The following is a 267,237-nucleotide window of genomic DNA, read 5'->3' on the forward strand; positions in this document are numbered from 1 at the left end:
CCTGGGCTCAAGTGATCCTCCCACCTCAGTCTCCTGAGTAGCTGGGACTATAGTCGTGCACCACCAAGCTCCGCCAGTTCTTTTTAATTGTGATTATTTTTTTTAGACATGGGGTCTCACTATGTTGCTCCAGCTGGCCTCAAACTCCTGGGCTTGAGTGATCCTCCCACCTCAGCCTCCCAAAATGCTGAGATTACAGGTGTGAGCCAACACGCCCAGCCTTAGGTGCTACTTTAGAAAAGTAGCCTGCCTGTCCTAGGCAGGGCGCAGTGCCTCACACCTGTAATCCCAGCACTTTGGGAGGCCGAGGCGGACAGATTACGAGGTTAGGAGTTCGAGACCAGTCTGGCCAACATGGTGAAACTCCGTCACTACTGAAGATACAAAAATTAGCGGGGTGGGGGGTGGTGGGCACCTGTAACCCCATCTACTTGGGAGGCTGAGGCAGGAGAATTGCTTGAACCTGGGAGGCAGAGGTTGCAGTGAGCTGAGATCGCACCATTGCACTCTAGCCTGAACGAAGCACCATGCCTCCACCCCCCAAAAAAATGTCCCTAGCTGGGCATGGTGGCCCACACCTATAATCCCAGCACTTTGGGAGGCTAAGGCAGGCAGGTCCCTTGAGGCCAGGAGTTTGAGACCAGCCTGGCCAACATGGTGAAAACCTGTCTCTACTAAAAGTACAAAAATTAGCCAGGCATAGTGGCACACGCCTATGATCCCAGCTACTTGGATGGCTGAAGCTTGAGAATTGCTTGAGCCCAGGAGATGGAGGTTGCAATGAGCTGAGATCGCACCAGTGCACTCTAGCCTGGGTGACAGAGCAAGACTGTGTCTCAAATATAATGCAACGTGATGTCCATGGTCCAGGTGAGGCTGGGCTAGGAGGTCCGAGGTCAGGGGAGGTCTGACCCCTCTGGGTGGTCCTCAGTGTCCCACAGCACTGAGCCTACCACGGAGGAGGTGCTAGGGGAATATTCCGGAGGGAATTCAGGGAGCTGGGAATTAATTTGATGAGCAGGAGGCAGGGGTCTTTGGGTAGTTGAGAGAATTGAAAGGGAAAAAAATTTTTTTTTGTTTTTTGAGACAGAGTCTCGCTCTGTCACCCAGGCCGGAGTGCAGTAGCACAATCTTGACTCACTGCAACCTCTGCCTCCCGGGTTCACGCCATTCTCCTGCCTCAGCCTCCTGAGTAACTGGGACTACAGGCGCCCACCACCATGCCTGGCTAAGTTTTTGTATTTTTAGTAGAGACGGGGTTTCACCATGTTAGCCAGGATGGTCTCGATTTCCTGACCTCATGATCCACCCGCCTCGGTCTCCCAAAAGTGCTGGGATTACAGGCGTGAGCCACCGCGCCCAGCTTTTCTTTCTTTTCTTTTCTTTTCTTTTCTTTTCTTTCTTTCTTTTTTTTTTTTTAAAGAAAAATGGAGGCTGAGAGTCAAGAAAAGACCTGGCAGTGTGAAGGAGGTCAGGCAATTAAGAGACTGGCCCGGCTGGAGTAGAGAATGGATGTGTGGTAATAGAGGGAGGCTTAGATCATGGAGACGTGCAGGGGTTGAGGTGAGGCTGGGGCCCTCTAGAGCCATGGAGTGTTTTAGAAACAGACAGGGCTGGAGGAACAGCAGGCTGGATAGAGGGAGATTCCTGCCCCAGAGGGAAGGCCCTCTGTCCTGGGATCCTCCTTCCGCTTCCTCCACAGGCCTTTGTGTGAAGCTTCTCCTCGGCAGTGGGTGCAGGGTACTTCCTGAGGGTATCACCATGCAGGTGCCAGACTCTGGGGGGGGTTGTAAGGGATGTGACAAGGGTGGTAGCTCAGAAAAGGCGAGCATAGGCAGTTAGAGATAGTGGAGGCTCATTAGAGGTCAAGAGCAGTGGTTCCCAGTGCTTTGGGAGGCCAAGGAGGGAGGATCGCTTGAGCCCTGGAGTTTGAGACGAGCCTGGGCAACATAGTGAGACCCCATCTCTAAAAAAGAATGTTTAAAAATCAATTTTATGGCCAGGCATGGTGGCTCACGGCTGTAATCCCAGCACTTTGGGAGGCCAAGGCAGGCAGATCACGAGGTCAGGAGATTGAGACTATCCTGGCTAGCGTGGTGAAACCCCGTCTCTACTAAAAATACAAAAAAGAAAAAAAAAAAAATTAGGCAGGCATGGTAGCGGGTGCCTGTAGTCCCAGCTGTTCAGCAGGCTGAGGTAGGAGAATGGCGTGAACCCGGGAGGCGGAGCTTGCAGTGAGCCAAGTTTGTGCCACTGCATTCCAGCCTGGGCAACAGAGCGAGACTCTGTCTCAAAAAAAGAAAAAGAAAAAATCAATTTTATGAAGGTGTCTGAGAGAGATCAGTGACTCAGAGTTTGAGTGGGGAAGTGCTCAGAAACCATGGCTTCTTTCTGCGGGCATGGTCCCACAGGGGCCCACGGGGTCTCCCAGGCACAGGGACCCGAGTGGGACCTCAGCAGGTGGGTGGGATGCTGGGAGTGGAGGGGGCTGAGGGGCGTTCTTTCCTTTACCCCCTTGTGGCTGCAGTGAGCTATGATCGCACCACTGCACTCCAGCCTGGGTGACAGAGTGAGACCTTGTCTCAAAAAAAGAAAAAGAAGGCCAGGTGTGGTGGTTCACACCTGTAATCCCAGCACTTTGGTAGACCAAGGTGGGAAGATTGCTAGAGCTCAGGAGTTCAACACCAGCCTGGGCAACGTGGCGAAACCCTGTCTCTACAAAGTATTAAAAAATTAGCTGGGTGTGGTGGCAGGTGCCTGTAATTCCAGCTGCTCGAGAGGCTGAGGCATGAGAATCACCTGAACCTGGGAGGTGGAGGTTGCAGTGAGCTGAGATTGTGCCACTGCACTCCAGCCTGGGCGATGGAGTGAGACTCTGTCTCAACAACCACCACCAAAAAAAAAAAAAAAAAAGAAGATTTAGAGGCCAGGTGTGGTGGCTCACCCCTGTAATCCTAGTGCTTTGGGAGGCCGAGGTGGGCGGATCACCTGAAGTCAGGAGTTCAAGACCAGCCTGGCCAACATGGTGAAACTCCGTCTCTACTAAAATACAAAAATTAGGTAGGCATGATGGTGGGTGCCTGTAATCCCAGCTACTCGGGAGGCTGAAACAGGAGAATTGCTTGAACCTGGGAGATGGTGGTTGCGGTGACCCGAGATTGTACCACTGCACTCCAGCCTGGATGGCTGAGCGAGACTCCGTCTCAAGAAAAAAAAAAGATCTAGAAAGGAGAGTTAGGGAGTCCATGAAAAATCTCTGGCCAGCCCTCCTGAAGCACTAGACAGGGGAACAAGTCAGACTTTGCAGGAAAATCTGGGAAGTCAGGCATATCCAACTATCAGAGTCATGGAAGGTTGTTGCCTCTGCATCTGGTGTTGAGCCCGAGGTCCCTGGTGGTTAGCAGGGCGGAAAATTGAGAAGAGATAAACAGGAGTGTGGGGGAAACAAGGTCCTGAACATTTGCATCTGTCTCACCCTTCAGGGCAGAGCGAGAGCACATGGGAACCCCCTAACACATCTACATCTGTCTCTTGCCACATCTAAATAGAGCAACTGTCCAAGAAAAATACCATGCTCAACTTCTTTCTTCCAGTTTTCATGCAATTTTCTCTTTTGGCCAACTCTAACTCAGAACCATATGGGGAAGGGTTTTGTTTTATTTTGTTTTGTTTTTTGTTTTATTCTAGAGTCTTCCTCTGTTGCCCAGGCTCTGGAGTGCAATGGTGAAAGCTCAGCTCACTGCAACCTCTGCCTCCCAGGTTCAAGCAATTCTCCTGCCTCAGCCTCCCAAGTAGATGGGATTACAGGTGCCCGCCACCACGCTTGGCTAACTTTTTTGTATTTTTGGTAGAGACAGGGTTTCACCATGTTGACCAGGTTGGTCTTGAACTCGTGACCTCAGGTGATCCAGCTGTCTCAGCCTCCCAAAGTTCTGGGATTGCAAATGTGAGCCACCGCACCCGGCCACCTTCATCACTTTCTTTTTTCTTTTTTTTTTTTTTTTTTTTTTTGAGACAGAATCTCACTCTGTCGCCCCAGGCTGGAGTGCAGTGGTGTGATCCTGGCTCACTGCAAGCTCCGCCTCCCGAGTTCACACTATTCTGCTGCCTCAGCCTCCCGAGTAGCTGGGACTACAGGCGTCCGCCATCACGCCTGACTAATTTTTTGTATTTTTAGTAGAGACAGGGTTTCACCGTGTTAGCTAGGATGGGAATGGTCTCGATCTCCTGACCTCGTGATCCGCCCGCCTTGGGCTCCCAAAGTGCTGGGATTACAGGCGTGAACCACCGCCCCCGGCCACCTTCATCACTTTCAATATGTCATGCCACTCTATCCTAGCCTGTGAGGTTTCCACTGAAGAGTCTGCTGCCAGACGTATTGGAGCTCCATTGTAGGTTTGTTTTGTTTTTGAGACAGAGTCTCAGTCACCCAGGCTGAAGCGCAGTGACGAAATCTCAGCTCACTGCAACCTCCACCTCCCAGGTTCAAGCGATTCTTGTGCCTCAGCCTCCTGAGTAGCTGGGATTACAGGCGTGAGCCACTGCGCCTGGCCTCATGCCTGGCTAATTTTTTTGTATTTTTGGTAGAGACAGGATTTCACCATGTTGCCCAGACTGGTCTCTAACTCCCGGCCTCAAGTGATTCACCCACCTCAGCCTCCCTAAATGCTGGGAATTACAGACGTGAGCCACTGCACATGGCCTCCATTGTATGTTATTAGTTGCTTTTCTCTTGCTGCTTTTAGGACCTTTTCTTTATCCCTGATCTTTGGGAGTTTGATTATTAAATGCCTTGAAGGTAGTCTTTGGGTTAAATTTGCTTAGTGTTCTATAACCTTTTTGTATTTGAATATTGATATCTTTTTCTAGGTTTGGAAAGTTCTCTGTTATTATCCCACTTAATAAACTTTCTGTTCCAATCTCTCTACTTTAGGGCCAATAAAACTCTTAGATTTTTACCTTTTGTGGCCATTTTCCAGATCTTGTAGGTGTGCCTTATTATTTTCTTTTCTTTTCTTTTTTTTTTTTTTGAGATAGAGTCTTGCTCTGTTGCCAGACTACAGTGGCACAATCTTGGCTTACCGCAACCTCTGCATTCCAGGTTCAAGCAATTCCCCTGCCTCAGCCTCCCAAGTAGCTGGGATTATAGGTGCCTGCCACCATGCCTAGCTAATTTTTTGTATTTTAGTAGAGATGGGGTTTCACCATGTTGGCCAGGATGTTCTCAAACTCCTGACCTCGTGATCTGCCCACCTCGGCCTCCCAAAGTGCTGGGATTACAGGTGTGAGCCACTGCACCTGGCCCTTATTCTTCATTTTTTCTTTTGTCTCCTCTGACTGTGTCTTGCTCTCCTCTCCTCTCCTCCTCTCCTCCTCTCCTCTTTTTGAGACAGAGTCTCACTCTGTCGACCAGGCTGGAGTGCAGTGGTGCAATCTTGGCTCACTGCAACCTCCACCTCCCAGTTTCAAGCCATTCTAGTGCCTCAGCCTCCTGAGTAGCTGGGATTACAGGCATGCACCACCACACCCGGCTAATTTTTGTATTTTTAGTAGAGACAGGATTTCACTATGTTGGCCAAGCTGGTCTCAAATTCCTGACCTCAGGTGATCCTACCACCTCAGCCTTCCAAAGTGCTGGGATTACAGGTATGAGCCACTGTGCCCAGCCTGACTGCGTATTTTCTTTTTTTTTTTTTTTTTTGAGACGGAGTCTCACTCTGTCGCCGGGGCTGGAGTACAGTGGCCGGATCTCAGCTCACTGCAAGCTCCGCCTCCCGGGTTTACGTCATTCTCCTGCCTCAGCCTCCCGAGTAGCTGGGACTACAGGCGCCTGCCACCTCGCCCGGCTAGTTTTTTGTATTTTTTTAGTAGAGACGGGGTTTCACTGTGTTAGCCAGGATGGTCTCGATCTCCTGGCCTCGTGATCCGCCCGTCTCGGCCTCCCAAAGTGCTGGGATTACAGGCTTGAGCCACCGCGCCCGGCCCTGACTGCGTATTTTCTTTTTTTTTTTTTTTTTTTTTTGAGACGGAGTCTCACTCTGTCACCCAGGCTGGAGTGCAGTGGCGCGATCTCGGCTCACTGCAAGCTCCGCCTCCTGGGTTTACGCCATTCTCCTGCCTCAGCCTCCTGAGTAGCTGGGACTACAGGCGCCCGCCACCGCGCCCGGCTAATTTTTTGTATTTTTAGTAGAGACGGGGTTTCACCATGGTCTCGATCTCCTGACCTTGTGATCCGCCCGCCTCGGCCTCCCAAACTGCTGGGATTACAGGCGTGAGCCACCGCGCCCGGCCAACTGCGTATTTTCAAATAGCCTGTCTTTGAGCTCACCAATTCTTCAGGTTGATCAATTCTACTGTTCAGAGACTGATGCATTCTTCAGTGTGTCAGTTGAATTTTTTCTGCTTAATTTTTTTTTTTTTTTTTTTTTGAGATGGAGTCTCGCTCCATGGCCCAGGCTGGAGTGCAGTGACACAATCTCAGCTCACTGCAAGCTCCGCCTCCTGGGTTCACGCCATTCTCCTGCCTCAGCCTCCTGAGTAGCTGGGACTACAGGCGCCCGCCACCATGCCCAGCTAATTTTTTTTGTATTTTTAGTAGAGACGGGGTTTCACTGTGTTAACCGGGATGGTCTGAATCTGCTGACCTCGTGATCTGCCCGCCTCAGCCTCCCAAAGTGCTGGGATTACAGGCGTGAGCCACCGCGCCTGGCCCCTTTCTGCTTAATTTTTAAAAATTATTTCAATCTCTTTGGTTAATTTATCAGATAGGATTCTGAATCCCTTCTCTGTGCTATCTTGAATTTCATTGAGCTTCCTCAAAACAGCTGTTTTGAATTCTCCATCTGAAAGGTTACATAGCTCTGTCACAGTGGGGTTGGTCACTGGAGGCTTGTTTGGCTCACTTGGTGAGGTCATGTTTTCCTGCATGGTGTCAATGCTTGTGGATGTTCGTCAATGGCTGGGCATTGACGAGTTCACTGTTTATTGTAGTCTTTGTAGTCTGGGCTCATTTGAACCCATCCTTCTTGAGAAGGCTTTCCAGGTATTTAAAGGAAATAGAGTGTTGTGATCTAAACTTTTGGTCACTGCAGCTGTGTCTGCATTAGGGGGCACCCCAGGCTCAGTAACGCTGTGATTCTTGCAGAATCTTAAGAGGTACTGGCCAGGCGCAGTGGCTCACGCCTGTAATCCCAGCACTTTGGGCAGCCGAGGCAGGCGGATTATCTGAGGAGGGGAGTTTGAGACCAGCCTGGCCAACATGGTGAAACCCCATCTCTACCAAAAAATACAAAAATTCGCCAGACGTAGGAGCGGGCACCCGTAGTCCCAGCTATTTAGGAGGCTGAGTCGGGAGAATCACTTGTGCATGGGAGGTGGAGGTTGCAGTGAGTGGAGACTGCAGCACTGCATTCCAGCCTCGGTGACAGAGTAAGACCCTGTCTCAAAAAAAAAAAAAAAAGGAATCTTAGAGGTACTGCCTCGGTGGTCTTGGGTGAAATTCAGGAGAATTCCCTAAATTACCAGGCAGAAACTCTTCTCTTCCCTTACTTTCTCCAAACAAACGCAGTCTCTCTCTGTTCGGAGCTGCCTGGAGCTGCTGGAGGGGAGACACAAGTACCCTTGTGGCCACCACCACTGGGACTGCACTGGGTCAGACCCAAAGCCAACACACCACTGGGTCTCACCCAGGGCCCGTGGCAACCACTACCTGGCTTCCGCCAATATTCATACAAGGCCCAAGGAATCTTCGGCCAGCAGGTGGTGAAGCCAGCCAGGCTTGTGTCCTTCCCTTCAGGGTAGTGAGTTCCCTCTTGGCCCAGGGCATGTCCAGAAATGCCATATGGGAACCAGGGCACGGAGACAGAAACCTTAGGAATCTACCTGGTGCTCTATTTTGTGGCTGAGCTGGCACCCAAGCTACGAGAAAAAGTGTCTTTCCCACTCGATATGGCTTGGCTGTGTCCCCACCCAAATCTCATCTTGCACTGTAGCTCCCATAATTCGCCCATGTTATGGGAGGGACCCGGTGGGAGATACCTGAATCATGGGGGCAATTTCCCCCATACTGTTTTTGTGGTAGTGAATAAGCCTCATGAGATCTGATGGCTTTATAAGGGAAAACCCCTTTGACTTGGTTCTCATTCTGTCTTGCCTGCCACTGTGTAAGACATGCCTTTCAACTTCTGCCATGATTGTGAGGCCTCCCCAGCCACGTGGAACTGGGAGTTTATTGAGCCTCTTTTTCTTTATAAATTACCCAGTCTCAGGTATGTGTTTATCAGCAGCATGAAAACGGACTAATACACTATTCTTCCCTCACCTTTCCTCACACAGGAGTCTCTCTCTGTGGCCACCACTGCTTCAGGCCCATGGCGGGTACTGCCTGGCTACTGCTGATGTTCACTCAAGGCCCAAGCCCTCCTCAGTCAGCTTGTGGTGAATGCTGCCAGGCCTGGGTCTTTTTCTTCAGGGAAGAGGGATTCCCTCTGGCCCAGGGCTGATCCAGGAATGCTGTCCAAGAGCCAAGATCTCGACTGGGGATGCCAGCAGCCACTTGGTGCTCTACCCCACTGGCCAAGCTGGTGCCCAAGATGCAAGACAAAGTCTCCTTTACTCTTTCCTCTCCTTCCCTGAAGCAGGAGTCTTTCCCCAGGGCCACCGCAGCTGGGAATGCACTGGTCACACCTGAAATCAGCACGGCCCTGCGTCTAACCCAAGGCCTGAAGCGAGTACTGTCTGGCAAACCACTGATGTTTATTCAAGGTCCAAGAGATCTTTAGTCAGCAAATAATGAATCCTGCCGGGACTGGGTCCTTCCTTTCAAGACAGTGGCTTCCCTTCTGGCCCAGGGTGTGTCTAGAAATGTCATCCAAGATTTAGGGCCTGGAATGGGGGCCTCAGGACTCTGCCTGATGCCATGTCGTCCTGTGGCTGAGCTGGTATCCAAGTTGCAAAACAAAGACCTCTTGACTTTTCCCTCTCCTTGCCTCAAGCGGAAGGAAGGAGTCTCTCCTGGAACTGTAAGCTTTACTGCCTGGGGTTTGGGGCTTGGGGGCTCAAGCACTCCCTTGGCTCCTCAGCCAATGTCTCACTGGACCTCATGTCCTCCAGGTCCACTTGTTCTGAGCCCAGCAAGGCACCAGGACTTGCCCAGGAATTGCAGTTTTTGGGACCTGATTGCCTTTCTTATTTATTTATTTATTTATTTATGGAGTTTTGCTGTTGCCCAGGCCAGAGTGCAGTGGCATGCTTTCGGCTCACTGCAACCTCTGCCTCCTGGGTTCAAGTGATTCTCTTGCCTCAGCCCCCTGAGTAGCTGGGATTACAGGCGTGCACCACCACACCCGGCTAATTTTTGTATTTTTAGTAGAGACGGGGTTTCACCATGTTGGTCAGGCTGGTCTCGAACTTCTGACCTTGTGATCCACCCACCTCAATCTCCCAAAGTGCTGGGATTACAGGCATGAGCCACCACACCTGGCCTCAAGTTTATTTAGGGTCCCAGAGCACTTTGGCCCACAGTGGCTAGGCACGCCGGAACTCAGGTTCCCACCGCTAGAATGGATTTTCCTCTAATGCTTATTTAAATGCTCCCTCTGTGGGTGGTGTCTGATTCCTGCCCCCTGTTGCTTTCCACTGTAATAGAACAGCATTGAGATCCAGTGCAAAGCTCCAGTCAATCACTGAGCTCTCCCTACCCCAAATGCACAGATTCTCTCTCCTTGCCATCTGACTGCTGCCAGGAGATGTGGGAGGGATGGCACCTCACCCCAAAAGCCCATTGGCTTAAAATAGCAGTCCCATCCCAAGAGCTCAAACCACCCCAAAAGCTCATTGGCTTAAAATAGCAGTCTAATATTACCTCTCATGGGTTCAATGGGTTAAGAGAGTTTAACCAGCTGAATCAGCTGATTCTTTTTTTTTTTTTTTTTTTTTTTTTTTTTTTTTGAGGTGGAGTCTCACTGTGTCGCCCAGGCTGGAGTGCAGTAGCGGGATCTTGGCTCATTGCAATCTCTGCCTCCCTGGTTCAAGCAATTCTCCTGCCTCAGCCTCCCAAGTAGCTGGGATTACAGGTGCCCGCCACCACACCCAGCTGATTTTTGTTTTGCTTTTTTTTTTTTTTTTTTTTTTGGAGTTTTGCTCTTGTTGTCCAGGCTGTAGTGCAATGGTGCGATTTCGGTTCACTGCAACCTCTGCCTCCTGGGTTCAAGCGATTCTCGTGCCTCAGCCTCCTGAGTAGTTGGGATTACAGGCATGCATCACCACGCCCGGTGAAATTTTTGTATTTTTAGTAGAGACAGAGTTTCTCCATGTTTGCTAGGCTGGTCTTGAACTCCTGACCTCACGTAATCCACCCGCCTTGGCCTCCCAAAGTGCTAGGATTACAGGTGTGAGCTGCCATGCCTGGCCGAAAACAATAGATTTATATCTAACCATACTAATAACTGCATTGACTCTAAATTATATAAACACCCAATTATAAGACAGAGATTTCAGACTGAATGAAAAAGCATTACCCCACTCTATGCTGCCCACAATAATTTTTTTTTTTTTTTTTTTTTTTTTTTGTGAGACGGAGTCTCTCACTGTTGCCCAGGCTGGAGTGCAGTGGCGTGATCTCGGCTCACTGCAACCTCCACTTCCTGGGTTCAAGCGATTCTCCTGCCTTAGCCTTCCAAGTAGCTGGGATTACAGGCGCCCACCACCACACCCAGATAATTTTTTGTATTTTTAGTAGAGATGAGGTTTCACTATGTTGGCCAAGCCAGTCTTGAACAGGCGCCTGACCTCGTGATCCACCCACCTCGGCCTCCCAAAGTGCAGGGATTACAGGCGTGAGCCACCGCACCCGGCCGAAATGCACTTTAAATAGAAAGATGTTCTGTACAAAAGTTAACTCAAAATGGACCACATCACTAAATGCAAAACTTAAAACTATAACGTTTCTAGAAGAAACATAGGAGAAAATCTTTGTGACCCTAGATGATGCAAAAGTTCATTATATACAAAAGTTCATTATGTACAAGCATGATCATAAGAGAAAACCTTGATAAATTAGACTCCATCAAAATTAAAAACTTCTGCTCTTCAACAAACATTAATAAGAGCATGAAAAGATAAGCCAAACAGTGGGAGAAAAATATTTGCAAATTGCATACTTGATAAACAACTAGTATCCAAATATTTTAAGAACTCTTAAAAGTCAATAGCTAGAAAACAAACAACCCAATTATTTAAAAAGGGCAAATGATTTGAATAAACACTTCACTAGCGAAGATATGCAGATGAAAACAAGTACATAAAAAGCTGCTCAACATCATTAGTCCTTAGAGAAATGCAAATGAAAACCACAAGGTCATTCTCCACCTATTAGAGTGGTTACCATGGAGAAAAGAGGCAGGGTAATCACTTGAGGCCAGGAGTTTGAGACCAGCTTGGACAACATACCGAGATACCGTCTCTACAAACATAAAAATTAGGGGCCAGGCGCAATGACTCACGCCTGTAATTCCAGCACTTTGGGAGGCTGAGGCAGGCGGATCACCTGAAGTCAGGAGTTCAAGACCAGCTTCACCAATAGGGTTAAACCCCGTATCTAGTAAAAAAAAATAAATAAGGCCGGGCGCGGTGGCTCAAGCCTGTAATCCCAGCACTTTGGGAGGCCGAGGCGGGTGGATCACGAGGTCAGGAGATCGAGACTATCCTGGCTAACATGGTGAAACCCCGTCTCTACTAAAAATACAAAAAAAAAAAAAAAACTAGCCGGGCGTGGTGGCGGGCGCCTGTAGTCTCAGCTACTTGGGAGGCTGAGGCGGGAGAATGGCGTGAACCCGGGAGGCGGAGCTTGCAGTGAGCCGAGATCACGCCACTGCACTTCAGCCTGGGAGACACAGCGAGACTCCGTCTCAAAAAAAAAAAAAAAAAAAAAAAAAAAAAAAAAAAAAAAAATAAATAAATAAATAAATAAAATAAAATACAAATAAAATAAAATAGCCGGGCATGGTGGCACACGCCTGTAATTCCAGCTCTTCTGGAGGCTGAGGCAGGAGAATCACTTGAACCTGGGAGGTGGAGGTTGCAGTGAGTCAAAATCTCGTCATTGCACTCCAGCTTGGGCTACAAGAGTGAAATTATGTCTCAAAAAATAAATAAAAAATTAAAAAATATATTGGCTGGGCACAGTGGCTCACGCCTGTAGTCCCAGCACTCTGGGAGGCCAAGGAGGGTAGATCAACTGAGGCTAGGAGTTCGCAACCAGCCTGACCAACATGGAGATACCCCGTCTCTACTAAAAATACAAAATTAGCCGGGCGTGGTGGTGCACGCCTATAATCCCAGCTACACAGGAGGCTGAGGCAGGAGGAACACTTGAACCCAGGAGGCGGAGGTTGTGGTGAGCTGAGATCGCGCCATTGCACTCCAGCCAGGGCAATGAACGAAACTCCGTCTCTCTCTCTCTCTATATATATATATATTATTTTCATGCTTTTTCCTGATTCATTTGGTCATTGTTCTCTTTTTCCACAGTCTTTTGGATTAATCAAGTTTTTTGTTTTTTTTTTTTTTTTTTTTTTGAGCCAGGATCTCACTCTTTTGCCCAAGCTGGAGTGCAGTGGTGTTATCATGGCTCACTTCTGTCTCAAACTCCTGGACAAAAGTGATCCTCCTACCTCAGTCTCTCCAGTAGCTGAGACTATAGGCATGTGCCACCACATCTAGTTAATTTTTTTTTTTTTTAATAGAGATGGTGTCTCATGTGCTGCCCAGGTTGGACTCGAACTCGTGGGCTCAAGTGATTTCTCCCGCCTTGGCCTCCCAAAGGGCTCGGATTACACGCATGAGCCACTATGCCTGGCTGAATTAATCAGGTAATTTTTTTTATGATTCTATTTTATCTCTTTTGTAGGTTTATTAGCTATAGCTCTTTGTTTTGTTATTTTATTTACTTATTTGAGAGTTTCGCTCTTGTTGCCCAGGCTGGAGTGCAGTGGCACGACCTAGGCTCACTACAACCTCTGCCTCCTTGGTTCAAGGGATTCCCCTGCCTCACTCAGCCTCCAGAGTAGCTGGAATTATAGGTGCCCGTCACCACGCCCAGCTAATTTTTTGTATTTTTAGTAGAGATGGGGTTTCACCATGTTGGCCAGGCTGGTCTTGAACTCCTGATCTCAGATGATCCACCCGCCTCAACCTCCCAAAGTGCTGGGATGACAGGTGTAGGCCACCGCACCCAGCTATTTTATTTTTTGAGACAGAGTCTCACTCTGTCGCCTCGGCTGGAGAGCAGTGGCACAATATCGGCTCACTGCAACCTCTGCCTCCCAGGTTCAAGTGATTTTCCTGCCTCAGCCTCCTGAGTGGCTGGGACTACAGGCGCCTGCCACCACGCCCGACTAATTTTTGTATTTTTAGTAGAGATGGGGTTTCTCCATGTTGGCCAGGCTGGTCTCGAACTCCTGACCTAAGGTGATCCACCTGTCTTGGCCTCCCAAAGTGCTGGGATTACAGGCGTGAGCCACCATGCCTGGCCTGCTTTGTTTTTTTAATGGCCACTGTAGAGTTTATAGTCCACATCTTTAACTTCTTGCAGACTACATTCAAGTGCTACTGCACTCCACACTCCAGTGTGGGTGAGAGAGCAAGACTCTGTCTCAAAAAAAAACAAAACTAGCTGGCCGTGGTAGTGCACACCTATAGTCTCAGCTACTCGGGAGGCTGAGTCACAAGAATTGCTTGAACCCAGGAGGTGGAGAGGTTGTGGAGAGCTGAGATCGCACCACTGTGCCCCAGCCTGGGAGACAGAGCAAGACTCCATCTCAAAAAATTTTAAAAAAAAAAATTTTCCTAGTGCTACACATAGGAATGTGCAGGTGCACACGCATACACCTGCATGCACACACATGTGCTCAGGTACATATGTGAGTGAGTAAAACCAGTGAAATCGGAAGAATAAGGTCTTAGAATTGAACTAATGTCAATGTCCTGTTTTGATGTTGTATTATAGTTATATAAGATGTTAGCATCCTCTGGAGGCTGAGGATTTTTTTTTTTTAAAAAAAAGATGTTAGCATCAGAGGTAAGTGGGCGAAGGGCAAACAAGACCACTTTGGACTCTTTTTTTTTTTTTTTTGAGATGGAATCTCACTGGGTCGCCCAGGCTGGAGTGCAGTGGCGAGATCTCGGCTTATCGCAACTTCTGCCTCCTGGGTTCAAGCGATTCTCCTGCCTCAGCCTCCCGAGTAGCTGCGATTACAGGTGCCTGCCACCATGCCCAGCTAATTTTTGTATTTTTAGTAGAGACAGGTTTTGCCATGTTGGCCAAGCTGCTCTTGAACTCCTGGCCTTGGGTGATCCACCCACCTTGGCCTCCCAAAGTGCTGGGATTACAGGTGTGAGCCACCACGCCCAGCACCATGTACTCTTTTTGTAACTTCTTATGAATCTATAGTCTCTTAGAAATAAAAATAATCAGTTGGGTTCTGTGGACCATGCCTGTAATCCAGGCACTTTGGGAGGCCGAGGCGGGTGGATCATTTGAAGTCAGGACTTTGAGACCAGCCTGGCCAACATGGCAAAACCCGGTCTCTGCTAAAAATACAAAAATCAGCCGGATGTGGTGTCGGGCGTCTGTAATCCCAGCTACTCAGGAGGCTGAGGCACGAGAAATGCTTGAACCCAGGAGACAGAGGTTACAGTGAGCTGAGATCATACCACTGCACTCCAGCCTGGGCCACAGAAGAGACTGTCTCAAAACATAAATAAAATAAATAAATAAATAAATAAATAAATAAATAAATAAAAGTTAAGATCTATCTAGAAGGTTAAAATATTATGAAATATGTTTTGTGACCATAACAGAAATCAGTAATACAAAGATAACTCCAAAAAAACAAAAACCCTTGGCTGGGTGCGGTGCCTCATGCCTGTAATCCCAGCACTTTGAGGCCAAGGTGGGTGAATCACCTGATGAGGTCAGGAGTTCGAGACCAGCCTGACCAACAGGGTAAAACCCCATCTCTACTAAAAATACAAACATTAGCTGGGCGTGGTGGCGGGTGCCTGTAATCCCAGCTACTTGGGAGGCTGAGGCAGGAGAATCACTTGAATACAGGAGGCAGAGGTTGCAGTGAGCTGAGGCTGTGCCATTGCACTCCAGCCTGGGCAAAAAGAGCAAAACTCTGTCTCAGAAAAAAAAAAAAAAAAAGAAACCCACAAGTATTTGGAAAGTAAATAACCCAGAAGTCGAAGAAGAAATCAAAAGAGAAAGTATAAACTACGTAAAACTCAATGAAAAAAATTAACATATCAAAGTACATGACATGAGATAAAGTAATGCTTAGAAAGACATTGATAGATTTTTAAATGCTTAATTAGAAAAGAGGAAAAAGAAGATTGGGGAGACGGTAGTCAAAGGATACAAATTTCAGTTAGGCGGGAGGAATAAGTTCAGGAGATCTATTGCACAATATGGTGACTACAGTTTTTTGTTGTTGTTGTTGTTTGTTTGAGATGTAGTTTCTCTGTGTCACCCAGGCTGGAGTGCAGTGGCACCATCTCGGCTCACTGCAACCTCCACCTCCCGGGTTCAAGCCATCCTCCCACCTCAGCCTCCCAATTAGCTGGGACCATAGGTATGCCCCACCACACCTGGCTAATTTTTTAAATTTTTTATAGAGACAGGGTCTCCCTATGTTGCTCAGGCTGGTCTTGAACTCCTGGGCTCAAGCGATCCTCCCACCTTGGCCTCCCAAAGTGTTCAGATTACAGGTGTGAACCACTGAGCTTGGCCCCAAAACATCATGTTGTATGACACAAATAGATATAATTTTATTTGTCAAGGAAGGGAGGGAAAGGAGGGAGGGATGGAAAGAAAGAAAAAAGGAAAGAAGGAAAGGAAGGAAGAGAGGGAGGAGGATTTAAAATCATCTAAGCTTCTACCTTAAAAAAATAGAAAAAAGGCTGGGCACAGTGGCTTATGCCTGTAATCCCAGCACTTTGGGAGGCCGAGGTGGGTGGATCACCTGAGGTCAGGAGTTTGAGACCAGCCTGACCAACATGGAGAAACTTTGTCTCCGCTAAAAATACAAAATTAGCTGGGCATGGTGGTGCATGCCTGTCATCCCAACTTCTCAGGAGGCTGAGGCAGGAGAATTGCTTGAACCCAGGAGGCGGAGGTTGTGGTGAGCCAAGATCGCGCCATTGCACTCCAGCCTGGGTAACAAGAGCCAAACTTCATCTAAAAAAAAAAAAAATTATGCACATGAAAAACATCAGTCACAAAAGACTACATTGTGTATTTCCAAACGTGAAAAGTACAAAATAGGTAGATTAATAGAGACAGACAGATTAGTGTCTGCTTAGGGCTAGAAAGTGACTAAGGAGGTTGGATATTAACTACAAATGAGTATGAGGTTTCTTTATATAAAATTTCTTTATTGTGCTGAAATACACATAAAATTTACTACTGTTTTAACTTTTTTTTTTTTTTTTTTTTTGACATGCAGTCTTGCTCTGTCTCTTTGGCTGGAGTGCAGGGGGATGATCTCGGCACACTTCAACCTCTGCCTCTTGGGCTCAAGTGATTCTCTTGCCTGAGCCTCCCAAGTAGCTGGGATTATAGGTGCGCCACCACACCCAGTTAAGTTTTGTACTTTTAGTAGAGATGGGGTTTCTCCATGTTGGCCAGGCTGGTCTCGAACTCCTGACCTCACATGATCCGCCCACTTTGGCCTCCCAAAGCACTGGGATTACAGGTGTGAGCCACCTCACCCGGCCACTTTTTTTTTTTTTTTTTTTTTTGAGACGGAGTCTCGCTCTGTCACCCAGGCTGGAGTGCAGTGGCCGGATCTCAGCTCACTGCAAGCTCCGCTTCCCGGGTTCACGCCATTCTCCTGCCTCAGCCTCCTGAGTAGCTGGGACTACAGGCGCCCGCCACCTCGCCCGGCTAGCTTTTTGTATTTTTTAGTAGAGATGGGGTTTCACCGTGTTAGCCAGGATGGTCTTGATCTCCTGACCTTGTGATCCACCCGTCTTGGCCTCCCAAAGTGCTAGGATTACAGGCTTGAGCCACTGTGCCCAGCCTTTTTTTTTTTTTTTTAATGAGACAAGGTCTCACCTGTCATCTAGGCTACAATGCAGAGGTACAATCATAGCCAGCTGCAACCTTGAACACCTGGCTTCAGGCGATCCTCCCACCTCTGTGTCCCAAACTGCTGTGTGAGCCACTGTACCCAGCCAAAAGCTGTTTTTAAATGGGGGACTAACATCTGAAAAGGACACTGACAAACTGAGGCTCTTATATGTTTAATTAAATGCCTACAGGGCAGTGGCAGTGGCTCACGCCTGTAATCCCAACACTTTGGGAGGATGGGGCAGGAGGATGGCTTGAGGCCAACCTGGTCAACATAGTGAGACTCTGTCTTTACTAAACAAATAAAATTAAAATATTAGCTGGGTGTGGTGGCGTGAGCCTGTAGTCCCAGCTGCTCAGAAGGCTGAGGCAGGAGGATCACTTGGGCTAGGAAGTAGAGGCTGCAGTGAGCTATGATCGTGCCACTGCACTCCAGCCTGGGCGACAGAGTAAGACCCTGTCTCTAAAAAATAAACAATAAATGCCTATGGACTGCACAATACTGTTGATTCCTCAATTCCTCTCTTGCTCTTTTGCATATTGGCAACAGAAAAAGTGTCATTTTCGGGCTGGGCACGGTGGCTCATACCTGTAATCCCAGCCCTTTCGGAGACTGAGGCAGGTGGATCACTTGAGGTCAGGAGTTGGAGACCAGCCTGGCCAACATGGTGAAACCCTGTCTCTACTAAAAATACAGAAATTAGCTGGGTATGGTGGTGGTTGGAGGGGGAGGGCACCTGTAATCCCAGCTACTCAGGAGCCTGAGGCAGGAGAATAAATTGCTTGAACCTGGGAGGCGGAGGTTGTAGTGAGCTGAGATCGCGCCATTGCACTCTAGCCTGGGCGACAGAGCAAGACTCTGACTGAAAAAAAAAAAAAAAGAAATAAAATAAAATAAAATGTAATTTTCAGAGGGCAAAGTGAGGAGGGTGCACCCTCAGGACATTCTTGCCTCAGCCTGGGGAAAGAGAGTTTAAGCAATTCCCCAGAAAGGCACAGGAACCTCAGCCCAGAGAGGGGCAGCTTCCTGCCTTGGGTAGCACAGCCTTGGGCTCCAAGAGTCCCTCGTCTCTACCTCCCCAAGTTCAAATGTGCATGCATGAGGTTTCAAACCCAGCCCCAACGCTAACCCCTGGCTGCCTCCTCTTTCTGACTTCTCAGGGAAAAAAAACAACCACCACCACATACACACAAAAATCCCGCAAGTCAGGAAACATCCATCACGGGCTGTCCAGCCCAGGCCGGAGGGGCAGGGGTCAACAGGGAGGTGACCTCAAGGTCTCCGTGGGGACCAGGATCCGGCGGGGCTGGGGGTGAGAGGCTGGAAATTTTCCCACCCTGAGACTTTCCTGCGTCAACCCAGGAGGGCGCCCTGGATGCCGCCAGCCCTGCCCCCAACCTCCTTCCTCTCCTGACAGGGCAGCTTCCCGGCTAAGGATGGATGGGGAGGGCGCGCCAAGATGGAGCCACCAGGACCAGGAATGGACAGGCACTTTGAGACTGACCAGATGAGGGACCCTGGCTCAGAGTGGCCAAGGCCTGGCCTCAGAGCCACACAGCCGGGAGATATACATGGGTTGGCGTCGCTCCCGGCACACGCAGCCTCCCTCTGCCTCCACTGCCCTGCCCAGGAGCTGGAGCCGGAGCCCAGCCCGGCCTTGGGCGTGTGAAAAGCCACTGGCCCGGGGCCCTACTCCCCCGGTCCTTCCTCCCCTCAACACACTCAGGACTCAGCCCTTCCTTGTGTTAAATAGAAACCTCTTTATTCTAAGTATCGAACGTTCCTTAATACATTGGATTGGGGCCAGACCTTGAGGTCGGGGAAAGGGGCGGGGAAGCTGGGATATTTCTGTAGAGACTTCCAGAACGCCACTCACCACTCTGGGCTATGGCAGGAGGGGAGGTGCTGGGAACAGGCTTCACGGCCTTGGGAAAGTCCTTTGTCTCTTTGGCCTCTGTTTCCCCCACCTTTTTTTTTTTTTTTTGAGAAAGGGTCTTGCTTTGTTGCCCAGGCTGGAGTGCAGTGGCACAATCATAGCTCACTGCAGCCTCAAACTCCAGTGATCCTCCAACCTCAGCCTCCCCAATAGCTGGGACTATAGGCACACACCACCATGCCCAGCTAATTTTTTATTTTTTGTAGAGATAGGGGGCAGGTCTCACTATGTTGCCCAGGCTGGTCTTGAACTCCTGGACTCAAGCAATCCTCCGGCCTCAGCCTCCTAAAGTGTTGAGATTACAGGCATGAGCCACCGTGCCTGGCCTTCATTTCCCTTCTGCACAGGGAGTTTGGGGTTGAGTGAGAAGACATCTAAGGGTCTTTCTATCCCAGGGGTGTGTGATCCCAGGCAGGGAGTCAGGAGAGGCGCCGTACAGGAGGTTGGCTTGTCAGCAGCATAGATGGGGTCACTAAGGCAGGCGGCTGGGTGACCCTCAGCGCCGGGCCCGAGGCCGCACTAGAGACGGAGGCCGGGGCCGGGGCAGACAGGCCAAACTGGGCCTGGCCAGCCGGGAGAGGGGGAGGCGGCCCAGGAAGAGAGGGAAGCTGAGACAGAAAGATGGGCGGGGCACGGGGATGTCTGCAAAGAAGGCACGGTCCCGAGGGGGCGACAGGGCTCCCTCCTCAGAGAGTTCCAGGTCCCGGGCCACGGCCAGGATCTCCTGGCGGGCGGCTGTGTTGCGCAGGCCACGGATGTCGAGGAGGGCTGCTACGTGCTTCCTCCTGTGGGGAGAGGAACAGACAGGTGTGTGCAGCTCCCCAGCTCTAGACACACACCCAGCCCACCCCCAGACCCCACCTGACCCCCTCACCTGTCTCAGAACCTGCCCGAGTTCTGCCTCTGTGCCCCCTCCAGAGCCTTCCATCCAATCAGCTCCCTTGCCCAGGCCCTCACCTCATACCAGGTCCCTCCAGAACTTCACTTCCAACCATCTCCAAATCCCCCTTACAACCAACTCCAGAACCAGCCCTGCAATCTTCCTTTTCACCCCAAGCCTCAGCTCGTGATTAAAATTCACCTTCTCTGCTGGGTGCAGTGGCTCACGCCTGTAATCCCAACACTTTGGGAGGCCAAGGCGGGTGGATAACCTTAGGTCAGGAGTTGGAGACCAGCCTGGCCAACATGGCGAAACCCTATCTGTACTAAAAATAAATAATAATAATAATAATTAATAAATAGCTGGGTGTGGTGGCAGGCGCTTATAATCCTAGCTACTCGGGAGTCTGAGGCAAGGGAATCGCTTGAACTTGGGAGGCAAAGGTTGCAGTGAGCTGAGATCGTGCCACTGCAGTCCAGCCCAGGTGATAGAGCGAGACTCCGTTTCAAAAGTAAAAAAAAAAGAGGCTGGGCGAGGTGGCTCACGCCTGCAACCCCAGCACTTTGGGAGGCTGAGGCGGGCGGATCACGAGGTCAGGAGATTGAGACCATCCTGGCCAACACGGTGAAACCCCGTCTCTACTAAAAGTACTAAAATTAGCCGGGTGTGGTGGCGGGCGCCTGTAGTCCCAGCTACTCAGGAGGCTGTGGCAGGAGAACGGCATGAACCCGGGAGGTGGGGCTTGCAGTGAGCCGAGATCGCACCACTGCACTCAGGCCTGGGCAACAAGCAGGACTCCGTCTCAAGAAAAAAAAAAAGAAAGAAACCTTGTACCCCACTCCCCCTAAATCCTCAGCCCTAGGCACCTCCTAATCTCCTCAAGCTCAACCCCCTAAACCCAACCCAGCTAGCAAACTCTCAAACTTAGCTACAGATTCAAGTTCTGACTCATGATCCAATATTCAAGTTCAGAAACTCCATTATCAGCAAGAATACTGGGACTTCTTGGGACCCCATGGGACTCCAGGAATCTGCGCCTTCCCAAGGACATGACCCTATCCCCCAGAACCAGAACTGACCACCCTGAATCAGTTCCAAGACCCCCACCCTCAGTGCTGAAACTGAAACCCACTCATGCCTCACTCCTTGTTTTTCTGGGGTTCTGTTTCTGAGTATAGAATGTCTGTCTGCCTGAATAGCACTGCAGGGACTGGCAGTGCTCCAGCAGCCACCACCACTGCCACCACCATCCAGCACTGTCACATGGTTGTGTAGTGTGTTGATCTGGTGCACTAGTTTTTTTTTTGTTGTTGTTGTTTTTTGAGACAGAGTCTAGCTCTGTTGGCCAGGCTGGAGTGCAGTGGCACAATCTTGGCTCACTGCAACCTCTGCCTCCCGGGCTTAAGCAATTCTCCTGCCTCAGCCTTCCGAGTAACTGGGATTACAGGCGTGTGCCATCACACCTGGCTAATTTTTGTATTTTTAGTAGAGATGGGGTTTCACCATGTTGGCCAGGCTGGCCTCGAACTCCTGACCTCAGGTAATCCGCCTGCCTCAGCCTCCCAAAGTGCTGGGATTACAGGCATGAGCCACCATGCCCAGCCAATCTGGTGCACTAGTTTTAGAGCCAGTCTACTGCCTGGGTTCAAGTTCCACCTTTGCCACTTGCTAGGCGTGGTATTTCAATAGCTTTAATTATACCCTTACAGGCCAAGTGCAGTGGCTCACACCTGCAATCTCAGCACTTTGGGAGGCAGAGGCAGGTGGATCACCTGAGCTCAGGAGTTCAAGACCAGCATGGCCAACTTGGTGAAACCCGCTCTCTACTAAAAATACAAAAATTAGCTGGGTGTGGTGGCACATGCCTATACTTGGGAGGCTGAGGCAGAAGAATCGCTTGAACCCGGGAGACAGAGGTTGCAGTGAGCTGAGATCACTTCATCCTGGGCGACAAAGTGAGATTCTGTCTCAAAAAACAAAGCAAAACAACAACAACAAAATACCCCTTATAAAGTTGGCATGGGCTGGGCAACGGTGGCTCATGCTTCCCTGTTTGTAGGAAGCTGAGGCAGGCAGATCACTTGAGCCCAGAAGTTCGAGACCAGCCTGGGCAACATGGTGAAACCCACCTCTACAAAAAAATACAAAAAATTAGCTGGGCATTGTGGTGCGTGCCTGTGGTCCCAGCTACTCAGGAGGCTGAGGTGGGAGGACTGCTGGAGCCCAGGAGGTCAACGCTGCAGTGAACCATGATTGTGCCACTGCACTCCAGCCAGGGAAACAGAGTAAGACCCTGTCTCAAAAAAAAAAAAAAGGTTGGCATGTAAGATGCTTATTTAGGTCTGAAATAAGAACTCATTGAATGAGAACTGCAATTGTTACTATAGTCATGGATGATGATGATGATGATGTTGATGATGATAAATTTCCCTAATAACCCTATGACGAGAATACTATTATCCCCATGGAACGGATGAGGAAACTGAGGCTCTGAGAAGGTCACATAGAAAGGAAGTGACCTAGCAGGCGTTGAATGCCGCCTGCGCCTGCCGCTGTCCCAGTGCGTGTGCGCCCGTGTGCCCTGCGTGTCCCTGAGTCCCCCGCGGCTCCCCTGCGGGCCGGCCCTTCCTGCCTCCGGGCAGCCCTGCGCCCCCCTGCCCTGGGCTTCCTGTGACCGCCTGTTTGTTTGTGAGCCCTGGTGGCGGTGGCGGCGGAGGCAGCAGCAGCGGCAGGAGAAGGAGGGAAATCGTATTAATAATGCCCTGGTTCCAACAGGAAACGGCCGTCAGACACGCTCGCCGGCTCCCTCCCTCGCCCAGGAGGCAGGAAACATGAGGACGGATGCCAAGGCCGCCAGGAGACCTCGGCCAGGCACTGCAAAGCCCCGGCCCAGGCGGGGTGTCTCACCTGATGTCTGGGTAGTCGCGCACCAGCACTCCCACCTCCACCTGGATGCTGGGCGTGTCTTCCAGCTGCAGGACTTCAGCCAAATGGGGCACCACGGCGTCCAGCCACAAGGCCTGGGACTCCTGCAGGGGAGGGAGGTCGCAGGGCTCACACCCTCCCAAGATTGACCCTGCCAATTCCTGCCCCCCCTGGCCTGTTATCCCATCTCTAAAATGTAGCAGAAACCAGGCGTGGTGGCTTAAGCTCGTAATCCCAGCACTTTGGGAGGAGGCTGAGGTGGGCAGATCACTAGAGGTCAGGAGTTCAAGACCAACCTGGCCAACATGGTGAAACCCCATCTCTACTAAAAATACAAAAATTAGCCAGGCGTGGTGGTGCACACCTGTAATCCCAGCTACTCAGGAGGCTGAGGCAGGAGAATCACTTGAAATCGAGAGGCAGTGGTTACAGTGAGCGGACACTGCACGACTGCACTCCAGCCTGGGCGATGGAGCAAGACTCTGTCTCAAAAATAAAGAATAAAAATCAAAATAGGCTGGGTGCAGTGGCTCACACCTGTAATCCCAGCACTTTGGGAGGCCGAGGTGGGTGGATCACGAGGTCAGGAGATCGAGACCATCCTGGCTAACACAGTGAAACCCCATCTCTACAAAAAATACAAAAAATTAGCTGAGCGTGGTGGCAGGCGCCTGTAGTCCCAGCTATTCGGGAGGCTGAGGCAGGAGAATGGCGTGAACCTGGGAGGCAGAGCTTGCAGTGAGCCGAGATCGCACCACTGCACTCCAGCCTGGCGATACAGCGAGACTCTGTCTCAAAAATAAATAAATAAAATAAATAAAATAATAAAAATAAAAAATAAAATGTAGCAGAAGACATACTGTGGTCACATTTGAGAAAAATCCATAATATAATCTCCTCCCAGTTTTGCAGATAATTTGGAACTCTGGGACACTTCTCCAAACCTCTTCCAAGTTTGCAAAATCTTGCCTTTGGGGGAGTGGAGACTGGATAAAGTGTACAAGGAAGCTTCCTGCATTCTTTCTTACATCTGCATGTGAATCTACAATTATCTCAAAAATTTTCCAAAGAAAACATTCCAAGGACTCCGGGCTTGAGACTCCGGGAAGAGCGACTGAATGAGGCCCTTCCAGCCCAGCTGAATACAACTGGGTACAAATAAGATCTGGCGGTTTTTAATTCCAGGGTTTAGAAATGTTAGGATTTCTGCATTTCTCTTGCATGTATCTTCTCTGTACGTTCATGGAGTCTTTTTTTTTTTTTTTTTTTTTTTGAGACTGAGTCTCCAGGTTGGAATGCAGTGGCAGGATTTCGGCTCACCGCAACCTCCGCCTCTTAGTTCAAGGGATTCTCCTGCCTCAACCTCCCAAGTAGCTGGGACTACAGGCATGAGCCACCACACCCGGGTAATTTTGGTAATGCAAGGAGTTTTAACTCTGAGCCAGGCACCGTCCTAAGTACTTAACAGGAATTAACCAATCTGATCCTCAAAACAATGGATAGGGACCATTATTCGCCTTAACAGCCAAGGAAAGCGCCCAGAGGCGAGTTCTCAGAGCAAGAAAGCCAGGTTTTAAGTGCAAAGGGTGTGGATCAAAGTTACTGGTTGCTATTGACCAGAAGTTGGCTGAGAGTTTCTGTCCTGAGCCCTGCCCCTCTCCCCCTGGCTTTTGAGACCTGAGATTCTCGGAAGCCAAGCCTTGTCCTGGTTTCTGAAAGCCCCCCAACCGCGTCCCGACACTGACCAGCCGCCGGAACAGCCTCTGCAGTTGCGCAGCGTCCTCCCGGAGCCTCCCAGCCACGCGGCTGCGGGTCCGCGCCGAGCTGCAGCGCAGGCGCCCACGGAGCAGGGGCCGCACGTACTCGACCAGCGCCCGCCGGTGCAGCTCGGCCACCAGCGCCTGGAAGCGGAGGAGGGAAACCCGAGGGGTGTGAGCCGTGCCCCACTGACTCCCATCCCGCCAGTCTGAAGGCCAGCCCCGCCCCACTCGCCCATATCCACTCAGGCACCCATGGGCACCCTTCCCGTGCCCACGCCCCAGCCCCCAGCCCCTGCACTATCCTAGGATGTCTTCCCTGGCCCCCTAATAAGCCCGCAGACAGCCCCTGCCGGCCCCCAAAGGGTGCTCCATCCCAGCCTCTCCCTATTCCCCAAGCTCCACTCTCAGGGGCCCTGACTCAGTCTGCACCCCGCCTTACACCCCAGTTCCACGCACACGCCTCCCCGCAGACCCTGGGCAGGGGCCACCTCTTCCATCCATAGGGAGCCGCTCCCCACCTTAGAGGGCTTTCCTCCAGCAGGAGTGTTCTTGCTCTCCCAACCTCCCCTCTTCCCGCCCCTTTCCCCTTTCTTCCTCCCCTCTTCTCCTCCACCCTCACCTCCCCTCCCCTCAGGCAGGCGCACCTGGTAAGGCTCATCCTGCATTCTGCGCAGGGCCAGGGCCTGGGCACCCAGCGTGCCCACGATGCCATCCAGGGCCTCCGGGCTGCTCAGCCACTTCCGGCGCATCAGCTTGTTGAAGTGTGGCTGGCAGGGAGAGTAGGGGGTAATGGCTCTCCTCCCTCCCACCCTCCTTCTTCACTTAGGAATTTGTTCCTGGAACCCTGCTCCGTGTTGAACCCAAGCTGTGTGGTGCTCGGAACACATGGGGAACAGATAGCCCCAGCCCTGGCATCCTGGGACTCACAGTCCAGAAGGGGAGACAGACTGGTCCCCAGGTAGTGATGACCAAAAGCTGGCAAGGCTGGGACCAGGGAGCCCAGGGGTTTAGGAAGCCCAGAGGGGATGCCTGACTCAGCATAGAGCCTGGGAGGGCTTCCTGGAGGAAGGGACACCAGAACTGATGCCCTGGTGATGACCTTCCTTAGCCAAGGGAGGGGTGGGGGCGGGAGTGGCTCAATGGGAGAAAATCGTGAGTATTAAGACAGTTCAGATTTCAGATAGGCATGCCAGGGAGAGGACCAGCAAAAAGGTCAGAGTGGCTGATGAAAACAGGGGACTTCATTTAAAAATTATTAAGGGGCCGGGCGCGGTGGCTCACGCCTGTAGTCCCCGCACTCTGGGAGGCCGAGGCGGGCGGATCACAAGGTCAGGAGATCCAGACCATCCTGGCTAACATGGTGAAACCCCATCTCTACTAAAAATACAAAAAAATTAGCCAGGCGTGGTGGTGGGCGCCCCGGGAGCCTGAGGCAGGAGAATGGCGTGAATACGGGAAGCAGAGCTTGCAGTGAGCCAAGATGGCGCCACTGCACTCCAGCCTGGGTGACAGAGTAAGACTCAATCTCAAAAAAAAAAAAAAAAAATTAAGGGCTGGGCACAGTGGTTCACACCTGTAATCCCAGCACTTTGGGAGGCCGAGGCAGGAGGGTAGCTTGAGCCCAGGAGTTTGAGACCAGCCTGACACTGCGAGACCTCTTCTATACAAAACATTTAAAAGTTAGCTGGGGCCGGGCCCGGTGGCTCAAGCCTGTAATCCCAGCACTTTGGGAGGCCGAGGCGGGCGGATCACAAGGTCAGGAGATCGAGACCACAGTGAAACCCCGTCTCTACTAAAAATACAAAAAATTAGCCGGGCGCGGTGGCGGGCGCCTGTAGTCCCAGCTACTCAGGAGGCTGAGGCAGGAGAATGGCGGGAACCCGGGAGGCGGAGCTTGCAGTGAGCCGAGATCGCGCCACTGCACTCCAGCCTGGGCAACAGCGTGAGACTCCGTCTCAAAAAAAAAAAGTTAGCTGGGACTGGGCGTGGTGGCTCGCGCTTGTAATCCTAGCACTTTGGGAGGCTGCAGCGGGTGGATCACCTGAAGTCAGGAGTTCAACCCTGTCTCTACTAAAATACAAAAATTAGCCGGGTGTGATGGCGTGCAACTGTAGTTCCAGCTACTCTGGATGCTGAGACAGCAGAATTGCTTGAACCTGGGAGGTGGAGGCTGCATTGAGCCGAGATCGCACCACTGCACTCCAGCCTGGGTGACAGAGTAAGACTCCGTCTCAAAAATAAGTAAATAAATAAAAATAATAAATAAAAATTAGCTAGGTATGGTGTCATGTGCCTGTAGTCCCAGCTACTCAGGAGGCTGAGGTGGGAGGATCGCTTGAGCCCAGGAGTTCAAGGCTTCGGTAAAATATGATCATGATACTGCACTCCAGCCTGGGTAACAGAGGGAGGCCCTGTCTCAAAAAAAAAAAAAAAAAAAAAAAAGAAAGAAAAAGAAAGAACTTTAAGACATATTTTTAAAATTCATTAACTATGCACAGCCCTTAAGGGGAGGAGGACGAATTGCTTCCACATTCCACTTCCTAGATCTGGTTGAGAAAACAGGTTCCCCATCTGGGGCACTTAGGAAGGAATATAGTAAATGCCTCAGTTAATAACATCCTCCTTTTTGAAAGTTGCCTTTTCTCTCCACCCTTGAGTAGATCCGGTATTTGATGAAACTTGTGAAAGTGGGTGGAACCTGTCTTGCCCCCTCTTTTCTAGAATGCACGGTATATATATGCAACTGTGACTTTCAAGGAAATGTGTTTGCCATTTGCTGATTCTGGGGGAAGTTAATTTCTAACTTCTTTCACTGGTTAATGAAGGAAAGCATTGCACCTTGCAAATGCACCAAATGAATTGAGTTCATCATTTTAAAAACTGTCTTTTGACCAGGCAGACTTATTGAAAAATTATTAAGGGGCCAGGCATGATGGTTCATGCCTGTAATTCCAGCACTTTGGAAGGCTGAGGTAGGTGGATCATGAGGTCAGGAGTTCAAGACCAGCCTGGCCAACAAGGTGAAACCCTTATCTCTACTAAAAATAAAAAAACTTAGCTGAGTGTGATGGCGGGCGCCTGTAATCCCAGCTACTCGGGAGGCTGAGGCAGGAGAATCTCTTGAACCTGAGAGGTGGAGGTTGCAGTGAGCTGAGATTGAGCCACTGCATTCCAGCCTCAGCAACAAGAGAAAAACTCCATCTCAAAAAAAAAAAAAAAATGTTAAGGGCTGGGCACGGTGGCTCATGCCTGTAATCCCAGCCCTTTGGGAGGCTGAGGCTCGAGAATTGCTTGAGCCCAGGGCAGCATAGTGAGACTCCCTCTCTGTAATTTTTTTTTTTTTAATTAGCTGGGCATGGTGGCCCACACTGTGGTCCTAGCTGCTTAGGAGACTGATGTGAGAGGATCGCGTAAGCCCAGGAGGTTGAGGCTGCAGTGAGCTATGATCATGCAATTGCACTCCAGCCTGGGCGACAGAACAAGATTCTATCTCTAAAAACAAAAACAAAAACAAAAACAAAACTCTTTTTCCCCGTCCAAAACAAAAAATAATAATAACTTTAAGACAGTGACGGAGAGCATTAAACCAAGCTTGGGCCTTTCGAAGTGTGTGTTTTGGGGGTGAGGGGAGCTGTGCGACCCTTAAGCCGGTTTTGAGGCTTATTCCAGGTATAAGACAGGGAGGGGAGAGGTGAGGCTGGGGCAGGCCTGGGGTGCACAGGGCCTCCTGGGCTGGGGGAGAAGCCCCAGCTTTCTCCTGAGGGCAGTAGGGAGTCATGGCCAGTTTTGTGCTGGGGAGGGAGAGGGTCAGATTTGTGCTTTACCAAAATGGGAGGAGGCTGGAACAAAGGGGAAAGCGGAGATAGGGAGGGAATGAAAGAGTGAGGAGGGGGAAGAGGAGAATCCAAGTGGTAGAATTCATAGGATGAAGTGAGTGACCACCGCCCATGGGGAGGGAAAGGAGGTATCTGGAGGAGACCAGAGACCCTGGAGATGGGCAGGCTGTGGGTCTCTCCCTGATACAGGGGCAAGGGGAGGGTTGGGGGAGAGGCTGCAGTCTGGGTGGACACAGGGCATGTGAGGTTCGGAGACATCCCCAGGATGGTATCCACGGGGGGGGGTCTAATTCCCTCTTCAGCTCAGCCTCAGCACCCCCTCCTGTTCTCTCACCCTGACAGTAGCCCAGTTTTCTTTTATTGTTTGTTTTTGTTTTTGTTTTTAAGGTAGGGTCTCACTGTATTGCCCAGGCTAGTCTCGAACTGCTGAGCTCAAGCGATCCTCCCACCTCAGCCTCCCAAAGTGATGGGATGACAACAGGTGTGACCCACCATGTCTAGCGTGTTGCTGGGGGTTTTTTGTTTGTTTGTTTCTTTTGAGATAGAGTCTCACTCTGTCACCAGGCTGGGATGCAGTGGTGCCATCTCGGCCCACGGCAAGCTCCGCCTCTCAGTTCAAGCAATTCTCCTGCCTCAGCCTCCTGAGTAGCTGGGATTATAGGCACCTGCCACCATGCCCAGCTAGTTTTTGTATTTTTAGTAGAGAAGGGGTTTCACCGTGTTGGCCAGGATGGTCTCGATCTCTTGACTTTGTGATCTGCCCGCCTTGGCCTCCCAAAGTGCTGGGATTACACGTGTGAGCCACTGCGCCCGGCAGGGTGTTTTTTTCTTTTTTGAGACAGAGTCTTGCACTGTCTCCCAGGCTGGAGTGCAATGGTGCGAACACGGCTCACTGCATCCTTGACTTCCTGGGCTCAAGCAATCTTCCCACTTCAGCCTCCCAAGTACCTGGAACCACAGGCATGCACCACTACACCCAGCTTATTGTTTTTTGTTTTTTGTAGAGATAACGTCTTACTATGTTGCCCAGGTTGGTCTCCAACTCCTGGGCTTAAGCGATCCTCCCGCCTCAGCTCCCAAAGTGCTGGGATTACAGGTGTGAGCCATCGTGCCTGGCCAGCTCTGTTTACTGAACCTCCAAAAATGGAGCAAGGCATGAGGGAACCCACATAATGCCTGGGCCCTGGTGATTCTCCCAGGGTCCACACCCTGGCTGATGCTTACACACACATGCATACTCATGCACACGGCACACACACACACACACACACTCCCTCAAAAGCCTACAGCCATTCATACACTCACACAGGCATGCAAGCACAGCACTGTGTCCTATCTCTTCATGTCTCTAGCTGGTTCTTTTTTTTTCTTTTTTTTTTTTTTTTTTTTTTGAGACAGAGTCTCCCTCTGTTGCCCAGGCTGAAGTACAGTGGCATGATCTCATCTCACCGCAACCTCTGCCTCCCAGGTTCAAGCGATTATCCTGCCTCAGCTTCCCGAGTAGCTGGGATTACAGGCACCTGCCACCATGCCCGGTTAATTTTTTGTATTTTTAGTAGAGATGGGGTTTCACCATGTTGGCCAGGCTGGTCTCAAACTCCTGACCTCAAGTGATCTGCCCGCCTTGGCTTCCCAAAGTGCTAAGATTACAGGCGTGAGCCACCATGAGCGGTCTATCTCTAGCTGGTTCTGATGTCTCTCTCCTTTCCTTCCTCCCTCACCTATCTTGTTTTCTCAGTCTTTCCCTGTTTCTTTTGCTTCCGCTCTCTCTGTCTCTGTCTCTCTCTCTGTCTCTCAAAACATACATAGTGGTTTATAAAGCCAGAGACAGTGGCTCACACCTGTAATCCCAGCTTGGGTGACAGAGCGAGACTCTGTCTCAAAAACAAAAACAAAAAAGCAAACATATGTAGTGTTTTTTGTTTGTTTTTGTTTTTTTTTGAGACGGAGTCTCGCTCTGTCGCCCAGGCTGGAGTGCAGTGGCACAATCTTGGCTCACTGCAACGTCCACCTCCCGGGTTCATGCCATTCTCCTGCCTCAGCCTCCCTAGTAGCTGGGACTATAGGCGCCTGCCACCACGCCCAGCTAATTTTTTGTATTTTTAGTAGAGACGGAGTTTCACCGTGTTAGCCAGGATGGTCTCCATCTCCTGACCTCGTGATCCACCAGTCTCGGCCTCCCAAAGTGCTGGGATTACAGGCGTGAGTCACCATACCCGGCCACACAGTGGTTTATAGATTAAGACTGTAGATTCGCAATGGGCTCTGCCACTTGCTGGTCTCATCTTCCTCACCTGTAAAATGAACCTACAGTCCATCTCGTAGGATTGCGGTGAGAATTAAACGAGCCAATACTCTCAAGCACCTGACACAGTGAGTCCTGAGAATGTGTTTGCTGTTGCTACGAAGTCTGTACATTTAAGATAGCAAGCTGGGTGTGGTGCCTTACATCTGTAATCCCAACACTTTGGGAGGCCAAGTCAGGAGGATTGCTTGAGCCCAGGAGTTCAAGACCAGCCTGGGCAACATAGTGAGACCCTGTCTCTACCAGAAATACAAATAAATAGGGAGGGCACGGTGGTTCATGCCTATAATCCCAGCACTTTGGGAGGCCAAGGTGGGCAGATCACGAGGCCATCCTGGCTGACATGGTGAAACCCCGTCTCTACTAAAAATACAAAAATTAGCTGGGCGTGGTGGCAAACACTATAGCATGGCAGGTGGCAGTAAGTGCTTTGGAGAAAAACAGCAGGAAGTTGGGAGGAGGGTTTCGTCTAGGGGCTTCTGTTTTTTTTGTTTTTTGAGAGGGAGTCTCGCTCTGTCACCCAGGTTGGAGTGCAATGGCATGATCTCGGCTCACTGCAACCTCCGCCCCCTGGGTTCAGGCAATTCTCTTGCCTCAACCTCCAGAGTAGCTGGGATTACAGGCGTGTGCTGCCACGCCTGGCTAATTTGTGTAATTTTAGTAGAGACGGGGTTTAGCCATGTTGGCCAGGCTGGTCTCAAATTCCTGACCTCAAGTGATCCGTCCACCTTTGCCTCCCAAAGTGCTGGGATTACAGGCATGAGCCACCGCACCTGGCCCGGGCTTCTGTTTTAAATGGGGCAATCAGAGAAGGTCACACTGAGGTGACATTTGAGTCAAGACTTGAGGCAGGGCGTGGTGGCTCATACCTGTAATCCCAGCACTTTGGGAGGCCGAGCTGGGCAGATCACATGAGGCCAGGAGTTCGAGACCAGCCTGGCCAACATGGTGAAACCCCGTCTCTACTAAAACTACACAAAAATTAGCTCGGCGTGGTGGTGCATGCCTGTAGTTCCAGCTACTAGGGAGGCTGAGGCAGGAAAATTGCTTGAACCTGGGAGGCAGAGGTTGCAGTGAGCTGAGATTGTGCCACTCCACTCCAGCCTGGGCGACACAGGGAGACTCTGTCTCAAAACAAAACAAAACAAAACAAGACTTGAAAGAGGCATGAGAAGGAGCTATGTGGCTGTGAGAGGGAGAGCGTTCCAGGCAGAGGGAAGGACAAGTGCAAAGGCCCTGAGGCAGGAATGTGCCTACTGGGTTAAGAGACAGCAAGGGGGCTAGTGTGGCTGGCGTGGGGGTTAGCGGGAGAGTCAGGGAGCGGGCAGAGGGAGGAGATGAGGTCTGAGAGAGAGAGAGGGGAGAGGGAAGGGGCTGATTGTGCAGGGCTGTGGGGGCCACGGCGGGATTTTGGCATTTGCTCTGCATGAGCTGGGAGTTGTGGGAGGATTCTGAGCAAAGGGGAGTGGTTCACTGTATAACACGGGTTGAGCTTGTGTTATGGCCAGGAACACACTCCGGCTGCAGTCTCTCTCCTCAGTGCTCCCACCGACCCCCCACCACATTCACTAACCCACCTTTGCACCAAACCCTTATAGGGCGGGCATGAGGGCCTAGAGATGGGCGTAGGGGGCTCTGGGGTCTAGCAGAGCCTAAGCAGGGATTTGGGGGACCTCAGTGGAGAGGGGCTCCACCCAAACCTCAAGCCCACTCCTGCTGATGGCCCTCTGTTCTCCCCCTGGTCACATCCTCACCTCTTCCTTCCTGCACCCTCTCCACCCCACCAACAGGCCAGGCATGGCCCTAACTGCCCCCGCCACCCACCCCTGTGTGCTTCCCAAACACTGAGCTATGGGCTGAAGGGAACTGGAGGATGGTGGTTGGAGGTGGGGAGCACTTCCCTGTCCTGGCAAGGGCCCCAACCCTGGCCTCCCATCTCACTCACCTGCAGCTCCTGGAACAGCAGGTCGGCCACCACACGGTGGCAGAGCCGGGTCACATGGTCCAGAGCACTAGCAGATGCTTCCCGGGCCGGCTCGCTTTCTGGGGGCCCCACCCGGGCCAGGCGCTCGGCCAGAGCTCTGTAGGGATCAACAGAGCCAAAAGTGAGGGACCCCAACATCTCAGCCCAACTGCCTAGACCAGTCTCCCCTTAGGTAGAGCAGAGGGCCACAGGGGTGACAGGTCAGATGGGAGGCTGGGGAAGGTCAGGGACTCTGGAGAGGGGACAGGGGATACTTGACAGGTTGGGGGTGTCTGGGGATTGGGGATGTCTGGGGATGTCAGGGGACTCATGGATATTGGGAGGCTGAGGGATGGATGGCTAGGAGGTCTAGGGTATACTGGGGGAGGTCTTGCTGGGTCTTCGGGTCTCAGTTTCTCTTGGTGCTTTCTGGGTGAGAGTGGGGAGGCCTCCATTCTAAAAGTCTGTGGTTCTGATAGTCTACAACTCTGAAACTCTACCCTTACTCTTTTTTTTTTTTTTTTTTTTTTTTTTGAGACAGACTTTTGCTCTTGTTGTCCAGGCTGGAATGCAGTGGCACGATCTCGGCTCACTGCAGCCTCCGCCTCCCAGGTTCAAGTGATTCTCCTGCCTCAGCTTTCCAAGTAGCTGGGAATACAGGTGCCCACCACCACACCCGGCTAATTTTTGTTATTTTTAGTAAAGACGGGCTTTCACCACGTTGGTCAGGCTGGTCTTGAAACCCTGGCCTCAAGAGATCTGCCCACCTTGGCCTCCCAAAGTGTGGAATTATAGGTGTGAGCCACTGCATCCTGCCCCAGCCATTTATTATTTATTTATTTATTTATTTATTTATTTATTTATTTATTCTGAGACAAAGTGTCGCTTTGTTGCCTAGCTGGAGTGCAGTGGTGCAATCTCGGCTCACTGCAAACTCCGCCTCCCGGGTTCACGCCATTCTCCTGCCTCAGCCTCCCAAGTAGCTGGGACCACAGGCACCCGCCACCACGCCCAGCTAATTTTTTGTATTTTTAGTGGAGACGGGGTTTCACCATGTTAGCCAGGATGGTCTCGATCTCCTGACCTCATGATCTGCCCGCCTTGGCCTCCCAAAGTGCTGGGATTACAGGTGTGAGCCACCGCACCGGCCATTGTTATTATTTTTTGTAATACAAATGGTAGAATGGTATACCCACTTCTGCTCTTTCCTTCAACAGCTTGGAGACTTTTCCGTTAGGGCATGAAGAGTTCTCATGCTCCTTTTTAATATCTGAACTGGATTCCACTGCTTAGCTGTCCCATCATTTATTTAATTGGTCCCCGATAGATGGACAGCTGGTTCCATTTTTTCCAGGGAGGAACCCCGCACACATGTCATCTCCCATGAGCTTTTGGCCTCTAAAGGGTGGATTCCTAGAGGATCTGCTGGGTCAAGGTCCCAGTGTTTGTGATTTGGGCAGAAAGTGCTCAGTCTGGACTATTCTCCATTCAGCAATGGAAGAACACAGACTGCCACAATGATAGGAAATGGGAATGGCCAGGTGCGGTGGCTCACACTTGTAATGCCAGCATTTTGGGAGGCTGAGGCAGGAGCATCACTTGAGCCTGGGAGTTCGAGCCCAGCCTGGGTAACAAAGAGAGACCCTCATCTCTTTTCTTTCTTTTTTTTTTTTTTTGAGACAGAGTCTTGCTCTGTTGCCCAGGTTGCAGTGCAGTGACGGGATCTTGGCTCACTGCAACCTCCGCCTCCCGGATTCAAGCAATTCTCCCACCTCAGCCTCCTGAGTAGCTGGGATTACAAGCACCTGTCATCATGCCTGGCTAATTTTTCTATTTTTTTTAGAGATAGGGTTTCACCGTGTTGATCAGGCTGGTCTTGAACTCCTGACCTCAGATGAACTGCCCACCTCGGCCTCCCAAAGTGCTGGGATTAGAGGTGTGAGCCACCATACCCAGCTGACCCTCATCTCTCTCTCTCTCTTTTTTGAGACGGAGTCTCACTCTGTTGCCCAGGCTGGAGTGCAGTGGTGCGATCTCGGCTCACTGCAAGCTCTGCCTCCCAGGTTCATGCCATTCTCCTGCCTCAGCCTCCTGAGTAGCTGGGACTACAGGCACCCGCCACCACGGCCAGCTAATTTTTTCGTATTTTTTGTTTGTTTGTTTGTTTTTTGAGACGGAGTCTTGCTCTGTGCCCCAGGCTGGAGTGCAGTGGCGCGATCTCGGCTCACTGCAAGCTCCACCCCCCGGGTTCATGCCATTCTCCTGCCTCAGCCTCCTGAGTAGCTGGGACTACAGGCGCCCGCCACCACGCCCGGCTAGTTTTTTGTATTTTTTTAGTAGAGACGGGGTTTCACGGTGTTAGCCAGGATGGTCTCGATCTCCTGACCTTGTGATCCGCCCGCCTCGGCCTCCCAAAGTGCTGGGATAACAGGCTTGAGCCACCGCGCCCAGCCATTTTTTCGTATTTTTAGTAGAGATGGGCTTTCACCGTGTTAGCCAGGATGGTCTTGCTCTCCTTACCTCATGATCCACCTGCCTCGGCCTCCCAAAGTGCTGGGATTACAGGCGTGAGCCCCCACACCCAGCCCCCATCTTTTTTTTTTTTTAATTAAACTAATCAAAAAGGATAAAAAGGCAAACAAACAAACAAACAAAAAAATTGTCATTCTTAAGAGTCTTGAGTCTGGGGTCTAGGTTTCTATAATTCGAACATTCCAATATTCAGATGCTCTGTGGTACTATGGCTGTTTCAAGGACTCGCAGATTTTATGCTTCTAAGGTGCCATGCTCAGGCTCCCCTGAATCAGTTCTTCAATCCCCACCCAGGATCCGGGCATCCCAGGTCAGCTTCCACCTTGGATTGGTCCTCCCTCCATCATACCGGGGATGCCCTCACCTCAGCGGGGGGCCACAGTTGACCAGGGCGATGGTCTTGCTGATATAGGTGTCAGGTAGCATCTCCCGGACTCCTGGGTTCTCATGGAATCGTTCCACGCGCTGCTGGAAGCTGGTGGGAAGAAAGGGGACAGATGGGGCGCTGCTGGGTCAGGGTTCCTGGCTGGGCCCCCAGGCTGCCAAAGCCACCACCCCTGCGTTGGCACTCTACCTGTCCTCAGGTGACTCCCTCTCATCTCTCCTCTCTCTGTAGGATCCCAGGCCCCGATGCCCAACCCCAGCAGAGCTAACCCGTGCTCCCAGGTCCCCCTACCTCTGCAGGAACTCTGCCAGCCCCCCCAGGCAGCAGTGGGCCATCCGCTCCCCAAACTCCTGGCTGATGCGGGGCGCTCGCTCTGTGTGCTCTTCCAGCAGCTGCGAGGTCCAGGGCGACGAGAAGAGGTGAGGAGGGGGCAAGGTCTCACTTTCCCATGCCTGCGCCGTCCAGTCCATCCCCAAGCCTCCCTCCACATCCTACCTCACACACATCCTGGGCCAGGCTGCTGTGCTGGTCCTCCAGGCTCCCCCAGTGCTCCTCGTCCTCCTGCAGCACGCGGAGAAGGGCGGCCCTGGTCTGAGCCTACGGTGGGGAGATGGGAGACAGGTAGGACTTGGGGGCTGCCTGGGGGTCTTTTTCTATCTCTTTTTCCCACCACAATCCCCTAGCCCTTAGCCCCAAGCAGTTCCGGTTTCTACCTGTGAGCTTGTCAAGGTGATGCTGGGGAGGGAGGCTGAGCCAGAAAACTTCCACAGCCCTTCCCACTCCCAACTCTGTGGTTTGGAACTTTATATCAAAAGTCTGTGGTTTGGCCGAGCGCAGTGGCTCATGCGCGTAATCCCAGTACTTTGGGAGGCCTAGGTGGGCAGATCACCTAAGGTCAACAGTTCGAGACCAGACTGGCCAACATGCAGAAGCCCCGTCTCTACTAAAAATACAAAATTAGCCGGGCGTGGTGGTGCATGCCTATAATCCCAGCTACTTGGGAGGCTGATGCAAGAGAATCACTTGAACCCAGGAGGAGGAGGTTGCAGTGAGCCGAGTTCGTGCCACTGCACTCCAGCCTAGGCAACAAGAGCGAAACTCCATCTCAAAAAAAAAAAAAGACACATGTACATTAATATACATATACGTACATTAATGTACACGTGTATATTATTTACAATGTGTATACATATTTATGTTAATATGTATACATAAATGATGTATATTTAATATTTATATTTAATATACATTAAATTAAATATATTTAATATAAATCCTACTATTACATAGTATGTATTAAGTATTATTTATATTAAATATTGTTTTTCTTTAGAGGCCGCGTCTTGCTCTGTCCCCCAGGCTGGCGTGCAGTGGCACCATCATGGCTCACTGCAGCCTCACACTCCTGGACTCAATCCTCCTGCCACAGATTCCTGAGTAGCTGAGGCTACAGGCACATGCTACCACACCCAGCTAACTTTTTAAATGTTTCACAAAACAATTTTTGTTGTTGTTGTTGTTGAGACGGTGTCTCGCATTGTCACCCAGGCTGGAGTGCAGTGGTGCCATCTTGGCTCACTGCAACCTCCACCTCCCGGGTTCACGCCACTCTCCTGCCTCAGCCTCCCGAGTAGCTGGGACTACAGGCGCCCGCCACCACGCCTGGCTAATTTTTTGTATTTTTTGGGTAGAGACGGGGTTTCACCATGTTAGCCATGATGGTCTTGATCTCCTGACCTCGTCATCCACCCACCTCGGCCTCCCAAAGTGCTGGGATTATAGGCGTGAGCCACCGCGCCCGGCCCAGTTCTGTGATTTTCTTGTACTCTAAGGTTTGAAGTGTCCAGATATACTGAACCTTTACTAAGTGTCTGTACAGGCGGCCTTTGTGTCTATGGCGTATGGACAGAACTCAGAAATTCATAAAGGGGAAAGGGAGCTGGAAAGAGTGAAAGGGGGAGGGGACAGGCCTCCGAAGCCCACTGTGACCCCCTCCCTCCCTCCACAGCACTTCCCACTTCCAAAATGCAAAATCCCAGGTACCTTAACATCTGTGACGCATTCATCCTCCAAACCCCGCAGGGTGCCAGGGGACAAAAGGGGCCCCAGCTCCCCATTCTCCAGGGCAGCCATGTCCACCAACCCTAAGACCTCTCTGGGGGTGGGGGTGAGAGAAAAGGAGGTCTGTGAAAAGTGGGGCTGGGCAGTTGGACCCTTCCCTACACCCTCCTACCCACTGTTTCTGTGACCCTAGGCCACTCCCTTCCTCTCTCTTAAGTCAGCTCTGCTCATCCCTCAGAGGAAGTCTTTGGAATTGTTGCTTCCCCGGCTCCAGCTCTCTGAGTCAGCTCCCTGATGGATGGTGTCCGGGCATGATATTTAAGGGTCAAGTCCAGGCTTGAAGATCTGACACGCAAGGCTTCGCCCATGATCCATTTCACCAGACAGAAGTTCCCTTTGCGCCTATGCTCTGAAGCCCTGCTCCCTTACCTGGCCTTGCAGGCTTCCCCAGTCCAGCCCTTGCTCCCCACCTTCTACTTGATTACATGCCTGGAGCTATGTGACATCATCAATATCCACCCCCATATACCCCAGACTTGGGCTCACGGCATCCTCTCAATTATAAACACCATCTCCCTACAAATTGGACCAAACCCAGTTCCCAGCACTTTAGGAAGCTTTCTGGACTCCCTATCCTGCCTCCATCCCTTATAGATAACATGAGAGCATTATCAACATACATTCCCAAATGAGATCTTCCCAGTCTTCTGGTGACAGCACCCTGATTTTGTTGGAAGAACCACCCACCCCCTTCACTGCCCAAGGTGTGGCTTGGATGTGGCTAACTCCCTTTTCTCTGGGGTAGACAGGTGACCTGGAGGTAGCTAATCACCATATTCCATCCCCCGGCCACAAGAATGGGTATGTTTTAGGACACAAAGGCTCAAGAGTAGTAAGATTCTAGGACTGGGAGGGACCATGGTACTGAGGTTCTGGGGGCTACCCGTATAGAATTCAAGGGGTGAACAGCACTCAAGTCCTAAAACTGGGCCAGGTGTGGTGGCTCACACCTGTAATCGAAGCACTTTGGGAGGCCAAGGTGGATGGATCACTTGAGGTCAGGAGTTCAGGACCAGCCTGGCCAACATGGTAAAAGCCCGCCTCTACTAAAAATACAAAAAAATTAGGCTGGGCATGGTGGCTCGTAATCCCATGGTTGGCATGTAATCCCAACACTTTGGGAGTTCGAGTCAAGTGGATCACCTGAGGTTAGGAGTTCAAGACCAGCCTGGCCAACATGGTGAAACCCCATCTCTACTAAAAATACAGAAATTAGCTGTGCATGGTGGTGGGTGCCTATATAAATCCCAGCTACTTGGGAGGCTGAGGCAGGAGAATTGCTTGAACCCGGAAGGCGGAGGTTGCGGTGGGTGGAGATGATAGCACTGCACTCCAGCTTGGGCAACACAGCAAGACTCCGTCTCAAAAATAAATAAATAAATAAATAAATAAATAAAGTCCTAAAACTAGAAGGATCAACAGTGTTGAGGTTCTAAGACCGAAAGAGGGAATGAGGCTAAGGTTTACGATTCAAAGGTTCATTGGTACTAAGTTTCTATGGTTGAGTCATCAATTCTAAGTTCTAAGATTGGAAACGTCAACACTACTACTGACCTAGGCTCTAAAGAGAGAGCAGTGCAGGATTCTAGAATTCTAAGTGTCATTGTATTAAGGTTAAGGGTCAGTGGGGCTATGGTTCTAGGAAGGAATGGTCAACAAGGCTAAAACTCTAGGACTCAAAGTGTGAACAGCTAAGATTCCAGTAGCGTAAGTGTCATGAAGCCCAGGTTCTTGGACTGGTGAGCCCACGGTGCTGAGCTACTAGGATTGAAACTGTTGATAGTGCTACAATTGTAGAACTTGAAGACTCAATGGTGCCAATAGGTTCTAGGTCTGAAAGGGTGGGAATGCTAGGATTCTAAGACTGGAAGCATCGGTGTTACTTAGGTGCTAGGAGTGTAACTGTCCGATGATGCTAAGGTTGTATGTAGGTCTAGAAGAATGAATGGTGTTGAGATTTTAGGAACGGAAACGTAGACACGCGAAGGTTCTAGGACTGGAGGAATCAACGGTGCTAAGATTCGGGGACTGGAAGGGTGGACAGTGAGGCGATCTAGAGTGTAAGTGTTGACAGAGCGCTGAGGTTCTTGGACAACAGTGGTGCCGGAGCTCTTCTAGGACTGCAAGGGTTCGTGGCAGTAAGGTGCTGGAACCGGAAGCCTGGGTAGCAATTCGATTCTAGGATTATAACTGTCAGCGGTGCTGACGACTGGATGGGTCAATGGTGTTAAGTGCTAGAGCTGTCCCAAGGTCCTTAATGTCTGAAGAGGCCAGTGCTGGGGGTTGGGGCTGGGGGTTTCACGCGACCTTGGGCAACCGAGCCCAGCTCACCTGGGGTAGACCTGATTGTGCCAATGCAGCAGCGCGTAGCGGTCGGCCAGCGGCAGCCTGCGACGGGCAGAGGCCCCCAGCCACTCGGCCAGGGCCCCGTGGTAGCCGCGCAGGTAGACGCCGAAGGCGCCCAGGCCGGCGGGGTAGGCGGGGGCCAGGCGGCCCCGCACAACGGCCATATCCTCCAGCAACCGCGCCCGCAGCGCCTCCAGCTGCCCGGCCAGACCTCCGGGCGCCCCAGGAGCCGCCGCCTCTAGGCGCTCCCGGGCCGCGCGCGCCACAGCTTCGGCCCAGCGGGCGCGCAGCTTGCGGGCCGCCCCGGGCCCCCGACGCCCATCCGCCGCCTCCTCCTGCACCAGCACCTGGCCCAGCTGCGCCACAGCGCCTGCCCCGGCGCACGCGCCCGGCCCGGGGCCCGCCAGCGTCTCGCGCACCAGCGCCCACAGCTCACGCTGCAGGGCCTCGTACAGCAGCGCCACGTCCCGCGCCCGGCGGCCCCCGCCAGCGCCCTCGGCCTTGGGAGGCCCAGGTGCGCCGCCCCCCGACGGCGCCAGCTCCTCGGCCTCCAGCTCCAGGATGTGCTCGTCCGCGCGCGCTAGTTCGCGCTGCTGGATCAGGCTCAGGATCTCCAGCACTGCAGGGGGGAAGGCGGGAGGTCAGCAGTGCGCGGGGGGGGGGGGGGGGGGGGGGGATGGGGGCAATGCCGGACGCAGGGGTAGGGTGGGTGCTTAGGAAGGGAAGGGAGATGACGGGAAGAGGGTTACAGGAGGCGGGAAGGTGTTGGGGGCAGAGAAGAGCCCGGAGAAGAGCAAGAAAGAAGGGTGTTGGGTAAAGGATGTAGGGGAGGGGACAGGGTGAGGGGCTCATGCTTGTAATCCCAGCACTTTGGGAGGCCGAGGCTGGCGGATCACTTGAGGTCAGGAGTTCAAGACCAGACTGGCCAACACGGCGAAACCTCGTCTCTACTAAAAATACAAAAATTAGTAGGGCGTAGTGGCATACCCCTATAATATCAGCTACTCGGGAGGGCGAGGCAGGAGAATCGCTTGAACCCGGAAGGCGGATGTTGCAGGGCGCCGAGATTGCGCCACTGCACTCCAGCCTGGGCAACATGTTGAGTGAGACTCTATCTCAAAACTAAATAAATAAAAACTTAAAAAAGAGAGAGAGAGAAAAGAAAAATGCCTGTGACTGAGGAAGGGATCAGGTTGCGGGATGGAGAAATGGAGGAGGGGTCGGAGGAGGTGAGAGGGTTGAGAGAGGAGCCAGGTAAGGGGGAGTGGGATGGAGGCAGCGGTGGGAGCAGGAGGGGCAGGGTGGGGGCTTGGAGATGAGGAGAGGATATGGGACCACTGATGGGGTCTTTTTGGGGTGGGGATGGCTGTGGGGTGATCTGGCCCTCTGATGAGTTCAGACTGCCTCAAGAAAGGGGAGTCGTGGGGCTGGAAGGCCTCTGAGGCTGAAGGAGGGTCCTGGCAGCCCAGGGTTACCCTCGACACCTCCACCCCCCTCCACTTCCTCCCTGGCAGAGAAACTATTTCCTGGCCAGCGCTATTTCTGCCCATCCGTTTCCAGAAGGCGGGGCTCTAGTCACCCCCTCCTCACCTCCCTCCAGTGCCCTCCCAGTCCCCAGGGAGCTGGGGCTGAAATAGCCTCTGGCCAGAACGCGGAGGGCATCAGAGGACAGAAAAGGCTCTCCTGAGTCCCCAGCCCTGGAGCAGCTCAGGCCTCAGGGCTAAAAGCAGAGCTCAGGCACAGGAGCAGAGATAGAGGCAGGGTTGGGGATGGCAGTGAATTAAGATGGGGATTGGGACAAGGATGGGGATGGGGCTGGAGGTGAGGATGGGGGGAAGGTGGGGGTGGGGATGAGGGAGTTTAGGGTTAGGATTAAGTCGGGTGGGAGTCTGGACAGAAATGGGAAAGGAGGGAAGAATGACATTGGGATCTGGGTAGGGATGAGGTTGGAAAGGTGGGGGAGGGGAGTGTAAGTGAAAGCTGAGGATAGAAAGGACGTAAAGATTGATGTGAAGGCCGGGCACGGTGGCTCACGCCTGTAATCCTAGCACTTTGGGAGTTGGGCAGATCACCTGAGGTCAGGAGTTCGAGACCAGCCTGAGCAATATGGTGAAACGTCATCTCTACTAAAAATACAAAAATTAGCCGGGCATGGTGGTGTGTGCCTGTAGTCCCAGCTACTCAGGAGACTGAGACAGGAGAATTGCTTGAACCGGGGCGGCGAAGGTTGCAGTGAGCTGAGATCTCGCCATTGCACTCCAGCCTGGATGACAGAGCTAGACTCCGTCGCAAAAAAAAAAAAAAAAAAAAAAAATTGATGTGAGTTTGAAGATGAATTCTGGAAGTGAGTTGGGCTTGGGAATAGGAACGTGGATGGAATTGAAGATGGAGGGGTTGGGGATGAGGGTTTAGGATTGGGACTCAGGATAGGGGTGAAGATAGATTAGGGATGAAGAGGAGGTTGAGTTTGGAGTTGGAGTTGAAACTGGGGGCTGAGGAAGGACTAGGATATCAAGTAGGACTGAATAAGGAGGTTGCTGGTCAGGGGTGGTGGCTCATGCCTGTAATCCCAGCACTTTGGGAGGCTGAGGCAGGTGGATCACCTGCGATGAGGAGTTCGAGACCAGTCTGGCTAACATGGCAAAACCCCATCTCTACTAAAAATACAGAAAAAAATTTTAGCCAGGCATGGATGGTGATGCATGCCTGTAATCCCAGCTACTCGGGAGGTTGAGACAGAATTGCTTGAACCGGGGAAGTGGAGGTTGCAGTGAGCCGAGATTATACCATTGCACTCCAGCTGGGCAACAGAGTGAGACCCCATCTCAAAGGAAAAAAAAAAAAAAGGAGGTTGCCGGAGGGAAATGGGTGGAAGGTGGGTGCTGAGAGGGGCCTGGGGCTGGGGGTTAAGAGTGAGACCAAAAGAGTGTAAAAGGGTTGAAGGTGAACATGGGGAAGAATGGGATATGAAACGGGACTGGACCAGCTGGGGGTTGCCATGGTGTTGGACATAGACATTGATATTAAAGATGGTGTTTAGGGCCAGGCGTGGTGGCTCATGCCTGTAATTCCAGCACTTTGGGAGGCCGAGGCAGGTGGATCACGAGGTCAGGAGATCCAGACCATCCTGGCTAACCTGGTGAAACCCCATTTTTACTAAAAATATAAAAAATTAGCCAGGCATGGTGGCAGGCGCCTGTAGTCCCAGCTACTTGGGAGGCTGAGGCAGGAGAATGGTGTGAATCCGGGAGGCGGAGCTTGCAGTGATCCGAGATCATGCCACTGCACTCCAGCCTGGGCAACAGAGAGAGACTCTGTCTTAAAAAAAAAAAAAAAGATGGTGTTTGGGCTAGGCGTGGTGGCTCACACCTGTCATTCTAGCACTTTGGGAAGCTGAGGTAGGAGGATCACTTGAGGCCAGGAATTCAAGACCAACTTGACCAACATAGTGAGACCCCCATCTCTACAAAAAATGTAAAAATTAGCCAGGTGTGATCGCGTGTGCCTGTAGTCCTAGCTACTCAGGCTGCTAAGGTGGGAGGATTGCTTGAGCCCAGGAGGTCAGGGCTGCAGAGAGCCATGATTGCACCACTGCACTCTAGCCTCCGGTCTGGGTGTTAGAGTGAGACCCTGTCTCCAAAAGGAGATGGCATTTGGAGGAAAGGATGAGCTGTACGAGAAGCATATGGATGTGTCTCAGATAGAGACTGATGGTGGGCTTGGAATAAGTGTGGGGTGAGAACAGAAAAGGCATTGAGGAAGACACTGGGGCTTGGAGTAGGAATGGGGACTGAGGATGAAGACGGGGTGGTGTTAGGGATTGAATTATGTCCCCCCAGAAAAAAAAGGATATGTGAAGTCTTCACCCCAGTACATCAGAATGTCACCTGATTTGGAAATAGGGTCTTTACAGAGGCAATCAAATTAAAGTGAGATCATAGCGCAGACCCAAATCCCATATGAGTGGTATCCTCATAAAAAGGAGAAATTGGCCAGGTGCCGTGGCTCACACCTGTAATCCCAACATTTTGGGAGGATGAGGCAGGCAGATCACTTGAGGTCAGGAGTTTGAGACCAGCCTGGCCAACATGGTGAAACCTCATCTCTAGTAAAATACAAAAATTAGCTGGTCGTGGTGGCACATGCCTGTAATATCAGCTACTTGGGAGGCTGAGGCAGGAGAATCGTTTGAACCCAGGAGGCAGAGATTGCCGTGAGCCGAGGTTGCACCACTGCACTCCAGCCTGGGCGGCACAGTGAGACTCCATCTCAAAAAATAATAATAATAAATAAAATAAAGAAATTGAAGAAATTGGGGCTAGAAAGGGAAGGGGGAGAGATGGGACCAAAATCAGGTATTCACATGGCTTTAGACGTGGGAGTAGGGCTGAAGACGGCAGGTGGAGGAGGCAAAGATTGAGGGTGGGCGTATATTAACAGGTGGCTCTGAAGAAGGTTGATGACAGGAGTTAGGATGGCAGTAGTAATGGGCTGGAGCTGGCATGGAGGCAGGAGATGTGAGTCAGACATGTGAATTGCAGGTCGGGGTCACAGGTGGCAGCTGGGATGGGCTTAAGTATGAAGCCTGGGACCACCAGGGCTGGGGATGGACATGGGCACTGGAATTCTCCCAGGACTGGGTCAGGGCTCTGGACTCACCTGACAATGGCTCCTTCATCTTTGGGGGCTCTGGGACCTTGGGTGGGGGCTCTGGAGCTGCCTCGCCTGCAGGCACCACTCTCTCAGCCAGGGACGCACGCTGGGGCTTGGATCCACGCCCGAGTCTCAGGAAGGCCAGTCTCCGGGCAGCCTCCCCTGCTGCCTCCTCGTCGCCATGGGCTCGGGTCCCATGCAGCCGGGCCAGGAGGCCAAAATCTGCTGAGCTCCTGCGTATCCCTGGTACCAGCACACGGCCCAGGAAAGAGCGGGACTGCCCATCCCCGGGGCTGCCTGCCCGCCGGCCCGGGGCCCAGCCCAGACGGAAGGGAGCCAGGCCTGCAAGCTTCTCCAGGGTGGCGCGGCGGCGACAAGATGTTCCATTGGGGAGGGACCCCAGCTCCCCGGCCTCTTCTTCCTCCGGCCCTGAAACTTCTTCAAAGGGGTTCCGAGAGGACCTCAGGGGCAGGGTCCCCGCCCGGGGCACCTTAGGGTCTGACACTCCCAGGTTCTTCAGGATAGGCATTTTGACAGGTGAGGACCTGGGGAAAAAAATAATGACCATGGACGATGCTGATGACAATGGTGGTGTGGATGACAGTACCTCTGTGTACCGAGCACTTTGGGGTGAGTGTACCAGACACTTGCCTGAGCACTTAATAACCCCTGGATCTGCACGAGCCTATAAGGTGGGGACATTTTTTTTTTTTTTTTTTTTTTTTTGAGACGGAGTCTCACTCTATCGCCCAGGCTGGAGTGCAGTGGCGCAATCTCGGCTCACTGAAAGCTCCACCTCCCAGGTTCACGCCATTCTCCTGCCTCAGCCTCCCAAGTAGCTGGGATTACAGGAGCCCAAGGTGGGGACTTTTTTTGTTGTTTTTATTTCTTGAGACAGAGTCTTACTCTGTCGCCCAGGCTGGAGTGCAGCTCACTGCAGCCTCCACTTCCTGGGCTTAAGTAATCCTCCCACCTCAGCCTCCTGAGGAGCTGGGATTACAGGCGCATGACAGTACGTCTGGCTAATTTTTCATATTTTTAGTAGAGATGGAGATCTTGCCATGTTGCCTAGGCTGGACTCAAACTCCTGGACTCAGGTGATCTGCCTGCCTCAGCCTCCCAAAGTCCTGGGATTACAGACATGAGCCACCATGCCCGGCCATGGTGGGGATTTTCATTATCTTCATTTTGATGAGGAAATGGAGGCTCAGAAGGGCAAAGGCACCTGCCTAAGGTCCCACGATGATTCAAGAACAAAGTCAGGATTTGCCCTCAGACCGTCTGATTCCAGTGCCTGGGTGCTCTCCCTGCATATCCACATTAGAACCTTTCCTTACCCTACTCCTGCCCTGTCACTAAGGAGCAATGTTTATGTCTGGAATATTCTCCCTTTTTTTTGAGATGGAGTCTCACTCACTCACTTTGTCACCCAGGCTGGAGTGCAGTGGCACAATCTCGGCTCACTGCAACCTCTGCCTCCCAGGTTCAAACAATTCTCCTGCCTCAGCCTGAGTAGCTGGGACTATAGGCACGTGCCACCACACTAGGCTAAGTTTTATATTTTTAGTAGATATGTGGTTTCACCATGTTGACCAGACTGGTCTTGAACTCCTGACATCAGGTGATCCACCTACTTCAGCCTCCCAAAGTGCAGGGATTACAAGCGTGAGCCACCGCTCCTGGCCTGGAATATTCTCTATCTTAAGTTGGTCCTCTTGATCCTCCTACTCCGTGGAGAAACAGGCTCAGAGAGGGGAAGGCTCCCTCCCAAGATGACACAGTCAGCCAAGGACAGAGATGGTATGGGGACCCAGGCCCCACCATCCATCCAGACATCCAGGACAGACTCCTGAGCACCTGCCTACACCCCCTCATCCCCTTCATCTCTCCCATTTGATTAGTACCCTTGTCATCTCTCCCTCATTCATGTCTTCGGCAAAAACTTATTGGGAAATGTCTAGAATAGGCAAAGCCTAAATTTTTTTTTTTTTTTTTTTTTTTGAGACTGGGTCTCACCCTGTCACCCAGGGCTGGAGTGCAATGGCCCCATCATAGCTCACTGCAGTCTGAAACTCCTGGGCTCAAACGATCCTCATGCCTCAGCCTCCTCAGCAGCTGGGACTACAGGTGTGCACCACCATGCCCAACTTTATTTATTTATTTATTGAGACAGGGTCTTGCTATGTTGCCCAGGCTGGTCTCAAACTCCTGGCCTCAAGGGATCTGCCCGCCTCTGCCTCCCAAAGTGCTGGGATTACAGGTGTGAGTCACCTCGCAGGTCTCTAGACAAATCCTTGGAGACAGAAAGGAGACTGACAATTACCTATAGGACTGGAGAGAATCAGGGAATGGGAAGTGACTGCTAATGGATGCAGGGTTTCCTTTTGGGGAAAGGAAGACACTCTGGAACTAGATAAAGGGGACGGTTGGACAACATTGTGAATGCATTAAATGCCACTTAATTGTGTGCTTTTAAATGGCTTGAGGGCAGGTGTGGTGGCTCCTGTGCCTGTAATCCCAGCTCTTTGGGAGGCAGAGGTGGGCGGATCACCTGAGGTCAGGAGTTCGAGACCAGCTTGGCCAGCATGGCGAAACCCTGTCTCTATTAAAAATACAAAAAAAAGGCCGGGCGTGGTGGCTCAAGCCTGTAATCCCAGCACTTTGGGAGGCCGAGGCGGGCGGATCACGAGGCCAGGAGATCGAGACCATCCTATCCTGGCTAACATGGTGAAACCCCGTCTCTACTAAAAATACAAGAAAATTAGCCAGGCGAGGTGGCGGGCACCTGTAGTCCCAGCTACTCGGGAGGCTGAGGCAGGAGAATGGCGTGAACCCGGGGGAACGGAGCTTGCAGTGAGCCGAGATTGCGCCACTGCACTCCAGCCTGGGGCACAGAGCAAGACTCCGTCTCAAAAAAAAAAAAAAAAAAAAAAAAAAAAAAAAAAAAGCCAGGCATGGTGGCAGGCGCCTGTAATCCCAGCTACTCAGGAGGCTGAGGCAGGAGAATTGCTTGAACCCAGGAGGTGGAGGTTGCGGTGAGCTGAGATCGTGCCACCGCATTCCAGCCTGGGAGATAGAGCAAAACTCAGTCTCAAAAAACAAAACAACAAAACAAAAAAATTTACTAGGTATTTGCCATGGGCCCAGCCCTGTGCAGGTGTTAGGGACACAGCGGTGGCCAGGGCAGCCCCAGTCCCTGCCTTCACAGCTTCCTGAGTCCTGCCCATTCCATCTCCTAAGCCTCTCTTCAGTCTGCGCTCCCTCCTTTCACTCCCTTCCCATAGCCCCTACCCCAAGCGGAACCCTTACCCACTTCCCTGCCCTGGCCTCCTCCCTGGTCCCCAGCCTCTAGTCTTAGCACCTCCAGTGCACCTTTCAGGACCTTGAAAAAGCACAGACCTGCTCTTCTCCATCTCTTAAGCCTTCCATGGCTCCCTAGTGACTTCGGGACAAAGCTGAGGCCTGTCACCACAGTCTTCATGCTCTGGCAGCTGCATACCTCACTAGCGCTGTCCCGTAGCCTCCTCCTTACCCCAGGACCCTCCAGGTTTCAGCATCTGCTGGTGCTTCTACATAGACACCTCTTCTCCATGCTCCAGTCAGGACTTCAGGACTCACACTTCAGGACTCAGCCCCATGCCCCCTCCTCCAGGAAGCCCTCCCTGACCCTCAGGCTCCCACAGCCCCTGGGTTCCCACACCTCACCCCTGCCTGCTCTGGGTCGTCCCTGTCTGGGGACAGATCTGTGTCCCTCACTGGACTGCAAACCCCAGGAGGACAGGGCTGGGGCTGTCTCAGTCACCACTGTGTCCCCAGCTCCCAGCACAGGGCAGACACTCAGGGAATGGGTGCTAAACAGGAAATGAAGGAAGGAAAGAGGCAAGACAGTTCATTCCTTGGGTGGAGAGGAGGAGGGTGAGTCAAGCTGGAAGAGGTCACTAGGGAGCAGGCCATACAAGGCTTTAAATTCCTTGATAAGGGACAGACTTTCTTCCAAGAGCCCTGCAGAGCCACAGATGGGTGCTTTTTTTTTTTTTTTTTTTTTGAGACGGAGTCTCGCTCTGTCGCCCAGGCTGGAGTGCAGTGGCCGGATCTCAGCTCACTGCAAGCTCCGCCTCCCGGGTTCACGCCATTCTCCTGCCTCAGCCTCCCGAGTAGCTGGGACTACAGGCGCCCGCCACCTCGCTCAGCTAGTTTTTTGTATTTTTTTAGTAGAGACAGGGTTTCACCGTGTTAGCCAGGATGGTCTCGATCTCCTGACCTCGTGATCCGCCCGTCTCGGCCTCTCAAAGTGCTGGGATTGCAGGCTTGAGCCACCGCGCCCAGCTAGATGGGTGCTTTTTAAAACGATGAAATAGTTCAAACATTCAGAAGAGTACAGAAGACAAGCTTAATAAACACCTCTGGGCCTACCATCCTAGCCACAGCTCACACGATCATTTGTTCTCTTGGTTCAGGTTTTTGTTGTTGCTTTTGTCTTTAGAGACAGGGTCTCACTCTGTTGCCCAGGCTAGAGTACTGTGGCGTGATCATGGCTCACTGCAGCCTCGAACTCCTGGGCTCAAGCGATCCTCCCACCTCAGCCTCCCAAGCAACGGGGACACCCTGCTAATTTTATTTTTTAATTTTTTGTTATAGATGAAGTCTTGCTATATTGTGCATGCTGGTCTGGAACTCCTGCTCCTGGTCTCAAACAATCCTCCCTCCTTCGCCTCCCAAAGTGCTGGAATTATAGGTGTGAGCCACTGCAAACTGGCCTGATTTTTGTTTTAAAGAATAAGCCAGGTGCGGTGGCTCACGCCTGTAATCCCAGTACTTTGGGAGGCCGAAGCGGGTGGATCACCTGAGGTCAGGAGTTCAAGGCAAGTCTGGTCAACATGGTGAAACCCTGTCTCTACTAAAAACATAAAAATTAGCTGGGTGTGGTGGCAGGTGCCTGTAGTCCCAGTTACTTGGGAGGCTGAGGCAGGAGAATTGCTTGAACCTGGGAGGCAGAGGCTGCAATGAGCCCAGACTGTGCCACTGCACTCCAGCCTGGGCAACAGAGCAAAACTCCATCTCAAGAAAAAAAAAAAAAAAGAATGAATTACAAATGCGTGCAGCCTCCTCGCGCCACCTCTCCTGGTCCCACTCGCTCTAGTCTTCTCTTAAGTAACCCAGCATCCAGAATGAACGTACTGTCTATTCATCCAAGTAGATTTTTATCCCATGCTCCATAGACTTGTATCCAGAAATAATATACTGTTTTACACGGTTTCAGACTCTCTATAAATGGTATCATACTATTTGTATCTTGCAACTTGCTTTAAAATTTATTTTTTTGCCCACATTATGAACTTGTGAGATTTATCCATGTCTAGCTATACAGCTCCAGTTCATTTAAGTGCTATGTAATATTCCACTGTATGAATTGCGTAAAGGGTCAGATGTTCACTCGTTCTCCTATTGCTGGACCTGTAGTTTGTTTGTCACCAGGACAGGGTTCTGAGCAGGTCGGGACACGGTCAGGATTATGCAGACGTGTGGGGGTGGACAGGAGGCCTGGAAAGAGGGTGGTGTGCAAAAGGCCTGGGTTGCCTAGGCTGTGGGTAAGAGCACCCCTTTCCATGATGGGGAGGCCCCTTCTTTCCTCCCCCATTTCAACCCCTGAGCTGCTGCTTCTCAACCCTCCGGTTCCTAGAAATGCTCTCGGACCTCCTTCCAGTCTCCATGGGCCCCCACCCTCCAGGAGGCAGTCACCATGACAACCCCTTGCCTGGAGCCCCCAGGGATGTGCAATAGATACCCCCCATGCGCACACATTATTTGCACGCTCATTTCTCTTTTATTTTATTTTATTTTTTTGAGATGGAGTCTCACTCTGTCACCCAGGCTAGAGTGCAATGGCACGATTTCAGCTCGCTGCAACCTCCACCTCTTGGGTTCAAGCGATTTCTCCTGCCTCAGGCTCCCAAGTAGCTGGGATTACAGGTGCCCACCACCACTCCTGGCTAATTTTTGTATTTTTAGTAGAGACAAGGTTTCACCATATTGGCCAGGCTGGTCTCAAACTCCTGACCTTGTGATCCACCCACTTCAGCCTCCCGAAGTGCTGGGATTACAGGCATGAGCCACTGCACTCTGACCTTCTCTTTTATATTTTAGACAGTCTCACTCTGTCGCCCAGGTTGGAGTGCAGTGGCATGGTCTCGGCTCTCTGCAACCTCTGCTTCCCAGGCTCAAGCAATCCTCCCACCTCAACCTCCCGAGTAGCTGGGACTACAAGTGCGAGTCACCACACCTGGCTAATTTTTGTATTTTTAGTAGAGATGAGGTTTCGTCCTGTTGCCTAGGCCGGTCTCCAACTCCTGAGCTCAAGCGATCCACCTGCCTCAGCCTCCCAAAGTGCTGGGATTACAGTCATGAGCCACCACAGCCATCCTCGATTTCTCTTTCATCCTCTGAACTGGCATCCACATGCCTCATCCCAAAATGGCTCCATCATCCCCCCTCCACCCCATAGCTGTCTCCATCTTCCTCTCAAAATTTCAGGCTTGAATTTCCCTCCAATTGAAGTCAACCTTACCCAGACGACGTCTGACTTTCCCCCACCTGGCTTCAATATCGCCCCCAATCTGGATCCAGCATCCCCAAACCTGGCTGCAACATTTTCCCAAAACTGGCTCCGACGTCTTTCCCCTTCCTGGCTCCAACACCCGCCTCTGCAAACGGGTGCTGACATCCTGCCCCTCCAACCCTCTGTCTGCCTCCCAGTGCCCAGCCCCTGACTCACTTCCGAGGCATCCCTCAAGCCCCCAGCCTCTCAGGCCCGCAGGATGTCTTGGCCACCAGAGCTTCCCTCTTTGAGCCCCTCCTCCTCTTCCTCACTGCCAGCCTTTTCCCTGGAGTCCCTAACCTTCTGCAGCGGCCCTGACCTCGGTTTGCAGAATCCATCACCTCTGACGCCAGCGTCTACATTAGAGAACAGTCTTTCTGCATGGCGTGTCCCCAAGCCCAACCCCAACCAGTGCAACCCCAAACCAGTCCTTGACCCCAAACACAATCCTGTCATCAGCCCAGCCCACTGCAAGCTCATCCGCATCTCCAATCCCAACCTGATCTCGTCTCTCCTGCTTGATGTCAATCCCCACCTGGTCCCTGTCTCCCATCTCCGAGACCCCATCTCTTGGGACAGAACACACACTCGATCCGTCCTGGCCTCAGTCTTCCCACCCAGACTCGCAGGACGTTTGACCCAGTGTCGTCTCATCTCTCTTCTCCCTTGGTGGCCAAGGTTTCCAGTGCTCCCTTGCACCCTCTCTGGACCCTTCGAGTCCTCAAATTCTCCCCTGCACCCTCCTCTTGTTCTCATCTCCTTTCTGCCTTCTCGCCGGCACCCCGCTGGGGTCAGGCCCCAGATTCTCTCTTGCCCCCCGGCCCCTGCTGGGTTCAAGGCACAGGTTCTCATCAGCTCTGGTCCAGTGCAACTCAGGGCAACTCTCTTCTCAGAAGGGCTCCCAGTGGGAGGTGGGACCCCTTCCCCCTGTCCCCAGCACACTCACCTCTGTCCTCCTGCCCGTCCTTCTGTTCCCGCTGCTGTCCTGTCCCCAGGCTACTTCAGCCAGGACTGCTGAGAGCTTGGATCTGAGTTGGGGGGGTGCTCGGAGGAGGACAATTTCCTGTCAGGAAACCCCTCCCTCTCTGGGCCAGGGGCGGGAAGGACTCATTATCTGTCTGCCCTTTTAGGCCAGGCTGCGGTTGGGCTGGGAAGGCCGAGGCCCACAGCCGGGCCCCCACCCTCACCCCTGCTCCAGGCCGGAATCCGCCCACGCCTGGATGCTCTTCACGCCTCCCAAGGTGACAACACCATCCTGGGAGCCCCAGGGAGACACCCCAAGCTGGACGCCAGCCCAGAGCTGCTCTCCAGCATGGGCAAGCCCCGAGGACTTGGAATGAGAACTTGGGGGCAGGCAAGCATCTCTCCACAGTTCCCTGCCACAGGCTGAAGACCAGGAGGGAAGTTTTGCTGGGCCCAGGGGCTGGGGAGGGGGACCTATGGAGGAGGGCACTGGGCATGGCTTTGGAACTGTGGTTCTCTTTGTCTAGAAGCTCTTGCACCCAGGTCTGTACATGGGGCCCTCGTTTGCATCATCCCAGTTCCAGCCCCATGGTCTCTTCCTCTGTTCTCCACGGTCCCGTCTCACAGAGGCGTCACTCTGCTTTGTCCATTTATTTTGCTTTTTTTTTTTTTTTCCCCCTGAGACAGAGTCTCGCTCTGTCGCCCAGGCTAGAGTGCAGTGGCGTAATGATAGCTTACTGCAGCCTGGATCTCTCAGACTCAGACAATCCTCCCACCTCAGCCTCCTGAGTAGCTGGGACTACAGGCATGCGCCACCACGCCCAGCTAATGTTTGTATTTTTTGTAGAGACAGGGATCTCACAAGGTTCTCCAGGCTGGTCTCAAACTCCTGGCCTCAATCCATCTTCCTGCCTCGGCTTCCGGCTTCCAAAGTGCTGGGATTAGAGGCGTGAGCCACCGTGCCCAGTCTGTCGATTTCTTTCTTTTTTTTTTTTTTTGAGACGGAGTCTCGCTCTGTCGCCCAGGCTGGAGTGCAGTGGCCGGATCTCAGCTCACTGCAAGCTCTGCCTCCCAGGTTCACGCCATTCTCCTGCCTCAGCCTCCCGAGTAGCTGGGACTACAGGCGCCCGCCACCTCGCCCGGCTAGTTTTTTGTATTTTTTTTAGTAGAGACGAGGTTTCACCGTGTTAACCAGGATGGTCTCGATCTTCTGACCTCGTGATCCGCCCGTCTCGGCCTCCCAAAGTGCTGGGATTACAGGCTTGAGCCACCGCGCCCGGCCTGTCGATTTCTTTATTGCACCTTCTACAATGTGAAATTATCAGATGCAGCTGGATTCCTTGCAGATAAACTCAGCAAAGCTCACTTTGTTGATCCTGTTCATCTTTATAAGCCTAGCTGCGTGCCTGGCCCTCAGCAGTCAAGATTTAAATGAAATTTAAATGAATGCATCGGTGGGGACAGACTGAAGCCGAGGGTTGGAGGTGGGTTTGGAGATGGACTTCCAGCTAGAGTTGGAGATGCCAAGTGAAGTGAGGGCTGGGGCTGGAGCTGGTGCTGGGTGGAGCTGGGTATGAGAGTCAGGGTTACTTTAAAAGACTAGGGCCATGTGTGGTGGGTCATGCCTGTAATCCTAGCACTTTGGGAGGCCAAGGCAGGGGGATTGCTTGAGCCCAGGAGATCAAGACCAGCCTGGTAACATAGCAAGATCCCATCTCTACAAAAAAAAATTTTTTTTTTTAATTAGCCAGGCGTAGTGGCACGCTGTAGTCCTAGCTACTAAGGGAGCTGAAGTGGGAGGATCATTTGATCCCGGGAGGTGGAGGCTGCAGTGAGCCATGATCTCACCACTGTGCTCTAGCCTGGGTGACTGAGAGAGACTGTCTCAAAAATAAAAAAAAAAACCTTTTTTTTTTTTTCCAATAATAAAACTAGGCTGGTTGCAGTGGCTCATGCCTGTAATCCCAGCACTTTGGGAGGCCAAGGCGGCTGGATCACTTGAGGTCAGAAGTTTGAGACCAGCCTGGCCAACCTGATGAAACCCCATCTCTACTAAAAATCCCAGCACTTTGGGAGGCCGAGGCAGGCGGATCACGAGGTCAGGAGATCGAGACCATCCTGGCTAACATGCACCACTGCACTCCAGCCTGGGCAACTGAACGAGACTCTGTCTCAAAAAAATTTTTTTAAAATTTTCTTGAAATACAATTCACATACCTAAGATTCGCCCTTTTTTTTTTTTTTTTTTTTTTTTTTTTTTTTTTTTTGAGACGGAGTCTGGCTGTGTCTCCCAGGCTGGAGTGCAGTGGCGTGATCTCGGCTCACTGCAAGCTCCGCCTGCCGGGTTCACGCCATTCTCCCGCCTCAGCCTCCCAAGTAGCTGAGACTACAGGTGCCCGCTACCACGCCCGGCTAGTTTTCTGTATTTTTAGTAGAGACGGGGTTTCACCATGTTAGCCAGGATAGTCTCGATCTCCTGACCTCGTGATCCACCCGCCTCGGCCTCCCAAAGTGCTGGGATTACAGGCTTGAGCCACCGCGCCCGGCCAGATTCGCCCTTTTCAAAGAGAGTCCGGTAGGTTTTAGTATATTCACAAGGCTGCAGCAAGCGTCACCACTATCTAATTCCAGAACATTCTCATCACCCCAAAAAGAAACCTGGTAGCCATCAGCGGTCACTTCTCATTCCCCCTCTGGCAACCCCTGGCAACCATTAATCTACTTTCTGTCTATGGATTGGCCAACTCTGAATATTTCATATGAATGGAAGCATACAATAAGTGATCTTTTGCGTCTGACTTCTTTCGCTAAACATGCTGTTTTCAAGGTTCATCCACTTTGCAGCCTCCCTCTCAGTAAGCCTCAGTCCAGCATCTGGGAAATCGGGTGGGGACGCTGTTGGGAAAGGGAGGGCAGGGGTGGACCCTGGTGTGTGTGGGGCGCGTGTAGGGAGGTGATCGGCTGCCCCCGTGTGGTGCATGGTAGAACTGCAGCTCTCAGCGCCAATGCAGGGAAGAGGTTGGCGGCGCTCAGCCCCTCTAGCCCACCCCCAAGACCCCCACTTTCACCCTGCAGCGTCCCTGGGATCACAATACTTCTAGAACACTACCCTGGAACTCCTCCCTCTCTGCCACTGTCCCTGAGACTCCTCGGGCCATATTTGCCAAATAGTAATAATAATGTTCCCACATACGAATTTTGAATCTGGCCCCCTGTGAAGCACTTTACTCACAAATTCTCATTTATTTGTTAGTAGTAACAAATTAAAATAACAAATAAATATAAACAAATTGACAAATAAAAATAGTAGCAGCCTGAGGTTGCTGCTATTATTATTTGGAGACAGGAAACCACAGTGGTTGAGAGAGGGTCCAAGTTTGGGAACTTGGGAGCACTTGGATTCAAATCGTAGCCCTGCCGCTAATTTGCCGTGTGACCTTCAACGTGCGACATTTCTCCCTTCCTTGGGTCTCTGCTTCCTCATCTGTAAATGGGATTGATAAAGATGCTCCCTACCTCCTGGGGTGGCAGAAAGGAGAAAGTGCTCAGAGCCTGGTATAAGCGCAGCTGCCATGAGTCTGTGGTGTTCATTGTATGAAGCAGTGCTGTGCTGCTGACTGTTTCACAACCAGCTTTTGGCTGAGTGCAGGGTAATCCCAGCACTCAGACCCAAGCGGGAGGATTGCTTGAGCCTGAGAGTTGGGGATCAGCCTGGGCAATATGGCTACAAAAAATTAGCTGGGCGTGATGATGATGCACACCTGTAGTCCCAGCGACTCGGTGGGGCTGAGCTGGGAGGATTGCTTGAGCCCGGGATGTCCAGGCTGCAGTGAGCCATAATCGCACCACTGCACTCTAGCCTGGGTGATGCAGTGAGACCCTGTCTCAAAAACAAAACATAGCAAAGCAAAACAAAACACCCCCAGCTCTCTGCAGGTGGGGGTGGGGAGCCCTAATTTATAGCATTTGCCAATTTCCATGGTGTAAATACTCCCACCATGGCTAATTTCAAGCTACCAAGGTGATGTCACAAGGCATTTTTGTCCCCCATTATATAGTACTTTTACTGTGCAGCTACAATAGACGTAAGTAACCTCAAGATCACAGATAATGGCAAATGTAGTAAGATAATTAGGACGTGATGAGTATGTATTACCTGGACTTTTAATATAATTTAATTGTATGTTTGCATAATTTAATTTTTAATAATGGCTGTGTTTAACAACCAGTTCCAAAATTCCTGAGACATAACAATCAGCTTGCTCCAGCCAGATCCAGCACACTGCTGTTTTAGAAGGGAAAACTGAGGGTCAGGAAAGTGGCCCTCAGATAGACGAAGGCAGGGCACAGACCCCTTCCCAAAACCGTGTGACTCCCAGGCCAAGACTATGTAATGCCCGTTTTTCTTGTGGATGGTCCCCACAGCGCTGTGTGGCCTCCGAGAGGCCTTTGTCCTCTCTGGTCTCAGTCTGCCCGCATGGGGAGTGGCCGTGCCCTGCAGGCGAATACCTGCACAGGGTTCCTTCGCACCTGCCAGTGAGCAACACACGGATTCTTCCTCTCACTTTACAAACTGGGAAAGTGAAGCCCAGAAAGGGCAAGTACTTGCCCTGGGTCATACAGGTGGACAGAGATGGTCCCCAGCTGGGGTGCAGAGGAGAGGATACTGCAGCCCCAACCTGGGGGTCTGGAGCTTTGTGGGTTGGTGGAGGCGGCCTGACTAGGGAGGTCGCTGAGCCCTCAGCATTGGCCAAGCCCTGCACACCATCCCCTTGACCCACCCCACCCTTAGGCCTCCGAGGGAAGAGCTTCCCCTGCCCCCCCGCCAACTGGGGAGAGAATGGACGGGGGGCGGGGGAGGGACAATGTGGGCAGCGCCTCTGGGGGCTTCTCTGGCTCAGTCCCTTTATCTCCATCTCTTCACAGATCTCTGCGTCTTTGTATCTCTTTGTCTCTCCCTGTGTGTGTGTGTGGGGGGGTCTCTCTTAGTCTTTGTCCCTCTGCGTCTCTGGGTCTCTCTGTCTCCGTGTCCCTGTATCTCTCCCTCTCTGTCCTCTGGCTCTCCGTTCATCTCCTTGCGCCTCTCTCTCCACCCTTTTGTAACTCGTCTCTCTCTCTTTGTGTCTCTTTATCTCTACGCCTCTCGATCTCTCTCTCTGCGTCTCTGGCGCTCTGCCCCGGTCTCTCTCTCCCCTTCTCTCCTCTCCAGTGCGCCTCTTCTTCTGGGCGAGAACACGCTCCCCGCCGGCGCGCCCAGACCCGCCTCCGCCCCCGGCGCCCCGGACCAGCCCGGGCCTGCGCCTTTAAGGGCCGGCGGCGGGGGGCGGGGTCCCGGTGCCCCGCCCTGCCCGCCCCTCCCCCTGACGTCCCTTCCTCCCTACCCAGCCCCTCCACCGCCTCCCTCCGCCGCCGCCTGGGCCGGCTCCGCGCCCCCTCCGCGGCCCCCGCCCGCCCGCCTGCCCGCCCGCCGCCCCCATGGCGCCCGGGGTCCCCGCTGCACGGGGCCACTAGGACCCTCGGGGTCCCTTCCCCTCCCCCGCCCTGTCCTCTCTCCCGCGGCGCGGACCCGGGCGTTCTCGGCGCCCAGCTTTTGAGCTCGCGTCCCCAGGCCGGCAGGGGGGGGAGGGGAAGAGAGGGGACCCTGGGACCCCCGCCCCCCCCACCCGGCCGCCCCTGCCCCCCGGGACCCGGAGAAGATGTCTTCGCGGACGGTGCTGGCCCCGGGCAACGATCGGAACTCGGACACGGTGAGTGGGGCCCGGCCCCTTGGGGAGCCCTGACTGGGTCCAGCCGCCAAACCCTTCGCCCCGCTGTGCCCCTCGCCCCGCGAGCCCCTACCCTCGTTTCCTGGGCTCGACCCTACTCGTCGCCTCTCGACCCCTCCCGGACTTCCAGGCCTCTCGGCCCTCCCCACCTTTTCCAGCCCAGCCCGACCCCTGGGGGCGCCCCTCTCTCGGGACCCCTCTCTTGTCCCCGTGCAGAACGCTTCCGCTCGGGTCTGTTCCCTCCAGGAAGCCCCCTCCCCTGCTTCCAGGAGCCCCTCCCTTCCCTCGCGCGTGCTAAGCCCTTTCCCCTCCAGGCTGTCCGCGTCCGACACCTCGCCCCCTCCCGGATTTGCAGGGCCCCTGACCCCCCAAGGCCCGGCCCTGGCTCTCCCAGCGGGGCCTGGCCCTGTCCTGCCTCTGGCTCCGGCCTTCCCTATCTGGGGCTTGGTGCCGGCTCTCCAGGAGCCCCTCTCCTCTCATTCCCAGTCCTCTGCCCCTCCAGGACGCACCCGGGGCGCCTGTGGGCAGCCCCTGGCAGGAAGCTGGTTTCCACCTCTCCTGGGCCCCGGCCCTTTTCTGCCGCCTTCAAGGTCTCTCCTGTCCCAGGCCTGGTCCCCATCTTCCAAGCAGCCCTGTCCCTAGATCCCAGCACTCCGGGGCCCCCAGAAGCCACCTGGACCCTTTCTGGTCTCTTCCTCTCCCAGGAAGCCTTGGCCTCCAACTTCCAGGCCCCCACCTCACCCAGGCTCGTATTTCTAGGCCCTGGACCAGTCTGACTCCAGGCCTCATCCGCCCTCTATCAACTTCTCAGCGTCAGGCAAGCCCCTTCCCCAACCCCCAACCTCTCCACCCATGCTAGGCCAAACTTAGGCCCCTTCCCCACAAACCACCGTCCTTTCTCCTGCCCCAGGGCCTCCCCCTTCCTTGCTGGGGGTCTGGCCTCCCAAGGAAGCCCCCTCCTCAGCTTCAGAGGCCTTCCTCAGCTACAGGGCCTGGCCCCAGATCCTTCTTCCAGAAAACTCCCAGACCTGAAGCCTCTCATCTTGCCCTGGCTTCAAGCCCCTCATCTTGCCCTGGCTTCAAGCCCTTTTCCCTTGGGGTCAATCTGTTGGAAGCCTTCTCCCCAAATTTCTAGACCCTTTGACCTCCCCCAGGGCTCAGCCTTTATTCGTCTGTGCTGCTCCTTGCCCAAGAAACCCCTACCCCATACTTCCAGGTCCCCCAGACCCTTCTCTAGTTTCAAGGACTGCTCCTAGAAACCCCCTTCTCTGATTCCTAGGAGCTTCCCAAGATCCAGGGATTCCTGGCCTCTGACTTCCACTGCCCCAATGGCTTTGTCACTTTCCACCATTCCCAGGCGCCCCCTGCCTCTACACTGTTTCCCAGAGAGTCCCAGGGAGGCCCCTCCCCATCTCCTGTGTCTCTGATCACTCTGATCACTTCCAAAGACCTGCCCACCACCCAATCCTAGACGTCTCCCCAGCTGGGATCTTTGTGTCTTTCTCCAAATCTTTCTGCCAGGTCCCTGTTCCCCTTCCCCCTGTTTCCCTCACCTCTGACAGACCGCCCCCCCCACGCACACACACCATCAGAGATTTGTATCTGTCCCTTCCTCATCTTGCAGATCCCTCCCTCACAGAGACCACCCCCCTCATCACTACGGGCCAGAACTCCAATTTGGAGTCTAATGAAATGCCTACTACCTCTGTTCCTTGGTCACTGCAATCTACAGTGAGGTGCCAGGGGCTCCACAGTCCTGGGTTCCAATGCTGGCATGGCCAGCTGGTTTGCCTTGTGTCCTCAGAAAACCAGTTCTCCCTTTCTGAGCCTCAGTTTCCTGCCCTGGAAAATAGGGGTGACCGCTTGAGTGCCTCCTTGGCTTACTCGATTCAGGCAAAGCCTGGCACCTAGGAAGCACTCCACAAATGCCAGCTGCTATTGTGGCTGTGGGTATGAGTCAGACGGCCCGTGGATTCTCAGCTCAGGGCTGTTATTAGTTGTTGAGTGAGGCTGCAGATTCACTCCCAGCTTGCAGCCTCAGTTTCCTTATCTCTAAATCGGGTTGCTGATGGCCCTCCGCTGTTAGGGATGTTTGCAGGAGCCAATGACGTGATGTGACTAAGGTGCACAGGGCCTGGCATGTGTCGTGGCTGTTGTGGTTATTAGTACTAGTTTAATTGTTCAGATAAACTTGGGTTCATATCCTGTTTCTGTCCCTCCCTAGCTGTGTGACCTCGGGCAAGTAACCTCACCTCTCTGAGCCTTGGTTTCCTTGTCTGTTAAGTGGAACGCCTGATGACGACTTGCTGTTCCCTGGGTTGTTAAGATGCGTGCATGGTGCGGATTTGAGGATGGCTAATCCCCTTTTCTCTCCTCCAACTCTTGTCACTAAGACCTGCCTGTCAGTCCTGATGGGGAGTCACCTGCCTGCCTCTGGAATACGAGGTTGCAGCCCCCTCTCCTGTTACCTGGTTACCATGGCTACAGCCACATAGGGTCATGCTCCCCCACCCCAAGTTCCAGGGCCCCCCACCAGGGGGCCAGCCTCCCCAGGTTCCCTAGCAACAGGCCCGGGTGTTGGGGCGCCAGCCGGGCGAGAGGGAGCCAGGCCAGGTGGTGGTGCAGGCCAATTTTAGCTCCCACCCCCGGCCCCCAGGGGCTTTGTCACCCACTGCCCCAGCTGCCCCTCGCAGGGGTCCCTCAGCCATGCTGCCTTCAGCGTGGTGCCATCCCACCTCCAGCTGGCTGCCGTGGTGCCACCTGATGGGGGTTCTTCTCCAGGTCCTTATCTCGGTGGGGATCCGGAGGCCTTATCTCCAGGATCTCCACCTGCCTCCCTGGTCTCTGCTGGGAGGAAGCCTGGAGCAGTGGGGAAGCCTGGCTCAGCACTCAGGAGGAATCAGCAGGCTGGGGTTCGCATCCCAGCACTCTGCTCCATCTGCCCTGTGACCTTGGGGGAGGGACTCCCCCTGCCTGAGCCTGGGGGTCCCCATCTGGAGACTGCAGATCATAATTGGACCCACATTGGAGGCCAGGGTGAGGGCACGGCAGGCAGTGGCAGACGCATGGTTAGAGCCCCGGCTGTGGTGGTTGGAACTGCCCAGCTGTGGGGAGATTGTCTTTCTGCCCCTGTGAATGGACTGTGTGACCTTCACATAGCATCTTCTCTCTCCAAGGCTCAGTTTCTCTGCTGGAACGTGGAGTCGCTCACTGGGTTACTGCAGGAATCAAGTGTAGGCGAGTTGCCTGTTTACACAGGACTTGGTCCATAGCGTGAGCTGCTTTGTAGAAATGGTTCATGACCCAGCGTGGTAGCTCACACCTATAATCCCAGCACTTTGGGAGACCCAGGCGGGAGGATGGCTTGAGCCTGGGAGCTGAAGACTAGCCCGGGCAACATAGCAAGACTCCATCTCTACAAAAAAATTTGAAAATTGGCTGTGTGTCGTGGGGCACTCCTGTGGTCTCAGTTACTTGGGAGCCTGAGGTGGGAGGATCTGCTTGAACCCAGGCAGTTGAGGCTGCATTGAGCCTTGATTGCACCGCTGCACTTCAGCCTGGGCAACAGAGCAAGACCCTGTCTCAAAAAAAAAAAAAAAAAGGTTCAGGTGTGAGAGGCAGTGTGGTGTTGTGACAGAGAAGAGCATCAAGACTGGTGGAAACTACTGGGCATGGTGGCTCACCCCGGTAATCCCAGCACTTTGGGAGGCTGAGGCAGACGGATCACTTGAGGTCAGGAGTTCAAGACCAGCCTGGCCAACATGGTGAAACCCCGTCTTTACTAAAAATACTAAAATTAGCCGGGCGTGGTGGCGGGCACCTGTAATACTCGGGAGGCTGAGGGAGGAGAATTGCTTGAACCTGGGAGGTGGAGGTTGCAGTGAGTTGAGATCATGCCACTGCACTCCAGCCTGGGCAACAAGAGTGAAGCCCCATCAAAAAAAAAAAAAAAAAAAAAAAGACTAGCGGAAACTGTTTGGGTTCAGATCTTGGGTCGGGGCCTCAGTTTCCCCACCTGTAAAGTGGAGATGATAGTGTGGTAATGGCCTCATGTTGCATCAATGACCAGCATTAATTAAATGTTAGTTGTTGCTATCAAGTGGCCCGGCAGTGCCCTTCTCAGAGACTTGGGACACCAGCCCATCAGCCTCCTGGACTTTCTTCCTCCCCTCCTGTTGCCCTCCGGCTTCCCACTCCCAGCTAGAAGGGCACAGGCAGAACTGCCTTGGCAGGGGGCCTCAGGCACCCTGAGTCCCAGCCCTGAAAGGGAGACACAGTCCCTGGGGCTTCCAATCAGGCCAGGGCAGCTTGGAGCCGGCAGGTGACCTGTGGGGGAGAGAGGCGGGGAGGGGCGGGACAGTAGGAACAGAACATCGGGAGGAGAGAAGCCATGGTGTGGGAGACAGCAAGTCAGGGGCTGCTCAAACCCTGGGTGTTTCAGGGGGTAGCAGAAGCAACAATGTTTCCCATGGAAGGAGGATAACAGGGATTCAGCCAGGTCTCAGGGCCAGTGAAAGACTTGGTTATACCGCGCGGGGGTGTTGTCTCACGCTTGTAATCCCAGCACTTTGGGAGGCCAAGGTGGGTGGATCACCTGAGGTCAGGAGTTCAAGACCAACCCGGCCAACATGATGAAACTCCGTTCCTACTAAAAATACAAACTTAGCCAGGCATGGTGGCACATGCCTGTAATCCCAGCTACTCAGGAAGGCTGAGGCAGGAGAATCACTTGAACCCAGGAGGTGGAGGTTGCAGTGAGCCAAATCCCGCCACTGTACTCCAGCCTGGGCAACAAGAGCGAAACTCTGTCCAAAAAAACCAAACAAACAAAAAGACTTGGTTACAATGTTTGGAGTCCAATCTGGGGCAACAGTGATTGGGATAAAATGTTCGGGGCATTCCACTGGGAATCAAATGTTGCCATTTGGGTTTGAAGTAGAATTTGGTGGCTGGAGAGGGGACGGTCGATGGGTCAAATAGCATGTCAGAACCAGTGGTGGTGGAGGAGGAGCCTCGAGTCCAGATTGAGGTCAGTGTTGATTGGGGTTGAGGGCAGTCTCATTTAGAGCAAAATATCATAGAGGTGATCCAGGCTCCAGGACAGGCATATCCTGCTTTTTCGCACTGCCTTATCAAACTTCACAGATACTGTGTTTTCTACGAATTGAAGGTTTCTGACTACCCCGTGTTGAGCAAGCCTGTAGCCTCCATTTTTCCAGTAGCCTGTGCACCATTCATGTCTCTGTCACATTTTGATAATTCACACAATATTTCAAACTTTTTCATTATTATTATAATAGCTGTTATGGTGATCTGTGATCAGTGATGTTTTTTCTTTTTTCTTTTTTTTTTTTTTTTTTGAGACGGAGTCTTGCTGTGTCGCCCAGGCTGGAGTGCAGTGGCCAGATCTCAGCTCACTGCAAGCTCCGCCTCCCGGGTTCACGCCATTCTCCTGCCTCAGCCTCCTGAGTAGCTGGGACTACAGGCACCCACCACCTCGCCCGGCTAGTTTTTTGTATTTTTTTAGTAGAGACGGGGTTTCACCGTGTTAGCCAGGATGGTCTTGATCTCCTGACCTCCTGATCCGCCCGTCTCGACCTCCCAAAGTGCTGGGATTACAGGCTTGAGCCACCGCGCCCGGCCTTTTTTTTTTTTTTTTTTTTTTAAAGAGACAGGGTCTTGCTCTGTTGCCCAGGCTGGAGTGCAGTGCCGTAATCATAGCTCACTGCAGCCTCGACCTCCTGGGGCTCCAGCGATCTTCCCATCTCAGCCCCCTGAGTAGCCAGGACTATAGGCACATGCCACCATGTCTAGCTAGTTTTCTTTTTTTTTTAGTTTTTCTAGAGATGGACATATCACTTCATTGCTGAGGCTGGTCTCAAACTCCCTGGCTTCAAGCAATCCTCCCACCTCGTCAATGATTTTTTTTATTGTGATTCACTGAAGGTTCAGATGATTGTTAGCATCTTTTAACAATAAGGTATTATAAAATTAAAGTATGTACATTGTTTTTATAGCTGTAATGCTATTATTGCACACTCAGTAGACTACAGTATGGTGTAAACACATTTTTTCTTTCTTTCTTTCTTTTTTTTTTTTGAGATGGAGTCCCACTCTGTCGCCCAGACGAGTGCAGTGGCACGATCTCAGCTCACTGCAACCTCCACCTCCCTGGTTCAAGTGATTCTCCTGCCTCAGCCTCCTGAGTAGCTGGGATTCCAGGTGTGCATCACCACATCCGGCTAAGTTTTGTATTTTTAGTAGAGACGGGGTTTCCGCATGTTGGCCAGGCTAGTCTCAAACTCCTGACCTCAGGTGATCCACCTGCCTTGGCCTCCCAAAGTGCTGGGATTACAGACGTGAGCCACCCCTCCTGGCCCATAATTTTTTTTTTTTTTTTTTGAGACAGAGTCTCGCTCTGTTGCCCAGGCTGGAGTGCAGTGGTGCCATCTCGGCTCACTGCAAGCTCCGCCTCCCGGGTTCACGCCATTCTCCTGCCTCAGCCTCCTGAGTAGCTGGGACTACAGGTGCAAGCTGCCACGCCTGGCTAGTTTTTTGTATTTTTAGTAGAGACGGGGTTTCACCGTGTTAGCCAGGATGGTCTCAATCTCCTGACCTCATGATCTGTCTGCCTCGGCCTCTCAAACTGCTGGGGTTACAGGCGTGAGCCACCGTGCCTGGACTTTTTTTTTTTTTTTAGACCAAGTCTCAGTCTGTCACCCAGACCGGAGCGCAGTAGAGAGATCTTGGCTCACTACAACCTCCACCTCCCGGGTTCAAGCGATTCTCCTGCCTCAGCCTCCTGAGTAGCTGGGACTACAGGTGTCTGCCACCATGCCTGGCTAATTTTTGTATTTTTTTTAGTAGAGATGGGGTTTCACCATATTGGCCAAGTTGGTCTCGAACTCCTGACCTCGTGATCCACCCACCTCGGCCTCCCAAAGTGCTGGGATTACAGGCGTGAGCCACTGCTCCAGGCTGTCTGGCCCATAATTTTTATATGCACTGGGGATCCAAAAGATTTATGTGCATTGCTTTTTTGCAATATATGCTTTATTATGGTAGTCTGGAACCAAACTTGCAATATCTCTGAGGTATGTATGTAATTAGAAAAGGAGGTTGGGGCTGGATGCAGTGGCTCATATCTGTAATCCGTACGGCTGAGGCAGGTGGATCACGTGAGTCAGGAGTTTGAGACCGGCCTAGTCAACATGGTGAAACCTCGTCTCTACTAAAAATACAGAAATTAGCCAGGCATGATAGTGCACGCCTGTAATCCCAGCTACTCGGGAGGCTGAGGCAGGAGAATGGCTTGAACCCGGAGGCGGAGGTTGCAGTGAGCTGAGATTGTGCCACTGCACTCCAGCCTGGGTGACAGAGCAAGACTCCATCCCAAGAAAAAAAAAAAAAAAGATAAAGTTGGTAGTAGTCAGACTGCAGTGAGGGTTGAAGAAGGGGTCTGATGCCTGGGGTCCTGGATGTTGCAGATTTGGGGGACACGGGAGCTTTTGTTCCTGGAGGCATCTTTTTGTAGAGAAAGATGAAGGATGCTTGGCTGTCTGTGACCTGAGGTTGAAAAGGGCCACAAAGGGGTCGGTAGCCAGACCTCAAGTTAACTGCACCAGCCTACGGGTGCCACGGAAGGTGGGATTGGATAGCTCATGCTGCGTCTCCCCCGCCCAGCATGGCACCTTGGGCAGTGGCCGCTCCTCGGACAAAGGCCCGTCCTGGTCCAGCCGCTCACTGGGTGCCCGTTGCCGGAACTCCATCGCCTCCTGTCCCGAGGAGCAGCCCCATGTGGGCAACTACCGCCTGCTGAGGACCATCGGGAAGGGCAACTTTGCCAAAGTCAAGCTGGCTCGGCACATCCTCACTGGTCGGGAGGTGAGTATGGGCACAGGGTGGGGCTCGGGGCACTTTCCCGCGGGACCAGGTCTTCGGGGTACGTTGATAGAGGTCGGGATCGGCCCTGGGTTTGCTTTACGGCCTCAGGTAAGTTCCCGACTCTCTATGGGACAGGTCACAATATCCCCGATGTTCCCAGAACCACCCCCGTGGGAAAAGAGAACCCATTTCAGGTATCCCTGAAATTGCCGGGAGATCTCAGATCACAGGCAGTCCAATGTGTGCATTGCTAAGGATGCATGCGGCTTTTGTAGATAAACCTGAGCTGTGGCTGGATGCGTTGGCTCACACCTGTAATCCCAGCACTTTGAGAGGCCAAGGTAGGAGGATTGCTTGAGCTCAGGAGTTTGAGACCAGACTGGGCAACATAGCAAGACTTTGTCTCTACTGAAAAATAAATAAAATTTTAAAAAAATTAGCTGGGTGCAGTGATGCGTGCCTGTGGTCCCAGCTACTTGGGAGCCTGAGGCCGGAGGATCACTTGAGCTCAGGAGTTTGAAGCTGCGGTGAGGTGTGACCTCACCACTGCACTCCAGCCTGGGTAACAGAGTGAGACCTTATCTCAAAAAATAAAAATAAAAGAGGGCTGGGCACGGTGGCTCACGCCTGTAATCCCAGTACTTTGGGAAGCTGAGGCAGGTGGATTGCTTGAGGTCAGGAGTTTAAGACCAGCCTGACCAACATGGTGAAACCCTGTCTCTACTAAAAATACAAAAATTAGCTGGGCGTGGTGGCGCATGCCTATAATCCCAGCACTTTGGGAGACCGAGACGGGTGGATCACCTGAGATCAGGAGTTCAAGACCAGCCTGGCTAACATGGTAAAACCCTGTCTCTACTAAAAATATAAAGATTAGCTGGGCGTGATGGCAGGCCCCTCTAATCTCAGCTACTTGGGAGACTGAGGCAGGAGAATTGCTTGAGCCCAGGAGGCAGAGGCAGAAGTTTCAATGAGCCAAGATGGCGCCACTGTATTCCAGCCTGGGCAACAAGAGTGAGACTCTGTCTCAAAAAAAAAAAAAAAAAAAAAATTGGCCAGGTGCAGTGGCTCATGCCTATAAACCCAGCACTTTGGGAGGCTGAGGCAGGTGGATCACCTGAGGTCAGGAGTTCAAGACCAGCCTGGCCAACATGGCAAAACCCCATCTTTACTAAAAAAAAAAAAAAAAATACAAAAATTAGCCAGGCGCGGTGGTGCGTGCCTGTAATCCCAACTACCTGGGAGGCTGAGGCAGGAGAATCACTGGAACCCAGGAGGCGGAGGCCGCAGTGAGCTGAGATTATGCCTCTGCACTCCAGCCTGAGTGACAGAGCAAGACTCCATCTCAAAAATAAATAGTAAATAAATTAAAAATGAAAAGTAAAGTTAAATAAACCTGAGCTGCCTGTCTGTTTTAAGGGTAAACTTTGGTTCCTTGAAATCTTCCTGTGATCTGGAGAACACAGCAGGTTTATTTATGTTGTATTCTCAGTTACACACAGCCTCACTCTCCCCACCTCCTCTTTCAGAGCAGGCATCTGTGCTGAGTATGGCGACATTGCGAAAAGGGCCCACACAGGCTTTGCAGCCTAGATACGAGGTCTCTAACTCACTTAGAGGAAAAAGAATGGTGGATGATTTCATGATTTCCCCACCCCTCCTTCAGTTTTAGAGAAATGATTGGAATGAATTATCCTGCCTTGGATGGACTCTCTCCTTCCCTCACACTGTCTACACCATACACGCAAAAGACACCAAGCCCCGATGGTCTTACGGGCAAATTCTACCGGATGTTCACATTTTATGCCAGTTCTTCCAGAGACTAAAGAAAGAACTTCACTGCCCGATAGGTTTTTAGGTGCCAGTTTGTCCTTAAGAGCAAAACCAGACAAGAAACAAAATTACTGGCCAGTCTGGTGAACATAGGTACAAAAATCTTATACAAAATATTAACAAACAGAACCTGGCAAATCAATTAAAGAAAACTGTGTGATGATGAAGCTGGCTTTATCTTAGGAATGCAAAGTTCTTTTCCCTTTGACAATTTATTCATGTACTTCACCACATTCTCAGATTAAAGGAGAGAAACCATATGATCGTCTCAATACTGGCATAAAAAGTGTTTGATAAAATTTTTAAAAACCCATTCGTGAGAATATGAGGAAAGCTAAGGGGCCCCCTCTTCCATGAAGAACACATGGTTCCCTGTATGTGGATCTGGTTCCAGGGGTTTCTGAGAGGGACCTGGCCCCATCTCTGTTTTAAAAATAAAATGAAAGTTTCACTGCAGACCGGGTGCGGTGGTTCATGCCTGTATTCCCAGCACTTTCGGAGGCTGAGGTGGGCGGATCACCTGAGGACGGGAGTTCAAGACCAGCTTGGCCAGGCCGGGCGCGGTGGCTCAAGCCTGTAATCCCAGCACTTTGGGAGGCCGAGACAGGCGGATCACAAGGTCAGGAGATCGAGACCATCCTGGCTAACACGGTGAAACCCCGTCTCTACTAAAAAATACAAAAAACTAGCCGGGTGAGGCGGCGGGCGCCTGTAGTCCCAGCTACTCGGGAGGCTGAGGCAGGAGAATGGCCTGAACCTGGGAGGCGGAGCTTGCAGTGAGCTGAGATCCGGCCACTGCACTCCAGCCTGGGCGACAGAGCAAGACTCCGTCTCAAAAAAAAAAAAAAAAAAAAAAAGACCAGCTTGGCCAACATGGAGAAACCCTGTCTCTACTAAAAATACAAAATTAGCTGTGTGTGGTGACGCATGCCTGGAATCCCAGCTACTCGGGAGGCTGAGGCAGGAAAATCCCTTGAGCCCGGGAGGTGGAGGTTGCTGTGAGCCAAGATGGCACCATTGTGCTCCAGCCTGAGCAACAAGAGGGAAACTCTATCTCAAAAAAAAAAAAAAAGTTTCACTGCAAAAGAAGTATAAGGAGAGTTCAGTGACATTCTGATTTCCTTCCCATGATGTATCTCAAAGCTGTTTTAAAAGTTGTGTTTAAAAGGTAGATTCCATCGTGCTGCGTAAATTCAAATCTGGCCCACAACTTACTACAGTTTACTATCCATATAACTTTGGCCAAGTGACTCAACAGCTCTGTGCCTCAGTTTCTCTGTTGGTAAAATGAGGATAATCCTGTTAGCCAAGTGTTGGTGGCACGTGCCTGTGGTCCCAGCTACTTGGGAGGCTGAGGTGGGAGGATCGCTTGAGCCCAGGAGATCAAGGTTGCAGTGAGCTATGATGACACCACTGTAACACCACTGTACTCTAGCCTGGGCAACAGAGCAAGACTCTGCCTCCAAACAAACAAAAGAGGGGGTGGGTGTGGAGAATGGGAGGGATAATCCTAGCACTTACCTCACAGGTGGTTGTGAGGATTAAGAGTTCTCATTAGTAAAGCACATAGGCCTGGTAGAGTGAGGACTTAGTACGTGTTAGCCAGTTGTTATTTATTCCACTGTCCTTTTGTTCAAAACAAAGATGTGATGGGCGAGTGATCTGCGGTGCCCTTACAAAGGGATCCCCTCAAGGTCTTGGCCATGCCCACATCCCCTCAGGCAGCTCTGGAGCGTCAGCCAGGCCCTGCTGTGGAATAAGGATATTTCTCTGCAGAAGTGAGGGTGGCAGTGGAGACAGTGAGGACAGCTTGTGCAAAGGCCCTGAGTCCCCAAGTTCCCCATCCACTGGGTATGGCCCAGAGTGAGGGCTCTTCCGGGAGAGGGGGCAAGGGAAGGATATCCTAGGGTGATCTGAGCTGGGCCAGGCTGGAGTGCAGTGGCGCCATCTTGGCTCACTGCAACCTCCACCTCCCAGGCTCAAGCGATTCTCCCACCACAGCCTCCCGAGTAGCTGGGATTACAGGCGCACACCACCACACCCGACTAATTTTTGTATTTTTAGGAGAGACAGGGTTTCATCACGTTGACCAGACTGGTCTCGAACTCCTGGCCTCAAGTGATACTCCCGCCTTGGTCCTCCAAAAAATGCTGGGATTACAGGCCTGAGCCACCACGCCCAGTGGGGCCTGTGGTACCTTGACCTTCCCTCCTCCTTTCCTCCCTCTCTAGGTTGCCATCAAGATCATCGACAAAACCCAGCTGAATCCCAGCAGCCTGCAGAAGGTGAGGCTGGGAAGATGGGGGAGAGCAGGAGCCAGGCTTCCGGGACAGCCGGGTGACCCACCTGACCCCTCCTGCGGGGGCCCGGCTGGGGAAAGGATCCCCCAAGCCACCCACCCTCACTCTCCTCTGTCTTCCTTTCTGGCCACACCCAGCTGTTCCGAGAAGTCCGCATCATGAAGGGCCTAAACCACCCCAACATCGGTGAGGAGGGAACGGGTGCAGGGGCAGGCCACCAGCCGGACACTTGCAAAGGAGTTGGGGGTGGTGGCAGTGGTTAGAATAGTTGGAGACCCGCCAGGCGCAGTGGCTCGCTCCTGGAATCCCAGCACTTTGGGAGGCCAAGGCTGGTGGATCACTTGAGGTCAGGAGTTCGACACCAGTCTGACCAACATGGTGAAACCCTCTCTACTAAAAATACGAAAATGAGCAGGGTGTGGTGGTGGATGCCTGTAATCCCAGCTACTTGGGAGACCGAGGCAGAATTGCTTGAGCCCAGGAGGCAGAGGTTGCAGTGAGCCGAGATCACACCACTGCACCCCGGCCTGGGCAATAAAGCGAGACTTTGTCTCAAAAAAAAAAAAAAAAAAAAAAGAGTTAGAGACCTGGTTTCTCATAGTTGCATCACTGCTGTGTGACCCTGGGCAAGTCACTTAACCTCCTTAAGCTATTTTCTTTTCTGGAGTAGGGATGATAAGAGGGCCTATTACCAGGTCATTGTGAGGATTGACAAAGATCATGCGTCCAAAATGCTTAGTTTGGGCTGAGCTATGGGACTTGGTCCGATTATTTCCACCAGCATCAGCATCCTCACTGTCATTTTCACTGGGCAGAGCGGGGAGAGAGGGGTCTTTAGTGAGAGAAGCGGAGTTTAGCTCCGCGTGGATGTGGCTGCAGCATTCATTCATTTACTCAGTAACTGTTGATTGAGTGGCTGCTATGTGCCGGACCCTGGGGACACAGCAGGGAAGAAAACAAGACAAATCTCTGGCCTCATGGAGCCGACATTCTTGTGAGAGAGAAAGTGGAAAGGGTGGCTGGGCGCGGTGGCTTACGTCTGTAATCCCAGCACTTTGGGAAGCCGAGGCAGGCAGATCACTTGAGGTCGGGAGTTTGAGACCCGCCTGACCAACATGGAGAAACCCCGACTCTACTAAAAATACAAAATTAGCCGGGCATGGTGGTGCGTGCCTGTAATCCCAGCTACTCGGGAGGCAGAGGTTGTAGTGAGCAGAGATGCGCCATTGCACTCCAGCCTGGGCAACAAGAGCAAAACTCCGTCTACAAAAAACAAAACAAAACAAAACAAAAAGGGTGGTAGAGGTGGGTGAGGAGTTTAGAAGATCTTGCTGTCAGTAGGGAGCCATTGAGTGTTTTTGAGTTGGGGGTGGGTGGGTATTATGGTTGGCCTTTTGCATAGTTACCAAGTACAGGTTAGGAGGGGCTCTTTCTCCCTAACCCCCTACACTGTTCCCAACCATTGTAGTGAAGCTCTTCGAGGTGATTGAGACTGAGAAGACGCTGTACCTGGTGATGGAGTATGCAAGTGCCGGTGAGCTGCCCACCCTCTCCACCCTGCCCCTGTGCTGCCTCCCCCTGCCCCTGCACCTGATCCTGACCCCGCTCGGCCTCTGCCCTGCAGGAGAAGTGTTTGACTACCTCGTGTCGCATGGCCGCATGAAGGAGAAGGAAGCTCGAGCCAAGTTCCGACAGGTTGGGGCAGGGCTGAGGGTGGGGCTGACGGGGTGCCTGGGTCCCTGGGAAGGGTGTCCGAGAGCTGGGCATGGTCTAGGCTGTCCAGCAACCTGGGGGCGGGGCCTAAGTCTGGGCAGGGGTGAAGGTGCAGAGCTGGGTGTGCTGGGCATGCAGTCGTCCCGATGTGAGGGCATCCGGATGTAGGTTTGCAGGTGCCCCTTTGGGTGAGTGAGAGGATGTTTGGGCATGAAGGCGCCCCGGTGGGCAGGTGTTTCTTGTGTGGGGCATGTGGGTGTGCCCAGTGCATAGGTGTGTGGGTGAGGGGGCACGAAGGTGCCAGGGTGCCAGGTGAGTGTGCCAGAGTGTGATTCAGAAGATGTGTGGGCAGTAGGTATGTGGGTGTCCAGGTATGTAGGTGTGTGGGGAAGAGGGTGTAGGGCACCCCAGGTAGATGGGCAAGAAAGGGCCGAGGGGTGGTTGTGTAAGTTTGTAGGTACTAGGGCATGCCGGTATGTGGGTGCCCGGGTGTGTGAGTGCCCAGATGTATGGGTTTCCAGGTGTGTGGTAGTGAAGACACCCAGGTGTATAAGAGTGTGGGAGGGGGCCAGGTGTCGGGGGTAAGAGGACATGCAGGTGTGAGGGTGCCCAGGTGTGTGGGGTAAGAGGAGATGTGGGTTAGAGGGTGCCCAGGTGTGTGGGGTAAGAGGAGATGTGGGTTAGAGGGTGCCAAGGTGTGTGGGGTAAGAGGAGATGCAGGTGTGAGGGTGCCCAGGTGTAGGGTAAGAGGACGTGCAGGTGTGAGGGTGCCCAGGTGTAGGGTAAGAGGACGTGCAGGTGTGAGGGTGCCCAGGTGTGGGGTAAGAGAAGATGCGCATGTGAGGGTGTCCAGGCATGAGGGGTAAGTAGATGTGCAGGTGTGAGGGTGTCCAGGTGTGGGGTAAGAGGAGATGCACGTGTGAGGGTGTCCAGGCATGAGGGGTAAGTAGATGTGCTGGTGTGAAGGTGCCAGGTGTGGGGTAAGAGGAGATGCGCGTGTGAGGGTGTCCAGGCATGAGGGGTAAGTAGATGTGCTGGTGTGAAGGTGCCAGGTGTGTGGGGTAAGAGGAGATGCAGGTGTGAGGGTGCCGGGGCGTGAGGGGTAAGCAGATGTGCCGGTGTGAGGGTGTCTCTTCGGGACTGTCTAGCTGCCTTGACACAGCTGTCCTGAACTCAAGGGCCGTAAGCCCTGGTGAGTTGGGGTAGCGTGTCTATCTACAGGTACGGGATATCCTCATGGGAACTTCCAGATGTGAAGGTCAAGAGAGGCTGGTGCCCATGCCTTGGTTCCGACATCCCTGGGCATGGGGGTGTCCTGTGGGAGGCGTGTGTCTGCCCAGATTCCACGGGCACCTCTTGCTGGGACTGAATTGGGGTGCGAGGCCTCAGGTCTCAGGCTGTGCCTTGGGGAGGCCTGGGGCTCGGTTGTGAGTGGTTTCACAGTCCACTGAGGGAGGCTGAGGGTTTCAGGAGCCACAAATAACCAACCTTCCCCCTCCCTCCCAGATCGTTTCGGCTGTGCACTATTGTCACCAGAAAAACATTGTACACAGGGACCTGAAGGTAAGCCCCCGCCCTGCTGTGATCTCGGGGACCCCAGCTCAGCCCTCAGACTTCTCCCTGCCCCCACCCCTCCATGGCTCCCGTGGTCTCCAGCAAATTCCCCCAGCCCTTTTCTCCTCCTGCTCCTCCCTCCGCACCCAGCACCCCCTTGACCCTTTCCCAAGCTTTTGTGGCAGAAACAAGGCCAGCAGATGGGGGAGCGGATGAGGAGGAGGGGACAGGGGGAGTGAACAAAGCGGGGAGAAACAAAGTGTCCCAGAACGGCCCTGGATGCTACAGGGCTGTTGGATAAGGACGCTGGGACGTGATAAGGGGTTTGTCGCTCTCAGAGCCTTTGGGACCTTGGCATTCTCTGACCTTAGGACATTCAGGACTCCTGGAGGATTTAGGTTGCAGAGCCCCAGAGTCACTCTGCCTGCAGGGTATCTGAGAACTTGAGAAGGGGCTTTGTTTCTATGAACTTGAGAAGGGGCTTTGTTTTTATTTTTATTTTTGACACACAGTCTCACACTGTTGCCTAGGTTGGAGTGTAGTGGCCCCATCTCAGCTGGCTGCAACCTCTGCCTCCCGGGTTCAGGCGATTCTCCTGCCTCAGCCTCCCAAGTAGCTGGGATCACAGGTGCCTGTCACCTCATCCGGCTAATTTTCGTATTTTTAGTAGAGACAGGGTTTCACCTTGTTGGCCAGGCTGGTCTTGAACTCCTGACCTCGTGATCCACCTGCCTCAGCCTTCCAAAGTGCTGGAATTACAGATGTGAGCCACTGCGCCCAGTCCCAGAAGGGACTTTGAGAGAAAAACCACTTTGGCCAGTACCAGGCCGGAAGGGACTCAGCAGGGCTCCAGCCCAGCTGCCTGTAGGAGCTGAGCCGGGCAGCCTCCTCAAGTACCTGTGGCCCCAGGGTCCCCATTCCATACCTTCCACTGCATGTCTCTGGCCTCCTGCTCCAAGACCAGGTGGCTGAACGTTTGGTTGGCTCAAATCCCATTGTCTTGACTGTGGTTTTGTGAGTATCTGTGTGCTAGACGGCATCCTAAGTGCTTTAAGGAAGTGCTGCTGGAACTATCAGTGAGGAAGGACTGGGTTGCTTTTGCTGTTTTGTTATGTTTTTTTCTTGCCCATGCTGATGTGTGATAGTTCCATCACAGTTCACTGTAGCCTCGACCTCTTGGGCTCAAGCAGTCCTCCCATCTCAGCCTCCTGAGTAGCTGGGACCACAGGTGTGAGCCACCAAGCCTGGCTAATTTCTAATTTTTTTGTAGAGATGGGGGTCTCACTCCATTGCCCAGGCTGGTCTTGAACTCCTGGGCTCAAGTGATACTCCTGCCTCAGCTTTCTGAGTTGCTGAGACTACAGATGGGCACCACCACTAATTTTTGTATTTTTAGTAAAGACAGGATTTCACCATGTTGGCCAGGCTGGTCTCGAACTGCTGACCTCAGGTGATCCGCCCGCCTTGGCCTCCCAGAGTGCTGGGATTACAGGCGTGAGCCACTGCACCCAGCCACAAACCCCATTTTAAAAGCTATTGTCAGATTCTAAAGACGCAAAATTCCACAGTCGAATTCCTATGCAGGACCAGGTGCAGTCTCATACCTGCAATCCCAGCACTTTGGGAGGCTGAGGTGGGAGGATTGCTTGAGCCCAGAAATTCGAGAACAGCCTGGGCAACACAGCAAAACCCCATCTCTACAAAAAATAATTGTAAAAAATTAGCTTAGCTGGGCGCAGTGGCTCACACCTGTCTCAGCACTTTGGGAGGCCTAGGCAGGTAGATCACTTGAGGCCAGGAGTGCAAGACCAACCTGGGCAACATGGTAAAACTCCATCTCTACTAAAAATACAAAAATTAGCTGGGCGTCGTGGCGTGTGCCTGTAATTCCAGCTGCTTGAGAGGCTGAGGCATGAGAATTGCTTGAACCTAGGAGGTGGAGGTTGCAGTGAGCTGAGATCATGCCAGTGCACTCCAGCCTGGACAACATAGCAAGACTCCATCTCAAAAAAAAAAAAAAAAAAAAAACAGAAAAAAATTAGGTCGTATGCCTGTAGTCTCAACTACTCAGGAGGCTAAGGCAGGAGGATCCCTTGAGCCCAGGAGGTTGAGGCTGCAGGGAGCCATGACTGCACCACTACACTCCAACCTGGGTGACAGAGCAAAACCCTATCTCTAAAAACAACAACAAAAAATTCAAAAGCAGAAAGTGCATCTGAAAAAAAGAAAAATAATAAAAAATGAAAACAAAAAACAAATTGCTGTAGAGGTTGAAGTGCTAACCTTCTCTTGACTTCCTTCTGCTAGGCCAGGGTGTCCCTCCACACAGCCCTGGAGGCAGCACCTTAGAGGCTTCCATGATTAACCAGGAGGTCGTACGCCCCCTGGTGGAGGGTCCCCAAAGCAGCTAACACGAAGTTTGGGGTCCTTTTAGTACACCGGGGGTACCAACCAAGGGGACCAACCCAAATGTGACCTTGGGGCTGGATTGTGGAGCCTCAAATGGCAGGAAAAAAAATGAGGGCGGATCACCTCACCTCAAGCAAAATAAAAAAAAAATAGCCGGGGGTGGTGGTATGCACCTGTAGTCCCAGCTACTTGGGAGGCTGAGGCAGGAGAATCACGTGAACCCAGGAGGCAGAGGTTACAGTGAGCCAAGATTGTGCCACTGCACTCCAGCCTGGGTGACAGAATGAGACGCCATCTCAAAAAGAAACAAAAAAGTATATATATATATATATGCCCTGAGCAAGGCAGATGCTATTAGATTCAGTTTGGGGAGGAGCTCTCTGGTGTGTCTTTGTAGGGTTTGGGCCTTTACTGGGGCAGGAGCTGGGGAAGTGTGGTCCAGAAATAAACCAGGAGACATAGGGAGACCTGGGAGGAAGCCAGGGATGCTGGTGACCTGGGCGAGGGAAGGACCGCAGTTGGGATGGACCAGACGCGGGTAACATTTTGAAAGGTGGAACTGTGCGTCTGTTTGTAGTCAGAAGGCTGGAGGCTTCTTCCTCCACGCACTGTGGAAATGGGTGGCTTTGTTTAGATTCTAGTTCTGCTGCTTTCTTGCAATGGGCATGAGGTGTGGCCTCCCTGAGCCTCTGTTTCCTCCCCTGTGAAATGGCAATTGTAAGACTGCATGCCACAAAAAAATAGACAAAACTTTATAACAATACAGAACGTTTATTTATTTATTTATTTTTGAGATGGAGTCTCGCTGTGTTGCCCAGGCTGGAGTACAGTGATGCAGTCTCAGCTCACACGATTCTCCTGCTTCAGCCTCGCGAGTTGCTGGGATTACAGGCGCCCGCCACTACACCTGGCTAATTTTTGTATTTTTAGTAGAGACGGGGTTTCACCATGTTGCCCAAGCTAGTCTCGAACTCCTGACCTCAGGAGATCCACCTGCCTTGGCCTCCCAAAGTGCTGAGATTACAGGCATGAGCCACAGCGTCCGGCCAGGAAATGTTTACTGATCACTGACTGCGTTCTTGGGGCTGCTGTGAGCACTTTACACTTAAACCCACAACAGTGCTTGAGGCAGGTGTCGGGATCACCCTCGGTTTACATACAAGGAAACTGAGGCACAGAGAGGTCTGGTAACCTATCTAAAGTCCCACAGCGAGTAAGTGGTGGAGCTGGGATTTGCAGCGGGAATTCTCCAAGAGTCTGTAGTTTCACCTTCACATTATGCAGATGGACACTGTTATAATTGATAGTCAACAGAGCCCAGTGCATGGTAGGTATGCAACCAGGATTAAATTATTGCTTTCATTTTCCTGGGTCTTGAGCAGTCAGGCCTCATTTTGTTTCTGCTGGGTAACCTGAGGCTCCAAGAGGGGCAGGCGATTACCTGAAGACCCCCAGCTCTGCAGACCACACGGGGTAATAGTGATATTCCATAGTGTTCACTGGGTATGAAATACTGTTTTAGCTTTTCTTTCTTTTTTTTTGCAATGGCGTGATCTCGGCTCACCGCAACCTCCGCCTCCCGGGTTCAAGCGATTCTCCTGCCTCAGCCTCCTGAGTAGTTGGGATTACAGGCATGCGCCACCATGCCCAGCTAATTTTGTATTTTTAGTAGAGACGAGATTTCTCCATGTTGGTCAGGCTGGTCTTGAACTCCCGACCTCAGGTGATCCACCCACCTCAGCCTCCCAAAGTGCTGGGATTACAGGGGTGAGCCACCATGCCCAGCCCGTGCTAGGTTTTCTATGCGGATTAACTCATAATTCTCAAACTACTCTATGAAGTAGGGACTAAGATTATCCCCATTCTATGGATGAGGAAACTGAGGCTCAGTGAGGTAAAGTCACTACCTAAGGTCAGGCAGAGAGTAAGGGACAGGCCCAAGAATTGATCCCTGTGGGCCAACCCTAGAGCCTGTGCTCCTGTCCGCCTCCCACGTCCACGAAGGGCTTTGGCCTCGAGTCCCTCTCCTCCTCTCCCCGCAGGCTGAGAACCTCTTGCTGGACGCCGAGGCCAACATCAAGATCGCTGACTTTGGCTTCAGCAACGAGTTCACGCTGGGCTCAAAGCTGGACACGTTCTGTGGGAGCCCCCCATACGCTGCCCCGGAGCTGTTTCAGGGCAAGAAGTACGATGGGCCGGAGGTGGACATCTGGAGCCTGGGAGTCATCCTGTACACCCTCGTCAGCGGCTCCCTGCCCTTCGACGGGCACAACCTCAAGGTACCAGGCAGGGCTGGGTGTGGCGGTGTCAGCCCCTCCCAACAGTCAGGCCCCCATCCCCCACACACCTCCCCTGCAGAGGGCCTCAGTGGTGGGACTGGCCTGAGTTCCCATGGGAAGACGGGACAGGCAGGATTCAAGTCCCCTCTGCAGTGAGGCCGGCCGAATGGACTGTGCCATGCTGGGGTTAAGGGCATGATCTTTGCAGCCAACAGGCTTGAGTTCAAATCCTGACTCATCCGTTCACTGAGCTAATATTTATGGCCCACTTCTCTGTGTCAGGCTCTGTCTTGGGCTTTGCATGTAAGGCGAGAACAAAAACTCCCGCTTGGCTGGGTGCGGTGGCTCATGCCTGTAATCCCAGCACTTTGGGAGGCAGAGGCAGGAGGATCACTTGAGCCTGGGAGTTCGAGACCAGCCTGGGCAACATAGGGAGACGCTGTCTCTACAAAAAATACGAAAATTAACCGGGCATAATGGCGCACGCCTGTAGTCCCAGCTACTTGGGAGGCTGATGTGGGAGGATCACTTGAGCCTGGGAGATGAAGACTGCAGTGAGTTGAGATCATGCCACTGCCCTCCAACCTGGGTGACACAGGGAGACCCTGTCTCCAAAAAGAAATTTAAAAACAAACAAAAAAACCCTGCCCTCGTATATGCTACGCTGTGGGTGAACCTTGAAAACATTGTGCTAAGTGACAGAAGCCAGTCATGTAAGGTCACAGAGTGTATGATTCCATTAATGTGAAATGTCCACAATAGGCAAATCCATAGAGACAGAAAGTGGATTACTGATTGCCTGAGGCTGGTGGGGAGAAGCGATTTGGAGGCTGATTGCTAAAGGGTACAGGGTTTCTTTTGAGGGGCTGAAAAATGTTCTAAAATTGAATGTAGCAGCCGGCCTGGTGGCTCACACCTGTAGTCCCAGCACTTTGGGAGGCTGAGGCGGGTGGATCACTTGAGGTCAGGAGTTTGAGACCAGCCTGGCCAACATGGTGAAACCCCATCTCTTCTAAAAATACAAAAATTAACTGGGCATGGTGGCGGGGGCCTGTAATCCCAGCTACTCGGGAGGCTGAGGCAGGAGAATTGCTTGAACCCGGGAGGCGGAGGTTGCAGTGAGTCGAGATCACGCCATTGCACTCCAGCCTGGGTGACAGAGCGACACTCTGTCTCAAAAAAATAAATAAAATTGAATGTAGTAATGATTGTACAACTCCGTGCGTATACTAAAAACCATCGAATTGTGCAAACAAAACAATTCCTGTCTTCTCAGACTAACATTCCTACTGGAGCCAGGCAGCTAACAAAACAAATACGCAAACTAGATACGATATCAGATGCTGGCCAGTGCTATGCGGGGTGGGGGGAATGTTGTAAGGGGGTGGGAGGTGTGGGCTGAGTTGTTGCTTGCTTTATTTTTTTTTTTTCCTTTGAACTTTTTGTTTTGAACCATTGCCAATCTATGGAAAAGTTGCAACAATAGAGCGAATAACACATGGTATGTTTCAGGAGCTTCACAATCGCTGGCCTGTGTCCACATTTGCTGTATCTGTCTGTATTTGCACATGATCTTTGCTGCCGTCATTGGTATTGATGAGACATTTGACAGTTGCAGACACTGTGTCCTTTTATCCCTAAAGGCGACAGCGGGTTATCTCCTGAGACCAGGGGCGTTTTCCTGTTGATGGTGACATACAGGAAATACAACAGTGGTATAATCCTGGCCTCTACCCCATGGCCCATACTCAGATTTCATCCATCATCCCACGAATATCTTTGGCAGCTATTTTTTTTTTCCCAGTCAGGGATCCACTCGGGTCCCCGAGTTGCATTTAGCTGCGCCATCTCTTGTGTCTCCTTTCATCCGGAACAGTTCTCAGCCTCTCTTTTGTCTTTCGTGACATTGACATTATCGATTAGTTCAGGCCAGTTAATTTTGCAGAACGTCCCTCAATTTGGGTTGCCTGGTGTTTCCTCTCGATTGGAATCTGGGATGCATTGGGGCAGGAATTCTGCAGCTGGGACGCTCTGCCCTGCTCTGCGTGGTCCATGAGGAGCACGTACTGTGATCTGAAATTGGAAAGTCAGGGAAATACTTGCAGGGGACAGACCATCAAAGCAGAGCCCTCAGTGATGAAGAGGAGGGAGTCCCTTCTTCACAGTGGCCTTGGCCAAGTAGCCAACCCCTCTAAGCCTCAGTCTCACCTGCTGTTCAGTGAGGATCATAAAGATACCAACCCCGTAGGCTGGGCGCGGTGGCTCACGCCTGTAATCCCAGCACTTTGGGAGGCCGAGGCGGGCGGATCATGAGGTCAGGAGATCGAGACCATCCTGGCTAACACGGTGAAACCCCATCTCTACTAAAAATACAAAAAATAAGCTGGGCGTGGTGGCGTGCGCCTGTAATCCCAGCTACTCAGGAGGCTGAGGCCAGAGAATGGCGTGAACCCAGGAGGCGGAGCTTGCAGTGAGCCGAGATGGTGCCACCGCACTCCAGCCTAGGCGACAGAGCAAGACTCTATCTCAAAAAAAAAAAAAAAAAAAAAAAAAAAAGATGATACCAACCTTGTGGCAGTGATTTTTAAGGACTGGCTGAGATCTGGGATGCAAAGTGCTCATTCAAGACAGCCTCCTGGCTGGGCGCAGTGGCTCACACCTGTAATCTCACCACTTTGAGAGGCTGAGGCGGGCGGATCACCTGAGGTCAGGAGTTCAAGACCAGCCTGGCCAACGTGGTAAAATCCTGTCTCTACTAAAAACACAAAAATTAGCCGGGCGTGGTGGCGCACACCTGTAATCCTAGCTACTTGGGAGGCTGAGGCAGGAGAATCACTTGAACCAGGGAGGCAGAGGTTGTAGTGAGCTGAGATCACACCACGGCACTCCAGCCTGGACGACAGAGCAAGACTCTGTCTCAAAAAAACAAAACAAACAAACAAACAAAAAAGCCTCTGACACTCCGGCCATAGCTGAAGCCTGGGGTAGGGAGGGGCTGTCACAGAATAATTTTTCTGAGCCTCAAGCATGAAGCTAAGAGACCTTTTTGAAGGGCCAGGCCAGTGTCTCACCTGCCCCAGGCCCTTGTCACTTTCTTTCTTTTTTTTTTTTTTTTTTTTTGAGGCGGAGTCTCGCTCTGTTGCCCAGGCTGGAGTGCAGTGGCCGGATCTCAACTCACTGCAAGCTCCGCCTCCCGGGTTCCCGCCATTCTCCTGCCTCAGCCTCCCAAGTAGCTGGGACTACAGGCGCCCGCCACCTCGCCCAGCTAGTTTTTTTGTACTTTTTTAGTAGAGACGGGGTTTCACCGTGTTAGCCAGGATGGTCTCGATCTCCTGACCTCGTGATCCGCCCGTCTCAGCCTCCCAAAGTGCTGGGATTACAGGCTTGAGCCACCGCGCCCGGCGCCCTTGTCACTCTCTGCCTTCCTGGTGTTCCCACCAGGCACTCCTGGCCTTGCTGGGCAAAGGAGGCACACAGCTGAGAAGAGGCAGGTTCTAGCTCTGTCATTTCCTTTCTGAGTGATCTTGGACATGTCCTTTTCTGAACCTCAATTTCCCCACCTATAAGATGAAGACATTAAGAGTATTCGGGACAGGTGTGGTGGCTCACGCCTGTAATCCCAGCACCTTGGGTGGCCGAGGCGGGCAGATCACTGGAGGTCAATAGTTCGAGACCAGCCTGGCCAACGTGGTGAAACCCCGTCTCTACTAAAAATACAAAAAGTAGCCAGGTGTGGTGGCGCACGCCTGTAGTCCCAGCTACTCGGGAGACTGAGGCAGGAGAATCACTTGAATCTAGGAGGCAGAGGCTCCAGTGAGCCGAGATTGCACCTCTGCACTCCAGCCTGGACGACAGAGCAAGACTCCATCTCAAAAAAATAAAAAGAGTTTGACACCAGCCTGGGCAACATTTCAAGACCCCATCTCTACAAAAAGAAAAATTTTTTTTGATTAGCCGGGCATTGTGGTGCATGCCTGTAGTCCCAGCTGCTTGGGATGCTGAGGTGGGAGAATTGCTTGAGCCCAGGAGTTCCAGGCTACAGCAAACTATGATCACACCACTGCATCCAGCTTGGGTGACAAAGCAAGAGCCTGTCTCTTAAAAAAAAAAAAAAAAAAAAAAAGCGTCTGCTTACAGCCCATCTGCATATGTTAAGCCCTTCGCTGGAGCTTGGCATCTGGCCACAGCATCATGCTTGGGAGCTGCGCTGGAGATGGCAGTGGTGGCCTGATGGCTGCTGCTCCCCATCACATGACAGGCAGTGTGGCATGGTGGTCACACAGCACAGGCTCCAGAACCAAGGCCCTGCCACTTTTTGGCTGTGCAATTCTGGGACAAGTGACCAAACCCCTCCGGGCCTCAACCTCCTCGTCTGGAAAGTGGGCATTATAACTGGGCTTCGCGGTGTTGTGAAAATTGATGTAATATGCATAAAGCACTTAGAACACTGCCTGCTAAGGGGTAAGTGTCCTGAAAGTGATTCACATTAAATATTAATAGCCCTTTATGATCTGCAGAGGCTCCCCAGGCATGGGCATCTTTCAGCCATTTTAGGAGAATGCCCCAGCAGAGACCCTGTCCCAAAAGAGTCCTGTTCACCCCCCACGCTCACTTCATTCCTACCGGTTTTCTGCCTCCCTCCGTTTTTTTGTTTGTTTTGTTTTTTGAGACAAGGTCTCAGTCACCCAGGCTGGAGTGCAGTGGTGCAGTCACTGCTCGGTGCAACCTCAACCTCCCAGGCTCAAGCAATCCTCCTGCTTCAGCCTCCCGAGTAGCTAGGACCACAGGCATATACCACCACACCTGGCTAATTTTTGTAATTTTTGTAGAGACGGAGTCTCACTGTGTTGCCCAAGCTGGTCTCGAACTTGCAGGCTCAAGCGATCTTCCCCCCTCGGCCTCCCAAAGTGCTGGGATTATAGGCATGAGCCACCACGCCTGGCTGTTGCCGTTTTTTATTCAGATGGAAAGAGCTCCCCCTGGTCTGCCAAGCCATGGATTTATCTGATTTTTCACAGCTTTGGTAGGGCCTCTCATAAATGGCCCTTAAAGAGAAAGCCATCAGATAAATCCATGAATGGCCTTGAGGAGTATGTCTTTGGACAACAGGCATGGCTTGGGGAGGGGAGAGATGGGAAGGCAGGAGGGGCAGTAGGGTCTTCTCCTTGCCCTTGAGTGAATCTCGTATTTACATACCGCTGGCTCTGGGACAGGCATGTGGTAAGCATTTTACAGATTTTTTTTTTTTTTTTTTTTTTTGAGACGGAGTCTTGCTCTGTCTCCCAGGCTGGAGTGCAGTGGCGCGATCTCGGCTCACTGCAACCTCTGCCTCCTGGGTTCAAGTGATTCTCCTGCCTCAGCCTCCCACGTAGCTGGGATTACAGGCTTCCGCTACCACACCTGGCTCTTTTTTTTTTTTTTTTAAGTAGAGATGGGGTTTCGCCGTGTTGGCCAGGCTGGTCTCAATCTCCTGACCTCAGGTGATCCACCTGCCTTAGCCTCCCGAAGTGTTGGAATTACAGGCGTGAGCCACGGCACCTGGCCACATTTTTACAGATATTTTTAACTCACTTGTACCCTGGCAGCAAGCATGTGAAGTGGGTCCTGTAATCCCTTTCACAGACAGGGAGAATGAGGCCCCAGTGGCTGACTCACTTACCTACCTCCCTCTTACCTGACTTAGAGAATAAACTTCCTTTTTTTTTTTTTTTTTTTTTTTTTGAGACGGAATCTTGCCCTGTCACCCAGGCTGGAGTGCAGTGGCGTGATCTCAACTCACTGCAACCTCCACCTCCTGGGAGTTTAAGCAATTATCGTGCCTCAGCCTCCCAACTAGCTGGGAATACAGGCAGCCACCACCACACCCAGCTAATTTTTGTATTTTTGGTGGAGATAGGGTTTCACCATGTTAGCCAGGCTGGTCTCAAACTCCTGACCTCAGGCCATCTACCCATCTCTGCCTCCCAAAGTGCTAGGATTACAGGTGTGAGCCACCGTGCCTGGCCAGAGAATAAACTTTCTCTGCAAGTTTTCCTCTGAATGAAAAGTTATGTAGCTTAAGTTTTTTGTTTGTTTGTTTTTTGTTTTTTTGTAGAGACAGACTGGTTGTTCAGGCTGGTCTTGAACTCCTGGGTTCAAGTGATCCCCCTCCCTCGGCCTCCCAAAATGTTTGGATTACAGGTGTGCACCACCATGCTCAGGTCATTTTTTATTTTTTGTAGAGATGAGGTCTCCCTGTGTTGCCCAGGCTGTTCTTGAACTCCTGGGCTCAAGCGATCCTCCCGTCTTGGCCTCCACACCTGGCCAAGAATTTTTTTTTTTTAATTGCAGGGTCCGTGTGGTGTTCCCATTTTATGGATAGGGAACTGAGGTCAGGAGAGAGGAATGGGGTTTTGCCTGCCTTGTCAAGAGCTGGGACTCAGAGCTTCTGTCACTTCTATCAAAGGGGCTGGGACAAAGGTGTGTGTGTGCGCGCGCATACGCATGTGTGTATGTGTCTGTGTGTGTGTGAGTGTATGTGTGAGTGTGTGTATATGTGTGTGCGTATGTGCCATGTGTGTATGTACGTGTGCACACGTGTGTGTGCATGTGTAGTGTGTGTGTATGTGTGTGTGTATGTGTGTGTCACAGTGCGTGTATGTGTGTGCGTGCGCACACGTGTGTGTGTGTAATAGGTGGGGGGGCGAGGCAGACCCCCCTCCTCCAGTAACCCCCTCCCTGCAGGAGCTGCGGGAGCGAGTCCTCAGAGGGAAGTACCGGGTCCCTTTCTACATGTCAACAGACTGTGAGAGCATCCTGCGGAGATTTTTGGTGCTGAACCCAGCTAAACGCTGTACTCTCGAGGTGAGCCCAGCCTCACAGCCAGCGGGGGCCCTTCTTGTCTCCTGACTCCCCTAAACTCTGCCTGCCCCCACCCACAAAAGCCTTCTTGACACACTTTTCCTCTCCCGTGCCCACCTAAGATCTGCCGCTGGTGAGTGGGGGTAGACAGGCCGTCCAGGGAAAAGCTCCCGGGCCTGTCCTGACGCCACCCCCCCGACAGGCTCACCCACTCCCCGCCTTGCCAGTAATTAGCTAATGAGCTCCTAGGATGATTACAGGGTGCCAGGGACCCAGATGATGCGGAGGAGGGAGGGTGGCATCAGGAGGCTCCGGCAGGGGACGCGGGGGAGAGGGAGGCCCAGGAGGCGCTATCTCTTAGGAGGCCCACAATACTGGGTGTTAGGCCTCGGAGGTTTGGGGCAGGGCAGGTAGCCCCACCTGGGGGCCTCTGGGAGGTGGGAAGCTGTATGATTCCTTCTGACACCCGTCTTCCGCCTTCCCTGCTCCTGATGCCTGCAGCAAATCATGAAAGACAAATGGATCAACATCGGCTATGAGGGTGAGGAATTGAAGCCATACACAGAGCCCGAGGAGGACTTCGGGGACACCAAGAGAATTGGTGAGGGTCAGGGAGAGCCGTCCTGTCACCCAGGATGGAGTGCAGTGGCTCAATCTCAGCTCACTGCAACCTCCACCTCCCAGAATCAGGAGATTCTTGTTCCTCAGCCTCCCAAGTAGCTGTGTCCACAGGCACCTGCCACCATGCCCAGCTAATTTTTGTTATTTTTAGTAGAGACAGGGTTTTGCCATGTTGGCCATGCTAGTCTCTAACTCCTGACTTCAGGTGATCTGCCTACCTCAGCCTCCCAAATTGCCGGGGTCACAGGTGTGAGCCACTGCACCTGGCCCGTGTTCACTTTGATATGAAGACATAAAGGCCGGGCGCGGTGGCTCAAGCCTGTAATCCCAGCACTTTGGGAGGCCGAGACGGGCGAATCATGAGGTCAGGAGATCGAGACCATCCTGGCGAACACGGTGAAACCCCGTCTCTACTAAAAAATACAAAAACTAGCCGGGCGAGGTGGCGGGCGCCTGTAGTCCCAGCTACTCGGGAGGCTGAGGCAGGAGAATGGCGTGAACCTGGGAGGCAGAGCTTGCAGTGAGCTGAGATCCGGCCACTGCACTCCAGCCTGGGCGACAGAGCAAGACTCCGCCTCAAAAAAAAAAAAAAAAAAAAAAAAAAAAAGACATAAAAAGAGACCAGGCGAGGTGGCTCATGCCTGTAATCCCAGCTCTTTGGGAGGTCGAGGTAGGAGAATCACTTGAGCTCAGGAGTTGGAGACCAGCCTGGCCAACACAGGGAGACCCTGTCTGTACAAAAAAATAAAAATAAAAAGCCAGTTGTGGTGGTGTGCACTTGTAGTCTCAGCTACTCAGGAAGCTGAGGTAGGAGGATCCCTTGAGCCCAACAATTTGAGGCTGTAGTGAGCTATGATCATGCCACTGTACTCCAGGCGACAGGGTGAGACCCTGTCTCAAAAAAAGGAAAAAAGGCCAGGCGCAGTGACTCACGCCTATAATCTCAGCACTTTGGGAGGCTGAGGTTGCCAGATCACCTGAGGTCAGGAGTTCGAGACTGGCCTGGCCAACATGATGAAACCTCGTCTCTACTAAGAATACAAAAATTAGATGAGTGTGGTAGCGGGCACCCATAATCCCAGCTCCTCTGGAGGCTGAGGCATGAGAATTGCTTGAATCCGGGAGGCAGAGGTTGCAGTGAGCTGAGATCACGCTGCTGCACTCCACCCTGGGCAACAAGCAAAATTCCATCTAAAATAATAATAATAATAATAATTACGCTATTTACCATTAAATGGCAAAATCCAGAATTACTTTTGCATCAACCTAATTATATTAATAGGTTGAACACAACAAAAAGTTGAACCATTTGAAATTGCCATTTTATTGGTTTAAAGTTGTCAGTACCACCAATTTTGTATGGTTTAACCTAATAGTGATAATTTATTCTGTCACATAACTAAAATGAATAGAGTATGCAGCCTTCAGGCACAGTTGAATCCAGGTGCTCAGAGACAGTTTTGGGGAATGTTTTCTATGGTAGCTTTTTCCCAGGCTGCTATCACCCCAGGAGGCAAGCAGATCTGGGTCACATGCCTGCAATGAACCAGTCAGTGTGGCTTTGGGTGTAGAACACACTAATTAGCCAGACCTGGGTTATCTGCCTGCCTTAGGGTTGGAGCAGGGGGGCCATCCACATCATCTGAGCGGAAAGAATGTTCTTTCTTTCTTTCTTTTTTTTTTTTTTTTTTTGAGACAGAGTCTCACTTTGTCGCCCAGGCTACAGTGCAGTGGCGCGATCTTGGCTCACTGCAAGCTCTGCCTCCTGGTTTCACCCCATTCTCCTGCCTCAGCCTCCCGAGTAGCCGGGACTACAGGCGCCCACCACCACACCTGGCTAATTTTTTCATATTTTTAGTAGAGATGGGGTTTCACTGTGTTAGCCAGGATGGTCCAGATCCCCTGACCTCGTGATCTGCCTGCCTCGGCCTCCCAAAGTGCTGGAATTACAGGCGTGAGCCACCGCGCCTGGCCAAGAATGTTCTTTCAGAGGAAATCAGCATGCTGTTGGGAAGGCCTTGAGGATGGATACTGGACAGGTCAAAGAGCAGACACCGCTGAATGATACGGAGATGGGTGGAAGTGGGTCAGGTGCAGTGGCTTATGCCTGTAATCCCAGCACTTTGGGAGGCCCAGGTGGGTGGATTGCTTGCGCCCGGGAATTTCAGACCACCCTGGATAACATAGCAAAACCCTGTCTCTACTAAAAATACAAAAACCGAGGTGGGAGGATCAGCTGAGCCTGGGGAGGCCGAGGCTGCAGTGAGCTGTGATTGTGCCACTGCACTCCAGCCTGGATGACAGAGTGACACCCCGTCTCAAAAAAAAAAAAAAAGAGAGAAATGAGTAGAAGTTAAAGTTTCCGGAAGTCTGAACCTTCTCTCCATCCCCGCTTCCCAGAGGTGATGGTGGGTATGGGCTACACGCGGGAAGAAATCAAAGAGGCCTTGACCAGCCAGAAGTACAACGAAGTGACCGCCACCTACCTCCTGCTGGGCAGGAAGACTGAGGTCAGAGGGCGCCAGGGGCCCTTGGGAATGCATGATGCCTGGGTGGAGGGACTTGGGGTGCAGAAGAACCTCATCTGTCATCCTCTCACAGGAGGGTGGGGACCGGGGCGCCCCAGGGCTGGCCCTGGCACGGGTGCGGGCGCCCAGCGACACCACCAATGGAACAAGTTCCAGCAAAGGCACCAGCCACAGCAAAGGGCAACGGAGTTCCTCTTCCACCTACCACCGTCAGCGCAGGCATAGCGATTTCTGTGAGTATCAACCCCACGCCCTCACACGCCCTCCTCCTCCTCCCCAAGGCCCAGACTTACAGTTATATCAGGGTTCTCTGATTGGCAAGCCACAGAAGCCCACTGGAGCTAACTGCAGAGAGGGAAGAATGTCTTACAAAGACACAGGGCATTGCACGGAACTTGGAGGCAGGAGTGCACAGCCAGGCTCAGGAAGGGATTAAAACCGGAAAAGCAGCCAGACCCAGAGCAGACACTCTCTGTCCTGCTTCCTCTCTGCTTGTGTGGTTTTTCCTTTGTCTCTTACTTATCTCATCCTATCTTTTTTCCTGATCTCCTAGCTGCCCGATTTTTTTTTTTTTTTTTTTTTTTTGAGATGGAGTCTCACTCTGTCGCCCAGGCTGGAGTGCAGTGGTGTGATCTCGGCTCACTGCAACCTTTGCCGCCCGGGTTCAAGCGATTCTCCTGCCTCAGCCTCTTGGAGTAGCTGGGATTATAGGTGCCTGCCATCGTACCCAGCCAATTTTTGTGTTTTCAGTGTAGAGACGGGGTTTCACCATGTTGGCCAGGCTGGTCTTGAACTCCTGACCTCATGATGCACCCTCAGCCTCCCAAAGTGCTGGGATTACAGGTGTGAGTCACCATGCCCAGCCTTTTTTTTTCTTTTCTTTTCTTTTTTTTTTTTTTTTTTTTTTTGAGACAGAGTCTCACTCTGTATCCCAGGCTGGAGTGCGGTGTCGTGATCTTGGCTCACTGCAACCTCTGCCTCCCCGGTTCAAGCGATTCTTGTGCCTCAGGCTCCTGAGTAGACGGGATTACAGGCACCTGCCACCACACCTGGCTAATTTTTGTATTTTTAGTAGAGAAGGGTTTCACCACATTGGCCAGGCTGCTCTTGTACTCCTGACCTCATGATCTGCCCACCTCAGCCTCCCAAAGTGCTGGAACTATAGGTGTAAGCCACTGCACCTTGTCCCCGATTTCTTGCCTTAGAGACCAGACTTTGCAGCTGGAATCTCTTTGGTCCAGGATGAAGCTCTGATATCAGAGTCCAGTTTGAATTAATCCACTGTAACTGGGGCACAGGAGGACACATTGTACAAAGTGGCTGCTGAGAGCCTGCCCTCTGGCTTTGCCTCCACACTGAAGTGAAGGAGGCTCTTCCTAGTGGAAGAGGGCTGGGTACACAGCTGATTATACCCCACATTCTGCAGCTGACAGACATTTCATCTGCTGCAGAAAATTAAGAGAGAGTCTGAGTTTAAATCTGGGCCGGGCACGGTGGCTCACGTCTGTAATTCCTTGGGGAGGCCAAGGTGGGCGGATCACCTGAGGTTGGGAGTTTGAGACTGGCCTGGCCAACATGGTGAAACCCTGTCTCTACTAAAAATACAAAATTAGCTGGGCGTGTTGGTGCGTGCCTATAATCCCAGCTACGCGGGAGGCTGAAGCAGGAGAATTGCTTGAAACTGGGAGGCCGAGGTTGCAGTGAACCGAGATCACACCACCGCACTCCAGCCTGGGCAACAGAGAGACCTCGTCTCAAAAAAATTAAAAAAAGAAAAAAAAAATGGATACACCCACCATCAGCACCCATTATATATAGAAACTTCCAAGGGGTCCTTTAACCCACACACTCCTCAAATTTTAACCCTCTCTGCTATTTTTTTTAATGGCTTTATTAAGGTTAAAATTCATATCCCAAACAACATACCCATTTAAAGTGCGCAATTCAGGCCGGGCACAGTGGCTCACACCTGTAATCCCAGCACTTTGGGAGGCTGAGGCAGGAGGATTGCTTGAGCCCAGGAGTTCTAGACCAGCCTAGGCAACAAAGCAAGACCCCGTCTCTACAAAAAATTAAACATTGGCCAGACGCGGTGGCTCATGCCTGTAATCCCAGCACTTTAGGAGGCCGAGGTGGGCGGATCACGAGGTCAGGAGTTCAAGACCAGCCTGGCCAAGATGGTGAAACCCCATCTCTACTAAAAATACAAAAAAAGCCAGGTATGGTGGCGGGCACCTGTAGTCCCAGCTAGTTGGGAGACTGAGGCAGAGAATTGCTTGAACCTGGCAGGTGGAGGTTGCAGAGAGCCAAGATCATGCCACTGCACTCCAGCCTGGGCCACAAAGCGAGACTCTGTCCCCTTGCCCCCCGAGAAATTAAAAATTAGGTGTGGTAGTGTACACCTGTGGTCCCAGCTACTTGGAAGGCTGAGGTAGGAAGACCACTTGAACCTAGGAGATCGAGGTCATGGTGAGCCGTGATCGCGCCATTGCACTCCAGCCTGGGTGACAGAGCGAGACCTCACCTCAAAGAGTAAATTAAAAAGTGCACAATTCAATGGCTTTAACATATTTACAGAATTGTACATCTATAATGATGAGTGATTTCAGAACATTTTCATTACCCCAAAAAAGAAAATTCACAACCTTTAGCAGTCACCTTTCAGGCTGGGCGCGGTGGCTCATGCCTGTAATCCTAGCACTTTGGGAGGCTGAGGCAGTCAGATCACCTGAGCGCAGGAGTTCAAGACCACTGGGCAACATGGCGAAACCCTGTCTCCACAATGAAATACAAAAATTAACCAGGCGTAGTGGCAGGCACCTGTAATCCCAGATACTCAGGAGGCTGAGGCAGGAGAATTGCTTGAACCCAGGAGGCAGTGGTTACAGTGAGCCGAGATCCTGCCACTACACTCTAGCCTGGGCGATAAGAGTGAGACTTCTTCTCAAAAAAAAAAAAAAACAAACATCAACTTCCAATCCCCCTTCCACCCTCAGCTACTAATCTACTTTCTGTGTCTATGAATCTGACTATTCTAGATGTTTCAGGTAAATGGAATTATACGATGTGTGGCCTTCAGTAACTGGCTTCTTTCATTTAGCAGAAATTTTTCAAAGTTCATCCATGATATGGGTATCAGCACTTCATTCCTTTTCATTGCCAAGTAATATTCCATTGCATAGATAGACCACATTTTGTTTATTCATTCATGAGCATGTGGATTGCCTCCACTTTTTGGCTCTTGTGAATGACGCGCTGTGAACATTTGTGTCCATGTTTTCATGTGGCTGTGTTTTGCCGTCATTTCTCTTGGGTACATATCTGAGAGCGGAATTGCTGAGTCATCTGGTAATCCTGTGTTTAATAGTTTGAGGAACTTCCAGAGTGTTTTCCAACTCTCTGTTCTTTTTACAGCCCTGCTTGTCTGCAGGGGTGAAGTTTTTACTCTGGGTCAGGCACTGGGGTGTCTGCTTGTCTGATCTTTTTTTTTCTGTCTCTTACATATTTCACCTTATCTTTTTCTAGATCTCTCAGCTCCTAGATTTCTTTTGTTTGTTTGTTTTTTTGAGACAGAGTCTCTCTCTGTTGCCCAGGCTGGAGTGCAGTGGCACAGTGTTGGCTCACTGAAACTTCAGTCTCCCAGGTTCAAACGATTCTCCTGCTTCAGGCTCCTGAGTAGCTGGGATTACAAGCGCAGGCCACCTCGCCCAGCTAATTTTGTATTTTTAGTAGAGACAGGGTGTCACCATGTTGGCCTGGCTGGTCTTGAACTCCTGACCTGAGGTGGTCTGCCCGCCTCAGCTTCCCAAAGTGCTGGGAATACAGGCATGAGCCACTGTGCCCGGCCGCTCCTAGATTTCTTACATCTCAGTTTTAGAATCCAGCCCGGGGCTGAGTGCAGTGGCTCACACCTGTAATCCCAGCACTTTGGGAGGCTGAAGTTGGTGGATCACTTGAGCTCACAAGTTCGAGACCAGCCTGGGCAACATGACGAAACCTCATCTCTACAAAAAAATACAAAAATTAGGCCGGGCGCAGTGGCTCATGCCTGTAATCCCAGCACTTTGGGAGGCTGACCTGGGTGGATCACCTGAGGTCAGCAGTTTGAGACCAGCCTGGCCAACATGGTGAAACCCTGTCTCTTCTAAAAGTATCAAAATTAGCCAGGCGTGGTGGTGGGTGCCTGTAATCTCAGCTACTTGGGAGGCTGAGGCAGGAGAATTGCTAGAACCTGGGAGGTGGAGGTTGCAGTGAGCCGAGATCGTGCCATTGCACTTCAGCCCGGGCGACAACAGAGAGACTCCATCTCAAAAACAAAACAAAACAATTAGCTGGGCATGGTGGTGTGCACCTGTAATCCCAGCTACTTGAGAGGCTGAGGTGGAAGGATGGTTTGAGCCTGGGAGACTGAGGTTGCAGTGAGTCCAGATCATGCCACTGCACTCCAGCCTGGGTGATAGAGCTAAACTGTATCTCAGGAAAAAAAAAAAATCTACCCCAAGTGTTAGCTAGAATCTCCTTGGTCCACTCATCAGGATCAGGATGGAGCTCTGATACTGAGTCCAGTTGGGATTAATCCACTGTAACAGGGGCACAGGAAGACACATGGCACAAAGTGGCTGCTGAGAGCCTGTGCTCTGGCCTCCCCTCCACACTGAAGTAAGGGAGGAGAGAGGTGTCAGCATGAGCCCCACACGGGAAGTGGTGCTTCTGCCCTACCTCCACCATTGCTGGATGGTCAAACCATTCCCTGCCCCTGTGTCTTGTCTTCCCCACCTGTGAAATGACAGGGTGTGCCCAGAAAGTTCCTAAGGAGCTTGTGAGTTCGGTATCATATGGTTAGAACATGGTAACCTTCAGAACTCCCCACACTGAGACCTGAGTTCTAGGGATTCTCAGGAGAGGGATTGCTGGCAGCTGCCAGGTATCTGTCATTGTCATTGTAGAGCTCTCAGCTTGTGGCTCTGGGATTTTTGAGCATGTATCGCTCCTGAGGATCTAACATGCAGATGTTCTCACTCTCTCAAGTTTGAGATCACTTTGCACCCTTGGGTTCTAAAACAGTAGATTCCTAAGATGTTTCAAGGGACCAGAATTATTTTGTGTTGCTTTTGAAATTGTACATACAATCACATCCTTGAAAATGTGTTAGTTTGGAAAGGATAGACAGTGAAAAAGTCTTCATCCAGCACATATCCCCGGCTCACAGTTTCTCAAATACAGCGACTGTTAGGGTTTTTTTGTTGTTGTTTTTGTTTTTGTTTTGTTTTTTGACAGGGTCTCGCTCTGTCACCCAGGCTGGAGTGCAGTGGGGTGATCTCGGCTCACTGCAACCTCCGTCTCCCGGGTACAAGTGATTCTCCTGCCTCAGCCTCCCGAGTAGCTGGGATTACAGGCGCGTGCCACCACACCCAGCTAATTTTGGGGGTTTTTTTTGAGACAGAGTCTTGCTCAGGCGCCTGCCACCACGCCCGGCTAATTTTTTTTTGTATTTTTAGTAGAGACAGGGTTTTACGGTGTTGGCCAGGATGGTCTCGATATCCTGACCTCGTGATCTGCCCGTCTCGGCCTCTCAAAGTGCTGGGATTACAGGCGTGAGCCACCGCACCCGGCCAATTTTTGTGTTTTTAGTAGAGACGGGGTTTCACCATGTTGGCCAGGATGGTCAATCTTCTGACCTCGTGATCTGCCCGCCTCGGCCTCCCAAAGTGCTGGGATTACAGGTATGAGCCACTGTGCCTGGCCCTGTTATGGGTTTTATATGAATTCTTTTGGAGAGATTTTATTCATAAACAAACATGTAAAGAGATAGATATGAGGCCTGGCATGGTGGCTCACACCTATAATCCCAGCACTTTGGGAGGCCAAGTTGGGAGGATCATTGGAGTCCAGGAGTTCAAGACCAGCCTGGACAACATGGCGAAATCCTGTCTCTACAAAAAAAGTACAAAAAATAGTTGGGCATGGTAGTGTGTGCCTATAGTCCCAGCTACTTGGGAGGCTGAAGTGGGAGGATGGCTTGAGCCTAGGAGGCCGAGGTTGCAGCAAGCTGAGGTCACGCCACTGTACTTCAGCTTGGGCAACAGAACGAGATCCTGTCTCAAAAAAAGAAAAAGAAAGAAGGAAACTGAAGATATATAAAAACAATAAGGAAATTCTCCCCTTTTGAAACAAGTTATAGTCCTTTGGAGATATTCATATATAAGCAAGTAGATAGAGATTATAGATACACACTTTTTTGCTTTTGTAGACAAATGATAACACATTGTTGACCCATCTCTTGTCTTGCCTTTTCTACTTTCTAGTCTATCATGAAGGTCATTCTGTATTGGTGCATAAAATGCTTCCTTATTCTTTTTTATAGCTGCATAATTTTCCACCGTGGAAATACCTTGACTTACGTAGTCATTCCCCTACTAAGGGTCTAATGGCAGGCCGGGTGGGGTGGCACACACCTGTGATTCCAGCTACTTGGGAGACTGAGGCAGGAGAACCGCTTGAGCCTGGGAGGTGGAGGTTGCGATGAGCAGACGTTGCGCCACTGCACTCCAGCCTCGGCGACAGAGCTGGACTTTGTCTCAAAAAAGAAAAAAAGAGAAGGTGCAATGAATGGCCTGTATGTGCATGATGTCATTGATTTGGAGTTTCTAGGTCAGTATATGTGCGTTGGTAATCTTGAGGTAATTTTGACAGATACTGTCAGAATGGCCCACACAGAGATTGCAGCCCACGTGAGGAATTCTCAGGTTCCAACAGAGTCAGTTCTGGGTTTCCGTGGTGATGCCAGCTCTAAACGGTGCCCCCTCCCCCAGGTGGCCCATCCCCTGCACCCCTGCACCCCAAACGCAGCCCGACGAGCACGGGGGAAGCAGAGCTGAAGGAGGAGCGGCTGCCAGGCCGGAAGGCGAGCTGCAGTGCCGCGGGGAGCGGGAGTCGAGGGCTGCCCCCCTCCAGCCCCATGGTCAGCAGCGCCCACAACCCCAACAAGGCAGAGATCCCAGAGCGGCGGAAGGACAGCACAAGCACCCCCGTGAGTGACCAGGGCTGGGGGGCAGGGCTGGGGGCGCCGCCACCTGTGGCCAGCCTGCGGACACCACCCGAGCCACATTCCTCAGGCCCTGCCTTCATCTCATTCCCCAGGCAGAACTCCTTCTTACCAATTCCTTCTTATACCCATTCATTCATTCAACAAACAACAAACATTTATCGAGCGCCTCTGTTTGCCTGAGCTCAATTTATACACAAACACTTGATGTTCGTGTATAACGTTCTGTGTCAAAGAAGCGAAGAACATACTCTTGGCAGAAAGGATTTAATACAGGAAATTAAGTGCTTTTAAAAATGTGGGAAGGGCCAGGCATGGTGACTCATGCTTGTAATCCTGGCATTTTGGGAAGCCGAGGCAGGAGGATCACTTGAGGCCAGGAGTTTAAGAAACATAGCAACACTCCATCTCTACTAAAAATCAAAAAAATTAGCCAGGCATTGTGTTATGTGCCTGTGGTCCCAGCTACTCAAAAGACCGGGGTGGGAGAATCACTTGAGCCCGGGAGGTTGAGGCTACAGGGAGGTTGAGGCTACAGGGAGCTGTGATCCTGCCACTGCACTCCATCCTGGGTGACAGAGCAAAACCCTGTCTTAATGAATCAATAAATAAAATATTAATAGTAATTTAAAAAATCAGGCCAGGCGCAGTGGCTCACGCCTATAATCCCAGCACTTTGGGAGGCAGAGGTGGGCGGATCACTTGAGGTCAGGAATTTGAGATCCACTTGGCCAATATGGCGAAACCCCGTCTCTACTAAAAATATGAAAATTAGGCCGGGCGCGGTGGCTCAAGCCTGTAATCCCAGCACTTTGGGAGGCCGAGACGGGCGGATCACGAGTTCAGGAGATCGAGACCATCCTGGCTAACACAGTGAAACCCCGTCTCTACTAAAATACAAAAAAAATTAGCCGGGCGAGGTGGCGGGCGCCTGTAGTCCCAGCTACTCGGGAGGCTGAGGCAGGAGAATGGCGTAAACCCAGGAGGCGGGGCTTGCAGTGAGCTGAGATCTGGCCACTGCACTCCAGCCTGGGCAACAAAGCTAGACTCCATCTCAAAAAAAAAAAAAAAAAAAAGAAAATTAGCCGGGCGTGGTGGCGGGCACCTGTAATCGCAACTACTCGGGAGGCTGAGGCAGGAGAATCGCTTGAATCCAGGGGGCGGAGGCTACAGTGAGCCAAGACTGTACTACTGCACTCTAGAATGGGTGACAGGTGAGACTCCATTAAAAAAAAAAAAAAAAAGGCTGGATGCAGTGGCTCACGCCTGTATTCGCAGCACTTTGGAAGGCCGAGGTGGGCGGATCATGAGGTCAGGAGATCGAGACCGTCCTGGCTAACACAGTGAAACCCCATCACTACTAAAAATACAGAAAATTAGCTGGATGTGGTGCATCCACCTATAGTCTCAGCTACTCTGGAGGTTGAGGCAGGAGAATCACTTGAACCCGAGAGGCGGAAGTTGCAGTGAGCCAAGATCACACCACTGCACTCCAGTCTGGGTGACAGAGTGAGACTCTGTCTCAAGAAAAAAAAAAATGTCGTAGGAAGCAGCAGCAGCTTCCCCAGCTCCTCAGCTCTTCCGGCATCTACATTACATTCTGTCCCACTCCCTGCTCCTCTGCTCTGCACATGTTCAGGAGCCGCCCCACGTGGCTGTGCCCTTGGTGTTTCGAGGCTGGTCATGGCAGGTTACTACCAGCCAAGTCCCAGCCTTGACCAGGGTGCACACAGGTATGAGTCTGAGCCAGTTGTGGGCCTAAACTTTTAAAATCATGGTCGGGCGAGGTGGCGGGCGCCTGTAGTCCCAGCTACTCGGGAGGCTGAGGCAGGAGAATGGTGTGCATCTGGGAGGCGGAGCTTGCAGTGAGCTGAGATCCGGCCACTGCACTCCAGCCTGGGCGACAGAGCGAGACTCCGTCTCAAAAAAAAAAAAAAAAAAAGCATGGTTGGCTGGGCGTGGTGGCTTACACCTGTAATCCCAGCACTTTGGGAGGCCGAGGTGGGCAGATCATGAGGTCAGGAGATGGAGACCATCCTGGCTAACACGGTGAAACCCCGTCTCTACTAAAAATACAAAAAAAATTAGCCTGGCGTGGTGGCGGGCACCTGTAGTCCCAGCTACTCAGGAGGCTGAGGCAGGAGAATGGTATGAACCCGGGAGGCAGAGCTTACAGTGAGCCGAAATCGCTCCATTACACTCCAGCCTGGCGACAGAGTGAGACTCTTTCAAAAAAAAAAAAAAAAAAAAAAAAAAGCATGGGTTACCACCCACACAGACACAAAATACTTATAGTTATCTTATTTTTACCATAAGATTTTGCTCTTTAACAAATAAGTTGACCGGGTGTGGTGGCTCATGCCTGTAATCCCAGCACTTTGAGAGGCTGAGGTGGGTGGATTACTTGAGCTCAGGAGTTCGAGACCAACCTGTGCAAAATGGTGACACCTCTTCTCTACAAAAAATACAAAAATTAGTCCGGTGTGGTGGTGGCACGTGCCGGTAGTCCCAGCTACTTGGGAGGCTGAGGCAGGAGGATCACTTGTGTCCAGGAGGCGAAGGTTGCAGTGAGCCAAAATCGCGCCACTGCACTCCAGCCTGGGCGACAGAGGGAAACCTTGTCTCAAACAAACAAACAAAAAAATAAGTTTTTAAATACTAATTTTTCTTGTACATACATGAGAACATTCATCTTTTTAATTTCTTCTTAGTGCTCTTGGTGCCCCTGGGTACTTCCATTTTATTTTGGTTCTAAACACCCAAGGCAAACCAAGGTCTCACTGCACGGCTGTTTGCGGGGTAGGGGTGTTTCTGCGGAGGTCCTGACCATCAGGAGGAACCCAGCCGTGGTGGCTGGTGGTGTCTGGCTGTTACCAGCGTTTACCAGCCTTGACTGGCTTTGACCGATTGTGACTGGCCTTCACTGGCAATGCCTGCCAGGGCCCTACTGAAGCTTTTACTGCAAGTGTCCGCCTGTTACCAGTGGCAGCCAGCTGTGGCCAGCTTTAACCAGCCTTTACTGGCAGTGTCCAGCCATGACCAGTATTAACCAGCAGCAACTGGCTGTGACCGGCTTTGACCAGCCTTGACTGGCCGTGACCACCCTTGGCCAATGGTATCTGGCTGTGACCAGTGGTGTCTGGCCATTACCACTCATGACCAGCTTTAACTGTCCCTGACTGTTGGTGTCTGACTATGACCAGCCTTAACTTGCTGTGATAGGCTTTGACCAGCAGTGTCAGGCCATGACCAGCGGTAGCCAGCAGTGACTGGCAGTGACCGGCTGTGTTTGGTTTGACCAGCTGTGACCCTGCCGCCACCTGTGAGGACTGCTAGTCCGTGTTGAGGGCCCTGAACTCCAGGGCTGTGCAGAGCCCGGGGTCAGTACAGGGAGGGGAGTGGAATGTTGTGAGGGGACCCTGTGGGGATGGGGCAGGAGAGGGTGACCCTGAGGACAGCTCACTGGCCACCTTATACCAGAAGGGCCTTAGGGAAACAGATCTTGAGGGCATCAACTCGACTTCAGGCAGGTGGTACAGGAGGGAGGCGGGGATGCCTGTGTGTCCTGAGTATTCCGGATCAGTACAAATTCACGCCCCTTGGCTCCTCCCCAGCCCCGAGACCTGGGGCTCCACATGGCAGCCTCTGAGGCCCATGTGTCAGAGAGTGATCCACAGCCCAGAGAATGGGTGGGAGCCGCAGGGCCAGAGAAGGAGAGGATGAGGTGGGAGTGTGGTTAAAGAAAAAAGAAAAAATTGTAGGAAGGACTGGAGGAGCGGACAGTGGGCGGGGCGGACAGTGGGCGGGATTTGCAGGAACAACAGTCCCAACCACACCGCAGAACTGACCCACCAAGGGAGCTGCTGCTTCTGAGGCTGCCCCAGCACTGGTAAATTCAAGAGTGCACTGTTAGGCCGGGCATGGTGGCTTATGCCTGTAAGCCCAACACTTTGGGGGCTGAGGCAGTGGATCACTTGAGGTCAGGAGTTCAAGACCAGCCCGGCCAACATGGCAAAAATCCCATCTGTACTAAAAATACAAAAATTAGCCTGGCGTGGTGCACACCTGTAATCTCAGCTACTTGGGAAGCTGAGGCAGGAGAATTGCCTGAACCTAGGAGGCGGAGGTTACAGTGAGCTGAGATTGTGCCACTACACTTCAACCTGGGTGACAGGGCGAGACTCTGTCTTAAAAAAAAAAAAAAAAGGCCGGGCGCGGTAATCCCAGCACTTTGGGAGGCCGAGGCAGGCAGATCACAAGGTCAGGAGATCAATCAAGACCACGGTGAAACCCCGTCTCTACTAAAAATACAAAAAATTAGCCTGGCGCAGTGGCGGGCGCCTGTAGTCCCAGCTACTCAGGAGGCTAAGGCAGGAGAATGGCGTGATCCCAGGAGGCCGAGCCTGCAGTGAGCCGAGATCGTGCCACTGCACTCCAGCCGGGGGACAGAGCGAGACTCCGTCTCAAAAAAAAAAAAAAAGGCACATTGACATGGCTGTAACCCAAGACTCAAAAACCTCATCCTCCATCAGTCAAAAGAGCTTATTGATGCCTAGAGGGCTGAACAACGGGCAATGGGGCCCTGCTGAAGCAAAGACCTTCATCTCATAGCCTTGCCTGTGTGAGCTGAAGTCAAAGTAGGCAGGACAGCAGCTGCTGCCCCATTTACACCTTCCAAATCTTCGTGAATGCAAAGATTGGCGGAACCCAACTTGTATGCAGAACCTGAGCTGCAGAGGACTCTGGGAAATGTAGTACTTGGCTTTCCTGCATCTGAGTTCCCAAGAACAGCATAGTATGAAAATATCCTCAATATAGGAACAGGAGAGTGGAGGCAGCTGGACATGGTGGCACACACATGTAGTCCCAGCTATTGGGAGGCTGAAGTGGGAGGATTGCTTGAGGCCAGGAATTTGAGACCAGCCTGGGCAACATGGTGAGATCCTCTCTCTTAAAAAAGAGAAAAAGGGTGGAGGCAGTTTGAGAAAGTGGCCAAGATTCTGAAGCCACGTAGAGTTTGAATTACATTAATGAGCCGTGTGACCTTGGGCAAATAACTTCATCTCTCTGAGCTTTAGTATCTCACTCTGTGAAATGGGCTCATTAGAGAACCTGGGTCATTGTGAGGATCTTGTAAGATCTCAAACATGAGGTACTTCACATACTGGCACAGTAAGCACTCAGTGAATGAGAGCTATTGTTATTGCTAAATGAAACCCACACCTTAAGAAGGAAAAAAAAAAAAAAAAGAAAAGCAAATAAACCTCAAAGAAAGTAGAAGGGACCAGAAGTGGTGGCTCACGCCTATAATCCCAGCACTTCGGGAGGCTGAGGCAGGAGGATTGCTTGAACCCAGGAGTTGAAGACCAGCCTGGGCAACACAGACCCTGTCTTTGCCAAAAATAAAAATTAGCTAAGTGTTGTGACACATGCCTGAGGTTCTAGCTACTTGGGAGGCTGCAGTGAGCCATGATCACACCACTGCACTCCAGCCTAGGCATCAGAACAAGACCCCATCTCAAAAAAAGAATGGAGGAGGCATTAAAGAGAATAAATCAGTGAAGGAGAAGGAAGAGGTACAATAAAGCAACAAAACCTAAAGTTGGTTTTTTGAAAAGATTAATAAAATCAGTCTGGGCGCAGTGGCTCATACCTGTAATCCCAGCACTTTGAGAGGCTGAGGCGGGTGGATTACTTGAGGTCAGGAGTTTGAGACCAGCCTGGCCAGCATGATGAAACCCTGTGTCTTCCAAAAATACAAAAAATTAGCTGGTCGTGGTGGTGCACGCCTGTAATCCCAGCTACTTGGGAGGCTAAGGCAGGAGAATCACTTGAACCTGGGAGGTGGATGTTGCAGTGAGCCGAGATCATGCCATTGCACTCCAGCCTGGGCAAAAACAGTGAAACTCTGTCCTAAATAAATAAATAAATAAAATCCAATGGATCCCTGGTAAAAATCAATTAAGGAAAAAAGACAGCAAACATGAATTACCAGTATCCAAAATGAAAAGGGGAACTTTGTTCTAACATTGACAGATAGTAAGATGATATTAGGAACTACTTTATGCCAATAAATGTAACAGCTTAGATGAAATGGACACATTACTTTAAAAACACACTGTATCAAAACTGACACAGGAAGAAATAGAAAACCTGAACAGTCTTTTATTCTTGTTAAAGAAATTGAATTCGTAACTGAAAACCTTCCCCATAAAGAAAATTTCCAGCTGTGATGACTCCCACCAGTGGAATTCTTCCAAACACTTAAAGAAGAAATAACACTAACCTTACACAAACTTCCAGAGAATAGAAAAAGAGAGCTCTCTGCCTAACATGTTTATGAGGCAGCGTAATCCTGATATTCCCTATGTTCCCAGAGCTCACAGCCCAGTATGGGATGGGGACATATATGAGAACAGACATTGATAGCGCAGTGATTGAAGCTGCAGTGGGGAGCCCAGGGACCTGTGGGAACCCAAAGGAGGCACGTGCCTCAGCCTGGGGCCGGGGGTGGTGGTAGATTATGAACTGACACCTGAAAGATATGTAGGAGTGAGTCAGGGGAAAAGGTAGGAGGAATGTTCTAACAGGTGAGACAGCCAGTGCAAAGGCTAGGCAGAGTGACAGAATGTGGCATGAATAAGTACGTTAGCAAACGTTTGGTGTGGCTGGGCCGGACCTTGAGAAGGTGGGCATTGCTGGGAGAAGAGCGATGGACAAGGATGCCCCCTGGAAACCTTCCCTGCCTCGTTTTCCCTCAGTGTCGCCCTCTTCTCCGGGCTCCAGGGGTCTCCCTTGACTCAGCCTAGGTGGTTGGGATTCTTATGAGCCTTTCACGTCTTTGAGACCTTTGACCATCTCCTACTCACCCTGGCTTCCCACACGAGCCCCTGACTCATTCGTCGATGGGGAGGGCAGACCAGGGAAGAGGGTGGAGCTCAGGGGCGTGTCTTCACCCCCTCACTCCCTTCCTGGCCGTGTCTCCTGCAGAACAACCTCCCTCCCAGCATGATGACCCGCAGAAACACCTACGTTTGCACAGAACGCCCGGGGGCTGAGCGCCCGTCACTGTTGCCAAATGGGAAAGAAAACAGGTATGGAGGGGGCAGCAACAGGGTGAGGGGTGGGAAGTAGGGGGTAGGTAAATAGGACCTCCCTGGATCTGAGATGGTAGGCGTTGGAGGCTGGTGCCATGGGGACCGGGGCCCAGAGAGGGAGTGTATCTGCCCTGCCCTTGGCCATGTGCCCTTGCCATGTACCCCCCCTGAAAATCCTCCCCACTTAATTAATTAGTCTTCAGCACCAGGAAAGCAGTTGGCCCTGTTCTCCGCCTACAAGCCTTGGGAACCTGAATTGATTTTTTGAATGATCCATTTTTAGAAGGCGAGAGAAGCCCCAGAATGTCACAGCTTCAGCATCATCTGGTTGGCTGGTTTTCCAGCTTGTTGGCCTGAGTCTGTGAGGTCTCTTCCAGCTGGCAAGGGAGAGAAACCAGTTCAGACTGGCTGGAGCAGAGAGAGGGAAGGGATTGGTTCACATCACAGGTCAAGGCCAGTGAGAGTGGGGCCGGCTCCACAACGAGGACACTGCCACCCACCGGGACAGTAGGGCAGGTTGATGGCCAACACCAGGGCACACTCTGGGATGCACCTGATTAGTGGATGCAGATCTTCCCACTGGGTGTGGGCAGGGGAATGAGGTAGTTAACAGTCACGATTCTGTGAATACTCAGTTCTGAGTTCGAATCTTACCTCTGTGCTCGCACTGCTAGCTGAATGACTGGGTAAATCTCTGAGCCTCTGTTTCCTCCTCCATAAAATGGGCTTGATGCTGTCTGGGCACGGTGGCTTACGCCTGTAATCCCAGCACTTTGGGAGGCCGAGGTGGGCAGATCACCTGAAGTCAGGAGTTCGAGACCAACCTGGCCAACATGGTGAAACCCTGTCTCTACTAAAAATACAAAAATTAGCCAGGAATGGTATCATGCGCATGTAATCCCAGCTACTCAGAAGGCTGAATAAGGCAGGAGAATCGCTTGAACCCAGGAGGCAGAGGTTGCAGTGAGCTGGGATTACGCCACGGCACTCCAGCCTGGGCCACACAGCGAGACTCTGTCTCAAAAAAAAAAAAAGGTCAGGTGCGGTCTTTTTACACCTGTAATCCCAACACTTTTGGAGGCCGAGACAGGCAGATCACGAGGTCAGGAGATCGAGACCATCCTGGCTAACATTGTGAAACCCTGTCTCTACTAAAAATACAAAAAATTAGCCAGACGTGGTGGTGGGTGCCTGTAGTCCCAGCTACTCAGGAGGCTGAGGCAAGAGAATGGCGTGAACCTGGGAGGTGGAGCTTACAGTGAGCCTAAATGGCGCCACAGCACTCCAGTCTGGGCGACAGAGCAAGACTCCATCTCAAAAAAAAAAAAAAAAGGGCTGATGCTGTCTACTTCCAGGCCCCATTATAGAGATCCAGTAGAGATCAGGTGTGTCCTGTACCTGGCACTGGGTCTGATGCTTAGGAGGCCTTCATTCAGTGACTGAGAGTGCTTTTTCTTGGTGGTTATCAAATAAAAATAATAGTAGTGAACATTCTGAAGCAGCAGCCACATGCCAGGCTTCTATGTCTATCGCCTGGCTCAATGCCCCTAACAACTCTGTGAGGTAGATCCTAATATCTCCATTTTACAGCTGAGGACATAAGGCATAGGGAGGTTAAGTAACTTGTCCAAGGCCACACAGCTGGTAAGTCAAGAAGCAGATTCCAGACTGACTCCAGAATCTATTTGTTGTTTTTTTTGTTTGTTTGTTTGTTTGTTTTTGGTTTTTTGTTGTTGTTGTTGTTGAGACAGAGTCTCGTTCTGCTGCCCAGGCTGGAGTGCAGTGGCCGGATCTCAGCTCACTGCAAGCTCCGCCTCCCGGGTTCACGCCATTCTCCTGCCTCAGCCTCCCGAGTAGCTGGGACTATAGGTGCCCGCCACCTCGCCCGGCTAGTTTTTTGTATTTTTAAAGTAGAGACGGGGTTTCACCATGTCAGCCAGGATGGTCTCGATCTCCTGACCTCGTGATCCGCCCGTCTCGGCCTCCCAAAGTGCTGGGATTACAGGCTTGAGCCACCGCGCCCGGCCTCCAGAATCTATTTGTAATCACCATAATATATGGCCTTCCAGTTCTGCTCAAGAGACAGTAGAACAGTTAAATTACAGACTCAGACAAAAAAAAAATTAAAAATTTAAAATTTAAAAACACAAAAAATAAAAATTATAGACTCAGCTGCTGTAACAAAAACAAAGAGATCCCAGGGTAAAGTAATTTAAATAAAAAGGAGGCTTAGTCCAGAGGGTCCTCCAAGGACCCAGGTAAGTTCTTCCAGCCCCAACATGAGTTTCCAGCTCTGGGACTGAGGCCACTGCACCAGCTGCCATCATTTCCTAATCAGCAAGAAGTGGGGAAAGAGTAGGGGACAAGCAGCAACGCTTTTTAAAGGCGTGACCCGGAGATCGTACAGAGCACTTCTGCTTATATCCCATTGGCTGGAGCATGGTCACATGACTCCATCCCTAACTGCAAGGGAGTCTGGGAAATGTAGACTCTGGCTGGGTGGCCGTGTGCAGTGCTCATACTCTTAGGGGTACCAAGAGCAAAACAGGGAGGATGGATTCTAAGGGAGAAGTAACAGCCTCTGCCACAATCAGGATTCTTCTCTGAGATCCAAGCTGGGCCTGAAGTCCCTGGAAGGATAGAAATTGGAGGTCTGGGCTTGGCACAGTGGCTCACGCCTGGAATCCCAGCACTTTGGGAGGCCAAGGCGGGTGGATCACCTGAGGTCAGGAGTTTGAGACGAGCCTGGCCAACATGGTGAGACCCCATCTCTACTGAAAATACAAAAATTACCCAGGCGTGGTGCTGCATGCCTATAGTCCCAGCTACTCAGGAGGCTGAGGCAGGAGAATCATTTGAACCCTGGAGGCGGAGGTTGCAGTAGCCAAGATCGCCCCATGGCCCTTCAGCCTAGGTGACAGAGTTAAGACTCTGCCTCAAAAAAAAAAAAAAAAAAAAATTAGCCAGGCATGGTGGCACACACTTGTAATCCCAGCTACTCGGGAGGGTGAGGCAGGAGAATTGAACTCAGAAGATGGAGGTCTGGCCCCTGTTGTCGACTAGGAGGGTCCGAGGGGCTGGAGGAGGGTCCTGGGACAGTGGGACCCCCACTGCTCAAATTATCATAGTGAATACAGGTATCCTTGATCTTTACATCTTTCCCTTTCCTGATTTTAGATGATGGGAGTTCAGATAGCAAAGTGTTTGCCAAGTTGATTTGGTTCCTGGGGTTTTGGGAAATAGCAAGGAAGTCACCCAAAAATTTCTGTGCGTCTATTCAGTTGCTGCGTTTGGAGAGAGGAGAGTTGTGATAGGAGATGGTTTGGAGGGGGTAGAGTTTGAAGAAGGGACAGTTTGAAGGAGGGGTAATAGGAGAGGAGAGTTAGTAAAATAATGCTAGGATTGTACAGTGCACAGCCTGCACAACTGTACATTGCAGCCCTGTCTCTGAGTTCCAGGCTGGTTGCAGTCCCTGGTCTCAGGACAGGATTATGAAGAATCAGAGGGACTGGGGTCCTGGCTTGCCTCAGTCCCCGACCCTGACTTGTCTCTCTCTGCCCACAGCTCAGGCACCCCACGGGTGCCCCCTGCCTCCCCCTCCAGTCACAGCCTGGCACCCCCATCAGGGGAGCGGAGCCGCCTGGCACGCGGCTCCACCATCCGCAGCACCTTCCACGGTGGCCAGGTCCGGGACCGGCGGGCAGGGGGTGGGGGTGGTGGGGGTGTGCAGAATGGGCCCCCTGCCTCTCCCACGCTGGCCCATGAGGCTGCACCCCTGCCCGCCGGGCGGCCCCGCCCCACCACCAACCTCTTCACCAAGCTGACCTCCAAACTGACCCGAAGGTGAGCTCCGCAGGGATGGCAGAAGCGGGGTGGAGCAGGGTGAGGGGGCTGGTGGGACCTAACCTGTCTTCTACTCTGCTCTGTCTCCTGTACCCGAACATTTCCTCCTCCTCCTCCTCCTCCTTTCCTCCTCCCCTGTCGTCCCTCACCGCCCTCCTCACACTGCAGGGTTACCCTCGATCCCTCTAAACGGCAGAACTCTAACCGCTGTGTTTCGGGCGCCTCTCTGCCCCAGGGATCCAAGATCAGTAAGTCCCGTCCATGCCCTGTTCTCGCTGGCCCTGCCTCCCTGTCTGCATGTCTCACCTGTGTGTGCGGGCATTGGGGAGGGGGCTCTGTGGATATGAGTGGAGTGCAGGGTCAGTACGTGGGGTCTGGTTGTTCATTTACTCACAGAAGCATAGCCTCTGGAGCCAGACTCGGGGGTTCAAATGGCAGTTAGTCAAGGTCTCTGGGCCTCACTTTCCTCTTCTGTAAAATGGGTATAGTAATAACAGTACCTGTCTCCTAGGGTTATTGTAAGAACTAAATGAAGTGATATATGGACTGAGCTTAGAACCTTGCCTTGGAAAGTGTTTTACATGTGTATTAGTTATTAATTGCTATTATTCATTGAGTCCTTACTGTGTGCCTGGCACTGTCCTAGGCCCTGTAGTAGAGGGTGAGCAAAAGGTATAAAACTTCTGCCCTGGCAGAGCCAACATTCTATCAAGGGATCTAGACAAAAAAATAAATCAGTAAAATATACTTATTATATAGACGTCTAGGTAGTGCGAAGTAACGAAGAAAAATAAAATAGAAGCCACATTTGGTGGCTCATGCCTGGAATCACAGCACTTTGGGAGGCTGAGGCGAGTGGATCACTTGAGCCCAGGAGTTCAAGACCAGCCTGGACAACATAGCGAGGTCCTATCTCTACAAAAAATAAATAATTGGCCGGGCATGGCGACTACACCTGTAGTCCCATGGACTTGGGAGGCAGGAGGATCACTTGAACCCAGGAGGTTGAGGCTACTGTGAGCTATGATCATCAGTCTTGGCAACAGAGGAAGACCCTGTCTCTGGAAAAAAAAAAAAAAATAGAACAGTTAGGAGAATGAGAGGTGTGGGGAAGGGAGGGGTGCAGCATTAAATGGGCAGGCCTTTGGATGAGGTGGCTCAGGCCAGTAATCCCAGCACTTTGGACGGATCGCTTGAGTCCAGGAGTTTGAGACCAGCCTGGGCAATGTGGCAAAGCCTCATCTCTACCAAAAAAAAAAAAAAATTTGTGGCACGCACCTATAGTCCCAGCTACTTCAGGGGCCAAGGCAGGAAGATTGCTTGAACCCAGGAGATTGAGGCTGCAGCCAGCCGAGATCACGCCACTCCTGCATGTCAGAGTAAGACTCTGTCTCAAAAAAAGAAAAAAGGGCAGGTCTCACAAAGGTGTTGTCTGAGCAAAGCATGATTGTATATGTGAGTGTGTGTGTGCGCGTCTCTCTCTTTCTGGCCACTTTTCTATATAAGGGTGTGTCTCTGCCCACTCCCCTCCCTTTCATCTTCCACATTCTTCAGTATCTTTCCTGTGACCTGCACTAACCCATTTCAGAATGAGCCCCATTATGGGGATGGACAGGGAGATCAAATCCTGACTCCGGGCCCTCGCCAGCCAGCCCGGAAGGACTGGGGTTGAGGCAGGGGCTGCTCAGAATCCCAGAGGCAGTGGGTTGGGGGAGGTGGGTTCCCTATGTCCAGATTAGACACTCTGTCCCCCTCCCCTCCCCTAGGGTCGCAGACGAACCTGAGAGAATCGGGGGACCTGAGGTCACAAGGTGAGTGCTTGGGCCTACCCCCGACTGCCACACCAGCCCTTCCCCTCTCCTGCCTCCGCACCTCCTGACACTTACCCCAGGGAATTAGATGGGGCCCCAGTCTCACCTGCAAGGCCAACTTCCTGAAATGCCCTATGGCCCCCGCCTTCTCTGCCAGCTCCTCTCATTCCCACCCCATCACAAGCACCTTCTCTTGACCATCTTAAACCTCAGCCTCCGACCGGGCGCTGTGGCTCACGGCTGTAATCCCAGCACTTTGGGAGGCCGAGGCAGGCGGATCACCTGAGGTCGGGAGTTCAAGACCAACCTAACATGGAAAAACCCCGTCTTTACTAAAAGTACAAAAAGTAACCGGGCGTGGTGGCGCATGCCTGTAATCCCAACTACTTGGGAGGCTGAGGTAGGAGAATCACTTGAACCCGGGAGGCAGAGGTTGCGGTGAGCCGGGATCGTGCCATCACACTTCAGCCTGGGCAGCAAGAGCAAAACTCCGTCTAAAAAAAGAGAAAAAAAAAAAAGCCTGATCCCATCTACAACTCAACTTCTGGTCAATGCCCCCACCTCCTTTTGCTTCTCATCCAGTCATGGCACAATGTTTGCCGGCACCTCAGGGCCAGCAGGAGGCAAATAGTATCTGTACAGACCCAGATCATGAAGATTTTAGGCTTTGAGGGCCAGGCACCCCCTGTCACGCCTGTTCAGTTGTGCCACTGTAGTGCAAAAGCGGTCATATTCAACACAAAACAAATGGATATGGCTGTGTTCCAATGAAACTTGAATTACAAAAGCAGACAGCACCGAAGTTTGCCAAGCCCTGGTTTAGTCTGAGTTCCCGGTTTAGAGACCCAGGTGGAAACCCAAGCCTTGCCAGCAGCTGCAACAAACTGCCAGGGCTGACTTTTATTGGCTGGGACTAGGTCACATGCTCATTCCTAAGCCAATGTCTGCAGCCAGAGAGGAGAAGTACTCTGGTTGGTCAGACGTGGTCATGTGGTCACCCTAGATCCAAGCACAGAGGTCGGAAGTAGAATGCTCTCATTGGCAGAGCTGAGGCTCGTGCTCACCCAAGCTGAGGGGTGGCCACACGGAAACAAGGGGGGCTAGCCTTGGGCTGTTCATCGAGTGCAGCACTCTTGTACTTCAGGCGGGACATTTCTTTGTTGTGCAGGGCCCTTTTGCACGTTGGAGAATGTTTATCATCCCTGACTTAACCCATCCCCAACCTAGTCAATGCCAACAGTGCTCCCATCCTAAAACATATGACAAAAAGCACCCAGAGGCCGAACACAAGTGGCTCATGCCTGTAATTCCAACAACTCAGGAGGCCAAGGCAGCAGGATCACTTGAGCCGAGGAGGTCAAGGCTGCAGTGAGCCGTGATTGCACGACTGCACTGCAAGACCCTGTCTCAAAAAAAAAAACTAAAAAGTGGCTAGGCACTGTGGCTCGGGCACGGTGGCTCACGCCTGTAATCCCAGCACTTTGGGAGGCCAAGACTGGTGAATCACCTGAGGTCGAGAGTTCGAGACCAGCCTGACCAACATGGAGAAACCGCATCTCTACTAAAAATACAAAAATTAGCCAGGGCCGGGCGTGGTGGCACATGCCTGTAATCCCAACTACTGGGGAGGCTGAGGCAGGAGAATCGCTTGAACCCAGGAGGCGGAGGTTGTGGTGAGCCGAGATTATGCCATTGCACTCCAGTCTGGGTAACAAGAGCAAAACTCCCTCTCAAAAAAAAAAAAAGGCCGGGCGCGGTGGCTCAAGCCTGTAATCCCAGCACTTTGGGAGGCCGAGACGAGTGGATCACGAGGTCAGGAGATCGAGACCATCCTGGTGAACATGGTGAAACCCCGTCTCTACTAAAAAATACAAAAAACTAGCCGGGCGAGGTGGCGGGCGCCTGTAGTCCCAGCTACTCGGGAGGCTGAGGCAGGAGAATGAAGTAAACCCGGGAGGCGGAGCTTGCAGTGAGCTGAGATCCGGCCACTGCACTCCAGCCTGAGCAACAGAGCCAGACTCAGTCTCAAAAAAAAAAAAAACAAAACAAAACAGAAATTTCTCATTCAAACCATGTGGCCAAGCCAGGCTGGTAGGGCCACCCGGATCTGTGCAATCATTCACGTCCCCAGGTTTTTCCATCCCCATTCCCTGAAGCCCTCATGTCATCTTCACAATTGAGGCTGGCCTGTGCCACTGCTAAGTCCAGCTCCTGGGAGATGCGGGACAGGAGAGCCTGGAGCATGCAGGTTCTCTGAAGGAACTGATGTGGTGGCACACCTCACTTCTGCTCATGTCCCAGAATTTAGAGACAGGGTCACACCTGGCTGCAAGGGAGGCTGGAAAGTGTGGTCTCTAGCTGGGGGGCAGCTCTGTTCCAGTTGAAACTGTCACTGGCATAGCAGGGGAAGCAGGCTAGGAATCTGTCCCAAATTGGGAAGAGGTATCCCTTCAGCCCTCCACCACATTCCTCTTCGCTCCCATCTCTGACCCCTGATATCTTCTCACCTCAGTTGCCATCTACCTTGGGATCAAACGGAAACCGCCCCCCGGCTGCTCCGATTCCCCTGGAGTGTGAAGCTGACCAGCTCGCGCCCTCCCGAGGCCCTGATGGCAGCTCTGCGCCAGGCCACAGCAGCCGCCCGCTGCCGCTGCCGCCAGCCACAGCCGTTCCTGCTGGCCTGCCTGCACGGGGGTGCGGGCGGGCCCGAGCCCCTGTCCCACTTCGAAGTGGAGGTCTGCCAGCTGCCCCGGCCGGGCTTGCGGGGAGTTCTCTTCCGCCGTGTGGCGGGCACCGCCCTGGCCTTCCGCACCCTCGTCACCCGCATCTCCAACGACCTCGAGCTCTGAGCCACCACGGCCCCAGGGCCCTTCCTCTTCCTCTCCCTTGTCCCCTTCACTTCTAAAGGAGGGGAAGGGGCCAGGGAGGGGAATTCTCCCTTTATCATCACCTCAGTTTCCCTGAATTAGATTTGGGGGCAAAGATTGTCCCCTCTGCTGTTCTCTGGGGCCGCTCAGCACAGAAGAAGGATGAGGGGGCTCAGCGGGGGGAGCTGGCACCTTCCTGGAGCCTCCAGCCAGTCCTGTCCTCCCTCACCCTACCAAGAGGGCACCTGAGGAAACTTTGGGGACAGGGCAGGGAGGGAAACTGAGGAAATCTTCCATTCCTCCCAACAGCTCAAAATTAGGCCTTGGGCAAGGGCAGGGAGAGCTGCTGAGCCTAAAGACTGGAGAATCTGGGGGACTGGGAGTGGGGGTCAGAGAGGCAGATTCCTTCCCCTCCCCTCCCCTCCCGCTCAAACCCCCACTTCCTGCCCCAGGCTGGCGCGGGGCACTTTGTACAAATCCTTGTAAATACCCCACACCCTCCCCTCTGCAAAGGTCTCTTGAGGAGCTGCCGCTGTCACCTACGGTTTTTAAGTTATTACACCCCGACCCTCCTCCTGTCAGCCCCCTCACCTGCAGCCTGTTGCCCAATAAATTTAGGAGAGTCCCCCCCCCACCCCAGTGCTGACCCTAGAATTTTCCTTCCCTGCCCTCACCTGCAAATGAGTTGAAGAAGAGGCCTGGGAATCCAGGCAGTGGCTTTTCCTTTCAGAGCCTCGGTTTTCTCATCTGCAGAATGGGAGCAGTGGGGGTGGGAAGGTAAGGATGGTCATGGAAGAAGGCAGGATGGAACTCGGCCTCATCCCCGAGGCCCCAGTTCCTACATCGGGCCCCCCATTCATCCACTCACACTCCCAGCCACCATGTTACACTGGACTCTAAGCCACTTCTTACTCCAGTAGTAAATTTATTCAATAAACAATCATTGACCCGTGCCTACTCCATGCCAGGTCCAGTGCTGGACACAGACACAAAGCCCTGTCTGTGGGAGACATGGATTCTGACACAGACACTGGACAGGGGAGTCCAGAAGATAAAGCGGGCAGGGTGGGGTCACTGGGGAAGATGCTCTAGAGGAATTAATGCTTGAGTGGAGTGTTGAAGGATGAGTAGGAGTTGGCTAGGCATTGAGTTTGCCCTGGGCAAAAGCCCAGAAGTGGGAGTATGTGGTATATCTTCAGAGAACTGGGTAATTTCAGTGTGGCTACTGTGTTGGGCATGGATGGAGAATTAACAAGAGAAATGCTGTATTAGGACTAATAATCCATCTATACTGCTTAAGCAAAAAGGTATTTGTTGGCTTAGCTTACTCAATAGTACAGGGGCACCTGACTTCAGGTAGGTTTGATCCAGGCATCAGACCATTGCATCTATTTTTCAGTGTAAGTTGAATTCTAGTAGTTTGTATCAAGTAAGTGCACCTTTCCTGATGGCACAGATGACTTCAGCAGTTAGAAGTTTCTATCCCTCCAACTTTCTGCAGCAGAAAGATCCTCATTGTCAGTTTCCCAGCAAAAGTCCCAGGGCAGACTCTCATTGGCCCAAATGGGCCATGTGATTTTCTCTAAACCAATCACTGTGACTCTGGAGTGGCCAGACTCATACTTAGAGCTGCAGTTAGTAGGGGTTCCTCAAAGGAAGGTCAAGTGTCACGAGCAGGAGAAAAGGCATGGGAGCTGGACAGATTATAGTGGTTGAAGGCTGTGCAGTACAGAAGGGCGGAGCTTATTCACACAGTGCCTTTGGGGCCAAAATGAATAAGCTGGACTTTCTCCCCATGGCACTGGGGAGCCATGGAAGTTCAGGGAACTTCAGGGAAGAGGCTTGGTCAATTACTGAGAGCATCCTCTGTGCTGGGGACACAGTGGTAATCAAGACAGCCCCAACACTGCCCTCATAGAGCTCACATTCCAATGGAGGAGGCAGATGTGTCCTCAAGCAGCGACTGGGCAGGGCTGGTGTCGGGGAGTCCAGAGGTGATGCCTGCCTCAGCCAGGGAGGGCTTCCTGGAGGAGAAGGAGCCAGCTAGACATGGATAGGAGTGCATTTTAGGCAGAGCGAATGGCACATACAAGGGCCAGGGAGCAGGAGAGGGGACACATTCTTCAACAAATGGCATGTGACTTGGTAAGTGTAGATTTGCTGTGAGGTATGGGGCTAGGGGCGTCAGTAGGGCTTTGAAGGTTATGGACAGGGGACTGGGCTTTCTTCCAAGGGCATTGAGGGAACCATGGCAAGGTTGTGGGCAGTGTAGAGATGGGCGGGTTTGTGCTATGTGCAGGGTGGAAGGGAGGGAAGTTAACAGGTCAGAAGAGCAGGAAAGAGGTCTGGGCCTGACAGATGGGGAAAGCACGGATAGATTAAGAGAGTCCTATGAGGCAAAGTGGGTGGGACATGGTTACTGACAGGTGTCTGGACTGTGGATTTGGCTGGCTCAGATGGTCCCCACTGGCATGTGTGGTCTGTGTAGCCTCTGGGTGTGGAGCTGGGATCTTCAACTGGGGACAGTACAGTAAAGAACATCCCAGCATCTCACAGGTTCTGCGTACCTTGATGTTTGGGATCTCTTCTAACCTTTAGTAATCTCCCTGGGAACTTTTGGGGACATCCCTAGGCCTCAGTTTCCCCTCTGTAAAACAGAGGGCAGATTGAACTACAAGGGCCCTTAATCTCTGTGACTCTTCAGGTTTGAAAAAGCACCTTAGGTTCCTGAGGGCTCTGTCAGGTCTTCCATTTACTCCCGCCTAACTTTTTTTTCCCCCCTAAAACCTTTGTCTTTTGGGGCCCACCCACTGTGTCCTTGGGTGGGTGGAGGTGATTGACATGTCCAACACCCAGTGCTTGTTCAGATACTGCTTGACTCCTATTAACTCTTCTTCTCCCTCCACCAATTGCTCTACCACGCCTGTTTCCTGTTCCTTCCTGGGGCTGAGTTCTCCAAAATGCCTGTCCCTAAAGACTTCATGGGGATGCTCAGATTCAAAGTTCCAGATTGGAGAGGGAAACAGCTTGGTCAAAGACATTGAGGTGGGAATTGGAGGGTGTAAGGTGTGAAAGAATCAGAGGAGTAATGGGGAAAGAACTGGAAAGGTGAGTCTCCAGCAAATGGTATGCATTTCAGTGTGACCTTGAATTGCAAATAACAGAAAGGCTTTCTGGGAGAAATGGGGAGCCATGGCAGGTTCTTGAGCAAAGTAAGGGACTGGCAGCAGCTACAGAGGGATGAAGTCAGACGGGACAGAAGGAAGCCAGTGAGAAGCAGAATAGAGGTAGATGTGATGAGCTGCATGGGAAGCCTCAAACTGGAGACCCCTGGGCTAAATTCAAGTTTCAGACATTTCGTTTGGCTGCATTCCTCCCGAGTTTGAGATCTGAGCATGACTAATTCAAAGCCAAAGTTGGAAAGGGCCCATGCTTTGGGTGAGTGACACTGGGCTCAGTGTCTCTCCGGCTCTCAGATTCCCCACAGAACCTTCTAATTTTTGGACTGGATTCTGTGACCTAACTTTGCCTCATTTTAGACCCGGGATAAGACATGTTTAGTACATGCCGAGACAGGACAAACCACTCCGAGGCCAGACAGTGGCCAATTGCACCTCCTCCCTCAATAACTATCGCACAAAGCTAAAGCCACCATTGCTTTTATTTATTGCTTTGCGTGGAGACAAACCACACGATCCGGGTGTGCTGGGAGCTCTCCATTAACTAGAGCTCCTGGTGGGGGCGGAGCTCTAGGAAAAGAAGAGGACCCTGCCAGGGAGATATTTCATTTGGCCAGAATCCAGAGGATGGAGCCCATTGGTTGGAACTCTGTTTGAAACTGGAACTCTGAGAAGGGTGGAGAGAGCTCCCAGGAGACAGAACCATCACAGGGTGGGACTCCGGGACAGGGGGCGGGGCAAGAAGTGAGGGGGCGCATCTCTGGTGGACCAGGCCCTCCCATTGGCTGGGTTCCAGCAGTCGGTGGCAGGTGGGCAGGGCGCCTACTTCTGTGCGGGGATCATGTCGTCGATGGACTGGCCTTTCTCCAGCTTCTTCTCCATCTCCACCATGAGCTTCACACCATCCACCACCAGCTGCACCTGTTCTACTTCGGACGAGCCCAGGCGATCAGCGTTGGACACGTCAAATACTGAGCCCACGGCAGCTGTGTCCACGCCACCTGTGGGAGCAAGGCACAGGGAAGTGAAGAGGCAGCAAAGGTGCAGAGGGGCTGGGACGTGCCCCCCCGCCCCCCGTGCCAAATGCAACAGCGGCATGTAGTGAGTGCCTACTGTGTAACAGGTTACCTGCACACAGGTAATGCCTGTTTATTCATGGACTCACGAGTCTCTGGCTTTAGATGGGGTACCACGCCACTCAATTATCAAACATGAAAATATAGTATAGTGGGTAAGAGAGTGGGTTCTGGAGCCAGGCGGCCTGCGGTCGAATCCTGACCACTCCTCGCTTTATAAATGGGAAAACTGAGGCCCCGAGGGAGGTCCAAGGGCATGTGCAATGCATATTATATAATCATGAAAATCCCACACTGACTCCTGTGACTTAGGGGTATTGACACCCATTTTACAGAGGAAGAAATGCAAGCTCACAGAGGGTCAGCTCTTGCCGGATCCCCAGAACTCGCAGGGATGTCGCACCTCTCCTTCCATCCCCGCAAAGGGCCCTCCCCACCCGTCGTGGTGCAAAGGATGTGGGAGCCGTACCTGTACCCCTCTTCTGCAGGCGCAGGCGGGTGAGGATCTCCTCGAACTTGGGGTGCTTGCTCAGGTGCGCCAGCTTCACATGCACGCCTCCACGCAGCCCAGTGCCCAGGTTGGATGGGCAGGTGAGCACGTAGCCCAGGTGCTGGTTCCACATGAAGGGGTGGCCCGCTTTCTTAAAGATCTCCTCGATCTGAGGTTGGGGGAGAGGACCAGGGGTCAGCGCCGGCAGCCACCCCCAAATGCACCCGCAACATGGACAGGGCGTGGGAACGTGGTGGAGGCGGGATTCTGAGGGGAGCCGGGAGGTAGGAGATTCTGAGGCTAGACAATGGTGACCAAGGCAGGATTTTGAGGGGAGGGGACTAAGAACGCTTTGAAGGAGGGTTTTTTTTTTCTTCAGAGTCTCGCTGTGTCACCCAGGGTGGAGTGCAATGGCGTGATCTCATCTCACTGAAACCTCTTTCTCTCATATTCAAGCGATTCTCCTGCCTTACTTAGCCTCCCGAGTCGCTGGGACTACAGGCCCGTGACACCACGACTGGCTAATTTTTTTTTTTTTTTTTTTTTTTGTATTTTTGATATAGAGACAGGGGTTTCACCATGTTGCTAGGCTGGTCTTGAACTCCTGACCCTCCTCGGCCTCCCAAGGTGCTGGGATTACAGGCATGAGCCACCGCTCCCGGCCTGAAGGCGGATCCTTCAGGGCAGGGTTGGGCGTAGGGTGGAGCTGGGTCCAGGGGCGGGGTCCTGAAAAGCGGGTGGGGCTGATTTTGAGGGGCGGGGTTTGGCATGGGGTGGAGCCAGGTCCGGGGGGCAGGGCCCTGGAAAATGGGCGGGGCAGGGCTTAGCATAGGGGCAGGGGCGGGGCCTCGGAAAGCAGGTGGGGCGTTCAAGGTGGAGTCGGAAGTCAGCAGCTAAGGGCAGACACCCACCTTCTGCAGCCCCACGCAGAAGCGGCGGAAAACCTCCTTCATGTTGCCCCCCTTCTCCATGGAGATGACCCGGAGGTGATCCTCCTCGTTCACCCACACCAGGAAGCTCTTGTTGTCATTGTGCCTAGGGTAAGGTGCCACAGCAAGAGGCCAAGGTGTCAGCCCCGCGGGAACCCCATTCCCAGCCCTTCCCCAAACATCTGTCCACCGTCAGGGGGAAGAGGGCCTGAGAGGTGGGAGGTGGGTGGCATCTGCCTCCTCAAAACGCAGAAGCTTAAACCTGTAGACTCTAACATCACAGGATCTGCAAAACCTTGAATCCTGGGATCAAGGACTTTTAGGGACTTAAGTCTTTGAACAGCATTATTATAGATCCTTGGGATCTCAGGATGTTTGACGAACAGAAGCTTGGGATCAGAATTGATAACATCTTGGAAATCTTACATCTGGTCTCAGGACCAGAAAATCTTCCCATGGCAGTGTGTTAGCTCCCAATCCTAGCATCTCAGAAGCAGGATCTTAGAACATAAAATATTAAGGTCGGGTGCGGTGGCTCACGCCTGTAATCCCAGCACTTTGGGAGGCCAAGGCGGGCAGATCACGAGGTCAGGAGATCGAGACCATCCTGGCTAACACTGTGAAACCCCGTCTCTACTAAAAAACGCAAAAAAATTAGCTGGGCATGGTGGCGGGCACCTGTGGTCCCAGCTACTCAGGAGGCTGAGGCAGGAGAATGGCGTGAACTTGGGAGGCAAAGCTTGCAGTGAGTCGAGATCAGGCCACTGCACTCCAGCCTGGGTGACAGAGCAAGACTCTGTCTCAAAAAAAAAAAAAAAAAGCCATAAAATATTAAGATCTGGAAATGGCCGGGTGTGGTGACTCACGCCTGTAATCCCAGCACTTTGGGAGGCCGAGGCCTGAGGATTGCTTGAACCCAGGAGCTCAAGACCACCCTGGGCAACATGGCAAGACCCACATCTCTACAAAATTTAAAAAGTTAGCAGGCATGGTGGGACACATGCCTGTAGTCCAAGCCACTGGGGAGGCTGAGGTGGGAGGATCGCTTGACCTTGGAAGGTCCATGCTGCAGTAAGCCATGATCCTGCCACTGCGCTCCAGCCTGGGCAACAGAGCAAGACCCTGTCTCAAAAAAAAAAAAAAATCTGAGGGAAGGCATGGTGGCTCACGCCTGTAATCCCAGCACTTTGGGAGGCTGAGGTGGGCGGATCACTTAAGGTGAAGAGTTTGAGACCAGCCTGAGCAACATAGCAGAACCCTGTCTCTACCAAAAATACGAAAACTAGCTGGGCACAGTGGCACATGCCTGTAGTCTTAGCTACTCAGGAGGCAGAGGGTGAGAGAATCGTTTGAACCCGGGAGACAGAGGTTTCAGTGAGCCAAGATCGTCCCACTGCACTCCAGCCTGGGCCTCAGAGTGAGAGTCCGTCTCAAAATAAATAAATAAATAAATCCAGAAATGCTTCAAATTATGGAATGACAGAATTTGAAATGAGTGGAATCTTAAAACCTGAAAATATTTAAAATCTTGAAATCTTAGAATCATCCCATCTGTATATCTTAGCACCCAGGATCCCCTCATCAATTGAAACCTAGGTTCTCTAAATCTTTTTAAATCTTTGACTACCTGAATCAGGGATTCAGAGTCAAAGCAAGTCTAGCAATAATAGTTTATAATAAAGATAAGATGAATAACCAAGATGAACTGAACACTTAGTGTATACCAGGCACTGCTTTTTTTTTTCAAGACAGAGTCTCACTCTGTTGCCCAGGCTGGAGTGCAGTGATGCAATCTCGGCTCACTGCAAGCTCCGCCTCCCGGGTTCACGCCATTCTCCTGCCTCAGCCTCACAGTAGCTGGGACTACAGGCGCCTGCCACCACACCCGGCTAATTTTTTGTATTTTTAGTAGAGACAGGGTTTCACCATGTTAGCCAGGATGGTCTGGATCTCCTGACCTCGAGATCCCCCCGCCTTGGCCTCCCAAAGTGCTGGGATTACAGGTGTGAGCCACCGCACCTGGCCCAGGCACTGCTTTTAATACTTTACATAGGCCGGGCGCGGTGGCTCAAGCCTGTAATCCCAGCACTTTGGGAGGCCGAGGCGGGCGGATCACGAGGTCAGGAGATCGAGACCATCCTGGCTAACACAATGAAACCCTGTCTCCACTAAAAAAATACAAAAAAATTAGCCGGGCGTGGTGGCGGCGCCTGTAGTCCCAGCTACTCGGGAGGCTGAGGCAGGAGAATGGCGGGAACCCGGGAGGCGGAGCTTGCAGTGAGCCGAGATCGCGCCACTGCACTCCAGCCTGGGCGACAGAGCGAGACTCCGCCTCAAAAAAAAAAAAAAAAAAAAATATTTTACATAAATTAACTCATTTAATCCTCACAAGAACACCAGAAGCTACAAATAACTGTGATCCTTATCCTATAGATAGGAAACTGGGGTAGAGAAAAATAAAATAAGTTACCCAAGGTCACAAAGCTAGTAAAGCTAGTAAATGGTAGAGCTGGAATTTGAACTTAGGGAGTGTGGTTCAAGTCTAAGTTCTTATTTTTGAGACAGGGTAGCTGGAGTGCAGTACTTCGGTCACGATTCACGGTAACCTTAATCCCCTGGGCCCAAGCGATACTCAGCCTCTGGAGTAGCTGGGACCACAGGTATACGCCATCACACCTGGCTTTTTTTTTTTTTTTGAAACGCAATCTCGCTCTGTCGCCCAGGCTGGAGTTCAGTGGTGGGATCTCGGCTCACTGCAACCTCCGCCTCCTGGGTTCAAGCGTTTCTCCTGCATCATCTTCCCAAGTAGCTGGGACTACAGGCCCCTGCCACTACACCCAGCTAAATTTTTGTATTTTTTAGTAGAGATGGGGTTCCACCGTGTTGGCCAGGCTGGTCTCAAACTCCTGACCTCAAGTGATCCGCCCGCCTTGGCTTCCCAAAGTGCAGGGATTACAGGTGTGAGCCACCACACCCGGCCAAGTCTGTTTTTAACTACCACTTCTCTGGTCCAGATTTCCCAAAATCTGACACACAGACCACAGGATAGGCAGGGGCGGAGGGCAAGATCATTTTCCGTGGCATGTAGAAGATCATAATTATGTATATGGCCTTGGCTTTGGTGGAGGAGTGAGGAGGGCCATTGTGGGACTGGAGGAGGCTGGGGAAAGAGGAAGCCAGGGGGCGGGGAGGGGCCTCACCAGATGCCACGGGCGTCGGGCCAGTCGCGGGCCATGCCTGAGGCTAGCAGCAGTGGGGACACGGGCTTGTCGAACAGGAAGTGGTCATCGATGAGCTGCTGCTGTTCCTTCTCCGTCATGCTCTTCAGAGGGTAGTACTTCCCTTTGAACTCGCCCGTCAGGCTGTTAAGAGCTATGGGGACACACGAGGGAGTGGTCGGCAGCCTGTCCCACTTCAACCAGGGCGTGGAGGCCCAGGGTTCCCCCTGCTGCTGCTCCTAATGGGCCTGGGCCTTGGCCCCCTGGATGTCCTAAAGGCATCTGAACCCTGTGTCTAAACCCACACTTGTGACGGTTCCCCAAAATCTGTTCCTGCCATCTGTCCAGGCCCCCAGGAATGGCCACACGATGTGCTCAATCTAGAAAACAGACCCACCCCTTCCCCTGAGGGACCCTCACATCCAGTCCACCTGCAGGCCACAGTGTGCTGGTGTCTGCTCCTAATGGCTGGCCAGACAGATGGCTGAAGTCTCAGGACTTTGAGAGGCCATTAGTAAAAATTATTATAAGGCAGAATGGTAGCCAGGTGCACTGGCACGAGCCTGTAGTCCCAGATACTGGGGAGGCTGAGGCAGGAGGATCACTTAAGCCAGGAGGTCAGCCTGGGTAACATAGCAAGACCCCCCATCTTTTTTTTTTTTTTTTTTTTTTGAGATAGAGTTTTGCTCTTGTTGCCCAGGCTGGAGTGCAATGGCGCGATCTCGGCTCACTGCAACCTCTGCCTCCCAGGTTCAAGCGAGTCTCCTGCCTCAGCCTCCCAAAGTGCTGGGATTACAGGTGTGAGCCACTGTGCCCGGCCTCTTTTCATTTGTTTTTGAGGCAGGTTCTCACTCTGTCACCCAGGCTGGAGTGCAGTGGCACAGTCACGGTTCACTGCAGCCTCAACCTTCCGGGCTTAAGCGTTCCTCCCACCTCAGTCTCCTGAGTAGCTGGGATGACAGGTGTGTGTCACCACTCGTGGCTCATTTTTGTGTTTTTTGTAGAGACACGGTCTTGCTATGTGGCCCAGTCTGGTCTTAAACTCCTAGGCTCAAGCGATCCCCCCTCCTAGGCCTCCCACACTGCTGTGATTACTGTTGTGAGCCACTGTGCCCGGCCTCAACTCCTCCTTTCTGAGGCAGCTCCCCTTGGTCATTCTCCACCACACCCATGTCTTGGCTTCATGGCACTTTTGAATTATCTTGTTCATCTGTGGGTTTCTGTATTTCCTCTCATCTCCCCACCAGCTGAACACTCTATGAGAACAGTGAGGGACCCCCATCTCCCCACACAGGGCAAGAACCCCTGGAAATGTGTGCTGGATGAACGGATGGCAGGACGCTGGGGGCAGCCGGGTGTCTGTGTGGGTCTTCTCAGGGGCCCTTGAGTCTGGACAGCACCCCCGGATCTCCAGCACAGCAGGTAATGCCCAGGGCCAGCACCACTCCCCAAGCCCCCACGATTTACCAAGCTCTTCCCCTACTTTGGAAAACGGGGGCCCAAAGAGACCCGAGGACCTGCCCATGGAGGAACAGAGACAGGGCTGGGTGACTCCAGCAGTGGACGGGGTGGGGGCGCTCACCTTCCACGGAGAGCTTCTCCACCGCCCGGCGCTCGCCACGGGAGCAGTGCGGGGGCAGCGTGTAGCCCTTGATGCTGCGGCCGGTGCGGACGCGGCTGCTGAGCACATAGTTGGGGTCCAGGTCGTCTCCACCCTGGAGAGCGGGTGGGAGATCAGGACCAGGTAGATCCTCCGCCCCCTCCAGCAAGCCCAAGTCTCCCCTGGATGCTCCCCTCAGTCTCCCTGTTGCTTCCTTTGCCCTCTGCTTCCTCACTGATTGGTTGTGCAGAGCCTCTCCCCGCCACCCATACCTGCGCTCTGTCTCTCCCTTCTCTGTCTCTCTCCCATCTCCTATCTCTGTTTTTCTTTATACCTCTCTCCCCCCACCTTTGTATATTTCTTTTCCTTTTTTTTCTTTTTTTTTTTCTTCGAGACAGGGTCTCTCACTGTCACCCAGGCTGGAGTGCCGTGGTGCCATCATAGCTTACTGCAACCTCGAACTCCTGGGCTCAAGCAATTCCCCTGCCTCAGCCTCCCAAGTAGCTGGGACTAACAGGTATGTGCCACCATGTTTGGCTAACTTAAAATAAATTTTTTTTTTATAAATAGAGACAGGGGCTGGGCGCGGTGGCTCACACCTGTAATCCCAACACTTTGGGAAGCCGAGTGAGCCAATCACCTGAGGTCAGGAGATCGAGACCATCCTGGCCAACATGGTAAAACCCCATCTCTACTAAAAATACAAAATTTAGCTGGGCATGGTGGCATGTGCCTGTAATCCCAGCTACTCAGCAGGCTGAGACATAAGAATCACTTAAACCTGGGGATCGGGGGTTTCCATGAGCTGAGATCCAGCCACTGCACTCCAGCCTGGGTGATAGAGTGAGATTCTGTCTCAAAAAAAAAAAAAATAGAGACAGAGTCTCACTATGTTGCCCAGGCTGATCTCAAACTTCTGGGCTCAAGCAGTCCTCCTGCCTCAGCCTCCCAACGCAGTGGGATTACAGGCGTGAGCCACCATGCCTAACTAAATATTTAGGCTTTTTTTTTTTTTTTTTTTGGTAGAGACAGGTTCTTGCTATGTTGCCCAAGCTGGTCGTGAACTCTCCTGGCCTCAAGTGATCCTCCCGCTTCAGCCTCCCTAAGTGCTGGGAGTACCGGTATAGCCACTGCACCCAGCCTTTCTGCCCATTTCTGTTTCTCTTCCTGTCTCCCTTTCTCCCACTCTCCCTGTCTGTCTCTGACTGCAACTGCATGTCTTTCTCTCTGCCTGTCTCTCCTGCCTTCTCTGATGCTCCCTTTTGTCTCTCTCTGTGTCTCTGCCGCTCCCTTTTTTTTTTTTTTTTTTGAGACAGTCTCGCTCTGTTGCCCAGGCTGAGTAGCTGGGATTACAGGTGTGTGCCACCATGCCCAGCTAATTTTTGTATTTTCAGTAGAGACTGGGTTTCACCATGTTGGTCAGGCTGGTCTCAAACTTCTGACCTCATGATCTACCCACTTCAGCCTCCTAAAGTGTTGGGATTACAGGTATGAGCCACTGTGCCCAGCTATGCCTCTTCCTTTTCTACATGCGTTTGTGCCTTTCTTCTCCCTCTCCCTCTCCTCTTTCTGTCTCCTTGGCTGTCTCTGTGTCTCTCTGTCCCTCTCTCTTTCCTTTTTTTTTTTTTTTCTGAGATAGAATCTTGCTCTGTCACCCAGGCTGGAGTGCAGTGGCACGATCTTAGCTCACTGCAGCCTCCGTCTCCTGGGTGCAAGAGATTTTCCTGCCTCCACCTCCTGAGTAGCTGGGATTACAGGCGTGCACCACCATGCCCAGCTAATTTATTTTTTTGTTTTTTTTGTTTTGTTTTTTGAGACCAAGTTTCACCCTTGTTGCCCAGGCTGGAGTGCAATGGCACGATCTCTGCTCACTGCAACCTCCGCCTCCCAGGTTCAAGCGATTCTTCTGCCTCAGTCTCTCGCGTAGCTGGGATCACAGGCATGTGCTACCACATGCACCAGCACACCCAGCTAATTTTGTATTTTTAGTAGAGACAGGATTTCTCCATGTTGTTCAGGCTGGTCTCGAATTCTCAACCTAAGGTGATCTGCCCACCTCGGCCTCCCAAAGTGCTGGGATTACAGGCGTGAGCCACTGTGCCTGGCTGGCCCATTCTTTTTTTTTTTTTTTTTTTGAGACAGAGTTTTGCCATGTTGGCCAGGCTAGTCTTTTTTTTTTTTTTTTTTTTTTTTGAGACGGAGTCTCGCTCTGTCACCCAGGCTGGAGTGCAGTGGTTTGGCCTTCGCTCACTGCATGCTCTGCCTTCCGGGTTCACGCCATTCTCCTGCCTCAGCCTCCCGAGTAGCAGGGACTACAGGCGCCCACCACCATGCCCGGCTAATTTTTTTTTTTTTTGTATTTTTAGTAGAGACGGGGTTTCAGCGTGTTAGCCAGGATGGTCTTGATCTCCTGACCTCGTGATCTGCCTGCCTCGGCCTCCCAAAGTGCTGGGATTACAGGCGTGAGCCACTGTGCCCGGCCGGCCAGGCTGGTCTTAAACTCCTGACCTCAAGTGATATGTTCGCCTCGGCCTCCCAATGTCCCTCTCTCTTTCATCTCTCTGCTTCTCCACACCTCTGTGTCTCTGTATTTCTCTCTCCCCCCATCTCTCCTGTGATCTCTCTCCTCCTCACCCCTCAGCCCTCCCCTCCGTGCAGACACTGACCTTGAGGTTCTCATGGTTGAGGTCAGTCTTGTGCTTGTCGGTGGGTTTGTAGCCCCCGTGGCGATCCGAGATGATGGGATCAAAGAGTTCCTTGAAAACTTCATAGGACTCCTCATCACCAGCCACGCAGCCCACAGTCATGATGAAGGGGTGACCTGGAGGGGTGGGGGTGAGGTCAGAACTGCTAGTCCCCAGCAAACAGGGCCTGGGCTCGTGGGCTCAGTGGAGACTGTGTGGACATGTGTCTGTCAGGGTTGTGGGGGGTACATTCAATACCTCTGGGTGGGAATTGAGAATACTAAGGGTTGGGCGCAGTGGCTCATACCTGCAATCCCAGCACTTTGGGAGGCCGAGGGGGGTGGATCTCTTGAGGTCAGGAGTTTGAGACCAGCCTGGCCAACAGGGTGAACCCTGTCTCTACTAAAAATACAAAAATTAGCTGGGTGTGGGGCACACGCCTGTAATCCCAGCTACTTGGGAGGCTGAGGCATGAGAATTGCTTGAACCAAGGGGGTGGAGGTTGCAGTGAGTCGAGATGGCACCACTGCACTCCAGCCTGGGTGATAGAACAAACTCTTTCTCAAAAAAAAAGAAAGGAAAAAAAAAAAAAGAAATAAGACTGAGGACTGGTGGGAACCGGGAGGGAAGACTGGGAGAGGTCAAGGTGGCTGGGAGGAGTCAAAGTAGGAGAGAAGAAAGAATGCGGGGCGTGGGGTCAAAGGAGAAGGGGGAGCTTCAGAGGGTACCTGGTGCTAAAAACATCAGCACCTCGGAAACATTAGCACCCAAAGTCATGACGTCTCAGCCTGAAATGTTGTTAGGATCTTGGGGTACCACCTGCCACAGAGGGTCAGGAAGGCCAGAGACTTGGAAGACCCAGTGGAAAAACAGGGGCCCGAAGAGAAAGGCCTCTCCACTGCATCACGCAGAGAGCTGGACGTGAGGGGCACTAGAGCCTCCTGTCTACTCCCAGCTCTCTTCGCCTTGTGAGCGAAAGGGCTTTGAGAAACAACCATAACATTAATAACATCCCCTATCCGATTCTCTTTTTTTTGAGACAGGGTCTCACTCTGTGGCTGAAGTACAGTGGCGCGATCTCGGTTTACTGCAACCTGCACCTCCCAGGCTCAAGCTATCCTCCCACCGCAGCCTCCTGAGTAGCTTGGACCACAGGCCCTCATTACCACACTTGGCTAATTTTTTTGTATTTTTTGTCGAGACAGGGTCTTGCTATGTTGCCCAGGCTGGTCTCAAACTCCTGGCCTCAAGCGATCCTTCCACCTGGGCCTCCCCAAATGTTGGGATTACAGGCATGAGCCACTGCACCTGGCCTCCCGTCAGAGCTTGAGCACTCACTTGGTGCTAGGCGCCACTGTAAGCACTGCACAGTCATTGACCTGTGTTTTCACAACATGGGTGCCCATTTTTCAGATGAGGAGACTGAGGTTCGGGAGATGAACCGACCTCCTCGGGGATCTCACATTATTCTCGTGCATGTTTATTGCGTGGTTTGCTGCATACCTTGCACTGTCCCAAGCCCTTTACGTATATCAGTGCATTGATTCTCACAACAGCCCCGGTTTACAGATGAGAAAACTGAGACCCCCCCCCCACTTCAGGGGAGGTGGGATGGGGCGTAGCCTGCAGCCTCTGGAGCCCCCATGTAGCCCCTTCAGTGCTCTACCAGGGAGGCTCACCTGGGTTGTCCACTCCTGTCTGGATGACATCGTCTAGGGTGAAGCCCGATGGGGTCTCCTTGTCCCGCAGCTTCTTGTAGAGATCAAGGGTCAGTACCTTGGCCATGTGGTTGTTATGTTTGCTGAGGTCGGGGTACTCCTCCTCAGGCTTGTAATTCAGCTTGAACTTGTTGTGAGTATTACCGAACGGCATGGTGGCGGTGTAGGAGACCTGATGGGCAGGGCAGGAGGGGAAGATTAGCTCGCATCTGTTTTCTTCTTCTTCTTCTTCTTTATTTATTTATTTTTATTTTTATTTATTTATTTATTTATTTATTTTTTTATTTTTTTGAGACGGAGTCTCGCGCTGTGTCACCCAGGCTGGAGTGCAGTGGCGCGATCTCGGCTCACTGCAAGCTCCGCCTCCCAGGTTCACGCCATTCTCCTGCCTCAGCCTCCGAGTAGCTGGGACTACAGGCGCCCGCCACCACGCCCGGCTAGTTTTTTTTGTATTTTTAGTAGAGACGGGGTTTCACCATGTTAGCCAGGATGGTCTCGATCTCCTGACCTCATGATCCACCCGCCTCGGCCTCCCAAAGTGCTGGGATTACAGGCTTGAGCCACTGCGCCTGGCCTTATTTTTATTTTTTTGAGACAAAGTCTCCCTCTGTCACCCAGGCTGGAGTGCAGTGGCGCAATCTCAGCTCATTGCAACCTCTGTCTCCCGGGTTCAAGTGATTCTCCTGCCTCGGCCTCCCGAGTAGCTGGGACTACAGGCACCCACCACCACGCCCGGCTAATTTTTTGTATTTTTAGTAGAGACGGGGTTTCACCGTGTTAGCCAGGATGGTCTCAATCTCCTGACCTCATGATCTGCCTGCCTCAGCCTCCCAAAGTGCTGGGATTACAGTCGTGAGCCACAGCTCTTTTTTTTGGGAAGGAGTCTCACTCTGTCACCCAGGTTGGAGTACAGTGGCGAGATCTCAGCTCACTGCAACCTCCACCTCCCAGGTTCAAGCGATTATCCTGTTTCAGCTTCCTGAGTAGCTGGGATTATAGGCGCACACCACCATGCCTGGCTAATTTTTTTGTATTTTTAGTAAGATGGAGTTTCACCATCTCTACTGGTTGGCCAGGCTGGTCTCAAACTCCTGGCCTCAAGTGATTCACCCACCTCGGCCTCCCAAAATGCTGGGATTACAGGCGTGAGCCACTGTGCCCCGCCTACCTCACATCTTGCAAACAGCAGCAAGAGGCATTGGGGTCAGGCAGGCTGTGTGACTTGGAGCAAGCGAAATCCTCTCTCCCAGCCCCTGCGTCTCAGCAGGAGGCATCAGGAGTCTTAGATCGAGGGCCCGGCTCTGCCACATCCCAGCTGGGTGAGCCTGGACTAGTCATTCTTTTTGGAGACTCAATTTCCCCAGGTGGAAAATAGGCCCCACACGGAGGCTGGAAAAATATCATGCGTGGGTAAGAGCGTAGGTTCTGGAATCGGCCCAGGGTTTGATTCCCAGCTCTGCTACCTACAACCAGTTGTGTGCCCGGGGGCAAGTTGCTTAACCTCTCTGTGCCTCAGTTTATTCAGCTGGACAATGAGGATCCTAACAGCACCCGCCGCATGGCAGTGTTGAAAGGATTAAATGTGTGAATGCAGGTATAGCTCTCGGAACAGTGCCTGGTTCACAATAAGCATTATTTCACTTAGCTATTATTATTATTATTATTATTATTATTATGTTTGAGACGGAGTCTCTCTCTGTCACCCAGGCTGAAGTGCAATGGTGCAATCTCAGTTCACTGCAACTTCCACCTCCCAGGTTCAAGCAATTATCCTGCTTCAGCCTCCCAAGTAGCTGCAACTACAGGCGTGCGCCACACCCAGGTAATTTTTTTTTTTTTTTGTATTTTTAGTAAAGATGGGGTTTTGCCATGTTGCCCAGGCTGGTCTTGAACTCCTGACCTCAAGTGATCCGCTCACCTCTGCCTCCCAAAGTGCTGGGATTATAGGCATGAGTCACCGCGCCTGGCCTGTTGTTATTTTAAACGTTTGTGTGAGGAGCTGGTGAGAAGGTGGAGGTGAGGGTGTTGCTGGAAGTGAGTATGTGAGCAGTTCTTGGATGATCAATCCAAAGACAAAGGGGCTGGGTCGGGGGAGGGCTGGGTGGCCGCCCCCACCTCTGCCTGCTGACAATTCTCCCACAAGGTTCAGCAGGGAAGAAAAACTCAGCCTCTGGGTCGTCAGAGCCAGGTTCAAATCCCACCTATGCCATTTTCCTGCTGTATGACCCCAGGCCAGTCACTAGGCCTCTCTGGACCTTGTCTCCTGTGAACTGAGCCTACCCCATAGGATTGCCAGGATCCTCTGAGCTTGGCCGTGAGGTTGGCTGAGCACAGGCCCTGGCATGGAGTTGGAGCCTGGAACCCTAGTGGCTGCTATTATTGTTGTTACTACTTTTTTTTTGTAGAGATGAGGTCTCACTATGTTGCCCAGGCTGGTCTGGGATTCCTGGCCTCAAGTGATCTCCAGCATCGGCCTCCCAAAATGCTGGGATTATGCATGTGATCCACTGCGCCAGGTCCTATTGTTATTATTATTTTATTCACTGGACCCATAAAGGAGAAGGGACCTCCAACAGCGGTGGGAGAGGGGGATAGGAAGCAGGTGGGATTGTGGGAGGGAAATTGGGACCATGGTGAGCTGAGGCCAGGGAAGAGGAACAGGGACCCGCCAAAGACCTTGGGCGCTGCTGTCCAGGGTGGTTATTTTTAGACTCTGGCAATTGCCTGCCGCCCCACCCCCAGCTGCTGCCCCTCCCCACCCCCACATTCCGGGGCTCGGCTTGCACCAAGTCAGCAGGCCCAAGACAGGTGGGCCAGGGTGGCTGGGAGGACACGGGTCCAGGCCCCGGGGTTCGGCTCCGGGGCTCAAGGACATCCCGGGCTGGCAGCCCAGACCCCCTCCCTTCAGAGGATGCCCCCCCCAGTCCCTGCCAGGGACACGCCAGGAGAGGGCCCTGAGGCAAGGTGGGGGACCCCCCCCAAGAGACATAAGCAGAAAGCCTCAGAGCCACATACCCCCACCACCACAGACTCCCCAGATCACACTGTAAACTGAGTCACACAGTCACACTTCCAAGCTCAAGGACACGCCCAAGATAGAGGCACTCATGTGTCCGCTACCAAGTCAGTACAAGGTCACAGAGACCTACACGGTAGCAAACGCAAAGAAGCCCGTGACACCTGCTCTTGCAGACTCTGCTAGGCGACAGACACACCTCCCACGGCTTGTGGCGCCAGTGTTGGCGACAAACCGTAATGAACGCGGGCCTGGCTCAACAGCCCCTTGCAGGGGGTGACAGTTGGCAGCTGTCAGGACCCCTTTCATCTCTGGGATCCCTCCCCATAACCCAAGACTTGTGCCGCAGAAATCACAGGTCCCAGCGGGGGTTCAGGCGTCCTCACAGATGGAGGGGACTCCCAGACACACAAGGTCAACCTTCCCATGCACCGACCTGCCTTTGTATAGGAGGATGTTGGTGGAGCAAGGGGTGACACACAGGCCCTTTCCCAAGCCAAGACAGCCTCTAGCACCCACAGAAATCCCCTACTCTGGCTCCCACCCAGATTCCCACCCCGTGCAGTACCTGGCTGGGCTGGGCTGAAGGGGGCTGTCTGTATCCTGGAGGTGACACTGACCCAAAGGAAGGGCCTGCAGCCGTGGGGTTATATAGGGGGACCTAGGCTGTGCAATTGGCTGGGAGGGGCTGTCCCCAGGGAGGAGTTCTGGAGGGCAGCTGAGCCTCTCACCTCCCTGCTCGGGCACCATGCCCACTCTGAACCCAGGCATGCCTTGCGCCCAGCCCCATGGCCTTGTATGGGCTGAGCTGCCCCAGGGGCTGGGCCCAAGCCCCCCCACCAAGCTGATACCCTGACCAAGTGCTGAGTCGGGCTGGCAGTGGGGACAGCTGGCCCCCCGCCGGGAACATGGGACAGTGGCTGGGAACGTCCCAAGCACGTAGAGCCACCTTCCCCTGGCCCCTGAGTCTCCTCCAGCCACCAGCCCCTCCTGTGGCCCTCGGCTCCTCCTGTGCCCCCTGGGCCCTCACCCCTACCCGAGTCCCAGCGGCACCTGGGGGAGCCATGCTGTTGCTCCAGGAGGACCCGGGACCCTGTGAGCAGGAGGAAGCAGAGGCCGGGAGAGGCTGCGTGGCCGCCTGCTGCCACCACCTATAGGGAGGGTCTGACCAAGCCTAATTGCAATAGAGGGCAGTCTAACCCCAGAAACCTGCGCTTGGGTGCCCCTTCCTCCTAGGGACTGAGTGGAGGGGAAACTGAGGCTGGCTGAGTTGGAGAGATTCAAACTCAGGGCAAGGGTGGGAGGCGGTGGTCACCCTCCCCCCGCTTAACCCTTGCACTCTCGGTGCCACTGGGAGATTTCTGCTGTGCGGGGGACAGGGAGGGTCTCGGCCGCTAGGAAAGGAGTTATTTTTAGAGGGCGCTTTGCTGTCTCCTCCCGGCAAAGGCCGAGACCCGAGGCGCTGGGTATGGGGGGGTTCGGGGGCAGGTGTTGGAGGGGGCTTTGCCACGTGTCCTGGTTAATTATAACTGGGCGTCTCGGGTGTCCCTGGGCCTCACCTCCTTACAAGGGCAGCCACGGGGCCCTGGGTGGCTGCTCCCACCTCCCGGGGAAGGGGGCTGGGCAGCGATGCGGTTCAGAGTGCCAGTGCCAGACTCGCGCAGATCTGGGCATAGCAAGCACTCTGGGCGCCTCGGCTGTGACCAAGGACTTCCAGGGCTGAGAGGGAGGTTCTATGGAGGCGGGTACAGTATAGAGGAAGCCGCTTTCTCCTCCTGGGACGCGCCAAGATTGCAGGCTGATTGGGTCTCCTCCTCCAGGGAGCTCCCAGGATTGTGAAGAAAAGAATGTCCCTTCCTTCCGGGTTCCTCCCTCTCCCAGGGTCTCCTGGGTCTCCTTTGTATCTTCTTAGGCAGGTGAGGACTGGCTTAGAGAAAGGGAGCCTCTCTGCCTCTCCCCCAGACTCCTGATCTGAGGGAGGAGGGGAGAGGGGTGCTTTAGAAATGTTACACGGGGCCCAGCCCTTTCCCAGCAAGCTCAGATCGGCAAGGGTCTCCTTCATGGTTATGGAAACTGAGGCCCAGAAAACTAAGTGGAACTGGTCTCAAAACAATAATCGATCAGGCACTTCCTGAGGCTACAACAAAACACAAAACCCCTACCCTCCTGGAGGTGATATTTCAAGAGGGTCACAGAGGAGGGAACAGCACAGCAGCAGGGGAGGTCGAGGCAGGCCTCTTTGGGAAGGTGACATCTGAGCAGAGACCTGAAGGAGAGCAGGGAGCCAGCCATGTGTGGATCTGGGGGGAACAGCAGGTGCAAAGGCGCTGAGGTGAGAATGGCTGGACTCATCTGAGGACAGACAGGAAGGAGGCCAGGGAGCTGGAGCAGATGGGGCCAAGGAGAGAGTGGGAGGAAGAAGATGAGGTTGGAGGGGGGCCAGGAGGAGACCCATCATGCCCGAGGGGCTGTGGGAGGAGTTTTAATCCCATTGTGATTGACAGTGATAATGTTAGATGGGCGGGGCTCAGGCCCTTAGTAATCCCAGTACTTTGGGAGGCAGAGGCAGAGGAGGGCGGATCACTTGAAGCCAGGATTTCAAGACCAGCCTGGCCAACATGGTGAAACCCCATCTCTACTAAAAATACAAAAGTTAGCCGGGTGTGGTGGCACATGCCTGTAATCCCAGCTAGTTGGGAGGCTGAGGCATAAGAATTGCTTGAACCTAGGAGGCAGAGGTTGCAGTGAGCTGAGATGGCGCCATTGCACTAAAAAAAAAAAAAAAAAGAAAGAAAGAAAAAGAAAATGTTCAATGAACCAGGCATAAAAAGACAAACATCACATGTTATTTGTGGGATCTAAAAATCAAAACAAGGAGGCTGAGGCAGGAGGATTGCTTGAGCTCAGGAGTTCAAGACCAGCCTGGCCAACATGGTGAAACCCTGTCTCTACTAAAAATATAAAAATTAGTTGGACATGGTGGTACACATCTGTAGTTGCAGCTACTCAGGAGGCTGAGATGGGAGGATCACTTGAGCCTAGGGAAGTGAGGCTGCAGTGAGCTGTGATCGTGCCGCTGTACTCCAGCCTTGGTGACAGAGTGAGACTGTGTCAAAAAAAAGATAAAATAAATAAAATAAAATTCAAACAATTGAACTCAGGGAGACAGAGCAGAAAGATGGACACCAGAGGCTGGGAAGGGTAATAGGCCAGGTGCGGTGGCTCACACCTGCAATCCCAGCACTTTGGGAAGCCAAGGAGGAAGGATTCCTTGAGCCTAGGAGTTTGAGACCAGCCTTGGCAACATAGCTAAACCCTGTCTCTGCAAAAAATACAAAAAACTACAAAAATTAGCTGGGCGTAGTGGAGTGCACCTGTGGTCCCAGCTACTCAGGAGGCTGAGGTAGGAGGATTGCTCGAACCCAGGTAGTTGAGGCTGCAGTGAGCTGTGATCGAGCCACTGCTACACTCCAACCTGGGCAAGAGAGTGAGACCCTGTCTCACGCACGCAAAACTTAATTAATTAAAATAAAATAACTAAAGGAGTATAATCGGATGGTTTGTAATACAAAGGATAAATGTTTGAGAAGATGGATACCCCATTCTCCATGATGTGATTATTACAAGTTGCATGCCTGGATCAAAACACTTCATGTACCCCATAAATATACACACCTACTAAATACCCACAAAAAATTTTTTAGAATAATTTTTTAAAATATTAAATGGAAAAAATCATCATCATCATCCCACTGTGAGATTGACTGGAGACACTGAGGGTCATAAGCAGGGAAGAGACTGGATCCATGCCACACACATTTTGGGTGGCACAGCCCAGCCACACCCTGTGGGAAGGTTTGATTTTTTTTTTTTTTTTTTTTTTTTGAGACAGAGTCTAGTTCTGTCACCCAGGCTGGAGGGCAGTGGCGCCATCTCGGCTCACTGCAAGCTCCGCCTCCTGGGTTCATGCCATTCTCCTGCCTCAGCCTCCCGAGTAGCTGGGAATACAGGTGCCTGCCACCACGCCCGGCTATTTTTTTTTTTTTTTTTTTTTTTTGTATTTTTAGTAGAGACTGGGTTTCACCGTATTAGCCAGGATGGGCTCGATCTCCTGACCTCGTGATTCGCCTGCCTCGGTCTCCCAAAGTGCTGCGATTACAGGCGTGAGCCACCGCGCACGGCCGATTTATTTATTTATTTATTTATTTTGAGACGAAGTCTTGCTCTGTCATCCAGGCTGTAGTGCAGTGGCGCGATCTCGGCTCACTGCAACTTCTGCCTCCCGGGTTCAAGCAATTCTCCTGCCTCAGCCTTCGGAGTAGCTGGGACTACAGGCATGCGCCACCACGCCCGGCTAATTTTTGTATTTTTAGTAGAGAAGGGGTTTCGCCATGTTGGCCAGGCTGGTCTCGAACTCCTACCTCAGGTGATCCACCCGCCTCGGCCTCTCAAAGTACTGCGATTACAGGCGTGAGGCACCCTGCCCGGCCCATTTCACATTCTTTTTAGCCACACAGTGCCAGAAGCCCGTTCTATGTTTGGGGATTCCCCACTGTAAGCCCGCCTCCTTTGGAGAAGCCAAAGATGCCAGAAACTCAATTTCCCAGAATCCCTTGCAGCAATGGTCCAGGCAGGTGACCTGGGCTGAGCCAATCAACGTTCCAGCAGGACCTTGTGCCGTGAGCGCCCTCTGCTTTGAGTCTTAAAGAAACAATTGGCCGTGGGGAGCTTTACAACCCTCATCACCTATCTTCATCCCACCCCCCAGAGCCCGACTGTCCATCCGACCTCTGCCCCTCCACTGCCCACACTAACTCAAGACCCCCTCCACTGTCCCTCCTGCCCCAACTTCCTCCCTAGACTCCTGCCCCAGTCTTTCCCACTCCCACCTAAACCCTGCCTGCTGACCTCGTCTCCTCAGAACTTGCCATGTCTCCCCAGTGCCCTCAAGGTAAATGAGTATTTGCTGACTAAGTAAATAATAGTAACCTTATCTGGCAAATGTAGGCGACAGTAACCACTACCCAGCTTAAATAGAAAGGACTCTGCTATCGGCCAGGCGCGGTGGTTCACGCCTCTAATCCCAGCACTTTGGGAGGCCGAGGCGGGCGGATCACGAGGTCAGGAGATCGAGACCATCCTGGCTAACACGGTGAAACCCTGTCTCTACTAAAAAAAAAAAAAAAAAAAATTAGCCGGCCATGGTGGCAGGCGCCTGTCGTCCCAGCTACCCGGAGGGTGGGCGGGGGTTGACTGAACCTGGGAGACGGAGCTTGCAGTGAGCCAAGATCGCGCCACTGCACTCCAGCCTGGGCGACAGAGCGAGACTCTGTTATTATATATTAGGACTCTGTTATCATAAATTAGGCACTAACAAAATCGTTGGAAGGGCTGAAGAAACACTGCTCGGGCCCCAGAACTACTTTCCTACTTTCCCTCTGGAAAATCTAGTCTTTAGCTTTTCAGCCTCTTCATTGACAGGAGAATGTGCTAGAAGGAGGTTATCATGGACGTTAAACAGCCATTCCACAAACAAGCTTTTGTTTGCTTTTTAGACATGGGTTCTTAATGGGGTCTTGCTATGTTGCTCAGGCTGGAGCAGAGTAGCTATTCATAGGCACAATCATAGTGCACTGCAACCTCCAATTCCAAGCCTCAAGCAATCCTCCCGCTTCAGCCTCCCGAGTAGCTGGGACTACAGGCGCGCCCCGCCATGCCAGGCCCTGATAGTTAACTTTTATTGAATACACCTATATGTCAGGTACTGTGCTAAGTGCTTTACATATGTTGACTTATGTTACCCAGGCTGGAGTGCACCCCATTCCCAGGCAGCCCTGCCCTCAAACCCTGTCTTACTCTTAAACATCTCATCTGTCTCTGTCCCTACCCTCAGGAAGAGGCTGCCACCTCCAGGAGAGACTCTGGGAGGGCAGCACTCCACCCCCATGGCCCACCACCCTGTAAGGCCCTCCCCCATCCACTCCTCAAATCCCATTCCCAAACCGGGCCATTTACGATGCCTTTTTTTTTTTTTTTTTTTTTTTTTTGACGCAGTCTCGCTCTGTCGCCCAGGCTGGAGTGCAGTGGCGCGATCTCGGCTCACTGCAAGCTCCGCCTCCCGGGTTCACGCCATTCTCCTGCCTCAGCCTCCCGAGTAGCTGGGACTACAAGCGCCCGCCACCATGCCCGGCTAATTTTTTGTATTTTTAGTAGAGACGGGGTTTCACCGTGTTCGCCAGGATGGTCTCCATCTCCTGACCTCGTGATCCCCCCGCCTCGGCCTCCCAGAGTGCTGGGATTACAGGCGTGAGCCACTGCGCCCGGCCAATTTTCATATTTTTAATAGAGATGGGGTTTCACCATGTTGGCCAAGCTAGTCTTGAACTCCTGGCCTCAAGTGATCCGTCCATCTCAGCCTCCCAAAGTGCTGGGATTACAGGCATGAGCCACTGCACCCGGCCTCAGATCAATCAATTTTATCAAATTAGCTATACATTTCCCTGTAGGTGCTGCTTTAGCTTTATCCCAGGTTGTTTTTTGTTTTGTTTTAACCATTTTTGTTTTTTTCTTTATGTTGTTTGTTTGTTTAGAGACAGGATCTCACTCTGTCTCCCAGGCTGGAATGCAGTGGTGTGATCCTGGCTCATTGCAGCCTCCATCTCCTGAGCTCAGTGATCCTCCCACCTCTGCCTCCTCAGTAGCTGGGACCACAGATGCGTGCCACCACGCCCGGCTAATTTTTGTATCTTTTGTAAAGACACAGTCTTGCTATGTTGCCCAGCCTGGTCTTGAACTCCTGACCTCAAGCAATCCTCCTGCCTCACCCTCCCAAAGTGCAGGGATTGCAGGTGTGAGCCACCATACCACCTGGCCTGGTTTTTGTTTTTTTTTTGTTTTTTTGGGTTTTTTTTTTTGAGCTGAAGTCTCGCTCTGTCACCCAGGCTGGAGTGCAATAACGCGATCTCAGCTCACTGCAAGCTCCACCTCCCAGGTTCATGCCATTCTCCTGCCTCAGCCTCCCAAGTAGCTGGAACTACAGGTGCCTGCCACCACACATGGCTAAATGTTTTATGTGTTTTTAGTAGACAGGGTTTCACTGTGTTAGCCTGGATGGTCTGGATCTCCTGACCTCGTGATCCACCCACCTCGGCCTCCCAAAGTGCTGGGATTACAGGCATGAGCCACCGCACCTGGCCCATACCTGGCCTGTTTTTATGTTCTATTATCGTTTCAAATGTATTCTTTTTATTGGAACTGTTATATTTGGAGTGTATAGATATTCACACTTATTCATATTTTATTTTCTCAAATTTACTTTTTTTTTTTTTTTTGAGATGGAGTTTCACTCTTGTTGCCCAGGCTGGAGTGCAATGGCGTGATCTCAGCTCACCGCAACCTCCACCTCACAGGTTCAAGCGATTCTCCTGCCTTAGCCTCCTGAGTAGCTGGGATTACAGGCATGCACCACCATGCCTGGCTAATTTTTGTATTAGTAGTAGAGACAGGGTTTCACCATGTTGGCCAGGTTAGTCTCGAACTCCTGACCTCGTGATCCGGCCGCCTCAGCCTCCCAAAGTGTTGGGATTACAGGCGTGAGCCACCACGCCCGGCCAAATTTACTCTTTTTTTTTTTTTTTGAGACAGAGTCTCGCTTAGTCGCCCAGGCTGGAGTGCAGTGGCGCGATCTCGGCTCACTGCAAGCTCCGCCTCCCGGGTTCACGCCATTCTCCTGCCTCAGCCTCCCGAGTAGCTGGGACTACAGGCGCCCGCCGCCTCGCCCGGCTAATTTTTTGCATTTTTAGTAGAGACGGGGTTTCACAGTGTTAGCCAGGATGGTCTCGATCTCCTGACCTTGTGATCCGCCCGCCTCGGCCTCCCAAAGGGCTGGGATTACAGGCGTGAGCCACCGCGCCCGGCCGAATTTACTCTTTTTATTGAAGCAAAATTTCCACCTCCCCTCCCCTCCCCTCCCTTCCTCCTTCCCTTCCCCTTCCCTTCCCCTTCCCTTCCCCTTCCCTTCCCCTTCTCTTTCCTTCCCTTCCCATTATCCCAGCACTTTTGGAGGCCAAGGTGGGTAGATCATGAGGTCAGGAGTTCAAGACCAACCTCGCCAAGATGGTGAAACCCCATCTCTACTAAAAATACAAAAAAATTAGCCAGGTGTGGTGGTGGATGCCTGTAATCTCAGCTACTCAGGAGGCTGAGGCAGAGAACTGCTTGAACCCAGGAGGCAGAGGTTACAGTGAGCCAAGATCAAGCCATTGCATTCTAGCCTAAGCAACAAGATTGAAACTCTGTCTCAAAAAAAAAAAGCCAGGCGCGGTGGCTCACGCCTGTAATCCCAGCACTTTGGGAAGCCGAGGTGGGTGTATCACCTGAGGTCAGGCGTTCGAGACCAGCCTGGCCAACATGGTGAAACCCCATCTCTACTAAAAACACAAAAGTTAGCTGGGTGTGGTGGCATGTGCCTGTAGTCCCAGCTACTCGGAGGCTGAGGCAGGAGAATCGCTTGAACCTGGCGGTGGAGGTTGCAGTGAGCCGAGATCGCACCACTGTACTCCAGCCTGGGCGACAGAGCATCTCAAAAAAAAAAAAAGAAAAAGAAAGTAAATAAAACCGTTCTCCTGGCTTTTTACACCATAGATTAGCTTTGCCTATTTGTTGAACTTCATATAAATAAAATCATACAGGATGGCTGCTCATTTGTCTGATTTCTTTTTTTTTTTTTTTTTTTTTTGAGACAGAGTCTCGACCTGTCACCCAGGCTGGAGTGCAGTGGCCTGATCTCAGTCGACTGCAACCCTCCACCTCCTAGGTTCAAGCGATTCTCCTGCCTCAGCCTTCTGAGTAGCTAGATTACAGATGCATGCCACCACACCTGGCTAATTTTTGTATTTTTAGTAGAGGCTTCACCATGTTGGTCAGGCTGGTCTCGAACTACCGACCTCGTGATCTGCTTGCCTCAGCCTGCAAAGTGCTGGGATTACAGGCGTGAGTGACTGCGCCCAGCCCATTTGTGTGATTTATTTTGCTCAACTTTCTGTCTCTTGAGATTCCTTTTTTTCTTTCTTTTCTTTTTTTTTTTTTTTTTGTACAGATGGGGTGGGTCTTGCTATGTTGCCCAGGCTGATCTTGAACACCCAGCCTCAAATGAGCCTACGGCCTCCAATTCCAGTGCTCCAGCCTTAGCCTCCCAAAGTGCTGGTATGGCAGGAGAATAGGTAATTAGGATAACTGGGATTTCATCAGGTACAGCCAGTTTGCATAAGCAACAGAATAGCAGGTGCAGCCAGTTGATATAGTCAGGAGAGCCACAGGTTCAGACAGGCTATATCCTCCCTCCCATGATAATAAGCCACTTCAGCCTCTGATTGACTGCGAGCCAGGTCTCCACTTGGGCTGTGATTGGTCGTGAGCCAATCCTTCATAGCATGTAACCAATTGGAGGCCTCTGAAGGGCACCTAGGGGTGTTGCTGGGTCCTTTTTAGCTTAATAAAAACCCTAACTGGCAGGCCTGGTGCAGTGGCTCACCTGTAATCCCAGTACTTTGGGAGGCCAAGGCGGTCAAATCACTCGGGATCTGGAGTTTCGGATCAGTCTAGCCAACATGGTGAAACTCCGTCTCTACTAAAAGTACGATAATTAGCTGGGTGTGGTGGCGCGTCCCTGGTGGCTTGCGCACCCAGGGATTGTCCTTGGAGTCCCAGCTACTCAGGAGGCTGTGGTAGGAGAATCACGTGAATGCGGGAGGCAGAGGTTGCAGTGAGCTGAAATTGTGTCACTGCACTCCAGCCTGGGCGACAGAGCAAGACTCCGTCTCAAAAAGAACCCTAATTGGGGAGGCGCTCAAGCCCGCTCCCACTCTGTGAATTGTCTTGGATAAATCTCTGCTTTGTCTTTTGTTGCTTCGTTCTTCTTTTTTTTTTTTTTGGATCTCAGCTCACTGCAGGCTCCGCCTCCCAGGTTCAAGCGATTCTCCTGCCTCAGCCTCCCCAGTAGCTGGGACTACAGGCGCCCGCCACCTCGCCCGGCTAGTTTTTTGTATTTTTTTTTTTTTAGTAGAGACGGGGTTTCACCGTGTCAGCCAGGATGGTCTCGATCTCCTGACCTCGTGATCCGCCCGCCTCGGCCTCCCAAAGTGCTGGGATTACAGGCTTGAGCCACCGCGCCCAGCCAATAGCTTTTATTTATTTATTTATTTTTTATTTTTTTGACTCTCACTCTGAGACCCAGGCTGGAGTGCGGTGGGGCGATCTTGGCGCACTGCAACTTTACCTCCCAGGTTCAAGCGATTCTCCTGCCTCAGGCTCCGGAGTAGCTGGGTTACAGGTGTGCACCACCACGCCCAGCGAATTTTTTTTCCTTGAAATTTTAAAATCCCTCAAAAACTTCATTATACAGGTGAATTTTGATCGTCATGATGGGCTTATCGGTAGGATCTCTGGTAACGAGCACGGGCACCAGAGCCTCCAAACTTTTTGGACTCACAGCGACGGGGATCAGCTACCAGCAGGGTCTGGTCATACTGGATGAGGATGTCTTTGATCTCCTTCTTGGAAGCCTCATCCACATATTTCTGGTAATAGGCCACCAGGGCTTTGGAGATGGACTGACAGATAGCATAAATCTAGGCCACGTGACCACCACCCTTCACATGGACGTGGATGTCCACACCAGCAAATCGCTCCTTGCCGAGAAGCAGAACTGGCTCCAGCAGCTTCTATGGTTGTGTGCGTGGCTCCATCATCTCCAGGAGCCGCCTGTTCACCTTGATGAGGTCATTGCCGCGTTTGCAGCCCACCACAGCTGTGGCTGTCTTCTTGCGACCGAAGACCTGCACAGACTGCAGTAGGCCCTTGGACCACATGGCTGCGAGCGTGAACTAGAGACCCTCACCACGTGAGGTGGTGCCGCAACCGGAAAAAAAAAAAAAAAAAAAAAAAGGTAATTTTTTTTTTTTTTTTTTTTGAGAGGGGATTTTGCCCTTGTTGCCCAGGCTGGAGTGCAATGACGTGATCTCAGCTCACTGCAACCTCTGCCTCCCCGGTTCAAGCAATTCTCCAGCCTCAGCCTCCCAAGTAGCTGGGATTATAGACATGTGCCACCACACCTGACTACTTTTTGTATTTTTAGTAGAGACGGATTTTCACCATGTTGGCCAGGCTAGTCTCAAACTCCTGACCTCAGGTGATCCACCCACCTCGACCTCCCAAAGTGCCAGGATTACAGGAATGAGCCACTGTGCCTGGCTTTTTTTTTTTTTTTTTTTTTTTTTTAACATTTTTGGTTTATGGTTTTTTACATTTTATTTTGGTATATTTTTATTTTGGAGATAGGTTCTCACCTCTTGCCCCACTCTTTTTCACCCAGGCTGGAATTCAGTGGTGCCATCATAGCTCACTGCAGCCTTGACCTCTGGGGCTCCCACCTCAGTCTCCCAAGTAGCTAGAACTACAGGTGTGTGCCACCACACTTGGCTCATTTTAACTTTTTTTTTTTTTTTTTTTTGGTAGAGATGGGGATCTTGCTATATTGCCCAGGCTGGTCTCAAACTCCTGGTCTCAAGCAACTCCTGCCTTGGCCTCTCAAAGTGCTGGGATTACAGGTGTGAGCCACCATGCCTGGTCAATAGCTCTAAAATGGATGTGCGGTTGGCTGAGTGTTGGCCAATGCCGGCTGGGCTCAGATGGGAAGCTCTGCTTCATATGGGAACCTTGTGGAGCGCAGACTGAGGGGAGAGGAACCTCTCAGGGGAAGCCCTTCTCATGGCCATGCTGAGATGCAGAAAGAAATGTTCAGGGTCTCTTGAGGCCTAAGCTCAAAACTGACACGACTGTCACTTATGCCCCTCTGCTATTGACCAAAGCAAGTCACATGGCCACACCCAAAGTCAAGGCCTGTCATTTTGTTCTCCTCCACAGGTAAGGATTAGATCAGGTGTGCTTTTCTTTTCTTTTCTTTTTTTGACACGGAGTCTGGCTTTGTCGCCCAGGCTGGAGTGCAGTGGCGCGATCTCGGCTCACTGCAAGCTCCGCCTCCCGGGTTCACGCCATTCTCCTGCCTCAGCCTCCGAGTAGCTGGGACTACAGGCGCGCACCACCACACCCGGCTAATTTTTTGTATTTTTAGTAGAGACGGGGTTTCACCGTGTTAGCCAGGATGGTCTCAATCTCCTGACCTCGTGATCCGCCCGCCTCGGCCTCCCAAAGTGCTGGGATTACAGGCGTGAGCCACCGCGCCCGGCCTTCTTTTTTTTTTTTTGAGACGAGTCTTGCTCTGTCGCCCAGGCTGGAGTGCAGTGGCGCCAGCTCGGCTCACTGCAAGTTCCGCCTCCCGGGTTCACGCCATTCTCCTGCCTCAGCCTCCCGAGTAGCTGGGACTACAGGCGCCCGCCACCACGCGTGGCTAATTTTTTTTTTTTTTTTTTTTTTTTTTAGTGGAGACGGGGTTTCACCGTGGTCTTGATCTCCTGACCTTGTGATCTGCCCGCCTCGGCCTCCCAAAGTGCTGGGATTACAGGCGTGAGCCACCGCGCCTGGCAGGTGTGCTTTTCTTAAATGGGCCCACACACTGGTACATCCACACGCGATCCACATTCATGGAATATTTCTGGAAGGATATTGGAAACGGTCATCAGGTTTGCTTGCGGGAAGGGAGTCCGGGGATCAGGGTGAGATAACGCCTACTTTCACTCTGCAGTCTTTTATTCTCTATGAATGTTTTTTCTAACTGCATTCCTCTTTTTTTTTTTTTTTTTTTTTTTTTGAGATGGAGTCTCATTCTGTCGCCCAAGCTGGAGTGGAGTGGTGCAATCTCAGCTCACTGGAACCTCCGTCTCCCGAGTTCAAGTGATTCTGCCTCAGCCTCCTGAGTAGCTGGGACTACTAGCACGTGCCACCATGCCTGGCTAATTTTTTGTGTGTGTTTTTAGTAGAGATGGGATTTCACCATGTTGGCCGGGCTGGTCTCAAACTCCTGACCTCAAGTGATCCACCTGCCTCAGCCTCCCAAAGTGCTGGGATGACATGTGTGAGCCATTGCTCCTAGCCATTATTTTTTAAATTAAAAAATTATGGCCAGAAGGTGAAATAGAAAAGCTCCTGCCCGGAGATCGAGACCATCCTGGCTAACATGGCGAAACCCGGTCTCTACTAAAAACACAAAAAATTAGCCGGGCGAGGTGGCGGCGCCTGTGGTCCCAGCTACTCGGGAGGCTGAGGCAGGAGAATGGCGGGAACCCGGGAGGCGGAGCTTGCAGTGAGCTGAGATCTGGCCACTGCACTCCAGCCTGGGCGACAGAGCGAGACTCCGTCTCAAAAAAAAAAAAAAAAAAAAAAAGAAAAGCTCCTGCCCTATGTACCCATTTTCCTGACATGGAAAACTAAGGCCTTAAGGGATAGGGTGGAGTATTTGTTGAATGCCATATTGGATATGCAAGCAGTTTCTCCTCTCTGAGCCTGTTTTTTTTTTTGTTTTTTGTTTTTTGTTTTTTTTTTTGAGACAGGCGCTCACTCTGTCACCCAGGCTGGAGTGCTTTGGTATGATCATAGCTCACTGTAGCCTCAGACTCCTGGGCTCAAGCAGTCCCTCTGCTTCAGCCTCCTGAGTAGCTGAGACCATGTGTGAAACATCATGTGTGGCTAATTTAAATTTTTTTTTTTTTTTTTGTCAGGCGCAGTGGCTCATGCCTGTAGTCCCAGCACTTTGGGAGGCCAAGGCCGGCAGATCACCTGAGGTCAGGAGTTTGAGACCAGCCTGGCCAACATGGTGAAACCCCGTGTCTACTAAAAATACAAAAAAATTAGCCAGGTGTGCTTCCTGTAATCCTAGCTACTCAGGAGGCTGAGGCAGGAGAATTGCTTTAACTCAGGACACGGAGGTTACAGTGAGCCAAGATTATACCACTGCACTCCAGCCTGGGCAACAGAGTAAGACTCCATCTCAAAATAAATAAATAACAAATAAAATAATTTTTTTTTTTTTGTAGAGACAGGTTTGCCCTATGTTGCCCAAGTTGGTCTCAAACTTCTAGGCTCAAGTAATCCTCCTGCCTCGGCCTCCTGAAGCACTGGAATTACAGGTATGAGTCACCACATCCAGCCAGTTCCCTCATTTTTAGGTGGGGCTGGTAATATTGCCTACCTTGAGGAGTCAGCTACAAAGATTCTGGGGCTCTGCTACTCCTTGGCTGTGTGACCTTAGATAAGTTACTCAGCCTCTCTGTGCCTCATTTTTTTTCACCTGTGGAATGGAGCAAATCATGGCAGCTGGTGTGAGTATTAACAATTTGCATATAGGAGTTGGTACAGGGCCATTCTGGGGTAAGAACTCAAACATCAGCTGTCGTTGGTGTAGTGCAAAAGTACTTGGAACAGGGCTGGCCTAAAGGAAGGTTTTCCTGGCCAGGTGCGGTGGCACTTTGGGAGGCCAAGGCAGGCGGATCACAAGGTCAGGAGATCAAGCCCATCCTGGCTAACACGGTGAAACCCTATCTCTATTAAAAATATAAAAAATTAGCTGGGTGTGGTGGCACACACCTGTAGTCCCAGCTACTCAGGAGGCTGAGGCAGGAGAATCGTTTGAACCTGGGAGGCAGAGGTTGCAGTGAGCCGAGATCACACCGCTGCATTCCAGATGGGGCGAAAGAGCAAGACTCCATCTCAAAAAAAAAAAACAAAAAAAACAAAACACACACACACAAAACAAAACAAAAAACAGGAAAGATTTATCCTTAGTTAACACTTTCTTCTTCTTTCAATCTTTATCTCATTTAATCTTCACCGCAACGCTGTGTGATGAGTGTGATCATTCCTGTTTTACAGATGAGGAAACAGAGGCTCAGCCAGAGATCATTGTTCCCCCAGTTTACATGGAACAGAAATGGCAGGGCCAGGATTTAAACCTAGATCTGCCTGGCTCCCTCCTGGCCTTCATCCCCTGCCCTCCCCCAACACACATAGTATTTACCGGGTGCTACCCTGTTCTAAGCTTTTTCTGAGGGATTATACATTAATCCTCACCACAGCCTCAAAATAGGGTACCCTGTGAGTCCCGTTTGACAGACCAGAAATCTGAGGTCCAGAGAGTTTGCTTCTTGGCTTAGAGGGTCACACAGCTAGCAAATTACCCAGCTGAGATTCATACCTGGGCTGCCTGGCTCCAGTCCCTGCACTGCCTTGTGGTAAGCGTGTGGCAGATCCAGATCCAATGTCCAGTGTCCTGAGGCCAAAAAAATGGGGGGGCAGGGGGAAGGGCTTTGCTGCCCCTCAATCCTGTGCTGTAGAAATAGCTGGAGCTAGCACTTTGGGAGGCTGAGGCGGGTGGATCACCTGAGGTCAGGAGTTCGAGACCAGCCTGGCCAACATGGCGAAACCCTGTCTCTACTAAAAATACAAAAATTAGCTGGGCATGGTGGCACACACCTGTAATCCCTGTAAGCTACTCTGGAGGCTGAGGCAGGAGAATTTCTTGAACCTGGGAGATGGAGGTTTCAGTGAGCCAAAATCACGCCATTGCACTCCAGCCTGGCTGACACAGAGAGAGAAATGCTTTTTTTTTTTTTTTACTTTTTTATTTTATTTTATTTTATTTTTTTTTTTTTGAGATGGAGTCTCACGCTGTTGCCCAGGCTGGAGTGCAGTGGCGCGATCTCGGCTCACTGCAAGCTCCGCCTCCTGGGTTCACGCCATTCTCCTGCCTCAGCCTCCTGAGTAGCTAGGACTACAGGCGCCCGCCACCGCGCCCGGCTAATTTTTTTTGTATTTTTAGTAGAGATGGGGTTTCACTGTGGTCTCGATCTCCTGACCTTGTGATCCGCCCGCCTCGGCCTCCCAAAGTGCTGGGATTACAGGCTTGAGCCACCGCACCCGGCTTTTTTTTTTTTTTTTTTTTTTTTTGAGACGGAGGTTTCGCTCTTGTTGCCCAGGTTGGAGTGCAATGGTGCGATCTCAGCTCAGTGCAACCTCTGCCTCCCCGGTTCAAGAGATTCTTCTGTCTCAGCCTCCTGATGAGCTGGGATTACAGGCGCATGCCACCATGCTCGGCTAATTTTTGTATTTTAAGTAGCGATAGAGTTTCATCATATGGGTCAGGCTGGTCTCGAACTCCTGACCTCAGGTGATCCACCCGCCTCGGTCTCCCAAAGTGCTGGGATTACAGGCATGAGCCACCGTGTCCGGCGAGATGCTGTCTTAAAAAAAAAAAAAAGAAAGAAAGAAAAGAAAAGAAAGAAAAAGAAAAGAAGAAAGAGAAAGGAAGGAAGGAAAGAGCGAGCTGGAGCTTGGTGCAGTGGCTCATGCCTGTAATCCCCGGACTTTGGGAGGCCAAGGCAGGAGGATCGCTTGAGGTCAAAAGTTCAAGACCAGCCTGGGCAACAAAGGGAGACCCCCCACCCCCATCTTTACCAAAAATAACAAAAGTTAGCTGGGCATGGTGGTGCATTTGTAGTCCCAGCTACCTGGGACTTGGGAGGTTGAGGAGGGAGCATTGCTTGAATCCAGGAAATCGAGGCTGCAGTGAGCTATGATTTTGCCACTGTACTCCAGCCTGGGTGACAGAGTGACGCCTGTCTTTAAAAAAAGCTGGAGTAGGCCGGGTGTGGTGGCTCACGCCTGGAATCCCAGCACTCTGGGAGGTTGAAGTGGGTGGATCACCTGAGGTCAAGAGTTCAAGACCAGCCTGGCTAACATGGGGTAACCCCATCTCTACAAAAATACAAAAATTAGCCAGGCATGATGGCGGGTGCTTGTAATCCCAGCTACTCGGCAGGCTGGGGTGGGAGAATCGCTTGAACCTAGGAGGCAGAGGTTACACAGTGAGCCAAGATTGTGCCACTGGACAATAAAGCGAGACTCTGTCTTTAAAAAAAAAAAAAAAAAAAAAAAAAAAGCTGGATTAGTTAGGATATGAGTTCGAATTTTTATTTCCATGATTCAATCAGCACCCATTCTCCCAAATGCCTTGTCTGTGTTGGACCTGTGCTGGGTGGCACTGGGGACACAGTGGAGACTGACATGGCCCCTGGCCGCCTCCTCCCTTCTTGGGGCTCATAGTCTAATATGGGACGGGCCTGTACCCCAACACTGATGACCCAGAGTTGACAGGGCTGGACATGGGAGCCTAAGAGGCTGGAAACCTGGGATGTAAGAAAGGGCTTCCTGGAGGAGGAAGTATGAGCACTGGGGCTCAGACAATAGGGAAGTAGGGGGCACGATGGCTGCAATTTCCAGCGAGTGCGAATCTGCGGTGTCTGGCGTTTGGTCTACGGACCAGCAGCGCCCTCTGCTGGAGGCATCCCATAGTGCAGTGACCAGGGTACAGCGCGCATCGAACCAAATATGTATGTATGTATGTATGTATTTTTGAGATGGAGCTTCGCTTTTGTTGCCCAGGCTGGAGTGCAATGGCGTGATCTCGGCTCACTGCAACCTCCGCTTGTGGGGTTCAAGCATTTCGCCTGACTCAGCCTCCCAAGTAGCTGGGAGTACAGGCGTGTGCTACCACGGCCAGCTAATTTTGTATTTTTAGTAGAGATAGTTTCACCATGTTGGTCAGGCTGGTCTCGAACTCCTGACTTCAAGTGATCCACCAGCCTCGGCCTCCCAAAGTGCAGGGATTACAGGTGTGAGCCACTGTGCCGTCCTCAAGTTATATTAGAATCATGTCCATCCAGCTTTGGCCAGTTTACTATTCTAGGACTTGATTCCTTCATTCAGTCACAATTTACTGAGCACCAACTTTGCGCCAGGCTCTTGCTGAAGATACAGTGGTGACAATATAGAGCCCTGCCCTCAGAGCTGACATTCTAGAGGATAAATATACAGTCAGTAGCAAGTATTTACTAAGTACTTTCTATGTGCGAGGCCCTGATAAAAGTACTGTCCTGGCTGGGCGCGGTGGCTCACGCCTGTAATTCCACCACTTTGGGAGGCTGAGGTGGGCGGATCACCTAAGATCAGGAGTTCACGATCAGCCTGGCTAACATGGTGAAACCGAGTCTCTACTAAAAATACAAAAATTAGCTAGGCATGATGGTGGGTGCCTATAATCCCAGCTACTCGGGAGACTGAAACAGGAGAATGACTTGAACCCGGGAGGCGGAGGTTGCAGTGAGCCAAGAGAGCGCCATTGTACTCCAGCCTGGGCGACAGAGCAAGACTGTGTCTCAAAAAAAAAAAAAAAAAAAAAAAAAGTACTGTCCCTGTATTAGTTAACATTCAATTCTCAAAGCCTTAGACTATTTCCATTTTATTGACTAGGAAAACTGAGGCACAGAGAGGTTAAGTTACTCGCACAAGGCCTGCACAGCAAGTGAGTGCCAGAATCAGATTTGAACCCCAAGCCCAATTCTTAGATATCACATTCTCTTACCAATAACGTAATGTATATTATATAACATAATGATGTGATATATATTATATAAAATAACTTTAGGGGCCGGGGGCGGTGGCTCACACCTATAATCCCAGCACTTTGGGAGGCCGAGGCGGGAGGATCACTTGAGGTCAGGAATTCGAGACGAACCTGGGCCGACATGGCGAAACCCCATCTCTACTAAAAATATAAAAAGTAGCCGGGCGTGGTGGTGGACAACTGTAGTCCCAGCTACTCAGCTGGCTGAGATGGGAGAATCGCTTGAACTTGGGAGGCGGAGGTTGCAGTGAGCCAAGATCGCATCACTGCACTCCAGCCTGGGTGACAGAGCGAGACTCCCTCTCAATAAATAAAAAAATTTTAGGCCCTGAAAAGTTTTGTGAACAAAATCAAGAGGAGTATGTAATGTTTTGGTGGAAGGGTGCCATTTAGAAGGGGGCAATCAGGGAAGGCCTGCTGGAGGAGGTGGTCTTTGAGAAAAGACCTAAAGACAATGAGATCTGTGGGAAGAGAGATCGAAGCAGGCGATGCAAACAAGGAAAAGGCTCCGCGGCAGGCACTGCAAGAAAGCCACCGGTCTGGGATCTAACGTTTCCAAGGTTTTAGCTTCGCCAAGGGCCCTGCGCTGCAATCACCCTGATTCGAGGTGCCCTGGAGGTTACCCGCTCCGCGTGCGAAGTTCTGCCATTCCCGCGGGGCCGGAGCCACGAGGCTGAACTTCCCGCGGGCGGGGGGCGTGGCCGGCTCACCTGCGGGGGCATGGCTCTCAGCCGCCCCGCCCCTCGGAGGAGCCGCCCGCGGTCCCAGACGCCCGGCGCAGCGGGAGCGGCGGGGCGTGCCTGGCCTGTGGGACTCGACCGAGCGCAGTGGAGTGAAGCGGGGCCTGGAGCCGCCCGCGGTCAGGTGGGCGCCGGGAGTGGGGCGCGGGACTCTCGGAGAGCCGCGATGATGGGGGGCGGGAGCGAAGGGTGAGGATGGGGCCTGGAGCAACCCTGGGCCCGCTTGTCCTGCGACGGGGAAGCGCCTTGGGGCTCCCAGATGCCCCCTGCCCCGTCCTGGGGCTCTCCGGGGTCTGGAGGCCTGGCTGGGGCCGCGCGCCCCCCACCCCAGCGCAGGTAAACAGCGAGGACGGGGCGGGGCCTAGGGGGAGGGAGGAGGGGGCCCTTGTGACGGCGGGTGAGCCTGGTGCGCGGGGCTGGGCCGGCCAGGGTAAGGTGGTGCGGTTTGCGGGGCTGGGCCACGATGGGAGCCTCCTGCCTGCCTGTGTGTGTGTCAGGCTTTGTGTGTGTGCAAGAGAGTGTGTCAGGCTGTGGGTATGAGGGTGAAAGCGACTGTCCTCCGTGTAACCCTGTGATGCGACTGTGTGTACGATGTGACACCTTCAGCAATGTGAAAATGTGGGCGACCTCTGACGGGAATGGTGTGTGTGTAGAATCGGATTGTCAATAGCACTTTATGTCTATGACCAAGAGCGAGTGCGACTGTAGTCAACTTTCTGCTTGGCCTGATGTGCATGTGTGTGGCTGTGTGTGTGGCTGTGTGTATGGCAGGGAGTGGAACTGGTTGTAGGATTAGGTGTGAATGTTGACCAAGGGGTTGTGCAGCTGTGGTTGTCTTTCTGCCTGTTGGTGTGTGTGGTGGACAGTGTGTGGCACTGGATCAGTGATAGGTGACTATGATTGACTTTTGATTGTCACTGATGGTGTATGGGGTGGGCGGAACTGTGTCCAGAAGCGGGACCGTTTCATGGGACGTTGTGTGTGGAACCTTGGGGTTGGATGAGTGAGGTGTGGAGGTGTGTAAAGCTGTGTGTGTGTGTGTAGAGAGGAACTGGAGGGTGTGTGACCTGCATTGATGCCGTGGCTGGCAGTGGTGTGCAATGGAGAGTTTATTGTGGAGCTGTGTAGTGTGGGAGATGGGAGTGGAGACGCGGACATTTAGGTGGGGTGCTGCTCTGAGCAGATGACCGGATGGAAAAGGGGGTCAGCACCAGGGATCGGTGTGTGGGACTGTGCCTATGATTATTAGCTGTGCGGTTTTGTACCCAGGGCTCTGTGTGAGGGTGGGAGCTGCTATGTGTCTGGGACACAGCCCGAGTGCTGGATGGCTGTGGTTAAGCCGTGTTTGTTGCTGTGGTTGTCCATCTGGCTGTGGAGTGGTGTGTGTAAGGCTGTGTCTGAGGTTATGGAGGGAGGTTGTTACATCGGCAGAATTGTGTGAAGAATGGTTGTGGTTGTCAGGATGACTCTTGATGAGCCTGTGTGGTTGTGAGTTCAACCATTTATGATGTTTGTGAGTGAGGTGTGAGACTAGGTATGGTGTGACATACACATGCACATAGAGATTGGCCGGGTGCAGTGGCTCATACCTGTAATCTCAACACTTTGGAAGGCTGAAGTGAGGGGATTGCTTGAACCCAGGAGTCCTAGACTAGCCTGGGAAATATGGTGATACCCCATCTCTACAAAAAAACAAAAATGAGCTAGGCATAGTTTAGTTTTTTAAAAAATGATCAAGTCTGTGGTGCACAAAATGTACAGGACCCTTTATGTGATCGTGCGTGTGCAACCTGTGCAGAAACCGCTGGGCTCCTTATGGTGGATGCAGTGGCTCGAGTGAAGAGTGTGAGAATGTGGCATCCCTCTACGCATATTCACAGCTCTCTGTTCCTACTGAATGCAAGTATTCATGAGTGCATGGCGTGTAGGTGTGGGAGTCCCTGCTGGCCAGGCGTGGAGGGGGAGGAAGAGGAAGTGGGGAAACTGGTGAGGGATCAACAGTGAATCCTGGGAATGTGTGCATCTGAAGGTGCGTTGGGCACATTGTGGGGAGTTGGGCTGTGTGAGTTCGGGGGACAATGAGTGTCACGGTCAAGTACAAGGAGATGGTCTGAATGTGAGTGATTTGGGGAGTGGGAGAGACAGAGTTAGTTTCTGCGTGGGTTGGCTTTTTCTCTTTTTTTTTTTTTTTTTTTTGAGACGGAGTCTCGCTCTGTCGCCCAGACTGGAGTGTGGTGGTGTGATCTTGGCTCACTGCAACCTCTGCCTCTTGGGTTCAAGCGATTCTCGTGCCTCAGCCTCCTGAGTAGCTGGGACTACAGACGCATACCACCACGCCTGGCTACTTTTGTATTTTTAGTAGAGCCGGGGTTTCACCATGTTGGCCAGGCTGGTCTCAAACTCCTGACCTCAACTGATCCACCCACCTCGGCCTCCCAAAGTGCTGGGATCACAGGCATGAGCCACTGTGCCCGGGCTTGGCTTTTATTTCTAAGAGAATATACCTGTGTGTTAGGTGGGATTTGCAAAAGGGGAGTGTGTACAGATTGATTTTGAAAGAATAGTGTATGTGTGCGCCTAAGTCGGTGTGTTGTCTTAGGTTGTATTTCTAAAAGGAAAATGTAGGTGTTTGTATTGAGTTGTATATTTAATAGAAGTGAGTACGTGTTGTTATTTCTAAGAGGTGAATGTATATTATGTTGTCTTTCCTTTTCTTTCCTTTCCTTTTCCCTTTCCCTTTCCCTTTCCCCTTCCCTTCCCTTCCCTTTCCTTTCCTTTCCTTTCCTTTTTTCTAGACTGGGTCTTACTCTCTCGCCCAGGCTGAGTGTAGTGGCACTATCATGGCTCACTGCACCTTCAACCTCCTGGGTTCAAGCAATCCTTCTACCTCAGCCTCCAGGAACACCACCACCACACCCGGCTAATTTTTTTATTTTTATTTTTACAGAGACGGGGTCTCACTATGTTTCCCAGGCTGGTCTTGAACTCTTGGGCTCAGTTGATCCTCCTGCCTCAGCCAAAATCCCAAAGTGCTGGGAGTACGGGTGTGAGCCACCGCACCTGGCCTACATTGTGTTTCTTTTTTTTTTTTTTTTTTTTTTTTTGAGACGGAGTCTCGCTCTGTCACCCAGGCTGGAGTGCAGTGGCTGGATCTCAGCTCACTGCAAGCTCCGCCTCCCGGGTTCACGCCATTCTCCTGGCTCAGCCTCCCGAGTAGCTGGGACTACAGGCGCCTGCCACCTCGCCCGGCTAGTTTTTTGTATTTTTTAGTAGAGACGGGGTTTCACCATGTTAGTCAGGATGGTCTCGATCTCCTGACCTCGTGATCCGCCTGTCTTGGCCTCCCAAAGTGCTGGGATTACAGGCTTGAGCCACCATGCTCGGCTACATTGTGTTTCTAATGAGGAAGTGTGTGTGTATGTGTCACTGTATTTCTGGGAGGGTGCGTGTGTGTATTGTGGGTTTTTTTGTTTTTTTTTTTTAATGGAGTCTCACTCTGTCGCCCGCCCAGGCTGGATTGCAAGTGGCATGACCTTGGCTTACTGCAACCTCCGCCTCCCGGGTTCAAGCAATTCTTCTGCCTCAGCCTCCCGAGTAGCTGGGACTACAGGCATGTGCCACCACCCCGGTTAATTTTTTTTTTTTTTTGTATTTTTAGTAGAGACGGGGTTTCACCATGTTGGCCAGGCTAGTCTCAAACTCCTGGCCTCAAGTCATCTGCCCGCCTCGGCCTCCCAAAGTGCTGGGATTACAGGTGTGAGCCGCTACACCTGGCCCCATGTTGTATTGGAGAGAAGGGAGAGTGCGTGTGTGTGTCAAATTGTATTTTGGAGAGGAAAATGTGTATGTTGCATTGTGTATTTAAGAAGGGAGGGTGCAGGTGTGTGAGGTGTGTTTCTGAGGAGTGTGTTTGTGTGTCTGTGAGGACCTCAGGGTCACCACCAGCTAAGTTTCTGTGACTGTCACCCACATACAACCACATGAAGTCCCATAGAGGGGGGGCCCCCGCCCACTATGAGCTGGGCTTCAGACTCTCAGCTGTCACATGGCCAGTGTGACATCCCTGGACCACACCTATCACACGTGTGTCCCAACAGGCCCTGGGCTGGCTGAGCCTGTCTGATGGAGGAGGGCAGAGCCCCTGTTCCCCCAGGGTCCATCTGCTGCCTGGGAGCCAACACATGGCCCCGTCCTCACTCCCCCCAGCCTAGAGGCCTCCTGGGCTTCCGCGGGCCCTGGCCCTGGCCCTGGCCCCGGCCCCGGCCCCGGCCCCGGCCCCGGCCCCTCAGCCCTCTCCTCCCACCCCACCTACCCCACCCACCCCCAGTGGTCTGACTGGTTCCCAACAAAAACACCCTAAGAATGAGCTCACGCAGAGGCTGCCGCCTCCACACGCCCCGCCCCACTCGTCTGGCAGAGGAGGGTGCCTCTGGTCCCAGGTCGGGAGCTCTGGGCCAGGGGATCCAGGGGCCTTGGGGTGGGGAAGGCTGGCCAGGTGAGCTGAGAGCAAATGGGGGACCCCAGGCTAGCTGTTTGCCCTCTCTTGGTTAATTACACATAGGATTTGGGAACTGTCCCCCGGGCAGAACCCTGGGTTGGGAGGACAGACAAAGGTAGACTAGACTGTTCCAGATGAGAGCTGGCTGGGATGGGTGTGGAGACTGGGATGGAGACGGTGTGGAGGCAGAGGGCTGGCCAGGATGGGTGGAGCAGGGAAGAGCCAAGATGGGGAGAAGTTAGGGGTCCTGATGGCCATTATGGGAATAGAGGGTAGGGGCCAACTGACTGGCCTGGGCAATGATTTCCCAAACCCCTCACCATTGCACCCCAGGAGCAGCAATGTCTGTGCAGGTGGTGGCTCCCGGAAGTGCGGGGCTGGGCCCAGAGCGCCTGAGCCCTGAGGAGCTGGTACGGCAGACGCGGCAAGTGGTCCAGGGGCTGGAGGCGCTGCGGGCAGAGCACCGTGGCCTGGCTGGGCACCTGGCAGAGGCCCTGGCGGGACAGGGCCCAGTGACTGGCTTGGAGATGCTGGAGGAAAAGCAGCAGGTGGTGAGCCACTCGCTGGAGGCCATCGAGCTGGGGCTGGGCGAGGCCCAGGTATGAGGGGGCCAGGTGGGGAACTGGGAGAGGATAAACTGAGGGCGGAGGGAGGGCCAGATATGAGGGGGACAGGTATGCAGGGGACTGGGAGAGGGGTTCGCTATTGCTGAGGGGCACACTTTGGGAGGCTGAGGTGGGCAGATCACTTGAAGTCAGGAGTTCAAGACCAGCCTGACCAACATGGCAAAACCCCATCTCTACTAAAAATACAAAAATGAGCTGGGCATGAGGCTCCTGTAATCCCAGCTACTCGGGAGGCTGAGGCATGAGAATCACTTGAAACTGGGAGGTGGAGGTTGCAGTGAGTGGAGATCGTGCCATTCCACTCCAGTCTGGGTGACAGAGACTGTTTCAAAAAACAGCAAAAAAAAGTATGGCAGAAAGGCATATCTGGGGCAGGCGGAAGCCTAGGGGAACGAGGCCTGGGAAGGTGAGGCTCCAGGCCAGAGATGGAGTCCCTTGGCAGTTCTAGGGGGTCCTTGTATGTGACAGGGACCCCTGAACCAGATGGCATTCTTCAGTAAACTGTGGGTCCTAGGGCAACTTCAGGGGTGAAATCAGAGGGGCTGCTTAGAGCCTCTGAGGGCACTGGAGCCACGCTGGTGGAGTCTCTGCAGAATCTGGGGGTGTCGTACATAGTAGTGGGGTGCAGCGGCCTGATTCGAGGTCTGAGCTGGGTCAGAGGCTGTCTGGCAGGGTAGGAACCAACCTCGACTTGGGACCCACACCCTGGGCAGGTGCTGCTGGCCTTGTCGGCACACGTGGGTGCACTGGAGGCAGAGAAGCAGCGGCTGCGCTCGCAGGCCCGGCGGCTGGCCCAGGAGAACGTGTGGCTGCGGGAGGAACTGGAGGAGACACAGCGGCGGCTTCGGGCCAGCGAGGAGGCCGTGGCCCAGTTGGAGGAGGAAAAGCGCCACCTGGAGTTCCTGGGGCAGCTGCGACAGTACGACCCGCCCACGGAGACCCAGGTGCCACGGGCAGGGCAAGGTGGGGGTGCTGGGCCCTTCACAGAGCCCCACGGTTCCCCAGACCCTCCTTAGAATCCCAGTCCCCCAACCCTCCACAGAGCCCCCAGACCCACCAGAACTTCCGCAGACGCCCCCACTAGCTGCTCCCCGAAGCCCCCGGGCCTCGCCAGTCCCCCAGGGGGCCCCTGACGCTCATGATCACCACCTCCCTCAAACCCCGAGATAGATGCAGGGCTCCAGTCTCTGAAACAAGCCCCCCTCCCCCGGCCCCCCACTTTCCTGTCCCTGCAGCAGTCTGAGTCCCCGCCTCGCCGAGACAGCCTGGCCTCCTTGTTCCCCAGCGAGGAGGAGGAGAGGAAAGGTGGGTATCGGGAGTACATGCCACAGATGATGGCGGGCCAGGGTGGGGAGCGGGCTCTGAGCTGCAGAACCCCAAAATCTCTGAACAGGGATGGGGAGGTGAGGGCAGGGTCAGGAGGACCCTGAATGTGACAGTGAGCAGGTGAGGCTGGGAGCTGCGAAGACAGGGTAGCTGCCATGAGCCCGGCAGGCCCCGTATTCACATCTTGCAGGGCAAGTGAGCTGCCATGTACCTGTCCCGAGGCCAGGATGCATCCCACCAGCTGGTTAGATGCTAGTGACTCCAATCTCAGAAGTTAACATGGGGGCCCATAGTCCCAGGGGCCAGTTAGGCAGTCTGGGGCGTGTGTCTCCTCGTGCGAGGATGGAGGGGCAGGAGGCTTAGGAGGCTTGCAGTGACCCAGAGCCCACCCTGCCCCACCCAGGTCCTGAGGCCGCAGGAGCAGCAGCAGCTCAGCAGGGTGGCTATGAGATCCCTGCCCGCCTTCGGACCCTGCATAACCTCGTGATCCAGTACGCGGGGCAGGGCCGGTATGAGGTGGCGGTGCCCCTGTGCCGCCAGGCCTTGGAGGACCTGGAGCGCAGCTCGGGCCACTGCCACCCTGACGTGGCCACCATGCTCAACATCCTGGCACTGGTATACCGGTGAGATGCGGCCGGCCATGATGGCAGGGGGCAGGAACGGCAGGGACCCATTGGGTGCAAGTGGAGGGACCCTGGTCCCCTCTGCCACCATGGAGCACCTGGGGAGGTCGGAGGAGGGGACAGCCAGAATGGGAAAGGAAGGGAAGGCTCCTGCTGTAAGAACGGCAAAGAGGGAGTGGGCCAGGGATCTGGCGGGTTGGCGGGGCACTGAGTCAGGCAGAGAGGAGTCAGAGCACAGACACCAGGGACCCCAAGAGCAGGCAAGAGAACTGGGGTGGTTAGAAGCTTGGCAGAGGTCTGGGGATACAGGGCCTGGTGTTAGAGAATTGGAAGGTATGTAAGGGCCCATAAAAGGCCCCCAAAGGGTGCTACCCATGCTTGGTTCAGCCAGGTTCCCTGGACCTGCCAGAATTAGCCCAGCCCCTGTGGCTGTAGCTGCCCCAACCCCCGGCCAACCCCCGCCATCCCTGGGCTTCCACACAGGGACCAGAACAAGTACAAAGAAGCCACAGAGCTCCTCCATGATGCCCTGCAGATCCGGGAGCAGACGCTGGGCCCTGAGCACCCTGCGGTGAGTGGGGCCCCAGGGAGACGAAGTGGGGCCATGCCTGCCCATCCCTGACCTGTGTCTCCCCCAACCCCACAGGTGGCCGCCACGCTCAACAACTTGGCCGTCCTCTATGGGAAGCGCGGGCGTTACCGGGAGGCAGAGCCCCTGTGCCAGCGCGCTTTGGAGATCCGAGAGAAGGTCCCATCCCCCTTACCCAACCCCGAGGAACCCCTTGTAGCCCTCTCCATGGATCCTGAGCACTTACATCGTGACCCTGATCCTCGGGCCCCTTGCGTTTGGTACTGGGAGACCCCAATTGGAGCCCAACCCATCACCCTCGACCTTCTGAGATCCCAGTTTGGTCTTGACCCTGACTCTGACCTCTTGCCTTACCTCACACGCCACCCCCCAACTAGGTCCCGCCACAGCCTTTCCAACCCCTCATGGCCACTGGCACAAGCCCAGCCCTGACCTACCCATCTCACCTTGTGCCCCGTGAGTTTCTGGATCACCTTGGCCTCTGACCTCAGTAATCCCGCTCGACGGTGTCACTTGTGCCCCAGCCCCCAACCTCTCAGGTCACTCTGCTTTGGCCCTGTAATCCCTAACTTGTGACCACCATACAGAAGTGATGTCACGTGTCCCACCAATCCTGTATGACCCCTCTGACTTGTGACCCCTGGCCCCCAGGTCCTAGGTGCTGACCACCCTGATGTGGCCAAGCAGCTCAACAACCTGGCCCTGCTGTGCCAGAACCAGGGCAAGTTTGAGGACGTGGAACGGCACTACGCCCGGGCCCTGAGCATCTATGAGGCCCTGGGCGGGCCCCATGATCCCAACGTGGCCAAGACCAAGAACAATCTGGTGAGGTCCCTGGGGCTGAGTGGGCCCAGAGTGGAGGGTCTGCCCTGGGGAGGCACCCATTGGTTGGGTACAGGGCACCATGGGGAGGGGTCCCCCTGAGGCAGGGCCCTTGGAGCAAGTGTCCTATCAGACACAGGAGCTGGCTCAGCACAGAACACGGAATCAGGAAATGCGTGAGTCCACGGGACCCAGGACAGTCAGTGAAGGGGAAGCTGGCAGGCACAGATGGCAGCAGCAGACATTTATTGAGCTCACTGTGGCCGGCTCCCCTCTTAGCTCTGTCCCCACATCACTAGTTCTTACAGTGTCCCTATGAGGTAGAAGCTGTCACTCTACTTTGCATGTGAGAAGAGAGGCCATGCCACCAGCCCAAAGTAGAGCAGACAGGCTCAGAAACAGGAGGTTGCCTGCCCTCCATCCCCCAGGCAGGAGGTAGGGCGGAGCTCCAAACCCCCTCTGCCCCAGGGCAAGGCTTTAGGCAGGGGCGGGATATGGCCAGGTCAGCACAGTAGAAAGTGGGACTGGGGCCAGGTGTGGTGGCTCACGCCTGTAACCCCAGCACTTTGGGAGGCCAAGGCAGGAGGATCAGTTGAGGCCAGGAGTTCACGACCAGCCTGGGCAACATACCAAAACCCTGTCTCTACAAAAAAAAAAGAAAAAAAGTGGGACTGGATGCAGTGTTGGGAACTGGGGTCCGAAAAGTTCCCAGACTAGAGCCAAGATCACCCAAGACACTCCCTTCTCCGCAGGCCTCAGCCTACCTGAAACAGAACAAGTACCAACAAGCGGAAGAGCTGTACAAAGAAATCCTCCACAAGGAGGATCTACCTGCCCCTCTCGGTGAGCCCCGAGCCCCTGCCTTCCCTCCTGGTGGCTTCTCTACGTCCCCATCTCGGTGTCCCCCATCTTTCCCCTAGGTGCCCCCAACACAGGCACAGCTGGTGACACAGAACAGGTGAGGATGGGCTGTGCTTCGGCTCCTGGGGAAGGCGTGAGGACTGCATGGGCTCGGAGATATGAGCAGCATCCCTGCCCCTCCCCAGGCCCTTCGCCGCAGCAGCTCCCTCTCTAAGATCCGCGAGTCTATCCGGCGAGGAAGTGAGAAGCTGGTCTCCCGCCTCCGAGGCGAGGGGGCGGCGGGGGCGGCCGGGTGAGTGTGGATCAGGTCGGCAAAGAGCCCTGACATCAGCAGAATTCATAGCCCACCCCCCACCCCTCCTGCTCAAGAACCTTCCATGGCTCCCATCTCCCCTGTGATACACATAGATCAAATCCTGTGCTGGAAAGCTCCCTCCTGGAGGGGCCACTCCTGGATTCACTCGCTTCTTCCCTGCTGCCCCCTTCGCAGAATGAAGAGAGCCATGTCGCTCAACACACTCAATGTGGATGGCCCAAGGGCTCCTGGGACTCAGGTGAGGGGACACCGGGGTCAAAAATGGAGTGGGGCCACGTGGGTAGGTGCAGAGATAAGGCAAAAGCAGGGCGGTCAGGCCGGCGTCAGAGTCAGCAGGTGGTGGGTGTGTTAAAAGAGACCCAGGACAGGAGCAAAGATGGGTTTTACTTGGGGTAGAGGTGAGATGGGTAGACGGTTGGCTGCCAGGCTGGATGCAGCACCTGTCCCTCCCCTCCAACCATCCCCTGTGCCTGTCTCCAGTTCCCCAGCTGGCACCTGGACAAGGCCCCTCGGACACTCAGCACCAGCACCCAGGACCTGAGTCCCCGCTAATATCCAGTGACCTGTGTTGGCCTCAGCTGGTGGGGGACGGGGGGGGTCTATCATCTCTTAGGTGCCCCCTGCCCTCTTCTGCGATTAAAGGCCGTGGATGTGACAGTGAGGAATGTCACCTGAGTTTATAAGACCTTCCAGCACCACCCCCGCTACGGCCTCAGAGCTGCTGGTTTAGGGCCAGGCAAGACTCAGGAGTCACCAGGAATCATTTATGGCCCTGCCCATCCCGCTCAGAGCTGCTGAGCAATCTGCTCTATCCTCTGCAGCGTCTCCTCTGATTCCAGCTGCTCCAGGCTGAGCAAGGACAGGCCCAGCTGATCCTCCTGCAGAGAACAGAGGAAAGTAAGGGGGGCACTGTCAGGAAGGGGCCCAGGCAGCTGCTGTACTTCCCCGACCACCCGCCCCCGATGGGCATTAGGGGTCTGAGACATGAGGGCCAGGATGTTTGAATTTGGAGATGTCAGTATAATCCAGAGTGGGCCATTCCTGTCCACATAAGAGGGGGCTGAGGGAGGAGCCAGCCAGGGCGTCGGAGAAGGACGGGCTTTCCCCAGGCCAGCACAGTCTCAATGCCTGATACCTCCTCACCCCAAATTCTCACCCTGCCTTGCCTGGGCCACCTGCTGGCATCTGTGGCCCCTCGAATCTCTCCCTACCCCCCAGAGCCTGGCATGCAGATGCACAATAAACTTCTCTCTGTAGAGGGCAGGAGGACAGGCTGGGGTTGGGGAGTGGGGAGAATCCAAGGGGCCTTTCTGGAGGAGGAGCTCAGCCTGGGAGGATGCTGGGAGGGGGATGCAGGCCTCACCCGGTGGAAGGGCTGTGCCATCTGCCGCAGGAAGTACTTGGCCACCTGGACACCCTCATCCACAGTCAGGTTGAGGTTGGCATCTGTGAGGTGCTCCTGGATCCAGCGGGGCAGTTTCCCCCGCTTGTCCCCACGGGCAAACCGCTGTGGGCAGAAGTGCAGGCCAGGGAGAGGACGTCAGCACCAGAGTCAGGGAGCCTGGGCCACCCTCCACCCTGTGACACACCCCATCTGGGAGATGAACGGGCAAATAGCCTGGTTTTCAGAGGCTGGGGTGCGAGCACAGGGGCACCCCTGAACCTGCACCTTGTCGGCAAAGACCATGAGGCCGTAGTCCGTCTTGCCCCGGATGGCCCGACCCACACACTGGGCCGCATGGCGCATGGCATCGAAGGTGAGAAAGTCATTCTCACGAATCTGGAACTGGTCCCGCAGGTATTCCAGCCGTGCCTGCAGAAATGAAGGACGAGGAGTTGGGGGGGTGGGGGAGCCGTCCCTCCCCTGGCCCTAACACTTTGGGACTTCTGGGAGCCAGAGCTACTCACCTTGAGAATGCGACTCTGTGTGTAGACGTAGGGGACGCCAAACATGATGACGGCCCGCCCGTAGTGGTGCACTGGTGGGCAGAGGAGAGGGGTCGAGGGGAGTTACAAGTGTGGCTGGTGGGACAGGGACAGCCTCACGCGCCCCAGGATGCTGTGTCTGAGTGGGAGAGAGAGGGTATGCTCCCGCCGGGTGCCTAGGGCCAGAGGGGAGGGGAGGGTCCCTCTGTGCACCCAGGCTGTGGGTGGGTGGTCCCCCGCGGGAGCAGACAGCAGGTGTTCCAGAGAGCTCTGGGAAGACACCTGGGGAGGAAGAGCGAGTCCACTCACCGAAGTCGATTCCCTCAGACACTTTGCCCCGGGCCACTGACAGCAGGATGGCCCCGCGTCCATTCTCGCAGGCCTGAGGTGGGGAGGCAAGATGCAAGTTGGGTCACTCCTCGGAGCCACCTCCCCACCCCCTCCACGCTGGCCTCACACACCCACCTCCTGGTACTTCTCCAGGGCGACACTGGTTTCGGCACCATCCTGGGTCTCAATAAAGAGCAGCTTGTTCCTCTGGATGTTCTCAAGGATCCCCTGGGGAAGGACCCAGGGAGGTCAGGGTGGGGGTGGCAGAAGGTGGGTTCAGGGCACGGCCATCCTGGTTATCTCCAACTCTCCTACATCACTATTTCTCTGGGCCTCAGCTGGCTCATCTGAGATGTGGGGAGGGAGGGTGGAATTGTCCAACCTTACTTCTTTGGGGGGAACTTAGTGATCTGGGTGGGGAACCAATCACTGCTGGATAAGTGGGGCAGGCATGTGGCTCAAGGGGGTGGCCAATCAGGGCACCCCATCCCCTGCCAGCGACTGGTGGAGGGGCTGACTGTGAGGCAGGCAGAGTCAATCAGAGGCTGCCCTGAGATTTCCCATATGACACTACAATACAGACTGTGGAGCCAGTGCAAGGACACAGACCAGTGGGACAAAATGGAGAGTCCAGAAACACACAGCCATCTGTGCAGTTCAGTGGGGACAGCTTTTATTGGAGCAAGTGGATTTCCAAATGGAACCAAAAAATGAACCTTGACCCCCTACCTTACACCATATAGAAAGATGAATTTGAGGTACCTCATAGACCTAGATGTGAAAGCTAAAACCACAAGCTCTTAGAAGGAAACACAGCAGCCTCTCTTCATGACCTTGGGGTATTTAAGACAAAGTTGTCTTAAATAGGACACAAAAGGAACCTGGGCTGTGGGGACGGGATCACCTTTCCGCCGTGTGGAAGCCAGCTATTGAAGCACAAGGCCAAGGTCCCGGCTGTGAGGATGAGGTTCCTGCCTCCCATGAGTGCCATTCCAATACTTGGATTAGCCAGGTTCACTCACCTCGCCCCAATGTGCTTTCACCCACTCCTGAGAGCCTGGCCATGGTGTGCTCAGAGGCACAAAGTGCAGAGTGGCCTCCCCTCCCACCCAGGGACTGGCTGTGGTGAGCCCTGTTTCCAGAATGCCCCATGACTTCCTCTGCCTGCTTCCCTGAAAGGGCTCCTGCAGACCCTTGAGAGGCTTTGCCCTGAGTCTCAGTCCAGCCTTGATTCTCTAGAACCTTCCTCTAACCTAGATAGAGTCACACCTGCTACCTGGGCCTCCCCACCAGGCCATCTGTGCTGGAGGATCACAGGGATAGGGTAGCCCCAAAGAGCAGCAGGGGAGCAAGGAACCTAGAAGGTGGGGGTGACTCCGCCACAGGGTACTCCTCTGAGGGAGGGGCCCACATTGGGGCTTATGTCTGCGTTCTCAGCCTGATGTACTGGGGGCGGGGCATAGGGTATGTGCTGCTTACACCCCATTCCTACATGCTGCATGCACTCTCCTGTCACACAGGACACCTGTCACCATCAGAGGGTAAGAGGAATGAAGCTGACATAGCAATGTAGTGCCAGGGGCTGAGGAGAGCAGGTGACTCCCCTCCTGCTGTGCCAGGGGCTGAGGAGAGCAAGTGCAGGGAGGGGGTGGCCAGGCATACCTGCTCATACCAGGAGGCCACGGTGCTCTCCATGTACTGGTAGCTGGTGAAGAAGGCCACGATGCCATCAGGGACCACAGCAGACATCTCCAGCAGGAGGTTCCCATAGTTCCGGATCACAGCTGCGAGGAGTCAGAGGTTAGGCCCTCTCCTGTCTCGGGTCCTCCTCCCTTCTCTGTCTTCAAACTAGAGTTTCTGGAAACCCCACTGAGGCTGGCTGTCAGGCTATTCACACACATCCCCTTCCTCCTCCTCCCAGGCGTGTTTGAGGACCCTCCTTGCCACTTCCTGAAGTCACACCTGGCTATGTAATTTGCCATGGCCAATGAAATCAGTGCAGAAGGGGTCAGGCGCGGCGGCTCACGCCTGTAATCCCAGCACTTTGGGAGGTCGAGGTGGGTGGATCATCTGAGGTCAGGAGTTTGAGACCAGCCTGGCCAACACGGCAAAACCCCATCTCTACTAAAAATACAAAAATTAGCCTGGCGTGGTGGCAGATGCCTATAAATCCAGCTGCTCGGGAGGCTGAGGCACAAGAACTGCTTGAACCCGCAAGGCAAAGGTTGCAGTGAGCCGAGATCATGCCACTGCACTCCAGCCTAGGTAACAGAGCAAGACTCTGTCTCAAAAAAAGGCCATGTGTCACTTCCAGGGGAGCACCCTTAGGAACCAGTGCACAATTCACTGTGACCACTGTGATCCCACCTGTCACATCACGCTGCCTCTGACGCACCCAGCGATGGAGGTTCCCAGGTGAGGAGACACAGGGCAGGCCCCCTACCAGCTCACAGTGGACGTGTCCCATGGGCAAGAAGGAAGCTCTGGGCTAAGCAACTAAGGCCAGGGACATTTGTTACAGCAGCGTGACTCAGCCCATCTGACTGATACACCTCCCTCTTGGAACCCACAGAAACTAGCCCCACTGGCAGCATACCAATATCCTCCCGGGTCTCAAATTTGGAGCTGATGGCCACCTGGTCATTGCCACGGCCGATGATCTGAAGAGAGCAACAGAGATCATGATAAGCGAGGCAGCAGCAACTGCTCCAGTGTGTGAGTGCTGACCACCTGCTGGTGCTGTTCTAAGCTTTTTTTTTTTTTTTTTTTAATAGAGACAGGGCGTCACCATGTTGCCCAGTCTGGTCTTGAACATCTGGCCTCAAGCGACCGTCCCACCTTGGCCTCCCAAAGTGCTGGGATTATAGGAGTGAGCCACCACACCCAGTCTGCTCTAAACTTTTTATTAACACAGTGTCACTGAATGAACCCTCAGCTACCCTGGCCTCAGAAAAGGTGAGTTGCCTGCCCAAGGTCACACAGTGAATAGGTGGCAAAGATGGAACTAGACCCGAGTCTGTCCACACTCTCCACCAGCAGCTACACTCTAGCCAGCCCCAGGCCCCAGGCCAGCCGGATCCCGAAGAACACCCCTCACTATGCCGGTGGGCATCCCCGCCAGCCGGCAACCTCACACAACCACCATGCAGTGGGTGGTCATCACTGGTCCACAACCTCTGACAGGCAACTCCAAAAGCCAAAAGCTCTGAACACATTTCTTTTTCCGTTTGGCACAAACTCATTAAGTAGCAAAACCTGCCCTGCCCTGAGTCTCTGCAGAGGCCTGACTTACTCCTTAATGTGATGCTTCCAAATCTTTTACTGCCAAAATAGGAGTTTGACTCGGGGGAGCCACCCAGACCCCACTGGGGGCATCACACACTACACAGCATATGCCTTGTCTCTAAAGGCTGGAAAATTCTGAATTCCAAAACAAATGGCTGCACGCAGTGGCTCACACCTGTAATCCCAGCACTTTGGGAGGACCAGGTGGGCAGATCACTTGAGACCAGCCTGGCCAACATGGTGAAACCCTGTCTCTACTAAAAGTACAAAATTTAGCCGGGCGTTGTGGCACACGCCTGTAATCCCAGCTACTCAGGAGGCTGAAGCACGAGAATCACTTGAATCCAGGAGGCAGAGGTTGCAGTGAGCTGAGATCCGTGCCACTGCACTCCAGCCTGGGCAACAGAGCAAGAGTCCATCTCAAAACAAAAAACCAGCCTCGGGACTTCAGATAAGGGACTGAGGGCCCATGTTGACATGTACATGTTACAGAGATGGAGATGGACAGGAAGGCCCACTTACCTGGGTCACAGCCAGACCATGTACCCGGCAAAGCCACGTTAACCAAGATGCTGAGTAAGCGCCTACCTGTGCCAGACCCTGGGGTACCTAAGTGTTTTACCTGAGTTCTCTCTCAATCCTCTCAACCGCCCTGGGAGATCAGGGAGGATACATTCCCATTTCACAGATAAGAAAACTGAGGTTTGAGAGTTGTACCCCCGGAGAAGCAGAATCAAGCCTAAGTCTGTCTGAATCCCAAACCCGGCCTCTTCACTGTAAAACTCTCCTGCCTGAGCAGTGGGGGAAGCCAAGGAAGGGACACAGCCCCTTGCTCCCACCTCCCCTCCCAGTCCCAGCCCTAGCCTCTCCCACTCACCATAGGGCAGAGGCAGACCCTGGCCAGCGTCATGGTGAAGGTTGCCATGGTGACGGGGTGGAAGTCCAGGATCTTGGGGTAGATGTCCAGTGGGGACAGTGTCTGTAGAGGGGACAGTGGGAGGGATCTCAGCAGGACTGGGCAGGGACCAGGAAGCCCATGGAAGGAGGCCAGGGACTGGGAGGAACAGGAGAAGGGCCCTCACCCCAGACGTGATGATGACAGACTGGAAGCGTTCGAATACAGGTTTGATGGCCAGCGAGGCGTCCATGCAGCTGGAGAAAGATGAGGGCGGTGAGGGCCCGGGGGGCTGGGCCCCTGACCCACAGTGCAGTCACACCCCCACCGGGCAGGGTCCCACCTGAAGTGCAGGATGGGGTTGGCAATGGTTGGGGTTCTGTCGTCAAAGGGCTCGATGATGATGGTGAAGCCTGCAGAGGGCAGGCAAGGACGGGTGAGATTCCCCCACTACAGCCACAGCTGCACCCACTCAGCCATTCCCTCTCCCGCTCCCTTGCTTCACCCCAGTCTCCATCCCATACTGCCCGGGAGTGAATGGGACCAAACATGAGCTGCTTAAGCTCCAAACCAGGCATCTGAGTCCAAAATACACCCCAGTCTTTCTGCCTCTCCACAGGGCCCACACCTGTGCAAACTTTCCCGAAGGATCCCAAGTAGAGAGCGCCACAGCCCCGCCCACTGCTCACTCTCCCAGTACTGCAGGGCCCCGCAGCACCCACGCCAAAGCCAGGAGCCAGAGCCTGAAGCTTTCTCCCAGGACCTTTTCTTGTTTCTGTTTTTTGACATGGAGTCTCGCTCTGTCGCCCAGGCTAGAGTGCAGTGGCGCGATCTCGGCTCACTGCAAGCTCTGCCTCCCGGGTTCAAGTGATTGATTATCCTGCCTCATCCTCTTGAATAGCTGGGATTACAGGCACACCCCTCTACAACACACCCAGCTAATTTTTGTATTTTTAGTAGAGATGGGGGACCTCCAGTGATCCGCCCGCCTCAGGCCCCCAAAGTCCCAAAATTATAAGTATGAGTCACTGCGCCTGGCCTCCCACGACCTTTCTACCTAAGCCATCAGCAAAACCAGGCAGCTCTGCCTCCAAAACCTACCTGCAATCTGACCACTGCCCCTGACCCCACCTGGGGCCAGCCACCATCACCTCCTGCCTGGACCCATGATCCCCTGCTCACTTCACGGCAGCCAGAGGGACCCTATGGAAACCTGAGCCCGGCCATATCACCTCCGCCCCCCCAGAAGCCTCCCATGACCCCACACGCCTCCAGTGGCCTGGTGCCTGACCTTCAAAACTCAGCAGGCTCAGTCCCCCCAGGGTGTTTCCACTTGCTGGTCCCATGTGGCCTGGAAAACCTCCCAAGGTGGCTCCACTTGGTCATCTGAGACTGCTCAAAAGTCAGCCCCTCTGAAAGGCCCTCCCCAGCCACCTTTTCTATGCAGACATATTCCAACGCGACAACTTTTTTTTTTTTTTTTTTTTTTGAGACGGAGTCTCGCTGTGTCACCCAGGCTGGAGTGCAGTGGCCGGATCTCAGCTCACTGCAAGCTCCGCCTCCCGGGTTCACGCCATTCTCCTGCCTCAGCCTCCGAGTAGCTGGGACTACAGGCGCCCGCCACCACGCCCGGCTAGTTTTTTTTGTATTTTTAGTAGAGACGGGGTTTCACCATGTTAGCCAGGATGGTCTCGATCTCCTGACCTCGTGATCCCCCCGCCTCGGCCTCCCAAAGTGCTGGGATTACAGGTTTGAGCCACCGCGCCCGGCCAACGTATTTTTTTTTCATGATAACTGCCACTTTGTGGAATTATTTCCTGGTTTATTTGACTGCATCTTTGCTACTGGTTTTCCCCCTCTGGAATATAAGTTCTGGGGGGTTAGGAATGAGATCTTTTTTGGTTCCTGCTGCTTCCACAGTGCTGAGCCTGGCCCGTTTGTTGAAGAAATAAATGAATGAATGAATTTATATATTCAGTTTCATGCAATGAAAAAAAAATCAAGTCGTCTGTGCTGGGGACACAGTGGTGACCAAGCCAGCCTTGCCGCTGCTTGCATGGGTTCGCAGTCCAGCAGGAGACAGACTTGTCCTCAGACAGGGATGACTGAGAGTGGGCAGTGCTGGGACAGAGGTGCCCAGAGGAGGGGCCTGACTCAGCCTGGGGGTCAGGGAGGGCTTCCTGGAGGAGGAGACATCTCTACTAAGCTGAGAACCTAAGGATGAGGGGGAGGTGGCTGGGGGATGAGGAAGATGAGGAAGGATGCTCCAGGTGAAAGAACATGAGGTGTTGGCAGATGGGAAACAGTGGATAGAGAACGACAAAGGCAGGGATGGAAGATGGGGCAGGACAGAGAGACAGAGGCAGCAGCAGCAGCCAGCAGGCCTCGCTACCCAGCCCTGGGGCAACGGCCCAGATCTCCATCCTCCTGTCAGGCCCTGCCACAGGACATGAGGCCTGATCCGGTTTCCTGGGTACAGGAGAAACCCCCAGGAGGCAGACTGAACCCCTGGTGAGCTTCACACTGAGGACGGGGAGGGAACACTGGCCCATAAAGCCTCCAGAATGATGCCCCTCTCTCGCAACCTGAAAATCTGAACGTCAGCCTCTACTCCTCTTGTCCCAGGTCCCGAAACCCAGACACCATGCTCCCCACATCCCAGCCGCTACCTCCCACATCTCTCTCCAAACCATACCTTTCTGTCTCACCATGGCCACATCCTGGCCAAGGCCCCTCTTCCTTGTGCTCAGGTCCCTGCCTGCCACCTAGTCTCCTGCCTCTAGTCCCTGCCAGAAGAAATCTTCCTTTCTTCTTTTTTGAGATGGACTCTTGTTTTCGCCCAGGCTAGAGTGTAGCTGGTGCGATCTCAGCTCACTACAACCTCCGCCTCCCGGGTTCAAGCAATTCTCCTGTCTCAGCCTCCTGAGTAGTTAGAACTACAGGCATGCACCACCACGTCCAGCTAATTTTTGTATTTTTAGTAGAGACGGGGTTTCACCATATTGGTCAGGCTGGTCTCGAACTCCTGACCTCAGGTGATCCACCCACCTCGGCCTCCCAAAGTGCTGGGATTACAGGCATGAGCCACTACGCCCGGCCTTTTTTTTTTTTTTTTTTTTTTTGAGACCAAGTCTTGCTCTGTCGCCCAGGCTGGAGTGCAGTGCCACAATCTTGGCTCACTGTAACCTCTGCCTCCTGGGTTCAAGCAATTCTCTTGCCTCAGCCTCTCAAGTAGCTGGGATTACAGGAGCCCGCCACCACACCTGGCAAATTTTTGTATTTTTAGTAAAGACAGGGTTTTACCATGTTGGTCAGGCTGGTCTCAAACTCCTGACCTCAAGTGATCTGCCCACTTCAGCCCCCCAAACTGCTGGGATTACGGGCGTGAGCCACCATGTCCGGCCCCGGCTAATTTTTGTATTTTTAGTGAAGATGGGGTTTTGCCATGTTGACCAGGCTGGTCTCGAACTCCTGACCTCAGGTCATCTGCCTGCCTCACCATCCCAAAGTGCTGGGATTACAGGCGTGAGCTACCACCTCTGGCACCCAGAAGAAGTCTTTCCAAAGCACAAATCTGGGCTGGGCGCAGTGACTCACGCCTGTAATCCCAGCACTTTGGGAGGCCAAGGCGGGTGGATCATGAGGTCAGGAGATCAAGACCATCCTGGCCAACATGGTGAAATCCCATCTTTATTAAAAATACAAAAATTAGCTGGGCGTAGTGGCACACGCCTGTAGTCCCAGATACTGGGGAGGCTGAGGCAGGAGAATTGCTTGAACCCAGGAGGCGGAGGCTGCAGTGAGCCAAGATCACACCACTGCACTCCAGCCTGGCAACAGAGCGAGACTCCGTCTCAGAAAAAAAAAAAAAAGCACAAATCTGACCTGGCACCTTGCTTGCTAGAACCTACCATGGCTTTCCAGTGCCCCTAGGAGCAAAATGATCAACTCATTACCATGCCCTCTAGTGTAAGCTGACCCCATAGAGCTTCTCTGGCCTCATCCCTTACCACTGCCCACGCCATCCTTCTCCACTCTGCAGCCCGAGGAAGTCTGTGAAAATATAAATCTGAGCACAACGCTTACTCAAGAACTATCTACGGCTCCCCACTGCCTTCAAAATAAAACCCACACTTCCAAGCCAAGCCCCACAAAGCCCTGTGTGTGCAAGTTCCCGCCAACAACCCTCTAGACTCTGCTGCGACCCTGATTCCAGCTCCTAGGAGGCCCAGCAGGGACAGAAAAAGGTGAGCTTACCTTTGGCGTAGGTGCTGACAAGGGTGGCAAAGTTAGCAAGGAGGGTGAGCGGGGAGAAGTCAGCAAGGTCGGTGATCTCCAGGGTGTGCAGCAGGGACCGCAGGCGTTCAGCACAGAATCTGGTGGGGAGGAGAGACGGGGTCGGGGGGCAGACGGAAGCATGAACAGGACCAGCAGCCCTGCCTCCGCCATCACGGCGGTCACGTGCCTGTCTCCCCAGACAATGGGCACTCAGGGAGGGCGGGCAGTGGGCCTGTTTTGGAAACGTGCACCCCCACACTATACATCTGCATGTCACACACAGCCACTGCTGCATGATGGCACAGATAGAGCAATAATCAGACACCCCAGAGTCATGTGGTCACTTGTCATACCTGCTAGCACGACCTCCTAAGTGGGTTTTTTTTCTTTTTTTCTTTTTCAGATGGACTCTCGCCCTGTCACCCAGGCTGGAGTGCACTGGCGCCATCTCGGCTCACTGCAACCTCCACCTCCCGGGTTCAAACAATTCTCCTGCCTCAGCCTCCCGAGTAGCTGGGATTACAGATGCCGGCCACCACACTCAGCTAATTTTTATACTTTTAGTAGAGACGGGGTTTCACTATGTTGGCCAGGCTGGTCTCGAACTTCTGACCTGGTGATCTGCCCGCCTCGGCCTCCCAAAGTGCTGGGATGACAGGTGCGAGCCACTGCACCCAGCCCTAAGTGGGTTCTGATCAAAACAAGAGACTCACTACCACACCCAGAATCCCCCAGTCATGGCATTAATCCTGCATGGCCACATGATCACGCATTCACATCCAGAACCTCTCCCACTGTCTCTCACGCACCTGTGGGGACACAGACAGTGTCGGAACCCCATGGGCTCACAGAGGAATGCAGTCATCACCCACATCCCGCAGAGTCCCACGGATATTGCGTCCACACACTCACGCATGCGCAGGGCCACTCGGCCACAGCCGCACACAGGCAGGGCTGAAGTTCTCAGCCCCGGGGACGGTCACGGAGCAGCTGGCTTTGAAGCCAGGCGGGCAGTCACACTTGCACACCTGCCTCCCACACTTCAGCCCTCCCAGCTTGTCTCCTCTAACCCCAGGCGCCTACCCTGGCTGGTCGCTAGCTGGGGATGAGTCTGTGCCCTACACTGGGCCATGGAGCCTCTTCGGCTGTGTCCCCAGCATGGAGCAGGCACTTGGGGAATGTGTGTTGGTGACTGAGATCCCCTCTTTGCCCTCACAAGTCTCCAATTCTGGGGAAGATGGCAAACCCACACGGAAGGTGGCCTCACCCACAGAGGCAGGGCAGCCAGGGCCTTTGGAGCCCACAGGCTTGGCTTCAAGCCCCAACTACTGGGCACAGTGCTGTGCGGCTCTGGGCAAAGGCTTCCCCTCTGGGAGCCCCAGCGTCCTCATGTGCAGGGTGGGGATGCCGTACTGGGGGTGCAATTGAGGTAAGGAACATAAAGGGCTTAGCTCCTCCTTAGTGCTCACGACAGGGTAGCTGATTGGCTTCGCTGCTCTCATTAACCACCACAGAACCCTGTGAAGTAAAGATTCGACTCCTTGGCCGTTTTACAAAGGAGAAAACTGCAGTTTAGAGAAGACCCATGAGTTACCCAAAGCAGCAAAGGAAAAGCCCCCTCCTATCCCTGGTCATTCTCTGCCTCCTCTGTGCCTCAAGAGACTGACTCCCCCAAAATGCACCCAGACTGCTCCATGGGGACGCCCCTGCCCTCAGACTTGGAAGATTAGAGGCATTGGTGGGAAGAGACATGGGCCGCGGCCTCCTCCCCCAGCTCCTAGCCTTCGAGGCCCAGGTTCTGGTTTCTGCTCCCAGCAGAAGCCCCTGTCCAGGCCCCCACCAGCTGGTTCTCAACACACTCCCTCCCTGCCGCTGTGGCCCGGCTTAGCTCCCAGCTTTCACCTCCCACCCTCCTTGGCTCCTCCCCCAGTCCACCCCTCTGTAAATGGTGCTCCCACCACTCTCTTGGGTGGGGTAGACTCTCCAATCCAGCCAGGTGTTGCCCGCCAGGCCCCTGCCCAACGCAGGGACCCAGGACCAGCTCCAACCTTGCTTCCAGACCTGCCAGGTTAGAACAGACAGGGACCCACGTGCCTCGCCCAGCTCACTCACTCCTGAGGCTGGCAATGGTGATCCCGGGCTACAAGCGTGGAGGACATGGCTCTGCCTAACCAGGACCTGCTGAGCCCCCATCCCCGCGCTGTGTGGGGCCGCACCTGAGGGGCTTGCGCTGGATGCACACGCGCTGGGCCAGGCCACTCAGGAAGGCGGGTGGGCTCTCCTGCACCACGTGCTGCACACGCAGCCGCCACTTCACGTACTCCAGCAGCCGCCGCAGGAAGCCCAGGAAGTGCTCGGCCGTGCGGATGGAGCCAGGCACCGCCTCTGCGAGGAGACGCTATGAGCCGCCACGGGGAGGCGGGAAAGGGACTGGGGGGCCGCGGGGGGTGGGAGCTCACCCTGCAGCACCTCGTCGGGCAGCACCGGGTTGGCCAGGTGGGCGTCCGTCTCCCGGGCGGCGCTGGCCTCCCGCAGCCCCTCCACCAGACGCCGGTACTCATCCCGCAGGCGCTGCTCGTCTGTCTCTTTGATCCTGCGGGGAGATAGCTGGGGTTGGGGTGGGGCTGGCACCCGTGGGGACAAGTCAGACAGAGGCCAGGGCAGGCACCAGGGTCCTCCAGCTGTCCCCGGCCCCACCTGAGCACCGTCTTCTGCAGGGTCTCCAGGTTGCCCTGGCACCGGTCAAGGGTCCGGCGGGTGAGGTTGACGCTCATGGAGTCGATGCAGACGTTGTCTGGAGAAGAGGGAGAGAGCCGGCTCAGGCAGGCCTGCAGGGGCCTCCCTCAGAGGGGCTGGCGTCCCTTTGGCCCCTGGCGCTCCCCTCACCAATGTTGTGGGCCTCGTCGAAGACCACGACGGCCTTGCGGGCCAGTTCCTTGGACACCAGGTCTGCAATCTTGGGGTCCAGGAGGTAGTGGTAGCTATAAACCACCACGTTGGCATGCAGGATCTGGGGGGCCAGGGAGCAGGGTCACCAGGGCCCTGTCACCCCAACCCCTACCCCCCTACCCCTGGCCAGGTGGGCGTCCGTCTCCCGGGCGGCGCTGGCCACACTGGCCCATCATTCCCACACAGGCCTGCAGAGGCAGACACCGGCCAGGCAGAAATATGAGCAGATGGATAGAGACAGACCGACAGACATGGGCACCCATCAACAGGGAGATGCAGACAGGCAGACTCACAGCAAGCAACAGACAGGCATGGGCAGACAGGAGACGGGCAGGCAGCCCACAGCCTCACACTCGCCCCTCTGCCCGTCCCACCAGCCTTCTCACTGAGTATCGAGCAAGGAAGTATGGGCACCAGCCCTGGCGCCGCCCCAGGGCCTTCAGGTCATCCAGGTTGTAGATGCCAGCGGGGAGGGGCACCTCGCGCCCATGGGCATCAAATTCCTGGGACAAGAGTGCCAGGGGTCAGGGAGGCTGCCTGCCCCAGGCCACCCATCCAGCCTCCCTCCCTCAGCCCTGCCCTCCAGGCACCTCATAGAAGCGACAGTGGGGCAGGCTGGTGTCATGCTGGTACTGCGCCCGCACATAGGAGGCTGTGAGGCTGTGGCATTTCCCATCGACATCCTTCCCAAAGCGCAGGGGTGTCACCTGGGGGTGTGGGGCATCTTAGCACCCAGACAGGGTGGAAACCCAACCACTCTTCAAACGCAGGTCTCCACACCTCCCAGTTGGCTGGGGTTTTGGACAACTTGAACCTCAGTCTGTTGCACTATTAGTTAAGACACATGGGAACTTAATGCAGGGATATAAGAGTAGTAAAACTGGACTGGGTGTGGTGGCTCACGCCTGTAATCCCAGCACTTGGTGAGGCCGAGGTAGGGAGATCACGAGGTCAGGAGTTCGAGACCAGCTTGGCCAACATGGTGAAACTCCATCTCTACTAAAAATTAGCCGGGCGCGATGGTTCACGCCTGTAATCCTAGCACTTTGGGAGGTCGAGGTGGGAGGATTACCTGAGGTCAGGAGTTTTAGACCAGCCTGGCCAACATGATGAAACCCTGTCTCCACTAAAAATACATTAGCCAAGCATGGTGGCACGTGCCTGTAATCCCAGCTACTCGGGAGGCCGAGGCAGGAGAATCGCTTGTACCCGGGAGGCGGAGTTTGCACTGAGCCGAGATCACCCCACAGCATTCCAGCCTGGGCGATAGAGCGAGACTCCATCACAAAAAAAAAAATAAAAATAAAAATACAAAAATGAGCCAGGCATGGTGGTGCACACCTGGAATCCCAGCTACTCGGGAGGCTGAGGCAGGAGAATTGCTTGAACCCAGGAGACAGAGGTTGCAGTGAGCCGAGATCATGCCACTGTACTCCACCCTGGGCGACAGAGTAAGACTCCCTCTCAAAAAAAAAAAAGAGAGTAGTAAAATTGTTACATTCTTACAAGTTATACATATATATTTTTGGAGACAGGTCCCTCTGCTACTCAGGCTGGAATGCAGTGGCGCAATCACAGCTTACTACATCCTTGACCTCCCAGACTCAACTGATCCTTCCCCCTTCAGCCTCCCGAGTAGCTGAGGCCACAGGTGTGCACCACCATGCCTGGCTAATTTTTGTCTTTTTAGTCAAGATGAGGTCTTGCTATGTTGCCCAGGCTGGTCTCAAACTCCTGGCCTCAAGCAATCCTCCCACCTCAGCCTCCCAAAGTGCTGGGATTACAGGCTGAGTCACTGTGCCCAGCCAACCAAAACTAATATTTTAAAACAGTAAGCCTTGAAAAATCTTTAGCATATAGATTGAGGATAATTACTTCATCCTTGGAAATGCCAAAACACATGGAACTCTGGCAGGGCCTAAGAATCAAAGGAGGTGCTGCAGAGTCTGGGACTCCCCTCACCCCTGACCTGCTCTGTACCCTCTAAGGTACCATCACAGCCTAAGGCTATCTTTCCCAAGAACAAATCCTTCTCCTACACCAAAGGGAAAGCTCCAAGGCAGCCAGCCCTTCCCTCTCCATTTCCCCTTTCATCAGTCACCGAGGCCTGTGCTCTTTGTCATCCACTAGATATATTATTTCTCATATATTCTTACAAATAATGTGATGCATAGTCTGTGGGCCCAGTGTGGGAGTTTGAGATCAGCCTGGCCAACATGATGAAACCCATCTCTATTAAAAATACAAAAAACTAGCTGGGCGTGGTGGAGTGCGCCTGTAATCCCAGCTACTCAGGAAGCTGAGGCAGAAGAATCGCTTGTACCTGAGAGGTGGAGGTTGTGGTGAACCGAGATCACGCCACTGCACTCTAGCCTGGGCAACAAGAGTGAAACTCCATCTCAAAAAAAATAACTAAGGCTGGGCACGATGGCTCATGCCTGCAATCCCAGCACTTTGGGAGGCCAAGGTGGGCGGATCACGAGATCAGGAGTTAGAGACCAGCCTGACCAACATGGTGAAACATCAGCCTTCCAAAGTGCTGGGATTATAGGCGTGAGCCACCATGCCCAGCCAAGTACAATGGTTTTATAGCATAATTTAATAACAATTAACATTGTATTTGTCATATATTATGTATATAAATATCATGACAATTTTTTTTTTTTTTTTAAGACAGTCTCACTCTGTCCCCCAGGCTGGAGTGCAGTAGTGTGACCTCAGCTCACTGCAACCTCTGCCTCCCGTGTACAAGCGACTGGGATTACCGACATGTACGCCACCACCCCTGGCTAATTTCTGTATTTTTAGTAGAAATGGGGTTTTGCGCCGGGCGCGGTGGCTCATGCCTGTAATCCCAGCACTTTGGGAGGCCGAGACGGGTGGATCACGAGGTCAGGAGATCGAGACCATCCTGGCTAACACGGTGAAACCCCGTCTCTACTAAAAAATACAAAAAAAAAAACTAGCCGGGCGTGGTGGCGGGCGCGTATAGTCCCAGCTACTCGGGAGGCTGAGGCAGGAGAATGGCGTGAACCCGGGAGGCGGAGCTTGCAGTGAGCTGAGATCCAGCCACTGCACTCCAGCCTGGGCGACAGAGCGAGACTCTGTCTCAAAAAAAAAAAAAAAAAAAAAAAAAAGAAATGGGGTTTTGCCGTGTTGGCCAGGATGGTCTCGAACTCCTGACCTCAAATGATCTGCCCACCTCAGACTCCCAAAGTGCTGGGACTATAGATGTGAACCACCGCACCCGGCCTACCATGAGAAATTTTTTTTTTTTTTTTTTTTTTTTTGAGACAGAGTCTCGCTCCGTTGCCCAGGCTGGAGTGCAGTGGTGTGATCTTAGCTCACTGCAAGCTTCACCTCCCGAATTCATGCCATTCTCCTGCCTCAGCCTCCCGAGTAGCTGGGACTACAGGCGCCCACCACCATGCCCGGCTAATTTTTTGTATATTTTAGTAGAGATGGGGTTTCACCATGTTAGCCAGGATGGTCTCGATCTCCTGACCTTGTGATCCACCCGCCTCGACCTCCCAAAGTGCTGGGATTACAGGCGTGAGCCACCGTGCCCAGCCGTGAATTTCTAACATTCTTTTAGTTCTCTGTACATGCTAAGGGCATCGGCTGCATCATTTCATCCAATTTTATCATCAGCGACCTTATGAGGCAGGCACATAATTATCCCCATTTTACAGAAAGGAAGACTGAGGCCCAGGCAGCAGAAAACGCCTCTCCATAAATACCCGGCTGGTAAGTTTCAGAGCCAGGAAACCAGGTCTTCCAGAGACTCTAAGAGCTGCCTTTTTAACCTCTCCCAGGCCTGGGTAGAATTGGAAGACTCCCTGAGGAGGTGTGCTTGCCTGGGCCACGATGAATGAGAATTTGACCAGTGAGATGGGAATTCTGTGTGCAGCCACTGCATGCCTTTGCAAGAGGTCCAGCCTGGGGATCCAGGACTTGCAGTTGGACGAAAGAGTTTCCTCTACCTCTGGGCTAAGGGCAAGGAGAAGGGACGGGTGCTCACCTCAGGGTGAATACACAAGTTTTTGCGGGAGCTCAGAGCCAGCCCCAGAAATGGCAGCTTCTCGCCCTCCTGCTTCTCATAGAAGTTGAGCAACTTTCGAAGCTCTTCGATCACCTACTCCAAAGTTGGGGGGGGGCAGGGGGAGCTTGTGTTCATTGGAGGCACAAACCCCTGCCCTGCCAGGCCCCAGCCTCTTCCCGAGCTTCCCAGACACCCCCGAAAGCTGGTGATGGCCACCACCAGGGGGACCAATAGGGCCTAGGGAACAGTGGAGCTGGAGCACCAGGATGAGTCCAGGCTCACCTTCTCAATCTCCGGCACAGTTCTTGAGCAGTAGATGAGTTTGGTCACCTCCAGCGGATATGCCTGCCGATAACAAGTGGACTCAGTCCCTGTCCTATCCCTTCTTTTGTCTGCCTTTACGGGTTCAATGCATCACTCACCCGCTGGTATGCCATGATCAGGGCCAACAGGGACACTGTCTTCCCAGTGCCTGAGGGCATCTCCAGGACTCCATGACCCTGCATGTTGGGAACCAGAGGGACAACACACAGGGTCTCAGAACCTCGGGCACACAAACTCTGGGGACTCTCCCTGACCTCCAATGCCACCAACTTGGAACAGCAGGATAACACAGCAGCAGTTAAAATTGGGCAGTGGGGTTCAAACCCACTTCTGCCTCCTCCTTGTTGAGTGGTCTTAGGTGAGTACCTTCACCTCCCCAGACCTCAGTATCCCTACCTCTAAAATGGGCCTAAGGCCGGGCATGGTGGCTCACGCCTGTAATCCCAGCACTTTGAGAGGTCGAGGCAGGTGGATCACCTGAGGTCAGGAGTTCGAGACCAGCCCGGCCAATATGGTGAAACCCCTTCTCTACTAAAAATACAAAAAATTAGCCGGAAGTGGTGGCGTGCACCTGTGATTTTGTCTCAAAAATAAATAAATAAAATAAAATGGGCCTAATAATAAAACCTTCCTCATAACATGACTGTGAAGATTAGTGAGAAATTGCACATTAAATATTTAGCACAGTAGCTGATATATAGTGAACTTTTCTCCCTTCTTTTTTCAGAGACAGGTCTCACTCTGTTGCCCAGACTGGAATGCAACGGCACAATCATGGCTCACTGCAGCCTCCAACTCCTGGCCTCAAGCGATCCTCCTGCCTCAACCTCCCAAGCAGTGGGGACTACAGGCAAGCACCACCACACCCAGCTAATTTTCTAATTTTTCGTAGAGATAGGATCTTGCTGTGTTGCCCAAGTTGGTCTCCAATACCTGGCCCCAAGTGATCTTCCCGCCTCCACCTCCCACCAAAGTGCTGGGATTACAGGCACTGAACCACCGCGCCCAGCCTATTGACCATTATTATTTTATTTATTTTTGAGACCGAGTCTCACTCTGTCGCCCAGGCTGGAGTGCAATGTGGCACTCTGTCGCCCAGGCTGGAGTGCAATGGCGCCACGTCGGCTAGCTGCAACCTCCGCTTCTCGGGTTCAAGCGATTCTCCTGCCTCAGCCTTCTGAGTAGCTGGGATTACAGGCGCCCGCCACCACACCTGGCTAATTTTTGTATTTTTAGAAGAGACGGGGTTTCACCACGTTGGCCAGGCTGGTCTCGATATCCTGACCTCAAGTGATCCGCCCTCCTCGGCCTCCCAAAGCGCTGGGATTACAGGCGCGAGCCACCGCGCCCAGCCTATTCACCATTATTATTTTAGATAACGGAAGATTATGGGGTCCTGGATTTCCAAGGACCTCCTACTTCTAAAATCCAGACGTCCTGCAATCTGTCTTAGGCCCAGGCGTGGCAGCCCCACTGGTCGAGTGGGCGGGTCGGGCCCACCGGCCACCCACCTTGGCGTCCAGCGTGCGTTTGAGCTCCCGCATGTAGGAGAACTGCTCGGGGTAGATGTAGTCGTAAGGGAAGTAGACCAGGAGCCCGTCCACGTTGAGCCTGGCGGCAGTGGCTGCTGGGTCAATCCCCGTCCCCTCAGCCCCTCTCCCGCCTCCACACTGCCCGGTCGTCGGGCCCAGAAGGGTGACCTGCCCGGCGCCCCTGGTAACCCTCAGGTCCTCAGGAGCCTCAGTGCCTCCTCGCTATCACCGCTGTTCCCTGCGGCTGCCCCCGCCCCACCCCTTCACCCTCCCCTGGCCCCACTGGGGACCCAGGCACGCCCACCGGTGACCCCATCTTCAAGACACCCCCGCGCCCGCTCGCGAGCCGCGACCCCCCGGCCCCCTTCTCACTTCATGGCGCCGGCCGGAGTGTGCAGTGGCGTCCACCCGCCTCCCTCATGAATATTTAGCGAGAGGCCGGGTCGTGGACATCCTCAAGGGCTCGCTCCACCTATATTACAAGACCATTGGCTGATCTGCCCGTCAATCTGCTAGGGCAGAGCCAATCGGGATACTGCGCGTGCGCACGGAAAAGCGAGGGCTGCTGACTCTCGGGAGAGGCGGTTCGGGAGGCGTCACTGAGGATCGTCGAGGGCCAATCAAAAAGAAAACATGGAAGGGAGAGATCCGAGAGAATCGATCTCATTCGCTAGAATTTGGTCCTCCTGCGCCTGCCAAGATTGTCTGAGTATTGATCGAACCCAGGAGTTCGAGATCAGCTTGAGCAAGATAGCGAGAACCCCCGCCCCTCCACCTGGTCTCAAACAAACAAACAAAAAAAATTCGTCTCAGTAGCGAATAGAGATTCTAACGGAGAATGACAGGGACACTGGTGATCCTTTCTGGGCCCGAGAGTTAGAAATGGCTTTGCAGCACCAAAAATGCATTTATAAAATACGTGCTGTAAAACAAAAAAAGTAATACAAATAATTTTTAAATAACATAAAATAAAAACAAATGAATGAAAACAAATCAAAATAAAATAATATACATGGTCAAAATGATATAAAATACAGGATGTATCCCAGACTTCTGTGGTATAAATAACTTATAAACAGCTCTTCCTATTTATTGAGCACCTACTTTTTGCCAAATACTGTGATAGGTGTTTTAATAAGGGAATAACGAAAAGGCAGTGTGGTTTAGTGGCTAAGTTGTGGGCTCTGGAACCAAAATTCCTGGGTTCATAATCCTGGCTTCACTTTTGTTGCCCAGGCTGGAGTGCAATGGCGTGATCTCAGCTCACTCAAACCTCCACCTCCCAGGTTCAAGCAATTCTCCTGCCTCAGCCTACAGATTAGCTGGGATTACAGGCACACCACCACACCTGGCCAGTTTTTGTATTTTTTTTAGTAGAGATGGGGTTTCACCATGTTGACCAGGATAGTCTTGATCTCTTGACCTCGTGATTCGCCCGCCTTGGCCTCCCAAAGTGCTGGGATTACAGGTGTGAGCCACCACACCTGGCCTGGGGTTACACTTTTGTATCTGCAAAGTAGTTAACAATCAGACTATCTACAATGTAGGTGATGCTACATTGTAGCATTACAATAATCTAATTGTTAATTAGAGACTATTACTATTGTTAATTACATATTACTATTGTAGATAGTCTGTTAATTAGGTGAGTTAATTTCAGATCACATAAAGCAGTTAAAACTGGGTTTAGCACATACTAAGCATTCAATAAATGCTAGTTTTGGCTGGGCATGATGGCTTACACCTGTAATCCCAGCATTTTAGGAGGCCGAGGTGGGTGGATCACCTGAGGTCAGGAGTTCGAGACCAGCCTGACCAACATGGAGAAACCCCGTCTCTACTAAAAATACAAAATTAGCCAGGCATGTTGGCATGTGCCTGCAATCCCAGCTACTCAGGAGGCTGAAGCAGGAGAATTGCTTGAACCTGGGAGGGAAAGGTTGCAGTGAGCCGAGATGGCGCCATTGCACTCCAGCCTGGGCAACAAAAGCAAAACTCCATTTCAAATAATAATAATAAAATAAAACATAAATGCTAGTTTTTGTTTCTTCAACAAATAGCTATGTGACATCTACCATGTGCCTGATCCTGTGCTGGCCCCTGGGAATAGAAAGGTGACCATGACAGCCTCAGCAACTGCCCTCAAAGAACAGATTTTTTTCTCTTTTTTTCTCGAGACAGGGTCTTGCTCTGTCGCCGAAGCTGGAGTGAAGTGGCACAGTTACAGCTCACTGCAGCCTCCACTTCTTGGGCTCAAGTGATCCTCCCACCTCAGCCTCCTGAGTAGCTAGGACCACAGGTGTGCACTACCAAGCCCAGCTAATTTTTATTTTTTAAATTTTTTTAGGAACAAGGTCTCACCACGTTGCCCAGGCTGGTTAAACTCTCGGGTTCAAGTGATCCTCTCCCCTCAGCCTTTCAAATTGTTGGGATTACAGGGGTGAGGCACCAGGCCTGGCCTCAAAGAACAGATATAAACATACAAATAAATATATGATTACAGCCTGGAGTGGTGGCTCGTGCCTGTAGTTCCAGCACTTTGGAAGGCCAAGGCGAGTACATTGCTTGAGCTCAGGAGCTGAAGACAAGCCTGAGCAACGTGGTGAAAACCTATTTTTACAAAAAAATGCAAAAATTAGCTGGGTGTGGTGGCATGCACCTGTAGTCCCAGATACTCAGGAGGCTAAGGTGGGAGAATCACTTGGGCCTGGGAGGCAGAGGTTGCAGTGGGCAGTGATTGTGCCACTGCACTCCAGCCTGGGCAACAGGAGTGAAACCCTGTCTCAAATGTGTGTGTGTGTGTGTGTGCGCGTGCGCATGCCTGTATAATCACAACTGCAAAAGTGCTGTGAAGGAAAACTTCAAGTCACCATAAAGATTTATTATGGGCTGGGCATGGTGGCTTCTGCCTGTAATCCCAGCACTTTGGGAGGCCAAGGTGGGTGGATCACCAGGTCAGGAGTTCAAGACCAGCCTGGTCAACATGGTGACACTCTATCTCTACTGGAAAAAAAAAAAAAAGGCCGGGCGCGGTGGCTCAAGCCTGTAATCCCAGCACTTTGGGAGGCCGAGATGGGTGGATCACGAGGTTAGGAGATCGAGACCATCCTGGCGAACACGGTGAAACCCTGTCTCTACTAAAAAGTACAAAAAAACTAGCCGGGCGAGGTGGTGGGCGCCTATAGTCCCAGCTACTCGGGAGGCTGAGGCAGGAGAATGGCGTAAACCCGGGGGGCGGAGCTTGCAGTGAGCTGAGATCCGGCCACTGCACTCCAGCCTGGGCGACAGAGTAAGACTCCGTCTCAAAAAAAAAAAAAGAAAAAGAAAAAAAAAAATCCAGTCGTGGTGGCATGTGTCTGTAATCCCAGCTACTCAGGAGGCTAAGGCAGGAGAATTGCTTGAACCCAGGAGGCAGAGGTGAGCCAAGATCACGCCACTGCACTCCAGCCTGGGTGACAGAGCAAGGCTTCGTCCCAGAAAAGAAAAAAAAAAAAGACTTATTATGACAGGATGCCTACTGTCCACTGTGGGGTGTGACTGTTGGCCAAGCGATCAGAGAAGGCTTCCTGGAAGAAGCGAGGTTTGAGTAGAGCCAGAAAATAATTAGAAGAAATCAAGAGGGGATGGATGAGAGAAGTGAGAAAGGTGTTCCAGGGAGGAGACCATCATACACAAAGCTCTAGGCCAGAAGAAAGCTGAGTTGAAAGGTGGGTGGAGCTCAGAGTTGAGCACAGGGAGCAGAGAAAGGGCAGCTGCAGGGAAGGCAGGGCCAGATCGAAATCTCTTTTTTAAATTAATTAATTAGTTAATTAATTAATTTATTTATTTTTGAGACAAAGTCTCACTCTGTCGCCCAAACTGGAGCACAGTGGCACAATCTCAGCGGACCACAACCTCTGCCACCCAGGCTCAAGCGATTCTGTCCTCAGCCTCCCTAGTAGCTGGGATTACAGGTGCGCACCACTACCGCCCAGCTAATTTTTGTATTTCTAGTAGAAATGGGGTTTCACCATGTTGGCCAGGCTGGCCTCGAACTCCTGACCTCAGGTGATCCACCTGCCTTGGCCTCCCAAAGCGCTGGGATTACAAGCGTGAGCCACTGCGTCCGGCCTAGGCTGGTTTATAAAACTGCTAAACTAAGCAGAACAAGAATTAAATACCAAGGAAATACTCTCCTAGATTGTCATGCTACATCAGCCAATACTAAAATTGTCAAGATACACCATTTGAATGAACTCCATGGTCCATATTGAATTACCTGTGATATTACCCATCTAATAAACAGTACTATGTCCCTTAATGGGAGAAAAAAGTTGGAGAATTTAAGAGAATATCAACCCAATGCTGGTTGGGTGCAGTGGATCATGTCTATATTCCCAGCACTTTGGGAGGCCAAGGCAGGAGGATCACTTGAGCCCAGGAGTTCAAGGCCAGCCTGGGCAACACAGCGAGACCCTGTCTCTACAGAAAATTAAATAAAAAAATTAGTGTGATATGGTGCCTGTAGTCCCAGCTACTTGGGAGGCTGAGGAAGGAGGATCATTTAAGCCTGGGAAGTTGAGGCTGCAGTGAGCCATGAGTGAGACTCCTCTCAAAAAAAAAGGGTGATCACTAGAGGAAAAAAACCTAAAGCGGGGTTTGGGGGGAGTAGGAGGTCCCATCCTGGTAGGTTGCACTATGTTCTCCTGGGAGGCTCCACGGGAGAGTCATTTCCTTGTCTTTTTCAGTTTCTAGAGCTGAATTCTTTGCATTGCTTGCATTCCTTGGCTCAGAACCCCTTCCCTAACCTTCAAAGCTGGCAGCTAGCCTCTGGCTCGAGCGTCACGTGGCCCATCTCTGTCTTCCTATCCAAACTTCCTTTTATAAGAACATTGGAGCCGGGCGCGGTGGCTCAAGCCTGTAATCCCAGCACTTTGGGAGGCCGAGACGGGCGAATCATGAGGTCAGGAGATCGAGACCATCCTGGTGAACACGGTGAAACCCCGTCTCTACTAAAAAATACAAAAAACTAGCCGGGCGAGGTGGCGGGCGCCTGTAGTCCCAGCTACTCGGGAGGCTGAGGCAGGAGAATGGCGTAAACCCGGGAGGCGGAGCTTGCAGTGAGCTGAGATCCGGCCACTGCACTCCAGCCTGGGCGACAGAGCGAGACTCCGCCTCAAAAAAAAAAAAAAAAAAAGAATATTGGAGCCAGGCACGGTGGCTCATGCCTGTAATTCCAGCACTTTGGGAGGCCAAGGCAGGCGGATCACGAGGTCAGGAGTTCAAGACCCGCCTGGCCAACATAGTGAAACGCCGTCTCTACTAAAAATACAAAAAATTAGCCAGGCATGGTGGCAGGCGACTATAATCTCAGCTTTTTGGGAGGCTGAGGCAGGAGAATCACTTGAACCTGGGAGGTGGAGGTTGCAGTGAGCCAAGATCAAACCATTGCACTCCAGCCTGGGTGACAATGCAAGACTCCATCTCAAAAAAAAAAAAGAACATTGGACACCAGGTTTAGGGCTTACTCGTATACTCCAGGATTATCCTCCCATTTTCAGATCCTTAAGGTCAGCACACTTGCAACCTCCCTTTACCATATAAGGTCACATTCACAGGATTATGGATTTGACAAACCAAAAATTGGTCATAAACAATGTTAGCGGCCGGGCGCGGTGGCTCAAGCCTGTAATCCCAGCACTTTGGGAGGCCGAGACGGGCGGATCACGAGGTCAGGAGATCAAGACCATCCTGGCTAACACGGGGAAACCCCGTCTCTACCAAAAAAATACAAAAAATTAGCCGGGCGAGGTGGCGGGCACCTGTAGTCCCAGCTACTTGGGAGGCTGAGGCAGGAGAATGGCCTAAACCCGGGAGGCGGAGCTTGTGATGAGCTGAGATCTGGCCACTGCACTCCAGCCTGGGCGACAGAGCGAGACTCCGTCTCAAAAAAAGAAAAAAAAAAAATGTTAGCAATTTGGAACCAGTCATCACAGCAATATATTTTATTTGAATCATTTTATCTCTCTCATGGCAAATCACGGAGTGCAGAGGTTTGGTTTTATTTGTTTTTCTTTTTCTTTTCTTTGAGACGGAGTCTTGCTCTGTCACCAAGGCTGGAGTGCAGTGGCACAACAGCTCACTGCAACCTCCACCTCCCGGGTTCAACCAATTCTCCTGCCTCAGCCTCCGGAGTAACTGAGATTACAGATGACCGTCACCACGCCCGGCTAATTTTTTGTATTTTTAGTAGTAGAGACGGGTTTCACCATCTTTTTTTTTTTTTTTTTTTTGAGACAGAGTCTTGCTCTGTAGCCCAGGCTGGAGTGCAGTGGCGCGATCTCGGCTCACTGCAAGCTCCGCCTCCTGGGTTCACGCCATTCTCCTGCCTCAGCCTCCCGAGTAACTGGGAGTACAGGCGCCTGCCACCACACCCGGGTGAATTTTTGTATTTTTAGTAGAGACAGGGTTTCACCATGTTAGCCAGGATGATCTCGATATCCTGATCTCGTGATCCACCCGCCTTGGCATCCCAAAGTGCTGAGATTACAGGCATGAGCTACGGCGCCTGCCCTTTATTTATTTTTCATTTTTTAAAATTATTTTGAGACAAAGTGTATTCTATGGCCCAGGCTGGAATGCAGTGGCGTGATCACAACTCACTAGAGCTTCTACCTCCTGAGCTCAAGAGATCCTTCCACCTTGGCTTCCTGAGGAGCTGGGACCTCAGGTGTACATCACCACTCCCAGATAATTTTTGTTTAAATATTTATTTATTTATTTATTATATTTTTGTGACAGAGTTTCATTCTTGTTGCCTGGGCTGGAGTGCAATGGTGCTATCTCGGCTCACTGCAACCTCTGCCTCCTGGGTTCAAGCGATTCTCCTGTCTCAGCTTCCTGAGTAGCTGGGATTACAGGCACATGCCATCACTCCCAGGTAATTTTTGTATTTTTAATAGATACAGGGTTTCATCACATTGGTCAGGCTGGTCTCAAACTCCTGACTTCAGGTGATCCGCCCGCCTCAGCCTCCCAAAGTGCTGGGATTACAGGCGTGAGCCACCACACCTGGCAATTTTTTTTTTAGACAGAGTCTTGCTCTGTCGCCCAGGCTGGAGTGCAGTAGCGTGATCTCGGTTTACTGCAACCTCCACCTCCCGGGTTCAAGTGATTCTCCTTTCTCAGCCTCCCAAGTAGCTGGGGTTACAGGTGCACACCACCACGCCAGGCTAATTTTTGTATTTTTAGTAGAGACGGGATTTCACCATATTGGTCAGGCTGGTCTCGAATTCCTGACCTCAGATGATCCATCTGCTCAGCCTCCCAAAGTGCTGGGATTACAGACATGAGCCATGCACCGGCTTAATTTTTTTATTTTTGATAGAGACAGGGTCTCCCTATGTTGTCCAAGCTGGCAGAGATTTTTGGTTGTTTGTTTGTATGTTTGAGAGGGAGTTTTGCTCTTGTTGCCCAGGCTGGAGTATAATGGTGCGATCTCAGCTCACTGCAACTTCCGCCTTCTGGGTTTAAGCAATTCTCCTGCCTCAGCCTCCCAAGTAGCTGGGACTACAAGTGCCCACCAGGCTAATTTTTGTGTTTTTTAGTAGAGATGAGGTTTCACCATGTTGGCCAGGCTGGTTTCAAACTCCTGGCCTCCAGCAATCCACCCGCCTTGACCTCCCAAAGTGCTGAGATTATAGGCGTGAGCCACCATGCCCGGCCTCTCAACCTACAATTTCAACACACAAGGAAACATCCCACCATGAGTGAGAACCAGCAAACACAACAAACTGTAGGATTAGCTGCCTCCAAACTTCAGGTGATAGAATTATCAGGCATATATTTGAAACTAAAGGACACAAAAGAAGAATCCAAAACATAAAACAAAGGATTGGACTTGTGTGAAAAGAATCCCTTAGAAAGGGCTACTTTCAGGCTGGGCACGGTGGCTAACGGCCTATAATCCCAGCACTTTGGAAGGCCGAGGTGTGTGGATCATCTGAGGTCAAGAGTTTGAGACCAGCCTGGCCAACATGGTGAAACTCCGTCTCTCCTAAAAATGCAAAAATTAGCCAGGTGTGGTGGCGGATGCCTGTAATCTCAGCTACTCTGGAGGCTGAGGCAGGAGAATTGCTTGAACTCAGGAGGCAGAGGTTGCAGTGAGCTGAGATCGCACTATTGTACCCCAGCATGGGCAACAGAGCGAGATCAAAAAGAAAAAAAAAAAAGAAGAAAGGGCTACTTTCTTACTGCTTTGCCAAAAATCCTAACCACAACGATGAGCACGTATTGAGTCAAAACAGAACCAAAAGAAAAGAAAGTCAATTTCTGTGCAAACTACTTTTATTTATAAGGAAAGTTTCCCTATTTTGTTTATAAACATTAAACCAGTGCTGTGTGAAGGCACTTAATTGGGGAGAGGAGGGGCAGGGATCCTGGTAGAGACCAGTGTTTCTCACCCAGACCCCAAGACTGCTGGGAGAGATGGAGTCAGTGGTGACCCCCAGAAATATCCAGTGGTGTGGTCGCCCATCCCAGGCTCTGCTGGGCAGGTGGGTGGCTTGCTGGGGGATGTGATGGTGGCAGTAGGCATGGGAGGCACTTTGGACGGGATCTGATTTGGCAGAAGGAAGTGGTTTCCTCTCCCCAGTGATTTCCAGCCCCTCCCGGACCTCCCAAGGCTAAGGCAGATTCCTAAACTTAAGGCTGGGGTCCTCCTTCTCCCCTGAACTTCCGGGAGAACACAGAACCGGTGGCGAGAACCACCACCAGCAGGGTGAGGGGTGCAGATAAAGGCAGCAAAAAACAGGGGGTGGTCTGCAGGGAAGGCAGGATTGCTTGTTTCTGTCGGCCTCAGAAACCTCCTTCTATCCTGCTAGACTTTACTCCTTTGAGGCTTCACCCTGGGGAAGAGCTAGGGAGAGACAGGATCTTCAGACATCAGGAGCTCCCACCTCCTCATCCCACACGCAAATCCGCTGCCTGTCTGCATCCTCCCACCCCTTCCTAAGGGAACCTCTCAGCACCTCCCAAACTGCTCCAGAATCCAAGTTCTGTGTCACCTCCAAGCGCCAGACGGAAGCTTCCAATCAGAGCCTCCATTGATGAAATGGAATATTTCCAGTCTCTCCTAACTGCCACAAGGAGAAGCCCACCTCTCTCTAACACCTTGGCTGTCTTTTTGGGTCCCACTTCCATATTTAAAAAAGTCTTGGCCAGGCGCGGTGGCTCAAGCCTGTAATCCCAGCACTTTGGGAGGCTGAGATGGGCGGATCACGAGGTCAGGAGATCGAGACCATCCTGGCTAACACAGTGAAACCCCGTCTCTACTAAAAAAATACAAAAAAACTAGCCGGGCAAGGAGGCGGGCGCCTGTAGTCCCAGCTACTCGGGAGGCTGAGGCAAGAGAATGGCGTAAACGCGGGAGGTGGAACTTGCAGTGAGCCGAGATCCGGCCACTGCACTCCAGCCTGGGCGACAGAGCGAAACTCCGTCTCAAAAAAAACCAAAAAAACAAAAAAATCTCCCCTCTCAGGGCCAGGCGCGGTGGCTCACGCCTGTAATCCCAGCACTTTGGGAGGCCGAGGTGGGTGGATGACCTGAGCTCAGGAGTTCAAGACAAGCCTGGGCAACATGGAGAAACCCCGTCTCTACTAAAAATACAAAAAATTAGCTGGGCGTGGTGGTGCATGCCTGTAATCCTAGCTACTCGGGAGGCTGAGGCAGGAGAATCACTTGAATCCAGGAGGCGGAGGTTGCAGTGAGACAAGATCATGCCACCGCACTCCAGCCTGGGTGACAGGGCTGAGGCTGTGTCTCAAAAAACAAAACACACACACACACACACACACACACACACACACACACACACACACAAATAAATAAATAAATAAATCTCCCCTCTCAGGAATGTAACGGAATCTTCCTTGTCTTCTCTCCTAATTCTAATAGACAATTTTCCTCAGTTATACTATAATTTTGTTAATGGATTTTTCCTCATTCTGCCCAGTGCAGTGTAATAAAAGCTTCCTCTCCACCTGTCATATATATAAATATATATTTATATATAATATATATTTTTATAAAAATATTTTTATAAAATTTTTATAAATACATATAATTATATATATTTTAAGACACAATCTCACTTTGTCACCCATCAGGGCTCACTGCGTCAGCCTCCTGATTAGTTGGGATTACAGGTGCCCACCACCACGCCCAGCTAATTTTTTTTTTTTGGTATTTTTAGTAGAGATGGAGTTTCACCATGTTGGTCAGGCTGGTCTCAAACTCCTGACCTCAGGAGATCCGCCCGCCTCGGCCTCCCAAAGTGCTGGGATTACAGGTGTGAGCCACCTGGCCTAGCTCTCCATTTCCTTCTTATACATTGCTGAATCCCCATGTCAGCCCTAGAGGTCCAGTCTTTTGCCCTCTCCCAGCCTTAATCTACAATTCTTTAACTCAACCCACCATCATTAAAATGAGATTCTTCTTCATCGCTTCCCTTGGCTAAAATGGATTATTCTTTAACCTTTCCACCAATACAATCAGGGATGATAATAAAAACATTGGATTAAGCATAAACCAATCAAATAACTAGTAAGGCAGCACTGGCCAGCACCCTACATCCTGATAGCTCTATAAACGGCTCTTCCAGCCAGATGCGGTGGATCATGCCTGCAATCCCAGGACTTTGGAAGCTGAGGCGGACAGGTCACCTGAGGTCAGGAGTTCGAGATCAACCTGGCCAACATGCCAAAACCCTGTCTACTACAAATCCAAAAAAAAACCAAACAAACAAAAAAAAACAAATTAGCTGTGCTTGGTGGCACGCGCCTGTCATCCCAGCCACTCTCGAGGCCAAGGAAGGAGAATCACTTGAGCCCAGGAGGCAGAGGTTGCAGTGAGCCCACATCTTATCACTGCACTCCAGTCTGGGTGACAAAGCAAGACTCCATCTCAAATAAATAAATAAAAATTGGCTGGCCGGGCACAGTGACTCAAGTCTTGTAAGCACTTTGGGAGGCGGAGGTGGGTGGATCACGAGGTCAGGATATAGAGACCGTCCCAGCTCACACGGTGAAACCCCGTCTCTACTAAAAATACAAAAAATTAGCCAGGTGTGGTGGTGGGCACCTGTAGTCCCAGCTACTCGGGAGGCTGAGGCAGGAGAATGGTGTGAACCCAGGAGGCAGAGCTTGCAGTGAGCCGAGATTGGCCCTTGCACTCCAGCCTGGGCGACAGAGCAAGACTCCGTCTCAAAAAAAAAAAAAAAAAATTGGCCGGGCATGGTGGCTCATGCCTGTAATCCCAGCACTTTGGGAGACCGAGGCAGGCAGATCATTTGAAGTCAGGAGATCAAAAGCAGCCTGGCCAACATGGTGAAACCCCGTCTCTACTAAAAATACAAAAAGTAGCCGGGTGTGGTGGTGGTGGGCGCCTGTAATCCCAGGCAGGAGAACTGGTTGAGCCCAGGAGGCAGAGGTTACAGTGAGCAGAGATGGCGCCACTGCACTCCAGCCTGGGCGACAGAGCGAGACTCCGTCTCAGAAATAAATAAACAAAATTTAAAAATAAATAAATAAATAATAGAAATTTAAAAATAAAAGGGCTCTTCCTCCTCTACTCCCCTAACTATAAGGGACCTTTACCCCCGACATTACTATTAAATAGAATGGACTTCTCCTCTCCTCCCCATGAGCAATAATGAGCTTTTCTGACCTCCCTCGCCCAATATAACAGTTTGTCCCTGTCACCTCTTCTTTTTCCTGTGGGATCCCCCTTTTCCCCAGCCGTCGGGATGTCCCCATGACATCTCCCCTGGGCTCACCCCGAAGTAGTTCCGCGGCACGTAGCCCTCCTGGCCGTGCAGTGCGGCCCACCACCAGTCGGTCTCCTCCGGTCCGTCCCTCCGCAGCACGGTGACCGACTCGCCCTCGCGGAAGGACAGCTCGTCCCCGAACTCGGCGCTGTAGTCCCAGAGAGCGTACACCGCCCCACTGTTCATCAGCCCCATACTCTGCTCAACGTCTGAAACATGCCACGGAGGGGAAGGTGAGAACGTGGCCCACGGGGTCCAAGAACAGGGCCCACGTGGGGACCAGGACAGGCCCTGGAATTTGGCGCCTGTCTCAGCAACCACCTGAAATCTTGTGTGTGCCCACGGCTGCGGATAGGAACAGGAGCTGGAGTCAGATGCCAGGACTGGCCGCCTTTGAGCATTCGAGGAAACTAGGGGAGGCATGCCAGTGGGCCACCCACTCCCGAGGCAGGGTCAGAGGCTCCCATTTCCTTTTTTTTTTTTTTTTCTTTTTTCTTTTTTTGAGATGGAGTTTCGCTCTTGTCACCCAGGCAGGAGTGCAATGGTGCGGTCTCACTGCAACCTCCACCTCCCGAGTTAGAGCGATTCTCCCGCCTCAGCCTTCCAACTAGCTGGGATTACAGGCGTGCGCCACCACGCCTGGCCAATTTTTGCATCTTTAGTAGAGACGGGGTTTCACCATGTTGGTCAGGCTGGTATCAAATTCCTGACCTCAAGTGATCCACCTGCCTCGGCCTTCCAAAGTGTTGGGATTACAGGCGTGAGCTACCTGACCCGGCCCTCCATTTCTTTCTTGTACATTGCTGAATCCCCGTGTCAACCCTAGCGGTCCAATCTTTTGCCCTACCCTGGCGCTTAGCTTAAATGGCACAGTCTCTAAGGAAGATTCGCACTGTCCTTTAAGTTGGCTCATGGACTGCCTCTTTCTTTCTTTTCTTTTCTTTTTGGAGACGGAGTCTCGCTCTGTCGCCCAGGCTGGAGTGCAGTCGCGCAATTTTGGCTCACTGCGACCTCCACCTCCGGGTTCCAGCGATTCTCCGGCCTCGGCCTCCCGAGTAGCTGGGACTACAGGCGCACGCTGCCACACCCGGCTAATTTTTAAAATATTTTTAGTAGAGATGGGGTTTCACCCTGTTGCCTAGCCTGGTTTGGAAATCCTGAGCTCAGGCAATCCGCCTGTCTCAAGCCTCCCAAAGTGCTAGGATTACGAGTCACCGCACCTGGCTTTCTTTTCTTTCTTTCTTTTTTTTTTTTTCTTTTATTTCTTTATTTTATTTTATTTTATTTTATTTTATTTTATTTTGAGACAAGGTCTCACTCTGCCACCCAGGCTGCAGGAGTGCAGTGGTAAAATCAAGCTCATTGCGGCCTCGAACTTCCAGATTCAAGAAATCCTCCTGCCTCAGCCTCCTCCTGATTCTTTATATTATTATTAAATATTTTGTAGGCCAGGCACAGTGGCTCACACCTATAATCACAGCACTTTGGGAGGCCAAGGTGGGCGGATCACCTGAGGTCAGGGGTTCGAGACCAACCTGGCCAACATGGCAAAACCCCATCTCTACTACAAATACAAAACAAATAAAAATGCAAAAAAGTTAGCGGGATGTGGTGGCACGTGCCTGTAATCCCAGCTACTGAGGAGCCTGAGGCAGGAGAATTGCCTTCACCCAGGAGGCAGAGGTTGCAGTGAGCTATGGCGCCATTGCACTCTAGCTTGGGTGATAGAGCAAGACTCTGTCTCAAAAAATAAATAAATAAAAATTAAAATAAAATATTTTGTAGAGGTCAGGTGTGGTGGCTCACACCTGAATCTTAGCACTTTGGGAGGCGAAGGCGGGCAGATTGCCTGAGCTCAAGATTTCGGGACCAGCCTGGGCAACACGGCGAAACCCCATCTGTACTAAAAATACAAAAAATTAGTTGGGCATGGTGGTGAGCACCTGTAGTCCCAGCTACTCCAGAGGCTGAGGCAGAAGAATTGCTTGAATCCAAGAGGTGGAGGTTGCAGTGAGCCAAGATTGAGCCACTGCACTCCAGCCTGGCAGTCTCAAAAATAATAATAAAAATTAATAAATAAATATTTTGTAGAGACAGGGGTCTCTACAACGTCCTGTAGCCTGACCAGGCTCAACTTTCAAATATATAACCCTTTGTCTCACCCATAAGTCCTAGAACCTGCCTCACTCCAACTCTCCGTGAAGTTCCTCGCTGGCACCGAGATACAACTGGCTCCTCCAGGTGTGAAATGACCCTGTGCACAATCCCCTACTTCGCCCCGCCTGTCGGGGAACCAGGTGATGCAGCCTGCCCCCTGGAGAGATAGGGTACAGCCTCGTGTCTTCCTACAAGCCCCTTTCCAGCCGCTGCAGCCTGCTCACCTGCCAGGGGTGTGGCAATGCCTCTCCCACAAGTGGCAGAGCCCACTTGCCCAGAGCCCTATGCCAGGTGGATGGCAGGGTTGAAACGTTCAGTTCCTCACCCTTGAAGATGCGAAAGGTGAACAGACCAATCTTCACAGCCACTCTCCTCCCCAAAGGTGTCCAGCTCACATAGCACAGCCTCCATGTCCCCTTTTCCCTTAGGAGGGCACAGTCCCCCACCCCCGCAGGCAGTCCATCCCTCCTCCTCCTCCTCCTCCTCCGCAATCCTGCTAAGTGATTGGTACAGCCCCCACACCTTCGTCTCCCTAGTAGGGGGTAGTAGCGCCCCTCCCCGCTCCTGCGCACGGGCCAGGTACCCAGGCGCCAGTAGCCCTGCCCTCGCCAGCAGCCCTGCCTCGCACCTGCCAGGTAGGTGGCGCAGTCAGCATAACCCTCGCGGTAAGGGTCGCACTTCTCGAAGGCAGTGGCGCCGTCGCTGAGCGTGGTGGCGAAGATTGCAGCGCCGTGCTGCACCAGGGCCATGCAGATGACTGTGTCATTGCACGACGCTGCGCAGTGCAAGGGTGTCCTAGACGTGGGGGTGGGGGGTTGCGGGGAGGGATGCATGAGAGGCTGCGCGTCCGCCCACGGGGGACCCAGCCCACCGCGCGGGTCGGGGCTCACCAGCCGTGGCTGTCGGGGGAGTTGACATTGGCACCCGTGGTGATGAGGAAGTCCACGATGGAGTAGTTGGCGCCGCAGATGGCATTGTGCAGGGCAGTGATGCCCTCCTCGTTGGGCTGGCTCGGATCGTTCATCTGAGTGCACCGGGGGAGAGGAAAGTCTCAGTCCCGCGCCTGGCATCTGCGCCGCCCCCGCCGCGCCCACCTCCCGCTCAGCAGCGCTCACCTCCTTCACTGCCTGCTGCACCACCTCCAGCTCCCCGGTCAGCGCCGCGTCCAGGAGGAGCACCAGAGGGTTGAGGCGCGCGCGGCGGGCCTTGCGCGGGGAGCCAGCCTTCCGCAGCACAGAGCGCATCTCCTGGGGGACAGGGCGCAAAGGTCAGCGACTTGGAGGGATTTTTAGTATATCCACGACACAGAGTAGGAAACAGGTCCAGGGACCTGTGGCACCCATCTAGACAGGGGTAGGACTGGGATTCCCTCGGGGTGGGGTGCTGGGGTGCCTTCCATCTCCTCCTAGAGCCTCCAGTTCCCTGCCATAGACAGGGAATACCGTGATTTGAGAATCTTGGACCTTGAAAGTTGAGAGAAAGCTGGGGGCCATGGGATTGGTGGCAAAGTAATTCTATCAGTTCAAAACAATGATTGTGAAAGCCAGTTATTCAATTCACACAGTCTTACATTTCTTTTGTTAATGAATGCAAAGAGGCACACATGACAAAATCTTACCAGGTGTGTTCATTCCAGATGTTTGGAATTTGAGTATTTTATTATTCTTCGTGTTTTCTCTTTTCTTTTTTCTTTTTTTTTTTTTTTTGAGACGGAGTCTCGCTCTGTCCCCCAGGCTGGAGTGCAGTGCAGTGGTGTGATCTCAGCTCACTGCAACCTCTACCCCCCAGGTTCAAGCGATTCTCCTGCCTCAGCCTCCTGAGTAGCTGGGATTATAGGGATGGGCCACCACACCTGGCTAATTTTCATATTTTTAGTAGAGACAGGGTTTCGCCATGTAGTCTAGGTTGGTCTGGAACTTCTGACTTCAGGTGATCCACCCGAAAGTGCTAGGATTACAGGTGTGAGCCATTGCGCACGGTCTCATGTGCTTTCTTATTTTTAATTTTCTTCCTATAAGATTCCTTTATTCTGGGCTGGGCGAGCGCACACCCGTGGTCCCAGCTACTTGGGAGGCTGAGGCAGGAGGATTGTTTGAATGGAAGAGATGGAGGCTGCAGTGAGTCATGATCATGCCACTGCACTCTAGCCTGGGCAACACAGTGAGACCCAGTCTCAAAAGAAAAAAAAATGCATTTATTTATTCCAAGTGTATGAGTGCGTAGCATTTGTGATTCTGGTCTTTGCTGTCAGTGATTTTAAGATTCTGGAATTCAGAGAGCCCAACAGCCATGGAAACCAAAATTCCCAGATGCTCAGTTATTTCAAGTTTTCCAATATGTTGTGATTGCAGACATGCTAGGTTGTGCTATTTCAAATTGCTGAGGGGCCAGGACTTTGCAATCCCAAGATTCTATGATTGAGAACTTTAATATTTTTCCATTAGAATTTTATTTTTATTTTTATTTTTTTGGAGATAGAGTCTCACTGTGTCGCCCAGGCTGGAGTGTAGTGGCGTGATCTTGGTTCACAGCAAGCTCCGCCTCCCAGGTTCATGCCATTCTCCTGCCTCAGCCTCCCAAGTAGCTGGGACTACAGGTGCCCGTCACCACGCTTGGCTATTTTGTATTTTTAGTAGAGACAGGGTTTCACCGTGTTAACCAGGACGGTCTTGATCTCTTGACCTTGTGATCCACCCACCTCGGCCTCCCAAGGTGCTGGGATTACAGGTGTAAGCCACCATGCCTGGCCTAGAATTTCATTTTAAAAGACTAGAAGGAAATGCCTGGGTGTGGTGGCTCATGTGTGTAATCCCAGCACTTTGGGAGGCTGAGGAGAGTGGATCACCTGAGGTCAGGCAGGAGTTCAAGACCAGCCCAGCCAACATGGTGAAACCCCGTCTCTACTAAAAATACAAAAATTAGCTGGGCATGGTGGCACACGCCTGTAATCCCAGCTATTCAGGAGGCCGTGGCACAAGAATAACTTGAACCCAAGAGGCAGAGTTATAGTGAGCTGAGATGGCGCTACTTGGGTGACAGAGTGAGACTCCATCTCAAAAAAAAAAAAAAGACTAGAAGGAAATATTCAAAATGTTAATGATGGTTCTCTGTGGGTGGTGTGATTTTGTCCTCCTTCTATTTTTATTTATTTTCCCCAAGCTCTCTAATGTGTTGGTGTATGGAAAGCATTAATTTAAAATATAAATCTCAGCTGGGCACAGTGGCTCATGCCTGGTTTGAGACCAGCCTGGACAACATAGTGAGAACTGTCTCTACAAAAAATGTTAAACATTATCCGGGAGTGGTGGTGCATGCCTGTAGTCCCAGCCATGGGGGAGGCTGAGGCACGAGGATCGATGGAGTCCAGTAGGTGGAGGCTGCAGTGAGCCATGATCTTGCCACTGCACTCCAGCCTGGGCAACAGAGTGAGACTCTGTCTCAATAATAATAATAATAACCCTCTATTACAACATATCAGTGCATGAATTTGTGATTTTATAATTCAAAATATGAGCATCTTTAATTGTTAGATTTGGTGACTTCAAGAATCGATAATAATCAGTCCATGATACTAACTTTATCATTTTTTTTTTTAAGAGAAGAGATTCCTTTTATTTTATTTTGAGACAGAATTTCTCTCTGTTGCCCAGGCTGGAGTGCAGTGGTGTGATCTCGGCTCATTGCAGCCTCTGCCTCCTAGGTTCAAGCAATTCTCCTGCCTGAGCCTCCCGAGTAGCTGGGATGACAAGCATGTACCACCAGGCCCGGCTTATTTTTAGTAGAGACGGGATTTCACCATGTTGGCCAGGCTGGTCTTGAACTCCTGACCTCAAGTGATCCACCTGCCTCGGCCTCCCGAAGTGCTAGGATTACAGGCATGAGCCACCGTGCCTGGCCTAACATTATAATTCTAAGATCCTGTCCAATCCTTTAAATGCTCTAGGGCTCTAAAATGTTACTATTCTAAGATGGTGACACTAGTGTTTGATTCTTACATTCTATGACTTTTTAAGTTTCTCTGTGGCCAGGACTTTGTGATTCTACAATGGGATGCTCAACCATTTCAACATGCTGTTATTCTTCCCCTCTTGATTTCAAAATCCTCAGCCTCAAGGTTCCTTGCCTTTACTCTCAGGAGGACCTGGGAATAGGCATTTTGGGGTGTCCACCTGACCCCTACTTCTCTGAGAAGTTATCTCTTCCCTCTGTTTAACCACACGGATTATTCAGGTCTGTTCCATGTGGCTTAAACCCTCTTCCCAGTCAGGATGCAGGGACCAAGAACAGCAGGAGACCATCCCCTGGTCCAATGGTGACAGCAGTAAGAGCAGTTAACAGTTATGTGCCAGGTATTATGCTAAGCACTACGTTAATGTATTTCATCTTGGCTGGGTGTGGTGGCTCACGCCTGTAATCCCAGCACTTTGGGAAGCCAGGGCAGGCAGATCACTTGAGGTCAGGAGTTCAAGCCAACATGGTGAAACCCCATCTCTACCAAAAATACAAAAATTAGCTGGGTGTGGTGGCATATGCCTGTAATCCCAGCTATTTGGGAGACTGACGCAGGAGAATCGCTTTAACCCAGGAGGTGGAGTCCCGCACTCAGCCGAGACTCACTTTTTGTTTATTTATTTATTTAGAGATGGAGTCTTGCTGTGTCACCCAGGCTGGAGTGCAGTGGTGCGATCTCGGCTCACTACAACCTCCGCCTTCTGGGTTTAAGCGATTCTCCCACCTCAGCCTCCTAAGTAGCTGGGATTACAGGCGAGCGCCACCACTCCTGGCTAATTTTTGTATTTTTTTTACTAGAGACAGGGTTTCATCATGTTGGTCAGGCTGGACTCGAACCTCTGAGCTCATGATCCACCCACCTCAGCCTCCCAAAGTGCTGGGATTACAGGCATGAGCCACTGCACCCGGCTGAGACTCACTATTTTATAAGGGAGAGCAAAGCCAGGCACAGTGGCTCATGTCTCTAATCCCAGCACTTTGAGAGGCTGAGGCAGGCGGATCACTTGAGGTCAGGAGTGTGAGACCAGGGTGGCCAACACAGTGAAACCTCATCTCTACTAAAAACACAAAAATTAGCCAGGTGTGGTAGCACAGGCTTATAATCCCAGTTACTTGGGAAGCTAAGGTGGGAGGATGGCTTGAACCTGGGAGGTGGAGGTTGCAGTGAGCGGAGATCAAGCCACTGTACTCCAGCCTGAGTGACGGAGCAAGACTCTGCCTGGAAAAAAAAAAAAAAAAAAAAAAGAGGAGAGAGCAGAGCAAACACAAGAGACACAGAGACAAAGAGGGAGAGAAGAGAGGGTGACTGCTTTGATTCAGGCAAGACTTCTCAGTCCCAGAATGAACTCACTGTTGTGCCAAGACTTAGTCATGTCCAGGAGTAAGACTCGAGATTGCTGAAGGAATGCCCGGGGAAGGGCACAGGTACAGGTTATTGCAGAGAAGGAGCAGAGTACATCTCCATGTAGCCATGACTCCCAGATGGCCCTCCATACACTCACACACAGGTATGCCTAAAGACTACATTTCCCAGCATCCCATTGCAATGGGGCTCCTGGGCAGTGGGAGTGGGTGGAGTGATGTGTGAACTCTCAGGTTCTGCCTGAAAGGGGAAAGCACACTTTCTCTTCTTCTCTCTTCCTGGCTGGAGGGCAGACTTGGTGACAGCTATCTAGGACCATGAGGGCAGGCTCACCCCCTGATGGATGGCAGAGCCTCAGGTAGATGGAGCCTAAGTCCTGACTCCAGTGAGCTGCCTACAGTCCTGGGCTGCAAACTCCTGGACTTTTACTCAAAAGAGGAGTACACTTCGATCTCATCTACACTGTATTTGGGGGGCTCTTTGCTACAGCCCTTGGATCCACGTAGCAAACATACCCGTTTCCTCCTGTATTACTTACCATGCTCTGTAGCTGCTCTGGTGGGCTGCTCTGGGACGGGGCCGGGGGTGGAATGGGAGCTGGTGGGGCAGGAGCAGGAGGCCCTGCCCTGGCCTCAGATCCCTCAGTGATGGTGGACAGCTCTGGCTCCGGCCCCCCGGGCCCTGGCCCCCCATGGCGATGGAAGAGGCGGCTGATGATCTGCTGGTACTGTTTCTTGTGGGTAGGGGGCAGGGCCACGGCAGGGGCCTGCTCCATGGAGCCCCTGCGTTTGAGGGGCCGGGGAATTTCCGCCAGCACCCGTGCCACCTCCTCCAGCTCGGGCACCGACTGTGCCTCCGGTGGCAGTGCTGGCTGCAGCCTCGTGGGGCTGAGAGGCCTTGCTACAGTGCCTTCATCCACATCGCCAGCCTCCAGCACTGGGGTCAGCAGCCCCTCTATCTCCAGCTCAGGCTCCAGCTCGGTGGGGGGTTTGGGTGGTCCTAGCCGGAACAAGAGCCCCATCAGAAGACAGGTCCCCAGGAGACAGCCAGGACTCCCTCTCCACAACTTCCAGGACATACAACCAGTATGTGACCTCAGGGAAGTTCCTTGCCCTCTCTGGGCTACACTTTCCTTGGGCTGTGAATAATATACAATTATGATGCCTCCCATTTATTGAGCAGTTAGTATGTGCCTGGCGCTTTACATGCCTACCTTACTGTAATCTCACCACTGCCTTGTGAGGTAGATAGACTGCCATCTCCACATTACTGAAAGGGAATCTGGGCCTCAGAGAGGACAAGCCAGTTGCCCAAAGCCATGCTTGAACTCAGTTCTGGCTGACTCTAGAATCCACTTCTACCAACCATGATAGATGTGACTTTCTGAGATCCTAAGAACTTCCTCTCCTAACATCTCAGGCAGAAAACTCCAGCAGGAAGTAGAATCCTGGTGTTTAATGATTTCTTCTCTGTCTTACTCACTCTGGCAGTAAAGCAAGTGGAAATAAAAATACGCATTATTGGCTGAGTGGAGTAGCTCATGCCTGTAATACCAGAACTTTGGGAGGCTGAGGCAGGCAGATCTCTTGAGGTCAGGAGTTTGAGACCAGCCTGGCCAACATGGTGAAATCCCATCTCTACTAAAAATACAAAAAAAAAAAAAAAATTTGCTGGGCGTGGTGGCACCTGCCTGTCATTCCAGCTACTCGGGAGGCTAAGGCATAGGAATCACTTGAACCCAGGAGGCGGAGGTTGCAGTGAGCTGAGATTGCACCACTAGACTCCAACCTGGGTGATAGAGTGAGATTCCATCTCTCTCTCTCTCTCTCTACACACACACACACACACAAAACATTATGTATATAATGTATATATATTTATATATAGTATGTATATATATATAAATAATACACACACACACACGTCTGGGCGTGGTAGCTCATGCCTGTAATCCCAGCACTTTAGGAGGCCGAGGTGGGCGGATCACCTGAGGTCAGGGATTTGAGTCCAGACTGGCCAACATGGCAAAACCTTGTTGCTACTAAAAATACAAAAAATTAGTTGGGTGTGGTGGTGCATGCCTGTAATCCCAGCTACTTGGGAAGCTGAGGCAGGAGATTCACTTGAACCTGGGAGGTGGAGGTTGCAGTGAGCTGAAATCTCACCATTGCACTCCAGCCTGGGCAACAAGAGTGAAACGCCTTCCCAAAAAAAAAAAAAAAGCCACACACACATATGCATTATTTCATTGAATCCCCATCACAATTCTATAGGGTAGATACTATTAATCTCTCTTCACAGATGGGAAACAGAGGTTCAGACAAGTAATTTATCCTCAGTCACACAGCAAGTCAGCAGTGTTAGCCAGGATGGTCTTGATCTCCTGATCTTGTGATCTGCCTGCCTCGGTCTCCCAAAGTGCTGGGATTACAGGTGTGAGCCACTGTGCCGGGCTTTTTTTTTTATTATTTATTTTTATTTTTTTTATTTTTTAGTAAAGATGGGGTTTCGGCCGGGCGCGGTGGCTCAAGCCTGTAATCCCAGCACTTTGGGAGGCCGAGACGGGCGGATCACGAGGTCAGGAGATCGAGACCATCCTGGCTAACATGGTGAAACCCTGTCTCTACTAAAAATACTAAAAAACTAGCCGGGCGAGGTGGCAGGCGCCTGTAGTCCCAGCTACTCGGGAGGCTGAGGCAGGAGAATGGCGTAAACCCAGGAGGCGGAGCTTGCAGTGAGCTGAGATCCGGCCACTGCACTCCAGCCTGGGCGACAGAGCGAGACTCCGTCTCAAACAAAAAAACAAAAAACAAAAAAGACGGGGTTTCACCGTGTTAGCCAGGATGGTCTCGATCTCCTGACCTTGTGATCTGCCCACCTCGGCCTCCCAAAGTGCTGGGATTACAGGCGCGAGCCACCGCACCCGGCCTTCTTTTGTATTTTTGATAGAGATGGGATTTCGTCATGTTGGCCAGGCTAGTCTCGAACTCTTGACCTCAAGTAATCTGCCCACTTCGGCCTCCCAAAGTGTTGGGATTACAGGTGTGAGCAACTGCACCTGGCCCATCAGGTGCTGTTTTAAGGACTTTATATGAATTTAATAACATATGTCAATAAGATAGATTCTATCACTATTTGCCTTTTTTTTGAGACAGAGTCTCGCTCTGTCACCCAGGCTGGAGTGCAGTGGCGCAATCTCAGCTCACTGCAACCTCCACCTCCCAAGTGATTCTACTGCCTCAGCCTCCTGAGTAGCTGGGACTACAGGCACCTGCCACCACACCCAGATAATTTTTGTATTTTTAGTAGAGATGGGGTTTCATCATATTGGCCAGGCTGGTCTCAAACTTCTGACTTTGTGATCCACCCGCCTTGGCCTCCCTAAGTGCTGGGATTACAGGCGTGAGCCACTGCGCCCGGCGCATTATTTGCCTTTTACACTTAAGAAAATTGAGGCCCAGAGAGGTTAAGTGACTTCCCCAAGGTCACACAACCGGGCAGTCTGGCTTCAGGGTCCACACTTAACCTTTGCACTGTCCCTGACTCCTACCCAAATTCCCAAGCTCACCTGGCCTAGCTCTCTGCAGGGACAGTGCTTATAAAGGGGCATTTGGCTGTGATCTCCCCACCTCCCCAGGGCTGGTCTGGTCCCCCTGACAATTTGTTCTCCCTTCACCCAGTCCTCTAGGGCCCTCATTGCTGACTCACCTTCGTTCACAGGGGGCCATGTCTGTTGGGGAGGCTGGGGGGCTGGGGTAGGGGGTTGGGGTTGTGGCTGGGGCTGTGGGGGCAGCTGGGGCTGTGGTTGTGGCTGGGGCTGTGGTTGTGGCTGGGGCTGGGGAGGCAGCTTAGGCAGGGGTGCTCTGGTGAAGAGGGGGGACCCAGGGAGCATGGTGCGGCTGGCCCCGTGCTCCCAGAAGGCATTCTGCAGCTTGAAGATCATGCTGAGGGGGATGGGACGCTGGCGCGGGGCCCCGCGGGGCTGGGGGCTGGAGGGGGGCATGGGGATGCGGCTGACGGGCTGCCAGCTGCGAGGCAAAGTGCCTGACGGCCCCGCGGAGCCCAGCGAGCGGCGGTAGCTCCCCGCGTCGGAACGCCGGTCGCTGGCCAGAGGAGAGACTTTGTAATTGCGCGGCAGGGTGGCGCTGGTGAGGTTGTCCTGGGGAAGAGGGCAGGGAGAAGGGGATCGGTTGAGAGAGGGAAGGTGGAGGGGAGGTAGGGAGAGGAGGTGAGGGAAGCCCTGGGAGTGAGGGAGAAGAAAGGGTGAGGAAGGGGCAGAAACCCGGCGCAGTGAAGGGAGAGCATGGGAAAGGGCGCCGAGACCCCGATCGCAGCCACCAGGGAGAGACTGGCCGTGACCCCGCTCCCCGACCCGGCTCCTCGACCTTCCCCAGCCTCTCCTCCCCAGGCGTCGCCTCCTCACCTTGCCGGTGCCCCCCAGTCCATCCAGGCTGCTCTCCCTCCAAGGCAACAACTGCAGGCTCGGCGAGGCGGGCCGGGCGAAGACATCCAGGCCTATGGGGCGAGAATCGTCAGGGTCTGGGGGGCTGCCTCTCCTCTAGGTCGTCCACTCACCGGGCCTCCACCACTCACGTTCATAGCTCGCTGTCTGCGAAGGCTTCTTCTCGTACGCCACGTCCAGGTCAGACTCGTTCCAGGCTTTCGGGGGCCGCCGGCGCAGTGTCAGGTCGTCTGGGGAGAAGTTTCCAGTGAGGTTGAGATGGAGGGGTGGTGAGTCCCGGATCCCTCCTCCCGCTTCGGGCCCCCAGGTTCACCTTGCGCGCGCAGAGGCGGGGCGAAGGCGCTACCGCCCGAGCCTAGCAGGGAGCTCCCGAAGGCGGATGCCGGCGCGTCGTAGGCGGTGGCAGGGGGACGCGGTGAAGGCCCGCGCTCTGGGAAGAAGGCCTGGGGCCCCTCCGCCAGGGGGCTGCCGCGGGGGGAGGCTGCGCGGCCCAGGAAGTCGAAAGGCGTGGGAGGACCCTGCTGGCGTAGCGGGCCTGGCCCGGGCCGCGGGGAGGGCGCACGGCCAAGGGAGCTGCCTGCGCCATCGAAGGCACGGGGTCTGGGCGAGGGCGCGCGGTCCAAGCTGCCGTAGGCGTCCGGCTGCAGGTAGAGCGGGGTGCGTGGTGACGACGGCCGGCCTTTGGGGGACAGCGGGCTGTAGGGGTGTAGGGTTGGGGCACTCTCTGATCGTCCGAATGGGGTGTCTGCGCCGTCGGTGGCCGCCTTCCGGGGGGACCCTCGGCTGCCAAAGGGCTCAGGGATGGAGCTGGAGCTGTACCGGGGCGGCTGTGGGGAGGCCAGAACATTGAGGGATGGATCAAAGAAGACATTAGTGGAAGGGTTGGTGTGTGTGAGGGGGTGTCAAGAGAGATCACTGGAGGTCAACCCAGAGGAGGCCGACCGACGATGGAAATTCAGGCACAGAGAGCCCAGGTGAGGAGTGGTGGGGAGACAGCCGTGGCTAGCCCATTACGCTATGTCGCCTTTATGCCGCTTAGGTAAACGTCTCTTTCCTTCCGATGGTCCCGTTACATGTCCACCTCCACTGGTCCCCTCTTTCTTTTCTTTTCTTTTCTTTCTCTCTCTCTCTTTTTTCTTTCCTTGGCTCACTGCAGCCACGACCTCCCGGACTTAGTGTGATCCTCCCACCTCAGCCTCTTGAGTAGCTGGGATTACAGGCATGCATCACCACACCAGGCTAACTTTTGTATTTTTAGTAGAAACAGGGTTTCACCATGTTAGCCAGGTTGGTCTTGAACTCCTGACCTCAAGTGATCCGCCTGCCTCCCAAAATGCTGAGATTACAGGCGTGAGCCACCGTGCCCGGCCAGATTTTTAAAAAATTATTTGTAGAGGCTGGTCTCGAACTCTTAGGCTCAAGCAATTCTCTCGCTTCGGCCTTCCAAAGTGTTGGGATTCCAGGCCTGAGCCATCGCGCCTGGCCTGGTCCCCTTTTTTCAAGTTCCCTTGAAGAGCCCACAACCTGCATAACTATATGGGGCAATCTTGCCTGAAATCCAGGCCTCTGGTCTGGGGTCTGGAGAGAAGCTGGCTTTGGAGGTCAAGGCGGGAACCAGGCTTACCCTAGAAGGGGGTCCGGCCTGCGGGCCAGGAGGCGCAGGAGAGTCTGACCACAGCGACTCCAGCTGCTTGGTCAGTTCATCCACCTTGGCCGCTGCCGTGTCCAGCTCCATCTGCTTCAGATCCATGTGTTTCATGGCCAGCGCTGGGGAGGCGGAGTGGAGGTAAGGACCAGGCCTCCTGGCAGGGGCTGGCCTCAGCACCCCCCGCCCGCTGCCGAGGACCCCGCCCCGCCAGCCCCCCTCCCACTCCAGCTCACACTGGAAGTTCATGTCCAGAAAGTCCCGCGCGCTCTGGAATGCCTCGCTGTCCATGGTGCCGGCCGGAGCGGGCGCCTGCATGGTGGGGAGGGAGGGAGCCGGCTAAGACCCCGCCCCTCTAGACTCCGCCCTTAGGGAGCCAGGGGCCGTCAGGAGCGGGACAACGCCTTAACTCAGTTCCTTCCCCCGGAAGCCCTTTACCCTTTCACCTCCCCAGCTGGGAAATGCCAACTCCTCCAAAGCCAAGTCCATGCGCCACGGAGAAGTCCAAACCCAGTCTAAAGGCTCCGGATAATTCACTTTCTGTCTTTTTTTTTTAAGACGGAGTCTCGCTCTGTCGCCCAGGCTGGAGTGCAATGACGCGATCTCGGCTCACTGCAACCTCCACCTCCCGGGTTCAAGCGATTCTCCTGCCTAGCTGGGACTACAAGCGCATGCCATTACGCCCGGCTAATTTTTGTAGTTCTGAGATTACAGGCGTGAGTCACCGCGCCCGGCCGTGTCCATCTCTTTATCTCAGTCCTAAGAAGACCTGAATCACTCCTTGAACAATTATCTATTGATCACCTACAATGTGCCGGTAAACAGGATGAAATAACTATGAATTACTGAATGTTTACGAGAGACCAGGACATACTGTGCTAGATCCTGTTTTTTTGTTTGTTTGTTTCTTGTTTTGTTTTAATAATAATAATTCTGCTGTCTGCTGTGTACTAGAACCCATGCCTACTGCTTGGGGTATAATGTAGTAAATGTAGTAAAAACAACAGCCGCCAGGCGCGGTGGCTCACGCCTGTAATCCCAGTACTTTGGGAGACCCAGGCGGGCGGATCACGAGGTCAGGAGATCGAGACCATCCTGGCTAACACAGTGAAACCCCGTCTCTACTAAAAAGACAAAAATGTAGCCGGGCGTGGTGACGGAAGCCTGTAGTCCTAGCTAGTCGGGAGGCTGAGGCAGGAGAATGGTGTGAACCCGGGAGGCGGAGCTTGCACGGAGCCTTGGCAATAGTGCGAGACTCCATCTAGAAAGAAAAGAAAAAGAAAGAAAGAAAGAAAGAAAGAAAGAAAGAAAGAAAGAAAGAAAGAAAGAAAGAAAATAAGTATTAAAAAAAATACACAACAATAACCAGCCAGGCGCAGTGGCCCGTGCCTGTAACCCCAGCACTTTGGGAGGATGAGGTGGATGAATCGCTTGAAGCCAGGAGTTCGAGACCAGCCTGACCAATAAGGTGAAACCCCGTCTCTACCAAAAATACAAAAGTTAGCTGGACATGGTGGCATGTGCCTGTAATCCCAGCTACTCAGGAGGCTGAGGCACAAGACTCACTTGAACCTGGGAGGCACAGGTTGCAGTGAGTATAGATTGTGCCACTGCACTCCAGCCTGGGTGACAGAGCAAGGCTCTATTAAAAAATAATAATAATTATTGAGAGGCCACTCCCTTCTAGAGTGGTGAGAAATGACGTGCACTCAAAGCTTCATTCAATGGTCAAACCCACCCTAGCAGGCAAGAAAGCATGGCTCAGAAACATATATTCAAGGTCACCCTGCAAGAAGTTGGTAGTTATGGGTTTCACACCCGGATCTAACTTATTCTGGGTCATCTCCACCAGATTAGAGGGGTCCCAAAGGGAAGCGACTGCTCAGCTTCCTTTCCTTAGGGTCCCCATCCAGTGGGAGGTCTGGCTCTTACTGATCCATTGTTAGCAAGAGGAACAGGGAGGTGGCCGGGGCGGAGGGGTAGCTGTGGTCACTGGCCCAGTGGGAGGGAGCTAGGCCACCAGGAACCGGTCAGGCCAGCACCTTCCCTATCCCCATGCTAGCCACCACGCCCACCAGCTCTGCAACCACCCTGCTGCATCCACCGCTTAGCTCTGGCGGTACAGGCAGCAGGGCAGGCTGGGTCATGCTGATACCTGCCTCTGTCTGGAAAGTCAAAGGAACAGAACCTGTTCAAGCTGGCGGCTCATTTGGATGAACAGGGAGTGTGTGACTTTGGGCACTGAGTCCTCTCCACTCACTGGGCCTCAGTCTCCCCAACAGTGAAAGGAGGCAAATCACTTTTTTTTTTTTTTTTTGAGACAGGGTCTCACTCTGTCACCCAGGCTGCAATTGTGACTCACTGCAGCCTCTCGACCTCCCAGCTCAAGTGGTCCTCCCGCCTCAGCCTCCTGAGTAGCTGAGACTATAGGTACAGGCTTGCGCTACCACACCTAGCCAATTTTTTAAAAAAATTTTGTAGAGACAGGGGTCTCACTTTGTTGCTCAGGCTGGTTTTGAACTCCTGGGCTCAAGCAATCTCCCGCCTCAGCCTCCCAAAGTGCTGAGATTACAGGCATGAGCCACCACACCTGGCCAAACCAGCTATTCTGAAAGGCCCCTTTAATCTCTATGAGCCCTAGACTCTGAAACTGTAAGAACCCTAGGACTGTAACTAAAGTTCTTTTTTTTTTTTTTTTTTTTTTTTTTTGAGACAGAGTCTCGCTCTGTCACCTAGGCTGGAATGCAGTGGCGTGATCTTGGCTCACTGCAAGCTCCGCCTTCCAGGTTCACACCATTCTCCTGCCTCAGCCTCCCCAGTAGCTGGGACTACAGGAGCCCACCACCTCGCCCAGCTAATTTTTTGTATTTTTAGTAGATACGGGGTTTCACCATGTTAGCCAGGATGGTCTCGATCTCCTGACCTCGTGATCCACCCACCTCGGCCTCCCAAAGTGCTGGGATTACAGGTGTGAACCACCACACCCTGCCTGACGGTAACTAAAGTTCTATGAAGTCTAAACCCCTCAGCTTAAGAGCCTATTGTTGGAAAGCTCTGAGTCCAAGATTCTATCTTTGGAACATTCTAGAATTCTCCAATTTGTCTAACCCAGAATTCTGAGTCTTTCTGTACCACATTCTACCTAACCCAGGATTGCACTGCCCTGGAAGTCTAGATGGATGGTATAGTGGGGCTGGTAAAAGCACGAGTAAGAAGTCAGACTTCAAGAATTCAAATCTGAGGGCTGGGCATAGTAGCTTCCGCCTGTAATGCTTGCACTGTGGGAGGCCGAGGGGGGAGGACTGCTTGAGGCCAGGAGTTCAAGACCAATCTGGCCAACATAGTGAGACCCCATTTCTTAAAAAATAATAAAAAAAAAAAAAGCCGGGCGCGGTGGCTCAAGCCTGTAATCCCAGCACTTTGGGAGGCCGAGACGGGTGGATCACAAGGTCAGGAGATCGAGACCATGCTGGCTAACCCGGTGAAACCCCGTCTCTACTAAAAAAATACAAAAAACTAGCCGGGCGAGGTGGCAGGCGCCTGTAATCCCAGCTACTCGGAGGCTGAGGCAGGAGAATGGCATAAACCCGGGAGGCGGAGCTTGCAGTGAGCTGAGATCCGGCCACAGCACTCCAGCCTGGGCGACAGAGCGAGACTCCGTCTCAAAAAAAAAAAAAAAAAAAAAAGAATCAAATAATCAAATCTGGCAGCACCACCGTCCAACCCTGACCAGAGTACCTCAGTTTCCTAATCTGTAAAATGGAGATAAATAACAGTTCATCTCATAGGACTATTGTAAGAATCCACCTGGTCAGAAGGTGCAGGAAGAATTCAGGGCTCTGAGAATTGAGACCTTAGGAAGAAGAGACTACAGGAATAAAAACTGAGGCATTGGCCGGGCGCGGTGGCTCAAGCCTGTAATCCCAGCACTTTGGGAGGCCGAGACGGGCGGATCACGAGGTCAGGAGATCGAGACCATCCTGGCTAACACCGTGAAACCCCGTCTCTACTAAAAATATAAAAAACTAGCCGGGCGAGGTGGCGGGCGCCTGTAGTCCCAGCTACTCCGGAGGCTGAGGCAGGAGAATGGCCTAAACCCGGGAGGCGGAGCTTGCAGTGAGCTGAGATCCGGCCACTGCACTCCAGCCCGGGCTACAGAGCAAGACTCCGTCTCAAAAAAAAAAAAAAAAAACTCAGGCATTTAGAATTTCAGAGATACACAAACAATATTTTGTTAACTGTCTGTTAAAACAGATAAATGAGCAAGTCTGTGCAGCCTCCAATGCCAGCATTCCCGCAGTAAGTGACTCTTTTTTTTCTTTTTTTTCCGTAGAGACTTGGTCTCCCTTGCGCCTGCGGTCAGGCTGGTCTCGAACTCCTAGCCTCATGGAATCCTCCCCGGCTCGATCTCCCAAAGTATTGGGATTACAGGCGTGAGCCACGGCGCCATGATCCCCAAATTTCCAAGATTCTCAGATTCCATGCTGACATCCTCTGGGTCTAAAGAAATGTCAACCCTGGGTGTGGGGCTGTGGCGGGGACAGGCGATGGGGACGTCGGAGCCACCAGGGGGCGGTCACGCCCCGACCCCCGCCAGGAGGGCGGACTGCGCCTGAGCTCAGGCCCCGGGAATGCGCAGCGGGCCCGGGCAGGTGCTGTACATCCCGCGGCGAGGGAGCGGGGCCGGGCGGGATACAAGGGCGGGGCGCGGGGGTGGCGCGGGCCGTGTGTCTGTTCCCAGGCCTCTGCCCCTGACCTCCGCCTCCGAGTCCTCTCCCCTGGGCTCCCCTCCAGCTCTAGCTCCTAGCTCTCCAGCGGGCTCCAGTCCAGCCGCAGGTACTCTCCCCTGGGCTCCTCTCTCAGCTCCACCCCTGGCTCTCCTTCCCTGGCCTCCTCTGCACCCCAGCCAGGTTCTTTAGGGCTAAGGATCCTGTGGACTTCCTGGAGGAGTCATCTTCAGTAGGAAGCGGGTCAGAGAGCCAGACTGAGCTGGGAACACCCAGGCTGGACTCCTACATCCCTGTCGGGTCACACTGAATCTGGGAGAGGCTCCACTGTCTCTGGGACTCAGTTTCCTCCTTTGTGGACGTCTGTGGAATGGGCTAGGGCCTTTCCTGCTCTAAGCCTCTACTTGGGCTTGTTATTTAGCTTCTCTGTGCCTGTTTCCTCGTGTGGACCATGGGAGGAATTAATACCTTCACCTCGAAGGGGTATGAGGACTGAGTGACATTTATAAGCCGTGATTAGAACAATGCCGTGCACGAAATAAAGTTCACACATACAGGATTCATAATTACCAGATGTCTTTGGCTGTCCATTATAACACAGGGTCTGGCAACAGAGTGAGGGGTCGAGACTCAATGTAATTTTTTTCCCCCTAAAAGGGTCCTTTCAACTCTTTCTGAGATCATACAAGCCCTGAGTTTTGACACCCAGGGTCTCAACTTCCTGAGCCCTTGCCTCTCAGAGTCCTCAATTCCCCCTGTACATTCCTGAGCCTGGCCAGTGATCATTCTCAGTCACTTAGGGATGGGGGGCTGGGAGAGCCCTGGAAGATTCCAGACAGAAGCTGGCAAAAGCCCAGGGTGTGAGCAATATCCACCCTCCAGCCTCTGTTTCTCCATTCGTAATGAGGAGTCCTTCTTTGGGGTCAGCAAACCTTATTTAAAGGGAAACCTCTCTGCCACCCAAGACTCCTCTAGACAATGAGAACTTTCCTACCTACCTACCAGCTCTGAGCTTGGCACACCAGAGCCCTGTCTTGGCAGCCACGGTTATTATTTTTAATTTCATTTCAGGCTATCATCAAATGTCCTTCAAGTCCAGACATTGGGAAACACCCATCTCATCAGATGCCCGCCTCCCCCATTCTGTTTTTAATCCCCCCTCTTAGGACGCATGGGGGTGGAGAGAAGGGGGAGACAGACAGAGGGAGGTGCCTGGTCCTGCCCTCCCCCGGCCTCAAGGACAGACAGACACCTCCAGAATTAGCCTCTGTCCCTCCCTTATCTCCCACAATACCTCAGGTCAGACAGATGGGCGTGGAGGTGACATTTCTCACCTCAGGGTCAGGGCAAGGAGCCCTGAGGCAGAAGGTTAGTGAGAAAATCTGGCTGGGGCGGAGAGAATCCCGTCCCCCAGAGAGCTGCAGAAGGAGGAGGCAGAATCCTGACCCCACAAACTGCTGCCTGTGTGAGCTCCAAGCCTCAGTTTACCCCTTCCTCTCCGTGTAATGGTTAAATGCTCGGCTATGCAAACCTCCCAGAATCCAACAGCCGCTTTCCGGAATTCTGCCCTGGGTTCTAGAACTACCTGTGCAAACTCAGCTGTTTCCCACCCCATAAAGCAATAGGGGAGCCCACCTCCGCCAGGGGGTGCCCTAGGGCGGATGTCCCTTCTCTGGTTAGGCAGGTCTGACGCCCAGGTTAATGACATGTTGGGTTCGCTCAGTGGCACAAGGAGGTTGGAGATCTGCCTCGGTGTTTTCTCTCCTCCCCCGCCCCCATCCCCGAGCCGAAAAGTCGGGGGAGAGCCGGGACACAGCCTCCGGAGGGACCCCGGGTACCTGTCATGCTCCACTTCAGGAACCCAGGCTCCACTATCCCTGCCCCACCCTTAATTCTGCTCAGAGACCTAGAAGATCGGTGGAGACAGCAGCTTGAGGGTGGCAAGGGGGTCACCCATTTCACCCTGAGCCCCACCAGTCTGAGCCTCTCATTTCTGACCAACACTCGGGGATTCGAACCCCTATACTACCCAAAGACTCGGCTTCCTAGAGCCCTCCCAGTTCGAGAGACTCAGGAATTCCAGCTCCAACGTCTCCCCGGGGTGAAGGGGTCGAATCCCTCCATTCCAAGAATTCAGGCATCCGAACCCGCTTTCCTTCCCTCCAGTAAAACAGGTATCGGAGTTTCCTTCTAAGGATCCAGGTGTCGGCGCGCCCCAAATTCCGCCCTGGGACCTGGCGTCCAAGTCCCCTCCCAATCCTCCCAGGAACGTGAGTGTTGGGCTCTTTCAGGGCCTCTGGTCCCCAGGAGGGTGAAACTCACGGATCCGGGCAGATCCTGGCACCGGGGGGCTTCCTCCGGCTCGGGCTTCGGCTTCGGGGAGCGGAGAACGGGGCGGGGCAGGAGCTGGGAACAGGTTAGACGACGTGACTTGGGCTGGAGGGAGGCGGGTCCCGGAGGGGAGGGGGAGCCGAGGTCGCCTCGAGCACCTTGGGACTTGTAGTCCCGGAGGGATAGGACGTAGCCCGAGACGATACCATTTGGATTCACCCAGAGTCCATTTCACAGACAAGAAGGGCGAGGCCCAGAAGCCGAGAGCGACCTGGCCAGGGAGATACAGAAGAGCCGAGAGGCCTGCCTCGCTGTGGCTGCAGAAGACTGACTCCTGAGCCCTTGCTCCACCCCTTCAGGCGCAGTTTCCCCTTTCCTGATCAGTATCCCCCCGGGTCTCTGAGCCCTAATCTCCCCGTCGATAAAAAGTCCGGATTGGATCTTTAAAGGATGTCCTAGCAAGAGTTCAAAATCTTAATTTGGACTACAACCCCCAGCAGCCTCCGCGACCGACCTCGGGCGACTCTTTTCCTCGGGTCCTCTGGGAATTGTAGTCCTGGAGCCCGCAGGAGCAGCACCCCGGTGTCTCTCTCGCCCACGCGAAGGGAACCGTCTGGAGATCCCGGGGAGGGGAAACATTTCCCCTTTCCCTTGACCCTCCCTCCGCTCTGGAAAGCCTCTCCCACCTGGGTAGAAGGGGTGCCCCAATTCTGGAGTAGGATCTTAAATCTTGGCAGAGGGGGCGGGAAGTGGCGCTGACACACCGGCCAGGAATGCAGTCGGGTCACCCTGTCTAGCCACCTTCCCGCGGCTCCAACCGCCGCCCAACGCGGGGCGGCCCCAGTGGAAAGGGACGTGGGTGCGTCCCCCAAATCTGCATCCACGTGCGGCTGTTTACACGCGCCCTGGGGCAGGGAGGAGTTGCCGATCAGGTCCCTTCCTGAAAGTCATCGAGGCTTCCCACGCATGAGACTAAACCCCCGAGGGCATCTACAAGTCCCATTTAATCCACAAGCGCTACACCGTGCTCAGCACCACTCCACGCGTGTCGGGCTCCTGGGTCCGAGTCTCCTCCCTCAAGAACCACAAGCTCCTCCCCCTATGTTTCCCGCTCCCCCGGAGTTCAGAAGCCCCGCCCCTGGCTGGAACTTCACGCCCTCCGGACGGATTGCCCCTATTTCTCCATTTTCCCGCTTCTCCCAGTCAAGTTCTGAACTTCCGAGGCATCTGGACCTCCCCAGAAGGCATTTAACACAGAAAGCACAGCCCTGCTAACTAGGATTCTTACCTATCTCTTTAAGAATTTCAGACCAATCGACCGTCCTGTCTCTTTAAGACTTAGGAAGAGCAGTGTGGCTGCCCCTTTAAGGAGGCGTTGCAACAAACCATATTGGACAGACGATGGGGGCGACCCATCGGGACCCGACGGGCCTCTGACTCCAGCAAAACAACGAATCAGCGGCTTTCGGGAATACATTTCTCCGAAAAAGACTTCTTCCTCGGTTTTCTGATCTGCACACGTGGAAATTTCCCCCAGTTTTTCCTGCAGAACGGGAGTCGAGCGATACCTACCCCCGCGCTCCAGCACCAGTTGGGCGCTCCCGGATGAGGCCTTACCCCTTTGGATCCACGTGGTCTGCAACTGGGTGTGAGCAGCCCGGGCTACTGGGTCGCCTGTGGTGTGGGTCCCGGGATGGAGGAGCCCCAGGCCGGCGGTGAGCGTGCGTGTTGACGGGGTGCGGAGGGTGCGCTGGTGGGAGGAGAAAGGGGCGCCCGGGAAGGTTCGGGCCGAAAAGGAGGCGTCCCTGGAAGCAGGACTTGCGGAGAGCGTGCATTCCCAGTGGGCGAACGGGAATACGAACAGAGAGAGGGTTATCTTGTTGGGGGCTACCCGTGGAGAGCAAGGCGCCCCCAGGGGTTGGATCGGTGAAGTTGAGGTCGCCTCTGGGGAACAGGTGGGCAGAAAGGAGGAACCAGGTTGAGGGGATTGGAGTGCTCACGAGGTTAAGACCAACGGACCGATAGGTGCGCCCTGCAAGATTGGACCGGCAAGGAGGTGTCAGTAGACCCCATTTCCCCTTCTGCTGCAGGTGCTGCTCGGTTCTCTTGTCCCCCTAACTTTATCGCGAAGCCCCCAGCCTCGGAGTCCCCTCGTTTCTCCTTGGAGGCGCTGACGGGTCCAGATACGGAGCTGTGGCTTATTCAGGCCCCTGCAGACTTTGCCCCAGACTGGTGAGTGGTCTTGTTGACGGAAAAGAGGGTCCCGATCCAGACCTCAGGAGCGGGTTCTTGAATTTGTCACAGGAAAGAATTCGAGGCGAGTCACAGAGCACAATGCAAGAGGCAAGTTTATTGGAAACTACTCCTTTACAGAGTAAAGTGTCCTCAGAAAGAAGGAGAAACCCACGACCCTTTGTTAGTATCTCTACTTATAAGGAACTATAATTAAACTTGGAGTGTGCAGATAAGCTCACTAAACGTAGGGGCTATTGGTGTTATCCATGACCATTAATCCTGCAACCTAAGCTTGCTCATTTATATTATATTTAAGTAACGGGGGCTGCATTCTTAGGACATTTGGACATTCTGCAGGCTTGGTGGGACATGTCCTGTATGGCCATACATATTCTGTAATTATAATTGGTGGTCAGCTTGGGATGTGGTTATGTTTAGGCCATAAGCATGAACCTTTTAAGTGCCTAGCTACTCACTTTAAGATGGAGTCACTCATGTTTTATTAAAGACCAGAGGCCACTGGGCGCAGTGGCCCGTGCCTGTAATCCCATCACTTTGGGGGGCCGAGGCGGGCAGATCACTTGAGGTCAGGAGTTCAAGACCAGCCTGGCCAACATGGTGAAACTGTTTCTACTAAAAATACAAAAATTAGCCAGGCATGGTGGCAGGCGCCTGTAATCCCAGCTACTTGGGAGGCTGAGGCAGGAGACTCGCTTGAACCCAGGAGGTGGAGGTTGCAGTGAGCTGAGATTGTGCCACGGTACTCCAGCCTGGGTGACAGAGCAAGAGTCTGTCTCAAAAAAAAAAAAAAAAAAAAAAGCTTCCCTCTCCTGTTCCACTTAAGCCTCTGCCCTCCCTGTTTCTCTCTGTAGCTTCAATGGGCGGCATGTGCCTCTCTCTGGCTCACAGATCGTCAAGGGCAAGTTGGCAGGCAAGCGGCACCGCTATCAAGTCCTCGGCAGCTGTCCCCAGGCTGCAGAAGCGACCCTGCTGGCCCCCTCAACGGAGGCAGGAGGTGGGCTCGCCTGTGCCTCAGCCCTCCAGGGCACCCTAAGGATCCTTGAGGGTCCCCAGCAATCCCTGTCGGGGAGCCCTCTGCAGCTCATCCCAGCAAGTCCCCCACCACAGATCCCCCCTGGCCTGCGGCCTCGGTTCTGTGCCTTTGGGGGCAACCCACCAGTCACAGGGCCTAGGTCAACCTTGGCCCCCAACCTGCTCACCTCAGGGAAGAAGAAAAAGGAGATGCAGGTGACAGAGGCCCCAGTCACTCTGGAGGCAGTGAATGGGCACGGGGTCCTGGAGGTGGACATGGCTTTGGGGTCCCCAGAAATGGATGTGAGGAAGAAGAAGAAGAAGAAAAATCAGCAGCTGAAAGAACCAGAGGTGGCAGGGCTTGTGGGGACAGAGCCCACAGTGGAGACACTGGAGCCTCTGGGAGTGCTGCTCCTGTCCACCACCAAGAAGAGGAAGAAGCCCAAAGGGACAGAAACCTTCGAGCCAGAAGACAAGACAGTGAAGCAGGGACAGAGTAACACGGAGCCTCTAGAAGACACAGTCCTGTCCCCGACCAAAAAGAGAAAGAGGCCAAAGGGGACGGAAGGGATGGAGCCAGAGGAGGGGGTGACAGTTGCGTGTCAGCCACAGGTGAAGGTGGAGCCACTGGAGGAAGGCATCCCTCTTCCCCCGACAAAGAGGAGGAAAAAAGAAAAGGAACAGATTGCAATGATGGAGTCAGGGACGGAGGCGATGGAGCCAGTGGAGCCAGAGATGAAGCCTCTGGAGTTCCCAGGGGGGATGATGGAGCCTCAACAGCCAGGTGGAGCTGAGCCTCAGGCCCAGGCAGCCCTAGCAGCTCCCAAAAAGAAGAGGAAGAAAGACAAACAGCAAAATGCCACAGTGGAGCCAGAGACAGAGGTGGTGGAGCCTGAGCTCCCGGATGACCTTGAGCCTCAGGTAGCTCCCACGTCCACCAAGAAGAAGAAGAAGAAAGAGAGAGGTCACACAATGACTGAGCTGAGGACTGAGCTGATTCAGCCACTAGAGTCTGAGCTGCCAGGGGAGGGACAGCCTGAGGCCAGGGCAACTCCAGGATCCACCAAGAAGAGGAAGAAGCGGAGTCAGGAAAGCTGGATGCCAGAAACAGTGCCCCCAGAGGAGATGCGGGGGCCACCGCTGAATTCAGAGCCTGGGGAGGAGGCTCCCACAGTCCGAGACAAGAAGCGGAGGAAGCAGCAGCAGCCTGTGTAATCTGCCCCGGGGAAACTGAGGAACTAAAGAAAGCTGAAGGTGCCCACCTAGGCCATCTGAAGGTGTCACCCCAACAACCCCTCCCCAGAGACTGCACCAGCATAGCCAACAGGATCCTGGCCTGGGAGGATGCTTTATTTTTACCCTGGGGGTCTCCTTGGCAGCTGGGGTCATCCGGGTACTTTCAAGAAGGGCTCATGCAAGACATCAAAGAGCCTCCGGGCCTGGATGGGAGGGAGAGAAAAATGAGGAACCAGTCATTAAAGGAGCTGTTTCCTGGGCAAATCTAGAGTGGGGTTTCGGTTCTTTTTTTTTCCCCTATACCCTCAAGCATTTATCCATTGAGTTACAAACAATCCAGTTACAATCTTTTTAAGTTATTATTTATTTATTTATTTAGAGGCGGAGACTTGCTCTGTCGCCCAGGCTGGAGTGCGCTGGCAGGATCTCAGCTCACTGCAAGCTCCGCCTCCCAGGTTCACGCCATTCTCCTGCCTCAGCCTCCTGAGTAGCTGGGACTACAGGCGCCTGCCACCATGCCCGGCTAATTTTTTTTTTTTTTTTTTTTTAAGTACAGACGGGGTTTCACCGTGTTAGCCAGGATGGTCTCGATCTCCTGACCTCGTGATCCACCTGCCTCAGCCTCCCAAAGTGCTGGGATTATAGGCGTGAGCCACCGTGCCCAGCTAAGTTACTATTTTTTTTTTTTTGAGACGGAGTCTCGCGGTGTCACCCAGGCTAGAATGCAGTGGTGTGATCTTGGCTCACTGCAACCTCCACCTCCTGGGTTCCAGCAATTCTTCTGCCTCAGCCTCCTGAGTAGCTGGGCCTACAGGCGCCTGCCACCATGCCCGGCTAATTTTTGTATTTTTAGTAGAGATGGGGTTTCACCGTATCGGCCAGGCTGGTCTCGAACTCCTGACCTCATGATCCACCTGCCTTGACCTCCCAAAGTGCTGGGGTAACAGGTGTGAGCCACCGCACCTGGCCAAGTTAAAGTGTACAGTTATTATTGAATATAGTCACCTGGTTGTGCTATCAAATAGTATGTCTTATTCATTCTTTCTCTCTTTTTTTTTTTTGTTTATGTGTGGTACCCATTAACCTTCCCCATCTCCCTGCCAGCCCCTCACTACCCTCCCCAGCCTCCAGGAACCATCCATCTACTCTATCTCCATGAGTTCAACTGTTTTGATTTTTAGATACACCAATAAGTGAGAACATGTGATGTTTGTCTTTCTGTGCCTGGCTTATTTCACTTAACATAATACTCCCCAGTTCATTATGTTGTAAACGACAGGATCTCTTTTTTTTTTTTTTTTTTTTTTGAAAAGGGTCTCTCGCTGTTGCCCAGGCTGGAGTGCGGTGGCACGATCTTGGCTCACTGCAGTCTTCACCTCCCAGATTCAAGTGATTCTCCTGCCTCAGCCTCCTTAGTAGTTGAGATTACAGGCACGCGCCACCACACCCGACTAATTTTTGTATTTTTAGTAGAGACGAGGTTTCACCATGTTGGCCAGGCTGGTCTCGAACTCCTGACCTCAAGTGATCTGCCTGCCTCGGCCTCCCAAAGCGCTGGGATTAGAGGTGTGAGCCACCATGCCCAGCCAGGATCTCATACTTTTTTTTATGGCTGAAGAGTACTCCATTGTGTATAAGTACCACATTTTCTTTGCCTGGTCATCTGCTCATGGACACAGGTTGGTTCCAAATCTTGGCAATGTGAACTGTGCTGTAACAAACAGGAGTGCAGATACCTGTACCATACACTGATTTCCTTTCTTTGGGGATCTACCCAGCAGTGGGATTGCTGGATCGTGTGGAAGCTGAACTTTCAGTTTTTAGAGGAGCCTCCAAACTGTTTTCCATAGTGGTTGTACTAATTTACATTCTCACCGAAAGTATACGAGGGTTCCCTTTTGTTCACATCCTCGCCACCATTTGTTATTGCCTGCCCTTTGGATAAAAGCCATTTCAAGGCCGGGCGCAGTGGCTCACACCTATAATCTCAGCACTTTGGGAGGCTGAGGTGGGTGGATCACCTGAAGTCAGGAGTTCAAGACCAGCCTGACCAACCTGGGGAAACCCCGTCTCTACTAAAAATACAAAAACCAGCGGGGCATGATAGCGGGTGCCTGTAATCCCATCTACTCAGGAGGCTGATGTAGGAGAATCACTTGAACCCAGGAGACGAAGGTTGCAGTGAGCTGAGATCGCACCACTGCACTCCAGCCTGGGCAACAGAGCGAGACTCCATCTCAAAAAAAAAGCCATTTTAATGGACCTGAGATGGTATCTCATTATAGTTTATTTTGCCTTTTTTTTTTTTTTTTGAGATGGAGTCTGGCTCTGCCACCCAGGCTGGAGTGCAGTGGTGTGATCTCAGCTCACTGCAACCTCTGACTCCCAGGTTCATGCCTTTCTCCTGCCTCAGCCTCCCGAGTAGCTGGGACTACAGGTGCCCACCACCACGCCCGGCTAATTTTTTTTTGTATTTTTAGTAGAGATGGGGTTTCACTGTGTTAGCCATCATGGTCTCGATCTCCTGACCTCATGATCCGCCCACCTCGGCCTCCCAAAGTGCTGGGATTACAGATGTGAGCCACCACACCTGGCCTATTTTTGGGTTTTTTTGAGACCGAGTTTCGCTTTTGTTGCCCAGGCTGGAGTGCAGTGGTGTAATCTCAGCTCACTGCAACCTCCATCTCCCAGGTTCAAGCGATTCTCCTGCCTCAGCCACCCAAGTAGCTGGGATTACAGGCGTGCACCACCACACCCAGCTAATTTTTGTATTTTTAGTAGATATGGGGTTTCGCCATGTTGGCCAGGCTGATCTTGAACTCCTAGCCTCAAGTGATCTGCCTGCCTCAGCCTCCCAAAGTGCTGGGATTACAGGCGTGAGCCACTGCGCCCGGCCTCATTGTAGTTTTGATTCACATTTTTCTGATGATCAGTGATGTTGAGCACCTTTTCCTATGCCTGCTTACCATTTGTATATCTTTTGAGAAATGTTAATTCAAATCTTTTCCCCGCTTTTTGATCGGATTATTATATTTTATCCTATAGAGTTGTTAGAACTCATATCTTCTGGTTATTGATTCCTTGTCAGATGGTGAGTTTGCAAATATTTTCTCCCATTCTGTGTGTTGTCTCTTCACTTTGTGGATTGCTTCCTTTGCTGTGCAGAAGCTTTTTATTCTTTGAGACGGAGTCTCGCTCTGTTGCCCAGGCTGGAGTGCAGTGGCACGATCTCGGCTCACTGCAAGCTCCGCCTCCCGGGTTCATGCAATTCTCCTGCCTCAGCCTCGCGAGTAGCTGGGACTACAGGTGCCCGCCACCACGCCCGGCTAATTTTTTGTATTTTTAGTAGAGACAGGGTTTCACTGTTAGGATGGTCTCGATCTCCTTACCTCGTGATCCGCCTGCCTCGGCCTCCCAAAGTGCTGGGATTACACGCATGAGCCACCATGCCCAGCCTTTTTAATTTTTTGAGACAGAGTTTCACTCTTGTTGCCCAGGCTGGAGTGCAATGGCGCAATCTCGGCTCACTGCAACCTCCACCTCCCAGGTTCAAATGATTGTCCTGCTTTAGCCTTCCAAGTAGCTGGGAATACAGGCATGTGCCACCACACCAGGCTAATTTTTTGTATTTTTAGTAAAGATGGGGTTTCTCCACATTGGCCAGGCTGGTCCCAAACTCCTGACCTCAGGTGATCCAGCTGCCTCAGCCTCCCAAAGTGCTGGGATTACAGGCGCGAGCCACCGCGCTTGGCTTAGAAGCTTTTTAACTTGATGTGATCCCATTTGTCCATTTTGCTTTGGTTTCCTGTGCTTCTGGAGCATTACTCAAGAAATCTCTGCCCAGTTCAATGTCCTGGAGAGCTTCCCTATGTTTCCTTGTAGAAGTTTCATGCATTGGGGCCTTAGATTTAAGTCTTTAATCCATTTTGATTTGATTTTTGTATATGGCGAGAGTTAGGTGTCTAGTTTCATTCTTCTGCATTGGATTGCTTCTACTTTGAGACAGGATCGCTCTGTCACCCAGGCTGGGGTGTAGTAATGTGATTATAGCTCACTGCAGCCTCAACCTCCTGGGCTCAAGCGATCCTCCCACCTCAGTTTCCCCAGTAGCTGAGACTACAGGCATGTAGCAAGCTCACACCACCATGCCCAGCTAGTTTTTTGTTTGTTTGTTTGTTTGTTTTTAATAAAGGCGAGGTGTCCACTTGCCCAGGCTGGTCTCCAACTTCTGGCCTCAAGCAGTCCTCCTGCCTTGGCCTCCCAAAGTGTTGGGATTACAGGTGGTAGCCACTGTGTCCAGCCTTTGGTTCTTTTTTCACCTTAAAACTTTGGGGTCTCAGGTTGTGTTTACTTGGGGCTCCCTCCTTTCCCCAACTCCTTGGGTTCTTTCCCAGAGCTCTTACCTTCTGAGGGCCCAGGCCTGGGCATAAGGCCAGATCTTCTCTTGATGCAGCAATGAGCTGTTCCAGAGACTGAAAGGTGAAAGCAAGGGGTCAGGGTAGCTGAGCTTTTACAAAAGCCTCCCTGTCCCAGCTGAGGAGGGGCCTCAGATATTCCTCGGGGGAGGTGAGGGCCTGTGGGAAGGCAGGACGGGCCAAGGGGTGGGCAGGGAGATGGAAGGAAATGGGTGAAAGGCTTTCTAAAAAAGGCAAGGGGACAGAAATGCCTAGGGGCAGGGGAGCCTTTCCTTACTCCAAACGTGGTCAGGAGGGTCTGACTGTCTGTTTTGTTGACTGACTTCACGGTGGTCAGACATTCAGTCACCTGGAAGAGGAGGAGGCAGGAGTGTGTCGGGAGAAGAAAGGCCAGGGAGACTGAGCCTAGAGGGCGGGGCTGGGTCACAGCTTTGTCCCCAGACTGCCTGGCATGCAGGAAGCACTCAAATGCTTTTTTCCCCTACTGATTAAAAAGTCATCTCAGGCTGGGCATGGTGGCTCATGCCTAGTAATCCCAGTACTTTGGGAGGCCAAGGTGGGAGGATCACCTGATGTCAGGAGTTCGAGACTAGCCTGGTCAACATGGTGAAACCCCATCTCTACTAAAAATACAAAAAATGACTCAGGCGTGGTGGCAACACACCTGTAGTCCCAGCCACTCGGGAGGCTGGGGCAGGACAATCACTTGAACCCGGGATGCAGAGGATGTGGTGAGCGGAGACTGTGCCACTGCACTCCAGCCTGGGCGACAGAACAAGACTCTGTCTAAAAAACAAACAAACAACAACAAAAACAAACAAGAATTAGCCAGGCATGGTGGAGCACGCCTGTAATTCCAGCTACTAGGGAGGCTGAGCTGGGAGAATCGCTTGAACCTGGGAGGTGGAGGTTGCACTGAGCCAAGGTTATACCATTGCACTCCAGAGTGGGTGACAGAGCAAAACTCTGTCTCATTTAAAAAAAAAAAACAAAAAATGCGGGGCGGGTGGGGGGGCGGCCAGGCACAGTGGCTCACACCTGTAATCCCAGCACATTGTGAGGCTGAGGCGGGTGGATCACGAAGTCAGGAGTTCAAGACCAGCCTGGCCAATATGGTGAAACCCCGTCTCTACTAAAAATACAAAAATTAGTCAGGTGTGGTGGTGTGCACCTGTAATCCTAGCTACTCGGGAGGCTGAGGCAGGAGAATCACTTGAACCCAGGAGATGTACATTGCAGTGAGCCGAGATCATGCCACTGCACTCCAGCCTGGCAACAGAGCAAGGCTCTGTCTCCAAACAAACAAAAAAACAATTAACAAGAGCCTGGGTAAGGGGCGTGACCTCTCTGGGTCTCAATTTTTGGGCAAATGAGGATCCTAAAAGTAAAGTCGAGGGTGGCTGTGGACATCACTGGGATGTACCTGGGAATGCCCTCCAGCTCCACGGGGTGATAACAGATTCCTGAATGCTGACCGGTGTGGCCTGGGTGTTGGCTGCCTTGGTTTAAACCCCCACCCCATCTGACAGGCAAATCACTGCACTCCCTTTCTCCTTCATGATTGAGATGGGGGTTTTCAGAGCCTCTTCCCGGGAGAGTGATTGTAAACCAGGTTGTCAGGGTGATGTCTCTGGCAGAAGTAAGGGCTTCAGATGCAGGAGCTGTTGATACTAGGCCCTGACTATCTAATGGGGCCCCCTGGCTGTGTGATCTTTTCCCACAGTCCCCAGGACAGGCCTAAATGGCAGACCCCTCACCATCCCTCCATCGCTGGAGTCCAGAAGCAACAATGCATTCAGTAAACACTGAGGGCTGGGTGGTGCTAGAGACACAGTGGGGACCAAGAGAGCCCCCAAGCTGCCCTTCTGGGGCTCCCAGACTGGTTGGGGAGATAAATCAGTTCCAAACAATGATGGCTCAAAGAGACAGGACTGGATGGGGGAACCCAGCAGGAACACTTAACTTGGCCTAGGTATCAGGGAGGGCTTCCTGGAGGAGGTAGTATCAAAGCTGAGATGTGAAAGATGGAATTAGGCAGGTAAGGCTGGGCGTGATGACTCATGCCTGTAATCCCAGCACTTTGGGAGACTGAGGAGGGTGGATCACCTGAGGCCAGGAGTTTGAGACCAGCCTGGCCAACATAGTGAAACCCCATCTTCACTAAAAAATACAAAAATTAGATGGGCATGGTTGCGGGTACTTGTAGTCCCAGCTACTGGGGAGGCTCAGGCAGGAGAATCGCTTGAACCCAGGAGGCGGGGGTTGCAGTGAGCTGAGATCATGCCATTGCACTCCACCCTGGGCAACAGAGTGAGACTCCATCTCAAAAAAAAAAAAAAAAAAGGAATTAGGCAGGTAATTGGGCAGAGGGAATAGAAGGGGCAAGTGCTTGGAGAAGCGAGCTAGGCCTGGGAGAAGTGAAGTGTAAAGTGGGGGCCACGGGGCTTCTGAGCCTGACGGGCTCTTGTTGAGCCTGGCCAGAAGCCCGGGCTTTCCCCCTCGGGGTACTGGGGAACCATGGGAGGATTTTGAGCTGGGGAGGGTAGCAGCAGATTTGTGCTCAGGAAAATCCCTCTAGCTGCAGTCTGGGTGGGATGGGGCAGGGAAGACAGGTCCAGGGATGAATGCACAGTGCCTTAAGATTGGAACTGAAGCTCAACCACCCAGGAGCTGCGGGGAAGCCCAGGCAGGGATGGAAGGTGAGGTGGCCTCACCCGGGAGATGAAGTCCTGATCTAGCTTCTCCATCAGGAGGTCCGCCGGTTTCTGCTCATAGGCCTTATAGGTCTCCAGGTACCGCCCAGCTTCCTCTGGACTAGGATAACAGGATACAGGGCAGCAGGAAGTGAGGTATCAGATTGTAGATTTGCTTCATTATGGTCAGTCATAAGAATTACCAATACTACCATCCTGGCTGACATGGTGAAACCCCGTCTCTACTTTAAAAATACAAAAAACTAGCCGGGCGAGGTGGCGGGCGCCTATAGTCCCAGCTACTCGGGAGGCTGAGGCAGGAGAATGGCGTGAACCCGGGAGGCGGAGCTTGCAGTGAGCTGAGATCCGGCCACTGCACTCCAGCCTGGGCGGCAGAGCGAGACTCTGTCTCAACAACAACAAAAAAAAAAAAAAAAAAAAAAGAATTACCAATACTAGGCCGGGTGCAGTGGCTTATGCCTGTAATCCCAGCACTTTGGGATGATGAGGCAGGCAGGTCATCTGAGGTCAGGAGTTCGAGACCAGCCTGGCCAACATGGTGAAACCCCATTTCTACTAAAAATACAAAAAAGTAGCTGGGCTTGGTGGCATGTGCCTGTAGTCCCAGCTACTCAGGAGGCTGAGACAGGAGAATCACTTGAACCCAGGAAGTGGAGGTTGCAGTGAGCCGAGATCGCGCCATTGCACTGCCGCTTGGGCAACAAGAGTGAAACTCCGTCTCAAAAAAAACAAAAAGCCTGGGCGAGTGGCTCACGCCTGTAATCCCAGCACTTTGGGAGGCCGAGGCGGGTGGATCACAAGGCCAGGAGATCGAGACCATCCTGGCTAACATGGTGAAACCCCGTCTCTACTAAAAATACAAAAAAAATTAGCCGGGTGTGGTGGCGGGTGCCGGTAGTCCCAGCTACTCAGGAGGCTGAGGCAGGAGAATGGCCATGAACCCGGGAGGCGGAGCTTGCAGTAAGCCGAGATCGCGCCACTGCACTCCAGCCTGGGCGACAAAGCAAGACTCTGTCTCAAAAAAAAAGAATTGTTGATGCTAAAAATCAAAATTCCAGCCCATCCCCCTGCCAAATACAACCTGGTAGTGACCACTGCTGGGCGCATCTTGATATCTTTTCTGGCTATGGGCCAGCTCTTGGGAGTCTGACCCCACCTCTGCCTGGGTAATCCTGGGCCAGTGGTTTGCTCTCTGGGCCTCAGTTTCCTCACTGTACAGTGGGGTGGTCAGGCATAGTGGCTCATGCTTGTAATCCTAGCACTTTGGGAGGCTGAGGCAGGAGGATCACTTGAGCTCAGGAGTTTGAGACCAGCCGGGATAACATAGCAAGATGTTGTCTCTACAAAAAATTAAAAATTAGCCAGGTGTGGTGGTGTGTGCCTTCAGTCTCAGCTGCTTGGGAGGCTGAGGCAGAACTGCCTGAGCCTGGTAAGTTGAGGCTTCAGTAACCTGTGATAGCGCCACTGCACTCCAGCCTTGGCAACAGAGCAAGACCCTGTCTCAAAAATTAATAATAGGCCGGGCGCGGTGGCTCAAGCTTGTAATCCCAGCACTTTGGGAGGCCGAGACGGGCGGATCACTAGGTCAGGAGATCGAGACCATCCTGGCGAACACGGTGAAACCCCGTCTCTACTAAAAAATACAAAAAACTAGCCGGGCGAGGCGGCGGGCGCCTGTAGTCCCAGCTACTCGGGAGGCTGAGGCAGGAGAATGGCGTAAACCCGGGGGGCGGAGCTTGCAGTGAGCTGAGATCCGGCCACTGCACTCCAGCCCGGGCGACAGAGCCAGACTCCGTCTCAAAAAAAAAAAAAAAAAAAAAAATTAATAATAAAGTGGGGAGGATGGTATGACTGTGAAGATCAGAGAATACTCTGGAATGCTCTGTAAGTGCCAAAAGCAGCCTGGCACTGCTGAAGAAATGTTAGCTATTTTGGAAGGGAAGTCAGCACACAAACTGTTTGTACTGGGTTTGACAGGAGGAAAACCAGAAACACTGCTTATTTTCCCACTGCAGCAAGAAGCCAGCCTCATGAAATGTTCAGCTTCCAGCCAGGCACAGTGGCTCATGCCTGTAATCCCAGCACTTTGGGAGGGTGAGGCGGGAGGATCACCTGAGGTCAGGAGTTCAAGACCAGCCTGGCCAACATGGCAAAACCCCGTCTCTACTAAAAACACAAAAGAATTAGCTGGGTGTGGTGGTGCGCACCTGTAATCCCAGCTACTCGGGAGGTCAGGAGAATTGCTTGAACTCCCAAGGCAGAGCTGAGATTGCGCCACTGCACTCCAGCCTGGGGGACAGAGTGAGGCTCTGTATCAAAAAAAAAAAAAAAAGATATTAAGACCTTGTTTACAGATGAGGAAACTGAAGGCCAGAGAGAGGCACTGCCTGCACCAGGCCCACACAGGAAGGCAAAGGGAAGGGTTGGGCAGGGTGGGATGGGGGAGCAGGTAGAGCCTGAATGAGGCAGGGAAGCCCCCATCTCACCTCCAGGCGAGGATCAGTGTGCAGTCGGCCAGGATACACATCTTAGCCAGCTCCTTCAGGGCCTGCTGGGGATCTTTCTGGAGGAGAAAATCAGAATTAGAAACCTAGAAGCCAGGAATTACAAAAATTAGCCAGGAGTGGTGGCACGTGCCTGTAATCCCGGCTACTAGGGAAGCTGAGGTGGAGAATTGCTTGAACCCGGGAGGTGGAGATTGCAGTGAGCCGAGATCGCACCACTGCACTCCAACCTGGGCAACAGAGCGAGACTCCATCTCAAAAAAAAAAAAAAAAAAAGAACAAAAAGGGAATTAAAGCCTGAAAACACAGTAGCTCAGGAAGCCAAGAGCCTCTCACCCAGTTGTCACTCTCTAAGCTCCTACTGGGTGCCTGGCCCGTGCTAAGCTGTGCTAGGACCCAGCAGTGGCTGAGACAGCCCTGACTCTGCCCTCCCAGGACTCATAGTCTGATGAGCAGGACAGACCTGTCCCCAGACACTGATGATCTGGAGTGGCCAGGGCTGCGATGTGGGAGCCAGAGGAGGGACTGAGCCTGCCTGGGGGATCAGAGAGGGCTTCTTGGAGGAGGGGACATCTGACCTGAGACCCAAAGGAGGATGAGGAGGAGGAAAGGATGAAAAGGAGACCAGAAAAGGGAATTCCAGACACAGAGAACAGCATGGGCAAAGGATGGGAGGGGAAAGAGGGCTTGAGGAATTAGAATTCGCTCCCTACGGGAGGGACGATGTGAAATTCCATGAGAAGCACAGACTCTGGAAAACTAGGTAGAGGTCAGAGGTACACAGGGCCCCATAGGTCATGGAAGGGAGCAGAACTTTCTCCTAGGGTGCTTAGGAGCCATGGCAGTTTTATGATCTTTTTTTTTTTTTTTTTTGAGACAGATTCTCGTTCTGTTGCCCAGGCTAGAGTGCAGTGACATGATCTTGGCTCACTGCAACCTCTGCCTGCCGGGTTCAAGCAGTTCTGCCTCAGCCTCCCGTGTAGCTGGGATTACAGGCGCACGCCACCACGCTCAGCTAAATTTTGTATTTTTAGTAGAGATGGGGTTTCACCATGTTGGCCAGGCTGGTCTTGAACTTCTGATCTCAGGTAATCCCAAAGTGCTGGGATTACAGGCGTGAGCTACCCCCAGTGGGTGATTTTTTAAAAATTTTTAGATACAGGGTCTTGCTGTGTTACCCAGTCTGGTCTTCAACAGCTGGCCTCAAGCAATCCTCTTCCACTGGGTTAGGTGCAGTGGCTCATGCCTGTAATCCTAGTTCTTTGAGAGGTTGAGGCAGGAGGATCACTTGAGGCCAAGAGTTCAAGACTAGTCTAGGCAACAGAGTGGAGACCCTATCTCTATAAAATACAAAAAAATATGGTGATGTGGACCTATGATGGGACCTATAGTCCCAGCTACTTAGGAGGCTGAGGTGGGAGGATCACTTGAGCCCAGGAGGTCAAGGCCGCACTGTCCTATGATTGGGCCACTGCACTCCAGCCTGGGCAACAGAGCAGGACCCTGTGTCAAAACAAACAAACAAACAAACAAAGAGATAAGCTGGGCGTGGTGGCTCACACCTGGAATCCCAACAGTTTGGGAGGCCGAGGTGGGCAGATCACTTGAGGTCAGGCGTTTCAGACCATCCTGGCCAACATGGTGAAACCCATCTCTACTAAAAATACAAAAATTGGCTGGGCGCAGTGGCTCACGTCTGTAATCCCAGCACTTTGGGAGGCCGAGGCGAGTGGATCATGAGGTCAGGAGATTGAGCCCAGCCTGGCCAGCATGGTCAAACCCCATCTCTACAAAAAAACAAAAAATTAGCCAGTCATGGTGATACGTGCCTGTAATCCCAGCTACTTGGGAGGCTGAGTCAGGAGAATCACTTGAACCCAGGAGGCGGAGGTTGCAGTGAGCCAAGATTGCACCACTACACTCCAGACTGGGCAAAAGAGTGAGACTCTGGGCCGGGCGCGGTGGCTCACGCTTGTAATCCCAGCACTTTGGGAGGCCGAGGTGGGTGGATCACGAGGTCAGGAGATCGAGACCATCCTGGCCAACATGGTGAAACCCCGTCTCTACTAAAAATACAAAAAATTAGCCGGGTGTGGTGGCAGGCGCCTGTAGTCCCAGCTACTCGGGAGGCTGAGGCAGGAGAATCGCGTGAACCTGGGAGGCGGAGCTTGCAGTGAGCAGAGATCGTGCCACTGCACTCCAGCCTGGGCGACAGAGTGAGACTCCATCTCAAAAAAAAAAAAAAAAAAAAAAAGAGTGAGACTCTGTCTCAAAACAATAAATAAACAAATAAATAAACAAACAAACAAATAAATAAATAAATAAGCCAGGCATGGTGTAGTGTGCCTGTAATCCCAATTGCTCGGGAGGCTGAGGCAGGAGAATTATTTGAACCCAGGAGGCGGAGGTTGCAGTGAGCCAAGATCTCGCCACTGCACTCCAGCCTAGGAGACAGAGGAGACTCCATCTTAAAAAAAAAGAGAGGCCGGGCGCGGTGGCTCAAGCCTGTAATCCCAGCACTTTGGGAGGCCGAGATGGGCGGATCACGAGGTCAGGAGATCGAGAGACGATCCCGGCTAACGCGGTGAAACACCGTCTCTACTAAAAAATACAAAAAAATAGCCAGGCGAGGTGGCGGGCGCCTGTACTCCCAGCTACTCGGGAGGCTGAGGCAGGAGAATGGCGTAAACCCGGGAGCCGGAGCTTGCAGTGAGCTGAGATCCGGCCACTGCACTCCAGCCTGGGTGACAGAGCAAGACTCCGTCTCAAAAAAAAAAAAAAAAAAAAAAAGAGAGAGAGAGAGAGAGATGAACGGGCGTGGTGGCTCCTGCCTGTAATCCCAGAACTTTGGGAGGCTGAGGCGGGTGGATCACCTGAGGTCAGGAGTTCAAGACCAGCCTGGCCAACATAGTGAAAACCAGTCTCTGCTAAAAATACAAAAATCAGCCAGGTGTGGTGGTGCATGCCTATAATCCCAGCTACTCAGGAGGCTGAGGCAGGAGAATCGCTTGAATCCCGGAGGCAGAGGTTGCAGTGAGCCAAGATGGAGTCATTGCACTCCAGTTGGGCAACAAGAGCGAAACTCCATCTCAAACAAATAAACAAACAAAAAACACACACACAAAAGAGATATTTAGGGGGCAGAGATCTGGGACTAATTGAAGGGGATGTGGGGAAAGAGGAAACAGATAATTTTGCCTTCCCCTCTCCTTGCCAACATAGTGTCTTGGTGACCCATGTCAATCGCAGATGTGAAAAACCTTCCTCACTGAGGTTTTAGCTGCATTTCCTCTCAGAAGGGATTCAACAGTACGCTGCACAACCTCGAGGCCCAGCACTCCCCATTTCAGAGATGGGGCCAGTGAGGCCAGCTGGGGAGCGACCCCTGCTTACCACATCCACCTGGATGAGCAGGACCCGCAGGGCGAAGTTCTTCCCCAGGCTCTGCAGCCGCCCATGGATGTAGTCCGGGTGCAGGTTGTGGTAGCGGAGGCTGGTGGGGGCAAGGAGGAGGAGTTGAGAAGTCTCAGTCTCTTCGAGACCCCCAAAGCCCTTCTGCCCTCTCACTGAAATACTAAGGGCTCAGAGTGCGGCACAGGGGACAGAGGGGCCCTGAGGCCCACAGAGGGTCAGTCACTTGCCACAGGTCTCTCTTCCAAGGAGATGCTCCACAGGGATTGGCAGCCAGGGCCACATGGCTGTGGTTACCCAGAAGCCCAGACCCCTGGCTTCTTCATGAAGAGGGGAAGAGACTTGGGCTTCAAGGGGAGAACAGGTGCCAGGGGCCCTGGAGAGTGTGAGCGCGGGGACGTTGCGTGGCTCGCAGTGGGAAGCAGGGCCCACGCCAGCCCATCTGCTCTGGCCTCGGAGGGCTATGGTGAGGGCTTCACGACCCAGCGAACTAGGACTGGCGCTGCCCAGCAGTCTGCAGCTCTCACAGCCTGCGAGGAGCACAGGAACTCACAGGTTTCACTTCCTCTGTCTGGGCCTGTCTGCAGAGGGGCCCCTGGGTTGGGGAAGTTGTTTAACTAGGGTAGAGATGGGAGAAATCCTGCCTCTCCTCAACTCCAGTCAAGGATGTCGGGAACATGAGTGACCCAGTCCCTCCACCCTTAGATCCAGGAGTCTGGCCCTCAGGCCTTCCTCCCTGAGACCCAGGAGTCCAGGCCCCCAGCCCCTCCTCCCTCAGACCCAGGAGTCCAGGCCCCCAGCCCCTCCTCCCTCAGACCCAGGAGTCTAGGCCCCCAGCCCCTCCTCCCTCAGACCTAGGAGTCTGGGCCCCAGCTCTTGTTGCACTGGGCACCTCTAGGCCAAGACCCCCTTCCTCCAACACAGGGTCCCACCAAGGCCCAGAGCCTGCAGGACCATGCCCATAGAACAGTCCAGAACACTGGGACATGACCCTCCCAGGCCAGTGGGGTGTCCTTCCTGAAAGCTGGGGTGGCACCGCAGAGCTCACCTGAGGAACAGGGCACAGGTGCTCTGGCCCAGCACATAGTCGGGGATTACATCGCCAAATTCCCAGGGCACGTTGCGCACGAACTTCAGTACGGGATTGCCCCTCTGGGGAGGGAGGAAGGGCAGAAGCCATCAATAGGGATGACCCTTGGCAACCACAGGGCCCTCCTCTACCTCTTCTCGCACCTCCTCCCTCCTCCCACCTCTTCCCACACCTCCTCCCTCCTCCCACCTGTGCCTGGGTCTTTTCCAGCTTCTCTCTCCTCCTCCCAACCCTGGACAGTCCCTGGTCCTCTGATCCAGGTTCCTCCCCTCCACTCCACTGGCACCAGGCCTTTCCTAAAGGGTCCCCGGGTCTGTCTCCAGCTCAACCCTCTCCCCCAGCCCCAGTCTGCGAGTCATGTGGTCCTGAACACCTCCTGCCCCTATGCCCGGCTAATTTTTGTATTTTTAGTACAGACGAGGTTTCACCATGTTGGCCAGGCTGGTCTCGAACTCCTGACCTCAGGTGATCCGTCTGTCTCAGCCTCCCAAAGTGCTGGGATTACAGGCGTGAGCCACCGCACCTGGCCTCATTCAGTACATTTTAAGTAAATTAACAAGCCTGGGGTCAGGAAACAGAGCTGCACCAACACAGCCACAGCCCCAGCAAGAGCTGGGGCACTCTCAACCCACACACCGATGTTGAACGAATGAATAAATGAATGGCGAGAACAAAGTGGCTGGAACTCAGACCTCCTTCCACTGGAGTCATCCCTAGAACAGCGTTTCCCACTGAAAACCTCAAGGCTCCACTTCTCCGTCTCCCTCCTCACCTGCCGAGGGCTCACAATGATGCTGTTGGATTTTGCCCCCGGTTTCAGGGCCTGGTTGGGGGTCTCTCCTGCCAGGGGCTCTGACCCTGTGAGGCACGTGGCCCCAGCCCCTCCCGGAGGCTGTGAGATGGCATATTCAGCGTAAGTCTGAGGGGCCGCCTGGGCCGAGGTGTCCACAGTGGGAAGGCTCTGTGTGGATTTGAATAAGGGCTTGGCCTGTGGGGAGAAAGGGAGTTTGCAGGGGACCAGTTGGGGTGAGCAGGGGACATCTGAGGCCCTGTGAGTTCCTCTCCCCTTTCTTTTTCTTTTTTTTTTTTTTTTCGAGAGAGTCTCATTCTGTCACCCAGGCTGGAGGGCAGTGGCACAATCTTGGCTCACTGCAACCTCCACCTCCCGGGTTCAAGCAATTATCCTGCCTCAGCTTCCCGAGTAGCTGGGATTACAGGTGCCCGCCACCACGCCCAGCTAATTTTCTTTTTTTTTGAGATGGAGTCTTGCTCTGTCACCGAGGCTGGAGTGCAATGGCGTGATCTCAGCTCACTGCAACCTCCGCCTCCCAGGTTCAAGCGATTCTCCTGTCTCAGCCTCCCGAATAGCTGGGACTACAGGTGCGTACCACCATGCTGGCTAATTTTTGTATTTTTAGTAGAGAGGGGGTTTCAACATGTTGTCCAGGCTGATCTCGAACTCCTAACCTCAGGTGATCCGCCTGTCTCGGCCTCCCAAAGTGTTGGGATTACAAGTGTGAGCCACAGCACTTTACCCCTCTCCCCTCTTTAGGGCTGCCCATCTTCCTTCCTCTAATGTCCCTTCCAGAAGGCTGAGAGCTCAAAATCTGAATCCAGCCACTTCTGCCCCACTCCTCAGTCTCCACTCTGGTCCCAGCCAACAGCGTTTCACCCTTGGACCACTGAAGTCACTTCTTCACCAGCTCCTTGCCCACACTCTCACCCCCTGGAAGTCTGTCCCCTACACTAAATCTTTATGTCCTTCCTCTGCTGAGAGCTAGTGGGTGGCTCCTGCCTCAGAGTGAAAGTCAAAGCTGTCACCATCACCCAAAAGGCTGTAGATCTGTCCCTGATCCTTGCCTTAGAGACTACACCTTCTGCCACTTCTCCCATGCTTTCTCTACTACAGCCCCACTGGACTTCGTGCTGCCCTTGAATGTGGCAGGCTCTCTCTGACCTCACGGCTTTGGCACTGGCTGTTCCCTCTACCCCAGACGTCTCTATGGCTCACTCCCTCACCTCTTTCACATCTCTACCAAGATGTCACCTCCTCAGAGAGGCCCTCCCTTGAACTTCCTATCTAAAGTAGGAAGGGGCCAGGCACGGTGGCTCATGCCTGTAATCCCAGCACTTTGGGAGGCCGAGATGGACGGATCACTTGAGGTTCAAGACCAGCCTGACCAACATGGTGAAACTCTGTCTCTATTAAAAATACAAAAATTAGCCGGATGTGGTGGCACGCTCCTGTAATCCCAGTGGGGAGGCTGAGGCAGGAGAATCGCTTGAATCCGGGAGGCGGAGGCTGCAGTGAGCCGAGATGGTGCCAGTGCACTCCAGCCTGGGTGACAGAGCCAGACTGTCTCAAAATAATAAATAAATAAAATAAAGTAGGAAGGTCCTCTTCCTCATCACGCCCTATATCCTTAGCTCACTTTCCTTTTCTTCATAGCCAATGCTAATCACCAATCGATTGTTTTCCCTTGGGAAGGAGATTTCAATATTGCCAGGTCCTTCCATTTACCAAAATATGTCTAAAGTATAGATTTTAAGATTGCAAAACCTGGCAATTCTTAAACATGAGCAATAAGTTCATGTCTTAAAAAATCAGGGTGCTGGCCTCATAAAACACATCAGGGGTTACCTGCTGAATGCCAGTGTCTGGCCTCTGCCTCAGCCCTCTCTTAGAACCAATCATCCATTTCACAGATGGTGAAACTGGGACCTGTGGAGGACCCAGGACTGCTTCCCCAAGTCGTCCGTGGCCCCCAAATCCACTAACCCACACCCTGGTCCCACAGGTCCCATCCTATTCTCTTCCTCCTCCTAACACCCGCCAGCCTCCCAGGGGCCCCGCATCTCCTTGTCCTACCACTCCAGGAGGAACCTCATCCTCGTCGAGGGGTATCACAAATTTCCTCCTTGCTGGAGGCACTGAGGGCTGGGGCACCCCCTCTTTGTCCTTCCCAGGGTCCATGTGGAACCTGAAAGGGAAGGTGCCAGGAGCAAGTGAGCCATCGGCGTCTACGTTCTCATCCCCCAGCAGGAACCCCCACTCAGCCGTCCCCCACAAAACTCCCAGAGCCCCATAGCGTCAGGTCCCAAACACCCAGGGCCCGAGGCTCTACAACGCCCCGCCCCTTTGACCGCCACCTTCTGCTTGCCCCGCCCCTTACAAGTCCCATCGCTCCGCCTCTCGCCCCCACTGGATTCTATTGGCTCTGTCCCCACCGTCCCCCGACTTCCGTTCGCCCAGCCCCCGGGGCTACATCTGGACGCCCACCCCACGCCTGGCCTTGTCCATCTCTCAGACTCGGCAATGATTGGCTTCCGCGGTTGCCAATCTCCACCTGCAGTCCCGCCTCCCGCCCCCTCTGGTCCCGGCCTTACGGTTTCAGAGCCGCGAATTCAGTTGCCGGTCTTGGAGCCTCAAGGGAAAGACTGGAGAGGGACTGAGGCAGTCCACCGCCAGCACTGCCAGCGCGGCCCAGGGCTCGCCGCACTTCCGGCCTCTCTGGCCCCGCTCCCCAGGAGAGTAGAGCATAGAGCAGGGCGATCTCTATGCAACTCTCTATGGTCCTGGAGGACCGCGGAGTTCGTGGGAGGAGAGATATCTATGTGGCCGCAGAGGATCTGGCTCCCAAATTTTTCAGTTCCAAAGCCCATACTGAGCGCTTCTGTGTGCCGGGAATCCTGGCAGGGCTCAGGGGAGAAGAGATCGCAGGAGATCCAACTTGGTCTCTCCTCTCAGTACGCAGAGACTTAAGTTTGAATCCCAACTCAGACATTGACTTGGCCTCAGTTTCCCCATTCATTCATTTATTCCACACCTATTCCCCCCATGCGCTTCCTCTGTTCCCGGTCCTGTGCGAGTCCGTGCTGGTGAAACAGCAGTGACCAACGACAGCCCCGTGTTGTCCTCCCGGAGCTTACGGTTCAGTAAGGGACACAGACACGTTCCCAAACAGTGATGACTTAGAATGGGCAGATCTGGGATGGGAGATCCCGGGAGAGCCGTGGGGTGGGGGTCAGAGGGAGCGCCTGACTCAGCCGCCGAGTCCGGAAGGGCTTCCTGGAGGAAGGGACATCTGAGCAGAGGCCTGGCTGATGAATTAGTATTAGTCACTTCCTGAAAGGATAGTATCACACTGTTCTAACTTGCAGCTCTCTGATTACTAAGGAAATGGAACGGTTTTTGTGAATGTATTGGTCTTATAAATTTTGTCTTCTGTGAATTGCTTGCTCATATTCCTTGTCCATTTTTTAAATGGGTTGTATGGCTTTTTTATTACTATTAATTTCTAGGGGTACTTTATGGATTCTGATTCTAATCCTTAGTTACCTATATTGCAAACATTTCCTCCTAGTTTCTACTTTGGGTTTTAACTTTAGTTATTTTTGGCACAGAAGTTATTTGTGTTTATGTACAACTATTTATCAATCTGTTCCGTTCTGACTTTTGCTTTTGGTGTGTTAAGAGCCCTGCCATAACCCAGGGTCATAATGATAAATTCTTTTTTTTTTTTTTTGAGACGGAGTTTCGCTCTTATTACCCAGGCTGGAGTGCAATGGTGCGATCTCGGTTCACTGCAACCTCCACCTCCCGGGTTCAAGCGATTCTCCTGCCTCTTTAGTAGCTGGGAATTACAGGCATGCGCCACCATGCCTGGCTAATGTTTTTTTTTTTCTCTCTCCATTTTTAGTAGAGACGGGGTTTCGCCATTTTGGCCAGGCTGGTATCGAACTCCTGACCTCAGTTGGTCCACCTGCCTCAGCCCCCCAAAGTGCTGAATTACAGGCGTAAGCCACGGCGCACGGCCATAATGATACATTCTATCATTTCCTTGAGCTCCGTGTTGTGTTGTCCTCCCAGAGCTTATGTTTCAGTGAGGGACACAGACACCCTGCCAAACAGTGATGGCCTAGAATGAGCAGGTCATCTGGCTTTAATCTATGTAAGATTTATTTATTTATTTATTTATTTGTTTGTTTATTTATTTATTTATTTTTTGAGATGGAATTTTGCTCTTGTTGCCCAGGCTGGAGTGCAATGGCGCAATCTAGGCTCACTGCAACCTCTGCTTCCCAGATTCAAGCGATTCTCCTGCCTCAGCCTCCCAAGTAGCTGGGATTGCAGGCGCCCGTCCAGCTAACTTTTGTATTTTCAGTAGAGACGGAGTTTCACCATGTTGGCCCGGCTGGTGTCGAACTCCTGACCTTAAGTGATCCACCCGCCTCTGCCTCCCAAAGTGCTGGGATTACAAGCATGAGCCACCGCGCCTGGCCAAGATTTTTTTTTTTTTTTTTAGACAGAGTCTCGCACTGTCGCTCAGGCTGGAGTGCAGTCACCGGATCTCAGCTCACTGCAAGCTCCGCCTCCTGGGTTTGCGCCATCCTCCTGCCTCAGCCTCCCGAGTAGCTGGGACTACAGGCGCCCGCCACCTCGCCCGGCTAGTTTTTTGTATTTTTTAGTAGAGACGGGGTTTCACTGCGTTAGCCAGGATGGTCTCGATCTCCTGACCTCGTGATCCGCCCGTCTCGGCCTCCCAAAGTGCTGGGATTACAGGCTTGAGCCACCGCGCCCGGCCTAGATTTATTTTTGAAAGTGCACCGAGGTTATTGTTTATGACTGATATAACCAATTGTCTCAAGTTGACCAAATGTAGATCTTTTCTCCACTGTTCTGAAATTCTACCTTTATCACATACCAAATTCCCATACACATACAAGTCTATTTCTGACATTTCTGTTATGTTCATTGATCTTTTTACTTGTACTTGCCTGCAGGTACATGACCATCCCTCTGTTTCTTTCTTCGTATCAGTCTTTCGTCTATGGGTGTTTGTCTCTGTGTCTACATTTTCCCATTTTACTTATTTATTTTTTCCTGGGCATGGTGGCTCATGCCTGTAAAGAGTGAGAACAAAAAAAGAAAAAAAGAAAAGAAAGAAAAAAGGCCGGGCACGGTGACTTGCGCCTGTCATCCTAGCACTTTGGGAGGCCGAGGCGGGCGGATCACCTATGATCAGGGGTTCGAAACCAGCCTGGCCAACATGGCAAAACCCCGTCTCTGCTAAAAATACAAAATTAGCTGGGCGTGGTGGCGCATGCCTGTAATCCCAGCTTTTTGGGAGGCTGAGGCAGGAGAATCGCTTGAACCTGGGAGGCAGAGGTTGCAGTGAGCTGAGATCGAGACACTGCACTCCAGCCTGGGCGACGGAGCAAGACTCTGTCTCAAAAAAACGAAAAAAGAAAAAAGAAATATACCTCTGTATCCAAGACCATACAGCAATTCTAGAAGTAGGTCATCCCAAGTAGAAGGGCTTGTGACTCAGTTATCCCCTTGGGGAATGGAATTGCCAGACTTAACCCTGCAACTCCTGCGTTTTCTGCCAGGGGGCGATGGTGCACCACAAGAGAATTGGAAGTGTTGGGGAGCCGGTGCCGCTCCGCTCCGCCAGAACCCATCGGGGGCAAGACCCCCTAGAAGGAGGTCCCGTCCCTGCTCCCGACCCATTTCCTTGAAGTAGAAGTGCGGCAAAGGAATTCCTTGAAGTAGAAGTGCCATCAGTGGAATTCTAAATCTGTTAACATTAGTTAAGAGCAACGGGAAAAAGTTGCCCTGGGTTCTACGTTATTTCCAAGTTGGATGTTGGATTTCTACCCTCAGTTTCTTTTCTTTTCTTTTCTTTTCCTTCTTCTTCTTCTTTTTTTTTGAGACGGAGTCTCTCTGTGTCACCCGGGCTGGAGTGCAGTGGTGCGATCACACCTCACTGCAGCCTCAACCTCCCGGGCTCCCACATCACCTCCCCTTGTAGCTGGACCACAGGCGCGCGCCACCACGCCTAGCCAACGTTTGTATTTTTTTGTAGAGGCGGGGTGGGGGGGGGTCTCACTATAGCCCAGGCTGGTCTCGAACTTCTGGGCTCAAGCGATCCTCCCTTCTCGCCCTCCCAAAGTGTCGGGATTACTGGAGTGAGCAGCTGCTCCCGGCCTAAGCTGTTTCAAAACTAAACTTTGGAATCCCAGATTCGAATCTCCCTGGCTCCCAGAGTTGAGCGTTCGAATCCACCAGCCGTATCCACGCTCCGATTCCGCCTCTTTCTTCCAAACGCCCCAAGTTCCAGAATTCAGCCGCAACTCCAGTTTAGGCCACTCCCCAGCTCCGGCCCCTGCTCCCGTCCCAAACCTTCCCCTCCTCTCAACTTCGAGCCCTTTGTGCGCCCCGGAACGGGTGGGGTGGGGACGGAGACTGTGAGGACCGAACCCTCACCTCCAATTCCGCCCGAGGGGACCTGAATGGGGGGCGCAGAGAGCAGCCCGGCCGAAGGCTCTGGAAGCAGGCACCGCCGGGGGGCGTAGTGACCAGGCTGCCGTCCCCGCCCGCCTCTAAACTTAGCCGCGGTGACGCGCGGCCCGGTGATCGCGGCGGGGCCGGGGACGCAGGGGGGCCCGAATGGAGGGGGGCGGCTCAGCTCGGCGAGCCTCTATTTATAGCGCCCGGAGCCCGAAATAGCGCGGAGCGGAGCGGCCGGGATGACGCGGGAGCCGCCGGGGGCTGACTCACCCGGCCCCAAGCGAAGGCCCCCGGATGGGGGACAGTGGAGGCGCCTAGCCCCTACTCCGCGTCCTCCCGGGCATCTTTTTTGCTGGGACAGCCCAAGTCTCCGCTGGAGAGGCTGTGGATGGATGTACAGCAAAGGAAAGATCTGCAGCATGAGAGACTGAGGTTGGATCAGAAGTGGGACTTCCACACACACACACAACCAGAACAGAGCGGGACACGGTGGCTCCCGCCTGTAATCCCAGCACTTTGGGAAGCTGAGGAGGACAGATCACCCGAGGTCAGGAGTTCGAGACCAGCCTGGCCAACATGATGTAACCTCATCTCTACTAAAAATACAAAATTAGCCAGGCCTGGTGGCGCATGCCTATAATCCCAGCTACTCTGGAGGCTGAGGCAGGAGATCGCTTGAACCCGGGAGACGGATGTTGCAGTGAGTCAAGATCAGGCCACTACACTCCAGTCTGGGCAAAAAGAGCGCAACTCCGTCTCAAAAAAAAGAAAGAAAGAAGGAAAGAAAAGTAAAAACAGAATCAAGGACTTATTTACACAAAAAGAGAAAGGGGGAAAGAGGAGAGGTAAACCAGATACACACACTTGTTTCTCACCAGCAACAGAACTGTAATGTTTTGGAGGCAAAGGAATGAACTCAGTGACCCTGGGTAGTTGCCATTCCAGAGCACGTGCCATTCTCCACTTGCCACGATTTATTGCACACTGTTCCCATTCCCTAGAATGTTCTTCCTTGCCTTCTCAGCCTTGAGAACTCATGTACCTCCAGGACCTGGTGCCCAAGGCAATTCCTTTATTTTATTATTATTATTATTATTATTGAGACAGAGTCTCGCTCTGTCACCCAGGCTGTAGTGCAGTGGCATGATCTTGACTCACTGCAACCTCTGCCTCCTGGGTTCAAGTGATTCTCCTGCCTCAGCCTCCTGACTAGCTGGGACTACAGGCGCATGCCACCACACCCAGCTAATTTTTTATTTTTAGTAGAGATGGGGTTTCACCATGTTGGCCAAGCTGGTTTCGAACTCCTGACCTCAGGTGATCCACCCTTCAAAGCCTCCCAAAGTGGTGGGATTTTACAGGCATGAGCCACCGCGTCCAGCCGGAGCAATTCCTCAAATAAAAACTCCGTGACCCACTGAGCTGGGAGCCCCATAAGGGCAGGGTCAAGGCTGTCTCAGTCATCACCTTGTCCCCAGCACTGCCCAGCACAGGACAGGCCTTGGGATAAATGAACTGCATGAATAAAAGGTGCCGGTGATAAAATAAAATGACATTTCCCAAGTTATAACAGCAAATGTTGATTCTATGCTTTGTGACCGGCAGGCATGATTCTGAGCCTTATCTCCTGTGGGCTTCGTTGCAGCCCTACAGGGATGTGCTTTTATTAATATTATCACCGCCATCCCTATGTTAGAGATGAAGACACCAAGCTCAAGGGGGCTAAAAGTACCAGAGCTCACTGCTTGCACTCAGCTTGCTCTTAAACCTAGGTCACCTTGGTTCCAAAGGTGTTCAGTTTCCAGGATACATACATCTGGGTCCTGTGGAACCAAAAGCTAGGGAGTGAATCTCAGCCTGCAGCCCAAAGAACCTTAGGGGGTTCCCCAGCACCCCTTCAGGGTGTCTACAAGTTCAAAATTATTATCATAAGTGGGGCGCGGTGGCTCACGCCTGTAATTCCAGCACTTTGGGAGGCTAAGGCAGGCGGTTCACGTGAGGTCAGGAGTTTGAGACCAGCCTGGCAAACATGGCAAAACCCCATTTCTACTAAAAATACAAAAAATTAGCCAGGCGTGGTGGCGTGTGCCTGTGATTCCAGCTACTTGGGAGGCTGAGGTGGGAGAATTCGGAGAGCAAGTTTGCAGTAAACTGAGATGGGGCCACTGCACTCCAGCCTGGGAAACAAAGCAAGACCCCGTCTCAAAAAAAGTATCATCGGGCCGGGCGCCTGTAATCCCAGCACTTTGGGAGGCCGAGACGGGCGGATCACAAGGTCAGGAGATGGAGACCATCCTGGCTAACACGGTGAAACCCCGTCTCTACTAAAAGTACAAAAAACTAGCCGGGCGAAGTGGCAGGCGCCTGTAGTCCCAGCTACTCGGGAGGCTGAGGCTGGAGAATGCCGTAAACCCAGGAGGCGGAGCTTGTAGTGAGCCGAGTTCGCGCCACTGCACCCCAGCCTGGGTGACAGAGCAAAGACTCCGTCTCAAAAAAAAAAAAAAAAAAAAAAAAAAGTATCATCATAATAATATTGACATCATATATGATACACCATAATAATAATACATAGTTGGGGGGGCGGGGTCTCAGCCTTCCCCAGGCTGGAGTGCAGTGGCGCCATCTTGGCTTACTGCAACCTCCACCTCCCATGTTCAAGCAATTCTCTCGCCTCAGCCTCCCAAGTAGCTGAGACTACAGTCATGCACCACCATGCCTGGCTAATTTTTTCGTATTTTTAGTAGAGACGGGGTTTCACCATATTGGCCAGTGCAGTTTCCACGATATTGCAACAGACCAAACGCAGACACACACGTGAGGACCCAGCTGTCTTCTGTTAAGCCTGATGTGAAAGTGATTTGCAAAAATTAAAATGATGCCCTTCTTCTCACTAAATTTTTGTTTCAGGCTGGGCACGGTGGTACGTGCCTGTAATTCCAGGACTTTGGGAGGTCAAGGTGGGAGGACGGCTTGAGCCCAGGAGTTCAAGACCAGCCTGAAGGGCTGGGTGCAGTGGCTTACGCCTGTAATCCCAGCACTTTGGGAGATTAAGGCGGTGGATCACCTGAGGTCGGGAGTTCAAGACCAGCCTGACCAACATGGAGAAACCCCATCTCTACTAAAAGTACAAAAATTAGCTGGGTGTGGTGGCACATACCTGTAATCCCAGCTACTTGGGAGGCTGAGGCAGAAGAATCACTTGAACTCAGGAGATGGAGGCTGCAGTGAGCCAAGATTGTGCCATTGCACTCCAGCCTGAGCAACAAAAGTGAAACTCCATCTCAAAAAAAATAAAAAGACCAGACTGGGCAACATAGGAAGACCCCAATCTCTACAAAAAATGTTTAAATGAGCTGCACTTGGTAAAAAAAAAAATATATATATATATATTTTGGAAAACATGGTTATTTTCATTTAAAATATATAACTTACATTAACATACGATTAATTTTGTATTTTTATTTTATTTTATTTTATTTATTTATTTATTTTTTGAGACGGAGTCTGGCTCTGTCGCCCAGGCTGGAGTGCAGTGGCGCCATCTCGGCTCACTGCAAGCTCCGCCTCCCGGGTTCACACCATTCTCTGGAACTACAGGCGCCCGCCACCACGCCCGGCTAATTTTTTGTATTTTTAGTATAGATGGGGTTTCACCGTGTTAGCCAAGATGGTCTCAGTCTCCTGACCTCATGATCCGCCCACCTCGGCCTCCCAAAGTTCTGGGATTACAGGCGTGAGACACGCGCCCGGCCTGTTTTAGTTTTTTGGAGACGGAATCTTGCTCTGTCGCTCAGGCTGGAGTGCAATGGCGCAATCTTGGCTCGACGCAACCTCCGCCTCCAGGGTTCAAGCAATTCTCCTGCCTCAGCCTCCCGAGTAGCTGGGACTACAGGCATGTGCCACCATGCCGGGTGAATTTTTCATATGTTTAGTAGTGACAGGGTTTCATCGTGTTAGCCAGGCTGGTCTCGATTTCCTGACCTCATGATCCACCCACCTTGGCCTCCCAAAGTGCTGGGATTACAGGTGTGAGTCACCGCGCCCGACGAACACAAAATTAATTTATTATTATTATTATTATTATTATTTATTTTTAGAGATGGGGGTCTTGTGCTGTCCAGGCTGGTCTCAAACTCAAGCCATACTTCCACCCCAGTCTCCCAAGTAGCTGGGATTACAGGTGTGTGCCACTGCACCCAGCTACTTTTAAGTGAATCAACAAATGTTTCTAAAATTTCTCAGTTTTAACTTCTAATACAGTAAATATTGATAGAAATCATACACATCAACAAAAACTCTTTGGGGTCCTCAATACATTTTTTAAATTTTAGACAAGGTTTCACTGTGTTGCCCAGGCTGGAGTTCAATGGTGCAGTCATAACTCACTGCAGTCTTTGAACTCCTGGGCTAAAGGAGTCCTCCCACCTCAGTCTCCCAAATAGTTAGGACTACAGGTGCACACCACCACTCGTGGCTGCTTTTATTTATTTTTTTATTGTAGAGACGGGAACTTGCTATGCTGCCCAGGCAGAGGCCTTCAATAGTTAGGAGTGTAAGGGGGCCAGATGCAGTGGCTCACGCCTGTAATCCCAGCACTTTGGGAGGCTGAGGCGGGCGGATCATGTGAGGTTGGGAGTTCGAGACCAGCCTGACCAACACAGATAAACCCTGTCTCTACTAAAAATACAAGATTAGCCGGGCATGGTGGCACATGCCTCTAATCCCAACTACTCGGAAGGTTGAGGCAGGAGAATCGCTTGAACCCAGGAGGCAGAGTTTGCGGTGAGCCGAGATTGTGCCACTGCACTCCAGCCCGGGCAACAAGAGTGAAAGTCTATCTCAAAAAAAAAAAAAAAAGATTCAATGGATTAGGCCAGGTGCGGTGGCTCACACCTGTAATCCCAGCACTTTGGGAAAACAAGGCAGGCAGATCACTTGAGGTCAGGAGTTTGAGACCGGCCTAGGCAACGTGGTGAAGCCCCATCTCTATTAAAAATACAAAAATTAGGCTGGGCACAGCCTCATGCCTGTAATCCCAGCTCTTTGGGAGACCAAGGCAGGTGGATCACCAGAGATCAGAAGTTCAAGACCAGCCTGAGCAACATAGTGAAACCCCGTCTCTACTAAAAATATAAAAATTAGCCAGGCATGGTGGCGTGCGCCTCGAATCCCAGCTACTTGGGAGGCCAAGGCATGAGAATTGCTTGAACCCGGGAGGTGGAGATTGCAGTGAGCCGAGATTGTGCCATTGTACTCCAGCCTGGGCAACAGAGTGAGAGTCCATCTCAAAAACAAACAAATTAGCTGGGCGTGGTGGTGCATGGATGTAATCCCAGCTACTGGGGAGACTGAGGTCCGAGAATCACTTGAACCCGGGAGACAGAGGTTGCAGTGAGCCGAAATTGCACCACTGCACTCCAGCCTGGGTGACAGAGCAAGACTCTGTCTTTAAAAAAAAAAAAAAAAAAGAATCAATGAACTAATAATCATACAAACTTGATAAGTGTCATGAAGGACAAGAATGTGGAACATCATTTTAACTGTGAAGGAGAGGAGGAGTGGACAGGAGGGTAGGGGAGGTTTGTCTGTCAAAGGAACATTTAAAAAGAGACCTGGCTGGGCACAGCGGCTCACACCTGTAATCCCAGCACTTTGGGAGGCCGAGGTGGGTGGATCACGAGGTCAGGAGATCAAGACCATTCTGGCTAACATGATGAAACCAGTATCTACTAAAAAAAATTATCTGGGCTTGGTGGCACGCGCCTGTAGTCCCAGCAACTTGGGAGGAGGCTGAGGAAGGAGAATCGCTTGAACCTGAGAGGCAGAGGTTGCAGTGAGCCGAGATCGTGCCACTGCACTCCAGCCTGGCCAACAGCAAGACTCTGTCTCACAAAAAAAAAAAAAAAAAAAAAAAGAACAAGAAGAGACCTGTCCAGGCGCCCTGGTTCACACCTGTAATCCAAGCACTTTGGGAGGCTGAGGCTGGTAGATCGCTTGAGCCCAGGAGTTCGAGACCAGCCTGGGCAACATGGTCAAACATCGTGTCTCTCCAAAAAATATACACAAAAAATCGCATGGCATGGTGGCATGTGCCTGTAGTCCCACATACTCGGGAGGTTAAGGTGGGAGGATCACTTGAGCCCAGGAAGGTCAAGGCTGCAGTGGGCCATGATCATGACAATACACTCCAGCCTGGACAGCTGAGTAAGGCCCCCATCTCAAAAAAAGAAAAGAAAAGATAATCTATCTGGCAGTTTTCTCTCTTACCTTCCAATTGTTGAGTCTCATTTATTTTTCTTGTCTTATAGCATTTTTTTGCTTTTTTTTTTTTCCGAGTCTGAGTCTTGCTCTGTCACCCAGGCTGGAGTGCAGTGGTGTGACCTCAGCTCACTGCCACCTTCGCCTCCCGGGTTCAAGCAATTCTCCTGCCTCAGCCTCCCGAGCAGCTGGGACTATAGGCGTGCACCACCACACCTGGCTTTTTTTTTTTTTTTTTTGAGATGGAGTCTTGCTCTGTCACCCAGGCTAGAGTGCAGTGGCACATTCTCGGCTCACCGCAAGCTCTGCCTCCCTGGTTCAAGCAATTCTCCTGTCTCAGCCTCCCGAGTAGCTGGAATTACAGGCACCTGCCACTGTGCCTGGCTAATTTTTGTATTTTTAGTAGAGACAGGGTTTCACCATCTTGGCCTGACTGGCCTCGAACTCCTGACCTCGTGATCCACTTGCCTCGGCCTCCCAAAGTGCTGGGATTACAGGCGTGAGCCACTGCGCCTGCCCTGCGCCTGGCCTTTTTTTTTTTTTTTTTTTTTTGAGACAGAGTTTCGTTCTTGTTGCCTAGGCTGGAGCACAATAGTGCGATCTTGGCTCACTGCAACCTCCACCTCCTGGGTTCTGCTGTCTCAGCCTCCCGAGTAGCTGGGATTACAGGCATGTGCCACCATGCCTGGCTAATTTTTTTTTTTTTTTTTTTTTTTTTTTAAGTAATGGGGTTTCTCCATGTTAGTCAGGCTGGTCTCAAACTCCTGACCTCAGGAGATCCACCCGCCTCGGCCTCCCAAAGTGCTGGGATTAGAGGCATGAGCCACTGTGCCTGGCCCGTCTTACAGCATTTACAAACACTTCCAGGACTATGCTGCACAGTAACATTTATTCTCACAACAGCCCTCCAAACTACAACCCTCTGAGATGACTTATCTCACCATGCCCATTTTACAGAGGGAGAAACTGAGGCACAGGGAAGGTAGAATCTTGTCCAAGGCCACAAACCAAGTAAACAACCAAACTAGGACTCCAACCAAACCTTGTGCTCTCAGTTTCAGCCTTAAAAGAAAACTCAATAAACATTCTGGGTTTTTTGTTTTTGTTTTGAGACCTTTATTCTGTGACCCAGGTTGGAGTGCAGCGTGGTGATCACAGCTCAAGGCAGCCTCAAACTCCTAGACTCAAGTAAACCTCCTCTCTCAGTCTCACAAGCAGCTGGGACTACAGGTGTGCACCACCACACCCGGCTAATTTAGTAGAGATGGGGGTCTCACTATATTGCCCAGGCTGATCTCAAACTGCTAGCCTCAAGGGATCCTCCTGCCTCAGACTCCCAAAGTGTTAGGATTACAGGTGTGAGCCTCTATGTTCAGTCCACATTCTGTATTATTATTATTATTATTTTTTTTTTTTTTTGAGATGGAGTCTCACTCTGTCGCCCAAGCTGGAGTGCAGTGGTGCAATCTCGGCTCACTGCAACCTCTGCCTCCCAGATTCAAGCGATTGTTTCAAGTCTCAGCCTCCCAAGTAGCTGGGAGTACAGACATGTACCACCACGCTCGGCTAATTTTTTTTTGTATTTTTAGTAGAGACAGGGTTTCACCATGTTGGCCAGGTTGGTCTCGAACTCCTGACCTCAGGTGATCCACCCACCTCGTCCTCCCAAAGTGCTGAGATTACAGACATGAGCCACTGCGCCTGGCCTATTATTATTATTATTATTTTTTTTTTTTTTTTTGAGACGGAGTCTCGCTCTGCCGCCCAGGCTGGAGTGCAGTGGCCGGATCTCAGCTCACTGCAAGCTCTGCCTCCCGGGTTCACGCCATTCTCCTGCCTCAGCCTCCCGAGTAGTTGGGACTACAGGCGCCCGCCACCGCGCCCGGCTAGTTTTTTGGTATTTTTTTAGTAGAGACGGGGTTTCACCGTGTTAGCCAGGATGGTCTCGATCTCCTGACCTCGTGATCCGCCCGTCTCGGCCTCCCAAAGTGCTGGGATTACAGGCTTGAGCCACCGCGCCCGGCCTATTATTTTTTTTTTAACAGGAAAAATATCCTGTAACTGGCCGGGCACGGTGGCTCAAGCCTGTAATCCCAGCACTTTGGGAGGCTGAGGCGGGTGGATCACGAGGTCAGGAGTTCAAGACCAGTCTGGCCAACATACTGAAACCCCGTCTCTACTAAAAATACAGAACAAATTAACTGGGCGTGGTGGTATGTACCTGTAATTCCAGCTACTTGGGAGGCTGAGGCAGGAGAATTGCTTGAACCCGGGAGGCAGGGGTTGCAGTGAGCCGAGATCGCACCACTGCACTCCAGTCTGGGGTGACAGAACAAGACTCCGTCTCAAAAAAAGAAAAATATCCTGTAAATTTCCACAGTGACCCATAGAGCTTGGATGAAGAGCTGGAAGCCTCAGATCTCGTTCAGGCTCCATTCTCTCTCTGAGCCTCAGTTTCTTTCCCTATGAGGAAGGGTTGGAAAAGATGTTCTCTAAAAGCCTCAGAAACTCTGCCATTAGTAAGGAGGAGACAGAAGCCCAAACAGATTGCATTAGTTTCTTAACTGCTACTATAACAAATTACTAGCAGTTCAGTGACTTAAAACAAGAGAAATTCATTCTTTCACAGTTCTGGAGGCCAAAAGTCAAAATCAGGGTGTCAGCCAGGTGCGGTGACTCACCCCTGTAATCCCAGCCCTTTGGGAGGCCAAGGTGGGTGGCTCCCTTGAGGCCAAGATTTTGAAACCAGCCTGACCAACATGGTGAAACCCCATCTCTACTAAAAATACAAAAAATTAGCTGAGCATGGTGGTGTGGGCCTGTAATCCCAGCTCATCAGGAGGCTGAGGCAGGAGAATTGCTTCAGCCTGGGAGGCAGAGGTTGCAGTATGCTGAGATCTTGCCACTGTACTCCAGCCTGGGCCACAGGGCAAGACCCTGTTTTTGTTTGTTTGTTTGTTTGTTTGTTTTTTAAAGAAAGAAAAAAAGAAGTTGTACAGCCAATATTTGAACCCCTGGAATTTGGCTCCAGAGCCTGTAGTCTCCACACTACCTTCCAGAGGCCCATCTTCACACGCTGTTAAATCTGGACTTCAGGGAAGCCGCAGTAGAGATCCATGTTCAGGCCAGGGCTCACTGCTGTGCTGTTACATAGGGCAGTCACTGGCCACACGTTGCCTTTAAGAGCTTCAAACATGGCTGGTCCAAAATGGGATTCGCCTGCAGTGTAAAATCCACGCTGGAGTTTGAAGGCTTAGTGCGATGAAAGGAATGTAAAGTATCTCATGAAGAATTCTGATGCTGAGGCCGGGTGCAGTGGCTCATGCATGTAATCCCAACACTTCGGGAGGCCAAGGAGGGCAGATCACCTGAGGTCAGGAGTTTGAGACCACCCTGGCCAACATGGCGAAACCCCGTGTCTCTACTAAAAATACAAAATTAGCCGGGCGTGGTGGTGCGCGCCTGTAGTTCCAGCTATTCAAGAGGCTGAGGCAGGAGAATCACTAGAACCTGGGAAGTGGAGGTTGCAATGAGCCGAAATCGCACCGTTGCACTCCAGCCTGGGGGACAGAGCGAGACTCTATCTAAAAAAACAAGGAAAATTAACAATAGTAATTCTGAAACTGGATACATGTTGAAATAATAATATTTTGGATGTATCCAGTTAGATAAAGTACATAAAATTATCTTCACTTGCTCTTTTTAATTTTTTTATTGTGGCTACTACAACACTTATCTATTTGTTTGTTTGTTTGTTTGAAACAGGGTCTCGCTCTGTCACCATGGTCCCAGGTGGAGTAAAGTGGCACAATCATAGCTAACTGCAACCTTGAACTCCTAGGCTCAAGGGATCGTCCTGCCTCAGCCTCCTGAGTGACTGGGACTGTAGAGGCCTGCCACCACACCCAGCTAATTTTTTAATTTAAAAAAATGTTTTGGGTTGGGTGCGGTGGCTCAGCCTGTAATTCCAGCACTTTGGGAGGCTGAGGTGGGCAGATCACAAGGTCAGGAGTTCGAGACCAGCCTGGCCAACATGGTGAAACCCCCGTCTCTACTAAAAATATAGAACTAAACTGGGTATGGTGGCAGGTGCCTGTAATCCCAGCTGCTTGGGAGGCTGAAGCAGGAGAATAGTTTGAACCCAGGAGGCAGAGGTTGCAGTGAGCTGAAATTGAGCCATTGCACTCCACCCTGGGTGACAGGGCAAGATTTCGTCTCAAAAAAAAAAAAAAAAAAAAAAAAAAAAAAAAGCTGGGCGCAGTGGCTCACTCCTATAATCCCAGCACTTTGGGAGGCCAAGTGGATCACGAGTTGGATCACGAGGTCAGGAGGAGACCATCCTGACTAACACGGTGAAACCCCGTCTGTACTAAAAATACAAAAAAAAAAAAAAAAAAAAAGCTGGGCACGGTGGCAAACGCTTATAATCCCAGCACTTTGGGAGGCCGAGGCAGGCAGATCACGAGGTCAGGAGATTGAGACCATCGCAGCTAACACGGTGAAATCCTGTCTCTACTACACAAAAAATTAGCCAGGTGTGGTGGCAGGCTCCTGTGGTCCCAGCTGCTCGGGAGCCTAAGGCAGGAGAATGGCATGAACCCGGGAGGCGGAGGTTGCAGTGAGCGGATATCATGCCACTGCACTCCAGCCTGGCCAACAGAGCAAGACTCTGTCTCAAAAAAAAAAAAAAAAGGTTTTGTAGAGATGAAGCGGGGTGCGGGGTGGCAGGGGGTTGGGAGTGGGGTGGGGGTCTTGCTGTGTTATCTACGCTGATCTCACACCCCTGGCCTTGATATGGCAGTTCGCCCGCCTTGGCCTCCCAAAGGGCTAAGATTATGAGCATGAGCTACCCTGGCCTAAACATTTAAAACGACACGTGTGACAGCCAGGCATGGTAGCCTGCACTTGTAATCCCAGCTCCTTAGAAAGCTGAGGTGGGAGAATCCCTCTAGACCAAGAGTTGGAGATCAGCTTGGGCAACATAGTGAGATTTCATATGTAGTGGATTCCAATACATTGAGACTTTAAAATATAAAATAAGGGCCGGGCACAGTGGCTCACGCCTGCAATCCCAGCACTTTGGGAGGCCAAGGTGGGTGAATCACCTGAGGTCAGGAGTTCGAGACCAGCCTGACCAACATGGTAAAACCCCATCTCCACTAAAAATACAAAATTAGCCAGGCGTTGTGATACATGCCTGTAATCCCAGCTACTCGGGAAGCTGAGGGAGGAGAATTGCTTGAACCCAGGAGGCGGAGGTTGCAGTGAGCCGTGATCACGCCACTGCACTCCAATCTGGGCGACAGGAGCGAGACTTCATCTCAAAATAAAAAAAAAGAAAAGAAATATATATGTATAATAATTAAATAAAAATAAAATTGTACATATGGATCCAGCAGACTCATATACCTCTGGTTATATTTCCAAAGGAATTGAAATCAGGATGTTGAAGGGATATCTGCTCTCCCAAGTTCATTGCAGCACTGGTCACAATAGCCAAGATATGGAGGCAACCTAAGTGTTCATCAAAGGACATAATGGATAAAACAAATGTTGCATATACACACGATGGAATACTATACAGCCTTGTAAAGGGAGGAAATTCTGCCATTCAAGACAACATGGATGGAACCGCAGTACATTATGCTAAGTGAAATACACCAGGCACAGAAAGACAAACACCACATGATCCCACTTTTATATGGAATCTTAAAATGTCAATCTCATAGAAACAGTATAAAGGTGGCTTAGAGGCTGGGGAAGTGGGAGAGGGTTGGGAAAAGAGAAGATGTTGATCAAAGGGTGCGAAGTTTCAGCGAGACTAGAGAAATATACTTCAGTGATCTATTGCACAGCATGGTAACCATGGTTAATAATAATGTACTGTGTATTTCAAAGTTGCTAAAATAGAGTTTAAATTTTTTTAATTTGTAAATATTGTTTATTTTTTGTCAGTACATATTCTCATCTGATTTTTATTTTTTAAATTTTTTTAGACAGAGTCTCGCTCTGTTGCCCAAGCTGGAGTGCAGTGGCTCAATCTCGGCTCACTGCAACCTCCGCCTCCTGGGTTCAAGTGATTCTCCTGCCTCGGCCTCCTGAGTAGCTGGGACCACAGGTGCCCACCACCACGCCCAGCTAATTTTTTTTTGTATTTTTAGTAGAGATGGGATTTCACTGTGTTAGCCAGGATGGTGTTGATCTCCTGACCTCCTGATCTGCCCCCCTCCATCTCCCAAAGTGCTGGGATTACAGGCGTGAGCCACAGTGCCTGTGAGCCACAGTGCCTGGCCTCTCATCTGATTTATTTTTGTTTTTATTTTTATGCTTTTTGTAGAGATGGCATCTCACTACGTTGCCCAGGTTAGTCTCCAACTCCTGGGCTCAAGCCATCCTCCTGCCTCAGCCTCCCAGACTGCTGGATTTATAGGCGTGAGTCACTGTACATGGCCCTGACATCTTGATTTCAATTTCTTTGGATATACACTCAGAAGTGGGATTGCTGGATCCACATGTGTAATTTTATTTTTTATGTGTTTGTTTGTTTATTTATTTATTTATTTATTTATTTTAGGACAGTCTCACTCTGTCGCCCAGGCTGGAGTGCAGTTTGACGCACAATCTTGGCTCACTGCAACCTCTGCCTCCCGGGCTCAAGCGATCCTCCTACTTCAGCCTTCTGAGTAGCTGAGACTACAGGTGTGCACCATCACGCCCGGCTAATTATTTTTATTTATTTATTATTATTATTTTTTGAGACAGAGTTTTGCTCTTTTTTCCCAGGCTGGAGTGCAATGGCTCAATCTCGGCTCACCGCAACTTCCGCCTCCCTGGGTCCAGCAATTCTCCTGCCTCAGCCTCCCAAGTAACTGAGATTACAGGCATGCGCCACCACGCCTGGCTAATCTTGTATTTTTAGTAGAGACGGGTTTCTCCGTGTTGGTCAGGCTGGTCTCAAAATCCCGACCTCAAGTGATCCGCCCCACTCGGCCTCCGGAAGTGCTGGGATTACAGGTGTGTTCCACCGCGCCCGGCCCGAAGTTATTCCTCTTATCTGACTGTAGTTTGGTATTTTTTAACTGGCGTCTCTCTGTTCTTCCTCCCCCAACCCCATCTCTACTAAAAATACAAAATTAACCAGGCGTTGTGGTGCATGCCTGTAATCCCAGCTACTCGGAGGCTAAGGCAGGAGAATTTCTTGAACCCAGGAGGTGTAGGTTGCAGTGAGCTGAAATTGCACCATTGCACTCCAGCCTGGGCGACAGAGCGAGACTTTCTCAAAAAACAAAAACAAACAAACAAAAAAACAAATAGCGCCGCGTTTTCTGGGAGTCAGTGAGTTCCCCATTTAGGAAGTGTCCAAGCTCAAGTTGAAATGGTGGTACATTGCGACTCATGCTGCAAGACCTCAACCCAGTTCCTCTCCGGACCTCAGTTTCCTCATTTATAAAATGGGTGTGGACGACTCAGTAAGGTCAGATTTAAAAAAATAATAATAGTAGTTAATAGTAATAGGCCGGGTGCGGTGGCTCAGGCCTGTACTACAGCACTTTGGGAGGCCAAGGTAGCAGGATCGCTTGAGCCCAGGAGTTCTAGACCACCCTGGGGCAATATAGCGAGATTCTATCTCAAAGAAATAATCGTAATCATAATAAAAATAAATGAATAGATAAGCTGAGACGGACTCAGGTCCCGCTCCTGCCTGCGATCCCTGCGGGGGCCACCAGGGGGCGCGGCGCCCCTACCCAAAACTCCTCCGTCGGGTCTGAACCCCAGCGGACGCGTCCGGACGCCCCTGGAAGATTCTGCGCCCTGACGGCTCGCAGGCTCCCGGGAGCCCGGGAGGCAGGTGCTCACGCGGGGTGTTCAGGGCGCCCCCGATCCAGGCCCCTCGCCGTGCCGCGGGGCTGTGGGACGGCTGTGACTCAGGCGCGCGCTCCTCCCCGGGGCCCTCAGTGGTCGCGAGGGGGCGCGCACGGCCTCGGGAACCCGCGCGGCGCCGCGTCCATTTTTACCCCAGCGCCGCTAAAAATAGTCGACGCGCTCCGAGCCGAGCCCGAAATAGCGGCCCCCAGATAAGGCAGGACGACTCAGCGCTTCCGGGGAGCGGAAGGGGGAGCGCGCGGGGGGAGCGGTGTTGGGCGCAGCCCGGCCGAGCAGGCGCCGCTGTCCCCAGCGCACCCCCACTCTGTCCTGGCTGTCACACTCGCCCCCGACTGCGACCTCCGCCCCGCCGCTAGCCTGGCTGCCTTCCTGCGTCCCCTACATGGTATCCCCATCCTCTGCCCCCCATCCTCAGCTTCACCTCCATTCCTCATCATAATTCCCCCCTCTCCTGCCTCTCCCCAGCGATGTCCCCCACTGGTACTCATACCCATACCCCAGTCTGCCCTACTCCTGTCCCTATTTCTCCTCTCGGCCCTCATCGCCAATCTCCTGTCTTCCTGAATCTGCCCCTTCCCGTCTGTGTCCTCAAGGCCAACCTTTATGGGGGCAGGGCAGGGCGGGAGGGTCACAGGGAGTCAGGATACCTGCGGGCTGAGGGCTGAGGGCTGAGGGCTGGGGGTGAGGATCTGATTTCTTGGTTTGTTTCTACAGTGGGCAGGGTTAGGCTTAGATCTGGGGGTGGGAGCATCGGACACTTTAGTCTGGCCCAGTCTCAGAGCTGAGGCCAGGCATGGCCAGCTTCACGGCTCATTCTGTGACCAGGGTCGGGGCTCAGGCTGGGGAAGGATGACTGTCTTTGTCATCAAGTTTGATCACTGTGTCACCAGAGTTAGGGCTCAGCCTTGAGCCGTTTCTTTATTTACCCACCTCCACATAATATTGTTTTATTTCAGACAAGGTCTTGCTCTGTCGCCCAGGCTGGAGAGCAGTGTTGCCCAGGCTGGAATGCAGTGCTGGAATCTTAGCTGACTGCAGCCTTGAACTCCTGGGTTCAAGAGATCCTCCCACCTCAGCCTTCCTAGTAGCTGGGACTACAGATGTGCACCACCACACCTGGCTAATTTTTTTTTTTTTTTTTTTTTTTGGTAGAGACAGAGTCTCTACGCCTTGCCCGCCTTGCCCAGGCTGGTCTTGAGCTCCTGGCCTCAAGCGATCCTCTGGCCTCCTCCTAGGAAGACACTGAAATGACAGGCATGAGCTACGGAGCCCGCCTCCATTAAGATTCTTTCCTGCCTTGCAAGTTAGTGATTGGACACAACAGCTCCAGGCCGTGGGAACAGTCAGAACTCTGTTCTCTGGGTCTAGGTCTTCCCTTTGCACTTGGATCATCTAAGGGCCTCCCCATTTCCATATCCTGAGATTCTCAGTGCCCACTCCAAGAATCAGTGTCAGGCCTCAAGGACCTACACTGCATGTTCTGGGGGTTCAAAGGTAGCACACTGACTTCCCTGAGGGTGACAGAGGTCAGAATGAGTGACTAAGGTCTTGGGCCTGGCCCTGACCCTGCAGTGGGCGAGGAAGATACCCAGTTGAGGCCCAGGTCTCCACCCAGGTAGCAGGGTGGATGGGGGCAGGGGGGTCATCCCTGAGATGAAATGTGGGTGGAAGGTACCCAGATAAGTTTCAGAGTCAGTTCAGAGATGGTAATTTTTAAGTAACTTCTAAAATTTTCGAGTAGCTGGGATTACAGGCGCCTGCTACCAACTCCGGCTAATTTTTGTATTTTTTGTAGAGACGAGGTTTCACTATGTTAGCCAGGTTGGTCTCAAACTCCTGACCTCAGGTGATCTGCCCACCTTGGCCTCCCGAAGCGCTGGGATTACAAGTGTAAGCCACTGTGCCCAACCTACTTTTTTTTTTTTTTTTTTTTGAGACAGAGCCTTGCTCTGTCACCCAGGCTGGAGTGCAGTGGTGGGATCTCGGCTCACTGCAACCTCTGCCTCCCAGGTTCAAGTGATTCTCCTGCCTCACCCTCCTGAGTAGCTGGGACTACAGGCCAGGCACATACCACCTGTAAAAATTAGCACCCGGCTAATTTTTTATATTTTTATTAGAGATGGGGTTTCACCATGTTAGCCAGGATGGTCTCGATCTCCTGACCTCGTGATCTGCCTGCCTCAGCCTCCCAAAGTGCTGGGATTACAGGCATGAGCCACTGCACCCAGCACTTTTTTTTTTTTTTTTTTTTAATTTTGAAAACTGTTTTGAGGCCAGGTGCAGTGGCTCACGCCTGTAATCCCACCCAGCACTTTAGGAGGCCGAGGTGGGAGGATTTCTTGAGCCCAGGAGTTCAAGACCAGCCTCGACATTATAGTAAGATCTCATCTCTGTAAAAAAATTTTTTTTATTTAGCCAAGTGTGGTGGCATGTACCTGTGGTCCCACCTACTCAGGAGGCTGAGGTGGGAGGATCAGTTGAGCCCAGAGGTGGAGGTTGCAGTGAACCAAGATGGCACCACTACACTCCAGCCTGGGCAACAGAGGCCCTATCTAAAAAAAACCAAAAAGTTTTGGTAACTACAAAAGGATATACCTTGGAAAAGTAAATTTCCCTCCCACTCTTATACCCACTTCTCAATATTAACTATTTTTTATGTATCCTGGCCAATAGGATTCACTGAGCTCTCACAATGTCCCTGGCCTATGCAAAGCTCATCACAGAAATGAAGTGACTGGAATCATTCAGCACTCAGTGAATGGGCCATACCCCATTGCTATGCCTGTTTTAGAGATGGGAAAACTGAGGCTTGGAGAGGTGCAAGCATGTGTCCTTCTGAGGACTGGGCTCTGAAGGCTTTTCAAAGTTGAGGCAAGGAAGTGGATGAGATCAGAGAGGCAAGGTTCAGGTCAGGATACAAATCCCAGGGAGGGTGACAGGGATGGGGAGTCAAGGAAGGCTGCCTGGAAGAAGACTAAGGGTAGCCAGGAAGGCACCTTCCAGAACCTTCTGATGGAGGGGTTGGATGGAAGTAGATAACTCTGTTTGGGAGGCTGAGGAACCACCAGCAGCAGGGTGTGGCCCCTCCTCAGACCCACAGGACCTCAGAGGTATGTATAGGAGGAGAAGCAGGCTGCTTAATGACATCTCAGGGACACATCTCGTGTGATAGCACAGCCGGCTTAGTTATGACGTCTGAGTGATTTGCCAACTGCCTTAAGACCAGCATCCCTAGTCATGCCCTGCGGGGGGGGATAAGGATAAGAGGAAGTGACAGGCCATGGGGGGAGGAAGGGGAGATGCAGTCACACACAGACCAGGGACTCAGGCGCTGAGGGATGTGTGGTGCCCTCTGTACTAGGGAAGGGTCTCCCAGCTGCCTGGATGTGAGGGTCCATCTTATTGATTTGTCTAGTGAAGGAGGCCAGGCTCCAAGGAGGTATAGCTGTAGTCAGTCACAGTCAGTTTAGGATGGGGTCTGCCCAGGGGCTGCTAGAATCAGTCACTGCTGTGTCCCCATCATCTAAGGCAGTAACTGGGACACAGCCGGCGCTCCATACATCTTTACTGAATGAATGAGTCGAATGAAAAGGGTCAGCACTCTCTGGGACTCAATTTACCCTTGTGGTCATTGGGCTGCTTCAACCAAGGGGATCGCTAAGAACACCCCTTCCCACCCTGGGTCCCAGATCCCAGATCGCCAGTGAATAAGAAAACGGGTTAGCGCCTTTGGTGGACTCCGCCCATTTGTGACGTCACGAGCCGCTCCCCCAGGATCCCAACCCAGGCCTCTCCCTTGGGATGGGGGCGGAGAGGAACCCGGGAGTCCAGACTTAGGCCCCTCCCCCAGGAGCAGGCAGGCCTGGCAGGGTTACACAACCGGTCGTCGCGTCCCAAGGGAAGTCACCGGATGTCCTGGCCGGGTCGGGGACAATGGGCTAGGAGCGCCCCTCCCGCAGGAACCTGGAAGTGGCAGGGGCTCCCCCTCTTCTGATTCACCCTTGTTTCCGGCCCGGTTTAGCCTCCTTCTCCCTGGGGATCTTATCTCCTCCCAACTCTACCCTCCTATGGCCCTGCAGTTCGGTTCTTTCTCTGAACCGGCAAACCTCTCTCCTCTACACCTCACACCCCGTCCTTTCAGACCTCCCCAACGCCCCCCGAAACACTCTGCCCTCACACTCATCGCTTGTAATTCCTGAATCCCCTAAACTTCCAGTGTCCCCGGTCCTTCCTTCACTCATCCATACCGGGCCCCTCTTCCCCCAACCCAACTACCCCCACTATCCTGCCCACGCCCTCCCAATTCTCTCCCTGGGCTCCCCCAAGCTTTCCTCAATATCTCCCAGTCCTCCCTAGCCCCCGACTCACCCTCTTCCCTCCAACTGACCCCAATACACTCTCGTCCTCCTAATCCCAGCCTCCCCCAGTTCCCTCCGGTCTCCTCGAACTGCCCCATGCCCCTACCTCATCTCCCCAAATCCGGTTCCTCATTGCCCCCTCTCCCCCAGCCAGCCGCTTCGCCCCCAACCCCAGAGCCCCTCCCCGCCCCTAGGCCCAGGGCCGGCCCGTGCCCCTCCCGGGCGCGCTCCCACGCCGGGCGCGGGTTCCCAGGCCGCCCCCCCGCGGTGGCCCAGAGACCCAGTTTGCGGCGGCAAAACATTGGTCTCCGGGCAACAGGCCCCGCCCCGCCCCAGGGCCGCCAGCCAAGGCTGGGCGGTCAGGAGGCCACCGGGCCGGGACGTAGCACCCAGGCCTGCGCGCCGAAACCCGGCCTTGGCCCCCAGAGGCCTCAGGGCGCAGAAACCCGGAGACTGAGGCGCAGCAAAGCGGAGATACAGAGATCAGGGCCCCGGGGCAAGAAAAATCGGAGACATGCGTGCAGGCCGAAGCGACAGGGAACTGTCGGGGCGCAGAGATATAAGAAGAGACCACGCGACAGATCGAACAAGGACGGGGCCCAGAAATAAGCACAGAAATAGTGCAGTTATACATGGGCAACACCGAGGCTGGCAGGGACGCCCCTGATGGCAGAATAATCCATCTCTACTCCTCAGGACCTTTGCACTCAGTTCGAGGGACTTCCCCTCTCTGACTCTCAGTTTCTGTATTTGTAAAATGGGGACATTAATACGTAGCGCTTAGCGAATCGGGCTGTTCTGACGATTCAGCGAATTTGCAGACCCAGAGCTTGTAGCACAGTTCCTGGCATGTACACTCATCATTCATTCATTCAACAGATTTTGTTGTTGTTGTTATTGTCTGAGAGGAATTTCGCTCTGTGGCCCAGGCTGGAGTGCAGTGGTGCCATCCCGGCTCACTGCAACCTCCGCCTCCCGAGTTCAAGCAGTCCTTCCACCCCAGCCTCCCACGTAGCTAGGGTTACAAGCCTGTGCCACCACGCCCAGCTATTTCTTGTATTTTTAGTAGAGATGGGGTTTCACCATGTTGGCCAGGCTGGTCTGAACTCCTGACCTCAAGTGATCCACCCACCTCGGCCACCCAAAGTGCTGCGATTACAGGTGTGAGCCACTGTGCCCGCCCCAATCAACAGGTATTTATTGAGCATCTACTATATGCCAGGCACTGGTAAGGACTGTGAGAATGCAGTATTGAACAAGACAAAGCTCTCTGTCCTGGGAGTTTAGTCTTTGGAAATTGGGAGGGGGATGACCAACAATAAATGAACAAATGAGCACATTATTAAGCAAATTATTGAGTACATTGGAAAGTAATAAGTGCTGGGAAAGCAGAGACAGAGGGCTGGGGTTGCTATTTTCACTCGAATGGTCAGGGAAGGCCTAAATGAGAAGGTGATGTTTGAGCAGAGACTAGAAGTTGGTTCGGGAGAAGCCATGCAGACATCTGGCCTAAGAGCATCACAACCCAGTCAGAGGGAAGTAACAGCAAATGCAAAGGGTGTAACGTGAGGACATGTCTGGCGTGTTGGAGGAACAGGGAGGAGGCCAGTGTGGGTGGACAGAGAGAAGGTGGGGAGGGCGCTGGAGCACAAGAGGTCAGAGAGACGAAGGGCTGATCCTGCAGGGCCTGATGGGCCAAGGTAAGGTCTTCACAGAGTGAGTCGGGAGTGAGGGTTTTGAGTAAAAGAGGGATGTTCACTGTTTCTTATTTTTTATTTTATTTCTTTATTTTGAGACAGAGTTTCTTTCTTGCTGCCAGGCTGGAGTGCAATGGCACCGTCTCGGCTCACTGCAACCTCTGCCTCCCAGGTTCAAGCGATTCTCCTGCCTTAGCCTCCCAAGTAGCTAGGATTACAGGTGCGTGCCACCACGCCTGGCTGAATATATATATATATATATATATATATATATATATATATATATTTGGCATTTTTATAGAGATGGGGTTTCACTCAACCCAGTGTTGGCCAGGCTGGTCTCGAACTCCTGCCGCAGGTGATTCGCCCACCTCAGCCTCCCAAAGTGCTGGAATTACAGGCGTGAACCACGGTATCTGGCTTGTTTTTTATTTTAACAGGGTCCTTCTGGCTGTAGGTGGGGAATAGACTTTGGAGGACAAGTGTGGAGTCAGGGAGACCAGTCACTGTCATGATCCAGTTGAGTCCAATGGTGACTTGGACTAGGAGGTAGCAGGGATCCATTCTGGAGGCCTTTAACTTAAGAGACGCAAAATCTGCTGACAAGCACATTCATAGTAAGCCATCAGTAGATGGCAGCACTTACCATTATGTTAGGTGGTACTCACCACATTCCCATAAAAGTTATCATCCCTATTTTACAGATGTGCAAACTGAGGCCCAAAGAGGTCACTTAACTTGCCCAAGGTCTCACGGCTCAGTCTAGCTCCAAAGATGGTACCCCTCTATTGGGATGGCTATTCCCAAACCCACACACCCGAACATAACACTCTCAGCGCCTAGAGCTACATCTAAACCTGTACTCATCCATGTGGGCCCCAGGACTCCCGGAGCCATGTCCTCATCAGTCACATGGAGCTGGTGTAGAAAGTAGGGGCTGGGTCGGAAGAGGTGGCTCACAACTGTAATCCCAGAACTTTGGGAGGCCAGGGCGGGCAGATCATGAGGTCAGGAATTCGAGACCAGCCTGGCCAACATGGCAAAACCCTGTCTCTACTAAAAATACAGAAATCAGCTGGGTGCAGTGGCAGGCGCTTGTAATCTCAGCCACTCAGGAGGCTGAGGCAGGAGAATCGTTTGAACCCGGGAAGTGGAGGTTGCAGCGAGCCAAGAACGTGCCATTGCACTCCAGCCTGAGTGACAGGGTGAGACTCCGTCTAAAAAAAAAAAAAAAAAGAAAAGAAAAGAAAGTAGGAGCCAGACGGGGAGAATGCTGGCCCAGGACACTTGCTTAGAGGCAGGTTGGCACAGGTACAGAGGGTCCACCCAGAACCTCCCAGCCCAGCATCTGGCTCCCACACCCAATCACAGCCTAGGCCTGGCACACCCCAATGCTACGTGCAGCAACATGTTAAACACAGTCACGCATACACACAGAGATCTGGTCTTCTACTCTGGGAATGCATTTTCAGGCAGTGTGCAGAAAACACAGATTTGCCTCTATCTTTTTTTTTTTTGAGATGGAGATTCGCTCTTGTCATCCAGGCTGGAGTACAGTGGCGTGATCTAGGCTCACCGCAACCTCTGCCTTTCAGGTTCAAGTGATTCTCCTGCCTCAGTCTCCTGAGTAGCTGGAACTACAGGCACATGCCACCACGCCCAGCTAATTTTGTATTTTTAGTAGAAACAGGGTTTCGCCATGTTGGTCAGGCTCGTCTTGAACTCCTGACCTCAGGTGGTTCACCTGCCTCCACCTCCCAAAGTGATAGGATTACAGGTGTGAACCACTGTGCCTGGCCTCTATCTCTTTATGTCTCTGTATCTCTCTGTTTTTTTTTTTGGTTTTTTTTTTTTTTTTTTTTTTTTTTTGAGACGGAGTCTTGCTCTAGTCACCCAGGCTGGAGTGCAGTGGCCGGATCTCAGCTCACTACAAGCTCCTCCTCTCGGGTTCATGCCATTCTCCTGCCTCAGTCTCCCGAGTAGCTGGGACTACAGGCGCCCGCCACTTCGCCCGGCTAGTTTTTTGTATTTTTTAGTAGAGACGGGGTTTCACCGTGTTAGCCAGGATGGTCTCGATCTCCTGACCTCATGATCCGCCCATCTCGGCCTCCCAAAGTGCTGGGATTACAGGCTTGAGCCACCGCGCCCGGCCTATCTCTCTGTTTTCTTTTCTTGTCTCTATCTCTGACCTTTGTCTCACTCTGACCCAGCTCTGTCTCTCTCATGCCTCCACACTCAGGATCCTCTAACTGCCACAGAATGACTCTTGTCCCTGGCTGTGTGTTTCCATAGGACCTCACCTATTATGTACCATGAGAACCTGGCCTCCGGACAGGCGTGTCCAGCCCCAGGTTGGCAATTCTGGCTGGTTGCTCAGAATCACCGGGGGAATAACTCACATAGCATAATCCTCTGGGCCTCTTTCTCTGAGATTCTTTTTTTTTTTTTTTTTTTTTTTGAGACAGTGTCTTGCTCTGTCACCCAGGCTGGAGTGCGGTGGCACAATCTCGACTCACTGCAAACTCTGCCTCCCAGGTTTAAGTGATTCTCCTGCCTCAGCCTCCCAAGTAGCTGGGACTACAGGTGTGCGCCACCAAGCCCGGCTAATTTTTGTGTTTTTAGTAGAGACAGAGTTTCGCCATGCTGGCCAGGCTGGTCTCGAACTCCTAACCTCAGGTGATCCACCCACCTCGGCCTCCCAAAGTGTTGGGATTACAGGTGTGAGCCATCGCGCCTGGTTGTCTATCTCTGAGATTCTGACCCACAGCTTGTGGGTGTGGAACTGGAGAAACCCACCTTTAAAATGCTCCCCAGTGATTGGGACCCCTGCCTGCTTGTACTAGTTACTGCATCTGATTTTACAGACAGGGAAGAGCCGAGGCCCAGAGAATGGAGGGCTCACCCCAACATCACACAGCAGTCAGCTGCGAGGGGCTTGGTGCTACTCAGATTCTCCTAAGAATGTCTGGAAACAAGTTGATGGAAAGTTAAGTAATAAAGGAAAATCACAAGCAGAGACAGAGACCCAGAAAGGGACTCACGGGAATAAAAGCAGAAAGTGACAGAGATACGTAGAGATGATGAGACAGAGACAGAGAGATCAGAGAGATAGGGTTCAGAAAACAGGCAGAGAGAGGCCGGGTGCAGTTGCTCACGCCGGTAATCCCAGCACTTTGAGAGGCTGAGGTGGGAGGATCTCTTGAGCCCAGGAGTTTGAGACCAGCCTGGACAACATAGTAAGACCCCACCTTTATAAAAAAAAAGTTTTATTAATTTAAAAAATGCAGAGAGAGATAAACACACATTAAGGATCAGAGACTGAGAAAGAAAAAGCTATTTGGGGGCCTAGAGAGACCCCCCACCCCAGGAGGGATGTATTTTCTTTTCAAGGAGACAATACTGTCTCCTTGGCCCATGCTTTAATAGGCCCTACTTCCTAGAAACAGCCAGTGCCACGGTTTAGCAATCTCAGCCTTACCAAGCCAGGTCTCCTCCCCAGGCTTGATATGTAGGATGCACATTAAATACGTTTATATAACCTGCCCTCTGTGCAAAATCAAGGAGCTTTACATAACGTAGCCCCGTGAGTCATGCGGCAGACACGGGGCACTGACCTGACATGCCCAGTGAGAGGGGACCCCTCGCCCAGGACCTTTACCCGGAAGTGATTGTGAAGGATAAGGGATCACGCATTTCACTGAAGAGGAAGCAGAGGGTCAGAGAGGGCAAGGCACTTGCTTGGGGTCACACAGCCAGGATTCGGCACAGTAAGGATTCTAACCACATCTGCTAGTGCCTCATCACGTGCTCCTTTACAGAGTGCAGGAAACAATAATAAAAACATCTCTAGTAATACAACGACTGCTGTGTATTGAGTGCACTGGGCTGCAGTAAGTACTTTATAAACACCATCTTATGTATTCCAAAACCCAGTAAGGAGCTGGATGCTGTGACTCATGCCTGCAACCCCAGCACTTTGGGAGGCCGAGGCAGGAAGATTGCGTGAGTCCAGGAGGAGTTCGAGACCAGCCTGGGCAATATAGTGAGAGCCCTGTCTCTAAAAACAAAAAATAATACACATTAAAAATTAAAAAATTAGCCAGTGCCTATAGTCCCAGCTACTTGGTAGGCTGAGGTGGGAGGATTGGTTGAACCCAGGAAGTGAGGCTACAGTGAGCTGTGATCATACCACTGGGCAACAGAATGAGACCTTGTCTCAAAAAAACCAACAAAATGGCCAGGCACAGTGGGTCACGCCTGTAATTTCGGCACTTTGGGAGGCCGAGGCGAGTGGATTACTGGAAGTCAGGAGTTCGAGACCAGCCTGGCCAACATGGTGAAGCCCCGGCACTACTAAAAATACAAAATTAGCCCGGCATTGTGGCAGGTGCCTGTAATCCCAGCTACTCAGGAGGCTGAGGTAGGAGAATCGCTTGAACATGGGAGGCAGAGGTTGCAGTGAGCCAAGATCATGCCATTGCACTCCAGCCTGGGCAAAAAGATTAAAACTCTATCTCAAACAAAACAAAAAAAGTCCAGTGAGTTAGCGACAGAATCCAGTTATTAAATAACATAATTAAACCTATTTTATATGGAGCACTTACTATGTACTAAGTGCTTTACCGGATTTCCTGGTCACAATTCTAGGGGTAGGTGATGTTATCACCTCCATTTCAGGAAGGAAGGAGGCTCAGAGGAAGTCACAGGTCAAGGTTTCGGAGTGGGTAACTAAACCCAGGTCTTGCTAGCCCTGTATCTCTATCACTTACTCCCATGCATACAGGTCCACAACATGCCTGTGTACACGTGCAATCAATATTGCACTAACATCTCCAAACACTAGTTGAAATACCCAGAGCTTTCGCCTTATATCTTTTCGCTTCCTCAGGAAGGCTAACCCAACCTCCAATTCCCTAAACCTCCATTCGCCAGGGAAGGAACCCTCTTCTTTCCCTGTAACGCCTCAGTTCCGCCGCGCGGCCGGCCGAAGTCGGCACCTGTAAAATGCTCCTGCTCCTTTAAGAGAATGAACAGTCGAGGCCGGGCACAGTGGCTCACGCCTATAATCCCAACACTTTGGGAGGCCTAGGCGGGTGGATCACCTGAGGTCAGGAGTTCGAGACCAGACTGACCAGCATGGCGAAATCCCGTCTCTACTAAAAATACAAAAATTAGCCGGGCGTGATGGTGCGCACCTCTAATCTCAACTACCGTGGAGGCTGAGGCAGGAGAATCGCTTGAGCCTGGGAGGCAGAGGTTTCAGTGAGCCGAGATCGCGCCATTGCACTCCAGCCTGGGTCACAGAGAGAACGCGAGACTCCGTCTCAAAAAAAAAAAAAAAAAAGAGAGAGAGAGAGAGAGAGAGAGAGAGAGAGAATGAACAGTCGGCCGGCGTTGCCCGGCAGCGCCGCGCCAGTTGCCGGGCAACGTCAACAAACGACGCGGCCGCCGTCTCCGTGCGCCCCCCCCCCACGCCCGCGCAGACGCGGTGACGCGACGGACTGTGGAACGCCGTCTCCTAGCAACGCGAGGGCTGTTTGTCCCGGGCTGGGTGGCGCGGCCGCACAGGGCGCAGCCAGGACCGGCCCGGGCGGACAGACCGGCCCGCCGGGAGCCCGGGGCGGGGGGTGGAGGGGATTGCGGTGATGGAAGCGGGGGAGAACCGGGTTCCCAAATTACCGGTTTCCCTTTAGACAGCCGCCGTCTGTTGTCGCCCGCTCCTCCTGTCTGCCCCGGGACCGCCTCCGCTCGGGTATCTGTCCGTCTGCGCCCCCTCCTCCCCGGCATGTCCGTCTGTCCAGCGCCTCCCGCGCTGTGGCTGTCTCATATCCCCCCCTAAACCATCACAACCAAAATAGGGACAAGCACACACTCCGCTGGCCTGCCCTTTCTGCCTTGGACTGCCGGATTTCCGGGTGCATTGTTGCGGTTGGGGTCTCCACCGGGGGAGATAGACAAGGGGAGACAACCTGTTCACACTCAAGCCACAGCCCCAGAGCTCCCTCCCGTTCCTTTCCCCGCTCCCCTGGGGTTCTCTTGCCTGTGTTTCCTGAGCCTCTTTGAAGAGACAGGCAGCCCGCGGTCCTTCCATCCTGTGTCCGGGAAGCTGTCCACAGCTGGGAGGTTCTAACAACTCATCCCCGACACACACTCCCAACACCCCCCTATCCAGTAGCTTCATGTGACCAGGGCTGGGGCGAATCTCTGAGCAGAGAGAAGAAATTGAGTATGTGACAATGTGAATGGATGTGACTATAGGTGAGGAACAGCCGGTGACAATGTGCACACCTGGTATTTCCTGTGTGAGAGCAAAACTGCAGGACTCAGCGAGTGGTTTCTGCGGTTTGCACTTGTGTATCTGGGTGTATGGGAGTGTGTAGCCCTGCTGACTGTGTAGATGTGCATGTGTGTGTAGTTATGAGTCTTGCATGTGGTCATCTGTGTGAAACAATACTTGTGTAAGTACCCATGGATGTGCACGGTTTTGCCTCTAGCCGTGCATTTCTGGTTCTGTGTGTGTGTGTGTGTTTCTGGTTTTTTCATTTGTTTTTTAGAGATAGGGTCTGGCCATGTTGCCCAGGCTGCTCTTAAACTCCTGGGCTCAAGCGATCCCCCCGCCTCAGCCTCCTGACTAGTGGGGATACAGGCAAGCCCACTACACTAGGCTAATTTTCTAATTTTTTTGTAGAGACTGGATCTTACTGTGTTGCCCAGGCTGGTCTCTAATTCCTGGCCCCAAGTGATCCTCCCACCTCAGCCTCCCACCACCATGCTGGGATTACAGGCGTGAGCCACTGTGCCTAGCCATGTGTGTTTCTGGATCTCTGTGTGTAACCATGCAGGTACCTGCGTTTGCATACAGACGATTTCTCAGAGCTCCCTCCACAGCATTCATTGCAATGTCTAATTATATATTTGTTCCTTTGTTTACTTTCCATCTCCCCCACCGGACTGTGTGCCCTGTGAGGGCAGGACCCAGGGCTGTTGTGGTCACTACCAGGTCCCCAGCACCACCCTGCAAAAAGAAGGTGATCAGTAATTCCTTGTTGGGTAAATGAATCAATGACTCTTATGTCTGTGTCAAACACACACATCCATGTAACCCTGCAAGTGATTTTGTCGTACTGGGTCTTCTGTGTGTGTCTAGCAGCTGCGTGGGCCACAGCACAGGAGGGTCTCTGTAGCCATGTCTCTCTATGTAGCTCTAATTTTTGGCACCCCCCACAGTGCATGGCACACATCAGAGCCTCATGGCACATATCAGGGCCATGTGGACTAGGAGGCCAGGTGCACTGGCTCACACCTGCAATCCCAGCACTTTGGGAGGCTAAGGCAGGAGGATCACTTGAGACCTGGAGTTCGAGACCAGCCTGGGCAACATGGTGAGACCCTGTCTCTACAAATAATACAAAAATTAGGCCAGGCGCAGTGGTTCATGCCTGTAATCCCAGCAATTTGGGAGGCCAAGGAGGGTGGATCATCTGAGGAAAGGAGTTCGAGACCAGCCTGGCCAACATGGTGAAACCCCATCTCTACTAAAAATACAAAAAAATAGCCAGGCATGGTGGTGGGTGCCTGTAATCCCAGTCACTCGGAAGGCTGAAGCAAAAGAATTGCTTAAACCCGGGAGGTGGATGTTGCAGTGATCCAAGATCGCGTCATTGCACTCCAGCCTGGGCAACAAGAGTGAAACTCCATCTCAAACAACAGCAACAACAACAATAAAAACAAAACAAAAATTAGCTGGGCATGGTGGTGCATACCTGTAGTCCCAGCTACTTGGCAGGCTGCGGTAGGAGGATCATCAGAGACCAGGAGGTCAAGGCTGCAGTGAGCTGTGATTACACCACTGTACTCCAGCCTGTGTGACAGAGTGAGACCCTGTCTCAAAAGAAAAACAAAAAACAAAAACAAAAATTTAAAAAACCCCGAAAACGATGGATTTGAACTCTGTTGTCTTTTTTTTTTTTTTTTTTTTTGAGATGGAGTCTCACTGTGTCACCCAGGCTGGAGTGCAGTGGTGTGATTCTGTCTCACTGCAACCTCTGCCTTCTGGATTCTCCTGCCTCAGTCTCCTGAGTAGCTGGGATTACAGGTGCCTGCACCACACCCGGCTAACTTTTGTGTATTTTTAGCAGACACAAGGTTTCACCATGTTGGCCAGGCTGATCTTAAACTCCTAACCTCAAGTGATCTGCCTGCCTCGGCCTCCCAAAGTGCTGGGATTACAGGCGAGAGCCACCGCGCTCGGCCGAACTGTGTGGCCTTCCTCATACTAGCATTAGGACCTCTGTGCACTCGGTTTCCTCATCTGTTAAATGGGGAGAATAATAGACCCAGTTTATGGGACTGTTGTGGGGAAGTAAATGAGTTCATATGGAAAGCATTTAGAAAATGCCTGGCAGAAAACAAATATTTACAAAATACCAGTTTTGATTGTTGTCGGTATTATTACTTCCTCTGTGTGTGTCCTTGGATACGCGTGTGTGTGTCTAGAATCTGGGTTGCAGATGCAGGCTTTAGCTCTGTAGTCCTGTGTTACTGGGGACCCAGATGCCCTGAGTCTCACTTTCCCTCCTATACCATGGGCATGTTCCAGACCTTCTTCAGGGCCAGTTGGGACTGAATGAAGCTGCATCTGGAACACTCCAGTGGCTACAAGGCCCAGCCGTAGTCTGGTTTCAGGAAAGATAAATGAGGGGTGAAGTTGGGATGGGATGGAATTGAGGTTCAGATCACTCCATGGGACTGGAAAAGTGGGAAGTCAAAGAGGGATGAAAGAGCACATTTGAAGCAGACAGACTGAGGGTCAGACTCCAGAAAGGACTTCCTCCTAGGACTATTTTGGGGCTGGGGACTATAAGAAATGAGCTGTTTTGCTGGGCCTCGTGGCTTACGCCTGTAATCCCAGCACTTTGGGAGGCCGAGGCAGGTGGATCGCAAGGTCAAGAGATCAAGATCATCCTGGTCAACCTGGTGAAATCCCATCTCTACTAAAAATACAAAAATTAGCTGGGCATGGTGGCGTGTGCCTGTATTCCCAGATACTCAGGAGGCAGAGGCAGGAGAATTACTTGAACTCGGGAGGTGGAGGTTGCAGTGAGCCGAGATTACGCCACTGTACTCCAGCCTGGTGACAGAGTAAGACTCCCTCTCAAAAAAAAAAAGAAAGACACGAGCTGTTTGGAGAGCTGCCTGGAGGAAAAGAAACCAGCCTGAGTTTCACAGGCTAGTGGAATTTGGAGGGGGGCAATACTAGCAATAACAATAGGCCAGGCACAGTGGCTCAGCCGGTAATCCCAGCACTTTGGGAGGCCCAGAAGGGTGGATCACCTGAGGTCTGGAGTTCGAGACCAGCATGGCCAACATGCCAAAACGCTGTCTCTACTAAAAATACAAAAAAAAAAAAAAAAAAATAGCCACGTGTGGTGGTGCGTGCCTGTAATTCCAGCTACTCGGGAGGTTGAGGCAGGAGAATAGCTTGAACCTGGGAGATGTAGGGTTGCAGTGAGCCGAGATCATGCCACTGCACTCCAGGCTGGGCAACAGAGTGAGACTTTGTGTCAAAAACAACAACAAGCCGGGCGCGGTGGCTCAAGCCTGTAATCCCAGCACTTTGGGAGGCCGAGAGGGGCAGATCACGAGGTCAGGAGATCAAGACCATCCTGGCTAACACGGTGAAACCCCGTCTCTACTAAAAATACAAAAAATTAGCCGGGCGTGGTGGCGGGTGCCTGTAGTCCCAGCTACTCGGAGGCTGAGGCGGGAGAATGGCGTGAACCCGGGAGGCGGAGCTTGCAGTGAGCCGAGATCGAGCCACTGCACTCCAGCCTGGGAGACACAGCGAGACTCCGTCTCAAAAAAAAAAAAAAAAAAACAAAAACAACAAGAAGAAGAAGAAGAAGAAGAAGAATAATGCACTAGGTGCAGATACTAATAAGGGCTTTGTGAGGAATTTTCTTTCTTTTTTTTTTTTTTGAGACAGAGTCTCACTCTCTTTCTCTGGCTGGAGTGCAGTGGCGCAATCTGGGGTCACTGCAACCTCCGCCTCTCGGGTTCAAGCGATTCTCCTGCCTCAGCCTCCCGAGTGGCTGGGATAACAGGCGCCCGCCACTACGCCCAGCTAATTTTCTTTTTTTTTAGATAGGGTCTGGCTCTGGCTCTGTCACTCAGGCTGGAGTGCAGTGGCGTGATGACAACCCACGGCAGCCTTGACCTCCTGGACTTAAGCGATCATCTTGCCTCAGCCTCCTGAGCGCTGGGGCTACAGGTTTATTTTTTTGTAGAGATGGGGTCTCACTATGTTGCCCAGGCTGGTCTCAAACTTCTGGGCTCAAGTAATCCTCCTGTCTTGGCTTCGCAAAGTGCTGGGTTTACAGGAGTGAGCCACTGTGTCTGGCCATTTGAGGAAATTTTTATTTTTGTCTGTCTTGTTTCCTGCTCTGTCCCCAGCACCTAGAGTGTGTGACTGCGGGGGGTGTGTGTGTGTGTGTGTGTGTGTGTGTGTGTGTGTAGGTGTGCTGATTAAATATTTGAATGGCTGATTGAATGAATGAATGAATGTCATCCTACAACCACTTGTGAGTCCTGGTCTTAGGGGAAGGCTGGGCTGGGGCCCTGGCCTCTAGGATCCCTCTTGTGCCAGTCCCCCAGCCCTGCTGTTCCCACAGCTCTGTGCTGAAGAAGGCGTGGAGGGGGCCAGGGAAGGGAGTGTCAGGCAGCCAGCCGGCTGCCTGCCCTGGACAGCAGCCCAGAGTGTCTGCAGGAGGGAGAGGGTAGTTCAGGAGCCTGAGTCACCCCGGGAGAAACCCCAGCCACATACCTGGCCGCTGACATCACCCGGCCAGGGCACCCCCGGCAGCCTAGACAAGCCAACTGAATCACAGGCGGAATTCAGCCACCCTGGGCACGTGGCCTGCTGTGACCCCCCGCAACACCCCCGAGTGGCCGTCTGGCTGCGGGGGTTAGGCCGGGCACATAGGGGTCAGTGAGGGGGCATGGGGCCTGAGTCAGGGACAGGGTGGCTACAGCCTGAGACCACCCAGCCGCAGGCGTCCACGTGGGGCAGGAAGGAGAAAGTTTGGGAAGGAGAGCCTGTGGGGAGGCCCCGGCGGTTGAGGAGGAAGCACGTGTGGGTGTGACGGGGAGGCTGCGGCTTGTGGGGAGCAGCTGGGTGACCCACAGGGGTGGGATGGGGTCTGAGTGTTTGCGCAGAGAATCACCAAATCGTAAGAGACTTGGTCGTAAGAGTCATTCAGGAGGACAATGGAATCACCAATGTGCTTACACACGCAGAGGCACACACGCACACACCCGACCTGGGGAGGCCCTAACTCCACCCACCCCAGGCCTGCGGGGCCTCACTACCCACAAGCCTGCCGGTCGGGGCAAGTTCCCTAAGGGACTGAGGCCTGAGGAACAGTTTCCTCATCTGTTGAGTGGGGGTATTAACAATCATTATTAGGCCAGGCACAGTGACTCATGAGGCAGAGGTAGGAGGATCCCTTGGAGGCCAGAAGTTCAAGACCAGCCTGGACATCATAGCAAGACCCCTTCTCTACAAAGAACAAATTTAAAAATTAGCTGGATGTGGTGGTGTGTGCCT

At 52.5% G+C, this 267,237-nt stretch overlaps 8 protein-coding genes, 4 long non-coding RNA genes and 1 pseudogene across 72 annotated transcripts; 5 read left to right on the forward strand and 8 right to left on the reverse strand.

The window, feature by feature from the left end:
- Nucleotides 1–18,872: 18,872 nt before the first annotated feature.
- Nucleotides 18,873–52,433, reverse strand: EXOC3L2 (exocyst complex component 3 like 2). 2 transcript variants are annotated; one of them, XR_013409860.1, is made up of 12 exons: nucleotides 52,316–52,433; nucleotides 44,781–45,319; nucleotides 40,107–40,740; nucleotides 37,698–37,809; nucleotides 36,150–36,251; nucleotides 35,946–36,046; nucleotides 35,634–35,744; nucleotides 32,720–32,855; nucleotides 25,278–25,400; nucleotides 24,615–24,774; nucleotides 22,856–22,968; nucleotides 18,873–19,853 (listed from the first exon to the last, which is right to left on the reverse strand). XR_013409860.1 is itself a non-coding variant. In XM_028839999.2 (12 exons), exons 2-12 carry the CDS (start codon nucleotides 45,301–45,303, stop codon nucleotides 19,565–19,567), a joined length of 2,409 nt encoding a protein of 802 aa, XP_028695832.2. In that variant the 5' UTR covers nucleotides 45,304–45,319; nucleotides 52,316–52,433; the 3' UTR covers nucleotides 18,873–19,564. The 2 variants fall into 2 exon arrangements, 1 of the variants encoding a protein (XP_028695832.2); XM_028839999.2 differs by having other exon boundaries at nucleotides 22,856–22,977; nucleotides 24,619–24,774.
- Nucleotides 52,434–57,720: 5,287 nt separating this feature from the next.
- On the forward strand, nucleotides 57,721–111,674 carry MARK4 (microtubule affinity regulating kinase 4). Of its 9 annotated transcripts, XR_003725155.2 has the most exons (19): nucleotides 57,721–58,079; nucleotides 65,781–65,981; nucleotides 70,046–70,099; nucleotides 70,252–70,300; nucleotides 71,583–71,648; nucleotides 71,739–71,809; nucleotides 73,334–73,390; nucleotides 77,833–78,069; nucleotides 84,793–84,912; nucleotides 85,411–85,510; nucleotides 87,931–88,040; nucleotides 88,132–88,291; nucleotides 94,871–95,088; nucleotides 102,094–102,197; nucleotides 105,765–105,878; nucleotides 105,977–106,043; nucleotides 106,212–106,291; nucleotides 107,810–107,854; nucleotides 110,367–111,674. XR_003725155.2 is itself a non-coding variant. In XM_077980323.1 (18 exons), exons 5-18 carry the CDS (start codon nucleotides 70,273–70,275, stop codon nucleotides 110,701–110,703), a joined length of 1,932 nt encoding a protein of 643 aa, XP_077836449.1. In that variant the 5' UTR covers nucleotides 57,721–58,079; nucleotides 64,200–64,319; nucleotides 65,781–65,981; nucleotides 70,046–70,099; nucleotides 70,252–70,272; the 3' UTR covers nucleotides 110,704–111,674. The 9 variants fall into 9 exon arrangements, 8 of the variants coding, with proteins under 8 accessions (XP_077836449.1, XP_014979743.3, XP_028695833.2 ...); XM_077980323.1 differs by lacking the exon at nucleotides 106,212–106,291 and adding an exon at nucleotides 64,200–64,319 and having other exon boundaries at nucleotides 105,765–106,043; XM_015124257.3 differs by having other exon boundaries at nucleotides 105,765–106,043.
- Nucleotides 79,484–85,543, reverse strand: LOC144337193 (uncharacterized). The gene is made up of 2 exons (XR_013409926.1): nucleotides 84,064–85,543; nucleotides 79,484–80,318 (listed from the first exon to the last, which is right to left on the reverse strand). It is a non-coding gene; the product is annotated as an uncharacterized LOC144337193 (long non-coding RNA).
- Nucleotides 88,936–94,515, forward strand: LOC144337182 (uncharacterized). The gene is made up of 3 exons (XR_013409915.1): nucleotides 88,936–89,009; nucleotides 92,297–93,016; nucleotides 94,048–94,515. It is a non-coding gene; the product is annotated as an uncharacterized LOC144337182 (long non-coding RNA).
- LOC144337189 (uncharacterized) lies at nucleotides 99,909–101,039 on the reverse strand. Its single transcript, XR_013409922.1, has 2 exons — nucleotides 100,863–101,039; nucleotides 99,909–100,407 (listed from the first exon to the last, which is right to left on the reverse strand). It is a non-coding gene; the product is annotated as an uncharacterized LOC144337189 (long non-coding RNA).
- A 2,690-nt stretch (nucleotides 111,675–114,364) lies between the features above and the next one.
- On the reverse strand, nucleotides 114,365–130,883 carry CKM (creatine kinase, M-type). Of its 10 annotated transcripts, none has more exons than XM_028840001.2 (8): nucleotides 130,867–130,883; nucleotides 125,577–125,824; nucleotides 123,880–124,034; nucleotides 121,196–121,328; nucleotides 119,596–119,767; nucleotides 116,378–116,501; nucleotides 115,446–115,635; nucleotides 114,365–114,901 (listed from the first exon to the last, which is right to left on the reverse strand). In XM_028840001.2, the coding sequence occupies exons 2-8, from the start codon at nucleotides 125,767–125,769 to the stop codon at nucleotides 114,723–114,725; spliced, it is 1,146 nt and encodes a 381-aa protein (XP_028695834.1). In that variant the 5' UTR covers nucleotides 125,770–125,824; nucleotides 130,867–130,883; the 3' UTR covers nucleotides 114,365–114,722. The 10 variants fall into 10 exon arrangements, with proteins under 10 accessions (XP_028695834.1, XP_077836506.1, XP_077836507.1 ...); XM_077980380.1 differs by lacking the exon at nucleotides 130,867–130,883 and adding an exon at nucleotides 130,794–130,803; XM_077980381.1 differs by lacking the exon at nucleotides 130,867–130,883 and adding an exon at nucleotides 129,872–129,884.
- An 8,161-nt stretch (nucleotides 130,884–139,044) lies between these two features.
- Nucleotides 139,045–139,499, reverse strand: LOC715442 (small ribosomal subunit protein uS9-like; annotated as a pseudogene).
- Nucleotides 139,500–147,633: 8,134 nt separating this feature from the next.
- Nucleotides 147,634–159,910, forward strand: KLC3 (kinesin light chain 3). 21 transcript variants are annotated; one of them, XM_077980351.1, is made up of 14 exons: nucleotides 147,792–147,907; nucleotides 151,295–151,393; nucleotides 152,615–152,880; nucleotides 153,621–153,851; nucleotides 154,143–154,212; nucleotides 154,637–154,856; nucleotides 155,340–155,427; nucleotides 155,503–155,604; nucleotides 156,097–156,270; nucleotides 157,020–157,110; nucleotides 157,188–157,225; nucleotides 157,314–157,420; nucleotides 157,619–157,682; nucleotides 157,925–158,105. In XM_077980351.1, exons 2-14 carry the CDS (start codon nucleotides 151,312–151,314, stop codon nucleotides 157,994–157,996), a joined length of 1,605 nt encoding a protein of 534 aa, XP_077836477.1. In that variant the 5' UTR covers nucleotides 147,792–147,907; nucleotides 151,295–151,311; the 3' UTR covers nucleotides 157,997–158,105. The 21 variants fall into 21 exon arrangements, 17 of the variants coding, with proteins under 17 accessions (XP_077836486.1, XP_077836488.1, XP_077836487.1 ...); XM_077980357.1 differs by having other exon boundaries at nucleotides 154,146–154,212; XM_077980360.1 differs by lacking the exons at nucleotides 151,295–151,393; nucleotides 157,925–158,105 and adding an exon at nucleotides 158,266–159,910 and having other exon boundaries at nucleotides 147,634–147,907.
- ERCC2 (ERCC excision repair 2, TFIIH core complex helicase subunit) lies at nucleotides 157,812–177,434 on the reverse strand. Of its 7 annotated transcripts, none has more exons than XR_003725210.2 (23): nucleotides 177,378–177,434; nucleotides 176,985–177,084; nucleotides 175,572–175,649; nucleotides 175,432–175,494; nucleotides 175,129–175,242; nucleotides 171,698–171,814; nucleotides 171,494–171,610; nucleotides 171,045–171,168; nucleotides 170,856–170,952; nucleotides 170,618–170,751; nucleotides 170,375–170,543; nucleotides 168,138–168,256; nucleotides 164,224–164,293; nucleotides 164,068–164,137; nucleotides 163,863–163,964; nucleotides 162,297–162,360; nucleotides 161,363–161,484; nucleotides 159,836–159,928; nucleotides 159,680–159,752; nucleotides 159,353–159,509; nucleotides 159,114–159,257; nucleotides 158,808–158,951; nucleotides 157,812–158,322 (listed from the first exon to the last, which is right to left on the reverse strand). XR_003725210.2 is itself a non-coding variant. In XM_015124260.3 (23 exons), the coding sequence occupies exons 1-23, from the start codon at nucleotides 177,380–177,382 to the stop codon at nucleotides 158,230–158,232; spliced, it is 2,283 nt and encodes a 760-aa protein (XP_014979746.1). In that variant the 5' UTR covers nucleotides 177,383–177,434; the 3' UTR covers nucleotides 157,812–158,229. The 7 variants fall into 7 exon arrangements, 6 of the variants coding, with proteins under 6 accessions (XP_014979746.1, XP_077836443.1, XP_077836444.1 ...); XM_015124260.3 differs by having other exon boundaries at nucleotides 159,353–159,423; XM_077980317.1 differs by having other exon boundaries at nucleotides 159,353–159,423; nucleotides 177,310–177,434.
- A 7,878-nt stretch (nucleotides 177,435–185,312) lies between these two features.
- Nucleotides 185,313–210,870, reverse strand: PPP1R13L (protein phosphatase 1 regulatory subunit 13 like). 6 transcript variants are annotated; one of them, XM_077980315.1, is made up of 15 exons: nucleotides 210,793–210,866; nucleotides 210,191–210,409; nucleotides 209,496–209,579; nucleotides 202,683–202,758; nucleotides 202,426–202,568; nucleotides 201,115–201,628; nucleotides 200,933–201,031; nucleotides 200,763–200,854; nucleotides 200,048–200,498; nucleotides 196,878–197,338; nucleotides 192,081–192,212; nucleotides 191,856–191,989; nucleotides 191,594–191,760; nucleotides 188,818–189,017; nucleotides 185,313–185,901 (listed from the first exon to the last, which is right to left on the reverse strand). In XM_077980315.1, exons 4-15 carry the CDS (start codon nucleotides 202,735–202,737, stop codon nucleotides 185,863–185,865), a joined length of 2,487 nt encoding a protein of 828 aa, XP_077836441.1. In that variant the 5' UTR covers nucleotides 202,738–202,758; nucleotides 209,496–209,579; nucleotides 210,191–210,409; nucleotides 210,793–210,866; the 3' UTR covers nucleotides 185,313–185,862. The 6 variants fall into 6 exon arrangements, with proteins under 6 accessions (XP_077836441.1, XP_077836439.1, XP_077836440.1 ...); XM_077980313.1 differs by lacking the exon at nucleotides 210,191–210,409 and having other exon boundaries at nucleotides 209,496–209,775; nucleotides 210,793–210,867; XM_077980314.1 differs by lacking the exon at nucleotides 210,191–210,409.
- Nucleotides 210,822–214,271, forward strand: POLR1G (RNA polymerase I subunit G). Of its 3 annotated transcripts, none has more exons than XM_015124269.3 (3): nucleotides 211,145–211,225; nucleotides 211,595–211,736; nucleotides 212,612–214,271. In XM_015124269.3, exons 1-3 carry the CDS (start codon nucleotides 211,198–211,200, stop codon nucleotides 213,984–213,986), a joined length of 1,545 nt encoding a protein of 514 aa, XP_014979755.3. In that variant the 5' UTR covers nucleotides 211,145–211,197; the 3' UTR covers nucleotides 213,987–214,271. The 3 variants fall into 3 exon arrangements, with proteins under 3 accessions (XP_028695509.2, XP_014979755.3, XP_014979756.3); XM_015124270.3 differs by having other exon boundaries at nucleotides 211,145–211,219; XM_028839676.2 differs by lacking the exon at nucleotides 211,595–211,736 and having other exon boundaries at nucleotides 210,822–211,219.
- On the reverse strand, nucleotides 211,835–261,744 carry ERCC1 (ERCC excision repair 1, endonuclease non-catalytic subunit). 10 transcript variants are annotated; one of them, XR_013409905.1, is made up of 11 exons: nucleotides 231,529–231,645; nucleotides 231,011–231,122; nucleotides 228,914–229,129; nucleotides 228,100–228,203; nucleotides 227,034–227,133; nucleotides 223,623–223,699; nucleotides 221,137–221,236; nucleotides 219,087–219,208; nucleotides 218,700–218,771; nucleotides 218,411–218,479; nucleotides 211,835–214,210 (listed from the first exon to the last, which is right to left on the reverse strand). XR_013409905.1 is itself a non-coding variant. In XM_077980396.1 (11 exons), exons 3-11 carry the CDS (start codon nucleotides 231,113–231,115, stop codon nucleotides 214,157–214,159), a joined length of 897 nt encoding a protein of 298 aa, XP_077836522.1. In that variant the 5' UTR covers nucleotides 231,116–231,122; nucleotides 259,371–259,442; nucleotides 261,673–261,744; the 3' UTR covers nucleotides 211,835–214,156. The 10 variants fall into 10 exon arrangements, 8 of the variants coding, with proteins under 8 accessions (XP_077836522.1, XP_077836523.1, XP_077836524.1 ...); XM_077980396.1 differs by lacking the exons at nucleotides 219,087–219,208; nucleotides 231,529–231,645 and adding exons at nucleotides 259,371–259,442; nucleotides 261,673–261,744; XM_077980397.1 differs by lacking the exons at nucleotides 219,087–219,208; nucleotides 231,529–231,645 and adding exons at nucleotides 259,371–259,442; nucleotides 260,828–260,953.
- On the forward strand, nucleotides 251,807–253,699 carry LOC144337183 (uncharacterized). The gene is made up of 2 exons (XR_013409916.1): nucleotides 251,807–253,280; nucleotides 253,409–253,699. It is a non-coding gene; the product is annotated as an uncharacterized LOC144337183 (long non-coding RNA).
- Nucleotides 261,745–267,237: the final 5,493 nt, after the last annotated feature.

Source organism: Macaca mulatta, chromosome 19 (genome assembly GCF_049350105.2).
Source record: "Macaca mulatta isolate MMU2019108-1 chromosome 19, T2T-MMU8v2.0, whole genome shotgun sequence".
In the NCBI taxonomy this organism is placed as follows: Eukaryota; Metazoa; Chordata; class Mammalia; order Primates; family Cercopithecidae; genus Macaca; species Macaca mulatta.

Coding starts and splice junctions, on each gene's coding strand:
- POLR1G (XM_015124269.3), top strand. CDS start 211,198: ATGGAGGAGCCCCAGGCCGGCGGTGAGC. Junction 211,226..211,594: donor GCCCCAGGCCGGCGGTGAGC/GTGCGTGTTGAC, acceptor CTTCTGCTGCAG/GTGCTGCTCGGTTCTCTTGT. Junction 211,737..212,611: donor GCAGACTTTGCCCCAGACTG/GTGAGTGGTCTT, acceptor TTCTCTCTGTAG/CTTCAATGGGCGGCATGTGC.
- ERCC2 (XM_015124260.3), bottom strand. Junction 162,361..163,862: donor GGGTCTGCCTCTGCCCTATG/GTGAGTGGGAGA, acceptor TGCTCTCTTCAG/ATCATCGGCCGTGGCAATGA. Junction 161,485..162,296: donor TGAGACCCGGGAGGATATTG/GTATGCTGCCAG, acceptor GACTCCTCGCAG/CTGTGATCCGGAACTATGGG.
- PPP1R13L (XM_015124268.3), bottom strand. CDS start 202,737: ATGGACAGCGAGGCATTCCAGAGCGCGCGGGACTTTCTGGACATGAAC. Junction 201,032..201,114: donor CCCGCCTCTGCGCGCGCAAG/GTGAACCTGGGG, acceptor ACTTCTCCCCAG/ACGACCTGACACTGCGCCGG. Junction 200,855..200,932: donor GCAGACAGCGAGCTATGAAC/GTGAGTGGTGGA, acceptor CTCGCCCCATAG/GCCTGGATGTCTTCGCCCGG.
- MARK4 (XM_015124255.3), top strand. CDS start 58,029: ATGTCTTCGCGGACGGTGCTGGCCCCGGGCAACGATCGGAACTCGGAC. Junction 88,041..88,131: donor TGCTGGGCAGGAAGACTGAG/GTCAGAGGGCGC, acceptor ATCCTCTCACAG/GAGGGTGGGGACCGGGGCGC. Junction 107,855..110,366: donor GGGGGACCTGAGGTCACAAG/GTGAGTGCTTGG, acceptor TTCTCACCTCAG/TTGCCATCTACCTTGGGATC.
- KLC3 (XM_001110472.5), top strand. CDS start 152,146: ATGAGCTCACGCAGAGGCTGCCGCCTCCACACGCCCCGCCCCACTCGT. Junction 154,213..154,636: donor CGAGGAGGAGGAGAGGAAAG/GTGGGTATCGGG, acceptor TGCCCCACCCAG/GTCCTGAGGCCGCAGGAGCA. Junction 155,428..155,502: donor TGGGCCCTGAGCACCCTGCG/GTGAGTGGGGCC, acceptor CCAACCCCACAG/GTGGCCGCCACGCTCAACAA.
- EXOC3L2 (XM_028839999.2), bottom strand. CDS start 45,303: ATGCCTATCCTGAAGAACCTGGGAGTGTCAGACCCTAAGGTGCCCCGG. Junction 25,401..32,719: donor TGCTGTTCCAGGAGCTGCAG/GTGAGTGAGATG, acceptor TCTCCCTGCCAG/CCACACTTCAACAAGCTGAT. Junction 24,775..25,277: donor TGCAGGATGAGCCTTACCAG/GTGCGCCTGCCT, acceptor CTCCGCTTCCAG/GCGCTGGTGGCCGAGCTGCA.
- CKM (XM_077980377.1), bottom strand. CDS start 125,769: ATGCCGTTCGGTAATACTCACAACAAGTTCAAGCTGAATTACAAGCCT. Junction 124,035..125,576: donor GACAGGAGTGGACAACCCAG/GTGAGCCTCCCT, acceptor CCACCCCTCCAG/GTCACCCCTTCATCATGACT. Junction 114,902..115,445: donor CCTGCAGAAGAGGGGTACAG/GTACGGCTCCCA, acceptor TTGCTCCCACAG/GTGGCGTGGACACAGCTGCC.
- ERCC1 (XM_015124272.3), bottom strand. CDS start 231,115: ATGGACCCTGGGAAGGACAAAGAGGGGGTGCCCCAGCCCTCAGTGCCT. Junction 227,134..228,099: donor ACCTGTGCCCTGTTCCTCAG/GTGAGCTCTGCG, acceptor TGCCCCCACCAG/CCTCCGCTACCACAACCTGC. Junction 218,480..221,136: donor ATCAGGACTTCATCTCCCGG/GTGAGGCCACCT, acceptor TTCACCTTTCAG/TCTCTGGAACAGCTCATTGC.